The following is a 288,358-nucleotide window of genomic DNA, read 5'->3' as shown; positions in this document are numbered from 1 at the left end:
CAGACTTTCACAGAAGACTGGGCTGGAGGGAGTTTGGGGGTGGGGGCGGGGGTTAACTGTCCCAGGCAGCCCAGGAGTTAAAGAGGAAGAGGGTGAAGGAAGACCCCTGTTTGGCAAAAGCAGATAATGATTATCTGGGGGCACAACACGGAGAGAAATGGAGAAGCCAAAAGATGGTTGTTTTTCTCAGCGGTGGCCCTTCAGAAGTACCTTGGAATGACCAAGGGTTTCATCATATCCCCTGATCCTATTTTATTCCGTGAGACTGAGAGCCTTCAAAATTTTGTCGTTCTCACCTAGCTGCAACTTTTATAAAACTGAATATTAATGAATTACACCACTGCTATTCTAACATAGCAGAAAACTAATATTTTTATAAGGTTGCATGGATTAGGGTAACGGGCAGACCAAGAAGAAACACTTTTTGGTTCCCTTCTAAGATCATCCACCTGTCCCAGCCCTAAAAAGCATTCCCACACACTCTATGACCACTTCAAAGACCTCGAACTCCCCAAAGTCCAGTTGCCTTTGAAGTCTTTGAAGTGTCAGTGGGAGAATGTGGAGCATTTGAGACCAAAAAAAATGCCTTCCGGTCATCTGAGTGCCAAGTCTCCGTCACCACTTCTTGAGACTAAAGGCCACTTTTAAAACGTGATGGAAAGAAGCATCATCCTGAGCTCTTGATGCTACAAGGACAAGGGCCCAGGGTGGCAGGAAAGCTATAGTCCTTGATTTGCCAGGATGCGGGTTATTTACAGGTTTTAAACATTCTATTCAAATAATTTTCCCAAAAGATGAAAACAATGAGTCATTCGACAAACAGTGATACTGCCAATGGCCTCCTCCTTCAAGCCCTCGGAAACTCAGCAGTGTTTCTCAAAAGGTGTAAGATTCCCCAAATCCTAAAAATGACTCTAGGTAATATACAAATGGACATTGCATTAGTCAGCTTAGGTTAAATTTGGATGCAGTAACCCCTCAGTGGCTTAGAATAATAAACATTTATTTCTCATTCACATACATGTAAGTTACCAGCTGGTTTCAGGTCTGCCTCCTGTTTTCTTTATTTCAGGACCAGGTTAAAGCCCAAATCTTATCTGAGTCTTGAGGCAGGAAGAAGGAAGCATGCAAGTCCAGAGAATGCCCGTAAATTGTCTGCTCAGGAGCACCACCCGTCCCTAGCCACTGCCAGTCACATGGCCAAGCCTGACCTCAATAGGGCTGGAAATACACAGAATCCTTCGTAGCAGAGTGGGGCTCTGAAGGGTGCAGTACTGAGCATTTTGGACAAATCATTTTAATTGTAATATATCTGTCTTCAGTTCAGTCACTCAGTTGTGTCTGACTCTTTGCGACCACGTGGACTGCAGCATGCCAGGCTTCCCTGTCCATCACCAACTCCCAGAGCTTACTCAAACTCATGTCCATCGAGTCAGTGATGCCATCCAACTATCTCATCCTCTTTCATACCCTTCTCCTCCCATCTTAATGTATATTATAAAAGCATAATTAGATAGATGATTTCACAGGTGATTTTTCAAAATATTTAAGTGGAAACATGAATCAGTTGAAGGGTGATTTTATGTAAACAGTGCTGCTGCTGCTGCTGCTAAGTCACTTCAGTCGTGTCCGACTCTGTCCAGCCCTGTGGACTGCAGCCTACCAGGCTCCTCCACCCATGGGATTTTCCAGGCAACAGTACTGGGGTGGGTTGCCATTGCCTTCTCTGAAACAGTGCTACATTTGCTATAAAAATATGACAAAAATTAAGAGAGTCATGTGCAAATGACTAGAGTCTGAGAAACAATACATTAAAATGTCAGGTTATTTTTTTTCCCCTGTTAAGTACATTAAACATGACTGACTCATTTGTTGATTGAGAAACCAGCCATGACACAGGATCCTTATCAGACACACTGGAGATTGTCCACTTATACTTATTTTTTCAAGATTTAGTTATTCATTTAATTTTTGGCTGCGCTGGGCCTTCATTGCTGTGTGCAGGCTTTGTCTAGTGGCAAATGGGGGCAACTCGCTTGTTGCAGAGCACGGGCTCTAGAGCACCGGCTTAGTAGTTGCGGCTCATGGGTTTAGTTGCTCGTGGCATGTGGGATCTTCCTGGACCAAGGAATCAAACCTGTCCCCTGCACTGCAAGGCAAATTCTAAACCACTAGACCACCAGGGAAACCCCATGTCCATCTGTACTTCAGATAGATACAGAGGGCGTTATGGGCTGAATTGTGTCTCTCTAAAATGTGTATGGTGAAGCCCTAACCCCCCATGTGATTATATTTGGAGATAGGGCTATTAAGGACACAATTAAGGTTAAATGAGGTCATAAGGGTGGGTCCCTAATCTAACAGGGCAGGTGCTCTTTTAAGAGAAGAAAAAGATACCATAGCTCTGTCTCTCTGAGCATAGAGAAGAAGACACAGCAAGAAAATAACTGTCTACAAGCCAGGAAGAGAGGTCTCACTAGAAACTCAATTTTCTGAAATCTTGATCTTGGTTTTCTAGTCCCCAGAAATGGGAGAGTACAGATTTCTGTTGTTGAAAATAGCAGACCTGTGGTGTTTTGTTGTTGTAGCTGATGCAGAGAATAATATTAAATAAGCATTTATAGAGCAAAAAATTCTGTCCAAAGTATTATACCAGAGCCTATGGAGGATCCAGAGATAAATTGTATGTGTGCCCTATCCTCAAGGGAAGTGAAAACACATACATAAATCATGATGATGCAAGTATAAAGACAATGATGGACAAAATTATATTGGACAGAGAATGAGCGGGATTATGGAAAGCATCATGGCAGAGATGCCATTCTATGTTTGGATAGCATATGCATACATGAGGTCAAGGAAAGATCATTCTACATGGAGGGTGTAGAAGACACAGAGGCAAAGAGATGCAGAAGCTTGGTCCAGGATGTGGAGTCATAGAGGAAAACATTAGGAGGATCGTTGGAACCATCTAATGAAGTGTATGAGAGATGGTAAATCCCATAACAGAATGCATGATTTTTATTCTGTAGGTACTTTGAGAACACCGCCTGCCACACCCAGTTTAAACTGGAGGCTGCCTTTGATCAAATTTGGAGCTTACAAGAGGATCTTTTTGCTGTGACAGGAGTGAACTGGATGAGGGAGAGAGGTTTGGTAAAGGAAAGAGCCAAGAGAAGAAGGCAGGAAGGAGGGAGAGAAGAAAGGGTCTAGACAGGAAACTTTACAGTTTCCAGGTGAAAGGTGAAGAGGACCTGCTCTAGGGCAGTAGGTATAGAGTAGATGGAGACAAGACATAAAGCAGATTGATATCAGGAACAGGGAAAAAGAATAAGAGGTGATGCTGGAGTGTAAGAACCACACAGCAAGACACACCCTGAAACAGTGATTCTTAAACTCTCTTGATTGTTGAGTGTGCGGGTCCATGTGTGTGTGTGTGTGTGTGTGTTTCTGTGGGCAGGGTCAGGATATTTTCCAAATGGGTCCTAATTCAAGAGAGCTTGTTTTGTGTTAGTCATTCAGTCGTGGCAAGAGTCAGAAAAATACACACACACATACACACATGGACACATATGCTCAACATTTTACCTTCAAGTGGTTCATAGACCCTCTAAAGTCTATCTGTGGACTCCTGGTTAAGAAACCCTAGAAACTTGTTGACTCCTTAGTTTCCTGACATTGGATTATTTTCCTATGATTATCTTCCCTCCTACAATTGGAACAGGGTCTGTAGTGCTCTGGAAATTGAAGAATCTGATTAATTAAGATGTTGCTCCCTTCAACCTCTCATTTGTACATTTCTCTATAGCTGTGTTAAGTCAGTGCTCAAAGTCACCCATAAGACAGAGCCAGTAGTCTTTCAGAAAGATGGCAAAGGAGGTCGCAGGGGTTAGCCAGCAATCCAGAAAATCACCAGCCATCGCCTTGGGAGTGAGGGTCCACAGAGCAGAGGAAGAAGCAGCAGCTGGGAAAGAAAAGGTAGGCAAGGCCCTCAAGTGAGCTCAGCTCACTTATTTGACTACTGTTGGGAAATAAAAATGGGATGAAGAGGAAATGAAGTGATCACCTAAGGTAAATCAGAGCCTTCCAGCCAATTAGCCTGTGTAAGGCTGAGTACCAGTGCCCTATCACCCCCAGCACACATTCCCACATCAGCCAGAGAGGTGAGCCATCAGCTCCCACTGTCTCCCCTTGACATTAATCACAGTGTAAGAACCTACAACCATCTCTTTGTCTGCTGGATGCCTTCATCTCTGGCCTCATGTTAAAATCATACAGGGATCTTAGAAGGAAAAATAAGATGTTAAGGCTCCACCCCAGGCTTCCCTGGTGGCTCAGCTGGTAAAGAATCCGCCTGCAATGCTGGTGACCTGGGTTCGATCCCTGGGTTGGGAAGATCCCCTGGAGAAAGAAACAGCTACCCAGTCTAGTATTCTGGCCTGGAGAATTCCACAGACTATTCCATGGGGTTGCAAAGAGTCGGACACGACTGAGTGACTTTCACTCACTTAAGGCTCCACCCCACACTAATTGAAACCTAACTTCTGCACATGGCCCCAGACATCTGTATTTTTTCCAATCATCCCAGGTGATTCTAATGAACAGTCAACATGAGAAAACTGAGCTGAACTCTCCACATGTACTGAAGAGCCATCAAATGCTCTGTTGGTTGAAGATCTGGAGTGAATCCTGTCCAGTTCTCTATGGGGGCATCTACTGCACTTCTGGATTTCAGTGAACTGAGAGTGTTCTTTTCTAATTTTTTTAAGTTAAGGGAAATAAGTGTTTTTGCATAGAATACAGATGCACTCATGTATCTGGAAGGAAATACCGTAAAATGTTAAGAATATTCATTTGGGGGTAGTAAGATTACAATGCTAGAATAGTTGAAGTACCATGCTGTATACCTGAAACTTATGTAAAACTTAAAAGAAAAAGAAAAAGATTTTAAAATTCTAGGTAATTTTTAATCATTTTGCTTTTAAGTTACATTTTCTATAGGGATGTTGTACTAAATGTTACCTTTTTAAAGGGACCATGTGTGTCTGAGCAAAGCTTAACGAAGTACTAATACGATTTAGAAAAAGACCAGGAATAATTTTTAACATAAAAGTTTAGGGAATCCCAGAATCTAATTATGTTCTAAGGAGAGACCCCTGCTAGAAAGATATTTTTGAGTCCAAATCAGGTAGAATTTGGGTGAAGTTGGGGAAACAAAAAAGGAAATAAAAGAAAACAGAAGGAGAAATCTTAAGAAAGGATGTGATGGAAGGTGGGACAAGTTGAGGGAATGGCATCGACATGTATAAACTACAATGCATAAAATAGATAGCTAATGGGAAGCTGCTTGTATAACACAGGGAACTCAGCTTGCTGCTCTGTGATGACCTAGAGGGGTGGGATGAGGTGGAGTTGGGGGAGGCTCAAGAGAGAGAGGAGACCCAAGTGGTCCAAAACAGGAGGCGAGGGTGGATGTGAAAAGACAGAGTTTTAAAGACCAACTCTTGAAAATAAGGGGGCTCTCAAGAACAAAAAATTCCTCCTAAATGTGATGGAGTTTTTGAACCAGAGGTCAGTGGATGGTTTGACAACCACCAGATATGTTTGGAATCCTAAATTGAACACCGAACACGGAAAATGAATTAATCGAAATCCTCAAAGAGAATAGCTCATTCATCTCAATGATTCCCTCCATCAAAAACAAGCTGATGAAACATAAAGTTCAGCACTGGTGAAAGGATTTGCTAAAGCCAAACTGGAGAGAATAGTTGAAATGACAAGAGGCGTTTAGGTGGGTAAATAGAATGTGAAGATGGGCAGGGAAGAGAGATTTTTTTACTAAGTCTGATGGCCATTATATTACTCTTTAATTATCCCATAGGTATCTGGCATACATCTAGTTTGAGTAAGAAAATTCCAATCGAAAATACAGAAGCAACAAGAAAAGTTAATGCTGACAGCTTTATCCTTTGAAGTTTAAATCTGAGCCATCAGCAATTCACAATCATTGCCCTGACCAATGACTGATTCCTTTTTCTGAGCCTTGTCCTTTTAACACGAGTGGCACAAACACGACTTTTAACCCAGTTAGAGCAGCTCTCTAGATGCCATTTTCCATCCTTGCACAGAGGGAACGCTTGCCGAAAGCTGACACTTCACCTCCCAGAAGACTGAACAACGTTTGTGGTCTTTGGGCACCCTCGTCCCCCGAGACTCTCCCTTGTCACTGAGTTGTCAGGAGCTGTCCTCTGCTGATGTTTGGACTGCCAACCTTTCTGGATCAGCACAGACCAAAGTTAATTGGTGCTAAGGAGCTCTCCTGACTCTCCTGGCTACCTCAGATTAAAAAAAGTGCCCAGTGCCCCCTTTAAAAGTCCCTCCGTAGAGGACCTTGCCCCTGCCCTGTCCCCCCAGAAGCCCACCTTTTGGTCAGTCCTGGGGGTTACCAACCCCCTCTCAATGCTCAATATTGTTCAGAAAACACCCTGTGTGAATGAACAGATGGAAAGGGTAAGTTTTCTTTTTTTTAACTCAGTACTTTGTAGAAAGCACTTTGGGGGGAAACCAGATCATTTCTTTTTATAACCTGGTCTAGCAGCGGGTTCCCTTATTGCCGTACATCAACATATCATTACAGAATTCAGATGTGACTGCATTCTCTTTGTTGTCTTCTGTGAACATGATGGACATCCCCGGCTGCAGGACTGGCAATGACATTGACCTCTCAGGTGCCACTTAAACCCTTTAACATTTTCTCAACCATCTGATGATCTCTTCCCTCTTTAAACATCTTCATTAACGGCAAGCTTGTTATATTCCAATATGCTCTGGTTCTGGGCAGCTGTGATGCTGAAAGTCTCTCCTTCCTGGTGCCTCCGAATCTGAGGTGGGTGCCCTTGTCTAGATTTTTCCTTCACTTCAGTGACTGCATCCTGACATTTACTTCTTTGCCTTGTAATTGTTCATTAGCTTCTGGGGTTCCACCCCTGTCTTCCCCGTGATTAGAAGAGGACAAGCACCATGTCCCTCTGCAACATGGCATCCTTAGCTTAGAGCACAGAACCCTTCCTTACAAGGTAATTAGGAGCCGTCTGTCAAATGACTAAATAAATAAATGGTGTGCATGGGTCAGCATCCTTGTGCTTACCAGATAAGACTAGAGGAGAGTATTGGCGACAGCTGTTTAAACAATACACAGCAAATGTGTGAGCAGCTGCTAAGTGCCTTCTGCTTCTGGTGTCTTCATTTTCCCATCTATATGGGAGGGGATTAAACTTCACTCTTCCCTATCAGGGGCATTTCTAATCCTTCCCAGGGTGTGTGTGGAAATATGAGGGGGGAGCATTCTGTTTGTCACAAGGCTTTTTCACATGATTGCTCCAGGCCGAGGCCAGGGATTCACAATGTCCTGCAATATCTGGGACAGTCTAGCATAATAAAGAATTGCTCACTCCCCCACCCCATTGAGGGACTGAGCCCCATTGAGAACCACTTAGATGCAATCCAGGCTTTGAGTCAGGACTTGGATTCTAATCTGCCACCAACTAGCTCTATGACGTTGCACATACTGATTCACCTCCCTGTGCATTAATTACCTCACCTGTCACATGAGGGTAAAAAAAATGCCTGATGTTTTTACTTCTCTGGGTAAAATCAAATAATGATGGTGAACGCCCTGCAAAAAATGTCCGAGTGCTATATACATATGAAGCCTTATTGCAGTTACATGAGGAGTCTAGCAATTGAGCCAGTATTTCTAAAAGTAGAAGGGATTATCCATAGAGTCCTGCCTGAGAGTGTTAGGAAAATTAAATAAATTGTCTTGTTTAGGCTTCAGAGACAAAGCAGAATGGGTCTTTGACCTTGCTTCTAACCTGCCTGGACACTGCCCTGACTAGGAGTGACTGGGAGTGACTGCTGGTCTGAGTGCAAGACTTGCAGCACCTTAGATAAGATGCGGGAGGAATCTTGAGATTGTTGAGCCCCTGAAAGGGGCCTGGCCAACCAAGCCCTGGGCTTTGCAACATTCCAAGGTTTTTTTTTTTTTGGGGGGCGGGGGGTGGTGGCGGGGCAGGGGGAATCCAAAATCACTGCAGATGGTGACTGCAGCCATGAAATTAAAAGATGCTTGCTCCTTGGAAGAAAAGTTATGACCAACCCAGACAGCATATTAAAAAGCAGATACATTACTTTGCCAACAAAGGTCCATCTAGTCAAAGCTATGGTTTTTCCAGTAGTCATGTATGGATGTGAGAGTTGGACTATAAAGAAAGCTGAGCACTGAAGATTTGATGCTTTTGAACTGTGGTGTTGGAGAAGACTCTTGAGAGTCCCTTGAACTGCAAGGAGATCCAACCAGTCCATCCTAAAGGAAATCAGTCCTGAATATTCATTGGAAGGACTGATGTTGAAGCTGAAACTCCAATAATTGGGATACCTAATGTGAAGAACTGACTCATGGAAAAGACCCTGACGCTGGGAAAGATTAAAGGTGGAAGGAAAGGGGGAGACAGAGGATGAAATGGTTGGATGGCATCACTGACTCGATGGACATGAGTTTGAGTAAGCTCCGGGAGTTGGTGATGGACAGGGAAGCCTGGCGTGCTGCAGTCCACGGGGTTGCAAAGACGTTGACTGAGCAAGACATGACTGAGCAACTGAACTGAACTGACTGAAGTTTTACAAGACAAAACAAACAGCATTAACATGAAACCAGGCTTGCAATTTGGTCACAGATTGATGACGATATCCGTTTACATCCATCCTGGGATTATAAGCAGGAACCCCGAACTGCAATTTTTGAAATGTCGCCCATGGAGTGGACACGCTGCCTGGGACCTTTTCCCAGTTGAGACTCCAGATGTGCTGTGACACGGGACTTCCCAGCGCTGATTAAGTCTGGTGGTGGTTATTGGTTTAGTCACTAAGTTCTGTCTGACTCTTGCAACTCCATGGACTGTATCCCGCCAAACTTCTCTGTCCATGGGCTCTCCCAGGCAAGAATATTGAAGTCAGTTACCGTTTCCTTCTCCAGGGGATCTTTCCAACCGAGGGATCAAACCTGGTTCTCCTGCATTGTAGGAGAATTCTTTTACCAACCGAGCTAAGTTTGGATGTTGGTCTGTTTGATGATGTATACTCTGCTGTTTCTATTTCTCTTTTCTTTTAATGTTAGTATGTTGAAAGTAAGCTGCTGCTGCTGCTGCTAAGTTGCTTCAGTCGTGTCTGACTCTGTGCAACACCATAGACGGCAGCCCACCAGGCTCTGCCGTCCCTGGGATTCTCCAGGCAAGAACACTAGAGTGGGTTGCCATTTCCTTCTCCAATGTGTGAAAGTGAAAAGTGAAAGGGCAGTTGCTCAGTTGTCATAATCTCTAATAAATATCTGTATTATTTATTTTTATACAATGAGTGGCTTATTTTTTTTTTTTAACAAATCCTTTGAATCTGAGTCAAAAGTGGAAACTTTTGGCAAAACAGGGAGTGACACTTCTGATTGTGTACACTGACCCTGACCTCATGGCCATTTCAACAGCACTGTTGTGATGGGAAGGAGAGGAGGAAGAGGAAGAAAGAAGGCAACGCTGACCAGAAGTACACCCGTGAAAGGGGACACACTTCTCCTCAGCCTGATTCTGGACTTTCCGCAACTGGAAATCAGATCACACCTCTCTCTGGGTTTGAACCCTCCCATTGCACTGAGGATACTCTTTTGCCATGGCTCACAGGCAAAGTGACCTTCCTCTCCGGCCCCATTTCAAACTAACTCCCACTCTCAACCCTGGCTTTGGGGTGGACTTTTAAACTTTGTTTTATTCATGATTATCCCAAGCTATTTCTTCCTTTAGAACCTTGACTTATTTCCTCTGCCTAGTTCTCTAACTCTGGATTTCTGCATGGTTTGTCTTCCAGCTCATTATTCTGGTCCTGACTCAGTTTTTCCTCCTCTGGGACACTTATCTAAAATAGTCTCCTCCAGCTCCAAGCCCTGATCAGAAGCATCATGCCCCATTTTCTTAGCATTTGTCTTGCTGCCAAAGCTGTTTATTTTTATATATTTATTTGTTCACTTATTTACTTTCTGTCTCCTTTCAGCAGAATGTAATTTCCATAGGAGTAGAGACCTTACCTGCTTGTTCACCACTCTAACCACAATGTTTAGAGTAATGTCTGGCACACAGTAAATACTTAACATATATATCCTGAATAGAGGGATGGATGCATGGAAGGGAGGATGAATGAGTGGATGAATGGGTGGGTGGGTAGATGAGTATGTGGATGTGTGGGTGAGTAGATGGGTGGGTGGATGGGTGAATGGATGGATGGATGGGTAGAAGGATGGGTGGGCGAGTGGGTGGATGGATGGATGCATTCTTTAGAAAGCTGTTCCAAATTGAACAGCACTTAACAATGGCCATTGGCAACACACATTCTCTTCTCAGCAATACGCAGTGAGGGAGTGGAATGGGTGGTCTGCTCACTTTGTAGTGAAGAAACCCCATGGCCCAAAAGTCTTTGGCAGGAAGTAGCATACACGGCTGGCTGACTCCAAGTTATTCCAGTGGCAAACACCTGGAAATTGAGAAAAAGATTTCAGATATTCCTGGTATCTGTTATAGACTGTTATGATTTCCCTTTTTATTTTGCTTAACTGACATGTTCCTAGAGAAATATATATAAATTAAGATTTTGCCCTTTTAGATGGAAAATTATTTAGAATTCAAGTTCTGGATGAACTCTGAAAATTTTAATCCTTCCTATTAAAAGATGAAAGATTTTCAATATTCTTTCTGTGCCAGATGTATAGGAGGTATTTTGAAATCTGTTAGCTCATAAGAACCTCAGCCATAAGTTCTGAGGTGCCCAGAAGATGAGACCAAGGTTCAGAGTGATTAAGAGGCTTGTCAAAGTTCTCACGTCTGAATCTGGGTTCAAACTCATAACTGCTACACATAATTCTGTGTTTTTTCCACAACACCACTGGGACACAGAAGGGAATCATTCCTAATTTACCTAAATTGTTGGTTAGAATTCTTGTATTTATGCTTTCTTAATGAGAGGCTCTCCAGAAATCCTTATGCCCCATCGCCCCCTCCCCACTCCCGCTACGGTGGCTCTCAATTTCTACAACTCAGCTCCTTTAACTGCTGGCAGTGGTTTAGTACCAGGAACTATACTGACAGCATCTGACATATGAGTATTCCTACTTGAGCGACAGATCATTTGTGTAGCAAGTCCCTTTGTGATAAAAATGAGGTACTTGGGAAGATTGAAAGCAATTTGGGTTTAAATCTTTGTTGGCTTTGTGAGCCAGGGCGAATCAGCAAATGGATAAACATGTGCCTTCCTTAAAACTTGTACCCAAAAATCACTAGGCAAAAATCAAACCTCCAAAAATAGAATAGTTGGGTTGCAAATCCCTAAAACAATAATTACATTGTCTGCAAGTTCTGGCCATACATTATTAATAGATTTTTAGAGAAAGCGTTTTAGCAAATGCAGGTTTTATGGTTTTGACTTCAAACACAAATACTTTAGAGATGTTTCAGGTTGAGTTTCTTCACTGGATGCGTTTTGGCAGGTGAGAGGTGAAGTGGTAGCTGGGACTCAAGAGATTAGCTCTATTTTATTTTGGAATTCAGATTTTGTTGAATGTTTATATAAATACAATAATGTAGACTTTAGAGCTAATGTAAATGTCATATTCTTTTTAAGCTGACTCTGCACCCTTGCTTTCATTCCTCCTTGGCAGTCCTGTTCAGAATTCCAGCAGCATTCAGAGTGGGGAGGCAGTGTGGTGTAGTGAGATGAGTGCTGGGGTCACCTAGCCTGTAACCTGGGTACCCTGCATTATATCAAAAGTGTTGAAGTGTTGTGTTCAAATCTTGGCTCCACCCCTCATTAGCTGTGTGACCCAGTACAATTTGCTTAACCTCTCTGAGCCTCAGTTTTCTTAACTGTAAAATGGAGATAATAGTGCCTACTTCAAAATATAATTGCAAGGATAAATGAGATGATATGCGTGAAAATGCCTGGAATGGTCTGAGACCTTGGGATCACCCCTTATTTTGCCAATTATGGAATAGAAAATACTGGTGTGTCTATTGGTATGTAGACAATGCAATCTTACATTTGTCAAACTTTCTTATAAATTGGGTGCATAGGTTCCTGTTGGACTCATCCAAGGACAGTCTTTGGAATGTATGTGCACGTGTCTGCACCTGCATGCTATCTGGGAGAAAGATAAAATTGTGATACTTGGAGAAATGGTTAAGAGTATGAGCTCCTTAGACAGACTACTTTGGTTTAAGTCCTTGTTCTGCCGTATGGCCTTGGGCAAGTTCCCTAACCTCTCTGTGCCACAGTTTCCTATCTATAGAAGAGGGAAATAACTTAGGGGTGCTGTGAAGATTCATTGAGTTAATATATGTATATTTAGTAGCAGCTATTTTTATTTAACCTTATATTCGTGCTTGGGCTGGAAATAGAGCTCTCTTTGGTTTTTAAGTCCCCAAGCCAATAGCTATGTTCTCCATTTCTAGGATCAGTTAGACATGGCAGAGGAGCAAACTGTGGCAATGAAAGCAACAGATTCCAAGGAGGCTTGTGCCCAAGGAGGTGCCAGGGCAATGAGGCATGAAGGGCACAGACAGTAGGAAAGAAGCTGAGAGCCTGGAGAGGTACAGCACGGAGGGTGAGGAGGAAGCAACAGTACACAACAGTGCCAGGACCCGTGGGCTGGGGTTACTGTCCATCTCCCGCTGATGGCTCCTGCATTGAAGGCAGGATTTGAGGCTTGGGGTTTGGGGCTGTGGCAGGCTTCCCAGGTCACCTACATGGACATTAGTCAGGCAGAGCGGAGGAAGCTTGTAGTTTCTCCTTGACATCTGTACAAATGTTTAGGCCTCTTTCTAGAGTACTGTGTTCCTAGAGCACTGGCTAATGAAGAGGGCAGAGAGCTCCAGGGGGTGCGTTTCCCCAGGACCTGGAGGATTGAAGCCATCAGACCGCAGGACCATTAGCAGGTGACAACAGGGTTAAGATAATGGAGAAGGGTGACTACACAAAGCTATGCCTCCAAAGCTCAAATCTATGTTTATAGATTTAATGCAGGAGACCCAGGTTCGATCCTTGGATCAGGAAGATCCCCTGGAGAAGGGAATGGCAACCCACTCCAGTATTCTTGCCTGGAGAATTCCATGGACAGAAAAGCCTGGTGGGCTACAGACCATGGGGTTGCAAAGAGTCAGACATGACTGAGCGACTAACACACAACACACAACAACACATGCTATTAAATGGGCTTCAGATGGTGCAGTTGGTAAAGAACCACCTGCCAATGAAGGAGATGCAAGATATGCATTCTTGATCCCTGGGTCAAGAAGATCCCCTGGAGGAAGCAATGGCAACCCATTCCAGTATTCTTACCTGAAAAATTCCATAGACAGAGGAGCAGTTCATGAAGTTACAGAGTCGGACACAACAGATTGCACACATATGTAATATTAAAAGTATGGAGTTCTGGGAAGTGGGGGCTTATCATCATGCCAAATTTATTAGAAATGATAACATGGAATGGAAACACGTGACTTGTTTCATTGCCCAAACTTTGGAACCAGGCTTCTGCTATTTTCTCACTGTGTAGTTTTAGGGGAAATTACTTAACTTCTCTTCTGACTCAGTTTCCTCTTTATTATGGGTGAATTGTGTTTCCCCAAATTCATATGCTGAAGCTCTAACCACAGTACCTCAGAATATGGCTGAATTTAGAGACAGGGCCTTTGCATAGATGATTCAGTTAAAATGGGGCCATCAGAACAGGCCCTGATCCAATCTGACTTGTGCCCTTATGATACCAGGAAATTAAGACTCAGACACCAGAGATGAGCAGGCACAGAGGGAAGACCATGTGAAGACGCACCAAGAGGGCTTCCATCTGGAAGCCAAGGAGAGAGGCCTTCGAGGAAACCAAACTGTGAACACCTTGATATGGATTTCCAGCCTCCAGAATTGTGAGAAAATTCATTTCTGTAGTTTAAGGCACCCAGTCTGCATTGTTTTATCATGGCAGTCCTAGAAAATTAATACACTTGTCTATAAAAATGAAAGTTTAAAATAATGCCAACCTTGGGGCTTCCACTGGGTGGTCCAGTGGCTGAGTCTCCGCGCTCCCAATGCAGGGGGCCCAAGTTCGATTCCTGGTCAGGGAACTAGATCCCCCACACTACAACTAAAAGATTCCTGCATGTGGCAACCAAAGAATCGGCATGTCACAACGAAGATCGCAGACCCTGTACAGTGCAGCAACTAAGACCTGGAGCAGCCAAATAAATAGACACTAAAATAGTACCAACCTCTTGAGGTGGTTATGAACTTTAAAGAGGATATTCCATGGAAGGCACTTGCTACCTTGCCAGGGACATCATTAACACTCAATAAGCATTAGCATTACAGAAGGTGCATCTGCAAGTTCTATTATATTGTGGGGGGTGGATGGGATTGGGAGAGATTCTCCAAAATGCCTGATCCCCAGTATTTTTCTGCTATAATCTGTCCTCTTAATAAGTAAGAGTGACTGCTTCTTAATGATACCTATTATGTACTAAATGCTTATTAGATTTAGGGTCCTGTTTAGGATGAAAGCAACAGAAAAACATTACAATACTTAAATGAGATAAAATGTATCTCTCTCTCCTCTGCTAATTTCTGCAGGCAAACAATCCAGGGCTGTTATGATGCTCCATTATGTTAGGGAATTAAGCTCTTCTCTATTTTGTTAAATTGTCCTGTGTGGATTTCATTCACTAAGTCTTCTCAGTGTCCAAGATGGCTACAGGGGCTCCCACCATTTCATCCCACTTTTATACAAGATAAAGGATGAAAAAATAAAGACATGCACATTCTCACCTTGAAGACACTTCCAGGAAATTACCCATACCTCTTCCACTCGAATTTCTTTGGCCAGTACTTTGTCTCATGCCTACACTTAGCTGCCTCGGAGACTGGGAAATAATAATCTTTATTTATTTCAGATAGCCAAGAACCCGGCTGAAAATCCAAGATTATGGAGTGAAAAGAGACATTTGGTAACAAAAATGGATCTTCTGTCACAATGAAATGTGTATGGACTTAGGAAATAGCCACCATTATTATGTTACCTTTGTCAGATGGGGAAATTGAGGCTTGGTTTCCTCTTGAAGGGCCATAGCATCTAGGAAGTAGCCAGGGTTTGATCTGATCCCCAGTATTTTTCTGCTATATTCTGTCCTCTTTATAGGTAAGGGTGACTACTTCTCATACAATCAAGGGTCATCAAGATGATGGTGACAAGCTCCCCAAACCCTCATTGCCATCAGATGGGAGATTATCAAATTAGAGAGCCATCACTCAAGTCAGACATGAAGAAGAGTGTTTTATGTCTCACCACAACGATGCATGGAAACACATCTTGAAGAAAAGTCTAACATCATCTTGCCCTTCCTGGAAGATGCTCAGGGATGGGCAAGAGATAACTGCCTGGGGTTTGGGGATCCCCTCCCCTGAAAGTTAGATTGCTGGTGAATTTGTAATTAGAAGGAAAGTGAAAGTGAAAGTGAAGTCGTGCCCGACTCTCAGCGACCCCATGGACTGCAGCCTACCAGGCTCCTCCGTCCATGGGATTTTCCAGGCCAAGAGTACTGGAGTGGGGTGCCATTGCCTTCTCCAATTAGAAGGAAAGGAGTATATATATATATATATATATATATATATGAAGAAAAAATGACTGCTGGATCTGGCTAGCTTAAAGGTTTCCAGGGAGAAAAAAAAAGAAGTTGACAGAAAAGTTGAAGGAGTAAATGTTAGATTGGAATAGGAAAAAAAGCTTCCACTAAAATATCAGGAGAAAAGAAGTGCTGGAAAGTGAGGCCATTAACAAATGAAATGAAAGCTGGCGACTGGTTTTCAAGGGGAGAGTTTCCAGGCTACTTTTCTAGAAATGTTCATTTCTTTGTCTTTTTTATTCAGCTCATATACAGCTCAATATGTCCATTATGGAACATCTATTCTCTTACAGGCAAGTGGGCTAAATGGAAGGCATGAAAGAAACCTCACTCTGATGAATCAGACCAAGACTACAGCTCCAGGTAGCCCAGGAGACTGTATGGGGGATTGAGAGTGAGTGTCTCAGAAAAAGAAAATCTTGCCAACCTCAAGCTATCAATGAGGGCAAAAAACCAACAACCATGCCTTCAACTAAGAAAGGGTGGGTGGGGTGGAGCATGACTGAATCCCAACACTGTTAAGACAGATGGGCAAGACAGAACAATCAGAATCTTTCCTGAAAGCTGAGATTTTTGTTGGATTTTTATTTTAAAAGGAAGATCCCCTGGAGAAGGGAATAGCAACCTACTCCAGTATTCTTGCCTGGAGAATTTCATGGACAGAGGAGCCTAGTGGGCTACAATAAATGGGATTGCAAAGAGTTGGATATGACTGAGCGACTAACACTTTACCTTAGAGTCCACATCTAAGTGACATTGTATGGTATTTGTCTTTCTGTAAGGGGTTCTTTAAAAAGGGCCTGACTAGTGTGTGCTTTCATTGGAGGAGAGAAATAGACACTGGGAATGATATTCATTATGGAATGATGTTCTTCACATGCCAGGAATCCTTCAAATTCCTGAAGGAATGTGGTGGTCTGATGTGGTCTGAAGGATGGACAGCAGCCAGTATCCTTACACGGATCTGCCTCTGGTCCTGTCCTAGTATCTCATACCTTCCTGTGATAATCCTCCACTGGGCTAAAGTGTTGTTCATCCAAAGAGCCTGTTGAGAGGCAAAGATTCCCCCAAAGGGCACCCTATTAGCCCTGCAGTACATTTAGCAGGCAAGTGATTCTTAGATTGTTGTTGTTGTTGTTTAGTCGCTAAGTTGTGTCTGACTCCTTTGTGGCCCCATGGACTATAGCCCACCATCATCCTCTGTCCATGGGATTTTCTAGGCAAGAATACTGGAGTGGGTTGCCATGTGCTTCTCGAGGGGATCTTCCTGACCCAGGGATCAAACTCGGGTCTCCTGCATTGATAGGTGGATTCTTTACCACTGAGCACCCAGGGAAGCCTAGTTTCTTAGGTTAGAGGGCTACAAACGCTTGAAGTTGGATAAGTAGACCTGACTGGAACATTAGCAGGGAGTAGGGAAAAAGGAGGGGCAGGGGAGGGGTCCTTAAAGGGAGAAGGATTAGGACCTTTGAGATGGGAGGGACTGCATGAGGGTGGGATCAGAGTTATAAATGGGAAACTGTGGGGGCTCCTGAAGGTTCCTATTTCTCCTCCCAAGTTCTGTCAGAGTTAGACACATTCTCATCTAAGGCTCTTATTCTCCCTCAAGCCCACTTATAAATTCACCTTGGGGTAGTCCCTGGAGAGGATATGCCTCACTTTCTTTTAATTATTAAAACAATAAAATAATAGCACAATCACTAAGCATTGGTTAATTTGGGATGGAAGTGATCATTATTCCTCTGAGAATCTAATGAAAATTATGCTTCAACTTCTCAAAAAATCATTTTATGCACAGCCACACAAAATATTATTTATTTTTACTTGATTTATGGACACTGTGGGAGCCCATCTCTGGATTCTATAAGAAGTATAGCTTCCTGGTCAAACTGCTCTGATTTATGTTTTAATAACTCTAACTGAGATTTCATTTTGCACATTTCTTTTAAGTCTTCTTCCATATGCATACATAATTGTTAACACACAATCATAATCTACATAAAATTTACATCTTCTACTTTATAAAATCTAACAATATCTTGTAAACATTTTTCTGTTTCTACATAGTCTTCATAATTATAAATTTGAATGAATGCATACTATTATATTGAATTGTTGCAGCATAATTTTCTTAACTCTTCCTCAATGATTAGGTGTTTAAATGGCTTCTAATTTTGTAGTATAGATAATGCTGCATCGAATATCTTTATATATTTATCTTGCTTCTGTTGAATGCTTCTTTCCGAGACATTCCTTGGAGTGGCTTTACTGAATCTAAGATTAAGAGCATTTATACAGCTCTTGAAATATGATGTCACATTGGTTTCCCAAGGGGTTATAATTTTTGCTACAGCCAATAACATAGAAGTGTCCCAGTTTCACTACACCTTTTCCTATAATGGATATTGTTGCGGAAAATTTTTATTCTAATTTAATATTTGTCATACCATCCAGGGCACAGCCTGATATTAGGTTACCAAGGGGTGAAGCGGAGAATGAGAGGAATGGGTTGAGAGAGTGGGAAAGTCTGACTCTATAATGGGAATGGATAAAGCTTCTCTATTTTTAGAAAGAGCTGGATCCAGGCAGGAGATGTGCATTAAGAACATCTACTGACTTAGGAAACAGTGTATCCCCATTTCCTGCCTGTTCAATCCCTTCTTAAGCCTTCACTTGTAAATTCCTGGAGTCAGAATGGAAACTGGGAGCTGAGCTTTGGTCAGGACCAACAGAGTTACCCTGGATTGTTTTATAAGACACCTACCAAGGGCTTCCCTGGTAGCTCAGTGGTAAAGAATCTGCCTGCTAATGCAGGAGATATGGGTTTGATTCCTAGTCCAGGAAGATTTCCTGGAGAGGAAATGGCAACCCATTCTAGAATTCTTACCTGGGAAATCCCATGGACAGAGGAGCCTGGCGGGCTACAATCCATGGGATCACAAAGAGTTGGAGATGACTTAGCAACTGAACAATAACAGCAATGTGTTAACGGTCTATCCTCATGGGCATGTGGTTCTCAAAAAATTGCCTTATGCTTGATAACAATGCTGTCCACCAGAAACATGCAGGTCACTGGTGGAATTTTTAATTTCATAGTAGCCACATTTAAAAAAAAGAAACAGGTGAAATTAACCTGAGTAATATATTTTCTTTAACCCATCATATGCAAAATACCAGCATGTCAACATGTAATCAATACAATCATTAATTGGATATTGTACATTCCTTTTTTCACACTGAATCTTTGAAATCTGTATACTTACAGCACATGCCAATTCCAACCAGCCGTGTGTCCAGTCCTCACTATTGCATGTGATCCTGGCTTGAGTGCATCTCTGAGTGTCAGTGCCTCATGGGTGCGTGGGCTGCACCTTTTAATGTTTTGAGCTCTGGGAAGTCAAAACCATGCTCTTTATCAGGAAAGAGCACTTCATTAACAGTATAAACTGTCCTGGGTCAGATGGCTCACAGTGGTTGCAGGGGAGACCCTGGGAAATACTGGCCGTGGGCTGTGGTACTGCAAAATATATAGACACAGGTCCCACTTTAAACACTGAAACACGATTTTTGGGGGGAGTCTGGAAATCTGTATTTCTAAGGCAGATTTTTAATTATAGGTTTTAATATGATAATACATGGTACCTGTTATTAATAGGAGGAAATGGAGTCCCAGAGAGAGTAAATGACTCACACATGTTCTCATAGTTGGGGGTCAGCCAGCTCTTGAACCTTGATCCGACCCACCAGGCTCCTTTCCATGCTACCACCAAACCCTGCCCCTCCCCCGGCCCCCCCCCCCCCCCCCCCCGCCCCAGGCCCATTCTTCTGCCAGCACAGATTCTGCCAATAAAATACCTGCTGGTGTGTGACAGGCATCAGTGTTTTTGGAATACTCAAAATAACTTTCTGGGAAGGTAAATTGTTTACCCCATTAAGTAAGATGAGGAAGAATGACTTTCTTCCTCTAATCTGGTTGTCTCCTAGGTTGAAATTGCCCTCTTGTCAAATAGTAATAAAAAAAAATCATATGATAAGACAGGTGGGCCAAGAATGAAACTCCTGGCATACCTTTCACAAAATCGATAGTCCTAGCCCGGGTTCTATTTTTCAGTGTAAAAAGACGCAGGTGTATACTTAGATCAGAAGGGTTGAAACAAATGCCTTGGAGACGTTTCAGTAACAGAGACGACCTAGCTAAATTGCCTCTTCGGCCGGGGTCATGCGGGAAAACGCTCTTCAGACCCAAGTGTGTTAATGAAACAAGAACAGCCAGAACAGCAGGTCCGTAAACATCCTGATGACAATGGGGAACACACAGCTGGGCTGAGACCAAATCAGTTCAAGCAAATGTACTTGTGCTTTTTGATCCAAGTCCTGGATGAACGGATGCAGGGGAGGCAGCAGCTGCTACACAGCTGGACTCGGGAGGCATGTGATAGCGTGACTTGCAAATCATGCTTGAAAAATTCATTCTCCTGAGCTTGGACGTGAACACAGTCACATGGGCCCCCAATCAGCTCACACGCTGCAGCCAAGAGGGAGCCAGAAACGCAACCGGGCTGAAGAGAAGCATTAGCCCCCACTTCAGGCTGGCCAGGGCTGTCTTTCAAGGAAGGAACTGTCCAGGAAATGCACTATATTTGGAAATGACCCTAAATTTAGAATAATTTGAATGATGGACTGGCTTGAGCAGAGAGAGAAAGTTTGAGAGATGCTTAAATGTATTCCCTAAGCGTGGAAGGCATTTGTGGAGTATTTATCAGAGGTTCTGAAATGAAAGGCATTTCTGAGTCCTTCTATTGGTCCAGCACCTGGGGTGTGCAAAGAGCCTCACATTAACTTTCACTTCACAAATGAGGAAATGAGGCTCAGAGAGATCAAGTAAACACAGAAAGTGTGTGTGGGTATGCACACAGTTATATATACACCCCAGGAATATACACAGTGTATTATACACACAGCTGACCTGTGAACAGCATGGATTTTGAACTATGCAAACCCACTTACGTGTGTTTTCTTTCAATAAATATATTGGAACTTTTTTGGAGATTTGCAAGAATTTGAACAAATTCACAAACTGCATAGCCTAGAAGGATCAAAGAAAAGAAAAAACTATGTCTGAATGCATAACATGTATCTAGATACTAGTCTGTCCTTATATAGGCACCAGATGAGTGATAGTTAAAATAAAATTGATAATGTTCTAGTTTTCTTATGGTTTTTTAACTTTGCTTTCAAATAATTAAACTACTGTACATATGCCTCTCTCTCTGGAGAAAAGTGAACATTAGCCTACCAGCATGGGTTAGTGTGACAATGTTTTTAATACGTTGAAATATGACTGTATGAATATGACTATAACACTGTACATCATACAAATTTTATAATGATTTAGTTGTTACCGTATAGGCCAGGCTGCCATGAAGCAACCATGCTACCACGTCCTTGTTATCAATGCTGAGTCATTATACCTGTAAACAGACATGAATTTCTTATTCATATTATCTTTTCATTTTGATGTCTGGTGTTAATAATACATATGACATCTACAGTGTTTTGAATTATATAAGACAATATTGATGTGGGTAGTGACAGACGATTCATCTTGTAAATGCTATCAAAAAGACAGTACAGCACTGTAGATGGATTTTCTCTTCCTATGATTCTATTAATAACGTTTTATTTTCTCTGGTTTACTTTAAGACTACAGATTATAATACATATAACATACAAAATATGTGTTAGTTGACTCTTCATATTTTTGGTAAGGCTTCCTGTCAATAGTAGACTATTAATAATTAAGTTTTGGGGGAGTCAAAAGTTATACACAGGTTTTTGAGAGGTTGGGGCCCCTAAACTTCGTGTTGTTTGAAGTGCAACTATATTTACATCTCCTGTGAGAAACGCTGGGCTGGAAGAAGCACAAGCTGGAATCAGGATTGTTGGGAGAAATATCAATAACCTCAGATATGCAGATAACACCACCCTTATGGCAGAAAGTGAAGAGGAACTAAAGAGCCTCTTGATGAGAGTGAAAGAGGAGAGTGAAAAAGTTGGCTTAAAGCTCAACATTCAGAAAACTGAGATCATGGCCTCTGGTCCCATCACTTCATGGGAAATAGATAGGGAAACAGTGTCAGACTTTATTTTTTTAGGCTCCAAAGTCACTGCAGATTTTCACTGCAGCCATGAAATTAAAAGACGTTTACTCCTTGGAAGAAAAGTTATGACCAACCTAGATAGCATATTGAAAAGCAGAGACATTCCTTTGCCAACAAAGGTCCATCTAGTCAAGGCTATGGTTTTTCCAGTAGTCATGTATGGATGTGAGAGTTGGACTGTGAAGAAAGCTGAGCGCCGAAGAATTGATGGCTTTTGAACTGTGGTGTTGGAGAAGACTCTTGAGAGTCCCTTGGACTGCAAGGAGATCCAACCAGTCCATTCTAAAGGAGATCAGTCCTGGGTGTTCTTTGGAAGGAATGATGCTAAAGCTGAAACTCCAGTACTTTGGCCACCTCATGCGAAGAGTTGACTCATTGGAAAAAGACTCTGATGCTGGGAGGGATTGGGGGCAGGAGGAGAAGGGGATGACAGAGGATGAGATGGCTGGATGGCATCACCAACTCAATGGACATGAGTTTGAGTGAACTCCGGGAGATGGTGATGGACAGGGAGGCCTGGTGTGCTGCGATTCATGGGGTCGAAAAGAGTCAGACATGACTGAGCAACTGAACTGACTGATAGTATACTGATGTATGCGTATATGTCTATATAAAGAAACATAGCATTTATTCAACAAACATTTACTGAACAATCACTAGGTCCTAGGACCTGAGTAGCTGCTGTCTTGACAAGGCCAAGAGATACAGGGATGGCTGCAGCTCTCATAGAATTTGCAATTTAACTAGGAAGAAGGCATTCCATAAATAATTGTAATCTAAATACATAATTAGAGTCTGGAGTAAATACTACAAGAGAAGGGCATGGCAACCCACTCCAATAGAATCCCCATGGACAGATGAGCCTGGCAGGCTACAGTCCATGGGATCGAAAAGAGTCAGACATGACTGAGCAACTAAGCACAGCGCAGCACAAATACTACAAATGAAAAGCACAGGGGTCCTGAGAATGTATAAGAAGAGGGGTCTGGCCCAGCCTCTGGGAGAGGCCTTTGACCTGAGACGTCGGGATGAGCAGTCACTAACTACAGTCTCTACACTATGTCCACTGAGGATACGGACATAAAAAACACCACAACTGCACTTTCACCATAGACAGGCAGAAGGTTCTCCACAAAGTTCCAATTTCACAAAGCTCAATCCTAAGTCTTTAGTTCAGTTCAGTCATTCAGTTGTGTCTGACTCTTTGCGACCCCATGAACCGCAGCACGCCAAGCCTCCCTGTCCATCACCAACTCCTGGAGTTCACCCAAACTCATGTCCATTGAGTCGGTGTTGCCATCCAACCATCTCATCCTCTGTCGTCCCCTTCTCCTCCTGCCCTCAATCTGTCCCAGCATCAGGGTCTTTACAAATGAGTCAGCTCTTTGCATCAGGTAGCCAAAGTACTAGAGTTTCAGCTTCAACATCAGCCCTTCCAGTGAACACCCAGGACTGATCACCTTTAGGACAGACTGGTTGGATCTCCTTGCAGTTCAAGGAACTCTGAAGAGTCTTCTTCAACACCCCAAATCAAAAGTAGGGCTTCATGGAAAATGAGGTTGAAGTCCTGTCAATTTACTAAACACTAAGAATGGAATGTAACATAGAAAGGGAAATTTGCGAGGAGGGCCTTGTTTGCTGCCCTTTAAAGTTGCAAGAAGAACAAGTTCTAGCAAGAAGCACAGTTCTGGCACCCAGAGCTCACCTAGTTTTGATATGGTCTGCTCTCTTCTCTCCTTCTTCACTTTAAATTAACAGATTCATGTCAGCTAGCCTATTCATCTTGACTATAGCCATTTTTTCATATTAAACGCTCATCAGTTGTCTTCTAGATTTCAACATTTGTAGATGATATACAACACAAAGCAAGTTTTATTTATATTTGCACATGTACATACAGAGAGTAAAATAAAAGGGTGCATAGGTAAGGTTAGAATCAATTCCTAGTGTTTACTGCTTCAGGTCACACAAATTCTAGTTAGCTTAGCCTGGTTATCTAATTAACCTTAAGGGTCTTCTTAAGCAAATAGTAAAATCATCGTAATATCACAGCTATTTTCTCAAAAATAACGAGTTTAAATTCTTGCTGTAGTCATTCCTAAATGAAGGAGAGACTTCCTGCTCCTGGTTGCTCAGATTCAGCAGTTTCCAGGAGGCAAGGATGTCAACAATTTTGCAAAAGCAGAAAGAAGAAGAAAAAAAAAATGCAGTAGAACCCACATGAAGTTTCAACACAGCGGTTGCCTTGGAGCCCATTTGGGGGTTAACTTGAGCTTGTTTCTCCAGCCTTTCCTCGCTGAAGGAGACTTGTGCTCCAATTCCAGCAAACTCCAATAAAATGGAGATAAGATGCCCTGGAGGCTTGAAGGCAGCCCTGTGGGTGTGAGCAAGGTCACATCGCATCATGGGAACTAACGAGATGGGATTTTACATAGTTTGATTGTTGGCTCTTTTTCACTTGCCAACAGTGGGCCGTTTGTTCTCGTTGTTCAATAATTAAATAGGCAGTTTGTATTTATTTAACATACAGACTCGAGCCAATTCCTGCTGACAGCTACCAAAATAACCCCACATTTCCTAGCTCCGAACGGCTCCGAAGATTGTTCGCTGACTGCGGGGGCATCCCCGCAGACTGAAATTCTCCCCCGAGTCTCTGAACACCGTTTTTCATCACTTTAAACAATAAATCACTTCACAGCATGTGATCCAAAAACAAGCAGCCCAGGTTTATTGGATGTGGGTCCTCCTCTGAGGCTCTTCCTGCTGCCAGTGCTGAGCTGTCATGAAACTGTGTTTAGCTAAGCAGAAGAAAACGTTGACAAGTGTTCCTCATTTGTGCATGTCCACTAAAGAAAGTGAACTTTGACCTAATGATTTTAGAAAGGAAGAAGGGGTGGTCACTTGGAGCAGAAAGTAGGGAGTTTGGGAAGAAGCAGGCCAATCAGGGAGTCAGGAAAGGTGACTATTCAAAGGCCACATCGGGTATCTTTGGAACAACTGATGGTAAAGTTAAGGGCCCTGGCTGGTCCCCTGAACAGGGAGAGGGAGAAAGACTGCATTCTCTTCCGTGGTGAAGGGTGTTGCTAAGAGAGATACTGGGAATGTTTCTGTACTGTTAAGGCTTCACCCTATCACGTGTGCAGAAAATGGTATCAGAGGAGATGCAGATCAGATCCTGTTGAGGTTTCCTGGAGCTCATACATAATGTTTGGGGTATTTGATCTTTGGTAGGAGTTTAGGTGGGAGAAGGATACTATTTGCCATGCCCTGTTTGGTTATCAATCAGCCAGCATCAGGGCAATGTATGGTACCACCACACTGTACCACCTTTCCTCTGATGCCCTTACTAAAGTGGGCCTCAAAGGGTCACCCTGGGAAGGAGCAACCAAAGGTATGAAGCAGCAGTCAGTGGGAAGAAGATTCTTTTCCTTCTAAGCATTCTACCCACACCCTCTCCCTGACTCTTGAAGGGCCCCTCTACTGTGCAATTTGCCTTTGAGTGACTCAAGTGACTCAATTTGCCTTTGAGTGGACTTATGGTGTCCACTCCAGTATTCTGGCCTGGAGAATTCCAGGGACTATATAGTCCATGGGGTCACAAAGAGTTGCACACGACTGAGTGACTTTCACTTGATGGTGCACACTGTGAAGGCCTCTGTGTCAATATTAAAGGTCAATATTAAGGTCAATATTAAAACTAAGCATTGAAGAGTCAAATAGCTCCACTTTGAACTATTCAACATTGGCAGCACTGCAGAGATTGGAACTCGGGTGAAAAAAATCATTCACACAAGTAAGAAGAAAGCAGCCTATTAGGGTGACATCCACATTTCACCTAGTATATAGTATCTGAAGAAGGAAGTCTCCCTATTATCTGTGCATATCCAACAGTCTGAACTCAGTTTCCTCATCTGTAAAATGGGTCTGCCCCACTGGTTCTTATCAATGCATTGTTCTGGAGGTTGAAATGGAAGTACTCTGCCCTCTGTTACTTACCCTTAGTCCTTTCCTTTTAATCCACCCTGAGGATTCATTTCTGCCTCTTCCAGAGATGTGAAACTATGGATGTAGCCATAGAAGTCAAAGTCAATTTTTTAAAAATGTTATCATTCTGTCCCTCATTTTCTCATTTGTGAAAGGAGGGGAAAAAAAATCTTTTTTGACCATGCTGTGCAACTTGTGGGATCTTAGTTCTCCGACCAGGGATCAAACCTGAGACCTGGTAGTGAAAGCATGGAGTCCTAACTGCTGAACTGCCAGGGCATTCCTGAGGAGGAAAATTTTTCAGTAAAATCTCCCAAGTTTCTTCTAACCTCAAAGAAAAAGGGCAGGCAGTCCATTCAGAAATATTGGTTGCATGCTTCATTGCCATTCTCCCAAATCATCCCACCCTCGCCTTTTCCCACAGAGTCCAAAAGACTGTTCTATACATTTGTGTCTCTTTTTCTGTCTCGCATACAGGGTTATCGTTAACCATCTTTCTAAATTCCATATATATGCACTGCTGCTGCTGCTGCTGCTAAGTCACTTCAGTTGTGCCCAACTCTGTGCGACCCCATAGACAGCAGCCCACCAGGCTCCCCCGTCCCTGGGATTCTCCAGGCAAGAACACTGGAGTGGGTTGCCATTTCCTTCTCCAATGCATGAAAGTGAAAAGTGAAAGTGAAGTCACTCAGTCGTGTACAACTCTTCGTGACCCCATGGACTGCAGCCTACCAGGCTCCTCTGCCCATGGGATTTTCTAGGCAAGAGTACTGGAGTGGGGTGCCATTGCCTTCTAGTATACTGTATTGGTGTTTTTCTTTCTGGCTTACTTCACTCTGTATAATAGGCTCCAGTTTCATCCACCTCATTAGAAACATGTATAATATCATATGTAAAATGAATCACCAGTCCAGGTTCAATACATGATACAGGATGCTTGGGGCTGGTGCACTGGGATGACCCAGAGGGATGGTATGGGGAGGGAGGTGGGAGGGGGGTTCAGGATGGGGAACATGTGTATACCCGTGGTGGATTCATGTTGATGTATGGCAAAACCAATACAATATTGTAGAGTAATTAGCCTCCAATTAAAATAAATAAATTTATATTAAAAAAAATAAAATAAAAGAGGCCAGGAGTTAACACCCCAATAAAAAGCCATGATGCCTTAAAAAAATAAATAAAAAATAAAAATTTTAAAACATTAAAAATATATATATATTGGTTGCAGAGTCTTGACCACCTTTGGCATGAGAAACAATGTCTAAGTAAACTCAGCCTAGTATACTAATATAGTATATAGAATCAGGTATTCTGGGGTTGGGTGTCTCAGGAGTTGGGGCAGAGATCGTGGCATGTTTCTGAAGCATAATCAAATGGGTGTGGATAACAGAGAAGTCTGTCATCCTGCTCATTATCTGGGGCCATATTCCTAGGAGGCTGATTCAACTATTCACAGCCAAGAACATCTTTTATCACAGTCTCAAGTCTCCCGTCAGAAACCTGCTCCTGGCATGTCACGTACACTGCTGTAATGCTTTCAATTCCCTGGATCATGAATCAAGTGACTACTGTCAAAAGCAATGAAGTTGCTCATTGTGTATTTTCTGGAAGGGTCCCTCACCTCTCTTTGCATCTGATTTCTTCCCTTCTCCCCTTCTTGCCTTACTCCCAGAACCCTCTACAATTTTCATCATCCCTTTTCTCCCCTACTTCTTTCTTTCCTCTCCATTTTTCCCTTCCTCAGCACATCTCCATTTTCTATACCTCAAAGCTTCCACTGGGATTGACACAGTCTGTTTCACTCATGTTTCCCTCCTCCTCTTCCTTCCCTGTCCCATTCCAGTTCCTCATCATGGAGGACAAGAGGACTGTGTCCAAACTGGGACTGAATACAATCTACAAAGAACTTAACAATCTAAGCCCCACAGCCACAAGGCACTTTATTCTAGTACAATATCAGCAGATCACAGGATCAAATATCATGCCCTTATTAGGATGTAGCATTGTTGTTCCGCATGGAGAATTGGCCTCTGTCAATGGAATCCTTTGATATCCATAATACAGAACTGGATAATGGGCAAAGAGAAAGAAGATCACAAATGGGAGGTTACAGGAAAGAAGGCAGAGAGAAATCAAGTTACTCTAAAAAAAGTGAGGGAAGACAAAAAGCTAAATGAGATGAAGAAGCATTTTATGGGCAGAGAGGCTGTTGGTGACTGGGCAATCAGAGTAATATGGGGTGCAAGAGACTCAGGTGGAGAAAAAAGGGGAGATGAGTAGTGTTGCTAAGTTATAAGTTGGATCCTCATAACCTTTTTTTTAAAAAGAGATGCAGTTTAGAAGCTGGGTTCCTTCTTGATTCCTTTCAGCTGTTTGATCTATAAATCCTTGAATAAAAGTCTCCCTAGAAGCTGAGACAGGTGGGTCAAAGAGCCATACAGGTTACACACCAGAGTTCATGGAAATATTGAAACTTCTGAGTTGTCTCTGAATAAAGTTTAGACCACTGAGGTTTAGAAAGAATGATATTTGCAGGAACTTCCCCTACTGTACTCGCTCATCAGATTTTTTCAAAGGGCAGTCATTTCAGCAGAATAAGAAAGAGATAAATGGCAGCCTGTGCATTTGATATCTGATACATTCTTCCTCCACTGAGAAGTTAATGCTTTAGTTCTAATTTACCTGAAGTCATCAGGAGACTTATCAGAGATGTCAAACTCCCATGCTATGCTGAAAGGAAGTAGGTTTTAGAGGCAAAAGGAGAATTGTGTCTCTCTCTGTAGTTCAAATGGCATTCGGAAATCCAATTAATGTTTGGTTTTTAAAACAGAATCAGTAACTGTGTTCAAAACTGCCGACTGTTCAGTTTGGTAATAAAACAGGCTACTCTAAAGATGGCTTATAGTCATTAGGGAAAGTCTCTCTCTGTAGAATAAACTTTCTCTTTGGAATAATAATATTTTATGTTTTATGATTTCTTTCATCCAAGAATTTCAAAGCATTTTAAAATAGTTTGGGGTGATGGGAAATGTAATGCTTCATAACTTAAGCTACATATGTCAATAATTTGCCTGGGGACAGAAATTAATTATTCCATGGAAGTAATGTTGGTACCTAATTTTATTCCATTTATACTATAAAAGCATCATTATTAATAATTATGACAGCTATTATTTATTGAAAGGAGAATGCTAGTGTTAAATGTTTTACATGCATTATCTCATTTAATCTTCATATAGATCTAAATCTAAGGTCATTTTGGTATGATTCTTTGAGAAAAGTACTACTTTTATCCTTCTTTCACAGATAATGTAATTTAGGTTCAGGAGGTTAAGTAACTTGTTCATTGTCATAAAGCTAGTAAAAATGACAGTGTGTCATTAGTGGGTGAGGATTAGTTAGCAAAAGTTCTGGTGGTCAGTTTCCTTTCCAGTTGTCATCTGAATGGTATTTTATGCAGCTTCTTAGATCATGAAGAGATGGTTTTCTTAATCCTAGGACTGTGGCTGCAATCTTTGCTGATCCTTGAATGTGTCAAGAGTTCTGTTGTCCCTTGACACCTAGTAAGTAGAGAAAACTCAAGGGTGATTAAAAATATTGTAAATGACACCCCTTCTCAACTGTCAGCCAAGTCTCTAGAATTACAACTACAAAACGTACTGTAGCCAAAAATTCCAGGATTTCAAGATATAGGGCCTTTACCTTTCCTCTGGATTGTTGCGATATTCTCCTCCTAATGGTCTCTCTGCTTCTATGCTTGTCCCCAACAACCTAATACTGATTGAGTATTCGGAATAATCACCTTAATATGCAAAACCAAGTCAAGTTCTCTGCTTCAGATTCCCCAAATGGTTTCTCATCATATTTAGAATAAAACCCATGGTTAAATGCTCTCCATGATCCATCCAAGCCAAGCAATAATCTGATCTCATCTTAACATCCCTGTCTTCCTGGCACACTCCATTTCAGCTTGATGCACTCAGCCTTTTTCAGATCTTCAGATACACCGAGTTTGTTCTGCCTAAGGGTCTTTATACAGGCTGCCACCTCCTACTGAAACCACTCATCCCTGCTCTTTTCCCAACTCCTCCCTCCTGTTTCTCAGGACTCAAACATTAGAGTAAGTCTTCAGTGATACATACATCCCTCCCCACCACCATCCACAGACACACACCACATCAAAATTTCATCCTTGCTACATTTTCTCCTAATACCCTGTGTTTTTCCTTCATACCTCTTATTCATATTTATCATTTTTTTAGTACTTCTGTATCGAATGAGTGTCTCCACAATTGGGCTATAAGCTTCATGAAGGAAAATTCCTTATTTTTTTGATGACCATTGTATTTGATCACCAGTGCCTGAGAACTTGTGTGATCATGTTAGGTACTGAGGAAATAGTTGATGTTGAGTAACTCTAAGTTTGATTCCTTATCAATCACCTAATTGCTATGTGACCTTTGGAAATATATTCAACCTCTTTTCTAAGTCTCAATCTTTTCATCTGCTAGATAGATTTCATAATAACCTTGTCACAGGATCTATAGGGAGTAGATACATGATAATACATACAAAATGCTTTGTAGACCATTACAACTTTTATTATAAAATTTCAAGCTTTAGATCCAGCACCATCTCTGTGGAACAAAGGGCATTCCCTCTAGTCTACTAAGCTAAACTTGCAGGAGGAGGAAAGCTGTGGACAACATGTGGGCATTTTTCACAAGGCTTGTAACTGGGCTCCAGGGCACTCAGAGGCTCAGTAAAGAAAGAAATTAATGCAGCTCTTCCTCCAAGGAATAAACTGGTCCCTTGACTGAGCCCATGTGTTCATGTTGCTGACTTGGGCTTCATAAACTCAGCCACCTCCTATCTGGCCTTTTGTCCTCTTTCCTAACTGACTTCTCCTCCAAAGCACACAGCCAAATGAAAACCCACAGGGGGACGTGTATGGACAGAGCACATGCCCTTGCAGGATCAGAGTGCCTGGTGATTATTTTAAGTGACAGAAAAGTGGAGAAGCTCTGTGGGCACATAACACATGGTTCTCACCTGTGCTTAAAATAGACATCATTCTCTTAAATGCTTAGGGAATGAAAGGCTGTGTTCAATGTAGGCTAAAACTTTTCCCAGGGGTTTTATGAAACTCTTCTTCTTTTTTGTTGATCTAGATTTTATAGAAGCAGTAGTATCAGTAACTATGTTAGGGGAAAGGTCAGGATGGCTAGAGTCCATCTTATATGGGAAGGATCAGAGTAGGTGGAGGTCACTTGGGGAGACCAAGGTATAGCATATTTGTTTTCCTTTGGCTTCTTTCTTCTCAGCAGTGAGCAGATTAGTGACCTAGGTATAAGCATCCTCGGAATCTTTGAGACGTTCTCTAATCTATTCTAGTATTTTGAGACAGAGTGTCTCAGAGCAGACTACATTCAGAGGTCTTTCATTTCCCATGGTTTGTCTTCTGAAACAGGTGAGAAAATAAACCTCATTACAAGTGGTATTCCAAATAGCTATTTGGGATTATTAACTGGTATTATGTGACTGGTGATGGAAGTAAAGTCTGATCCTGGAATGTTAGGTCCATGAATCAAGGCAAATTGGAAGTGGTCAAACAGGAAATAGCAAGAGTGAACATCGACATTTTAGGAAACGGCTAACTAAAATGGACTGGAATGGGTGAATTTAACTCAGATGACCATTATATCTACTACTGTGGGCAAGAATCCCTTAAAAGAAATGGAGTAGGCATCATGGTCAACATAAGAGTCCAAAATGCAGTACTTGGATGCAATCTCAAAAATGACAGAATGATCTCTGTTCATTTCCAAGGTACACCATTCAATATCATGGTAAGCCAAGTCTATGCCCTGACCAGTAATGCTGAAGAAGCTGAAGTTGAACGGTTCTATGAAGATCTATAAGACCTTCTAGAACTAACACCCAAAAAAGATGTCCTTTTCATTATAAGGAACTGGAATGCAAAAGTAGGAAGTCAAGAAATACCTGGAGTAACAGGCAAATTTGGCCTTTGAGTACAGAATGAAGCAGGGCAAAGGCTAACAGAGTTTTGGCAAGAGAACACACTGATCATAGTAAACACCCTCTTCCAACAACACAAGAGAAGACTCTACACATGGACATCATCAGATGGTCAATACCAAAATCAGATTGATTATATTCTTTGTAGCCAAATGGAGACGCTCTATACAGTCAGCAAAAACAAGACTGGGAGCTGACTATGGCTCAGATCATGACTCCTTATTGCCAAATTCAGACTTATATTGAAGAAAGTGGGGAAAACCAGTAAACGATTCAGGTATGACCTAAATCAAATCCCTTCCAATTATACAGTGGTAGTGACAAATAGATTCAAGGTATTCGATCTGATAGAGTGCCTGAAGAACTATGGACAGAGGTTCATGACATCGTACAAGAGGCAGTGATCAAGACCATCCCTAAGAAAAAGAAATGCGTCTGAGGAGGCCTTACAAATAGCTGAGAAAAGAAGAGAAGCGAAAGGCAAAGGAGAAAATGAAAGATATAAGCATCTGAATGCAGAGTTCCAAAGACTAGCAAGGAGAGATAAGAAAGCCTTCCTCAGTGATCAATGCAAAGAAACAGAGGAAAACAATAGAATGGGAAAGACTAGAGATCTCTCCAAGAAAATTAGAGATACCAAGGGAACATTTCATGCAAAGATGGACTCAACAAAGGACAGAAATGGTATGGACCTAACAGAAGCAGAAGATATTAAGAAGAGATGGCAAGGATACGCAGAAGAACTCTACAAAAAAAGATTTTCATGACCCAGATAACCACGATGGTGTGATCACTCACCTAGAGCCAGACATCCTGGAATGTGAAGTCAAGTGGGCCTTATGAAGCATCACTCCGAACAATGCTAGTGGAGGTAATGGAATTCCAGTTGAGCTATTTCAAATCCTGAAAGATGATGCTGTGAAAGTGCTGCACTCAATATGCCAGCAAATTTGGAAAACTCAGCAGTGGCCACAGGACTGGAAAAGGTCAGTTTTCATTCCAATCCCAAAGAAAGGCAATGCCAAAGAATGCTCCAACTACTACACAATTGCACTCATCTCACACGGTAGTAAAGTAATGCTCAAAATTCTCCAAGCCAGGCTTCAACAGTACATGAACTGTGAACTTACAGATGTTCAAGCTGGATTAGAAAAGGCAGAGGAATCAGAGATCAAATTGCCAACATCTGTTGGATAATCAAAAAAGCAAGAGAGTTCCAGAAAAACATCTCAGGACTCTGGGTTTTCACACATGCTATTGTCCATGAATTACAAAGTCCATCTTCTCACTGTTGTTTATTCCAAATATTTTCCCTGAGCCCTGACACTGTGCCTAGTACTGTGCTTGATAATGATAATGAATAAAGCAAAATTCCTGCCTGAAGAGATAGTAGTCCAGTAGGGCAGATAGGTGAGTAAACAAGTTAAGTATGAGTCCAAATGCGATAAAGGGAAATAGGTACAAAATGACAGGAACCCAGAGGAAGGGCCCACTGGGTTGGTCAAAGAAGAGTCAAGGAAAATTTCCATCAGAAGGAAACTATAAGCAGAAGAATACAAATGATAATAGTTTGTTTTTATTGAACATTTCCTTACCTCTGTGCTAAGTGCTTTGATGCTTTTGAACTGTGGTGTTGGAAAAGACTCTTGAGAGTCCCTTGGACTGCAAGGAGATCCAACCAGTCCATTCTAAAGGAAATCAGTCCTGAATATTCATTGGGAGGACTGATGTTGAAGGCTAAAACTCCAATACTTTGGCCACCTGATGTGAAGAATTGACTCATTTGAAAAAACCCTGATGCTGGGAAAGATTGAAGGCAAGAGGAAAAGGGGACAACAGAGGATGAGATGGTTGGATGGCATCACCAACTCAATGGCCATGAGTTTGAGTAAGCTCCAGGAGTTGGCGATGTACAGGGAAGCCTGGAGTGCTGCAGTCCATGGGGTCACAAAGAGTCAGACACGACTGAGCAACTGAACTGAACTGAACTGCTTTAGGAATATTACCAAATTTACATAACAATCCAATGAGAAGGATGCTATCAGGAGGCAGGAGAACGTAATGGTTTAAACACATAAGCCAGATCTTGGTTCAAACTGCCTCTTTCATGTATAATGTTTAGGGCTTTGGGCGAGTTATTTAATGCCCAAGGCGTTGCCATCATCTTTATAAAGAAGATGATAAGTTTAAAATAAATCAATGTTGATTATGTATATTAAGAGAGAAGACTACATGTAAATAGCAGGGTGCCTGGCACTAACTAAGAAAGGATCCATTGAAAGTTGACTATTACTAATATTCTTCTTCTTGGTCTACAGAGAGTTTAAGTAACTCTCCCAAGGTCACACAGCTAGTAAACGTAAGAGTCAGGATGCAAACCCAGAATTGTCTGAGTCCAAAGTGCAGGCTCTAATCCAGGATGCGAGCCTGTATAATGAGAGGAATTTGGGGATGAGTATTTGAAAGTCCTTCCCAAAGTAGGAATCATGGAAAAAGGAAAAGGTTGTTGTATGGAAGAAATCAACACAATATTGTGAAGCAATTTTCCACCAATTAAAAATTTTTTTTTAAATATCAAAAAACAAAAGATGGTGTTGACACAGCACCAGCTTGGGAAGAGTTACTTGGATCTGAAATCCGCAAAACAGTGCATCCTGCCTAGAGAAGAATGCGCTGAGGCTGATCCAGCTCAGGTACGCAGTGCACATGCAGGGCAAGCAGCAGCAGTTCATATGGGCCCAAGGCTAGCTGTGCCGGGCTGGGGTGGCCTCCAGGAATGCAGAACCAACTCTCGCCTCCCTCCTTCCCTTTACCCAGGCAGCTGCTGCTACTACGATCTACCTGACTGCAAAACAGTTCCCTCCTTAAGTACCAGCTGGGCCTCTCCCTGCTACTCTGACCTGCTGTAATAGGAGCTGGAGGGATGCCTCAATGAAAGAGCAGAGCCAGACCTCCATTCAGCAAACTTTAATTGCTCCAAAGGAGCGGTTGTGGGGTGTCTATATAAAAAACCCTAATTATCTGTTAACCCAATGAAACAAGTTTCAAAGGGCCCACGAAGACCTATTAACCAAATGTGTAATCTGTAATTACAAATCATCCATTGGGCAATCAATGGACATTTTAAGCCACCATTCGAAAGTTTATGCCCTTCCATGGGAAATGGTTTTCCTGAGGCCTTTAATGTTGTTTTTAAACTGAAATACACATAAAAAGTTGGTCATAGGTATGGAACCATTTTTATGGAACTTACACATTAAGATGAAATATCTGATCTCTGATGAGTTTACTGAAATAGACTATGACGTTGATAACAGTCCCTGAATCATACTAAAGGCAATGGATTTGAGGCCTTGAAAATTGAAATAGAGTCTATGGTAATAAAATGCTGGTTATGACCCAAGAACTAGCAGCTTTCAGTGTGTCCCAGCCATGAAACCAGACCACGCAGTCCAGGCAAAATGACTCTGGTTCTTGGGCTGAGTGACACCTCTGTGAGGTGGTTTCATTCATATATTCATTCATTTGGCCAACAAATTGCTCCCACTGTATTGTGTATTGGTGAGATTAGATGGACAAGGTCCTGCTCCCATGGAGGTTATATTTGGAAGTAGCAAGAGATAAGTAAATGGATATGATAATTTCAGAGAATGGTGGCTACTGAAAAACTAAAAAAGGTAATGGGACAGTTATTACCCAGTAGGAGGCTGGAGAGGGCCTGATTTAAATGGAATAGAAGGCTGGTTTTGAGAAAGTGATTTTTTTTTTTTTTTAGCTGGAGACAAAATGATGGGAAGGATCCAGAAACATCCAGATTGGCAACAAACTTGCCATGTAAGAGAAATAGAGGCCAATGTGCCTGAAACATAGAGAGCAAAGTGGTCTAGGATAGCAGTGGAGGGACCGGCAGGGACTAGCTCATCTGCAAATTTGTCATAGAAGGAGTTTGTATTTTGTTTTTCATGCAGTGAGAAACTATATGAGCATTCAAGTAGAGTGATGAGATGGAAATATACATTTTAAAAGAACATTCTGGCTGGTGAGTGGATAATAGATTATGTAAGAGCAAGAGTAAACAGGGAGACAGCTAGGAGGCTACTGCAATCATCCAGAAAAGACAAAAAAAAAAATGTGCTTCCATTACAATGAGAACGGGGAGATGGTGAGAAGTGGCTGGATTTGAAATCTATTTTGACATCAGACTGAAGAAGACTCAGTTTATATGGAAAATGAGGGAAGGTGACAAATGAAGACTAACTTCTGAGATTTTGATCTGAGCAACTGGGTGGATGATGAAAGTAGTCACTAAAATATGGGAAGATAGATGAAGAGGAAGTTTCAGGAATCGAGATGCAGCAATCAACCATTCTGTTTTGAAAATGAGTTGTAGTGCCTGTTGGACTTCTAAATGAACATGTCAAATTATGCTGAATGACTTAGAGCCCAGAGGAGAGGTCAAGGTTGGAGCTTTAGTATATTGAAAATCATCTTCATTTTAAGAAAACTGAGGCTTCGGAAGGTCAAGGGACTTCCGTAGGACCATAGAGCTTATGGGCCCCCAGGATGTGGTCTCCTGCCGTCCCATCTGCCACATCCATAGCCCCCAGGCCTGTGCTGTCAAACCTCCAGACACATAGACTTTCACTCCAGTTCTCAATGGTATACAGTTGTCTCCTGCCTTGGAAATTTATGCACAATCTATCTTCTGCATGTAGTTTTCCATCTACATCTACCACAATGTCACCTCTTGGGAAAGCTACTTCTGACCCCCTAAGATAGATAATGTACCCCTAAAAATATGCATTTATGGTTCCTTTTATGTGTTACATGTCATAATCTAAATTGAATATGCATGATTATTTGATTAACTTCTGCTTATGTACTACAATAACAAGCTTCATGAATGGTTTCTTACTAGTGTTTACCCAGGAGCTGGGTAATCAAGAAATATAAGTTGAAACTGATTATTGATAAATAGTGGTAATCAATAAGTATATATTGAAAGAATTAATTATTTTTTTAGAAAATTAATTATTAGATAGATGAATGATTTTATTATCTGGATAATATTAGGAAATTATTTAGCGTATCTCCATCTTCTACCAGATGTGTAAAATTTAAATGAAAAAACAACAAAGATCTACTGTATAGCACAGGGAACTATGCTCAATATCTTGTAATAATCTATAATAGAAAAGAATCTGAAAAAGGATATATATATATATATGTATATACATAACTGAATCACGTTGCTATACACCTGAAACTAACAAAACATTGTAAAAGAAATTAAAATGGACACATATTCTTTATGCTTTTGGAGATGTTAAAAGGCTAAAGATAAAGTGCTTTGCTAGCTTAAAAATAAGACATATAAATACAGGGTATTTTAAAATCCAGAGCAAATACCAAAACATCAATTAGTTAATAGCCACTCTATTTTACAAAACCTTTGCTTAGAGTTGCAAGCAAATCCATTTCAGCGGATTCCCATTTTCCTTCCCTCTATTTCTTTGTTCATTCACTTTTAGGAGAGAGAAAAACTTTTAGAAAATGTCCCAACTAAGAGCAGCCAGGAATGTCCCAAGTAATCCTCTAATAACTGTAAAATTAATCTACAGCCAGAGGTTAGAAAAGCTAACTGCATTTTTCTCTCCTGTTACTTTTTTCGTTGATGACCAAATGACCTGGGACCCAATAAAGCCTTCATAGGGCATCTGCAGGCCATGAGAAATAGTGTCATTTGTAACTGAGCCAATTGTAACTAGTCCAGCTACCCTGCTGCAAAGATCATGTGCAGAGGGAGAGATCCTGAAACTACATGAAGAGTGAGACAATGGCCCAGCCATCCCAGCATTTCAGCTGAGCCCAATCTTCCTGCCATCCCTACCAAGTTACCAAAAATGTGAGAGACCAAGGCTGGAGATGTCAGTCTACCAACCCCTCAGGACTATAGGCACAGCTGACACTGTATGCGAAGCAGAAAAACTGCCAAGTCAGGCCCCAGAATCATGAGAAATAAAAAACTGTTGTTGCTTTTAACCTTCAATTTGTGAAGGTATCTGTTAAACATCAATAGATAACAGAAATAGAAATTGCTACTGGGAATGGGATGCTACATAACAAAAGCCTGAAATACATGGCTTTGAAACCAAATGGCAGGTTGATAGTAGAAGCACTTTGAGAATACTTTTAGTAAAGGCTGTGTGGACACTAAGAGCATTTTTTATTAGAGCCTAAAGAAAAGGTTGGAGAAGGCAGTGGCAACCCACTCCAGTACTCTTGCCTGGAAAATCCCATGGGCGGAGGAGCCTGGTGGGCTGCAATCCGTGGGGTTGCAAAGAGTTGGACACGACTGAGTGACTTCACTTTCACTTTTCACTTTCATGCATTGGAGAAGGAAATGGCAACCCACTCCAGCGTTCTTGCCTGGAGAATCCCAGGGACAGGGGAGCCTGGTGGGCTGCTATCTATGGGGTCGCACAGAGTCGGACACGACTGAAGTGACTTAGCAGCAAAGAAAAGGTGAACTGTGTTAATTGTTGTAGAAATGTTTGTGAAACTGTTACCCACTGTCACAGGGAAGACAGGAAGGATATGTAATTAATTAGTAGTTGGTCAAGGAAATTTCCAGGCAGAATGTTAAAAAGTGTCAGCTTGTTTTATCTAGCTGCCTATGATAACGTAAGAAGAGAGTTTAACTGAAGAAGGTATCGTGCAGTTTTCATGCGGAATTTAGAGGAAATACAGAGATCCCAAAACAGTTTTTTTCAATCTGAAAAAGGTTCCGAGAAATTAAAAAATGTTCTCAAGCAAAGATCAAATCCAAGTTACTGCCAGTTAAAAATGGCCTCAGGGTAAATTCAGATCAAACACGGGGTAAGACTTTTTGTTATGACTGTCAAGAAGATATAAGGTAGTCCCTCATAGATCCTCCCAGCTGGAAAAAAAAACAAAAAGACTTTTATTTTTTGAGCACTGGGAAACAAAGGAAAATTTTTTTGTGTGTAAATGGTGAGAAGAAAGAGATACTTCATAGAAACTCACCTGAAGTAGAAAGCAGGATGAAAAACCCTGAGAAATGAAGAGACCAAATAAGAAATAACCACCTAGGTGTTGGAGATTCCTTCTCAAAAATATTCTGTTCTTAACTCTAGAAGAATACAGAAGACTCAGCACCTATTGTAGTGTCTAACACACAGTAGACATGCAAGAGCTTTTGCCAAATGAGTGTATGAATGATTCAAAAATATTACAATATTAACTGCGAAGGATAAATGGGAATAGACTAACGCTCACAAAGACCTAGCTTCAAATAAGTTCATTGGATTAGGGTGATCCAACCCTAATCTAACTGCTTGCAGAAGCAAAGGCAAACCTTCAAAATATATAATGCAAAATCTGATACAACTAAAAGAGGAAACAGATTCACAAACACAGGGAAAGATTTTAACACACCTTCCTAGTTATTGACAAAATGAGCAGACAAATATAAACAAAGATATAAAAAGATTAACAATGCCACTAAAAAAACTGACCTAATTTATAAATATGCTCTGTATTGTGCTTAGTCACTCAGTCGTGTCCCACTCTTTATGATCCCATGGACTGTAGGCTGCCAGGCTCTTCTATCCATGGGGATTCTCCAGGCGACAATACTGAGTGGGTTGCCATGCCCCTCAAGAAAGTAGAAGAAAGAAAATGATAAAGATAAGAGCAGAAATTAATGAAAGATAAATAATATAAAATACAAGAGATTAAAAGTTGAATCTTTGAAAAGACTAAAAAATTTTATAAACTTCTTGATGACTGATTAAGAAATAAGAGATGATGTTCAAACAAACAATATCAAGAATGAAAACGTGATGTCCCTTACATTTTACAGACACTGAAAATATAATAAAAGGATATTATGATCAATTTTTTGCCAATGAGTTCAAAAATTCAGATAAATTAGACAAGTAACTAAAAAACAAAACCTACCAAAGCTGATCCTGGAATAAAGAGAAAATGTAAACAATCCTGTATCTGTTAAAATCACTGATTCTGTAGTAAAAACCTTCTAGATGGTGTCTTCAGTAAATGCTTACAAATATTTAAGATATTTAAGGAAGAAACAACATCAAATTTAAACTCTTCCTGAGAATAGGGGAAAAAAAGGAAGCACTTTCCAACTTGTCTCGTTAGACCAACAAAGCTTGGATAGTAAATCCTAATAAGCACATTACAGGGCAGGCCAGAGTGTTTCATAAATATAGACACAGAATCCAAAGAAGGTTATTAGCAAATTGAATGTAAGAAAGAAAATACATCAGGACCAAGCTGGGTATATTCCAAGAATGCAAAATTGATTTAATATTTGAAAATCAATAGATGTAATTTACCACATTAATAGAACAAAGAAAGAAATAATATAAATTATCTGAATAGAAGCAGAAAAGGCATTTCACAAAATTTAACAGTCATGCATAATAAAAACCCTTGCAAACTACAAACAAAAGTACACTTCCATAATTTAGTGAAGTGTATCTATAAAAATCCTACATAAAATATACCTTGAAATCAAGGGAGAGAAAAAAATGCCCACTTTATTACTTTGATCCAACATTATATTGAAGGTTCTAGCCAATATCATATAATACATGCAATAATGTAATAAAATGAAGTAAAAGGTAAAAGGATTGAAAGTCAAGAAATAGAACTGTCAGTATTTATAGATGATGTGATTTGTATTCTTACCCAAGAAATCTCCATATAAATTATTATAAATAATAAGTTAAAAATTTAGTAAGATTACAAAATAAAAGGTCACTATAAACAATTATTTGTATTTTTAAATACCAGTCACAGTTAGCAAATGAATTTTTTTTAAAGATCATTTACAAAAGGATCAGAACAAATACCTAGGTATAAATATAATAAAAACTGCTCAAGATATACATCCTGAAAATTATAAAAAGTTTCTGAGAGAAATTAAAGACATTCTAAAAAATTGAAGCATATGCCAATTTTCATGAACCAGAAGATCAATACTGTAATGATGTAAATCTCCACAAGTTGATGTACAAATTTAATGCAATGTCAATCTAAATTCCCATAGGTCATCTCATTAAAATTGACATGCCAATTCTAAATTTTATATGAAAATACTAAAGATCATGAACAGCCCCTTGAAAAACTGTAAAGAAGATCAAATTTAGAAAACATGGATTATCAGGCACCCAGACTTACTATAAGCTCTGGTAGTAAAGACTATGTAATATTTGCACAAGGATATACAAATAAACCAAAGGAACATAATTGAGAGCACAGAAGCAGATCTACGCATATATGAATACTTCATTGACAATAAAATTGGCAAAGTAGAGCAGAGGGGAAAGGCAAGTTCCTTTCTGTAAATGGACCCTAGTCAATGAAATATCCATTCAGAAGAAAATGCTGTTAATACTTGACTCTTACCTCACATAAGTATCATTTCCAGGTGAATTCTAGTTTTAACATGAAAGGTAAAAATTTTAGAAGATAAAATATGAAAATTTTTCATGGCCTTGAAAGAGAAAAAAATGCCTTACACAGAACACAAAGAGTAATAATCATAAAGAAAACAATTACTGTATAGATTGTATTGAATCTCTGATTCATCAAAAGATACCATTAAGGGAATGACGAGGCAAGCAACAGAATAGAAGATATTTACAATATAGAAAACTGACAAATAACTTAGTCCAAAATAAGCATAGTCCTCCTACCTGTCAATAAGAAAATCTCAGAAAAAACAATAGAACAATACCAGAAGACTTAAACAGAAATATTACAAAAGTGGAAGACCAAATAGCCAATAGGACTAAGGAAATGTCCTCAATAGGAAAGAGGCATATTGAATCCATAATGAGGCTGTATTATTAATGCACCAGATTGGTCAAATCTTTAAATTATAGTCAGTAAATTATAAGTTTTAGGTGATATGTGGAACAATGGGAGCTCTCACATACTCCTGGTGTGAGTTAAATTAATATAACCACTTTGCAAAAATATTTGGCAAAATCTACTCAAGTTGAACATACTCAAAGACTCTGATACAGAAATTTCACTTCTGGGAGTATGCCCAACAGAGGTGCATACTTTTGTTCAAACCTGTTCAAGGCTGTGCTTATTGTTAATAGTCCCAAACTACCAACTCAAATGTCAATCAATTATAAAATGGATATATTGTGGTTGCATTTTTATATGGAATATTTTACAGCAGTAAGAATGAATGCACTACATCAATAATGTGGATGAAACTTAAAATTGAGCTAAGATGGTTAAGAATTCGCCTGCAATGCAAGAAACCTGGGTTCTATCTCTGGGTTTGGGAAGATCCCTTGAAGAAGAGAATGGCTACCCACTCCAGTATTCCTGTCTGGAGAATTCTGTGGACAGAAGAGCCTGGTGGGCTGTAGTTCATGAGGTTGCAAAGAGTTGGACACGACTGAGTGACTTTCATTTTGCCAGCCTGGAACAGATGGCCTTCCTGTGCCTTCAGATGTGGGTCCTAAGATGAGCACATCATCACTCAGTAGAGTCCAGTCTGGAATGCAGTCATAAATCCAACCTTTGGGAAACATCACTCAAATCCCAAATGAGGAATAACCTACTAAAAAACAGGAGGGGAGATAATAGTATTCATCGACATCAGTGTCAGGCAAGACAAAGTAGGGCTTTGTGGAAACGTTCCAGATCAAAGGAGACCAACGAGTCACAATCAGTTCAGCTCAGTTCAGTTCAGTTGCTCAGTCGTGTCCAACTCTGCAACCCTATAGACTGCAGCCTTCCAGGCTTCCCTGTCTAAATGCAATTCCTAATTCTATAGAAGAAGAGTACAACTGTGAAAGGCATGAGGTCAAAAGAACTAATAATTGAAAAACAGACGGTAGTATTCTCATGAAAGCTGTATGAAAGTGTTTAGGTATAAAGAATCATAATGAACACAAATTACTTAACTAGTTCAATAAAAATTTTATATATGTATTATGTGTGTATATGTGTATATGGAGACAGAGAAAGAGGCCATAGAAGGCAAATGGGGCCAGTATTAACAACAGGTGAATCCAGGTCAAGGATTGTTAATTGTGTTTTACATACTATTCTTATTCTTGCATATTTTCTCTAAATTTGTTTTGAAATAAAAATTTTCAAAATACATTGACTTATTGGACAACTTCATTGCACTGACACTAGTTGACATGGATACTGAAGTTACAAGTGTTATGAATAAATCAACAGTTGAGCAACCATTCTATTCCATTCTGTGTTACTGAGACATGTACCAATTCTAATGGTACAACCAGATTTCTTTTTAAAAAAAACAAATATATATATATATATATATATATATATCCACAGTGACCCTATTAGACTCCTGCCAGGAGAATTAGCAACAACTTGCAAGTCCCTTTTAATATCCCTTAAGTCTGGAAAAGATGTAATGTCTGGGACACTTGAGAAATTTTCAACACCTTTTATCTCTTTGATCACTGAGAAAGTCCTATGCATGTGCTGACCCTGGTATTAGGCACCAAGGCTAGTGCTGAAAAATAGAGAACATATATGCTTCCTGAACTCTAAAAGGGAACTTAAGAAAATAACAGGGAGAACAAGATGGTGGAGGAGTAGGTGGATGTGGAGTACATCTCTCTCCACAGATACATCAGAAATATACCTTCAGACACAGAAGTGCATGCAGAACACCAACTGACAGTGGACAGGAGTACCTGACCAGCGGAAAGGAACATATCAAACATGTAAAACTTGGTAGGATGAAGGAACTAGGGGGAAAAACAGGAGTGTGAGCAGGACTGGACCTGCCCTCGGTGGGTGGGGGAACTGAAGCAGGGGTCTGATCCCCACATCAGGGCAATTGTCTGAGTCAGAGGAGAAACATTTAAGGCTGAGAGTAAAACAGCTGATCTGTGGCAGCCTAAATGGAATGAGAATGACAGTCCTTGCCACAGCCATACCTGGACACGCACAGGTCCCCTGGAAGGTGCAGCAGCTGGGAGCTGGAGTTTAGGGATTGTGGAACAATCCCAGGGCGAGGGCTGCTGTTGACTGTGGAGAGACGGATCAAGGGGATATGAGGGATGAGACTGTGGTGGGAAATGCTGGTGGAGGAAAGCCAGGCAGCCATGGAAGCAAGGTGATACTGTTGAGTCGCATGTAGCGGGTGGAGACATCACTATAGCCTCTCTCACCCCACACACCAGCATCGGCAGCTGAACAATAGAGAGGCTGGCCCATCAAACACCTCACACTGAACCACAGAGTAGGGCCCCACCCAGGGTGCTCCCCAACTACAGAGTAGGACTCCAGCCAGGGGGGACCCTCCATGTGCCTGGCATGCCAAACAACAGAGAAGGACCCCAGGCAAAGGAGCCCTCTAACTGCCCGAACAGGCAGAGCTATGGAGAAAAACTGGCCAAAGAGGCCTTCTGATTGCCAGCTACAAGAGGCTTGAAAAAAGACTGAAAGGGCCTTAACTCCTGCGGTAGAGGCAGTCTGTGTCCTTGGCACACTTGGCACAGCCAGGGAGGGTCCCTGCAAGCCAAGCATCTGTACCACCTTCATGCCCAACTCTCACTGGGGCACAGCTGCTACAGGCAAAAAAAGTCTTGTGTCTATTCGAGCAGGGTCACTTCGGTCATGTCCAGCTGTTTGTAACCCTGAAGACTGTGGCCTGCCAGGCTTCTCTGTCAGGGAGTGGGGTTCTCCAGGCAAGAATCCTGGAGTGTATTGCCCAATACCTGGTGCTGCCAGAACCCCTGCTACCCAAGCAGCTGCACCACCTCCACACCTGGCCCTCACAGGGACAACCCAAGCCCTCCAGGACAGCCTCAGGAGCAAACCCCAGTGGACGGCCCACATACACAGGTGGAAATAAAACCGCAATGGAAACCCAGGGGCAATGTGGCTAAGGAAGAAGACCCAAAACCTTCCCACCAGTTGTACAAACTGCAAATTAAATCCACACGATCAATTAGGCAGACTCTGTATCTATGGAATATATAAAAGGACATTGAGAGCTCCCACAAAAGAGAAGGCACTAGTTCTGATAGCTGTGGACATTGGAGGGAAGAACACACAGGAGTAGGACCAGATTAGAATATAGCTGCCTGCACAACAGGTCCAGAGATCAGCACAGAGTTGGAGGGCATCCTAGGGAGGCGACGTGGACTGTGACTCCCAGTGAGGGAAAGGACTCTGACAGCAGTGACAGCAGAAAAACATTTATTATTCTTATGTTTTGACTTGGTTCACAGATTCTTTTGTACTTTTTTTTTTTCCCTCAGTCACATTTTTTATTGTTGTTAGAAACCTCTGCCCCTGAATTGGACTTTAGCAGTTCTGTGGAGTTCTCCTTTTTCTTTTTTTAATTTTAATTTTTTAAACCTATTATTATTTTTTCTACATTTATTCCTTTGCTTTTCCTACTATTCTTTTCTCCTTTCAGTTAATCTTTAACGTATGTAAATCTTCTTTATCTACCTCTATTTAACTTTGCATATCTCTTCTTTCTTTCCTTTCCTCTCAACACACTTGTTAGTTTTATTTTCATTGCTTTATTCCCCAATTGGCACCCTGTGTTAGTTTTGTTTTCCAGTTTGTGCTTTAGTTAGTTTTGTTCTTAACTGGTAGATAAAAATTTTGGCTTCCTTTGTTTGTCGGGTCAATCTATTGTACTTTATGTTTGTTGGACTGTTTTGATTTTGCTTATGGGTGTATATGTGTATATTCAGTCACACTTTTTATTGTTATTATAAACCTCTGCCTCTATGTTGGGCTTTTGCAGTTCTGTGGAGTTTTCCTTTTTTTTTTTTATTTGCTCTTTTTTTCATTTTAATCTTTTAAACCTGTTATTATTTTTTCTACCTTTATTCCTTTGCTTGCTTTTCCTACTGTTCTTCTCCCCTTGCACTTAATCTTTAATGTATATAAATCTTCTTTATCTACCTCTATTTAACTTTGCACATCTATTCTTTCTTTCTTTCCTATCCTCTCAACATATTTGTTAGTTTTGTTTTCATTGCTTTATTCCCCACTTGGCACCTTGCTTTAGTTTTGTTTTCTAGTTTGTGCTTTAGTTAGTTTTGTTCTTAACTGGTAAATATAATTTTTGATTTCCTTTGTTCGCCAGGTCAGTCTACTGTACTTTATTTTAGTTGGACTGTTTTGACTTTGCTTATGGATGTATATGTATATGTGTGTATTCCATTATTTGAATTATTATTTGCCTGATTTTGTTACTACCATTTGTCTGGGGTTCATCTTTGGTTTCTCATTTTTGGGTATTTGTTTTAATCTCACTTAATGCCATAACAAACCACTTGTGGAATCGTCATACCTGACCAGAAATCAAGACCTGAGCCTCTGGAGTGGGGGCACTGACTCTAAGATCCTAGACTACCAGAGAACTAACCCTAGGGAGTATCAAATAGTGAGAATTCACACAAAGAAAACCACTTGAATACAAGACCCTGTATCATCCAACCACCAGTAGCACTCTATGCAGGATGCCTCTTCTAAACAACAAACAAAACAAAAGTACAAACCAAATCATCAGCAGACAGGATTACCACCTCACTCAGCCTTGCCCATCAGAGGAAAAACAAACAAACAAACAAAAAAATTCAGCACAAATCTCACCCTATATGAAGCTTACACAAACCATCGGACCAAGGGCAGAGGAGGGCAGAAACCAAAAGGAAGAAAGAATTCAACCTTGAAGCCTGGGAAGAGGAGACCTGAAACACAATAAGCTAAAAAAATAATGAAAAGGCAGAGAAATACTACACAAATGAAGGAACAAATTAGAAACACACAAGTCCAAATAAATGAAGAGGAAATAGGCAAACTAACTGAAAAAGAATTCAGAATAATGATAGTGAAGATGATCAAAAACCTTGAAAACAAAATAGATAAAATGCAAGAATAAATTAACAAAGGCCTAGAAGAATTAAAGAATAAACATACAGAGACAAACAATACAATTACTGAAATTAAAAATACTCTGGAAGGAATCAGCCAAATATCTGAAGCAGAAGAACAAATCAGTGAGCTGGAAGATAAAATGGTGGAAATAACTTCTGAAGAGCAGAATAAAGTGAAAACAATGAAAAGAACTGAGGATAGTCTCAGAGACCCCTGGTACAATATCAAACACACCAACATTTGAATTATAGGGGTCCCAGAAGAAGAAGAGAAAAAGAAAGGGTATGAGAAAATTTTTGAAGAGATTATAGTTGAAAATTTCCCCAACATGGAAAAGGAAATAGTCAATCAAGTCCAAGAGGGACAAAGAGTCCCATACAGGATAAATCCAAGGAGAAACATGCCAAGACACATACTACTCAAACTAACAAAGACTAAACACAAATAAAGAATATTAAAAGCAGCAAGGAAAAAGCAACAAGTAACATACAAGGGAAACCCCAAGCACTTAACAGCTGATATTTCAGCAGAAACTCTGCAGGCCAGAAGGGAATGACAGGATATGTTTAAAGTACTGAAAGGGAAAAATTTACAACCGAGATTACTAATTCAAATTCAAAGGATCTCATTCAAAATTGACGGAGAAATAAAAGGCTTTTCTGACAAGAAAAAGTTAAGATAATTCAGTACCATCAAACCAGTCTTACAACAAATGTTGAAGGAATTTATATAGTTAAGAAATATAAGAGAAGAAAAAAAATCTAAAAAATCAACCCAAACAATTACGAAAAATGGCAATAGGAACATATATATCAATAAATACTTTAAATGTAAATGTATTAAATGCTCCAACCAAAAGACATAGACTGGCTGAATGGATTCAAAAACAAGACCTATATATATGCTGTCTACAAGAAACCCACTTCAGACCTTAAGACACATATAGACTGAAAGTGAGAAGATGGAAAAATATATTCCATGCAAATGGGAAGCAAAAGAAAGCTGGAGTAGCAATCCTCATATCAGACAAAACAGACCTTAAAGAAGATTACAAGAGATAAGGAAGGACACATAAGGATCATGGGATCAAACCAAGAGGAAGACATAACAATTTTAAGTATCTATTGCCCTCATTTCACATGCTAGTAAAGTAATGCTCAAAATTCTCCAAGCCAGGCTTCAGCAATATGTGAACCGTGAACTTCCTGATGTTCATGCTGGTTTTAGAAAAGGCAGAGGAATCAGAGAGCAAATTGCCAACATCCGCTGGATCATGGAAAAAGCAAGAGAGTTCCAGAAAAACATCAATTTCTGCTTTATTGACTATGCCAAAGCCTTTGACTGTGTGCATCACAATACACTGTGGGAAATTCTGAAAGACATGGGAATACCAGACCACCTGACCTGTCTCTTGCGAAACCAGTATGCAGGTCAGGAAGCAACAGTTAGAACTGGACATGGAACAATAGACTGGTTCCAAATAGGAAAAGGAGTACGTCAAGGCTGTATATAGTCACCCTGCTTATTTAACTTATATGCAGAGTACATCATGAGAAACACTGGACTGGAAGAAACACAAGCTGGAATCAAGATTGCCGGGAGAAATATCAATAACCTCAGATATGCAGATGACACCACCCTTATGGCAGAAAGTGAAGAGGAACTAAAAAGCCTCTTGATGAAAGTGAAAGTGGAGAGTGAAAAAATTGGCTTAAAACTCAACATTCAGAAAACGAAGATCATGGCATCCAGTCCCATCACTTCATGGCAAATAGATGGGGAAACAGTGGAAACAGTGTCAAACTTTATTTTGGGGGGGCTCCAAAATCACTGCAGATAGTGACTGCAGCCATGAAATTAAAAGACGCTTACTCCTTGGAAGGAAAGTTATGTCCAATGTAGATAGCATATTCACGGAGAAGGCAATGGCACCCCACTCCAGTACTTTTGCCTGGAAAATCCCATGGATGGAGGAGCCTGGTAGGCTGCAATCCATGGGGTCGCTGAGAGTCAGACTCGACTGAGCGACTTCACTTTCACTTTTCACTATCATGCATTGGAGAAGGAAATGGCAACCCACTCCAGTGTTCTTGCCTGGAGAATCCCAGGGACTGGAGAGCCTGGTGGGCTTCCGTCTATGGGGTCGCACAGAGTCCGACATAACTGAAGTGACTTAGCAGGTAGCAGATAGCATATTCAAAAGCAGAGATATTACTTTGCCAACAAAGGTCCGTCTAGTCAAGGCTATAGTTTTTCCTGTGGTCATGTATGGATGTGAGAGTTGGACTGTGAAGAAGGCTGAGTGCCAAAGAATTGATGCTTTTGAACTGTGGTGTTGGAGAAGACTCTTGCGAGTCCCTTGGACTGCAAGGAGATCCAACCAGTCCATTCTGAAGGAGATCAGCCCTGGGATTTCTTTGGAAGGAATGATGCTAAAGCTGAAACTCCAGTACTTTGGCCACCTTATGTGAAGAGCTGACTCATTGGAAAAGTCTCTGATGCTGGGAGGGATTGGGGTCAGGAGGAGAAGGGGACGACAGAGGATGAGATGGCTGGATGGCATCACTGACTCGATGGATGTGAGTCTGAGTGAACTCTGGGAGTTGGTGATGGACAGGGAGGCTTGGCGTGCTGCGATTCATGGGGTCACAAAGAGTCAGACACGACTGAGCGTCTGAACTGAACTGATGCACCCAATATAGGAGCACCTCAATACATAAGACAAACACTAACAGACATTAAAGGAGAATTTGAGAGCAACACAAAAATAGTCGGAGACTTTAACACCCCACTCACACCAATAGACAGATCATCAAAACAGAAAATTAGTAAGGAAACACAAGCCTTAAATGATACATTAGATGAGATGGATCTCATTGATAGCTTCAGGACTACAGAAGACTACACCTTCTTCTCAATGCACCTTATGCAGAAGACTACACCTTCTTCCCAATGCACATGGAACATTCTCCAGGATAGATCATTCCTGGGTCACAAATCAAACCTCAGTAAATTTAAGAAAATTGAAATTGTATCAAGCATCTTCTCTGACCACAATGCTATGAGACTAGATATCAATTACAAGAAAAAAACTGTGAAAAAATACAAACACAAGGAGATTAAACAATGCATTTCTAAATAACCAACAGGTTACTGACAAAATCAAAAGGGAAATCAGATAATTTCTATAAACAAATGACAATGAAAACGTGACAACTTAAAACCTATGGGATGCAGCAAAAGCAGTTCTAAGAGTGAAGTTTATAGCAATACAATCCTGCCTCAAGAAATTAAAAAAAAAAAAAACAACATTGAATAAACAATCTAACTTTACACCTAAAACAACTGGGAAAAGAATAAAAAAACCCAAAATTAGAGAAGGAAAGAAATCATAAAGATCCAAGCAGAAATAAACAAACAGGAAATGAAAGAAACAACAGTAAAGATAATAAAACTAAAAGCTGGTTCTTTGAAAAGATAAACAAAATTGTCAAACCTTTAGACAGATTCATCAAGAAAAAAAGAGAATAATCAAGTCAACAAAATTTGAAATGAAAAAGGAAAGGTTACAATAGACAATGTAAAAATACAAAGGATTATAAGAGATATTATGAACAACTATATAGCAACAAAATGGATAACTTGGAAGAAATGGATAGATTCTTAGAAAAGCTCAATTTTCCAAGACTGAACCAGGAAGAAATAGAAATTATGAACAACCCAGTTACAAGCACTGAAATTGAAGCTCTGATAAAAATCTCCCAAAAAACAAAAGCCCAGGACCAGATGGCTTCACAGGAGAATTCTATCAAACATTTAGAGAAGAGCTAATGCCTATCCTTCTAACACTTTTTCAAAAAACTGCAGAGGAAGGAATACTTCCAAACTCATTCTATGAGGCCACCATCACCCTGATATCAAAACCAAAGACAACACAAAAAAAGAATATAGGCCAATACCACTGGTGAACATAGATGCAAAAATCCTCAAGAAAATTTTAGCAAATAGAATTCAGCAACACATCAAAAAGTTCATACATCATGATCAAGTTAGGTTTATTCCAGGGATGCAAAGATTCTTCAATATATGCAAATCAATCAATGTGATACACCATATTAACAAATTGAAAGATAAGAACCATATGATAATCTCAATAGATGCAGGAAAAGCCTTTGACAAAATTCACCCATTTATGCACCCATTTATTCACCCACAAAAGCACCCATTTATGATTAAAACTAAGCCTTTGACTGTGTGGATTACAATAAACTGTAGAAAATTCTGAAAGAGATGGGAATACCAGACCACCTGACCTGCCTCTTGAGAAACCTATATGCAGGTCAGGAAGCAACAGTTAGAACGGGACATGGAACAACAGACTGGTTCCAAATAGGAAAAGGAGCACGTCAAGGCTGTATATTGTCACCCTGCTTATTTAACTTCTATGCAGAGTACATCATGAGAAACGCTGGGCTGGAAGAGGCACAAGCTGGAATCAAGATTGTTGGGAGAAATATCAATAACCTTAGATATGCAAATGACACCGCCCTTATGGCAGAAAGTGAAGAGGAGCTAAAGAGCCTCTTGATGAAAGTGAAAGAGAAGAATGAAAATGTTGGCTTAAAGCTCAACATTCAGAAAACTAAGATCCTGGCATCTAGTCCCATCACTTCATGGGAAAGAGAGGGGAAACAGTGGAAGCAGTGTCAGACTATTTTTTTGGGCTCCAAATCACTGCAGATGGTGAATGCAGCCACGAAATTAAAAGACGCTTACGCCTTGGAAGGAAAGTCATGACCAACCTAGACAGCATATTCAAAAGCAGAGACATTACTTTGCCAACAAAGGTCCGTCTAGTCAAGGCTATGGTTTTTCCAGTGGTCATGTATGGATGTGAGAGATGGACCATGAAGAAAGCTGAGCACTGAAGAATTGATGCTTTTGAACTGTGGTGTTGGAGAAGACTCTTGAGAGTCCCTTGGACTGCAAGGAGATCCAACCAGTCCATTCTGAAGGAGCTCAGTCCTGGTTGTTCATTGGAAGGACTGATGCTAAAGCTGAAACTCCAATACTTTGGCCACCTCATGCGAAGAGTTGACTCATTGGAAAAGACTCTGATGCTGGGAGGGATTGGGGGCAGGAGGAGAAGAGGACGACAGAGGATGAGATGGCTGGATGGCATCACTGACTCGATGGACGTGAGTCTGAGTGAACTCCGGGAGTTGGTGATGGACAGGGAGGCCTATCGTGCTGCGATTCATGGGGTCTCAAAGATTCGGACACGACTGAGCGACTGAACTGATTCAAGAAATAGTCATAGAAGGAACCTACCTCAACATGGTAAAGGCCATATATGATAAGCATACAGAAAACATTATTCTCAATAATGAAAAACTGAAAGCATTCCCCCTAAGTTCAGGAACAAGCCAAGGGTGTCCACTTTCACTGTTATTATTCAACATAGTTCTGGAAGTCCTAGTTACACAAATCAGAGAAGAAAAAGAAATAAAAGGAATCCATATCAGAAAGAAGTAAAACTCTCACTGTTGGCAGATGACATGATACCAAACATAGAAAACCCTAAAGATAGTATCAAAAAATTACTAGAGCTAATCAGTTTATTTAGCAAAGCTTCAGGATACAAAATCAATACACAGAAATCACTTGCACTTCTATATACTAACAATGAAAAATCAGAAAGAGAAATTAAGGTATCAATCCCATTCACCATTGCAATAAAAAGAATAAAATATCTAGGGATAAACTTACCTAAGGAGACAAAAGAACTGTACACAGAAAATTATAAGACACTAATGAAAGAAATCAAAGATGACAAAAACAGATGGAGTGATATTCCATGCTCCTGGGTACAAAGAATCAATACTGTGAAAATGACTATACTACCAAACACAACCTACAAATTCAATGTGATCCCTTTCAAATTACCAATGACATTTTTCACAGAACCAGAACAAAAAATTTCACAATTCATATGGAAACACAAAAGACCCTGAATAGCCAAAGCAGTCTTGAGAAAGAATGGAGCTGGAGGAATCAACCTTCCTGACTTCAGATTATATTACAAAGCTACAGTCACCAAAACAGCATGGTACTGGCACAAAATCATAAATATAGACCAATGTAACAAGATAGAAAACCCAGAAATAAACCCATGCACCTATGGGTACCTTACTTTTGACAAAGGAGGTAAGAATATACAATGGGGAAAAGACAGCCTCTTCAATATATGGTGCTGGGAAAACTGGACTGCTGCTGCTACTGCTTCTAAGTTGCTTCAATCGTGTCCAACTCTGTGCGACCCCAGAGATGGCAGCCCACCAGGCTCTGCCGTCCCTGGGATTCTCCAGGCAAGAACACTGGAGTGGGTTGCCATTTCCTTATCCAATGCATGAAAGTGAAAAGTGAAAATGAAGTCACTCAGTCATGTCTGACTCTTCACGACCCCATGGACTGCAGCCCACCAGGCTCCTCCGTCCATGGGATTTTCCAGGCAAGAGTACTGGAGTGGGGTGGCATTGCCTTCTCCAGGGAAAACTGGACAGCTACATGTAAAAGAATGAAATTAGAACACTGCCTAACACCATATACAAAGATAAACTCAAAATGGCTTAAAGACCTAAATGTAAGACCAGAAACTATAAAACTCTTAGAGGAAAACATAGGCAGAACACTTGATGACATAAATCAAAGCAAGATCCTCTATGACCCACCTCCTAGAGTAATGGAAATAAAAACAAAAGCAAACAAGTGGGACCTGATTAAACTTAAAAGCTTTGCATGGCAAAGGAAACTGTAAGCAAGGTGAAAAGACAACCCTCAGAATGGGAGAAAATAATAGCAAATGAAGCTACTGACAAAGGATTAATTTCCAAAATATATAAGCAGCTCACACAACTCAATGCTAGAAAAACAAACAACCTAATCCAAAAGGGGGGGGAAAGACCTAAATAGACATTTCTCCAAAGAAGACATACAGATGGCTAACAAACACATAGGAAAATACTCAGCATTGCTCATTAGTCAGATCAGATCAGATCAGATCAGTTGCTCAGTCATGTCCGAATCTTTGAGACCCCATGAATCACAGCACGCCAGGCCTCCCTGTCCATCACCAACTCCTGGAGTTCACTCAGACTCACGTCCATCGAGTCAGTGATGCCATCCAGCCATCTCATCCTCTGTCGTCCCGTTCTCCTCTTGCCCCCAATCCCTCCCAGCATCAGAGACTTTTCCAATGAGTCAACTCTTCGCATGAGGTGGCCAAAGTACTGGAGTTTCAGCTTTAGCATCATTCCTTCCAAAGAAATCCCAGGGCTGATCTCCTTCAGAATGGACTGGTTGGATCTCCTTGCAGTCCAAGGGACTCTCAAGAGTCTTCTCCAACACCACAGTTCAAAAGCCATCAATTCTTCGTTGCTCAGCCTTCTTCACAGTCCAACTCTCACATCCATACATGACCACAGGAAAAACTATAGCCTTGACTAGATGGGCCTTTGTTGGCAAAGTAATGTCTCTGCTTTTGAATATGCTGTCTAGGTTGGTCATAACTTTCCTTCCAAGGAGTAAGAAAAATGCAAATCAAAACCTCAGTGAGATATCACCTCACACCACTCAGAATGGCCATCTTCAAAAAGTCTACAAACAATAAATGTTAGAGAGGCTGTGGAGAAAAGGGAATGCTCTTGCAGTGTTCATGGGAATGTAAATTGATACAGCCACTATGGAAGACGGTATGGAGATTCCAAAACTAGGAATAAAACCACCATATGACCTAGAAATCCCACTCCTAGGTAGATACACTGAGGAAACCAAAATTGAAAAAGACACATATATCCCGTTGTTCATTGTGCCACTATTTACAATAGCTATAACATGGAAGCAAGGTAGATGTCCACTGACCGATGAATGGATAAAGAAGATGTGGTACATATACACAATGGAATATTACTCAGCCATAGAAAGGAACGCATTTGAGTCCGTTCTAAATAGTTTAATGAACCTAGAACCCATTATATACAGTGAAGTAAGTCAGAAAGAAAAAGATAAACATCATATTCTAATGCATATATACTGAATCTAGAAAAATGGTACTGAAGAATTTATTTACAGGGCAGCAATGGTCAAACAGACATAGAGAATAGACTTATGGACATGGGGAGAGGGGAGGAAAGGCTGAAATGTATAGAAAGAGTAAAATGGAAACTTATATGTAAAATGGATAGCCAATGGGAATTTGCTGTATGGCTCAGGAAACTCAAACAGGGCCTCTGTATCAACCTAGAGGGGTGGGATGGGGAGGCAGATGGGAGGGAGGTTCAAAAGGGAGGGGATATATGTATACCTATGGCTGATTCATGTTGAGGTTTTACAGAAAACAACAAAAGTCTGTAAAGCAATTATCCTTCATTATGTATACCTGTGGTGGATTTATTTTGATATTTGGCAAAACTAATACAATTTTGTAAAGTTTAAAAATAAAATTTAAAGTAAATAAATAAATAAATAAAACCAGCTTGGAAAATAAATAAATAAATAAATATTTTTAAAAAGATTGCCAGGAGAAATATCAATAACTTCAGATATGCAGATGACACCACCCTTATAGCAGAAAGTGAAGAGAAACTAAAGAGCTTATTGATGAAAGTGAAAGAATAGAGTGAAAAAGCTGGCTTAAAACTCAATGTTCAAAATATGAAGATCATAGCATCCGGTCCCATCACTTCATGGCAAATAGATAGGGAAACAATGGAAACAGTGACAGACTTTATTTTTCTGGGCTCCAAAATTACTGCAGATGGTGACTGCAGCCATGAAATTAAAAGATGCTTGCTCTTTGGAAGAAAAGCTATGACCAACCTAGACAGCATATTAAAAAGCAAGAGACAGTACTTTGCCGTATAGTCAAAGCTATGGTTTTTCCAGTGGTCATGTATGGATGTGAGAGTTGGACCATAAAGAAAGCTGAGTGCTGAAGAATTGATGCTTTTGAACTGTGGTATTGGAGAAGACTCTTGAGAGTCCCTTGGACTGCAAGGCGATCCAACCAGTTCATCCTAAAGGAAATCGGTCCTGAATGTTGATTGGAAGGACTGATGCTGAAGCTCCAACACTTTGGCCACCTGATGTAAAGAACTGACTCATTGGAAAAGACTCTTTTGCTGGGAAAGATTGAAGGCAAGAGGAGAAGGGGATGACAGAGGATGAGATGGTTGGATGGCATCACCAACTCGATGGACATGAGTTTGAGTAAACTCCGGGAGTTGGTGGTGGACAGGGAAGCCTGGCGTGCTGCAGTCCATGGGGTTGCAAAGAGGTGGACACAACTGAGTGATTGAACTGAACTGATAATTGAGGACACTGGAGGTCAAAGATCTTATGTAATTTGCTCAGAATCATACAACTAGTAACTAGCAGACTCAAAAGTCCAGGCAAAGCTGTCTGGTTCCAAAGCTCATCCTGCCGATTTGTATCTCCAGCCTTAACTACTCTCCTGAGTCATACCTGGAATATACAGATGTCTGCATTATATCATCACCTGCATAATGATGGGCATCTTTAAGCATCTCTTCCATGTCAAAATGAGCATGTCCAAAATGAATTCTTGATGTTCCCCCTCCCTCTTTACCCCCAGAGTCCTCTCTTAGTGACTTTATCACCGTACACCAGATTTTCTCAATGAAAAACTACAGTTGCTATTGATTACTTTCATTCCCTAATCCTGTAATGCTAATTCATCAGCAAGTCCTGTTCACTTTATCTCCAAACTCATCCTGAATCTAGCCCTCATGTACCACCTTCACTGTAAGCACACTCAAGTCAGCACTGCTCCTGCAGCGGCCTGCTGCTTTCCCCCTCTTGCCCCCTAACCATCCACCTGGCAGCCAGGCTGACCTTTTAATAATGTAAAGCAGATCAAGTCACTTCCTACTGAAAGTCCCTCAATGACTTTCCGTTGCACTTAAAAAGCTAACTCTTGCATGACAGAGGTAGGCATCGGTCATTTCTTTGGTTATCCAGAATCCTATCCTACTTTGCATGTTAGAGAAATTCCCTGACTTTTGGGTTTTGATGGGTGATAGATTCTACATCCCACTCAAGAATGCATCAGATACTCACTTTCAGACTCTTTTGTGAAGTGAGTAAGTGACCACTTAACCAATCAGCTCTCCTTGTCCACCATGATGGTTATCTTTATTTGTCAACTTGACTGGGCCATAGGATGCCCAGGTATTTGTGAACCATTATTCTAGGCGTGTCTGTGAGGGTGTTTCTGGATGAGATTAGCATCTGAATCTGTAGGAGTAAAGCAGATTGCCCTTCCCAGTGTGCATGCTCAGTCACTTCGTCGTGTCCAACTCTTTGTGACCTCATGGACTGTAGCCAGCCAGGGTCCTCTGTCCATGGAATTTTCCAGGCAAGAATACTGGAGTGAGTTGCCATTTCCTCTCCAGGGGATCTTCCCGATCCAGGGATCGAACCCAGGTCTCTTGCGTCTCCTGCATTTGTAGGTAGATTCTTTACCACTGCACCACCTGGGAAGCCCCCTAGACCTCACTCCATCACCAAAAGCTTTACTTGACCAATTGGCTGAGAAAGGAAGAATTCCCTTTCACTGCCTGTCTTCGAGCTTAGACACTGTCTTGCAGAAGACTGTTCTTCTTCTGCCTTCAGGCTTAGACTAAAATTTATTCTGTCTGCCCTCTTAGTTCTCCAGCTTGCCAACTACAGATCTTGGCACTTCTCAGCTCTATAATCATGTGACTCAATTCTTTATGATAGAACAGATGATTGGTAGATAGATGGACAACTCACATCTTACTGGTTCTGTTTCTCTGGAGAACCCTAATATGCCCACATACCCACTATAAAGCATCTGCCCGCAATGCGGGAGATCTGGGTTCGATCCCTGAGTTGGGAAGATGCCCTGGAGAAGGGCGTAGCGACCCACTCCAGTATTCTTGCCTGGAGAATCCCATGGATGGAGGAGCCTGGTGGGTTACAGTCCATGGGGTCGCAAAGAGTCAGACACAGCTGAGCGACTTCACTTTCACTTTTCGCTTGGTGACTACAGGGACCCAGTGCAGATGGCAGCATCAGTGGCATTGGCTGCCATCCAGTGGAGTATCCAGTGACAGGGATGATGGCAGGAGCACCATGTCAGTGTCCAGCTGCTGTCCCTTGTTCTTGCCACTTTTCTACACCTGTCCCTGACAATCCTGTGGGCTACCCAAGTTCCTTACAGTAAATTCTTTTTCTGATATAATTATCCAATCATTCTCTATTACTTGCTGTTACTTACAGAAGGGTTTATAAATGTGGCTAATGAAAGCTGGTCACTGCCTCCTTCTCCAGTTTCATCACATACCACCTCCCTACTCAGTCCCTACACTCCATCCCTTGGAGTCTTTTTCCCCAAACTCTTCCCAACTTGATTCTTGGGTCTTCCCTGGGTATACGTAGAGGCTCCTTCTTGTTATTAAAGATTCAGCTCAATGGATCCCTTTCAGGGAGAACTTTCCTGACTGTGTGACTTAACGCAAATCCTTCTTCATCAAAGTGCGTTTACTGATTAGTTTTCTTTATTGCGTTAGTAACTACCTGCAAGTTTATTAGTCATGCTTTTACTTGTTTATGGTCTACCTAGCCCATTAGAAGTTATCTCAGTGGAGCAGGGACCCCTTCTGTCCTGTCAATGCTGCCTCTGCAGAACATGGAGTGGTGTCAGGCACATAACCAACCTGCAGGAATCACTTGCAGGAGAGAGAAAAGGGAGGCCCCTTGAGGGAGAGCCATGGTGGCCAGACTTCATGCTTGAGCATTGATTTCTAAGTGCAGTAAACTCATGAATTTTGTCTTTCTGAGGATCCAAGCTTTGCCCCCTCAGGGTGTCAGCAGGGGTGGTTCTGTCCATGTGGATTGCTGCCATTTAAACCCTGAAAACCGCTAGAGTGTTTGACAGTAAAAAGTTAGCAGGCCAAAAGCTGCAATCACACCGAGCTACAAATGTCATCAAGAGAGCCCTGGCTGTGTTGTCAAGAAAGGGCACCCGGGGGTACTTTTCACTGAGAAGCAACAATAACAACAACAAAAGATTTATTTCTTTGCTCTGGTCTGTCTTCATCTCTTCCTATGCCTTTTGCATAGGAAGGGGCGCAAAGAGGAAGGGGGACAAAAAACAGAGGGTCTGGTTTTCCAGGCTTTGAAGCAATGTCTATAGGGCTAGCTTGGCTGACATGGGCAGAGGGAGGAAGACCAAGGTTACAGGGAAAGGAGGAGGGGAGAGAAAGGGTGGATGAAAAGAACAGACCTCAGAAGGCTGAAGGGAGCTGGAGGGAATGAGAGGAGGGAGCAGGAAGGACAAGGAAACAGAGGGAAGTAGAAGAGGATGAGAAGGGAAAAGGAGAGGAAAGGAGGAAAGGAAATGAAAAGGAGGGGTGGGGAAGAGCATGAGGCTGGGGAAGGGAAGGCAAATTCCGGGGACTGTGGATCCCAGGCCAGGTTTTTATTTTGTTTTTGTTTTCTTGAATGATGATAAGAGCAAGTTCCATCTGGGAGTTACTGAAAAGAACTCCTGTGCCTTTAATCTGGATCCCATCTTCCCCTCCTTTGTCTACTCCTTCCAGTGAAGTGAAAGTTGCTCAGTCGTGTCTGACTCTTTGCAACCCCATGGACTGTAGCCCACCAGGCTCCTCTGTTCATGGACTTCTCCAGGCAAGAATGCTGGAGTGGGTTGACATTCACTTCTCCAGGAGATCTTCCCAACCTAGAGATCAAACCTGGGTCTCCCACATTGCAGGCAAATTCTTTACCATCTGAGCCACCACTCCTGTTCAGCACCCATGGTAAGCAACAGGCCCATGTACGGCACTGACCCACTGACCTTGCGCCAAACAGTGATTTACATGTGTTGACTCATTTTTGAAAAAACTTTATTGAAGTATAACTGATTGACAATGTTGTGCCATTTTCTGCTGCACAGCAAAGTGACACGGTTATACACACATGTACATTTTTTTTCATATTACTTTCCACTATGATTTATCACAGGATACTGAATATATTTGCCTCTGCTATACAGCAAGACCTTGCTGTTTATCTATCCTATATATAATAGTTGGCATTGGCTAAAAACCTTTGTTGACTCTTAATCCTCAAAGCAACCCTAGGAGGTAAGGTCAGTACTGTCAGCCCCATTTTTTCAGATGGGAAAACTGAAACACAGAGGGGTTACCTAACTTGCCAAAGTTCATACAACTAACGAAGTGAAGGAGCTGGGCTTCAATTCTAAGCAGTCTACCTCCAGAGTCCACCTTCTCAAATATCCACTCATTCACTACATATTTATTGAGGAGATACTATATTCCAAGCACTATAAAGTCTCTTCCAATCCTCCAGGCAAAGCTAATTGTTCCTGTCTCTTTGCTCCCAAGATGTGTATACCCTGATCCCACAGTAATAAGTTGTACATATGCGATCCGCCACCCCCAGGAACCCATACATTTCTTGAAGTCACCATCCATGGCTTGTTTTTCACCCAGCCCTCTGCTTTCTACAGAGCAGGTACTGAAAAAATAGTTGTTGCATAATTGGGATTCAGTGATTGATTGATCAATATTATTTGGTGTGACTTTGGAAATAGTGCCCCCGAATTCTAGAACTGTAGGCTTCAGGTAGGGACAATGGCAAAGCAGCAGTTAAGGCAGCCAAAAGAGAAAGTATATACGTGCCCATCTGAGCCCTGATTCATCTACAGCAAAGGGGTGCAGCCCAAGGCAAGATTGGGGTGGGGGAGGGGGGAGCAAGGAAGAGTGATCTTGAAAACCAGGGTAGGAGGCATTTTGCCACAATTCCTAAGGAGCTGTGCACATCCCAGAAGGGTTCAGTTCTGATGTTGTGCGTCTGGGTTCTGAGTCAGGGCTGGGACTGCACTTATTATTTGCTTACATCTAAAGGGCCTGGGTGGAATGCCACACAAGAGAAAGGTCATCACCTGTTCTCAGCTGATTCTGAGAATCTGAATTGCAGACCCTAGAGATCAACCGATCCAGTGGTTTTTTACAACCTTTTTCTTGCTTTGGGTAACAGACCTTTCTTCTCACCAGATATATAGATCAGATAAACATCAGGTAGCTCTGGGTAAATCAAGGGTGGGGACTCAAAGTCCCACCCACTCCCATCCCCATGTTTACTGAGAATTTCAGAAACCACTGATATATCATGACCATCTCATTTCAAAAATGGTTGAGTCCAACCCCACAGAACTTAAATGACACCATCTGAAGTTACCTCGGTGCTGAACAGCCTTTGGGTGGGGTTCAACAGATCTGAAGAAGTTTCCTCCATTATGTCCTTCTGCTTCTTTTGTAATAAATACAGGTGCACTAAAAACAATGATGAGGATGGTACCCTGTGCTGTCCAGCATGTGGCTTGCAGGGCACTCTTCTGGAGCCCATGGCTGAAATGCTGCTGCTCATTGGGACATCAAGAGACTTTTTAGACAAATAACGAATCCCTGAGTTATACTCAGTGCACTTGTCGATTTGTTGGCAGATCGACAAACTCTTTTTCAGATGTGGCAGTATAATTTGTTGGAAGATTAATTTGTGTGACAGGCAGGAGCTGCCAGAAGACAACATTCCCTCCCTTTTGGAGCCTTCATTTTTTAAAGCCTCGGTTCATAGAAGTCATTAGGCTAGCTTTTCCCAGAATGAATGAGGAGGCAAGTGGGGACTTGCCAGGGAGGCTGGGGATGTAACTGGGGAGACTGTTGGAGACTCAAAGGGTGTAGGAAATGGAAAGCCTGGCCCCCAGGTATCTAGACTCTCAGCCAAGAAGACCAAGAATTGAGTACCCGCCTGCTAACACTTAGCCTGGATTATCTCATTTAATTCTACAAACAACCAAAGAGCTAGAAGCGGTTCTTATTTCTATTTAATAAATGAGGCAGCTGAGGCTCAGAGAAATTACATGACTCACCTGAAGTCTTACAGCTAACAAATGGCAGAGCTGAGATTAAAATTCAGGTCTTCTTGACTCCAAACATTCATCACTATAATGTTCTTTTTACAATTTTCTTAATCTAAGGTAGAAGCTGATGGAATACTCCAAAGTATAATTCGGCAAAAACATTTCTGGGGTTATGGTTCAATATAGCCCGTCCATGCAAACAACTTTCTTATGTTCATGGAGAGAACTTACCTTTCGTAGGAGAGAAGAGATGAACTTTTTATCCTTTAGATGATTGTGCATAAGCATTTTTTCCAACAACTAGTCTTCTGATGGATTCGGAATGTCAGGGAGTTGGAGGTTATACGGCTTGACAGCTATTGGTATGCAGCTATTATATTTTGATTGTTGGTTATAAGCAGGCTAATGCTTAACTAATCAGCCCAAACAGGGGTAAGGATTGACATTCTTATGAGTAGGGGAACTGCAATCATTGGAGAACAGTTCAAGGAGAAAGTGATAACTCATTGCTATCTGAGCAGTGAATATCTAATGTAACCCTGGTGTGGTCCAGCTTTATTTTAATCATGGGCAGCTGAACTGTAGATGCATGTGTATGATTGGAAAATACCTCCTTTTCTTTCAATTTCCTTTAGACATCTAAGAAAAGCTAATAATCTTCCTTTTAAAATTCACTGAATAAAAATCAATCCAGGCACACTAATGCACCTTCTACTTTCTTGGCCTCTTTTTACTTACTAAAGGATATTATACTTGCAGATTTAATTAACCTTTAATGAACACACACACCTTATCTGGCATTCCTCTAGGCCTTCTCATATGGATCATCTTTATCTAATAAATTGACTAAAATCTATTATCACGTACTTCCCCAACTCTGTTTTTAACCCAAACAAACAAATGCATGTCAGCTTCTACATTTGTTAGAGGTAGGCCCCAAAATATAAGGTCTATAAACTTTTGGTAGCTAAAGTGATATTTCTTATCTGAAAACATCAGGTTTTTGGTATATCCATGCAATGCAAAATTTTAAGCTTCATTTACATGTGGTGATCTAGAGTGATAATCATGATACAGTATAAGTTAAAAACATAAGTTGCAGAATATATAATAATCCCATTTCTTTAAAGAACAAGAAATATATATATAAATATATATGCAAAGAGAGCTAGATAGATGATAGAGATAAAGATATATATTTGTATAAAATAGAAAGCTATGGAAGGAATCATATCAGAGTTCATATTGTTGACCTAAGAGGGATTAACAATTAATTTGAAAGCAACAAATTGGTTGCTTGGTGCTGGAGAGAACTGGAAAACTTGCAGACAAGGAGGGTGTAATTCCTCCAGTATCTTCCTGTTCAGTCAAGAGTGTCTGTTTAATGGCTGAAAAATGCTACCCAAATGCCCCCAGACAGGAAACCTTCTAGTAAGAGGAGCCATCAGCTAGTCAACCACGTGGAAATGCGACAAAATTTTAAGCTACTGAACTGTAGGGAACTTCTGTTTCCCAAATGTGGTCTGTGATGGATTAGTCTGGAGTGACTGTAGAGAAGGGGAATAAGAGTCTGCCAGGCACACCTCTGATTCCCCATTGCCATGGAATGTTTTGCTTCCTAGAATTTCCTTTTACCTGGGGATTCAGCAGCAACCCAGCAAAAGAAGTTGAAAATTTCTGATTCCATTGAGAGAGACTTTGGAGCCAAACAAAATTTGCTTAAATTCCCTGCATCTTAGTTTCCTCATTTGTGTAATGGAGACAAAAAGTCCTACCTCCTAGGACTGTTGTGAGGATATGATGAAACAATGCAGGACTTCCCTGGTGGTCCAGTGGCTAAGACTCTATGCGCCCAATGCAGGGGGCCCAGGTTTGATCCCTAATCAGGGAACTAGATCCCAAGTGCCACAATTAAGAACCGGCACAGCCAAAGGAAAAAAAAAAAAAAGATGAAATAATGCAAGTAAAGTGCTTAGTACTTAATAAATGGTTGTCTAAAAGGAAAAAAAGTTCACTTGAGCTGTAAACAGAAGCACACGTAGGGCAAGTGATGGGCTTGTAATACCTTTCACAGTATCATTAGCTTCAACTTTCCCTGCCAGCTTTAAACATTATGCATTTCAGAGACCTGAGTTAGCCTGGACTTGTGGTTTTTACGCACACATGTTGAGCACCTGGGGAATTCCTCCTTCTCATCCTGGGGACTTCCACCTCTGCTGTGACTCACGAATAGATACCTTCTTGTATCTGAGGCCAAGGAAAAACATGTGAGGCTTTTACTGAATGAGACTAACCCACGTATCCTGTCTTGATTGAAACAGGACAACAGAAGCAGTTTGACACAGTGCTTTAGAACCACACTCCAAAGCCAGACTCCCTGGATTCAAATTCTGCCTTGGCAATTTACTATGTCAAGTTACTTGACCTCTCTATGCCTCAGTTTCCTCATCTATAATATATTAAACATGGTCATTGCGAGGATCATATTAGTTAATGTATGTAAAGCACTTAGAACATAATAAGAGCTATATAAAGGTGTTATGTGGGTTAACAAATAAACAGCATTCCCCATACCCATGTCCAGGGAGACATCATTGATTGACAGCAGCATTCTGTTTCACTGAACCTGTTTGAGGTTCTAGTATCCTTCTCGAGAAAGCCACATGAAGAAGTTATTGATAGATTAGGTCACCGAATGAATACCATTTTCACAGACTAATATCATATCAACTGGATGTAAGCAGTAGAGAAAGTCAGTTAACTCTTTCCAGTTTTTTAGACCACCCACCCCCTCAAGAGTAAAGCACACCCTGATTAGAGCAAATGATGCCATATAAGGGAGGTTTGGCACTCAGGTCTGGTGACTTGTCACGTCAACACAAATGTTTTCAGCTGCCCTAGAATGTCTATTCACATCCTGAGACAAATAACCACTACAAAAGTGCTTGCCTGTCCTCATTCTTCATTAGCTATAGAACAAAAGCAGCTGCTAAGCCACAGACCACAGAGAAAAAGGTCAGCCTCATACAATACACCAGGGTCTTGCTGATATGCTTGAAAAAGCACGCACACACTTCAAAGGCAACGGTGGACAGAGACACCTAGAAGAGCCACTTGAGAACATGCATTTCAATTAGGAGCCTTTACCCTGAGGATCCAGCCCTTGAGAGGTTAACACCGCCTATCCCCACAACCCCATCAAATCCACATCATGAAAGCTGCATTTAACCAACAAAAGTGGAATCGACAGTGGAGGAGACATATGGGCGACAGCTTGTTAATTTATAAGCAACAATAACAACTGTTGGAGCAAAGGAAAGGTGGTATTTTCACCCCCACTCTCACTGATCTGCAATTTCTGATTTACCCTCTTTCTCCAACGCTTCTCTGCATTTCAGACTCCAGCCCATGCTGCAAACACTATTATGTTTTTCTCACAAGGCTGGAATGAACAAGACTGTTCTTTTAAATACAGAGGGGAAAATGTCCTTGAAGGAGATGAGTAGGGTCACGTGGTACATAGTTGAGAAAGCAGACGGTGAACCTGGGAAATCAGTGGTTGATTCTGGAGCCTCACATTAAGTTTGACTTCAACCACCATTCTCACCAACATTCAGAGGAGATGGTATTAATAGTAGGGAGCAAAATGGGTGATTCACTTTCTCTTTCTTTGCAAAATTGAAGGTGAAATGAAATGGCTAAAACCTCATCCAAAGGGCAGAGGATACATGGAGCTTGCCTGTCTATATAACCAACTAGTTTATAGTGATGTTGCTGTTTAAAATTCAGAGATCAAACGAACTAGAGCTTGCCTCTCAACTCGACCACTCCTAGCTGTGGGGTTTAAAGCAAGACAGCGAGCCTCTCAGAGGCAGTTTTCTGATCTTTAACTGGAGATAAATCATACCTACCTCCTAGTGTTATTTTGAGGCTTAAATAAGGTAATCTGTGTAAAACATCTGTTGAAGGACAGGGAGAATAAAAAATACCTATGAACTAAGAAGTTATCCTGAGACCAAAAAATGAGTCAGGCAGCTCCATTTAATCATTGAACCAGTTTATTAAAGAGTAACTTACAGGATGGATTGCAGAAGGAAATGGCAACCCACTCCAGTAATCTTGCCTGGAAAACACCATGGACAGAGGAGCCTGGCAGGTTATAGTCCGTGGGATCACAAGAGTCAGACACGACTTAGCAACTAAACCATCCACCACTACAAAGTGAATATATGCCTAAAGATAATGTGTGAAAAGGATATTTGCCATATACTAGCTAGTTTTTTGGAGAAAGCAATGGCACCCCACTCTAGTACTCTTGCCTGGAAAATCCCATGGATGGAGGAGCCTGGTAGGCTGCAGTCCATGAGGTCGTGGAGTCAGACACAACTGAGTGACTTCACTTTTACTTTTCACTTTCAGGCATTGGAGAAGGAAATGGCAACCCACTCCAGTGTTCTTGCCTGGAGAATCCTGGGGACGGAGGCCTGGTGGGCTGCCGTCTATTGGGTCGCACAGAGTTGGACAAGACTGAAGCGACTTAGCAACTTGGCAGCATAGGATGGATTGACCAGACAAAGATCTGGAAGCATTTGCAGTGCACCCCACACTGCTGAGGGGCCACTGGGACAATTTTATACATAACCTAGGGTATGGGGGACTTGCTTGGCATCAGAGAGTGCATTCCTAAGTCAAGATTTATGAAAGGGTAACTAGTCTCATGGGTACTGGGAATACAAAGGCCTTTGTCATTGTTTGGAGACTATCAGAACATAGAGGCCAGCTGGTTGCAATGGTTATAAGGAATATCTATTAACTACAAAGCTGTTAGCAACAAAGAAGGGATTTACCACAAAGCACAGTCCTGGGTAGGAACAGTGGAAGGACAGGAGGAACTGTGTGGGTCCAAGATGGTGTCAGTTACGTTAACCAACTATACAGCATCCAATATAGACCCAGGTACATAGTAGGCATTCAACAAATGGTAGCTTTCATTATCATCATTACCATCGTCTGCATCATCACTCTTAATATCCAAACAAGGCAACCTATCAATTATCACTGTTATTTGATCAAAACATTTAAAGATCCCAGTGATCTAAATAACTGAGTGCATTCTATGGGAGTCAAATATGTGGTGTCATCTTACAAGGCAAGAGTAATCAAAAATTAATTCATTAAAATTAGTTGAATACTCATTAAGTGCAAACAAGCATGAGATAAATTTTGGAGAAAATGTTCTAAAACTATATCATGGGGATGGTTGCACAACTCTATAAATTTGAAAAAATCACTGAATTGTACACTTACAATGAGTAGATTTTATGGTATGCTAATTATACTTCAATAATGGTGCTTAAAAAAAAAAGTTCTCCTTGGGCAGAAGCTGAAGGGGGATTTAGATAACAGGAAGAATAAAAATTACCTTGTAATAGTATAAAAAGGAAAAAAGAAGGGAAATATGAAAGATTAAGTGACATGGAGGGTAGAGTGAGATGCTCTAAGATGCAATGAATTGGAATTCTAGATGGATAAGAGAAACAGGATGGGCAGAGACAATTTTAAAAGAGCTAAGAAATACCCTGTATCCATGAAAAACATCAAACCATAGATTCAGAGTCCAAAAAAATCTCAATAAGAAATAGAAAGAAATTTGATCTCTGGCTGTTTCTGTTTTGTAAGTTCATTTGTATCAATCAGAGCTTAGACATTTCATAGTGAAATCAAAGACAGTGTTAGAAGCAACAAAGAAAAAAGATAACTCTCTTCAAAAGGACAATATATTGATCTGACTTTTCAACGACAATAGAAATCAGAAGAGGGCATGGAAATAAGGATGTTGAAAATTTTAACTGCCATTCTTGAGTTTTAAATCCAGTGAAAAAATTTTTCAAGAATGAAGGTGAAGACATCGCCTTTAGACAGCAAACACAAGAAGACCTGACATCCACAGATCTTCACTAAAATAAAGTTCCTCCTCTGGTTTTTTACAGTCATCAAAATTCTTCATTTCTTCCACATGTTGGAGCTTGACTCCTCAAATCTAGACAAGGGTTATCTGATTTAGCAAACAAAATATAGGGACACTGTTACATTTGGATTTTAGATAAACTACAAATATTTCTTTAGTATCTATGTCCCCAATATTGCATGGGACATTTAACTGGGTGTCGTCTATTTTATCTCACAACCCTAGTCTATACTGGGAGAGAAATATCAGAGACAGAGTTGGAATCATCTTACCATGACAGCCACATCCCAGAGATGATATGAAATAGATCAGGGGTTGATGGGAGCATATCAGATGAGAGAAGACATGAAGGACCAGACCTTGTGCAATTCTCATCGTTGAAGGGGTGATGGAGGAAAACAGAGCAGGAAGACAAAGCAGAATAAGGGGGGCAAGTTCCAAGGAGGAGCATAAAATTTCCTTCATTCAAGAAGTACTGCGTGTCTTCTATAGACCAGGCACTGTTCTAAATAATAAAATAATTGAAAAGTGTGCTGTGAAATTGGCATTTTGCAGATCATTTTCTTAGTTTTTCAGAGAGCGAATTTCAGTACACCAGTGAGGATCAGGCCACCTGCTACAGTACAGAGGGTTTTTGAGACACTTCTGCTATGGACTGAATTGGTATCCCACCAATTCATATTGAAGTCATAACAGTAACTTCCAGGATGTCAAAATTGACCCTACTGGAAATAAGACCATTGCGGACATACTTAGTTAAGATGAGGTCATACCAGAATAGAGTTGGCTAACCCAACATGACTGCCATTCTCAAAGAAAGAGGAAATTGGACATACATACACACACACAGGGAGAACACCACGTGAAGAAAATAGAGATCTACAAGCCAAGGAACGCCATCGATGGCTAGTGAACCACAGGGAGCCAGGTGACAGGCAAGAAACAGATGGACAACCTTCAGAAGGAATCAGCCCAACCCTGCCAACACCCTGATCTAGGACTTCTAGCCTCCAGAAGACAATGAATGTCTGTTGTTTCAGCCTCCCAGTTTGTTAAACATCATTATGGCAGGTGTAACAGACTAATACACTTTCCTTTACAGGTATCCACTGGAAGGCTGCCCAGCTGGTACTAGCCAGGCTGGTCCCAAGGCCCCTCCTGGGAGTACGTGTGCAGGGTTTCTTCATGGAGAGGCTGGCCCTACTGGGCCCTCCCAAGTTCAAGTCTAGGGTGTAGCTCTCCTGTCTTATTTCTGTACCTCCAGCCCAGGAGGGTCTTTGTAGCCTCCACACTGCACAAGAAAGAGAACTTCTCTTTCCCTTCTTCCCCAAACCTGCCCCAGCTACCCAAGCCCTCCTTTTCTCTATTTCTCTTCTCCTCTTTCCCACAAGGCAGCTGGGTGTTCCTCGGTGAGGCTGCCAGAAAGAAGTTTCTTAGTTTCCCTTCTCTCTTCTCCCCAAAGCCTCAGCCCTAGGATGAAATGAAGCTGCCTTTCCAAGGTGCTGGTCTGGGTAAATGTATATTTCCCATCTTTCCAAGACCCATTTCCTCCCAGACAGCTCTCCCTTACTCTGTGCTGATGGAATGTTTAATTATTCATTCAAAAAAGATTAATCACTCATGAAATATTGTGCTAGAAGCCTCAGGAGCATCTGAGAACACCTGTTTCTCAAGAAATCTTGAAATGTGGTGATCATTTAAGGGTGACGGGTGAATCTCTCCTTAGGCTAACTCCCACTGACAAGTACAGGCTTCCTAGAGAAGCTGAGACTAAGGCATCTCCATGGGACAGAGTGCTGTGATAGAACAGGGATGACTACACGAACACAGATGGGGAGAGGCCAGCATGTTAAGACCAGGTACTTGTCACCGTGGAGGTGCAGAGACTCCACAGACCACTGAGTGAACTTGGGCTAGTCTTCACTCCTAGCAACTTCTCAAGCAATTTAACCTCTGGAGTGTCTAATTAAATATTTTAACAAGTGAATGATAACCTGTGAAATCAGAGACCTTAGCCCATATAGGTATGCTAATTCTAACACTGAATATAGTACAGGTGGGGAGGAGCTAACACAAGAATCAAAATAATTATAGTACCAGGCAGAATAGATTGTAAGAGCAAATAAAAAAGGATGGGTACCAAGTGTCATGGGGATTCAGAGGCAACTTGCAATGCGATTATTTGCCCGGTCTTGAAAGCTGGGGGCTTGCTGGGAGAGAAGAGACAACATGAAGTCGGAATGAATGGAAACACAAGTGTGGGGCACGTTTATGAGTCTATGGTAACATGAGAGAAGAATGGAGGGAAGGCTGGAGCAAAATAAGAGCCTTGAATTCCTGGTGATTTTAATAAAATTTTAATAAAACAGAGACATCTCTCTAGCAAAGTCAAGTTTCACGGCAAACTAGTACAGTTTTGTTTGCATTTTAGAGGAAGACAGTAGCTAGAAGCACATTTCTGACCAGAGTTCTATGTGGGGTACCTGCTGGGTTACGTTGGTAGTTGGTACAAGAGCATCTTCTTCCTTCTTAAGGAGCCTAATCAGTCATGACAAAAGTTACCATTTTTGAGTGCTATTTATGTAATAGGCATATGAACAGACTTCAACTGAGTATAATGAGGCAGTCACCACTGTTATGGGAGATGAGATTTCAAGAGCTCATCTGTTCAGTGTCACAGAGCAGTAAGAGGTCGGGACAAGGCTGGCACCTTTGAACCCAGAACGTTGACACCAAGCATCTACTTGATTAAAGCTGGGTCAGTGAAGGAAACACCTAGACTAATACAACAGGGGCTCTGGACTGCTTCTAACTCGAGAGTGCAAATACAGGAAAAGTCTAAATGACACTGAAAATATGTATAAAGGATTTTCCTGTTTTGTGGTCAATTAGCATTCATTCTTGTCTGTAATACAATAATGGAAAATGCTTAACTGAAATGTGGGTCTATTTTTCATTGATTATTGATATGTTTCTGGTCACACCACTCCCCCTCAAGACTTTAAAAGGATTCCTCTTCATTACAGGTCACCTTTAACCCCTCTTCACTCTCCTTTCAGGAGTTACTTCTGCAGGAGTAGACGCCATGACAGTAAAGAAAATAAAAACTGATGGCATCTGGTGTGCTTACCTCATTTTTAATATAATTTTGTGGTTCAGGGTGAGTATTTTAAGCTGGAATAACTCTTAGGCTCTATGCAGGGTTCACTGGTCTGGACAGCCCTCCTGAATACAAAGGATGCGCCAGTCACAAAACATACTGAATTAAATAATACAAGTCACCTCCCTCCAAGCAAATGATACAATTTTGCCCCAGAAACAAGTGAGAATAAAGACTAAAAGGTGGGGCGCGAACATCTCAGGATGGATGTTCAAAATCTAAGCCAACAAGAATACAAACCATTTTCTCAAGATTCCTCATGTCAACCTTGTGAATTACTTCACTGTTCATATTAATTTTTAGACAATCTCTTTCAGGAGGAAACAAGCTAGTTATATCAGATTGAACCACATAAAATTGCTGCTAACCAAGATGGGTCATTTCACATGAATCAACTTAATAATCATCCTAGCAAGGTTTTCTATATTACTTTTCAATTTAAATGGAGATCCTGGGTTGTAAAAATAAAATGAGAAAACACAGCATATACAAATTCTTAATAAATGTTTTTCAAATCTTTAAGTATACAAATCCTAGTGATCTGATAGGCTTGCATGTACTTTACACACTTTACACACACGCATATGTGCATGTGCTCAGTCGCAAGGTTATGTCTGACTTTTTGTGACCACCAGGCTCCTCTGTCCACAGGATTTTTCAGGCAAGAATATTGGAGTGGGTTGCCATTTCCTTCTCCAGGGGATCTTCCTGACCCAGGGATCGAACCCAAGTCTCCTGCATCTCCCGCATTGGCAGGTGGGTTCTTTACTTATGAGCCATCTGGGAAACCTCACCTTACACATACTAGGTACAAACCATTCTAATGTCAGGGTGAATGCACTTTAACACTTTTAACACTTTCAAGTTTAATTTCACTGACTCTGAAATAATAAAATAAAAATTCCATTTGACTTTATATTTACACTTTTATTAGAATTCTTTAGAACTGTGAACAGTTGGACAACATATCAGGAAAAAAACACATAGAACATCAACATCCTTTAAACTTGCACCGCTTACATATTTACACATAAAGTTACTGTATATATAAAAAATATTTTCAAGGACTCATGGGATTGGGAATATTCAAAAGACATTATTGCTACATTTCAATATTTACAAAAAAAAGCCACAAAATAATTTCAAACATAAAGCTACTGCAAAGAAACATCAGATGTAAAAAAAAAAAAATTATAAAAATATAAACTTTCAAGAATATCCAAGACAAAACTCTCAGTGAAGTGCCCCTGAAGTACCTAGACATCTACAATTAACAACCACTTTTCTTACTATAACCAAAGTCAATAGAAATGCAAAGGAAATTTTCAGACAAAAGTGTGGCAAACAGCAAAAACGTCTTACATTAGCAACAAAACGCCCCAACCTGTTACCTTTGGAAAGGTGCGAGAGCATAGAACTCCAGTGCAAATGGTTACTTTCAGATAAATGGCCACAGTTCTCTAAATGAAAGCAAAGAGACCTAGGAGGGGAAAACCGTGAGGGCAGCATACCTGAATCTTGCGAGACAACACATAAACCCTGCCATGTAACCATGGACCTCTTATAATTGGGTAGAGGCAACAAACAAACAAACAGGTAACACTAATATCCAGGCTACAGCCTAAAGGGTAGAACTGAAATATGTTTCCGTAGGAGAGTAGCATTAACAAGGTCTAAGGAACAGGTACAGTATGTTGAGTATAAGTAACAGAGTGCCTTAAGTGCAGGTGGATTGCAAATAAATACGGACTTAAGCACTCCTCTATGTAAGCTTTTGGTAAGCTTCTCTACACAGCAAGGTGAAGTGAAACAAAAGCTGGGCTGCTGCTGAAAGCCAGGCTACTTCTTCGGTGCTGAAGGACCCTCCTGGGCTCAAGGCAAGACTACTCCCAAAATATTTTGTCTACAAGCATACATACACACGCACACATACACACTTATATAGATACTGGCCAGGTGTCCAGGACATGCCTGTGATGGAGGCTGAATCTAAAGTTTATTTTTGGCTACAGAAGAATCCAAACTAAGATAGCACTGGTTGTCACTCCTGCCAGAGTCATGCAATGAATCACTTTTTCAAACGGCATCAAATCCACTGAACACGATGACATTCTGAAGCTGGTCGGCTTGTTCTGGACAATCTCTAGAGCAAGTTCATCGGCTACAAAAGGAGATTTTTGTTAAGACTGTGCTTGGCAATAATTTTTTTTTTTTAAAGCACTGTTTCCTTCAAACTTGTTCTGGCTCATCAGTTATTCCTATACACAGCAGACTCAAGCCAGAATTGTATTCAGAAACTACACCTTGTGGGTTTTCCCCCCTCAAATATGTGAATGCATATAATTTATAGATGAGTATATACAAAATGTGGGCTGGGAGGCCGTCTCTCCAATTCAGCTACTATTAATGAATTTGATTTAGAAACCAGGTCAGAAGCATGAAGGCTCATGCCCAGCAGTCTTTATTCAGGCCTGGAGAACATTTTTCCATGGCCTGTGTCTTACTCCCAGCATGAAATACTAGATTTCTTGAGCCCAGATAGTCATAGGCTTCTGGCCTTTGAATAACATTCTATTTTCTGCATCAAGGGATAAGGTTTCAGCTTCTAGTCTTGCTACATCATCATACCATCATGGATGATTATGAGGAATGAAGGTGACTACTCTTATGTACTCAAAACTATCAACTACATTTTTCAGATAGAAATTGGAGAAACCTTGGGAAGGACTCAGTGTGTCTAGTCCATCCCACCCTCCCTTTCTACAAGTCTGAAGTTTCCTTGTTAGCAGGGGCTAGTGTGCTATTAGGAACATAGGCAGCTTGATGGTAGCTGATGACAAAAATCATCAGTCACTAAAGGGTGCTCATAAAGACAGGATTACATCAGGGTGTCCACTACCCTGGAGTAGGATTCGAGTGGAAGGAAAACAAAGGAACCATTGTGAAAACCAAAAGAGAGGGGGGTCGGGGTTGTCAGGAGACCCCCAGATGCAGACTCTGCTTCAGACATCTTCGTGGACAAGCAGAGGCTGCGTGGAGGAGGCGCTGCTGCCCACAGAGTTGATGCGCACAGAATGGTCCACGGTGGGGTTCTCCCGGTGGGGACTGCAGTTTGCTAAGTTGGAATAAATCTGAGGAAAATAAATCCACAGTCAATACGCCAGTCCCCACAAGGAACAAAGGGGCACATGTGCAGCTTAGGAACTGCAAATAACTTAGGAAGATTCTTACAGCCAGGAGGTTGACAAGACCTTACAGCCAAGAACCGAATCACACTGACCAAGGATAAGCTTTGTTTTATCCCTCATTTTCCCATGGTCTGATTACGTAAGAAGTGCTAGTCCAAAATGTGCTTTTCTGCTGGAATGCATCCAGGAATGAGAATGACCTAACTTTTTTTAAAAGGTGCATAAATTTCTGTAGCCAATTCCCATCTAATGGCTGATGTCATTCACTAAGAAATTGGTGGTTCTTCCATTGAGAACCAAGCACTTGGGTGTGAAATGCTGTCTAATTTGAAATGTGCTTTGACACCCAGAAGAGCAAGCTTCAACCTGAAAGTATCAATGGTATAATCTTAAGAAAAGATGGCTCCAAGCACAATCCAGAAGAAAAAAGCAGCTTAAAAAATAATCTGAGTCGAAGTAAGGATCACTCATTCCTCCTTAAAAGCAAAAGAAATCATGAATTTGAGTTTTGAACTCCCTGCTTCTCAAATCACTAGGAGGGATCCCTCAACTTCAAGCAACTCTTCATTCTCTACGGTTTGTGGCCATGAAAGCTATCTGCCATGTTCTGGTTATTTACTTGAGCAGAAGGTTTATTTTACTGCAGAGAACAACCTGTCTTTTCTACGTGCCTTACCCCAACCCTCCAAAGGCTGAATGGCCTGACACGTGAGACAGAGAAGATGCAAAGCCCCATGACCAACACTTGGGGTAGAGAAGGAAAAGTGGCAAATCCTTATGGAAACTTCTATGCCCACACTTCTGAGTGTCAAGCCCTCTACTCTTTCCCCTCTTCATCTCATATCCCTTGGCTCAGAGTAGGGGGCTAAGCAAAAAGAACTTGCTTCCATTGCTTCACTTTCCTACTCAATTTATAGCCTAAGCAAAGAAGAGAAAGGGTGGGTAGCTTAGTCCTCACCCCCAGAACCTGAGAAGGAGGACATGCTTTGGAACCAAGAGAACAGAGGTCCTATGCCTGGCTAGAGTATACTCACATGATTGGTGCTCTCTGAGATCTGCTTCTCAATCAGCTGCACAATCTGCTTAAATGTTGGCCTTTTCAAGGGATCAGCATCCCAGCAGGTCTTCATGATGTCATACCTGCAAGACCAGGGCCAATTATCATTCCTCAATGCCCTTAACTGATCTGCAGGTATATGCCATTCAACAATTTTGAACATAATTCCAGGGTTACACAACTGGACATACTGAATGACATGGGTATAAAATAAAACTGTGTGTACTGAGACTCTGCCAAAACTTTATTTGGTAGCAAGTTTTATGAAACTCAGTGACAGAAATAACATTTGCCCAAGATGTCATAACAAGGAACCAAATGACACTTCAAGCTATGCTTGGTGAAAACCCTCAATATACGGGTTTCTGTTTTTAAAAAAGGAAAACAAAAGAGGAAATGTTATCTGAAGGAAGGACATCTGGGCCCTTACATTTCCGCAGGTGCATGCTCGGGGCTGAGCATTCGGAAACCTTCCTTGATCATCTTGTAGAACTTAGAATCGACTGGCATTCCAGGGTAGGGGCTGCTTCCTGAGGCACAAACAGTTTGCAAATCAGCATGACAATCAGCAAGGAGAGCACTGGTAGCACCTTAAAGAAGATGCTGAGTGTGATTAAGGTGCCTTTGGCAAGGCTCACTTTACCTAAAGAGAACAGCTCCCACAGAAAAATCCCATAGGACCAGACATCACTTTCAAATGTGTACACACAGTTGAAAATACTCTCCGGTGCCATCCACTTCACAGGGAGTCGAGCCTGCAATGGAAGCACAAAAGATCCAACAATGTTAATCACAAAGCTAAAAAAAATCAAAACCTGAATAGAAAATATTCCTATAGAGAGGTGGGGTGAGAACTTGATGGGCATCTCACAAAGACCTTCTACCCATATGACCTCAGAGGACCCTGACTGATTATGTTATGTGTGGTTATTTTAGTTTGGGGTGGTTTTTCTTTTGTGGGGTGGAGTGGGATATGCATACCAAGCAGTGGGCAGGACCCCAGTGCCCTGACCAGGGACTGAACCCAGGCCTTGTCAGTGAAAGCCCAGAATCCTAACCATGGGACCAGCAGGGAACTCTTGTGAATTATGAATTTTCACTTTTTTTCTGACTACCTCTGAAATAAGTGGATCACCAGTACAGCTGACCCCTGAACAATGAGGGTCTGAACTGCATGGGTCCACTTATACAAGAATATTTTTCAATAATAAATGCTACATGATCCATGCTTGGTCGAATCCAAGGACGTGGAGGAACCATGGATATGGAGTTCTGGCTTTCATTTATACTGAGATTCACCCCTGCCTTGTGCAATGGTCAACTGTATACTATCTTCTGGAGTGGGTTGCCATTTCCTTCTCCAGGGGATGTTCCCTACCCAGGGATCGAACCTTGGTCTCCTATACTGCAGGCAGATTCTTTACTGTCTGAGCCACCAGGGAAGCCCCAATACTATCTTCATTTTCAAGATGGGGGTCACTGAGTCTGTACAGCCTGGTGGTTATGAGCACAGTTGTCAGAGACAGATACCTGGGTTCTAACCTGGGCTCCACCACTGGCCTTGTGTAACACAGAGGTTAGTTACCAAAGAAGGTTAGTTACCCTTATCCCTTAATAGAAACGTGGCCTCCCAGGGTAAGGACTACATTGCCCAGCTCCTTCATAGCTGTGTGCAGCCACGTGGCTCGGTTTTGGCCACTAAGTATTATATGACAGCTTTTGGAAAACTTCCTTAATATGAAGTTGGCATGTGTCCTGTGGCCTTTTCTTTCTTGTCTCTTCCTCCATTGTCTTGCCTGCTGGATCTGTTGGCTGGCTTTCTTGAGGCCATCTTGGACCATGAAGCTAAGGGCCACACCAGGAATGGTGTAAAATGGAAAGGTTGAGGAATTTGCTCCCTGGTATAGGACCTCCATACCAGGCCCGGCCAGCAACTTCTATCCTTATTTTACTTTCCTTTTGGGTGTTCTGTCAAATACAGCCACAATTATCCCTCACTAACACACTGGGAACATCACATACATCTGTAATAGAAGCCTCAGGATATTCTTCCGTAAAGCAAAAATTGTACCTCAAATTCCATGAGTTGTCTTGTGGGTTAAATGAGATAATGTGGGTACCAGTGCTTAGTTCGGTATGGCTGATACACTAGGATCTGAAAAATTATCCTGTACAACCAACCACTTGATAAGACAGTAGTGGCTTATGCTGACTATGACTATTCCAAGGTGGTGAGCGGCAGATTCAGAGTTTAAATTCAACAGTTGAACTTCACATCCTGAACTCCTTCCACTAACATCCAGCCAAACTTTCTGTGACTATTCCTCTTAGAGACATTTCTGGATTCTTGGATCTTAATTTACCACAGAAAGCTAAATCAACCCTTCCCATAATCCATTTAGGACCCAAAACTGGGAAGACAATTTTTTTCTGGTCTTACAGTTATTTTAGTCAGCAGGAAAAAAATAAAAATGCTTTCCAGTATCCCCTCCCAGATTTTGTGCTAAAGTTCTTATAGGGGCTCTTAACTTGAGATCTATTAATAAAAGGTGTCTTGAAATCAGAGGTGCTGGGGTCATCTTTACCAAATACGACACACCCACCAAATGACAGAACCAGGTTCGAACTCAGCAAGACTGGGCCTGGAACCCATTAGCCTTTTGTCAATATTCAAAGGCCTGGATAGAGAACCACCTTTCATTCTTCCTTCCAGTAGTGCACCAGGATGGTGGGGACTTGGTGTTATTAACACTCCTAGCCTTAGCGAATTATTATTATAGAAACGCATGCTGTCATCAGAAAGTAAACCCAGCAACATTTCTACAAAAACCAAGTCTAGTACAGCCCACCCACAGAGACGCCTTAGTGATGGAGAAGGAAATATTACATTATGTGTAAGCACACAAATAGCTACCTCTAGGAATAGCTCTGGACTGGAGCTATGAGCCTGGGAAAATAGATGGAGAAAAATATATGTTCAGGACTACTGGCTTCCCATACTAATGGGATATTGCTCTGGGAATCATAGGCTCTGGTTTCAGCCTCTACTGATCCGTGTCATCTCAGACAAATATCACTAAAATACACTGTGCTTTTAGTTTCCCCAACTTTTAAAATGTGAAGATGCTGCATTCTAATGCCAAGGGGTTGCCCTGATGATAACAAAGAAAATTGGCAATGAAATAAAGCACTTTGAAATAAAATCACTATGTTCCATAAGCCAATTATTCCTTATGAACGTCTTTAAGAAGCTCTCTTGATTTTAAGATCCAATATTCTATATACCTAATTCTGAACATTATCTTAGATTTTAATCTTTTTCATATAGCCTCTCAATCTCAAAATAAAATTCTCCTGCTGTGACCTTCAGGTCCACATTTGTTTCACTTGAACAAAATCGAGTTCATTGCTATTCTCCAGCTATAATGAAAATTAAGGCTATTTCTGTTTCTTTCACATGCCCCATAATTACACAATTAGAATTAGGAATTCTATTATTGGAATTTTGCTAAAGTATATTTAATTTGACTGCTAAAATGCATGATATCGCAAAGGTAGGATTTGCACTATGAAAATCATAAAAAGACAATATTTTTTAAAAATTGAAACAAAAATCTTTTGTTGGACTGTCAAGAGAGAGTGAGTACTCACGTTTCCTTTGACCACATAATTAGAATCATTCTTGATGTCTCTGGCGAGACCAAAATCACAAATCTTTGTGATTCGACCATGAGTAAGGAGGATATTTCTGGCTGCCAAGTCTCTATGAATACACTATTAGAAGAGTAGGAGACAAAGAAAACCATTTAAATTTATTTTAAACTTTTTAAAGAGTGAAAGCTATATTTAATGCTAGAATGCTGCTTATGTTATATAGAGCCAATAGTTTTGCTTTACATTTAAACTATTTGGTGCACCAAAAATAAATATCTAGATTACGCTTTGAATGATGTTCAAATTTGTGTTTTACATTGTTAGGACTTTAATTACTATAATTGCTTTCAAAACCAACTTGAATAAATGCTTTTTCCCCCCCACTTAGGACTGCTTTCATTTTACATGCTTCTCTTTGAATATGTCCTTTTAAAAAGAGTTTCTAAAATGTCTACAACTTGAATTTGACCCCCTCAAAGGACAAAGGGAAGAGGCTCTTTATTTCAGCCATCCTATATCCTCTTTTAGTTTGGTAATTGTTTGGAAATGTCACCAATGACACTTAAGGGTAGGATCTGTAACCTCATCCTATTCTGTTAGCCTGGTTTCCTAAGAAATTCCTCTCACCCTTCTAGAGACCATGTTTCTTGTTTTGGTTCCTTCATTCTCTTCCTATCCTCAACCTTTTGATCAAATGTTTATTACTCTCTCTCGATTCCTTACTTCCCCAGCACTTGGTAAACCATACATGCAATATTTGAAGTCTAACTTCAAAAAGACTCAAGTATATGCTTCATCAAGCACTGCAACTACAAGAGATACCCTTTCCTTTGGCTGATAAAATAACCATCTCTTTATTTTCTAAGAGCAGCTCCTACATCCTAAAAGCCAAATTCTAAATGAATTCATTGCATATAAAAAATATATTCATAGAAAGCTCATTTAGACAGGCTTGCACTTTAAAACTTATGAGAACAGGAATTTCAAAGAGACAGCAGTTGGAACATGAAGAAACTATATTTCCTCTGCTTTTGGTTACCACACTTCAAGCGACACTCTGCATTCTAACTATGGCTCTAAATACTCCTTGGGGGTGGTGGGGGCAGGGACAGGACCCTTCTGAGAATCACCCCCACTTACATTCTTTGAGGCAAGGAACGCCATGCCTTTTGCCACCTGGTAAGAAAAGCTCAGCAAGTCCTCCAGGTCCAGGGCCAGCTCATCATCTTCCATGATAGCAGGAGTCACGTCTCTTTCTATGTATGAACCTGTTAGGAGAAGAAGGATTTTCTTAGCAATTAAAATCTTAAAGACAAGGAGAGTAAAAGACAGTGACAACACCACCAAGGGCTGGTAATCAGGGAATTGATATGAACTTGCAGGCAAATCCTCTCCCCAGTGTTAAGGACAGGAAGGTGCTGAATCACAAAGTTAATATTCCCAATCCTGGGCTAAGTTACAAAATCTTTAAGGAAGAAGAATGGTGGATGAACACAAAAGTCTCATATTTTTTTATATGTATCTGATGTATTTTGATATTCATATGTTATATATGCAACAAGATGCATATATATGTATCTGAATACAATAACACAGGCTCTGACTCCAAATACCCGCTTACCCTGAGCCTATTGTAAAGAAGAACCAGTTACTACCAGGAATGATGTTAGATTCCACGGTGATATGAGAAACTCTGAGTCAGTGAGGTTGTTCTTATTGTTTGATAGGTACCTACCTATTCTTGCAGATCTCCTCTTGTCTGCCTTGGTTGGTACAACATAAGAAACTCCAGGTTTCATGTCCATGTACTCATTAGTACTATCATTGCTGGGAGAAATGAAACGTCCATCAAATCACGAGTAAATAAAATGGGAGATGGGGGAGCATGTGAGAGGCAGGCTATCTCTCCACTCCCTTTTTTACATAAGAGGCTGATTTATTTAAATAAAGTATTGCCAAGTTTAAATGAAGAAAATCTTATTCAGTAAGATATGAGTTTTTAATATTCAACATTTGGGTCCAATCCCTAGGAATTAGATGGCCTTTTTTTTGTATTCAACTGTAGAGGGGACTCTGGTTAGAAATGTCCTATCTCTCGACACCAGGGATTTAATGAGAAACAGAGAACCAAAACCATTATCCCACATCACTTCAAACTCTCTAAATTAGCCTCAAGAGAGAGAAGATGAAAGAGACAAGAAAGAGACAAAGAACCAGAGCTCCTGAGATGTGTTATTAGTGGGGGAAGACAGGGATCGTTAACATATAGCGACTGATGGAAGATAGTTTAAAAAAACCAAGTTTGGTTCAGATAAACACCAATAATTTGGATGATTTTCTGAACCATCTGGACCTCTTGAATCTGTAACATTTGGCTGGAGAGTCTTCAAGATTTCTAGTACTTCCTGCTTCTGATTAGCATAGAAACACCATGACAACAATCTCCTTCAGAGCATGCTGGTGGTTCCAATCCCATATGGGATCCCAAAGCACAAAAAACACTACGTAGGATTGAACTATTTAGGCCATTATTTCAGAAAATCAAAAAATATATGTGAGGCCAAGGTTTTAGAAATAAGGCAAAGTGGTTCATTTATTCATATAAAGAGCATATGTGCTAGAGAAACAACCAAAGGTGGTTTGGCTTACATTGTATTTTACTGCCCCTTAACACCACTCAAAGTTTACAGGATCGAAAAAAAATAAAAAGCTTCATCTAGGGTTTAAAACTTCAGCCAGAGGTACAGAAAAACACTTTAAGAGGTAATCGCCCATCAACCATATTTACCGAGGTCTCCTTCAGGGCCTGGGGTTAAGTTCAGGAGACAAAGTCTTGCCTTCTCAAAATACAGGGGATATGGTAAATAAAAAGGAAAGAGGAAACCCATCACACAACTGCAGAGATAAAATGTATAAGGGATTAGGCATGATGAATATGATTCTGTCGGGCTGCATAAATCTAGAAAATCTTAAATGGTGGATCTTAAAAGAAAGAAAAGGCAAAAGATGGCAGAGAATTCTATTCTGATTGTAAACTACACCAATTCTTCTTAAAGGAACTTGAAACTCTTGACATATTCAAATTCAGAATGGTATCAAGGATAAAAGAGATGAAAATAAGGTGCAGAATTTTTAAAAATGTGCTACAGTAGTTGTGCCTCTTGATAACCTAAGTTAAGGAAAGAGAGGGCAAGGAATACAGAAATAATTCGGAGGTAGATGGTGAGAAACCTCGGTACAGAGAGCTGTTTGGAGCTCTCTGCCATTCTGTTAAAGGTTTTAAAGGAATTCACTGTGACAACTTGGCAGCCTTTCCCATGTTCCCTATAAACAGTCTCTCACTCTAAAGATGCATATAGGACCCTATTGTACAGTATAACGAGAACGACACACAGGAAAGAACCACGGTAAGAGAAACAGGTACGAAAATCATACAGGACCCTGGCTCAACAGTATAAAGAGAATGACACACAGGAAAAAAACACAGTAAGAGAAACAGGTACAGAAATTATACAGGACCCTGGCTCAACAGTATAAAGAGAACGACACACAGGAAAGAACCATTCTAAGAGAAACAGGTACAGAACTCATTCAACTAAAGAGAACTAAAGTTCAGAAAAACACTAAAGATACATTTTTAAAAATCAACAAAAACTTAAGTTCAAGACTATTTGAATCTGTAAAAACAGTTTGAACTTTCTAAACCGTTAATCACATTTAAATGATTTAATAATTCTGATTTTGCACCTCAAAGTACCTCAGTTCACTTTTTTAAAGAATCAGCCTTGATTGCAAACCCTTATGACCCCATGAACTGCCTATCAACAGCTATTTATGTAAATCAGTCTTACCAGGAAGACTCCTTTGAATGAAGAAGGTTCTTATAAAGCGCCACTTCGGCGTGATCTTCCTGCTTTGAGCAAATAAATGAATCACGTTTTCTTCTCAAAAAATTCAGAAGATCACCATAGCAACAATATTCTGTAATGACCAGGGTGGGCCCTATGAGCATTTAAGAGAAAGTTAGAGGGAGGTAAGATATACAGACCATCCAGTCTTCCATAAAAATACTCAGTGGCAATCACGGCCATTCACATTCAGGGTCAATGCTAAGCCTACCAAGTACGAGTACAATCCTATCTATGAACATTGCTTAGCAGAACGCAGGATTCTGTGGAGTAAAACTAAACAACCTTTGTAACCTGAATTTCTGCCTGATTAGGGGTCAGGTGTGACTGCTGGTTTTAGACAGGAGTTACAGCTTTCATCATTAGTTATCAAGCTTCCTACGTGAGTCCTCTGATTCACTTCTGTTTACAGAGAGGGCTTCACGCCTTTTGTAATGTCATTATGGAAATGATGATGAGCATAAGCACAAACAGCAGCATAATAGGAAAACCAACCATCGGAACCACCAGCTGAGACTGGAAGGTGGGAGAAACCCTGAAAAGGAGGGCCATCACGTGTGTTCGGGGCTCTATCAGTTGAACTTGTTTTCTTTCCCTGTTGTAAAAGCTTAAAAAACTATAGCTCTGAAGTTATTTAACAGACAACTAATTAACTCGGGCAAAAATCTCTCATGAACAATTCATGATGTCGGTGAAGCAACATTTACGGGGGCTGTTTTAAGAAATTACAGAAAGCTGTCAACTTGACCGTGGATCTCTCCAGATCTTGAGGAATGGCTCATTTTAACACATCTTTGTTCCTTTAGACCAAAATGTTTTCTGCAAACATCGTAGAAAGCCTTGATGGGAGGACTAATGAATGCTTCAAAACTGGAAATTTCTTATTCTATCAAAGTGAAGTCTTTGCTCATTTGGTGTAGATTTGAGGGCTGGTAGGCTTGGAGGCCTATTTTTAATGATAGCATGCAGATAAACATTAACTCTTTAGTGGCTAAAGAGTCATCCAGCCTATATAAGAGCTTGCAAGATAAAAGAAAAGCTTTCTGGAGGAGATGAGACATTCTCAAGATATTCAAGAGGTCAATGCTGGTGTGACATACACGACAGTAACTAGGTATGTCCTGGGTGTTCTACCCCATGATGATAAACACAAAATATAATTCTTAAGAACAAGACACATGAACCTGGGTCTCCTGCATTGCAGGCAGATTCTTTATCATCTGAGCCACCAGAGAAGCCCCATATATTCTTATATACATGAAAATATACATTCTTAACATTCAGTGGGGTCGGGGGGAATCCAGCAAGAGGTTAACCATTTGGGTCAAAATCCTGCAAGGAGCTTATAATCAAGCATTGTCAAAAATCCTATCAAAATCTCCCGCCTTTTGATAATTTGACCAATTACAAGAGGCAGGTTGGCCACAGCCTTACCTCCAATGGTGCACGCTCCCAGAAGATTCACAATATTCATATGATTACCGAGGTAACTCAAGACTTTGAGTTCAGACATTAGGGCTTCTCGTTCTGTTAAATGGGCGCTTGCTAAAATTAAAAACATCTTATTTTAGCAAAAAGCAAATCTGGGACACTGACGGTGAGCACCCATAACAGCCTGCAGGAACTTACGTTTGAGCATCTTGACAGCAACAGTCATGGCTGCATCTGATTTAATTAAGCCATAAGCGGTGGCCTCAACAACTTTCCCGAAGGCGCCAGCACCCAAGGTTTTCCCTGTAGGAAGGAAGACAAGGGAATAAGTGGTGGTGGTGGAACTGAAGAAACATTTGTGTCATTTCAAAACCAATAAAGAAATTAGGGACAAATGTGTCAAGATACACTTCCCTAAAGTGTACTTGATGCCAAATCTACCAAAGGCAGTGAAATCACAGGAAAAAACCTTATTGTTTCAAGTGAAATAAAATAAAGAAAGTTGTTGGGATTCCCTAAAGGCAATGCGATGTGAAAACAAAAAGGTGTCATGGAAACCCCTGTAGTATACTGACCAAAACTCAGCCTGTTCCTGGGAAACTCCCATTTGTGATCATAAGGAAGTTGTGTTGGGTCTATGTAAACATAATTGTTTCCATTTATCTCCTCGACAACTTTCCACTGTACTTCATACATGGGTTTCTGTGGAGGGAGAAAGGGAAAGGAGTCATCTTTTAATGGTTAATGGTTCACCATTACAGCATTTGAGGGAGAGAACAAATAAATGGTTACCTGCAAATATTTGTACGTAAGAATCATCACGAAGATACACATTAAACCAGCTGCGATCACAAAACCAATCAGCAACGGCGTGAACAGGGTGTGAGCATGGATTTGTTCTAAAATCAAAGAGGGATGTGGAATCACAACCTATTAGCTGCGTCGGATCGTCACACAACACCTCTCACCTCCAACTCACCCACCTCCCGCACTACCTACCGCCCATCACAGCAGGAGTCAAACCAGCTGCATCTGAGCTCCCTGACTTGGCTATTATCTTACTCTAGGGATCTTTTAACATAAGCACTTTCAACCAGAAAACTGTGGGAAAGAAGCTGAGATTTCCACAGCACAAGAATAATGTTAGGCAGTTTTTCAGTAAAAAGTGACATCTGAGTGAACTTTGCACTTCAAATTCCTGCCTTGAACTTTTATGATGTTTCCTTTATGGATGTTTTATTACTTTATTCTTTATGCTTTCCTGTATTTCCCAAATTTTCTACATGGAGCATTGAGTATCTTTCACAACTGAGAAAAACATTTTTTAAAGTGTTCTTTGCATTGCCCTGCCTGGAAAAAAAACATCCATGATGAAGAACAATATAAGACTCTTCCCCTCATCACTCAAATACTAAACAAATACCACTTTTTGGCACTCGTCTTTGCCAACTGAAGAAAACAAAAACCGAACCCTACGAATGTATGCACCCAGTTCTTTTGTCTTCCAACTTCATACCAATTCATCAATTTGTCTACAGGATCATTTAACGTATGTTGGGAGAGCTAGTCATTCATGAATCAGATTTTAAAGATGTTAAAAGAAAATAGCTCATTAACATGATTTCACAAAAGTTAATGTTAACTTTCTAACATGGTATCTGGCGATGTGTTAAAATAACTGATTTTAAGTAACAATTTAAATAATTTTTAATTGAATTTATATTTTTTAATTGTCCTTAATTCCTTTTCTGTTTGGGTAGAAGGTAAATCTACTTCCCCTATTTTATTTCTCTACCCTTTTCTAATGGAAACAGTTGGAAATACACAATTAATTTTATATATACGCACACATGCACATGCATACACACATACATACATATGTGCACACACACATAATACATATAACACATAAGGTGCATGGTTACTGCACACACTTTATTAACAAACTAGCACAGAATGAAACTTAGTACATTTGATGACAATCACATGCGTAATGTAGATATTACCGGAAATGACATGCCAGTGATGGAATGGACTTAAAAGTCATGATTGACATGGCAGGCAGAGTCTAAACATCCCCTTAAATTGGATTAAAAAGAAATATACCTTTGCTGTTACCTTTAAATGCAAAGTTAAAAGAGGCAGAACTCTTGCCCACATCGTTATAAGCCCTGCATTCCACCGTCCCATTGTGTTTGAATGTGCTGTCATCAATGGTGCTATAAACCACTAGTTTTCCAAATGGTGAGACAGATGAGTTTTGGATCTGTACATCCACTGGCCCAACGGGAACAGAACACCTAGGTGGGAGAAACAGCAGCCCAGACTTACTCTCAGAGAAAATCAACTGAAGGCATCGGATATGGCATACTTTTAAAACCAAGTCAGAGATTCATAATCAGATACTCCCTTTTACAAGTGGAAGTGTGATGATAAATGAACATGTCTGTGGCACTGAGAGCAAGAAAAGCACTTGGAAGAGGAGGAACAGAAGAGGTTTTGAGGTGAGATGTGGGTTTGAAATCCGGACTCAAACACCTTCTCTGTTGACTTGTGAGTAGTACTTAAAAGTCTCCAAGACTCAGTTCCTACAGCTGTAAAATTGGGGTAGTAATACCCATCTTGGAGGGTTACTGAAAGGATTAGAGATGAATTCAGTAAGACGGCTGGCTCCCATCCCTGCACAGCAGCCTTTTATAAATAAAGTAATTGTGAACAGATGTATGCAGGGTTGAAAAGGAAGACGGTGGAGGAGGAAAGCAATAAAGTCTATAAGGATGAAGACAGGGCCACCCCCACACCCCAGAAGTGAGGGTGCTTTGGCTCGAAGTGCCATGGAGAGAGATGGAGATAGTGCCTGCTGGGTTGAATGAACTCCAGGTGGCAAAGTTCATTAGGAACTGGACTCAGATGACTCTATTTTAAATTATCCCCCCGACATGCCTAGCAATTTTGTTCCCATACCTGGCTTTACTTTCTCCCTTAGCTTGTAACACCTGCATATGGTAGTTGTCAGTCTTCTATCCATCTCTACTCACTAGAATATAAACTCACTAATGGGACTCAGGTGTGTTTTGTTCACTCAACCCATGTCCAGCATACATTTGGCATTCCATAAACATAAACATTTTCTCAGCGAATGTCTACAACTCCTGGGGCTGTGTCCCCTGTGGGCAAACTTTCCAGGGGTCTTGAACCTCTCTACTTCTCCCCCAAAGAAAACACTCAACTAAAACCCAGCTGAGAACAACAGTCTTATGTAACCTCTCCAACTTGCTATTTATTTTTTTTAAAAAAAGAGCTATTCTGTGAAAAATAAAATTTCTATTATTATTGTGACTACTCAATTGTGATGTTACACTGGGCTTTAAAGCCTGAGCGTAAAATAGCATTTGATGGATAAAAACAGTGAAGCTGACCCCATTTTCATCTTCAGGTAATGCGAAAGGACAATTTAAGGCTTAAGTGTGGATTGTGAAAGAGAGGAAGTACAATTCCAGATGCGCTCCACTCAGGGGCTGGGCACCTCATCAAGGAGAAAACCTTTTTAAAACATGTAGCTCCCCAGCACCATATGTATGGTAATTGTGCGATCATTACTTTTTTGGTAACTTGGCAATTAACTTCTGAGGTAATTTTTTTCATGATAACTACAGTCACATTTCCCACACATATTACCTCCTGTGTATATATTGGAAATCTAATTACTCTGTCCTGGGAAATTGCTTTATCTACCTGCAGGCTGGAAATTGCATGATAAATCCAAAAGATAACCACCAAAATAAAGACGTCGTTCAGTAATCATGTTTCAGCAAACAAAATTAATGTCTACCAAGAAAAATATAGCAATTATGCTCTCTAAAAAGCCACATGGATAGAAAAAAATTAATCAAAACAAAGTTTAAAAAAAATAATACTTTGAAAACATATTTGAAATTCAACTGAATTGCAGTCTTTTCCTGATGAGTGTTAAGTGGTAGCCAAAATAATCATCTCACCTCTGCTCGGTTCCTGGACAAAAGTACCAATCGATGGTTGGCTCCGGGAACCCTGCGGCCACGCACTGTAGCATGCCATTCACCAGCCTGTCATGCGTCAGGATTTCTGGTTTTGCTGGAGGAAGAGAGAAGCGTCCATATGTCAGACTGCTGGAAAACCTCACCAAGGCTCCCTCCACAATTTCTGAATTTTTAAAAACTTTCTCAAGGCTTAAGGGGACCCTGAGGGAACATGTTGCTCAAAGGGGAGAACGTGAACCAGTGAATGGAAGGTACAGGTAGGCGGATGTGAAGGTTTGACCAAGAAAAAGGCTTTCCCGGTTAGAGCTACCCAGCCCCCATGTGGACTGTTCATCCTGTGGATGTGGGGGTCTCTGAGCTCTCCCTGCCTCAGGGATGACTGAGGTTGCAGGACCACCTGGCAAGGTTTCTGTTCCCAGGGATAGGGAACCTGAAAGATGGGTTCTAATCAGGATTCTAGGGTTCCCAACTGTCTAACAGGTGAAGATGCTGAAGCTCCAATACTCTGGGCCACCTGATGCGAAAAGCTGACTCATTCGAATATACCCTGATGCTGGGAAAGATTGAGGGCAGGAGGAGAAAAGGGTGGCAGAGGATGAGATGGATGGATGGCATCACCGACTCAATGGACATGAACTTGGACAAACCCCAGGAGATAGTGAGGGACAGGGAAGCCTGATGTGCTGCAGTCCATGAGGTTGCAAAGAGTCAGATGTGACTTAACAACAACACTGTTTATTAAAGTATTCCTGCCATCAGAATCTCATTGGAATGTCAAGGAACTAGAAGATTGTCAAGGAACTAGTTGTCAAGGAACTAGTTATTGCAGGAACTAGAAGAAATTAGGAGGAGTTACGGGAAAAGAGAAGATTCCCTGCCCCCCTCAGAAATTTCCCCCCTCCTTTTTTTGATGGGGGTGGAAGGGATGGTGCAGACAAGGAGCTGAATCACCCCTTTAAAGAGAAGCCAAAACATGAGAGTAAAACACAATATGGGCTTTTAACTCCAAACTTTTATTTCAAATGCAAAATAGGAATAGAAAATTAGAAGAGGAAACCAGCCCAAGAGTTTTACTCATACATATGTCTAAACCCGAGTACAATCACTGAAAAAGTAAAGTGTATCAGCAGGAATGCTCTAATTTGACATTTCTGTGTAACTATAATCAACTGATATTCAGTCAAAGGTACCCTGCAAATTCTTGAGATTAGTGAACAGAAAAAGAACTTACATTCAGCTGTTCTACTGGTAATACACTTGAAGGATTCAAAGCCTCTGAGAATGAGTAAACCACACTGGAAGCACCCGATGGCAGGGACGGTGATGAGCTCACCCCGCATCCCTGGTACAGCATTGCGGGTGCCGACCCCAAGCCTGTGCACAGAGCTACGGGTGGCCATGCGTGTGGTAGACAGAACTGTACCCAAGCTCTGGCTCTTGGTGGGTCTCTGCCCTCCACCAAGTCTCCAGGTATCCAATGGGAGTAACAACAGTAACAACAGGAATTCTTCATAGGGATGTTGTGACAATGAAATGAAATGATTCTTGACAAAGAATCAAGAATGATTCACAGAAATCAAACAGTAAAAGGATTAATTCATGGGACTTCCCTGGTGCTTCAGTGACTAAGATTCCATGTCCCGCTGCAGGGGGCCTGGGTTCGATCTTTGGTCAGGGAACTAGACCCCACATGCTGCAACTGAAGATCCCACATGCCTTGACTAAGACCCAGAACAGCCAGTAAATAAATTTTAAAAATATTTTTTAAAAAGTATTAATTACTAATTTATTACTCATTTGTTATTTTTTCTCCTTAGAGTACCCACCTTCCTAGGTTAATCAAGTTTGGTACCAATTAAGTTAACTGTATTGGTCAGTCTAAATAGTCTCTTCAATATCTAAAGATGTTAGATATTGAAGAGAAACTGCTTAAGACAGCATGATAACATGTATGTGTTTTAACCCGAAGAACTGAGAATTTGACATTGATTACATTGCAACTGATAGAAAAAATAAATATATTTGGTCAGAGGAAAAGGCCAACAGGTCAGAAACTAATTTCTTTGAAGGAAGGTAATGCTGATAAATGACATCTTTGTAGAACAACCTCTCAGCACCTCATCTCCTTGCAGGCAAAATGGCTTGGCAGGGATCAAAGTGTCTGCATGCATGGCACACCCACCTGTCATTCAACCTGGCCCTGCTGACGGGCAGGCCATTTGGCTAATACACACAAAAGAGCAACACTCCAAAAGCAATCTCAAGGTAGGGGCATCCTTGAGAGTTTGGATCCAACGCCAGCTTTCACAAATAGAGCAAGAAGACAAGCCATCGTCTTGCGAAAGCATCCATCTGGCAAGTTTCATTTAATTATCATGGGCAACTGTGTGACCAGGCTGAAAAGTAGGACATAACACAGAAAATAGTGGAACTTTAGGAGAATGCTATTTGCTGAAGACGGCAGGCGCCATACGGCAGGTCTCTCTGGACTCAATTCAAGTGTCATCTCCTTTTCCTAGCCATCCTCAACTCTCCAAAACCAAGTTGGTTGGTCTCGCTTCCCTACTCCCGAAGCACTTTAGAGCACCTGACGCACTTCTATAATATCCTGGTCTGCCTCCATCCGACTGTTCTCAAGGGCAAGGACCATGTCTTACAGATTGTACTTCTGACTCCTAGCAGAGTCTGACCTATGGCAGACACACAGTAAGAGCTGTTAATTATTAAGTCCTCCCAAAGAAACAAGTCCTTCAAATTCCAAAGGAATTCAATTAGTGTCACAAGAAGGGACCTGGAATCAACAGCCTGTGGTGACTTTCTTTTTACACCATTTTTGCAATAGTGGGCCACGAGATAAGAAATCTGCACATAAACCTGGCCATGTGGATTTTTTTCTTCCATACTGAGATTAACGAGGAGACAAGGTCCACACACAGATAGCAAAGACAACTGGATAGAATCCAACTGGACAGAATTCAAATGGGAATCAAGTTCATAATACAGATTTCCTCATAACAACCTCCTTCTTGTCATTCATTGTTCCTAATGCTACATGCTGGATTTTTAGTGGAATTAACTATTACTCAGTAGGAAAAAAAAGAGGGGGCTGAAAGGGTGCATTATGTTTATAGTTGTTATATCTGGGTAGGAGAGTTATACATCAATATCTGTTTCATTCTTTTGACTTACTTTCTAATTTTTTTTTTACAATGAACACAGCTAATAATAAACTTATAAAATATTTTTAATTTAAAAAATTGGAACAGCTGAAAATTACATAATCAATTACATATACCTTTGGTTACAAGTGCCCTAAGATCCAAGCCTTCCAGCGTGACACCTGGTAGCAGTTATACAATGGCCAGGGATGGCAAACAGTGTGGTCCGGCTGGCCTACTTGTTCGTGTGTGCTGGTTAATCAGGCACATTTTTAAGCTACTATCCCAACTATAACCTGAGGCAAGCCAAGCAGCTTTTGTCCTGTTGGCCCGTAGGCTGGCCAACCAAGCTCAGAGGGCCGCTCAAACTTCAAGGTGCATTTGAAGCACAGAGAGATGAGGTTAAAAAGCACATTCCTGGCCCACCTCACCTCCCCCAAGATTAAGTAATTTGAGAATCTGACCCAGAATGGGGTTATTTTAGAGAATTTTCAAGGGACCCCATCAGGGCCAAGACAAGGATGTGGCAAGAAAAACACCTAAGGTGAGGAATTTAAGAAGGCTCTCATCCTCCAGGCCCTGCAGATTCAGGCAGACACCAAGAGTGAGCACCTCCTTAAATTCTGCACCCTAGGCATCTCTCTTGCCTCATCCTAATTCCAGCCCTGTCCCTAATGCTGGTGACAAGAGACTTCATTCTGAAAGGGCTAAATTACACGAGTACAGCTTAGGCTATACGTGGCAAGTTGCACAAGGAACATGTTTAATGCATAAAGAATGAGCTAGGTATAATTCTGATTCCTAAAAATGAAAATCTGGGCTCATCTGCATTTTGTAAGTGCCTCAACGCACCGTCTAAGCCATTAAATATACATTTTGCTTTTAAAGATACATAACTCCCTGCAATTCGCCAGGTTAAATCTGAGCTGTGTTTTCTTAGATATTCTGCAATCAGCAGTATACCAAATGACACATTCCCTAAATCCTCCCAAGTTGGAGGTTTAGATAAGCCTAAGAGGTGTATAAGTTATGTATTTCCCGTAGAGATAAAAAAAATAGCCTTGTCTCCTTTCAAAGCACTGTGGACCTGAGTCATCTGGCATCTCCGACAACACTGATCAGCTTGTAGGCAGATTTCAGAGTGCTTGTAACTCTTCTGAGAATTTACTGCTCATGCAATTAAAAACCCCAACCATTTGCTGATTTATCCCACAGATATATGATCTTAAAAAAAATTCCTTTTCACCACCATCAGGTCCATAAGGAAGGCAAGAACAAGTTGAATTTTAAAAAATACAGCACAGATAATAGGAGCTGGGGGGCTGGGGGTGGGAGGAGGTATACAAGTAACTGGTGGGAAAGAGATGAGCATAGTTTTTGGCTTACCCTAACTGACTCCACCAACTCTTGCTACAAACACACATCTGCCTACATTCTCTAATCGGCAAAGAACTCAGATTTTAGTGTCCGTGTGTGTGTGTGTGTGTGAACATGCGTGTGTCCAACTCTGCGACAGCAGGGACTGTAGCCTGCCAGGCTCCTCTGTCCATGGGATTTTCCAGGCAAGAATATTGGAGTGGGTTGCCATTTCCCTCTCCAGGGGATCTTTCTGACCCAGGGATTGAACCTGTATCGCCTGCATTGGCAGGTGGATTCTTTACCACTGAACCACCTGGGAAGCCCAAGTGTCCATATAACAAAAGACTAAATGAAAAGGAACCACAAGGACGAATTTGTTTTTACAATTGTAGGTCTGATGATATTTAACAGCAACACAGTGATGCTTTGTAGCAATTTGTCACTATCCTAATTTGGATCTGTGTCAAATCCACATTCCTGCCACAATATCATTATAATATAGGAATTTAAATCAACTAAAAAAGTATTTAAAAACTTGGGTTAACTTTTACTTTTAAAAGGAGTATTATACTTAAAAAAAAAATCTCCAGAACAGATATTTTGAAGGTACATTTTGGATACTAATATATACAAAATAAACTACAAGATCCTACTGTATGTATAGCATAGGGAATTATATTCAGTATCCTGCAATAAATCATAATGGAAAAGAATATGAAAAAGTATATATACACACACTCACATACAGAACTGAAACACTTTGCTATACACCAGAAACTAACACAACACTGTATATCAACCATATTTCAATAAAAAAAGAAAGAAATTACATTTTGTTTTATACTTTCTTAAAGACATCTAGAAACTGGTGTGTGAGTACTTTTAACAGAAATTCATTTAATGAACTAAACAAAACTTCAACTACAGTCTTCTGCATCCCGTTATTGTTTTGCAGAATGTCCATCATTAAAAAAAAAAATCATTCTCCTAATAAAGTGATGTCCTAAATAAAAAGTATGCAAACTTTTAATGTGAAAATGAAACTAAATATTCTACATTTTAGGGGTTATGAGTCTCTCTTACATACACTCAATTCTGCCACAAATGTAGCCACAGACATGTATGCAAATGTGCAAGGCTGTGTTCCACTAAAATTTTATTCACACACGCTGAAATTTGACTTTTTCACATCTCACAAATCTTGTTTTTTAAAATCATTCCTACCTCCCACCCATCCCAAAGAAATAAAAAAAATTCTTAGATTATGAGCCATTCAGAAACAGGATACTTGTAAAATCTGGCCAGAAGGCTACAGTTTGTCAATCCTTATTCTAAACAGCCATCAAAAAGATCTCCCTATCCTGGAAGTTAGCTTTACAAAAAATAATGAAACTACTTGGAGAAAGCCTTCCTCAGCCAGAATCACTGTGCTCAATTTACAAGAGCACCATCACCGGTGACCCAGGGGTTGGGGTGGGGGGATGTGTACACATGTTACAATGCAGTCCAACTTGCTGCCTAGGAGTGCAGACATGTGATAAAGTGCTATTTTTCTACTCTGTATAAGTAGTGGATTCATTTTGCCACATTAATTTAGAAGTGGAAGAGAAGGGTTAACACAATGCCCATGGAAAAATTACATACCTATTCTTGGATTAATTTAAATTTCCACTATACATTATAGGTGACCGTGTATACATCTGTAACCGAAGGGGACGAATTTGATGTAAAAACACATGGGGCTCAATTGGAAAGGAAATTTCCACAGAGCAGCAGTTCCACTTACATGAAAGCGACTACTCAGGCTATTTTTAGAAAAGTATGTCCCAGGGCCTGGGTCGATTCTAGCTGAAGTTTGAAAATGAAAAAGTGAAGTGTCTCAGTCGGGTCAGACTCTGACCCCATGGACTGTAGTCCACCAGGTTCATGGAATTCTCTAGGCAAGCATACTGGAGTGGGTGGCCATTCCCTTCTCCAGGAGATCTTCAGACCTAGGGAATGAACCCGGTCTCCTGCATTGCAGGTAGATTCTTTACTGTGTGAGCCACCAGGGAAAGCCCAGGAATACTAAAGTAGGCAGTTACAAACCTCTTCTCCTGCTTTCGCACCATAAACATGAAATAATGGCAAGATCATACCAACAACGGGCCTAATGATCTAGACAGGTTATCCTGTTCTCCAATCAGTTCAGTGATTGAATCAGATCAGATCAGATCAGTCACTCAGTCGTGTCTTTGCGACCCCATGAATCGCAGCATGCCAGGCCTCTCTGTCCATCACCAACTCCCGGAGTTCACTCAAGACTCACGTCCATTGAGTCAGTGATGCCATCCAGCCATCTCATCCTCTGTTGTTCCCTTCTCCTCCTGCCCCCAATCCCTCCCAGCATCAGAGTCTTTTCCAGTGAGTCAACTCTTCACATGAGGTGGCCAAAGTACTGGAGTTTCAGCTTTAGCATCATTCCTTCCAAAGAAATCCCAGAGCTGATCTCCTTCAGAATGGACTGGTTGGATCTCTTTGCAGTCCAAGGGACTCTCAAGAGTTTTCTCCAACACCAGAGTTCAAAAGCATCAATTCTTCGGCGCTCAGCCTTCTTCACAGTCCAACTCTCACATCCATACATGACCACTGGAAAAACCATAGCCTTGACTAGATGAACCTTTGTTGGCAAAGTAATGTTTCTGCTTTTGAATATGCTATCTAGGTTGGTCATAACTTTCCTTCCAAGGAGTAAGCGTCTTTTAATTTCATGGCTGCAGTCACCATCTGCAGTGATTTTGGAACCCAGAAAAATAAAGTCTGACACTGTTTCCACTGTTTCCACATCTATTTCCCATGAAGTGATGGGACCGGATGCCATGATCTTCGTTTTCTGAATGTTGAGCTTGAAGCCAACTTTTTCACTCTCCTCTTTCACTTTCATCAAGAGGCTTTTTAGTTCCTCTTCACTTTCTGCCATAAGGGTGGTATCATCTGCATATCTGAGGTTATTGATATTTCTCCCGGCAATCTTGATTCCAGCTTGTGCTTCTTCCAGTCCAGCGTTTCTCATGATGTACTCTGCATATAAGTTAAATAAACAGGGTGACAATATACAGCCTTGACGAACTCCTTTTCCTATTTGGAACCAGTCTGTTGTTCCATGTCCAGTTCTAACTGGTGCTTCCTGACCTGCATACAAATTTCTCAAGAGGCAGATCAGGTGGCCTGGTATTCCCATCTCTTTCAGAATTTTCCACAGTTGATTGTGATCCACACAGTCAAAGGCTTTGGCATAGTCAATAAAGCAGAAATAGATGTTTTTCTGGAACTCTCTTGCTTTTTCCATGATCCAGCGGATGTTGGCAATTTGATCTCTGGTTTCTCTGCCTTTTCTAAAACCAGCTTGAACATCAGGAAGTTCACGGTTCACATATTGCTGAAGCCTGGCTTGGAGAATTTTGAGCATTACTTTACTAGCGTGTGAGATGAGTGCAATTGTGCGGTAGTTTGAGCATTCTTTGGCATCACCTTTCTTTGGGATTGGAATGAAAACTGACCTTTTCCAGTCCTGTGGCCACTGCTGAGTTTTCCAAATTTGCTGGCATATTGAGTGCAGCACTTTCACAGCATCATCTTTCAGGATTTGGAATAGCTCCACTGGAATTCCATCACCTCCACTAGCTTTGTTCGTAGTGATGCTTTCTAAGGCCCACTTCACTTCACATTCCAGGATGTCTGGCTCTAGGCCAGTGATCACACCATCGTGATTATCTGGGTCATGAAGATCGTTTTTGTACAGTTCTTCTGTGTATTCTTGCCATCTCTTCTTAATATCTTCTGCTTCTGTTAGATCCATACCATTTCTGTCCTTTATCGAGCTCATCTTTGCCTGAAATGTTCCTTTGGTATCTCTGATTTTCTTAAAGAGATCCCTAGTTTTTCCCATTCTGTTGTTTTCCTCTATTTCTTTGCATTGATCGCTGAAGAAGGCTTTCTTATCTCTTCTTGCTATTCTTTGGAACTCTGCATTCAGATGTTTATATCTTTCCTTTTCTCCTTTGCTTTTTGCTTCTCTTCTTTTCACAGCTATTTGTAAGGCCTCCCCAGACAGCCATTTTGCTTTTTTGCATTTCTTTTTCATGGGGATGGTCTTGATCCCTGTCTCCTGTACAATGTCACAAACCTCATTCCATAGTTCATCAGGCACTCTATCTATCAGATCTAGGCCCTTAAATCTATTTTTCACTTCCACTGTATAATCATAATAGATCCCCCAAATTAGCTACACACCCAGCCAGACCACCAAGTTTCTTAGGAGACATGAAAGAAAAATCATGCCAACACACCTAAATTTTTTCAAAATATAAGAGACTCAAACTCCACTTGAAAAGTAGGTTGCCATGATATTCATTTATTCTTCCAGTTTAAATGTCTATAGCAATTCTTGCATCCACAGAGATCCTCTACATAAGGAGGAGATATTAAAGTGTCACATCAAAAACAACACTCATAACTCCCAAGCAATTTAAGAACAAAAACTCATTTCAAGTTCAGGAAAAGAAAATAAAAACAGACTTCAGATACTGTCAAGTATCTCAAATTACCTATAAAAAAATTAATGTAGAAAGACAAGAAACTATTTTTACATAGATTAGCTACCCATACTAACATTATTTCTTAATTTGGAACTGTCCTGCAAGCCAGCACAGCTTATCTTCCTAGACATATGTTCAAGATACAGGAGCATGAAAGACAATGACAGATGATAACCTCACTGACTTCCTGCCACTAGAGTAAGGTTGCTCATTTGAGATTAAATAAGATAATTATAAACTTTAAATAATCATTTAATAGATTTCTTTTAAAATTCAATCACATCATTTCAGAGTTCCACCTCATACACCACAATATCTCAAAATGGTATCAGATACTGGTTAAGGAAATCATGAAATATCCATGCAAGGAGATAGCAAAGTGATATTTGGGCTTCCTGGGTGGCTCAGATGGTAAAGAATCTGCCTGCAATGCGGGAGACCTGGGTTCAATCCCTGGGTTGGGAAGATCCCCTGGAGGAGGGCATGGCAACCCACTCCAGTATTCTTGCCTGGAGAATCCTCATGGACAGAGGAACCTGGTGTCACAGAGTCAGATACAACTGAGCAACTAAGCACAGCACTGTAGAAGAAATATTATGGCATGGAAAACGGCTCACAATGCATTCACCGTTCAGCACCAAAACACAAGGTGATGCAAAAGAACTTCATTTTGTCATCCCCCCCCCAAAAAAAGTTTTTTTAAATGGTCTGTAAAGATATATATTAAGAGATATATTAACACTGGTAATCCATAAAATGTAAATCAACTTTAAAAGGAAGAATTAAAACTTATTTCAGTCTTATTTCTGCCTACTTATAATTTCCAGTTATCACACCTGTCATATAACAATTTTGTAATATGAAAACATTGTTTTAATCTAAAAACAAATGTGTATAAGTGTTTGCACAAACCAGGCCTCATTCTGGGTATACTGTGGTAGTCTTACAGCAAACTCAGAAAAGCAAGTAAATAAATCAGAAAGGAGTTCTGATTTATTTAGCACTTATCTTTGTAGCACTAGCTTTATTTAATGTTGAAGAACTCCAATAATTTAATACAGAAGTAGGTCGAATAGAATCCACCTAACCAGAAAAAAGAAAAGAAAAATACTAAAAAGCAAAGCCTCTCAAGCAAAACTTGGTAAGTGTGTTAGCATTAAGTCTCAAAATTTTAGCCTCTAACACAAGTAAGATTTGGACACTCAAATGTTTGGAAGGTCCTATCACTTTTAAAAATGGTTAAGAGGTTAGAAAACATGTCCATCTTCCAAAAAGGCAAAGTCCTAGTGACTCTGCTCTCTTGACTCATGAAGATCTGGAAAGATGCCCCAAACCCAATAGTATTACTTTTACCCTAAATATAATCACTGAGACTTGCAGCCAAGTGGGTGACTCAGATGGCTGGCAAGCAGGCTATCCAAAGCCATCTAGCTCCAAGGCTGTCCTGACAGCCCTACACTCACCTGTGGCACATGGTGGGCTGCCCAAGGTGTTGCAGGGTATTTCACACTGGGGAGCTTCTCCTTGGAAGGATGGTCTAGCCATCCATAACTGGATTTAACTATGACCACAAATGGGCTTCCCTGGTGGCTCAGTGGTTAAGAATCTGCAAGACATGTGGGTTCGATCCCTGGGTTGGGAAGATCCTTTGGAGAAGGTAGCTTCCCAGGTGGCTCAGTGGTAAAATAATCTGCCTGCTAATGCAGGAAACACAAGAGACGTGGGTTCAGTCCCTGGGTTGGGAAGATCCCCTGGAGAATGGAATGGCAACCCCCTCCAGTATTCTTGCCTGAGAAATCCCATGGATAGAGGAGCCTGTTGGGCTACAGTCCATGGGGTTGCAAAAGAGTCAGACATGACTTAGCGACCACAAATATATAAAAAGCAGCCCAGATTCTGCAGTTGTGGTCAAGGGGAACATTCCCATCAAAAGGCCTCATTCTGAATGATTTATTACTTTGACTGATTTGGGTATACTATATGATCTATAAATAATCACTTACACCAGACAGGATGTTAATTATGTGATGCAGTAGTTTAGAAATAATACATTAGTTAGCATTTCCTTAAATTGTTTCAACCCCTCTGTTAACACTTTGCCATAAATGAAGGGAAACTGATGATTCTGAGAATTTGGTGTAGAGTTCAGCAGTCATGTGGATATCCAATGGAGCTTAACATCATTTGTGTTCCATGTAAGCCCAAAGATGAAAGGCAAGCCCTTTCATTCTCCAGACTTTTCTTGTCCTACTGGCCATTATGCGCCACCACCTGAGTACCACCATTCTCTCACTCAATTGGTGAAAGTGTTAGTCACTCAGCTGTGTCCGACTTTTTGCAACCACACGGACTGTAACCCGCCAGGCTCCTCTGTCCATGGGATTCTCCAGGCAAGAATACCGGAGTGGGTTGCCGTTCCCTTCTCCAGGGGATCTTCCTGACCCTGGGATCAAACACTGGTCTCTTACATTGCAGGCAGATTCTTTACTGTCTGAGCCATCAGGGAAGCTGAAACAGGTCTGTCATTAAAGGACAAATCTTTGAGATTGAAGAGAAAACTCCAAATACCATTTGCTACAAATTTTAAATTCATAATGTGGATCTGGAAATGCTACCAGATAACATTTTATTGACGTAATGCTACTAGTGTCAATCTAGGTTACTGGCAAATCAAAACTACAATGAGCCATCACCTCAAATCTGTCAACCTGGTTATCATCAAAAAAACAAAACAAGTACAGGCAAAAACGCAGAGAAAACAAAACTCCTGGTTCCTTAACATAACGGGAAGGTGGGAACATAAATTGCTATATCCATTATGGAAAACAACACAGAACTTTTTCTTATCTACAAGGATATCTGTACTCTTACATTCACTGCAGTAATTTTTACAACAAAGTATGAAAACAATGCAAATCTCCTTCAGTGGATGAATGAATAAAGAAAATGGGGGGTGTGTGTGTGTGTGTGTGTGTGTGTGTGTAAGACAGAGACAGAAAAGTCGAGAATCAGGATTAATTAGGGTTAAAATACATGTTTGGCCTTTTATTTGTCCTAGATCTGATAAAAGCCTTTATTGTATGACATTTATTATTACCAAAGAGATAAGTTTCTCTCCCCCTGCCCTGCCCTTTTTTTTTTTGGCTAATTTGTAAGATTTCTATAATTATATTTTTTTGCATTTAAAAAAAATTTAACCTTTTTATTTTCTGTTGGGGTATACTCGATTAACAATATTGTGATAGTTTCAGGTGAACAGTGAAGGGACTCAGCCATATATGTATCCATGCCATGCTAAGTCACTTCAATCGCGTCTGACTCTGTGCAACCATATGAACTGTAGCCCACCAGGTTCCTCTGTCCATGGGATTCTCCAGGCAAGAATATTGGAGTGGATTGCCATTCCCTTCTCCAATATATGTATCCATTTTCCTTCAAACTCTCCTCCCATCCAGGCTGCCACATAACATTGAGCAGAGTTGCATGTGCTATCAGAGAAGGCAATGGCACCCCACTCCAGTACTCTTGCCTGGAAAATCCCATGGACGGAGAAGCCTGGAAGCCTGCAGTCCATGGGGTCGCTGAGGGTCAGACACGACTGAGTGACTTCACTTTCACTTTCCACTTTCATGCATTGGAGAAGGAAATGGCAACCCACTCCAGTATTCTTGCCTGGAGAATCCCAGGGACAGGGGAGCCTGGTGGGCTGCTGTCTATGGGGTTGCAGAGAGTCGTACACAACTGAAGCGACTTAGCAGCAGCAGCAGCAGCATGTGCTATACAGTAGGTCCTTTTTGGTTATGTATTTTAAGTATAGCAGAGTATACATGTCCATCCCAAACTCCCTAACTATCCCTTCTCTCCAGCAACCATTAAATTCATTCTCCAAGTCCATGAGTCACCAAAGAGACCACAGATTTCTAATCAACCATCACAGGCTACCTAACCTACAGAATCTTGGTGTTATCACTTTTTCTAACACCTGCAGGAATCTTGGAAAGGGTAATACATATTAAGAAAACACTTTTGGTTAGTTCTATAGTTCCTAAAACCCTATTTTTCACCAAATTTTGATCTGAAATGGAAACAAATGGCCGTTTTCATCAAAGATATGAAACTTCCTTTTAGAATGAAGAATCTGACTTCTATATACATCTTCAATAAGGAATTCAAGGATAATTATAGCAATGCAAGTTCAAGGCAAAGAATCACTGATTTTTTTTGTTTGTTTTGTTTTTTGGCCATTACAAACCACCTTTAAGGTCACTGAGTCAACAGACCCATGCAAATCATGCCTTGTTAGAGAAGCTAAAAACAGTACTAAAACATTTTAAAGTTTAAATGTATATAGCTTTCTCTTAAAGCCTCCCACATAAGTGATTAAAACACAAACACACACATGTACAACATTCTCAAATTTTCAAAGCAAATCAAGTCTTCAACTACCAAATATTTAACTACTCAAAATCAAGGATTTCCTTGAGCATTTCTCATGGCTGAATCTATTAAGCAATTATGCATCCCTGCCACTAAAAGTAGCCTGAATTTCTACACTAACAGCATGCATTTATTATTCTGATTTTTATTCATTCTAGTTTCTGCAGAGCACAGTTCCTTTCACCCTTGGGGCTCAGCTTATTTACAGAATAAACCACGCAGCAGATCTACATATGCATTTGGCTGGCTAAAATAATATGTCAAAATGGACACAACTGGTCCAAGTTTAAATTTTAAAATTATTTTTAGCTTTTGATTTTAAATTTAACATAAAAAAATCTTGCCTCATGATAGCATCAACTAGTTTTGTTTTTTTTTTTCCAATCCAAAAAATAAAAAGTCAGCAAAGAAATTAGCTAATTATATCTGTGAAGGGCAACTGGGACACAGTTCCTAAGAAACAGATAAAGTATTCTCATAAAAATGCCACCTCTGTCAAAGCATCTAGAGATCAAGAACTCCAATGTGTTAGGTAAGTGAAGTAAATGCCTTTAGTCAGCTTAGTGTCTGTAATAAAGCGACTTCAATGAATAGACCCCTGAAGAGCTTAGCCAAGGAGAGGAGACACTGCACAGCATCATCCTTGTGCCCAGTGCTTGAAGCAGGAGCTCAGCACATGCTGGAAAGTATGTGTGACCCAGGCCCCAGGATTATAGCGAATCCAAGAAACGATCATTTGGGAAGGTTCAGGCCATTTCCTCTCTAGTCTCAAATAGGCATGAGTTCACCAGCCGAGGTGATTAATACGGATCCTGTCGGATGGCAAATTAGGCTGGTAAGTAAAAACATAGCAATTTTGTCACCCAGAGAAAAGTAAGGGTGACTTCAGAGATGTCTTTCTAAGGTCAATGACTCATGACTGACTGGTAGGCCACACACTGGCAAACGGAAGCAGGAAAAAGGGGGAGAGAGAACTTCATGAGCCCTTGACCTTGAAGCCAGGGAAAGAGATGGATACAAATGACACAATGTTAGAAAATTCCCAACAACGAAGCTTCTCAAAGTGAGGCCTGTCAAGTAGACCATGGCCACAGTCTACTAGTTCTGGTGCATAGTATGTAAGCACAGAAGCCAAGACTAAGCACTGAGAAGGAGCACTTTCACTTAATTATATCTGTTGAGTCTAGTAATAAAAAAAAAAAAAGATCCATTCTGGGATTTTATATATCTTTGTTCTTTTCCATCTCGCTATTCTAGTGACCGGTTCTTTCTGTATTTTGTTAAGAAGTATTGATACAGAACAAATTGGAAACTACAAATACACAAGGTCCTTGACCATAGTTTGAGAAGCACTGCACTGGAATGCCTAAAATACGGTTTTGTATAGACAGTAATGCATATGATGTTTGCAAGGATATTGATTCACCTGCAATCATCTCTTCAATTACTTGAACATGAAGATTTCTCAGAAGCAGGCAATTTTGCCCATGTGTAATACACTAATCTCTGATTAACATCTGAATTAATCTAGAGATACCTGAATTGCAGGCCAATGAGAATACCATATAATCAAAACTCTTCTGAAGAACTGAGATGTTAATTAACATGTTTCCCTTGGAAAAGCAGTTTTGTGGTCATACAAATTTGAGATATATGCTCAATCTCACGCCTCCTTCTGAGCAGGCAAAATATACATTAGCGTATTAAGGATGCTGAGAAAGTCTGTAGCTCAGAAAAATCTGTATGTGGATATGATGCTCTTTATCTAAATACACGTTAACACCTTGTTCAGGAAATACAATTTTGGAAATGCTGGAACAGACAAAAGACTCCAGATTAGCAACCAAAAACCTGTCTTGAGTATCATTTGCCAGCTATTTCCATTTGTAAGGGGCTCACGCTTCCCACCCCACCATGCTGGTGAGCGGCACCATCAGGGAGGTAACAATTGAGAATCACTCCACACAGTAAGTAGGAAGCTCCTGGAAGATGGGGAACTGGCTCCCCTTGTGCAGCCCAACACATATGAAGGGCTCAGCCATTACTGAGCTGTTTTCCAGGGAACGTTCCAGATTGTCATCTCACCCCCACCATACACCGTGGATAGCTAATTCTGCTGGTCATTTTGTGGACAGTCCCTTGGAATCCCACGTCTTTGGAGGCCTCCAGCCTTTGGTCCCCTGCTGGTGTGGTGTGGCAGGCACCTGACCCTCTTTCTGGGAAATGTAGGTGACCCCACAGTAGAGCCAGGAGCAGGTCGTACACTTGAGAAAAGCCCCAGCTGGTGAAGATAGCCCCTGCGGCTCAACCTTTGTACAGAGACGTTGTGGGACATGGACCACACAGGGCTCAGATGTTCAGGTGTCCACAGCCATCCTCCCACCTTAAACCACCTGCTCCCTTCTCCCCCAGTCCCCGCATGGCACACAGCAGGGACACTGAGCTGATCAATACTGCGTTCATTTCACACAAAATAATACCCTAACCCTGAAAGAAAAGGTGCTGTAACAAAGAAATTGTTTGTTGGGGCTTGATAGCACCTCTTTCCCACCTAATACCATAATCCAGCTCCTATTCAACCTCCAGCTCCCTATCTCAGCAATCAATAATAATACATTGTCCCTCAAACTGTTGTTATTTTTAACTTCTATGTCTCTTCTATTGACTTCAAAGGGCAGCACCCAGCATCTGAGCGCCAGCTACAAGGTCATGTGGTCAGCGAATTGTAGGACAAGGAATCAGTTTTTGTACACATCCTTCCAACCACCAAACCACGAGGTCTTTGTTAAGGTCAAAATTATCATGAAACATTATTGACCCAGTACACAATGAACTCGGGGCGGCAGCTGTTGCAAACACCAGCCACAACTTAGAAGAATAAAAAATAAAAAGATAAGGAACCATTTGTTCTACTCACTGTTCACGTAAACGTTAAATGTCACGGAAGAATTGACATCAGAATTGGACACGTGAAATGTGTAAGTGCCTCCTTCAGTCCCTTTTAATCTGGTTAGATGAAGTTCATTTACGTATCTACAAAAAAAGAACAACCCATCAGTCACCTGTGGATCACCTACCTCGAAACGTGTGGCTTTTTCAGTTTCCATCTGGAAATCCATGCCTGTTTTGGAAAACTACGTCCCATGTAATTCAGTGTTAACAAAATCCATGTTAACAAATGCAAATACGCATATATTTCATTGAGACAAATGCCTGGTATATGAGAACAGAGTGGGGAAAGGCTTTCTCGCCATAAGGCAACCTCACTCTCATCCTGCGCTGTCCTTATGGCCAGCATCCTTCCCCGCCCTGGTCCTCTGTTCAGCCTCCCTCTCACCAGTGTCCTGAACTCACTTGCCCTACTTTAACAGCACCTGCCTGGCAAAACCCCAGGCTGGCAGGCATCTCCATCAAGGTGTGTCAAAGCAGACACTTCAGGGCCATGCAGCAAGGTCAATACCATGGCCTTCACCTTCATTCTGACAACACCAGCATCTCCTGGTTCTCCTCCTACCCCTGCCGCTTCTTCCAAGTATCCCCGGGAGCATGTGCTACCGGGGCTTCTGTTTTACACCAAGGTTATCACAGGTGGCTGTGTTCAGCACCACCATCAGGGAGTTACTGACATGGGCTCCAGTGTGGACAGAGCAGTCTGGGTGGCCCTAGACCCCCAAGGTCCACAATCAACTCTGCACGTGGGGTGGCTTGTTCAGTCTCCTGTCACACTGCATACATTCCCTGGGCATTCACGCTCCTCTGAACTACTTACTGTTGCTTACAACTTTCAAATCCTGACCTCTAGTCCAGACCTCCCTGTCCTACGCCTCTTTCCTCTCCAGACCTATGTTCATGGCCCCCAGTCCAAAGCACCCCTAGGATGGGACCGCAGCTCACACGCATCCTGTTTACCTCCTTTCCCCCTCCCTACCCTACTTCCCCAACTCTCTGCCAGGTCTCTCTCTTCTTAATGAAGCCCTTGCCTGTGAATCCCACTCTCAGGAGCTGCATCCAGGGAACCTGACCTACAAAACATCCTACCTGAGTATCTCCACTCAAGATCCCACAGGCAAGTTCAAATTCAACAAACCCCAAACTCAGTTCACTGGATTTGCCCCTCTCCCTCTCCCTGAAATGGTATAACCTCTTATCATCCAATCTGGTATAACCTCAATCATCCCCAGTCAGACTCCTCCCTCTTCCCTGCCCCTTCAGTCACTGAGTCCTTTAAGGAGGAAGCCTGGACAGCACCCAATCCATCCTCCTTCCTCCAACCCTTAGACTTTGGTCCAGGACAGTATCCTCTCTCACCCATATTCTTACAACAGCCAAGAGCTCCCAACTAGGGGGAAAAAAACACCAATTGTAACTAGGCACCAACCTCTTATAAGCCATTGGCTCCTGATGAGATTACTTAAATCATCGAAGCCTCAAATTCCTCTTCTATAGAAAGGAGGGAAGTAAGCGTGCCTCCTCATAGCATTTGTGAGGACTAAAATTATTGAGTTAATGTACATAAAGGAATGAGAACAGTGTATGGCCAGAAACAAGCACATACAACTAATCTGAGAATCGAATGAGAAGTCTGATGTAAAAGAAACTTGGGTTCATTGCTTGGCCCAAAGATGCTTAACAATTCTTCGTTTCCTTCTAGCTTTAAAAATGTAACTAAAGGCACTAACATGCCTCTTTCTCTGAAAAGAATTATTTACTGTGGCCCTAGTATATGCTAGTCACTGCTCTGAACTATCCTCAGAACTCTAGGACAGGACTCTCCTCTAATTTACAAATGAGACAACTGAGGCATGAACTTTTCTGTGTGCTCTAAACACGTGGCAAAATGAAATGATGAAGACTCCGGGAGCAGCCCCAAACTTCCTTCTGTATCAGCTGTCTTCTCATACATTGATCGTTACAGAAATAGGATGAGGTAGCAGTTAAGAATCCACCTATACTGCAGGAGATGGGATTTCAATCCCTGGGTCAGGAGATCCCCTGGAGAAGGGAATGGCAACCCACTCCATTATTCTTCCCGGGGAGATTCCCATGGCTAGAGGAACCTGGTGGGGCTCAAGCCCATGGGGTCAAAAAAAAAAGTGGGACATGAGTTAGTGACCAAACAAGTGAAGGGGAAAGGTAGAACTGCACAATAGCCAGTAAAAGGCTCTTTTCTTACCTGATGTTACTTTCATTTTCAGACTTGGGATAATCGTCCCACTTATCAGTGGAGGTTCTGTTCATATATATCCACTGTCGGTGTACAGGTTTGGGATATGCCTCATATTCAACAACCAGATCCACATTCTCTCCATCATTTACAAATACTGTTGTGTTCATCATAGGGAAGATATTAATGAATCCTTTATCTAACCACAGCAGAATGAAACGGAAAGAAACTGTTACCTGCAAAAATCTTAACAAATAACACAGCTTCATTTTTGGATTATAAAGGTAACTGACTGATTTCCAGTATTAACTGGTAGTGCCAAGTAAGCTGGTAAAGAATCCGCCTGCAATGCAGGAGACCCTGGTTCGATTCCTGGGTTGCAAAGATCCCCTAGGGAAGGGATAGGCTACCCACTCCAGTATTCTTGGGCTTCCCTGGTGGCTCAGATGGTAAAGAATCTGCCGGCAATGCAGGAGACCTGGGTTCGATCCCTGAGTTGGGAAGATCCCCTGGAGAAAGAAATGGCAACCCACTCCAATATTCTTGCCTGGAGAATCCAATGGAGAGAGGAGCCTGGCGGGGTACAGTCCATGGGATCACAATGAGTTGGACAAGACTGAAGTGACCTAGCACACACTTAGCTTGCCAAGTAAGAATTTTAACTAGCCATTTTACATTTTGTTTTGCTCTTAGAGAATCACAGTCATAAATGAGAAAGGACACACATTGGAAATGTTTATTCTCTTATTTTTATCTCTTAAGCAACTGTTAAAGATCTATCACCATGGGATAAGTCTTTTAGAACTACTAGTCCTGAGGCATATTATGCTAAAAATTATTTGGACTAAGTAGCCTATTCCTAGACCCAATATAATTGTATATGTGATAAGATGTCATAAATCAAGGAGGGGAAGATAGCCCCAATATTCAATAAAAATATTGCATTTTAACAATTAAGCCATATTTTTAACTAAACAACAAAACTGACTTCTATTAAACTTTGACCAAGCTGGGGGTGGGGGTGGGGGCAGTTTTCTAGGCTTTTTAGAAGCAATCAAAAAAATAAAACTTATAAAAGACAAATCTGAATACATAAATGTTTTCAAATGTCTACATATAGAAAAATTAATTAAGGTAATAGGAAAAAGAAGACATGAAAATATATAAGGAAAAATAAGCTAGTAATTTAAATAGGGGATCCCTTTTCACATATTAAAAACAGCAAAACTTCAATAGAGCTGTTAAAAATAATGTATATCCATTCTATGGAAAACTAGCAAAGCTAATTTGAAATAAACTTAATAATTTTGCAAGTGTAATTAAAATAGCATGCTGAATTACACATTTTAATTTGGCAGAACTTCTTTAGAAAGCATTTATAGATAAAAAATTATCTGTTTTTCAGTTTAATCCAGAGAACTCTTCTTAGTGAGGTAGATAGCTACATGCAAAATAGAAGTGCTATTTACCCTAGTCATAATAATCTTAAAAATGAGAAAAGGGAGAACTGGTTAAGTAAATAAAGCAGCCCTTAGAAATGGTTATATAGTAATACAATGAAGAGCTTAAAAAAGACCATAATAAAATAATTGCCAATATTATATTTATAACCTCCTTTTACGAAATGTTTACTATGTGCCAAGAACTGCATTAAGTTCTTTAGCATATTCTATTTAATAATTATGACAAATATTTAATCTTACAGCAATACTGAACATGAACCTTGTAACCCCTGATTTATAAATGAGAAAAGAAACCAAGTCATGGAAAGCCATATAGCTGGCTACCTACCCAAAGGCAGAGACTAAACGTAATATACACAGTGAGAGGCCAAGGCTGGCTTCTTACTGTAGCATACCCTAGAGTCTCCACATACTTTAAGTGAGAAAGAGAACCTAAGATTACATGTATAATTAAAATCCTGTTGCAGTTGGAGAAGACTCTTGAGAGTCCCTTGGACTGCAAGGAGATGATTTTCCAGGCAATAGTACTGGAGTGGATTGCCATTTCTTCTCCAGGGGATCTTCCCAACCCAGAGATTGAACCTGGGTCTCCCGCATTTGTAGACAAACACTTTAACCGTCTGAGCCACAAGGGAAGTCCATAAACCATATACCAAACCCTAAAAATGGTTATAGCAAGTTAGTGGAATTACGAAGGAGTTTTAATCTTATTGTTTTCTTTTTCAAAATTGAAGATGGAATTATAACATTTAAGACTGTCATCCACTATCTCTGGTACTATTTAAATATATTTACACCCTAGGCTTCCCTAGTGTCTCCATCGGTAAAAGAATCCACCTGCAATGCAGGAGACACAGATTTAATCCCTGGGTGGGGAAGATTTCCTAGAGAAGGAAATGGCAACCCATTCCAGTATTCTTGCCTGGAAAACCCCATGGATAAAGGAACTTGGTGGGCTACAGTCCATGAGGTTGCAGAAGTTGGACACAACTTAGGGACTAAATCACCACCACCTACTGAGTAGATATCCTCTGGAGAGCATCTAACATGCAATTGGTACCCCACATGAGGTTGCCATTAGAATATTTACTATTTAGTTTCCTACAGATTCAGAATTAAAAAAAAAAATGGAATCCAACTGTCCCTTGTATCAATGGAAAAACATTTTTCAGGCGAAATTTTAAAAAACATCCAAATGAAATCAAGTTGGAAACCAACAGCTTGTTCTAATACCTGAATCATAAATGATGCCCCTCTGTCATTCTTTAAGCTAACTTAAGTTAGTTTTGAGTAAATAAGTTTTATCTGAAAGCTACATTAAATTTTCAGGTACTCAAGGTCATAAATTCAAAGATAAAACACAATGCAAAATATAGAAATATTACAGGCAATATTATTTGCACTGATTTCTGTCACAATCATCATGAATAAAATACTAGTTCCTCCGGAGTTTTCTACAGTCTAGTCTGGTCAATATGATTTTATGTCCTATAATAGAACAGAGTTTCAAATTCATGAAGTGTAAGAATTATTAGAATCAAAAAATCCTATCTGGCTTGTTATAAAGGATGGTTTAAGAAACTGATGAGACATTAACAGTTACAAGTACAAACACTATATCAGGCACATCTATAAAATCTGTTGCTTTTCTCCCTTCTACAGCCTTGGGAGTTAGAGGTTGTGTGTCTCGTAAGAGAAAACAGAGGCAGAGTTAAAGTGGGGTGCATTTGAAATTTAAGTGGTAGAGCCCCAACTCAAAACTAGGTAGGGGTCATCCTAAAGTCTTGTGCTGCGCACCACTCCACTATGTGTCCAAATTCTACTCCCAGCCCCGAAAGATCACTTTTCTCTGTCTCTTCCTGCTCTTGTCCCATCCCAACCCTCTCCCGAAACAGTACAGATTCAGATTACATGGCCCCAAGTCTTTCCAGTTATACAGTTATATTCTTGGAAATTGATGAATGGATTTTAAAAATCTGATTACATACAACAATATGCTCAAAACATCCTTACTAATTGCTTTCTGGAGCTGAAGCTGATATATCAGCATGCTCCCTAATCAACTTAGCAAATTAGCACTTATGGAGTTTAATATTTTAAAAGCATAGCCTTTTATTCAAATTAATAAATGGTTCACAATCATGTTTAGGGACAGAACAGTACTCTTTCTCTGGGCTAGCTCTGTAATTGCAAATAAAGCGTCTTTTTCACGTTCATTTTGGTGAGACACTTTCCATTACAACATGAGCAGAAACACCTAACTCATATGAGATAATTGTGGGATAAATTGCAAACCTCTAACACTGCTACATAAATTATTGAAGAAATATGGGGGGAGAGAAATGAAAACAAATATATAATTTTATTATTGATAAAATTATGAGGAAGAATTTCACCACCCTACAAGTACCTAATCAAAATCAAGCAATGAGAATACGGTGTCATCAAAAAAAAAAAAAAACCCCAAGAAAATAGATCAAATGCAAACAATACTGAGAGCCCAAAGAGTGTAAAAGAAATAATTTTAAAATTACTATACTTTTCAGTAACTCAAAAACGTCATGTACTTTACCACAGTCTACTCTCATTAAGTAGATACTTGGGAAATAAGTATTTAGTAAGATTGCTAGATCAGGGAAAACTAAACCAGTTGTGTATACCAGTTATGATATAGGTTAGGGCACAGGTTAACATGTTTGTTTATGCTCTGTAGAAACAAGGAGCCATGCCCAGTGGGCTGCCTTCCTGAAGGTTTATGTTATAGCCTGTAGGGTCAGAGGACAGGGTAAGGTGAGGGGCATACTGAGAAGGAAAAGTCAGTTCAGCCCTTTCTGCTGCCAAGTGCCTAGAGCCCAAGAACTGTAAAACAATAAACCAAAAGGCCGAAGAACCTCACCAAAAGATCCAGAGAAATACATTAAGGTCTAAGCATACGTCTTTCTCCAAAGAATAACGTCTCCATCCATTTCCAAACTCAGGTCATTCAGCAAGGAGTAAAATTCTGGGGAAAGCTCAATCTACATTTGTTGGGGTAGGGGGGTTAAGCAGAGAATGACATGTTCAAACACCTTCACAGTTACAGCTTTTCACTTGCCTCTATTAAATGGGTAGAATTTGCTTTTGTGCTCTGGTTGGAAGATCATTTTTTTCCACGTATTCATTCATTCAGTGATACTAAAAGCCCTAAAGAATCTGTTAACATTCCATTAATGTAAAAAGGAAACTATCAGGTAATTTCTTCATTCACTATGCCAAGTAATTTAACCATTCCCAGAGATATTTACCTACTACTTCTAAGGTTGTTGTGACATTTGCTGATCCAAAAGTATTATTGGCGTAACACATGAACACACCAGAATCATTCACTCTTGCTGAGCTGATAGTCAACCTTTCCTGACGGAGATAACTGAAGTCACCCTGATGCCAGCTATTCTTCTTCGTCTGTGCTTTAGTCTGCTGCTCTCAGAAGGGGAGGGGAAGAAAGAAATCAAAGATTACCATACAATTTATATTCAGGATCTTTCCTAGATAAATTAAAAATAGCAGCAATTAACTTCTCCATATTAGCATTCATTATACACTACTTAAGTAAGAATAATAAAACATCATGACAAGTCTGTCATTGGAACACTTCATATTACAGGATTATATTGAAAGATAGTCATTATTAATGATTGGGAAAAAACATGAAAATTCATTTCTTAATAATCACAGCATACATAATTCCAAATTCTCTGCAGTGCTAAACATTTTTTTTTAAAACAGTACCAAATTTTAAAAGCTAGTATATAAGACATACTACAGGATACTGATATTTTACAAGTCAGCATACCTGCATCCTATCAATATTTCCTGTTTTATATACATATTTATGTGTTTTCTATTCTATAGCCCAGTGACTGAAAGAAAACACATCACTACTAACAATCATGTTCTATTTTATTAACATTTATTTTCATTAACAAAAATAAATTTACAATGTCTAAGATTAACTTGAAAATTCATCCTATTGTTCTTATCCTGCAGAATTTTGGCAGCTATTAAAGAGCATTCAGAAGTACACAAGACATGTAAGACCAAACTCCAAATTATTTACACATGAGCTGAAGAAAAAAGGTTGTGCATTTACCCTTGTGATATCACCATCCTACTGTTAATATCTGTCTGCACATAAGACATGGAGAGAGTTCTTGTATGGAAACCTCATGAGGAAAAAGCCATAATATAAACTACAACCATTCTCTGAATAAATGAAATGGAATAGCATAGAGTTTTCTGCATCTTCCAATTTTTTTTTTTACATGAACACATTCCTATTACAATGGGGAGGGGTAGGAGGGAGAGGGGAAACAACTAAAAAAACCCAAAACAACAGCGGATATTGACATGCAACAAGATCAAGGGTGACTCCCTGTACAGGCTATGGTGGACCTATTAGCATTAGACCATTTTGACAGTTCTCTAAAGCAGAACAATCCTTCTGGAAAGCAACTAGGAAGCATGTTCAGAGCCCTGATCAACTCCAGCAAATATATCTCAAAGAAACAACTCAACAGGAAACAAAAGCTTCAAGATATTTGCTGAAGTGAAAAACTGGAGATGACCTAATGTGTACCAAATCAAAAAGACTATGAATACATGAAAATTAAAAATGCTTATTTTATGTAAAAAGTGTAAAATGAGTATACCTTAAGACAGTAACCATGTGTTCATACATATGCATGGGGACAGAGAGAAAAGAAACATGGAAAAAAATGTGGGCAATATAGCATTTATAAGGACTAACCACACGAGACTGCAAGCGCTTGAAATGCAAACTGAAGGGTGTTGTAAATATGAAATATGTCCCAGACTTTAAAGACTTAATATGAAAGAAATAGTATAAAATAGCCCATTAATAATTTTAATTACATGATGAAATATTTTGGATACATTGGACTAAATACATTAAAATTGAGTTTACTTTGTTTTAGTGTCATGTGCCTACTAGGAAATTTTAAATTACATAGGAGGCTCACATTCTATTTTTATTGCACAGTACTGCTAATGTACAGTGGCAGAATTATAGCTATTTCTCTTTTTTCTCATGTTATTATATTTTTAGAAATTTTTTTTACACTAAAATAAGCACACATAAAAGCTGACTGCCAAAGCTAAATGTTTTGAAATAAAAAGAAGAGAAACCTGCTTGGTTAACTAACTGTGAGATCTTGGCCAAATCAAGGATGCCACTATGGTCTCAGATTTTATTTCCAAAAATGAATAAGAGAATAAGTCTTTAAAGGCCTGTCTAGTCTGGAGCACTGTGTCAACTTGAAGATACTCCCTTCTAAGAGATTTTTCTAATAATTGGCAGAAATCTGACATTTTTGCTGCCTAACAGCAATTGTTAAGAAGAGACGAAGGGGAAATGACATTTTTCTCTGGCCTCTCCTAGTCCATCATGCTACAGACTTCTCCTCTGTAAAGGCAGAGAGACAATGGACAGGTCACATACTATATTCCACATTTACCGAATCTTCCCTCTAGCTCCTGCAAGAGCCCAGGAGTCCATTGTTAGGGAGCTAAACAGGACAATGAATACACTGGTGTTGGAAGGAATAGTTTGTCGATAATTTATACAATATCAACATCCAAACCCGGAGGCCATAATTTAGGATACTGTCAGAGATCATGATTAAAAGCAGTAAAAATATAAGAGTTTATAAGCCTTAGAAAAGCTAACCAAGATTTACAGTGTTGAATAAACTCCAAGATTCTCTTACATTTTAAAACAAACAATTGCAAAAACTCTCCAACACTCAATTCACCCTAAATTTCATTGTGAGTTAAACTTATTCTAAATGATTCAAATCAAATTCTACAGATTTTTAAAATAATTTGATAGTGCTATAATAGCACTAAGTATTCCAAATTAAGCCAAAGGATGTCAGTAAAAGATTCATGGATGAACTCTGGCATTCAGCCATGAGCCCCATCTGCAAGTCACACGTTACATAGTGTTTGCACGTGATTTGGTTTTCCTTAACCCTTGGAGGTACGCACTGGGATTTCCCCAAAGAGCTCCCAGCACTGCAGCCTTATCTACCAGCGCCAGTGGATTAATTGGGAATGGCAAGCAGGGCTCCTGGGAAAAAATGGTTCAGAACAAAACTGCCTAGGGCAATTTATTTCTCATCTCAGAAAGGCTAATTTTCAAGTTATACAGAGGCTCAGCTATACACACAGTCTAAACTGTTCTCTCATCTGAAATCAAGGATCATAGAAAGGCAATTAATATGGGATTGTGTTCTGTAGGGTTAGTAAAAAATCCGTATGTAAGCTATTGTTTTTATTAGGCTATATGATATGAAAACTAGGACTTCTTTCTCAGAGACATTGGTTCCATTCTCCTAGTCAATGGCAGACTTCACTTAGCAAGGTATCATCCATCACAGGTCTGCAGGAACACCATCAGAATGCTTTGCATTATGCTAATTGCCATGGTTACTTATTTAGCATAGGATTCTCTAAACAGGCATAAAATTGCCAATTCAGAGCATGAGGAGGAAGAAGAGGAAGAGGAGGAGGAAAAGACAGTATTTTCTTCCTTCCAATGTAATATATATGTGTGTACTGAAGAAAAACTACTATGATAGCAAATTAACAAGATAGCCAAGATTATGCAAACAGAAATTATTGAAAACTCAGTCAATGGGAATTTTAAAAGCAAAATACTAGGGAAACTGGACATTTCAAAGTCCTTGCTATTAATGTGAGTGAATTCAGAGGGAAAAAACCCTTCAAATATACCTAGCCAAAATTTATTAAGATATGCCTAACACAGTATCTGACATACAGTAGACATTCAATATGCATTTGTCAAATGAATGATAACCTAAACATGTCCAAATGCTTCATATTGAAGATAACCATTTTATTAATAGCAACTGAAACAAACAGAAAACCATTAGCAATCTGATCTCAGGTAAGCAGTCTCAAAGGAGGAAATCAGACCCATATACAAAGAAATCCATTTCTCAAATGGACAGGCCTTTTCATGGGGGAGGGAAGGGCTTCCTGGTTAATACCTAAGATCACGTTTCTTAATATGGAAGGGGAAAATGGCAACTTTTCACAGTATTTTAAATAATCTGGTCTGAATAGTTTCCATAATAGCTTTATAAAAATCAAGGTAGCTATTCACTGAACTGTTAATTTTTTAAAAAATTTTCCCCATTAAAGTCATTCAGAGAAACAGTATAGAGTAATAACAAGTCTGAAGTTTTCAATTTTCTCAAAATAAATTTACAAAATGACATTTGTTTGTTACTCATAATGAATGTACATGTCTGCATATGGTGCTATGAAATGGGGAAATACGCATCTCAACACACTCCAGACAGTTCCACCTCTGACAGACACACCAGCTGAGCCATCCTCAGGATGATTAATAGACTCTCTCAGAATTTGAAAAAGAATGCATATATATGTACTACTGAATCACTTTGCCGTATAGCGGAAATTAACACAACATGGTAAATCAACTAGACATCAATAAAATACATTTCTTAAAAAATAACACTTCTTTCAAGAAAAGCCTTCAAACCTCCCACACAGCATGATACATTGAGGAAAATGGAGAAGACAATCCACTCACCTGGCTGTTTTCCTTTATCCACATAGAGTCCACGGAACTAGACACGTCTTTAATCAAGCATGTCACTGCAAATTCCTCTCCTTCCCTGAGAAGATAGCTGGTTTTGGACACAGACACAACTGGCACAGCTTTGATGGCTAGAATAAAATGAAAAGTGGCCCTCAAACGACTGGTTGCACTGTAACTTAACTTCTTAACTTACCATTTTTCCTAAGCCATGCCCAGCTAACTCTGTGGTCTTTTAAGCAAAATATAAAGTATAGCACTAACCAATCTGTATTACTTGTGTACCTGATGACATCAGGAATTAAACTATGTGTCCCTCAAGTAAATTAATTAATATAGAGTGAAAAAGAGAGAATGTCTACTTTGAGATGGTAATAATCCTGAACAAAGCTAGGTAGAAACCCTAGCATAGTGAAGCTGCCTTTATCTTTACTTCACATGATGGTTTCATAAGGATGTGACCAACAACTAATTACATCCTTTTAACCAAACAGGCAACTTTCCCATGTACTGTAAAATTAATATCTTGATTATTTCTTAAAATAACAGGTTTTAAACAATCAAACTTTCCTTAACTCCAAAGAGAACCCTTTTCAAAAGCCTTAACGATAACTACTCAATAGCTAAATGCCCACTGGTATTGAGTTAGATGTTCTCTGAAATACAAAATTCTAGGTATCCTCCAGCTACCAAAATATTCTACCTCATGTCGAATTCATAACAAGGTCTATTGTCAGCTGGTACTTTCCTTCTCAGATTGTGAACAGTCTAAGAAGGCATTAAAATTAAATATTTAAGGAGGAAGTCAATTCACAGATCAACAGTAAATCAAGGAGTGAATAATCTGTACGCTAATCTTTTCAAACAGTGTAAGGCTTCCCAATAAGTTTTCCTTGAAAGGAACACTGTGCATTTACGAAACTTTGGGATGTCCTGATGTCAGTAGGTTTAATGACTGTCCCCAGGACCATCTAATTGCTCATCCCTGGTAGACCCACCCAACTGGAGGCGGGTCTTGGGCCAGTCATGTAGCATGAGGACTGTGAAATAAAGAATTTACAAGCAGCTGGCATTATTTTGAGGCTGGGAAAACCGATCAGAGCAGCTGCCTGAGTGACCAACATACTAAGATGGACCAGCGAGAAGAGAAGTCTTTTAAATCAATGGATGCTCCGACACCCAGCAGGAAGCAAACAAGGACCCGTACCTGCCCGCACTTTCAGAGTGAATTTCTTCGACAGCATGGACTTGCCCCTCTGATTCGCTGAGCAGTGCAGACAGAGCCGATGGTACTCGCGCTTCACATTTCTGATTGTGATGCCTGCCTTGGGGTCAGCCACAAACGTCAAATCCTTGGGGAGAGGTTTCCCCTCACACCCCGTGAGAGAGTAATTGGTCACCTCGGGGTCTGTCAGGGGACAGCGAACCAGCGTGTCGTTTTCTTCTTTCCCGTACAAGGGAAGGTCAATCAGGAAAAGCTTCTCGGGGTCTATGGCATAACCGACAATCAGTATTTCAAACAGCACATATATAAAATGACAATGAAAACATTTTATAAAGATCTAAGACATTGCCTTTCGGGGACTTCCCTTGTAATCCTGTAGTCAAATGCTTCCACGCAGGGGGCACAGGTTTGATCCCTGGTTAGGGAATTAAGGTTCCGCATGCTGTGTGGCTTGGCCAAAAAATTAAAGAAAAATAAAATGCTCTCTCACAGCAAAAATCCCCAGTAGCCCAAATGGCTGCCGACTTTATTCTTTGCAAATGAAAGTAGAATTTATCTGAACTATACTAATAAGGAAAAGATAACACTTAAACCATATGTCAGGCACTAAGATTGGACCATTACACATTCACCTTTCTCATTTAATCCTCAAAACACCTATCATGGATGCATGCTGATGTATGGCAAAACCAATACAATATTGTAAAGTAAAAAAGAATAAAAAAATAAATAAATAAATAAATTGTAATGTGATGGGTGCTATCATTACCACCATTTTATAGATAAACCGAAGTCTCAAAACTAGCAACTCTTCTTAAGTAATGTGGCCCAGAAATGGCTAGAAAGAACTCAAACTCAGGTCTGACTGATACCACAATCTGAGCTCTATATTCCCAAATATAAATATTATAAATTTTAATTTTTATTTTAAATTTTATTTTTAAATTATGAATATTTAAACATATAAATGTTTTATAATATTTATGAATATTCTAAAACGGATAACACTGCAAAGAACATAGGCCAAGAATAGGCAGCCTGATGACATCTAGCAGTGTGGGGAAAAGTGTTCTCCACTAACCCAAGTGACCTTCTTTCCAGAGTTCACAGTCTCCAGGATCCTCCAGCTTCTGTAAAGAGTCTAGAAAACTATCAGGGGACCACACAGTACAAATAACACGTGGTCCGTGCTCTATTCATATTCCTTGAAAGATACGTATAAATAGAATTTCTGGAAATCAAATAAATTGATATGCACAAGGGAAGCTTATGAGGTTCAGAAATGCTGTGGCAAATACATGATTGTCCAAACCAGGACACTTGGACGTGAAAGAGGTACATTAGCAATTATGCTGGGATGCCTGGCATGGACTGGGAAAGCCTTAGGCCGACTGGGACCTCTATACACACCTCATTCTGTACACACAATATGCTGCCACCTCTATACTGTGTAACGATCATACAGACACATGGTTGAGCCAACAGATTACACTTAAAAAGTTTTTTCATCTTTTGGCTACACTGTGCAGCATGCAGGATCTTAGTTCTCCAACCTGGGATCGAACCCGTGCCCCCTACAGTGGAAGTGTGGAATATTAACCACTGGACCACCAGGGAAGTCCCTAAAATGTTTTTTAAAACGTCCTTTGCACATGCAAATTGAGTGCTCCATAAAAATCAATGAAATAATTGAAATCCACTTATCATATAATTTTGACCAATTTTCAAAGAGTTTTCTTAAACGAATTATGCACCTCCCAGCCTAACTAATTTATTCCGCAAATAAATTATCTCATAATGGCTGAAATATGGTTCGAGGCTATCGTTGGTTAGTTTCCCACTTATTCTTTCTCAGTCACTTGAGCTATAGGTCCCACAACAATGCCCCAATTTCCTTCCCTGCCATAAGACAAACTATACAGGCATCTAAACATCTTAAACCGGTAATAATTAAACATAGTTCCAAGTTATTGAGGATGACTTCCCCTATAAAGAAAACCTGAGTGCTCTGTGAAACTGATTTGGCTAATGCAGCAGTTTCCCTATTTATTCAGACGTCTACCCATCCTATTAATAAGCAGAATGACACTTCATTACCACCTGGAAATTACAGAGTACGTTCTTGAATGTCAAAGAACAGAACACGGGTGGCTCAACAATTATGGAAACATACCCAGAGGGTAGCTGGGGCTTGTGAACGTGTATTTCTTTTCAGCTAGCCACCCAGGAAAGAGTAAAAGATAAAGTAAGGAGAGGCAGTTTCAGTTTCATGGCAACCTTCCTCACAGCAAACAGGAGAGTCAATTTTACTAACCTTCCATAGAGCTAGAATGTGCATTAATTCTGTCTCCCTGAAAACAATTATATAAGGAAGACAGAGCAGGTGATCTTATCCAAGTGTTGCTGTGAGGAACTGTGACTCCAGAGGTTGCTCAGATCTACAATCTAGGACAAATTTATTGGACCTTCTTCCACAATATCATAGATGAGGCTGCAATGACAACCTCAGTCCAGGCACAAACCCAGGACGAGAACTGAAACTATTTCTCCTCCTATAACCTTGGTATGTCACTTAAGCTTTAAGTATTCTAGTTTTCACACCAACAAAAAGACCCCTCCCCTATCCCTTCCCCTGGCCCCGCCAGGAAACCTTCTTCTGACAAGCTTATTAAAAGCACAAACACAGATGAATCACTGCATTCATCACAGGAAATGAGGAACAGAAATCCAACCATCACATTTTCCTTTTATTTCTCAGAGGTCACAATTTTTTAAATGAATGAACTGACTACTATTAAGAACTCAGGAAGGACACAGGGTGCTTAACCAACTGAATTGTTTCTGGAATTTACTCTCTAAATGTGGGTCAATTCATTTGAAGCTTTGGTCTGTTTGGGGCCCTTAGAGGCCTTTAGTTCCCTGAAGTGTTTTTACTAAGTGGGAATATCTGGGATCTCAAGGCATTAAAATGCTGTCTTCCCAAAGGGCCTAATTTATTCTCAGGGTTTCCTGACACCACCAGGACAAACGGGCTAAACCATATTGTGACCTCATTAGGAGCATCACAGCCTTGCACGACCTTCAGCTGGAGTCCTACCCGAAGCCACTATGTATCAGAAGATGTGGGAAAACTAACCAAGAAAACTGTGTTTTATGCTTTCTAGACCCAGCCAGTAATTTATCCATGACTCAGCTATCTTGTCCTAATTAAGGACAGGATATAAAGTTCTCTAAGCATAGCATCAAAGAAAGCTGAGCATTTACCTCTAACAAACACATAAATGGAACTGCTCAAGCCGCCTTTATTGGTGCACGTGTAATTGCCTGTATTTGTGGCCTCTGCTTTCTCGGTGATCCATTCCGGGTTTGTTTTCTCACTCAGTTGACCCAGGATCTCAAAAGTCCACTTGACAAATCCTGGATCAGTGCATAACAGCCTAATCTCATCGCCAACGCTGACAATTAACTCTGATTTTGCTGGGTGGATAGATGGTAGAGACAGTTCCCCTGGACTCACAGATGGCTGAGAAGAGCCTGCCAAGAAAAACGAAAACCGTGTTGAACATGATCTTTTTCTTGGGCGAAATAAAGCATTTTTTCCAATATTGATTTCCATCTTCTGTGTACTCGACAATAAAAATAGGACAAAGCTGCCCAGCTATTTATGGTGAGAGTTCTGTTTAAAGTTTCTAAAGTTCATCTAGAAAATCAAGTTATTTTCGGCAACTCTCAATTAATCCTGAGGGTCACCCTTGGTATGCAAGCCAAGACTTGCTGGATGCCATGGCATTCTCTGGGTTAAACATACAACAGGGTGAAGTTTCCACTCTGAATATGGGCCACTGCAATGACACTGACATGCTGACACCCAGTCTAGAAACAACAAAAACAAAACCTCACACGATTAAACAACACAACAAAAAAACTACCGGCCCATCACTCTTTAGGCAAAATATACATGATCATGATAGCCTGGCTTTTCTTACAGCTTTGTGAATTCAGTTATTTCTATGCAATTGTCTTTATTCGGTGATGGTCATTTTAAAAAAAAGATCTTTGTGTTTCAAATGATAAGGCAGAAAATGAAAATCTTATTTTAATCATCAGATCATCAGATTTCATAGCAGATGTTGGGTTGCAGCCTGATCAACCTAATGCCTACAGAGATTTGCTACATAGCAAACTAAAGATACAAAAACTAAAAGAAGTGCCTAAATAGCTCAGTTGGGAGAGTGTCAGACTAAAGACACAAAACTAGAGACTCTGAATATGAAACTGGAACCTTAGAAAAGCACAGAAGCCAATCCATTCATTCATTTGTGCATACAAGTATATACATGCATCCGTTGCATGAAGGTTAAGTATCTGTTCATTACTTATGAGCTGCAAAAGCACTGTGTCAGATGCTGGGAGAAAATCCACGTAGACGGGACACACAGTCCTTACAGTCCAGAGCTTAAAGTACACAGTGTTCAATGTCAGAATAATGCAACATAGGTACAAGACTTAGCTTCAGGCGACAGAGAAAGAAGTGGGCTGGATTTCCACAATATCAGAAGAGGAGAAAGAGCAGACAGACAGATACCACAGACAGACACCAGAGACACTGGTGCACAGTGAGATACCTGAGGTCAACTAGACTCAAGATCAGTGAAAAGTTCTGGCCCTCAGGTCAGCAGAAGCCACAGAACTCACAGTTAAGGATTTAAGACAAAAGAGGCTGCCAGAGAAAGCGCACACTGGTGGTGACGGTGCCATGAAGAACACAAAAGGCTGACTCACGTACGATCTGGGTGAGGGGGGCGAGGGCACCAGGATAACAGAGCTCCCTGGGGGGCTTTCAGTCTCTTCTGCAGGATCATGGGGGGAATGGTTCGTGTGCCTTGGATTTGTGCCCCCCTCCACACATATAAGGTCAGAGACAAGAACTGATGTGGGTTTTCAAGGAGCAGCAAAAGCCGTCCAAGCCAGTGGAGGAAGCGGTGGGTGGGAGGCAGGGGCGATCAGAGGAAGCCACAGCAGGAGCCTCTGCACACGTTCAGGGCAGAGATGGAGATAAGGTGAGAAAGGGCCAGAGATGGGAGAAGCAGGACACCTGTCCCAGGTGCTGCATCTGGCAGTAGGTGGACTTCTCCCCACCAATTCAGATGGTGAGAAAGGGACAGGGGGGAGAAGCAGGACACCTGCTCCCAGGTGCTGCATCTGGCAAGCAGGTGGACTTCTCACCTGATGATGTGAAATTTCAGATCGTGGGGAAAGAGCAGTACCTGTGAAGTTATAAGACAGGATCAAATAATCCGAGGAAACGGTTTTGTAGAAAAAAGAGGAACACAATGAGTACTGGTCGCAGAGTTCTTCCAGCTAAGAGTGGGTAGGAAAGAGTCAAGACAGATTTTTTTTAAATGGGACCATCAGAAAGGAAGGGGAGAAGCTAAAAAAGACAAGGGAGGCAACACATCAAAAGGTTTCCAAGAGAAGGTGGGTGGGTCCCAGGGCAGATGCTGAGCATGATCAAAGGGAACAGAACAGAGGTCCCTAGATCTGGTTAGGAAGACACCACAGGAAATCCAATTTCAGTTGAGTGGGAATTTCTGCTGGCTTCAAGGTTAAGCCTGCAAGTGTAGACCTCTTCCTGGAGAATTATGGCAGGAGAAAGCACAGAAATAGATCTACAGTTAAAACTTTAGTAGTAGTTAAAAGGTTACAAGTTTATAAAAAAAATAGGAGGCATGCTGACATCTGAAGATAGCAGGAACAGAATCCATGGAGAGGGATGGCCCAAAAGTACTCTACAGAAGGGCTGAAGTTGCCCCCTGAAGGTGTGTATAAATCACCAGTCTCAAGTTTAGTTATCCAGACAAATATTTCATCTGGGTGCCTTCCAACCATGCCATCAATTATAGCCCCATGATGTCACGCAAAGTACACCCCAGATCAGAAGATGCTGGGCAGCCTTGAGTCACAGAAGACTCAACAATAAGGTGAATTAGTCATCACATGTTACCGAGCACCAACAGAAAGAGAAGTGCTATGGCCCAGACTGTGTGCCCCCAGACTGAAGCTCTAAATGATGGAACCAGACTATGGAAATGAAGTGGTTGGGGTGATTTTTAGTCATACAGACTGTTAAATAATGAAAATGGGCACAGTGGTAAGTGAAGATGCTGGTTTTTCAAGTATTTATCTCCTTTAAAAACGAAGTACTTTCAATTTAATCCAAAAATTCTTAAGAATTTATATTGCAAATGTATTTCAATCTGGGCTTCCATGGTGGCTCAGTGGTAAAGAACACAGCTGCCGACGCAGGAGACGCGAGTTCAGTCCTTGGGTTGGGAAGATGTCCTCGAGAAGGAAATGACCACCAGGTTCCTCTGTCCATGGGATTTCCCAGGCAAGAATACTAGAGTGTGCTGCAGTATTTCTTTCTTCAGGTAGTTATTATAGTGAAAGCAGTAAGGCATCCTTGGTAAGAACTTGACTCTTTTTTTTTTTTTTTTTTGAGGTTTCTTTTTTTTTAATTGAAGTACAGTTGATTTACAATTATGTGTTAATTTCTACTATAAACAAAGTGATTTGGTTACTCATATATATATTCTTTTTCTTACACTTTTCCATTGTGGTTTATCACAGAATACTGAATATATGTGCTATACAGTAGGACCTTGTTGTTTATCCATCCGACTTACTTCCCTCAGTACAATCTCATCTAGAGATAAGACTGTCCAGATCTGCATCTGCCAGGATGCAAGTGTGTGATCCTTAAGAAAGTTACCAAGCATCTCTACCTTGGTTTCCTCATCTGCAAAGTGGGGACAGTAACAGCACCTAATTCATAAAGCTTTTATGGAAAGCACTCAGAACTGTCCTCAGGCATGCAGAAAACACATAATACATACAAGACACGATTACTCTAAAAATAGTCTCATCTTCCCTCCAATCAGTCCTGACATTTCCTATGGAAGTAACTGGGCCCATCATTTCCCAGATTTCTGCCTGACTTCTCCCTCCTTGGCAATAAATCATACCAGTCATTCCCCAGAGTCTGTCACACATCCCCGTATGCCTCTCCACTCCTGCTGCCCTGATCCCAGAAGTCATTTACTATGTCCAGAATGAACAGCCATTCCTGAAAGATCCCCATGCCTCCAGCCTCCACTCACCCCACCCCCAAATCATCCTGCCTCATAACCCTGATATCCATCAGCCTAAAACACTTTTTCAACAGCCCCAATCCCAGCCTCAAAAACCCTAACAGAGGCAAGCAGCAGCTAACACTGACATCATGCACAGCTTACAAAGCACTCTCATGGTGTCAATTTCTAGCTGTTTCCTCTGGACCCAACCTGCCTCTCCAATCCTTTTAGCCTAAGGATCCCGCGAATGCTCTTCATTCCATGCTACGCCCACCTCTCTGCCCATGCACCCAGGATATAACTACTGCATCAATTTGCCTCCTTATCAGGAAGAAAGCCCAATCTTCATAGATATTGTTTGCTCTCTAACTATTTCAGGTCACAACCACCTGTTCCCACTAAACTCTCCAAAATCTTCAGCTCCATCACCCATTTGGCTTCTGATGTACAATCGTGGTCTATATCTAGATCTTACCTCTGCCTACTCTGGGGTATTAGGGCCCTCAGAACAAGGATCATAAATCATACTCCCTCCCCACCTGAGCACAGTTACACAAAAATTCCCTTCAATCACTGACCATATAAAAGATTGGTGGAAGGACAGATTCCAAAACACCTAGCCCCAGTAACAGATGTCAACAGTCTACTGACCTATTCTCCAAAGGAGGACAATGTCTATTCTGCTGCTCTACTAAGAAAAAGCAATGGCTTGATTCATCCATTAAAATTACTATAGATACCACCAAAAGAAAAGCTTCCAAATTTGAGATCACTAGCTTACACTTTCAGAGAAGGCAATGGCACCCCACTCCAGTACCCTTGCCTGGAAAATCCCATGGATGGAGGAGCCTAGTAGGCTGCAGTCCATGGGGTTGCAACGAGTCAAACAGGACTGAGCGACTTCACTTTCACGCATTGGAGAAGGAAATGGCAACCCATTCCAATGTTCTTGCCTGGAGAATCCCAGGGACGGGGGAGCCTGGTGGGCTGCAGTCTATGGGGTCACACAGAGTCGGACACGACTGAAGCGACTTAGCAGCAGCAGCTTACACTTTTAGAGTTTAAAAAAATAAATTTTTAAAATAGTCACCACCAGAGGCATTCAGGGTTTTCTTTTCAAAATAAAGTATAAGTTCAACCCTCAAACTTGAGCATATACTAGAGCGTGGCTGTGGATATTATTTATTCTCTTTTCTCCAAACTATCTTGAGTGCTGTTATAATGTTCTCTCTCTCACACACACACAAGATTAGAGGTTCGTGTTAAATATATATATATACACACACACACACACACATCCACACATATACACATACAAACACACAGACATACACACACACACACACACACCTTTATATTTAAAAGTCAATATCAACAAATTAGTCCAACTGAGCTTTGAAACTGCTCTGGAATCATACATTTTGAAATGTATCTGTATATAGCAAGTTCTCAACAAATATTTGCTGAATGAGGTTTTATCTATGTCAGGACCCTTTGCATTTGAAATGTACTTCCCTAATGATGTTTCACTGACTCAATGGACTTGAGTCTGAATGAACTCCGGGAGTTGGTGATGGACAGGGAGGCCTGGCATGCTGCGATTCATGAGGTCGCAAAGAGTCGGACACGACTGAGCGACTGAACTGAACTGAACTGAATGATGTTTGACTAATAAAAACACTGAGTTATTTTCTGTTTCCTGAATATGTTAATTAATGAGTCCCCCAAATATGACAGATGGCAAAACCCACCATTCTGAGGACCAACTAGTCTAGTGAATGATGGCTGGGGGCTAGGAACTCCAGGATCTATTCAGAAAATACACATTCCAGGTATCCTGCTAAGTGCTGGACCTAGGAGACAGTCCCTGCTCTCAAAAAGCATACATAAGAGAGGAAAAGGGCACTTATGAACAGTCAACAATGCAAGATTTTAACAGTCGTTCAAAACAAATACCAACATACCCTCTATAACCTCTGACCAGTATAAAATTCAACCACACCCAAAAGAATTGAAAGCAGGAATGCAAATATCTGTACACCAACATTCATAGCTGCAGTATTTACAATAGCTAAAAGGTGGAAATAATTCAATTGTCCATCAACAGATGAACGGGCAAACATAATGAGGTGTATACACAAAACAGGAGTATTATTCAGCCATAAAAAGGAATGAAATTCTGACATGCTGCAACATGAACTTTGAAAACATTATGCTAAGTGAAATGAGCCAGACACAAAAGGTTAAATATTGTATGATTCCTCATATATGAGGTACTAATAATAGGCAAATTCATAGAGACAGAAAATAGAAGAGAGGCTGCCAAGAGCTAAAGAGAAGAAGGATTGGAGAGTTATTCTTTTAATGGCTACAGAGTTTCTGTTTGGGATGATTTTCTTTAGGACACGGTGACGGTGGCACGTCATGGTAAACACACTTTAATAGCACTGAATTAGACACTCCTATGGAGAAGGCAACGGCAGCCCACTCCAGTGTTCTTGCCTGGAGAATCCCAGGGACGGGCGAGCCTGGTGGGCTGCCGTCTATGGGGTCGCACAGAGTCGGACACGACTGAAGTGACTTAGCAGACACTCCTAAATGGTACTTTTTATATTTTGTATATTTTGCCACAATTTTTTAGAAACTTAAAATCAGTAATTCTTAGATTTAAAATCAATAATAATTAAAATTGATCTAATTTAAAATCAAGGCCCAGGTGAAGCTTCAAACTTTCTCATCCTCCTTGGCTCTTTCTTATCTGACCACTTGGACCTTCAGTAGCAGCCTCTGTGAGCCCCCAAATGTATCTTAAATCCACATCACTAAAAATTAATCACTGTTAATATTTTTATTCATTCCACACAGTTGTGCTTAAGGGCATGAACACCACCTTTTCTTCCTAGCTTTCTACTACCTTATAAAGTAGGCATTCATAGCAGAAGCTCTTTAACTCTCTGGGCTGAATAACCCAGAGTTTTAAATCACACTGACTACTGCCCAAGAGACTTGAATGCTCAAGGCTACCAGATTCTTCTTCCATCCATCTTTCCTTCCCTCCTCACACTATCTGAGTCCTTTGGTTTTACTTTCAAACCTGTTTATAGAATTTGGACTTGACAGTATGTTATATATAAATTGTGTGTGTGCTAAGTCGTTCAGTAGTATCCGACTCTGTGTGACCCTATGGACTGTAACCCGCCAGGTCCCTCTGTCCAATACTAGAGTGGGTAGCCATGCCCTCCTCCAGGGAATTTTCCCAACCCAGGGATCGAACCCACGTCTCTTATATCTACGCACATGTTATGAAAGTTGATGAAATATAAGTATGTGTTGGGGGGACAGCTGTTGATTCTCTGATAACTAAGCAATACTCTACAAGGGTGGCTCAACTGAAAAAAAAAAAAAACCCACAAGTACTTCAAGTTAAATGTGGGTGAAACACTAGAAGAGTGAGAGAGGGCCTCCAATTTGCAAACACGGGGGGATTCTGCATTCCAAGCTAAAATTAAAAATTGCAGACTTTGTTTTGTGGGTATGGAGGACAGCAGCTCAGAACGGTCTGAGAATGCCCATCAGTCAACCCAAACTCAGGAAAGGTTCTGCTTCTCCATCAAAAAGAACAAAGCTATCAAACTTTCTTTTCTTAAGCAAAATAAGCCCATTCAAGGTAGGCCTGTTATTTTCTGTAAACTTTGGATTAAAAGACTCTTCGAGAGTCCACACTGGGCTTCTACAGAAGGCTCTTAATGACCTGCGTAAGTAGGGGTGACTTGCTTGAGCACAGGAGGCTCCCCAAGCATCTACAGTACTGGTTGGACCATGTCAACTGTTTATTCAAACAAGTCTCGCTTGTCCTCCTTCACAAATAACTAAAATATCCTTCACAAATATCTAAAGCTGCAAAAACCAGATTTACAGCTGAAGTTCAAAGTAAGGAAGTCATTACAAAACCTTCTCCTCTTTGGACACAAGTATAAGGACCCAGGCAAAATAATGGCATTGAAGAAGATCCGCGTAGAGAGGCTATTCTAGTTTTGGGGAAGTAAAGCTATGACAAAGGCAAAGTGCAAAGCTCTACTGCAGTTCAGCTACTCTTTGGTTCACATACTATTCAACCACAATTCGTAATAAAAGAGCTAATGATTTGTATATCCTACTGTTTCTGACATACTTTTATATTCCCACAGGAGTAACATGGATAAAAATCAAGATGGAAGGATTGTAGTAATTGCCCACAACACCCGTGAGGCTTTAAAAACAAGTGGATCATACTGGAAATAGAATAGAGCTGGGGGAGGGAGGTATGAGCTCAGTGAAAACCATACAAGTCATAAAAAAATGCTCTTGCCCAGTGGCAGGGAGAGTGTGAATCCACTCTGGATCCCCACGCAAACTGAAGAAAGCCCTGCCATGGAGGACCCCAGCATGGTCCCCATCCCACAATGGTGAAGCCATGCCACCAGAACCATTAAGAAGTCACTGTTATCAACATGGATCTATTGCATGATTATCACCATGGTGTGAACTAGATGCTGGTAGGGAACTCAGTTTTGTAAAGGAGACAAATCCAATGCAAATGAAGCAAAAATACTGAAAGATGACAAACAGGTCCCAAGACTCAAAGGAGGCAGCTGTCATTCTGCCTAAAAGGAACATGAAAAGCTCCACGGGGAGGCACTGTGACAGCTGAGCCAGGAAGACTGTGTCTTTGTATGTGTCTGTATGTGTGTTTGAGGAAAAGTTCATCCTATGAGGACCCCACCCCACCCACTAAACAGTGAGCTCTCAGAATCCAAAGCAAGGTTTGCACCCATCTCTCGCCTCAAAGCCTCACGGGGTACCAGGAATACAGAAAGTGCTCAGTAAGTGCACAGTGAAGGAATGACTACATACAGGAAGTGCAGAGGTGCAGGCTGGGGAAGATAATTTAGGACGTCACCTTACACAGCAGTGCTTTTCTCATCTAGAAGATTGCGTAACAGTCTTCTTGAAGGTCAGTTTCACTCAGTGACAAGTAACTGCCAACGTTTGTTTTATATTACAATACATACCGTAAAACAGAAAAAAAATCATATGCATCTTTTCAGGGGTGGGGGAAACATGAGCTTTCAAAGAAACTGAACTACATCCCAACTACACACTTCCAAACACATCACCCAAATCCTGAGGATCTCCAACCTTGAAGAGCACCTCCACAGGTCAATCTGAGAACAGTCCTAAATGGATCATGTGAATTCGAATTTACAATTGTTCTGTTTCTGATGGATTTGGGGGGATAGGAGAAAAGTTCAGTTATCTTTAATTTTGTAACATAGAGATTTAAAGGACTCAACCGAGTAGAACTCACTGCCTAAATCTACTTGGTTTTGGACTTGAGATGAATTAAAAAGTAACTGACACAACTTCCTTACTGTCCTTTAAGTCTCTCACTGTAATATTCCCATGTTTGGGGACTGAAAAAACATTTCCTTGGTACAATGGAAATTTATACTTAGCTTTTGAAAATAAAAGAAATTTTCTCTTTGCATGCTAGGTCTTGGTACCACTTTAGGTCCAGGATATTTAGGGATTACACAAAATCTGTTTCCATGTTTGAGACAGTTTATGGTTTCAAGTAATAGCAATAGACCATTGTAAAATGATCAGCTGTTTGAAAGTCAGTTTAAAAATCACAAAATAACAAAGGTTTCCTGCAGCACAGCTTTTTTTTTTTAAGCAACTCAAGTGTCTTTCAATGTCGGTCTAAAGATTATGAATTAATTAAAATAAAGAAACCAAAGGACAGAGAAAGAAAAGCTGGAGTGTTAGTCATTAATCGCACAGAGAAAGGGCTCAGAAACAAAGCCAGCGCCTGAAATGTGTGTTCACGGATGCAATGGTAATTGAGCGTCTACTATTTCGCCTGGGTGGGGCCAAGGACCAGGAATACAGAGCAGGGGATGGCAGCCCAGTGGGGAAGCTGGACTCACACAGATAATGACAGTACAATCAAGCAAGCATAGGCAAAAAGGGCGATGGGGGGGATGGTGAGAAGAGGGGTCAGAAAGGATTCCTAGAGCTCTGATTAAAGAATGTGTGTGACCTGGCCAGGCTGCATGCAGACAGAGAAGGTCTACCAGGTCAGGGACCACAAGAGCTAATGTCACAGAACCAGTAAGGTGCATGCTTAGAAGTCACGTGTTACTCAGAATGCCTGCAGCATCAGGGTGTGTAAGGCCAGAGACCCAGTAGGGTCTCTGTTCATGTTAAGGAAGTGAGCCTGCCCTGATGGGGAGCTACTGGTGCATGTTTTGGGGGGACCCCTCTGGGAGCAGGGGAGGACAGTACTGACAGAAGAGGACTAGAGACAAGACAGCCAGGAGACTAGATCCAGACAGGAGCTAATGAGAGCATAAGCCAGGTGTGGGGATGGACAAGAGAGATGGGCTTACTGGGTGAACATGGGGCCTTGCGATGGGCTGGATCGGAGCAGTGAGGAAGTAAGAGGAAGGAGAGAAGACACCCCAGTTTGGGGCTTACACCTATGAGAAGAGAGGGTGCCAAAAGACTAGAAGGGGATAAAACTGATTTAGAGATATGTGGACCAGCAGGCGGTCGCTAAAAGGTCCCGCAAACCGAGAGGGGGTGGTGGGGGAGATCAGGGCCACAGACATACTCGTCAGCACCCAGTGGGTGGTCAGAGGGTGGTATGAGGGGTGTCCATGAAATCATCCACGAAGGTAGTGGAGACTACAAAGAACAGAGGGGCCAAGAAAAAAGTGACAAGGCCCAAGGTGGCTGGAGTAGGGTAGAGATGGCAAAGACTTGATTGGTAAGAAAGGAGGAAACTCCAAGCTAGATGGTGAGGAGAGACTCCTAGAAGGATGCTCGATTCTCATGGCAGCAGGTGAGGGGAGCAGAAATGGTCAGAGAACCAGTCTCAAAGTCTTCAGCACAGAATTTATCACTGACAGTAGGGAGGAGGGATGAGTCATAGAACTTACATCACTCATTCGCACCCCTGACTGCACACCAGCACCCCAACCTCCCAGCCCTACATCACGCCAATTCCAGCAGAATCTCTGATGGTACTGCAGTCATAGGATATGGGAGAAGAGGAGCCCTGACTGCATGGCAAGGGAAGGAGGGGCAGGCGGGGAGGGATGAGTGGGGGAGATGAGGGGGGAGGACTCCTGAAGTCAGTGAGTAGAGGAGGCCCATGTGAAAAGGTGGGAGGATGAATATCCACAGGAGCAGGCAGCCAGGGTGAACAGCAAAGGAAGAGGGAACGGGAAGAAGAGATAAAGAGGAGAGATAGCAGAGAAGGTCCGTAGGCAGACCTGATGGAAGCACCAAGGGAGCCACTGCCTGACCTCAAGCGCTGATGAATGTGGCCAGAGGTGCATGAGGCAGAGTAAAAACACTATTATTTTTAAGCCCCTCTTTCTTTGGACCTGTTCTTTTCAGAAAAATATCGGTGCACAAAGGAGCCATGGGACCACACGTGGGTCCCACATTCTGATGGACATCTGAGCAAGAGTGATTCATTCATGCTAGGAAGGGATGTCCCGTTGCGAACGGGGGTGCCCTTCTCCAGGAGGCAGGACTGAGCGACACTACCCCCACCACTCCCTTCACTGGCTCACCCTTCTGCAGGCTTTCAGCCTGGGTGGATTCACCTGTGGTTTGGGCTCTTCCTGCCTCTGCTCCCGAGAGTGGTTTCCTCCTGGGGCCAGAGTCAGCCCCTCTATTTTCTGCCTTAACCACATGGACTAACCCAGAACTAATAAATCACCTGTGCTGCTCACACCTTTCCTGCAGTACTGGCATTTTCTGCTTTTCTGGCTGTTATTATGATCCTGTGCCAAATCATGCAGGCCTGGTGCTCTGCTATAAAGCATGTCCCCACTCAGATCCACCAACAGTCCCCAACTGGGAGCCTCCCTGTGCTTGAACCCCCAACTCCTTCATTCCATCAGTTCTCCACTCACAAGTGTGCCATCTGGTGGCAAGAGAAGACATCCTTGGGCTGTTTTTGATGTTTGAAAAGCACAGCCAAGATCAAGGAGATGTTAGATGTTCTGCACACCTGTAAGGAAATATACTAAGAGGACTCAGCATCAAGGATTCGAGCTTCCAATAAATGCCTTTTAAAGATACAACACCTGTCAAAGCTTTTCTCCAGTTGGAGGCGACAAGCAAAGTTATTAATTGGCTGGTGTCTGCTAAGATATTTAATATCTGTACGTTTTAGATGAAATGTGTAATTGCATATTTTTCCTCTGAAGCAGTTAGTGAAGGATGTGAAGAAAAAATGTAATGGTGGGGACATAGAGAAACTCTAGATTCTAAAACTTGAGCAAGTCCACAGGCCTGTTTCCTCTTCTGAAAAACTAAAAAGAGGGCATCGAAAGCCATCCAAAGCTCTAGGATCTGTACCTAATCAAATACTTAGGCCTTAAAAGAGTCATGATAAAAAAAAAGTAAAAAAAAAAATTCAGTAGCTAGACATAAAAAGTACTCAACTATTTGTGGCAATAATGAACAGCAGTGATTCTCTTATTATATAAGTAATATAATTAATTGCCTGCTTTGTTTGAACACAGAATTAGAATAAGGGCCTAAACATGGAATTCAGTCCCTAGCTCTTACATCTTACAAAGTGAACAGTAAGCATGTGTCATTCATTGGACAACGAAAGGAGGGTCCTTCTCATCTCGTTATCCTGCAAAATCTCTTCTAGATACACACACATCCTCCACAGCAAAGGCTTTCACAAGGCTACTTAATATATTTCCTACTCACTTATCCTAAGAAAAATACAACCTGATGTTTGAGGAAGCAGAACTTTCCCTTTTGATCTTAGACAAAGATCTGCAAGGCCATTATGAAGTGTGTCTTTGGGGAGTCAGATAAGGTCTGGACTTGACAAGCATGATGTATCAGGATCCACCCATGCAGCAGAAAAGAGGAACTTCCTCATTTCCAGTAGATTTTCCCCAATAGCCTAGTGCAGCTCTTGTTGTAAATATGTAGATTTCCGTGTTTTGAGTTCTGGAAAGCACTTCCAGAAAGAAGCACCAGATAAGAAACAGAAGGACTCAAATCAATAAACACCAGAACAAGACCCTTACCATCCGTGAAGTCTGGGGTTGGGGGTGGAGGTGGGGGAGCTCTTGATTTCTTTCAATGTTAACTTCCTTGACTTAAAGAACAAATACTAAATATCTTAGCAGACACAATTAATAACTTTGCTCATCACCTCCAACCTGAGAAAAGCTTTGACAGATGTCGCTTCTTTTAATGGCAAAATGAAAAGGAACAGGGCAAGAAGGGCATGGAAGGTCGGCCATGCTAGTCAAAGGCTGGCTTCACCCCAGACCTACCAAGGGCCAAGGAAAACTAACATGCATGCATCTCACTTCTCAACAGAGTCCCCTGGCTGCACGCTTCACAGAGGGCAGAATAGCCAGACCCTTAAAGGGACCTGTAGATGGACCTGTCAGACAGAAACTGACTTCATGTCAGCACTGTCCTGGACACGTGTGGTTGAGAGTGAGTGTGGGCGTAGAGTTCTAATCTAATCACCACGCCTGTCCGCCAGCCAGGAAGCTGACAATTCCTCAAAATGCCAATTCCCAGGCTCAAATGGGGAAATGAGCTGGAGTTAAAAGCAAATGAACGCTTATACAAAATAAAAATGTGACACTTAGAAGTTCTAGTTTTAATTCTACAATGACATCAAACTGTTACCAATAAACAAAGGACTGTAATATATCATGTAATATATGCCAATGGGGGTATTTAGAACATTTTTTGTTGGCAAAATATATGGAACATAAAATCTATCACTTTAACCATTTTTAATTAAACAATGGAATGGCAGTAAATATATTTACAATGTCATGTGACCACCACCACTACCCATTTCCAGAGCTTCTCCATCATTCCAAAGTCAAAGTCTGCACCCATTCAGGAATAACTCTCCATTATACCATCACTCCCACACCGCAGCCCCTGGTGACCACTGTTTTACTTGCTGTCTCAAAAATCTGACTGCCCTAGGGATCACACGTAAGTGGCCCCATACAATACTTGTCCTTCTGCGTCTCACTTAAGTCAGCATAAAGTCTCCAAGGCTCACCTACATTGTTAGTGTGCGTCAGAATTTCTTTTTTAAGGCTGAATAGTATTTCACTGTGCGTATTACATTACATTTTAGTTTCTCCATTTATCCTGACATTTGGGTTGTTTTCCTGAGGCGCTTTTTAAACTCCGTCTTCAAATGTGATCTATATTTTTGAAAGAGCTCTCTCTGCTTTTCTAGCTTGGAAAAATGCTTGGAATAATATGTGGCTTAAATAGATGTTTAAGCTGTCACCATAATGGGTAAATCAATGTATTTAATTAGTGATTATACTCTGAATTCTGTTTTTAATAGACCTGTCAGACAAGGGAAATTGCACCTTCCCCTCTATCCCAAACACTAGGAGGACAGAACTTTTTCCTTTTGTTTCCACTTTCAAAATGTCGTTTTATAGCTGGTTTAAAACAGAGGAAATAAAAACAAAATTATTGATTTAAAAAAAAGGAATTTTATCTGAAGCACTTGCCAGAGAAAAGGTAACCAGCATTGGTTGTGTCCAGTTCTTTGCGACTCCATGGACTATAGAGTCCACGGAGTTCTCCAGGCCAGAATACTGGAGTGGACAGCTGTTCCCTTCTCCAGGGGATCTTCCCAACCCAGGGATCGAACCCAAGTCTCCCGCACTTCTGGCAGATTCTTTACTAGCTGAGCCATAAGGGAAGCCCCAACTCTCTTGAAAACAGAAGTCAAAAGGAAGGGGTCAAATAGTTTATCTGCAGCCCTGAACAAGGTAGAACGAAACCCCATTCTCCCCCTTTTTCACAAAGTAAGTAGAAACATATGAGGAACCCCTTTTTATTTGCCTGTACTAGGTGCCATGGCAGAGAAGGCAATGGCACTCCACTCCAGTACTTTTGCCTAGAAAATCCCATGGACGGAGCAGCCTGGTAGGCTGCAGTCCATGGGGTCGTTGAGGGTTGGACACGACTTCACTTTCACTTTCACTTTTCACTTTCATGCATTGGAGAAGGAAATGGCAACCCACTCCAGTGTTCTTGCCTGGAGGATCCCAGGGACAGGGAACTTGGTGGGCTGCCATCTATGGGGTCGCACAGAGTCGGACACGACTGAAGCGACTTAGCAGCAGCAGCAGCAGCAGCAGGTGTCATGGCACCCCACTCCAGTACTCTTGCCTGGAAAATCCCATGGACGGAGGAGCCTGGAAGGCTGCAGTCCATGGGGTCGTTGAGGGTTGGACACGACTGAGCGACTTCACTTTCACTTTTTACTTTCATGCATTGGAGAAGGAAATGGCAACCCACTCCAGTGTCCTTGCCTGGAGAATCCCAGGGATGGGGGAGCCTGGTGGGCTGCCGTCTATGGGGTCGGAAAGTCGGACACGACTGAAGTGACTTAGCAGCAGCAGGTGCCATAGAAGAGGGTCTATTGGTTAGATGCTGGAGACAGCCCATTTTCAGAAAGGCAGTTGCATGGGTTTTAGGATCTAAATTAAAGGACTGGGACTAAGGCTGAGGGCAAGAGTGAGCTGAGGCTCCCTGCTCGGGCCCAGGCCCCAGCCTGGGGGCTGGGGGTGTGGTGGTGGGGGGGGGGGCAGGTGGAGGGGGTAGAACCACTTGGATTGGGGCCAGAAAAGGAACTCAACCTGGGTGGCCTCCATATTCTCATATAAGTCCAAGGCTGAGGCTCAGATGGGTTTTCAGGGAGGCATATTAGCAACTTAACTCTCAAAAGAGTCAAAAAAACTAATATGTATATACATGGACAAAGCAAATGAGGCAAAATGTTAATCCGTGAATCTAGTTGAAGAGTATCCTGGAGTTCTTTGCATTCATCTTGCAACTTCTGTAACTTTATTCAACAGTATTTTAAAGTCTAGAAGCCAACTCAGAGACTGGGGATGACTCTGCTTTTCTGAGCTTGGATGAGCAGGGGGGCCACAGGAATAAAATGGAAAAGGTATGGGTTTTAGAGATTCCAAGTTGAGTGATGTGAAACTTGGGAAGTTACCTAACCTCTCCAAGTTTCAGAGTTCCAACATCTATAAATCAGTAGTGAGCTACATCAGGATTTAGACATTATCTCTAAATCCTATACCTACCTTATGCTCAATAAATGGTTGCAAATGAGAAATAGTGTTTATGATGTTTGTTCCAAAACTAACTGTGTTTATTCCATTTCACTTTACCTATCAGGAGTTTACACTGGGTATGAGAGTATGCTGAGCCCCAAATGAAAAATAAACACAACAATCCATTAACTGGCAAATACAGAGAGCAGATTATCAGCTTCCTATATTAAAAGTAAGAGTCTCAACAAGCCACTCTAGATCTTGAAACCACCATCTTTAAAGAGGATTTAAGTTACTTCCCCGGCTGTCCAGTGGTTGAGACTCTCTGCTTCCACTACAGGGCGCACCAGTTCAATCCCTGGTCGGGGAACTAAGATCCCCTGTGCAGTTCAGTTCGGTCGCTCAGTCGTGTCCAACTCTTTGCGACCCCATGAATCACAGCACGCCAGGCCTCCCTGTCCATCACCAACTCCCGGAGTTCACTGAGACTCACATCCATCGAGTCAGTGATGCCATCCAGCCATCTCATCCTCTGTCATCCCCTTCTCCTCCTGCCCCAATCCCTCCCAGCATCAGGGTCTTTTCCAATGAGTCAACTCTTCGCATGAGGCAGCCAAAGTACTGGAGTTTCAGCTTTAGCATCATTCCTTCCAAAGAAATCCCAGGGCTGATCTCTTTCAGAATGGACTGGTTGGATCTCTTTGCAGTCCAAGGGAGTCTCAAGAGTCTTCTCCAACACCACAGTTCAAAAGCATCAATTCTTCGGCGCTCAGCCTTCTTCACAGTCCAACTCTCACATCCATACATGACCACAGGAAAAACCATAGCCTTGACTAGATGGACCTTTGTTGACAAAGTAATGTCTCTGCTTTTGAATATGCTATCTAGGTTGGTCATAACTTTTCTTCCAAGGAGTAAGCGTCTTTTAATTTCATGGCTGCAGTCACCATCTGCAGTGATACTGGAGCCCAAAAAAATAAAGTCTGACACTGTTTCCCCTGTGAAGCATCCCCCCAAAACAAATGAGTCCTCACTCTTAATATGTGTATTTTAAATAAATTATACCCATTGATGCTATTGCCAACCCTTCCACTGATTGTTAGCAAGGCTTACTTAGTTTCTGATTTGAGGCAAAATGCTCCCACTTTGAAGCTATCACCTCTGGGAGGTAACTCGCATATTGTCAACCTTCTACAACAGGAATGAAAAATCCTAGCTTATCTAGGCCAAGACTAATTGACCAAAATGAGGCAAAGGAGTGTGTGTCAATTCTATCAAACAGATCTGAAAGGGGCCGGGGAGAAGGAGGGTGCCCCAATATCAACTTCTGTGAGCAGAGTGAGCAGGTCTTCCTGGAAGCTCTGAGGGGACAGAGGACAACAGTCATTTCCCTGAAACCCCCCCAGGTGCCACCTTTACCACTTGGGCTACTGGCCTGTGTATTATGAATATCTCCATGATCAGAGGATTTCCCCCCTTTCCCACATCCCTGAATGCATAATACTCAAGAACCTCTCTTGGGCGTCCCATAAGCCAGATTCCAAACTAGAAATCATGCGATTCTGCTCCCCTGTGCAAAGGACTCCCCCTTCCAGCAGCAGGAACAGATGATGGTGGCAACTGCTCTTATAAATAAAGCGCCCTAGGTGACACACCACCAAAATTGCATACATTAACCACCCCACATGTCCTAGGAATAAAATGGGACTACTTCTCCCTACCTTTCATTCATTCATCCAAAAACTTTTATTGAATGTTTGCTATAGGCTGGCCCCTTGGGCAGCAGTGAAAAAGTCAGGGTCTCTCTCTCTCTCACGGAATTTATATTTGGCTGCACCAGTCAACCAGTAATTGTCCAGTCACACAATTACAGTGTGCAGAGTGGGGAGACATGCATCGTACAAGGTGCCCTGACCTGACCTACCCTGGGGGATCAGAAAAGAAACACGCCAGCCGGGGTGTGAAGGGCACCAGGAAGCAGGGAGAAACTGGTTCCCCTGGCAGGGGCAGAGGGGCAGGGAGCTCCAAGGAGCAAGGACAGCTTCAAGCAGTGAAGCAAGCACTGAGAACAGAAGATGAGGCAGGTACTGTGTGCAAAGTGGAGATCAAGTGGAGCCACTGGAAGTCTCGGATGGGATCTACATGGACAGACTTTATTCCAAAAACACTGAGAAGTCTCTGAAAGGTTTGAGTCAGAGAGGAACACAATCACACTTATTCCTTTAAAATACAATCCAGAGGGGCCTTTCCATCACTGTTCCCCCACCCCCACTTCCATGAACAACTTTTTTGCAGCCTCTACCAGGGGCATTGTCCCCGAGAACTGCAATTGTCTGCTTTCCTATCTGGGGCAATTGAAACGCCTATCTATCTTTTCAGTGCAACAGAAAGAGAATAGAGAATTGCACACTGTTCTAACATTCAAGAGGCTACATTAGCTTTAATTTTTTTAACTATCTCAGCCCAACACTGTAACAAAGCTCAGTCATTTTTATACTCAGGACTGGTGGTTTTAAAACTTTAGCCTACACCAGATACAGCTGGAGAGCTTGGTAAAAGGGACCACTGGGCCCCATCCCTAGAGTTTCCAAATTTGGTGGGTCTGGGGTGGGAAGGGAGTCTGTACACCCCTGAAAAGCCCCAGGTGATGCTGCTGCTACTGCACGTCTACGACCACACTTGGAGAACCAACCATCCCCTCCCCGACAAGGCAGTCAGTTACTAGGAGAAACCTATGGCATTAGTGCAACAAAAAAAAAATTCTTTTTAACCAGCATTAATCTGGATCTGTATCTTGGAATTCAAAGCGAACCTGCAAAAACAGATTTTCTTGAGTGAGCAAATCTGCCTGGCTTTTACACCTAGAAATCGGCCTCGTGCTGGGTCCCCCTGACAAGCTTTGGCAGCCACTCGGGCACAGATTTCTCGAATCCCCAAGCTTTAGAAGTGGGAAATATTGCAGAATTCACCAGTCACAGCTACAGGACTCCGGAAGAGTGACACAGGGTGGCAAATACAACTTCTGCAGCACACCAGACCTCAATCTGGTGCATGACATGCAAGAGCCCACATCCACAGCCCAGGCTAACCAGTGACAACCTCAGGGCTCCCACCTGCAGTGGGTCACAGACAACAGCCCAACATACAACAACTCTCCTTAGACTGTATGTGCTCCTGCACAAAGTCCTATGAAATGCCAGGCACTGTGAGTAGTCAGATACCACTCACCAATTTTCTAAATTGCTAATCAGATAATTGCTGCAATCATTAATTCTGCAGCCATTCTACATTTGAATACACAAAATAAAAAATAATTAGACCAAAACAATCACATTGGTCTAAGAGCACACTAATGGACAAAATTAGTTTATTCAAATTTGTTGCAACATTTATCAAAACACTTGGCTGGTCAATCTGCTTAATGAGTATTGACTTTTCCCTTAATTTTTCTTGGGTGACATTCACTTAGAGCAATACATTAAGCCTGCTACCCTTTGCAAAGGATTCTTAAAGACCAGCTCCATTTTGAAATGATTTCTTCTCAATCTCTTCATAGAAAACCAGAAGGAAATGTCTGAAAATGATCTTGCTCTATTTTCCAGAATTTTTTTAAAAAAAGTTTCTACTATGCCCTTTGAGTAAGTTTTACTTCTTTCAATGGCTTTAGAATAATGGTTGTCCCTAAATACAGGAGGAAAAGGGGGCCAATTCTAAATTGTCACCTTTTAGCATGTAATTTAAATCAATGGCCAATTGGAGGAAACTCAAGTTGGAGGAAGGAAATTTTGTATTTTTGGAAATCTAAATTAATATTATGTCAAATCCTGGCAGCATTTTTTTCAAATGACTATAATTAGAGATATGCAAATTCTGCACTGGGGGGAAAAAGCTGAAAGAGAAAAATGCACCTAATTAAGTAATGATTTTATCTTTATTAGATGGTATTAAAAGTGCAAATGTGGTTTAATCCTTTTAAAACTATACAATAGAATTGTCTCCTTTAGAACTCAAGGAATATCAACCCAAACAAATAATGGCAAAAGTGGGTGGCTCTTTACACCTTTTCCTCAGAAACAACAGCCCAGAGATGACTTCCTGTTCCTCAGATAATTTCAACCATTACATTTTGTAACACTAAGTTTAGAATATGGCTTAGGTAGCCCATAAAGTGGCCAGTTTTCAGATAGTTAGAAGCACTAACTTTTCTATCACGCATTCTTATATTTTGAAAGAAAATTACTTTTAAATAAGGCAGCTATTATTAGTGATTTAATGTTTTAAGACTTTGCTATTTTGCTAGCAGACCCAAAGATTACCAATTTTATGTTAAAAAGCCCATAGATATTCTGGCAAGATGGTGGTGGGAGCGTAATTCATCGAATCTCCCCAATTCATCCTAACCATAAAAACAGACAAATAGAGTAGAACCAAAAACCCATAGATAGCATCTACAGCAAACCCAGGTGATAAGGTATCCCCGTGAACCCTGTGTGTGAAGGAAGTGGGCACAGACTACCAGGAGCTTGAAGAACGGCCCTCACTGGAAAGCTCCAAGTCCCCATTCTGGAACACCCACAGAAGCTGGCAGAGTACCCTGCAGGTTCCAACTTCCCTAGTGTAGAGGGATTGTGTCCCATGTACCTCTCTAACGTGCTGGAATGCTCTGGGGGTGGGGGAGGTCTAATCCTTATGAACTAACAAAGTCAAAGCTCACACTGAGGAGAAACTAAGGATGAATCCAAGGTGAGTAAATTGGGGTAAAGGAAAGATGCAGTCAGGTAAGAGCTGCAGACAGAGACCAAAAAGTTAAGATCTTAGAAGTAGAAAAGTCAAGTCCATTTTTTTTTTAATTTATTATTATTATTATTTTTAATTTACAATATTGTATTGGTTTTGCCATACATCAAACCAGAATTGAAAGAGACACGTGTACCCCAATGTTCATTGCAGCACTGTTTATAAAAAGTCCATTTTTTTAAACCACTTCGTGAAAACAATGTAAGTGGTTCTTTACAACTGTGAAGCTAGAAGAGCTATAATGGTTCTACAAAGAGTATAGAAAAACTAAAACTCATAGTGAACAACAGAAAAGAATCACAATTGAATTCCAAATGTTTTATTTAAAGAAAGTGTAAGGAACAGAATCACATCCCTAGTATAGACAATAAAATCAAGCCAGAAAGACACATATGCAAACTATAATACTTCAAAAATGAGCTAAAAGAAATAAAGTTATAAAGAATAGACTAAATCCGAATTTTAAAGTCATAAATGAGCTGATTGATTGAATATATATATATATATGTAACTGAATCACTTTGTTGTATACCAGAAATTGACACAACATTGTAAATCAACCATACTTTAATTAAATAAAAAAGAAAGAAAATGAGCTGACTGGAGAAAAGATTTGAAAAATGGAGATAAAAACCTAAGAAAAATGAAAGAAAAAAATCATTTCAGAAATAAAGGGTAAATAAAAAGAACACAAGAGCAAATAAAATGAATAATGCCTCAAAAGAAGTAGAAGGAGGAAAATGTTTTAATTCTATCAAATTATGAAGATATTAAAAGGATTTGAGAGAAAAAGGTCAAAATAAAAGACGGGCAAAGAATATCTAACATGCACACAATGGGAGCTCTAAAAGCCAAGAGGAAAAATAGAACCAAGAGCAAAGGCTGCACTGTAAGCAAATTTAAATTTATAGTCGAGCCCAGGTTCCCTGCATTGTCAGTGGATTCTATACCATCTGAGCTACCAGGGAAATAGCACATTATGTCCTTGGGGGGAAAAAGAAATCAACCCAGAGCATCTAACACTACAGAACTACTAGACTTCAAAGAATAAAGGTAAAAAACAGTCCTTTGGGTATCTAGACAAACATACAAGCTAAATATGAAGGAAAGAAAATCAGATTGCCAGCAGACTTTGACAACACTTTATGGCAAAAGACAATATAGTAAAATATTAAAGATCCTTGAGCAAAAGAAAGATGAGCCAAGGATTTATATCAAACAACCTGACTTTTAAGTATAAAAAGCAAAGGCTACAGACAAGCTCCTGTGAACATAATTCAGGAACTACTTCCCATGAGTGCTTTCTGAGGTACTTTAGAGAATGAGCTACAGAAAACCAAAATGTCAGGAAAGACAAGACATAAGCCATGGTGGCAAGCATTAAATATACATTTACTTGCAGAACTAAGATTAAATGATGATTTAAAAAGGAAATAGCAGAATATGTGACTGCTATATATTGTGATAAAGTAATTTTGGTGTCGTTTCAGAAAAGTTAGGGGACGGAGGAGTATCTGCAAAGCAGAATATGCTTGCTGACTGCCTTATAGATAGTAACTGGGAGTACAAGAGTATCTCTTCAAATCCCAAGCTAGGAGAGAAAAGGGAAAGAACAGACTAGTAACTAATTTAAATGTTGCTCACAGAAGGCAACCAGTAGGAAACTGGGCCCAGAAAGAGTGAACCAAGAGTATTATATAAAGGTATCAGTGTAAAGGCAACCATTAGAACAAAAGCCAAAAACTTTGCAAGTACTCAACAGTATATCCAAAACAGGGAAAGAAAATAAAATTATAGAGGAACACATCATCTATTGACGTTATCTTGTTAAAAAAGAAATCAAACCTGAGTATAATCATACCTCTATATGACAAGTTTACAGGAAATTCAGGGAACAGAACATGTTACACAGCACCACAGGAATGCAGGCAGCAGCATTTGGACTGTGGAAAACTGCACGGGACAAACCCTCAGTTTCTTCAACAAACACTGGGGAATACAGCCTACAAATTAGAAAAGACTTAAAGGCCATATCAACCAACTGACAATGTGGCTCTTGTGCGGATTCTAGCAAAAATTTTTATGTTCACATGTTTTCATATTTATTTTCAATAAGGGAAATGTAAATCCTGGATACTCAATGACATTGTGGAACTTTACTGATTTTTGAAGGCTGGGACACTGGCATCGTTATGTTCGGAGAAGGGAATCTTTCTATTTTAGAACTACATACTGGAAACATTCACAAATGAACTTCTACAATGCTTGAGATATGCTTCAAAATATTGGGAGGAAAAGGTGGGATGGATTCTCTGGCAGTCCAGTGGTTAGGACACAGGCTTTCAGTGCCATGGACCAGGGTTCGATTCCTAGTCAGGGAACTAAAGATCCCACAAGACACACAGTGCAGCCAAAAAAGAAAAACAAAATGGGAGGACGAAGTAAAGAAGAAAGACTGTGCTGATCCAATTGCTGAAGCTGGATGATGGGTATATGAGGGTTCGTTACACTTGTCTCCATGTGTGAGATGGCCCCATAATTATTATATATATATATATATATGCCTGTGTACATGTATGTCAATTCAGTCGTGTCTGACTCTTTGCGGCCCTACGGACTGTAGCTAACCAGGCTCCTCTGTTCCAAGAATTCCGCAGGCAAGAGTTCTGCAGTGGGTTGCTATGCCCTCCGGGGATCTTCCCGAGCCGGGGATAGAACCCACATCTCTTAACATTTCCTATATTGGCAGGTGGGTTCTTTACCACTAGCACCACCTGTGAAGCCCCACTATACACACACACACACACACACACATTTCTGTGTATTTTAAAGGTATATATTTATATAGTCTTTAAAGTTATTGTGAGATCCAATTCCTTCATCTTGAAATAAAATGGCTGCTAATAAGTTTTCAAATAACCCAGGAAATAACTGAGAAGTCACAGGCCCCTCTCTTGTTTTCTTCAACCCTTCCCTAGTCAACCGAGAGCAAACTTAAAAGGTCTATTACATTTAGGCCCTGATGTTCTCACCCAAAACAACAGGTACTAATGAATGACGATGACACTGGATTTTTATTTCATTTCTACTCTCAGCTTAGAAACACTAGTCTTCCATCTAGACTGCTGCTACTGCTGCTGCTAAGTCGCATCAGTCATGTCCGACTCTGTGCGACCCCATAGACGGCAGCCCACCAGGCTCCCCCGTCCCTGGGATTCTCCAGGGAAGAATACTGGAGTGGGTTGCCATTTCCTTCTCCAATGCATGAAAGTGAAAAGTGAAAGTGAAGTCGCTCAGTCGTATCCAACTCTTAGCAACCCCATGGACTGCAGCCTACCAGGCTCATCTGTTCATGGGATTCTCCAGACAAGAGTACTGGAGTGGGGTGCCATCACCTTCTCCGTCCGTCTAGACTAAGTGCTTTAAAGCAACTGATTTCATAATTACTTAAGCACCCGCACTTGTATACCTAAGGCTGTTAGTTTCATCAGAATTGTTAACTGACACTGTCCCAAGTGCCTGAGTACCCACCTTAATGCCGTCCTTAAATAACCACAGCTGTAGTCAGTGGGGATGCCTTCTCTTCCACACACAACTCCTGAGGGTACCACTCGATGTCCCCAGACAGTCTTGAGGACTACCACCACCAAAGGCAGCACGAGTCCTACTCCGCGCCCAAGAGCAGACAGAGGAGGAGCTTTCCTGTCCTGTGTACCCAGAGTATCCATTCTCACTGTGGGGAGTCCTTGATTTGAAACAGGAGGGCTTATCACTTCATGGACCTCTGAAAGTTCATCCTAAGGCTAAAATGCAAAGAAGTCATCCTGTCCTCTCATCCACGCTACTGCAGTTAACAGAGGAGTGGAAACACCATGCCCAGCATGACAAGACAGTGGCTGAATTGTGTTTTAGCTTCACCACGACCTGCGTGCTTTGTCAGACTCAAAGCGCTAAATACAGGTATCATTAAAAACTGAAGATGGTCAATTTCGACAAGAAAAAGATGAAAGAATGTGAAAAGGAGGTACAGAGCCTCCCGTCCTTGGAGACAGACTGGAGAGCATTCAGCCTGCATCCCTGAAGCATCTCTCTCAGCTGTGAAAAACCATTCTGGTCCATTCGGAGGAAAAAATGGTTCCAAACCTACAGACGGATGACGGACTTCTGGCACATTCAAGGCTCCGCAAACTCCTGAGAAGTAAAGACATTCCCTGGCATTGTGGACACTTCTGTCACCCACTCTGGTAGCTCCTTCATCAGTACAGTCTCATATCTGCTAGAGAGGCTGAAGCTACAGAGACTAGAGCCATGACAAGCTGGGCGACTGGTAGGTGCTCAGCCCTTTGAGGGCACCACAGAGGCAGACAGGGCTCAGGAGACAAACATCTCACAAAGCTCCTCCTGAGTTGCCGCAACCCGGTTCCCTCCCCACTCCCATTTCTCTTCATTTTGCCTCCTCTGGCCCCTCCTTCCCTGTGACCAACCCGCTGAGAAATCTTGCCTTTCTTTACTTCCTTCTTTAATTGACCCTAATGCAAAACTGAAATAAATCTAAATAAAGCTGCTTTCTCGCAGAGAGACCCTAGACTTTTTCTTTCTTCTGGGCTCTTTGTAAATCTGGGCTCATGAAAGGAAAAGAATTAGCTAGAACATAAGCCCCAAAAGGACAAGGATCTTTGCTTATTCATGGCTATGCCCTTCCACCACATCAATAATTATTTGTAAACAAATCTACAAATTCCTGGTACATGTAGGGTCCATTGAAAAGATACTGAAGGGACGAAGAGAATGAAGCTGTAAACCTTAAGCACTATAGCTTTATGCCCAGAGGTGCTGTTCCAAGATTCCCACATGGAGAGAGAAGCCACCTGCACCTGCCTGGATCGTACTCACCTGCCTGGAGTGTGCTCACCTGCCTGGACTGTGCTCACCTGCCTGGATCGTGCTCACCTGCCTGGACTGTGCTCACCTGCCTGGAGTGTGCTCACCTGCCTGGAGTGTGCTCACCTGCCAACGGCAGGCTGCTTGGCAGCTGCTCACTACCGTAGCACTTTGGGCATCCTGGCCAGCCTCTCCTTAGAAGGCACTCATTCTGAAACTAAAGTGATCATTTAAAATAATATCCCTTGAAAATGCTGGAATGGAAATTAGGCTACACATTCATATCTCCTTAAAAAATTCATAAACCCTTCTACATATGCTAGTTTATTTTAAAAGACTGGAAAGAAGGGTTCTTTTTCATGAAAGTGAGCTAGAAACTTGCCTACAATTTCCCTGTAGTAAATACACTAACTATACTAAAATAACAAGAAAAACACTTAAACACCCCAATTAACTGTTTTCAAGTGGCGATTCTCATGACGTATTTTTAGAGAAAGGATCCTAGTTTAATTTAACTAATGATGAAATGCCTAAAGCCTGTGCGGTTTTATCAGGCTGTTTCTTGAGATGAAAATCTTCCATCAGCCGTTAAAAAAGAAATCTACATTGTGAAGAACATGATGGAAACACATTTTTAACATTTTACAAACTATAAAACACACTTTAAAAGGAGCCATAGTCTTTCCAAGTAGAATAATTCTCAATTTTTTAAACCATTTAGTCTTGTTTTCTTTAAAACATATCCTAGCGAAGTACAAAAACAGCCAAAGGCCACACAAAACCACTAATATTTCCCCCAAAAGTCAAATCTACATTAGATCCATTTCTATAAATACTTCCCTTCCAATAAAAAAGAGACACCAAACAATTAGCAAACCTGGTAACGCCTCCTTTGTTCAAACCCTGCAAAGCAATTCCTCTGCTAAATCTGCATAGGCCATTATATTTAACTTACTGGCAGCCCTGATTGTTTTCAAGAATTTTAAAACGTCCTTTGAAATTATCTGAGTCACCTGGGGGTAAAACCAATTTTTTTTTAAGAGATACAAAGGAAAAAGTAAGGACTTCTCCTCTTTTCATTTACCCTATTATTTTTTAATCCATTAGGTCAAGTACAAGGCATTCCCTGGAAAATACCATCATTCACATCTTTATCTCAAATAATAGATTTCCACCTCTCACAAACAGCTACTACCTCTTCCCCGAGGATCACTGCTTTGGAAAGGGCAGTAACCAGCACCTCTCATTACCTTTTAATTACCTTCTAATGCAGGGCTAGGGAATCCAGAGCAGATCAGAATTCTTTTCAAGGCTTGAGGGTTTTACTTGCTGCTGGGTTTTTTTGTTTGTTTGTTAAATAAATGAATTTATGCATATTTATGCATAAATTTATGTTACACACTTGAGTTACCATTATAATAAATATTTAAAATTTGTTAATAAGCTAAGACTCAAAGATTATCTCTTGCTACTATCAGATGTCGAGCATACAAAATCTGTGATCTTGGCTGGGGGTGGGGGCAGGTAGGTAAGAAGGTAGGGGAGGGTGATCAGCCCTGGACTTAAAAGCAACTCCAAGTACATATCCGTGGACCTACTCTGGATGCGCACCGTGCATTTTGTGTGTGTTTGTGTGTCTGTGTGTGTGTGTGTGTTCGTTGCTCAGTTGTCTCTGACTCTTTGCGACTCCAGGCTCCTCTGTCCATGGGATTCTCCAGGCAAGAATACTGAAGCGAGTTGCCATTTCCTCCTCCAGGGGATCTTCCCAACCCAGGGACTGAACCCAAGTCTCTTCAGTCTCCTGCATTGGCAGGCAGGTTCTTTACTACTAGCGCCACCTAGGAAGCCCACAATATATGTAATGCCATGCAAAAGTAAGATCTACACTCTTCCTAAAATTACTTCTCTGAGTAAGCACCTACTTGACCAGATGACACTTATAAAAACCTCATCACATATGGCATTATAGGAAATACTGCAATTACTGAAGAAAAACCCAGGTGCTCTAAAACTTATCCTATCTCGTATTCTGTTAGTCTCCACAGAGATTGTTTTCTACTGGAGTCTTTCAGCTAACTGTCACCCTCTGCTTCTATTGTTCACACCCTGACCAATCACCCCACTCTTCAAGGTTTAACTTGGCTTCCAAATCTTCCTTGCAATCAGCCATTCTACCTGAAAAGTGAAACTTATTCCTTCAGCCCAATGCAATACAATATGTGTCTTACTTAGCTTCTGGACCCGAACTGTTATTTAAGTCTTATTATAAATTTTACTACATTAGCCTGGCACTTCTGTTTCCATAGATTCCCGGCTCCTTAAAGGCAGGAAATCACATCTCAGAAATCTTCATGCATGACGTACATGACAGGTGTAATGATGTAATCAAATAGAGACTGCTGAATTGCAGTTCCATTTCTACCACCTTCCCCTGCTGGATGGTTTGGCAACTGCCGCTGAACCATGAACACCAAATGGCCAAAGGGAAGGGGCAGATTCGAAGGGAAGTGAGAATGCTGGGCCAGCCCCACAGCAAAGAGTCCATCCCTGAGTAATCAAGGGGAAAGGGCTCCTTCATCCTTACAGACCTAGTCTGCGTGCAGCATGGCTGACTGTGTCTCAGAATCACCAGTCGGTGGGGCAATCACAGAGCACAGCCATTCTTAGGTCAGGGCTAATTATGGCTGATTATAGATTACTCTAGACCTCGAACTTCCTTGTTTTTATTCTGGCCCTCAGCTTAAGCTATGGCACTGTACAATTCATTCTGTGGTTATTTTCACCATCCCCACCTCCAATACATCAATAACCCAATTTTAGGTGCAAGTTCTTTATTGGCTACCTTGAATATAACCAAAAATTGTGAAGATCCTGTTAGTCTACTCAGAATTGATGAGAAACACTCCACTCCACAGCCACAGCAGTGAAGAGAGAAAAGGGGCTAGTTATTTTATTTACCAAAGATTTCAAGTAGGCCCCTAAAAAGTCATCATGCCAACTGAGGGACGCAGGACCTAACTATTTAAAGACAAAAATTACTTACTTGGCTTTTGTCATACCTGCAGCCAAGACCCTATAACTAGTTCTGGTAACACAATAAAGTCTTTCCAACATTTCCAATCAAAGGATTTTCCACACACACACACAAACACACACACACAAAAAACCTGACTTCCCTTCTGGGGCAATTTAAACTAGTCTTGTTTAGTCCCATTCTTCACTCATATTCTGCAAATATTTGAAGACTGTCATTCACTAAACCTCCCTTTACCTTATCTTCTTCAGGCTTAATAAATCCAATTTCTTTAAGTTGCTTTCAAAGGGCCTATTTCCCAAAGCTTTAATCAACTCTATATCCTCTTCTATACCTAAAACATCCATTTTATTCTCTGAGAAAACCAATAAACATACTTTTTAAATGGTCTAATGCAGAGAATAAATGCAGAATTATCATCCTGTCATTTCTTTTCAGGAAAATTTGCTTTTCATTACATGACTGGTACAGAACACACAATTCTTTCTAATCCCCAAATCCTACTGTAACATTACAGAGCCATGTTCTGTTGACCTTTGGAGCTTAAGTTTTGTTTTTCACTTGGACCTGACCCTAAGAAGAATTTCATTTGTATCTATCGTAGTTTCTGTGAAATTGGGTTTCAAGAAAATGCAGTCTGTAAGTAACCAAAGAACAAACATAGCATCCCGTGCCCTCTTTCAAAAGGGCTCATCCTCTTAGCTTTATTTCTGTTAATTCCATAGCACCTCCAGTTCTGTTACCACACCCACAGAAACTCCTGTTCCCCCTCCTCACTATCTCACCAGTGACTGGCAAATCCAAGACGCCTGTAAATTGGCCAAGGGAATGAACCAAGTCTGCCCCCTTTATCTTCCTCTTATTTCTAAAGTTTTTCTTTCTCTCCAGAGCATGGACCCCAACACCCAAGCGCTCAGTTCTTCATCCAAAGACCATCTAATCATCTAACGAGTGTGACTGATGGACCCCTGCCCAGCTCCCCACTAACATATAACTGCTCAAAGGCTTAACTCCATTCTAACAGAGGCTCAGAAACTCTCCCTTAGATATCTGTACACCCATGTTCATAACAGCATTCTTCACAATAGCCAAAAGAGGGAAGCCAAGTGTTCATTGATGGATGAATGGATAAACAAACTGTGGTAGACACGTCCATGTACATGCACTGCCTTCCTTAAAAAGGAAGGAAATTCCGACATGCACTACCACGTGGTGGTCTGGTCACCAAGTCGTGTCTGACTCTGCAACCCCATGGACTGTGGCCCACCAGGCTCCTCTGTCCATGGAATTCTCCAGGCAAGAATACTGGAGTGGGTTGCCATTTCCTTCTGCAGGGGATCTTCCCAAGCCAGGAATCGAACTAGACAAATTCTTTACTGACTGAGCTATGAGGGAAGCCCTGAACCTTGAAGACAGTATGCTAAATGAAATAAGCCAGCCACAAAGACAAGTACTGAATGATTTCTCTTATGTGAGGTCCACAGAGCGTCACAATCATACAGACAGAAAGTAGAATGATGGTTGCCAGGGGCTGACGGACTGTTTCATGGGTTGAGAGTGCTAGGTTTTTGCAAGATGGAAGTGTTCTATCTTAAATAACAATGTGAAGGTAATACCACTGAGCTGTACACCAAAAAATGTTTACGATGGTAAACTTTACGTGTATTTTACTAAAACTTACACACACACACACACACACACACACACACACTCCTTAGTTTCAGCTGCCCACAGCAAGGGGGTGCCCAAGTTTTCGGAGCTGGCTGGGGAGTGTGCATCAGGACAAAATGGTGGAGCAAACAGCCCTGGACTAGTGAGCAAAGCTGGGAGGGCCACTACTGGGTCAAGTCTACCGTAGCCTTGACTACAAAAGTATTTTGCAGAATCTGGACCAAACCCCAAACTAAAACGACCCTCCCCCACCAATGATCCTTGAGGCTAACCAAAGTCCACCTTTCCAGCCTCTTCCCTCCAATTCCTTCCCCCTAGTCCTAACACGAATTGAATCTTCAAATAAGATCTTAATCTCTTGCTCCCTCTTTCAGGAGTTTTTTTTCCAATACAAGCCTCAACTACAGACACTCTGCCCTCCTTTAAAGTGTAGAACTTAATGTCAAATATTATCTCCCATATGGACACTTTTACTGATCCCTGATCTCTATCACATGCCCACCAAGATGTAAACTCCTCTCCTTTGAAATATTGCATGGGTACTCTGCACTTATGACACTGAATTCTACTTTGAATTGATGGTTCTGCTCTCAATTTATTCCTCCACAGCCCAGGAGTCACACGTACAGTACCTGCAAGGACCAAAGCATAGGGAGTGATCATCCTTTTGCTAAACTGAATCTGAAACGTTGACTGAGCAAAGCTCTATACAAGTGCTGGAGAACAGGCGAGAGTTTAAACTAGTATTGACTGAGCACTGCTGTGCGTCCAGTAGTGGGGGCAACGGACAAGCCCAGCTTGGTCCTTCAACGGCTACAGAAGAACCTCTTACAGTCACGGAGCAGCCTCTCCCTCTCAAGGCTTTCAATGCCACTTTGCAAGGCATAGGGTTCAGGGACCCTCTGTGAGCTACACTTACTTATTCACATTGAGAAAATGGCCATCTACAGAACTTTCCCCTCCTAAACTTTTATCCAGAAAGCTGTACCCCCTTTTGTAGAAAGCAGCTATGAATAAGGTTAAACAGAACCAGGGAGAGAACTATGCACAAAGCTAACTGAATCTTTAAAAAAAAAACCCAAAAAAAACAGACATTAAATGGATAAGCTTGAGGACTTCCCTGGTGGTCCAGTGGTGAAGACTCCACGCTTTCACTGCAGCGGGTGCAGGTTCCATCTCTGGTCAGGGAACTAAGATCCCACATACCTCTCCATGAGGTCAAAAACTATATATAAAAGTAAAAAAATAACAGTAAATGGATAAACTTCATCTTGATCTGGGCTTCCCTGGTGGCTCAGATGGTAAAGAATTTGCCTGCAATGCAGGAAACTCGGGTTTGATCCCTGGGTCCGGAAGATTCCTTGGAGAAAGGAATGGCAACCCACTCCAGTATTCCTGCCCCATTCCAGTATTTCTGGAGAATTCCATGGACAGAGGAGCCTGGTGGGCTACAGACCATGGGGTCGCAAAGAGTTGGACCTGACTTGATTAATAACTCGTCTTGATTAATACTAAGACAAACCCCTCTATATAACCTGGTTTTAAACCATTTCTAAATTTCTTTCCTAAAAGACAAAGCTGAAAAAGAAACATTAAAATCAGCCTGATGGTGGAGTTCCCATGCTTTCCCTGTAAGGGACGCTATGCAAATGTGTTTTGTGCATAATCTAATTTTCTCCTTTTAGTAGCCCTATGCCATCATTCCCATTTTCCGGGTGAAGAAATGAAGCTTGAGCGAGGTGAAGGGTCTCATCCCAAGCCACAGAGCTGGCAAGAGGTAGAACTGAATAAAAATCCGGCTTGTCAATTTCAGAGCCCAAGCTCTTAACTCCACATACGCTGAATAGCAATTTCGCATAAACTTGAAAGTTCGCAAAAGCCTTAAAAACATAGCTGTCAGAAAAGTATGCAGCCAAAGATATCTAGCAAAATTATTTCATAACTAAAAGGTAAGCACTAAGACTAAAGCATAAGATGAATGGAAAAAATTAGGAAGGATAAATATTTTCACTGGAGAAATCTGGGGTTTTTTTCCTCCTGAGGAAAAAATAGTCCAAGATCTGTTCAATCTCTAAGACTAGTGATTCCCAACTGTTATGTCAAAAGCTATATAAAATTCAAGACAAAAATTAAAGTTTATTTCATTTTAAAAGTTGTCAAAATCTGTTGGATCTGCATGCAAGGATTATAAAGAGAAATAGTCAAATTCTACACACTTATGAAGTTTCTTCATTTGTTAGGTGGCTATCCCATCCCAGATCCTGCGCCAAGTATTTTTACAAGAATCTGTTTCTAATCTTTAAAGTAATCGTATTAGAGAAGGCATTAATCCCATTTAAGGGATATCAATAATTTCTAATTTATAGATAATACTTATATTTTAAACTTGACATGTATTGAGTTTGTACCATGAGTGTGCCAGGCAGCACCATGCTAAAAACTTTATATGTAGCCACATACGTACTGACACAGAGAGGTTAAGTAATTTTCCCAACGTCACACAGCTAAAACTAAGATGAAAGAGGGAAGCTCCGCAAGAGGAAGCAATTTGTTCCAAGGTCACAAAGCTGTCAGTCATGGAGTCAGCAGACTAAAACAAGGCTGTCTTCATTCCTTAGGCCTGTGCTCCTTCCACCAGGTACCTGCAATATCCCACCTGTGCTCACTAGAGCCCAAGGCTAAATGCCCAAAAGCCTGACTGGCAGTAGAGAGGGATTGTCTAGAGCAACAGGAAGAGCTGAGGTCCCATGTAAAGAGGCATTTTTAAATCTTCAAGAGAATTGAGAAATCTAGATTTTGATACAAATTCTCCATATTTTAAATACTTCCCCAATGTTTTCTAAAAAAAAGCATTATGTGAGCCAAATAAAACACATCTAAGTAAGGGCTATCAGTTTACAATTAAGTGTCTGAAGTCAAAAGATGGGCTGTCTCAGGTCCAAAATGTCAGAAACCAGAGTTGCTAAGCCAGGCTTATTCACAAGTCCTCTCTACTTTCAACAATGATTTACACTGAATTCACTCTATATTCAAACTTTTACCTCTTCACTCTGGATTTGCAGCCATGAAAATATCTATTCAAGTTACAGAGACCACATGTGAAATTTTGCATGCCCAAGGTTTCTTCAAATGTCTTTCAGTGTCTGCTTTTAAAAAGACACTGAACACAAACACAGCAACATTTAGCACTTCCCCAGCCTGTCGGCTGTTAAACTAAATTCATTCTGGAAAACACCGCTGCAGCCTTGACCACTGCCTTGAGGGGTTCCCGCACTGCAGTCCAGCTTCAAGAATTCCGCTCAGGACACCACGGCTCATTTCCTGGTATCCTTTAATCAGCTGGGGAGATGAGGAAATGAGTCAAAATCCTAAGGGCAACTTTTAGCGGCCGTCATCAACAGCAGCAAAATCCATCACCACAACAACATCTGTACATAAACGTGCTCCAAGGGAAGCCCACAGAATAACTTGGCACACCATTTGGGGGAGAGAAAGGTTTTGAGTAGTGAACTGCATTATAACTCATGGTGCTCATCTAGGGTAAACGGCCAACTGTGTTATCCATCACTGGGGGTTTTCTCTCTCACAAGTTCACCACAAGTATACAATGCAAAGACCATTTATAGTGGGGATGGAAAAAAATTTCAACTAACCTGCATCATCATTTTAGAAACAGCGCATCTTCATTTTGGAAGGATTCTAACTGGAACAGGACAGTTCACACCTAAAGCCCTCATGCTGTGCTAAGCCCCTTCAGCCATATCCAACTCTTCTCGACCCCATGGACTGTAGCCCGCCAGGCTACTCTGTTCATGGGACTCTCCAGGCAAGAATACTGGAGTGGGTGCCCTCATACCCAGCGTCAAAAGGGGAGCTATCATACACACATATCATACATAGCCCTGGGGAGCTATCACTGAATGACCCCCCCCCCTTCAATGAAACTTGCCTCAAATTGAGAACTCTAATTCAGACACCCTGTGACAGGCAATTCAAGGTCTTTTTTCACCAACATTGGGAAGGTAATAATCTTGACGAGCCTATATTCCCAGAACAATGCCTAGCATATGATATATAATAGTTTCAAATAAATCTCACTTTTTATAACTGACTGAGAAATCATGTGAATGGATATACACCTGGGCAGATGGGGCCAATCTCAGGCTTCACCACTGATTATTGTGGGAACTGGCTTATTCTCAGCCAGTCTCTCCAGATTTGGTAGGAATGGTAACAGGACTACCTCCAAGGCTTTAGAGGACTGGAAATTTCAGGCAATGGAACCCAACACAGGATCTGGCACTAACGTGAAATTTAAGGCACACTAGAAAAACATGTTGCAATAACACAGCATGAGTGATTTATAAAGTCTTGAGGAAAAAAATGTGTGGATGGGCGGGAGAGACCAGAAAGGGTATAAATGAAGTATCTGGGTTTCCTGTATAAAAGTGTCATGTTATTTCCAGCAGGATAATAATCCAGAATGTTCTGTGTCCAGCTGCTGAGGATGACTCTAGCCTCACACCTGCAGGAATGAGGGCAGGGTATGATTCACTATTCCTTGCAGGTTCATCCTGCTGGGTACAGGAGTTGTAAACACTGCAGTGGAGGGGGGTGGGGGGCGGAAATAGAGGATCCTGCAGAGTGGGCACCTCCTAGCCCTCAAAGAGAAACTACAGGCGAGCATGTGAGAGAACACACACCTCGCTGCTTTAACCAGAGGCAGACGAGTAGGGTACCACCAAGGAGTCTCTGTGACCAGGAGAGGCAGTGGAATTTCAAGGAGGCAGGAAGGATTCAGGGAAAGAGTCTATGCTCACGACACTGAAAGAGGAGAATTTGGGACCCAAAGGATCCTTCATGGTGCAGAGCCCTCACTACCCCGTGGAGGACCCTGTGCTCCCCTGAATTTAAGGGACTGGCACAATGGCATGCAGCCAATAAAAGCTGAGAAAAGGCAGAAAGGCAGCACAAGCCTTTGTCACTATACCACACTGCCCCCCGCGAGCCAGACCTTAAAATCCCCTCTGCCAAAAAAATTCTCTAGGATGGAGCAGGCTTATTCTGAGGAAGAAGGAAGCTATTCATTTAATTTTCTAAAAAATGGGAAACAGTCTGTGTGGTGGTTCTCGTGCCCCCATCAGGTCCAATGCACATGTCTTAAAGGAAATTAAAAAATCAAGGCACCAAGATTTAAGGGACCAAACATCTCATTTGAAGCTTAGGCAGTCAAATAAGCCACCGGAACCCGGCCACTCGTCATGATCCTTCCTACCTCTCTTCCCCCACAGGAAAGCCCTCACAATGCCTTAAGATTTTATGGGAAAACTGACCAGCAGTCAGAAAACTGACGAGACAGTTCCACAATACTTCATAGCGATGCTTCCTCTGGAGCCCTTGAATTCCAGTTCAGACTCACTTTCTATCCTAACATCAAGTTAGCCTTAAGGGTTTAAAAAAACAAAACAAACAACAACAACAAAAAAAACGACGTGGAAATAGCAGAGCTTCAGGGGGTTAGCTGGGCGACTTGCACTCGCTTGCGCTCCAGAGATACCCAGAAAAAGAGACAGGGGGCAGGAATGTGATTGAGGGTTTCCAGGAGTCTACAAATCCTCCTCCTCCACCTGAAGACCCAAGTTCCCGCGCAGATATAACCGATTTTCACAACAGCTTTAAGATTTAAGTAAGATTTGCTTAAAGTTCCACTCGATCTCCCACCCCCCACCTCGGGCAGCCGTTAAGTAAATCACGCGAGAGGCTGTGTTGCGATTCTCAATATTCCCAAAGAAAACAGGGACCTGCGATTAGAGGTCGCAGACACCGAAGGTGCTGGCAGAGCCCCGTCAACCTGGCCGGGCACTCTGGCCTGGCGTGGGCGGCGGCTAGGGTCGGGGACCGCAATGTCTAGGCGCGCCATCCCTGTCTCCCCCGGGAGCAGGCAGCAAACGCAGCCACCAGCCGCTCCGAGGCGCGTTGCAGGAAAGAAACGGCACGCGGCAGAAAGGGGCGAGCCTCGGGCACGGGGTGTACAAAAGCAAAGTCTGCAACCTAGCGGCTGCTTTCCACACCCCTGCCCAAGTTGTCTCCGGAGCCGCACCTCCAGGTTCGCGGCCACAGAGCCGCACGCTCCCCCCTGCTAAAAGCATAACCGGGGAACCCGAGGACGCCGCAGCCTTCGACTCCGGTCCAGCGTGGCGCCTGGAGCAGAGGAGGCAGCGGGTGCGTCCCCAGCTCTGGGGCACAAAGAGCGCCGCGGTTTGGAAAGCAGCCGCTGCAGAGCAAAGAAAAGGCTCTCCTACAACTTTGCCCTCGACGTGGTTGAGAACCTGCGGGCCGGTTCTCACGCACAACTTTTAACAAAAGGATGTAACCGCCGCGCTTCAGCCGGCGGACATAACGCGCTGCGTGAGAACTCCCTCGCCGCCCGCCTCTGACCCCGCTCAGCTCGCCCTCCTCACAAAAGCAGCCCTAAACTCACACACAACCCGCTGCCCTCAGCCTAAGCCCCTCGCCGCCCGCCTTCCTGAAAGACTCGCAGCTCAGCGCCCCCACCACCGGCTAAGGAGGGCTCCCGGCGCAGGTGAGCAGGGCAGGGCGCAGTAGAGTCCCGGGGCCGCCCCGAATCTTCCCGAGGCTGAAACGCACCGGCAGCCGGCTCTCCCCAGCCACCCCAAGGTATTCGGACCCTAACGGGCACAGGCTGCGCCGGGGGGGGAGGGGGGAGGCGCGGTCCGAGTACCCGCAGCGCCCTCCCACCTGTCTGGACGAGGAGCAGGAGCAGCAGAACGAAGAGGAAATCCCAGGCGCCGCGAGCGCCTCTCATCGCGGTGGCTGCGCTGGGACCGGAGCTCTGTTCCACGTTCCGGCTCTCGCCCGAGTGCCGGGAGCGCGGCAAAGCCGAGCCCCCAGAACCGCGAGCGCCAAGCCGCGGCCGCTCCTCCCAGCGCCCTCCCCCTGCGCGGCGGCCACGCCCCTTCTGCGCGCCCCTCCTCGCCTTGGTCTGGGTCTAGCTCCCTGGCGGCGGTGTCTGACCCCTGTTCTTTCGAGGTGCTGATCCCGGGGGACTGAGCCCGCGGGGAGTGGTTGGGCACGTCGGCCCTCGCCCCGCGCTCACGACCCCAGAGCCCATACATCTCTCCACCTCTCCTCCCCGGTGATGTTCCTGGACGAGAGTGGTGTTGCCCGCCGCGCGCTTTGTGAAGCTGGGCACCACGCGCACATCAGGGGATCGGCCCGCCACCTGGCAGATGCTCCCCAGACAATAAAGGTCCGCCACCGCCCCTCGAGCAAGCTCCCGAGGGAGGAGACTGGACGCCGGTGGTGGTGGAGGGGTGCGGGGAACAGGAATTTGAGGGGGGGGAAGCAGAATTGGGCCCCGACATTCTTCTGTACTCCTGTTGTTCGAGGGGGACCAAACGTGGCGCCAGGAGCTGCGGTAGAAGGCTGAACCCAGGAGTAGGTAATTTTTAATGCTCAGTTTCTGCACCTGCTCCTCAACCTGTAAGAGCACAGTTGGTTTCTATTGGTCGGCTTGGCCTCTGCCGAGACCTTTCTGGAGACTGGGGCTTTGGGGGTAGGGAGGGGCCTTGTGAAGTTTACTCTGCGAGCTCGAGTTTTCAAACCCATTTGCGCCAAAGTTCTTGTTCTTTTAAGCCCTCTGAGCGTCTTTTTTTTTTCCCCTTGTACTGTTTCTGTGCCTCTCTATCAGAAGGTAGTTACAAGGGTGGGGATTCTTGTGTTCCTCTTAGCTGCCCTAGCCTGTACCAAGAGCAGAACAATTGTAAAATGATCCTCTTGATCCAAGTTTTTCACGGCCTAGGAAGTGCTTTACCCAAGGAAACAACAGTATCTGTGTAGGGTTTTATAGTTCCTCCTTATGCTGAATGTTATTTCATGCTCACAATAACAGCTTTGTGAGGTAGGTAGATTTATTATTTCAGTTCTAAAAGTGGCCCAAGATCACACAGTTAAAAGAGGGGAGACCCAGCCATTATAAGATTGACTCCAGGTATGATGAGTCTTCCTCTGCATTCTAATAAATCAGTAAGACACCTCTCCATTCTCTTCAGAATGGAAAATAAATGGGAAGTGCCCATAAGAAAGAACTGTGGAATAATTTAGATGCATTTAGACTCTTCTCTAAAGTAGCAGCCAAAATTTATCATTAACCAGTTCTCCTCCTCCCCTTATTTCATACTGAAAGCTCCCTTGTTCCATGTTGGTAGGGCCTAAACTGGTTTAAGAAATGTAATTTTCAAAGTTAGCTAATCACTCAAAAATTATCACTACTCAATCAATATGGATATATGATCACCTCTCTTTAAATATATTTATTTATTCAGTAAGCTCTTAAGTGTCTATGGAAAGCAAGGAGGAACTAGGCACTGGGAGGACTATTGTTCTTAGACAGGTGTGGGCACCCTGCCACAATCTTTAAGAGTCAAGTGTGGGAACCCACAGTCCAATGTCCTAGCAAAAAGTTCAAGTCACACAGCTATGGGATGACTGAAATTCAAAGGGTACTGTACTCAGGGCCATCAGACCACATCTTTTTCTGAAAATGACAGAGATAAAAGGTACCACTCAGAGCAATGATAAGTTTCTGGGATCTTGATTTATTTCTAAAATCATTTCATAGTGGGGAGAAAAATCACTATGTGTTAAAATATCAACATTATGAGTGAACTCCAGGAGTTGGTGATGGACAGGGAGGCCTGGCGTGCTGCGGTTCATGGGGTTGCAAAGAGTCGGACACGACTGAGCGACTGATCTGATCTGATCTGATCTGATGCCTGAGAGAGAAAATTTACAATTTTTTCTTCAATCAACTGATATTGGAGAGGATAACAAGTCTTCAGAAGATTGAAGAGAAAAGAGACCATATTGCAATTTAATTCTAAGCAGGAAACTTCTATCCAGAAAAAAAAAAAAATAGAGAATTATACAATGCTGGACTATCATTCATGTTCTCTCTTCAAAAACACCTATGAGCATCTAGGTAAGCATATGCTACAAAACCAATAAGATGGAGTCTCTGCCTAGAGGATTCTCATTCCAGGAGGGAAAACAGATACCCCAATAAGAAACTATAATATCTGTTAACAGGGGCCATGTTCAGCCTGTATATACCCAGGGTGGCCATATTGGTTGGGAGAATATTGAAATCTTTCTGTACTCATGAGAAAAACAAAACACTACTTCCCTAAACACCTTCTCATCCCAACTCCTCTTAAGAACACCCCAAATCTCCCCAGATATAGCAATTAAAGGTTTAAGGCCAGGCATGGCAGACAACCACCGGTCCTAGTGCCTTTAGGGTTATTAGCTATTTTTCATAATATCCTCTGCTAGCTCTGTCCTAAAGGAGGCATGTAGAAGGTGTTATGAGTGAAATGCCAGTGGAATGGACTGGGTTTTAGTTCATGTCCAGTAGAAACATTTACAATAATGGAAATATTTTACATCTCATGTGTGAGACCAGTTCTGTACTATTTTGTGATAGCCCTTGCACCCTTTCATGAGTTATACTTTATATATTTTTATTGTTTTCATAATTTATTAGTGAGGGCTCTTGATTGCAAGTTGTAGAAACTCAACTCAAACTGACTTATGCAAACAAAAACATAAACCCTATTAGCTCAGATAACTGGCAAGTCCAGGGATGATGATGTTCCAGACTTTCCTAGGTCTAAGAGCTCAGTCATCAGGACTTGAAGATGTGTGTGTGTGTGTGTGTGTACACGCATGTGCATACACACATGCATTCTTTTTCATCTCCATCCTTTAGCAATGCTTCCCTGTATTGCTTTCCTGACTTCATATGTAGCTCTACACTTACAGCTCATTGCAGATGCAAGCAGAGTTTTTCTGCCCTCAGGAACATCTCCTACAAAAGTGCTGACTTGGCTTAAGTCACATGCTCATCTAGAACCAGTCACTGAAACCAGACAGATGGAACATAAGGATCAGCCAGGCCTGGGTCACATGCCCCGGCCTGTGTCACATGCCTATCCCTGGAGCCAGGGTTGGGGGCCCACTTCATCCGCATCACAAGGCTTCAGAATGTGGAGGGCTGTGTTCTCAAAGGAAAACTGAGGAGGAATGTTGCTGCACAAAGAGAACCAGAAAGGTTCACTATAGCCTCACACAGCCCAAATCTGTAATTTGAAATTTTTTATATTTCTGATTGTAGAAGTAAAAATGCTTTCTGTAGAAAATTTAGAAAATACCAAAAATGATAACGAATGAAACAAAACAACAATCACCCAAGGTATAATTACCGAAGAGTTCATTTTGTTATGTTTCTTTTGAATCCCTCTTCTCTGTTTATTCTAACTTCTTTTTTTCATTGTATGATTTAAGATTTTACAATATTTGGTAGGTTTCTATCTAGCTTTTTCACTAATCATAACACAAGCATTGTCCCAAATCATTATCAGTTCTTTGGAAACATACCATATAATGGTAATATAATGTTCAGTCAACCCTATATATGTACCATAATTCTGGATGTTTCATCATTCCTTTATTTTTTCCAGTTTTTTTCCTATCATAAGTTACTTGGTGATGATCTTGTTGAATAAAATGTCCCTGCCTCTGATCACTTATTTAGGATAGATTCCTAAAGATGGAATTACTACATTGAGGGGACAATCATTTTCAAGTTTGCTCCTTGATAGTCACTATTTTTCCAGTAATGATTTGAAAGTCCATCAAGTGGGAGAAATGAGTATATGATCTTTATTGGTAGACTCTGTTTTAGTGATAATGCTCAGAGTTAGTGAGGACAAAAGAAGATGATGTGTGCTCTTAGTACAAGCTTTCATGCAGTATTTGTTGAACACCTACTATGTGCCAAGTGTGCTCTATTTGGTGCTAGGAATGTGGAGTTGGACAAGACACAGATGATGTCCTCATGGGATTTGCAGAGAAAGAAGAGGGACACATCAGGGGGTCAAAGATAAAATCATTATACGTGCTCTAACAGAAATCTGCCCAGGGTGATGTTTGAATGCAGAGGAGATCCTTGATCATATTGTACAGTGGCCTCATGAAGCTCCCGCAAAGAGTTGGCCGATTCTGAGGCATGCAGAAGAGAGGAGGACCAAGAGGGAGAGGGAGAAAGCAGGCATGCAAAGGGCTAGAGGCTGGAACCAGCATGAGGCAGATGAACCACACAGTAGTTCATCACAGCACAGCTAGGGAAGGGTGTGTAGTGCAGCACAGCTAGGGAATCAGGGCCTCACAGGAATGGGAGTCCACAGAGATAAACAAGAATCATTCCTGCCAAGAACCATGAACTTCATCCTCTGATGAAGAATGAAGCTATGAAGAGTCACTACAGGGCTACTCTGGGGCCAGATGTGATTAAGATTTACATTTTAGAAAGATAGTGGGAAGACTCAGTGAAGGGTAAATGAATAGGAGCCAAAACTTGAGAAAATAGTCAGGAGCCTAATGTGGTGATCTACAAGAAGAGTGGTGAACTGGATTAAGTTAATGGAGGTGAGAATGGTGAGAAAGGGTGAAAAAGAGATACCGAGCAGACCTTAGACCTTGATCCCCAACTGTGCTGTGAAAGGGGAGTGGAAAGAGGCACGGATTTCTGATGTCGGTTCCAATGTGCTTCCCTTCAGCAAGACACAGAAGCAGGCTTATAATGGAACGTGAAGGATGTGGAGTCGGGCCTTGTGGGTGTGAGGTGCCCACTGATGCTGTGTAAGCTAGATATGCAGTCCTGGAGCTCAGCATGGGTCCTGGCCATAGGGAAGTGGTGGGGGCCAAGGGTTTGGATAAGATCACCCCGATGGAGTAGATCACCCCGATGGAGTGTCCCTCGTGAGGAAAACAGGGGGCTGATGTCATACCTAGGGAAACGCCCACATTTAAGGGATAAGCAGAAAAAGTTCTGACAAAGGATCCTGATAAGCAAGGGTCAGAAAGGCAAAGAGAGAGAGCTATGGCTCAAGGAGATTTCAGGGGCATGGGCGTGTTCAGGTGTTGCCTATCTCTTAAGAAGGTCAAATAAGATAGAAATGCATCGGTTGCCTTGTAATCATATTAGGAAATGGCAACACCTGAGTTCGTTTCAGTTCAGTCACTCAGTTGTGTCTGACTCTTTCGACCCCATGAATCACAGCACACCAGGCCTCCCTGTCCATCGCCAACTCCCGGAGTTCACTCAGACTCACGTCCATCGAGTCAGTGATGCCATCCAGCCATCTCATCCTCTGTCGTCCCCTTCTCCTCCTGCCCCCAATCCCTCCCAGCATCAGAGTCTTTTCCAATGAGTCAGCTCTTCACATGAGGTGGCCAAAGTACTGGAGTTTCAGCTTTAGCATCATTCCTTCCAAGGAACACCCAGGACTGATCTCCATTAGAATGGACTGGTTGGATCTCCTTGCTGTCCAAGGGACTCTCAGGAGTCTTCTCCAACACCACAGTTCAAAAGCATCAATTCTTCGGCGCTCAGCCTTCTTCATAGTCCAACTCTCACATCCATACATGACCACTGGAAATACCATAGCCTTGACTAGACGAACCTTTGTTGGCAAAGGAATGTCTCTGCTTTTGAATATGCTATCTAGGTTGGTCATAACTTTTTTTCCAAGGAGTAAGTGTCTTTTAATTTCATGGCTGCAGTCACCATTTGCAGTGATTTTGGAGCCCCAAAAAATAAAGTCTGATACTGTTTCCACTGTTTCCCCATCTATTTCCCATGAAGTAATGGGACCAGATGTCATGATCTTCGTTTTCTGAATGTTGAGCTTTAAGCCAACTTTTTCACTCTCCTCTTTCACTTTCATCAAGAGGCTTTTTAGTTCTTCACTTTCTGCCATAAGGGTGGTGTCATCTGCATATCTGAGGTTATTGATATTTCTCCCGGCAATCTTGATTGCAGTTTGTGCTTCTTCCAGCCCAGCATTTCTCATGATGTACTCTGCATAGAAGTTAAATAAGCAGGGTGACAATACACAACCTTGACATACTCCTTTTCCTATTTGGAACCAGTCTGTTGTTCCATGTCCAGTTCTAACTGTTGCTTCCTGACCTGCATACAGGTTTCTCAAGAGGCAGATCAGGTGATCTGGTATTCCCATCTCTCTCAGAATTTTCCACAGTGTATTGTGATCCACACAGTCAAAGGCTTTGGCATAGTCAATAAAGCAGAAATAGATGTTTTTCTGGAACTCTCTTGCTTTTTCCATGATCCAGCGGATGTTGGCAATTTGATCCCTGGTTCCTCTGCCTTTTCTAAAACCAGCTTGAACATCTGGAAGTTCACGGTTCATGTATTGCTGAAGCCTAGCTTGGAGAATTTTGAGCATTACTTTACTAGCATGTGAGATGAGTGCAATTGTGCAGTAGTTTGAGCATTCTTTGGCATTGCCTTTCTTTGGGATTGGAATGAAGACTGGCCTTTTCCAGTCCTGGGGCCACTGCTGAGTTTTCCAAATTTGCTGGCATATTGAGTGCAGCACTTTCACAGCCTCATCTTTCAGGATTTGAAATAGCTCAACTGGAATTCCATCACCTCCACTAGCTTTGTTCGTAGTGATGCTTTCTAAGGCCCACTTGACTTCACATTCCAGGCAACACCTAGCAAGTCCCAAATTCTTTACGTTGATAGAAACTAACTCATTTCAACTTCACAGTAACTCTACCAGGTAGGTACTCTTGGTACCCCCAGTTTATAGATGAGGAAACTAAGGCTCAAGAAAGTTAAGTAACTTACACTAAATTTACACCAGGATTCAAACCCTTGGCAGGCTGATTCCATCCCTGGTATGTAATTCCTGTGATAAGTCACTTCCCTACTTAACCTCAAGGTTATTGGTGACTAAGTCCATACTCTCGCACTCAGACACACACCGAGACACACACACACACACACACAGAGTTTATGACACCAGAATTTAGGCTGCAGTGGGTTGAGTGATACATTAGGGGTGAAGAGATGGAGCCAAGGATTTATTGCTAGATACATTTTCAAGAAATTGAGTGGTATAAAAAAAGGAGGGGATGGGGCAAAGGACCACAGGGAGATTGGGAAGCCTTGAGCAGTTTGTAGGGTGAGGTGAGAACACCAGAAGAGGGAGATTTGAAAGATCCAGCTGGTGGGAAAGGGGAGATGAAAATAGAATCTAGGGAATTCCCTGGTGGTCCAGTTGATTAGGACTCAGTGCTTTCACTGCCAGTTGGTTCGATCCCTGGGCTGGAACTAAAATCCCACAAGCCAGGCAGGCAGAGTAGGCAGAGAGAGCCTCTCTGTGTTCAATCACTCAATCAAGTCCCACTCTTTGTGGGCCCATGGAGTATAGCCCGCCAGTCTCCTCTGTCCGTGGGATTTCCCAAGCAAGAATGCTGGAGTGGGCTGCCATTTCTTCCTCTAGGGGATTGGGGGTCAATTTTTAAATCCTGAAGTCATTTATATGTATATATAAATATATACATATTCATGTATTTTAGTACTTAGTACTTATATATTTTGGAAATAAACACACACACACACACACACACACACATATATATATATATATATACTTTTTATACTTAAAAGATGAAACTAAAAGATTATTATACTTAACAGCAAGTACTCTTCCTGGATCTCTGTAAAAAAAATAAATTAATTAAAATCAACTCGATAGGGCCTCTTATCTAAATCCTTGCTACTTCCCAGAATCAGAAGTATTTCTAAACTTAAGAGTCACATTTGTGTTCCATAAATCTCCACAGCACATGGCTCAGGCATCTCTGAAGTCATATATCTTTCCTTGCCTTTTATTAGAATTATTTGTAACCTTGTCATAGCCTTTCCACTAAATAATACATTCTTTGAGGAAACTGTGCTGTAATTCAACTGTGGGTCTCACTGAAGGCCTTGCACAAGACACAGCCATGATACACATAGTAGGGACTGAATGTCGTCAAGATGGAATTGCTAATAAATGTGCATCTAACAGGGTGCCTTTTCCTTTAATTTTTATTTTACCAAATTTTATTTGGGCTCCAAGAAATCTAGCTTCTTTTTCTGAAATTATTATTGTTGTCATAAATTTGTGTAATCCAAGTTTGTCTTAATCACGCACTAAATGCCATGACCTTTTCACCTTTGACATTTTTCTTAGGCTCTGATAAAGAAGTCACATTGCAGGAGAAAGGGAGGAAGGAAAACTTGCTTTAAGATTGAAAGTATTAATTGATCAAGTAAATACCAGGAGGAAAAAAGTATTTAAAACACACAAAAAAAGAATACATATAAATCAGGTATCCTGATTGATGAGGGAGGGAGAGAATAGAATTATTTAATCTTTTTAGCAGTCTTGAAATTTGCAACTAAATAATCTCAGATTAGGGACCTTTCCCTCATTCTTTGCTTTTTCTTTAATTGAAGGATAGTTAATTTAAAATGTTGTGTTATAAAGTGTACAGCAAAATGATTCAGTTACACATATATATGTATATATTCTTTTTAGGATTCTTTTCCATTATAGGTTATATAAGACATTGAGTATAGCTCCCTGCGCTATACAGAAGGTCCTTGCTGTTTACCTATTTTATATATAGTCATGTGTACATGTTACTCTCAAACTCCCTTCATTCTTGATTGATAAAAACTACTTCCATGATTGAAGGGATAGCAATACTAACATGGTCCTTGTTATTCCAGTGCTGTAGCAGAAACCATTCCCAGTGTCAGAAGTGGTTCTGGTTGTGGCTTGTCTTCTGGCCCCCAGTGGTTAAAGTGACTGTGGAGATGGGGGTATATACAGAGCAGGCAAGGGTAGGGGTGAGCATGAGGAAGGGGCCTGAGACACTTTGAAGAATGAAAAGGGACAACAGGCATAAACCAAACAATCCAGGAGGAATGATTACTCTAAGCATAAAGATTATAGCAACCTCTCCGCCACGGCTACCTCATTTCAATTCGGAATCAGATCTCTTCTATCCCTTGGGCCCTTTAAGACAGAAACGTCTTGGAGATGTGTCTGCAGGGATTGAGTCCTTCTGTCCTCAGCTTGGAGGAGGGTGTGAACCCTGAGAGAGAATGAGAGAGAGAGAGGATACAAGTGCAAACTCACTAGCAAGTTGTGGTTGACAATTAACTTTAATTGACTTGCACATTAAAAAAAATAAATCCTGGCCAAAATCATCATCCTCATCCTCATCATCCATAGTAATTATTATTGTGTATTATAATTATTCCTGGCATAATAGCCAGAACTCCCCACCTTTCTACTATAGAATGCCTTTAAGACTTATTAATGGGTCATAACCACTTCCAGATTTAATAATAATAGATAATGTTTGTTGAGTAATTATGATGCTTATATGCTGATCTGTTTGCCTGTATTAACCCATTGCTTTTCCAAGCAACTCTTAGAGGTCAATCTATCTTTAGCCCCATTTTACAGATAAGGAGAGGAAGGCACTGATAGATCAGGTGATTTAGTTATGGCCACCTGGTTAGTAAGTGGTGGAGATGGACTTGAACCCAGGCAACCAATGAGCAAACATCTATCTGTGCTGCTTCCCTCTGCATATGGTTTATTTCACTTAGATAGTGGGTTTTCAACTTCATACTCAACTGCTCAGAACCAAACGGTAAGGATTTTTTTTCCCTACCATCTCTGTATCCTCCACAGTCTTTTGTACTTGTTGAAAGTTCAAAATTTGCTTGCTGCAAATTAATTATTTTAAAAGAAGTTGAAAGTGTTAGCTGCTCAGTCATGACCGACTCTTTGCGACCCCATGGACTGTAGCCTGCCAGGTTCCTCTGTCCATGGAATTTCCCAGGCGAAAACACTGGAGTGGGTTGCCATTTCCTCCTCCAGGGGATCTTCCCGACCCAGGGATTGAACCTGGGTCTCCCACAATGCAGGCAGATTCTTTACCATCTGAGCCACCAGGGGCCTAAGTGAGTGGTAAATGGGGAGGGCAATTGGAACCCTGATAGGCTGTTTGATGAGATTATTGTTATTTTTAAGATAATATCATTGTGCTAATATTAAAGAGTCCTTAGCCTTTAAAAAAAAAAAAAAGAAATATTGCAGCAACATGGATGGATCTAGAGAATATTATGCTTGGTGAAATAACTCAGAGAAAGACAAATACTATAAAGTAAAAGTGAAAGTCACTCAGTGTTGTCCAACTCTTTGTGACACCATGGACTATACAGTCCATGGAGTGGGTAGCTGTTCCCTTCTCCAGGGGATCTTCTCAACCCAGGGATCAAACCCAGGTCTCTGCACTGTGGATTCTTTACCAGCTGAGCCACAAGGGAAATCCAAGAATACTGGAGTGGGTAGCCTATCCTTTCTCCAGTGATCTTCCCAACCCAGGAGTTGAACAGGGGTCTCCTGAATTGCAGGCGGATTCTTTACCAACTGAACTATCAAGGAAACCCTATGTGATATCACTTATATGTGAAATTAAACAAAAAACAAATGAATCTATATACAAAATGGAAGAGGACTCGCAGAAAACAAACTTATGGTTACCAAAGGGGAAAAGGAGGTGGAAGGAGGGATAAATTAGGGATATAGGATTAACAGATACAAACTACTACATAAAATAGATAACCAAAAAATATTTACTGTATAGTACAGGGAATTATACACAACATCTTATAATAACCTCTAGTGGAATATAATCTGCTGAAAAAATGCACCCAAACCACTATGCTACACATCTGAAACTAACACAATATTGTAAATCACCTATACTTCAATAAATATTTTTTTAAATGAGTCCTTATTGTTTAGATACATACTGAACTTTTTATGATGAAATGTGTGATGCCTAATGGAGGAGGAAATAGCAACCCACTCCTGTATTCTTGTCTGGAGAATCCCTTGGACAGAGGAGCCTGACAGGCTGCAGTCCGTGGGGTCACAGGGAGTTGGACACAACTGAAGTGACTTAGCATAATGCCTGAGATTCCCTTCAAAATTATCCAATGAGGGCTGGTAGGTGGAGATTGAGTGGGAATACAGAGGAAGCCAGATTGGCCAAGCGGCTAATGATTGTTGAAACTGGGTAGTAGGACCCCTGGGGCCCATTATACTATTGTAGATGTTTAACTTTCTCCACAATAAACAGTGTTTGGTTCTTTAAGTTGTTTGTGGTATTAAAGCAAGTGGGAAAAACCATGGGAATGACTGAGAATAGTGGGCAGCAAGATCTATGCCCCCACATGCTCATCAACAAATTTAAACTTGACCCAGCTCCCCTAAATGCTCTGGATCCAGCATCTTTCTCACTTAACATAAGAGGTTTGCCCTTGACATACTTCTGAGATTCTCCAGAAATATGTCCAGCTCCAAAATGTTGATGACTCTGATATGGGGGCAGTAGTTAAAAGAAAAAAACAAACAAACACCAACTCTTTGCCCTTGTGGCCAAGAGGAGATGCTATGTGTGTGAGCGTGTGTGTGTGCTCAGCCCCTCAGTTATTTCTACCTCTTTGTAACCCCAAGAGTTGTACCCCGCCAGGCTCCTCTGTCCATGGGATTTCCCAGGCAAGAATATTAGAATGGATTGCCATTTCCTTCTCCAGGGGATGTTCTCAAACCAGGGATTGAACGTGACCCTCTTGCATTGGCAGGCGAATTCTTTACCACTGAGCCACCTGGAAAGCCCTAAGAAGAGATGCTAAAGCCTCTCATACTCTTTAAACTTCTTTAAGCACTGCACCACTGGCTTTCATTCCTTTTGCTCCCTGGCTATGTGATTCTGGGCAAGTTATTGATATTTAACCTCTGCACCTCAGTTTTCTCATCTGTAAAATAGGGTTAAAATATCACCCCAACCACCTCATAGGGCTGTGAGTTAATATATGCAAAGTGCTGAAAGCAGTACCTGGTATACAGTAAACACCCAATAAATGAGAGATTTTTTTTTTTTTTTTGCTATCTTAATTCTATAGCTATTAAAACAAATTGTGGTTCAATGAGGAGAAGTGATTTGGCCGGTCTATCCATTTTAATAAACAATGGAGCAGACACTTAAAGGCAAGTTTTCTGATCATAAATCCAAGGCTACTTCCACTCAAATTGCCCTCTGAGGGCATTATTATGAAAGATAGCAATTATGAAAAATTATACTGGACGGCAATCTAGGAGGATAGGGTACTAGCCTAAGACTCCGGCAATCATCAGAAACCAAGTTAACATTTGTTGTTAACACAAAAACTTAGTCTGAGTCGCAGACTACGGGCTCTGGGTCTTGGAGCCAGCCAGCCTCTCTCCCAGACAGCCTGGAGCCCGGCGCAGTGCAGAGGGAGAACGCTGGGTGGCTGAAAGGTAAATTACAAGAAGCAACAAGAGCCAGCCTAATACAGGGGAGGGGATGGGCCATTCTTTTGTTTGCAAACTGAAAAGCTTCTTAACCAGGAACACTGGGCCCCTTAGAAAGAACCAGTCTTCTGGTCAGGCTGAACTCAGGCGAGCCGTTTATTTTTCAAATGGTAGCAAATTATGAGTAATTTTCCCAGCAGCTCCACCATCATCGGCCTTAATCTGTCATCTCAAGATTATTTTTGTAATGATCCTTGTAGAGACGTTAGATGACAAAGAAATACAGTTGATCTCTGATTATTCACATAGAGTTTAAAGATATGCTGCTAAAGAAAAATGCAAGTCACAGAGTAGGACGTGTCAGATGACTAAATATTAGGTGGCATCCTACAAAGGTATTGATCATTTGACCATTTTGATCAACTAAAAGAGCAGTTTTAGATGGCTCCACCTAATATAGAACTACTTTTCTAAAAGGATACACGTCAAACTGTTAACTGTTCATCTCAGGCAAGGAGGGTAGATTTGGGGAAGGGGGAAGGAAGTAGGCAGGTTCACTTTCTTCCCCTTTTTCTTTTTGTACTCATTGAACATTTATTCAAGTCAGTTCATGTATTACTTTTATCATTTAAAAAATTTTTTTAAAGTTGCTGTTTGCCAAATTTAGCTGTGTCAAGTATTTTCTGAAAGAAACTTAGGAATTAATAAATGCTTATGTCAAATTAAACATTCCTATCCGCAAATACTTTTGCATTTTGCATATCCCAGCATACACACTTCAGATTTCATTAACTTTCAGGTTCCCCCTCGACTGAATTTTTTTTCTAATTGAAGTATAGTTGATTTACAATGTTGTGTTAGTTTCTGGATGGACCTAGAGATTATCATACTAAGTGAAATCAGTCAGACAGAGATTTGTAGTTATTTTTTTGGCTGCACCACATGGCTTGTGGAATCTTAGTTCCCCAATTAGGGATTTGAACCCTTGGCTGGCAGTGAAAGCATGGAGTCGCAAAATCCTAACCACTTTTTAAGAGTTTTGTATTTTTATCATCCATTTGACCTATCCACTTACTTACTTTACTGATTTCTTTATTTATGAGGGTAATGGGGATAATTTTCTTTATATTTGTTTTTGAATGGAGGCAACAAACATTTCTAACCCCTGAAGGCTAAGTTAGGGGCCCCACCATGTGTTTCAATTGGTGTGACTGCTGACACACCTTTTGGGTCTTAGGACTTCTCACTCTGTATTATAATCGCCCATTTACCTGTCTGTGTCTCCGAAGCTCCCCCATCCCCTGCTTCTACCAGAACAGCAACTGGAAAACCATCACCACATTCACTCATTGAGCCCTTAGCACAGAACGTCCACCGTAATAGGGGCTCATCAACATTCAGTAAATGAATGAAAGCTTACATGTCTTGGGGGTGACAACTCTTTTCATAAATTGTTCATTTTTATCTTAAAAAAAAATCTGTGCCATGTTTATAGCAATGGCAGAGCAGAGCTGTAAAGAATTACTCATGTAATGGTTCAAGGGCGAAGAGCTAAAAGCAAGTCAGAAACTTGTTCACGTTTTGTTCAAAGCCCACTAACATTTCGACATGTATTAAATGTTAATAAGCAGCTATCTGGGTCAGTGGGTTAAGTAATAGCGGTGGTAGAAGGTGAGAGGTGAAGAAATACATGAAAATTACATTCACGGATGACGTGGTTCACCAGAGCGCAACTTGTAGAATAACATGCAAATGATTTAATCGTGTTATAGTTTTCCCTTCTCCTGTACAGCAGGCTTGGTAATGTGACAGCATTCTCTTTACTTGGGCATCTGCCGAGCCTGGTAAAATCTGAAAATATCAAGAAGAAGCCAAGGGGTGGGTCACCTTCTTCTCCTTAGTGGCAGAAAAAAAATATCACTACATTTAACAAAACTTTCAGTTGCTGGTGATCCAGTTTGTGGCTCATCCTTCCCTACTCCACACATTTGACCCTTTGTCTGCATGTTCTCATCAAGGCCGAGGAAAGAAACAAAGAGGTTTTTTAAGTTACTGCTCCTTAATGACAACATGTGTGTGCTAAATCACTTCGGTTATATCTGACTCTTTGAGACCCTATGGATGTAGCCCCACCAGGCTCTTCTGTCCATGGGATTCACCAGGCAAGAATACTGGAGTAGGTTGCCATTCCCTTCTCCAGGGGAACTTCCCGACCCAGGGATCGAACCTGTGTATCCCAGGTTGTAGGCAGATTCTTTACCATCTGAGCCACCAAGGAAGCCCTTAATGACAATACAATGACCATACAAAATGATAATAACTAATGGATTTTGAGCACTCATTGTGTGCTGAGTACCCTATTAAAATCACTGGTCAAGGGGAGAGGGTGGTTTTGCCCACTAGGGGACATAAACTTTGCTTTGGATGAATTGTCTCATTTAACACTCAAACCCCAGCTAGGAGATTATTGTCTCTATTTTACAGATTTGGTAACTGAGGCATGGGATGGTTAGGTAGCTTGCTCTAGATCACACAGCTAGTAAGCAACCCAAGTCTGTCTGGCTCTGGAAGCCCTAAACTTGGCCATGGAGTATGGGTGGAAAAGGAGTAGATCCTCTTAAGTTTGCTGTGTATTTTATGATTGCATGGCAGAGGACTGCTGCCATAGGGCCCTAGGGTCCATCACTGGCATCCCCTAGGAACTTGGAGGCAAGTGACATCTCTTTGCTCAAAAATGTGAACTCTGTAAGTGTACTTAGTGCTCTTTGTTCTATTTCCAATTAAAACAGTCCAAGACTGTATTATTTTTATGAAGATAATACTGATTTGTAATTAACAGTAGTTATATTGAATGAAAATAACTTATAAAGCAGTTTGTGTATAGTTCTCCAGAATAATAAAAAGTACTGGCCAAAGAAGGAAATAGTAAGTGCAGCCTTTCCTCATTCTATGGAATTTTTCTTCAGCCTTGCATCTCAATGGGCAGACTGTATTCCAAGTTATGTGAAATTCATGAAGCAGCCTTATAGTCCTTATCAGCTGTCATTTTCCATATTTTACAAGAATTGAAATTTTAAGTATCTCAGTGCAGTGCCGTAGTACCAGACCCAGCAAGAAGATATTTCACATGGTGGTAATTGTACTTTATACGTAAGGGCTACCTTTCCCCTTCAAAATCCTCAAAGGCCTGTCATTGGCAGACTCTACTGAAAATCATCCATCCTTTCATGAGGCCAAAACAGGTTCCATATTTAATGGGCCAACGTAAAACATACTAGAAATATTAGTGTGTATGTTATGTTTTTTCTTCCTCTCAGTGGGTAATGTTTCTTTTACATTCCTACCTCTTGTCATGATCAGATTTTTTGTTTATTGACTTATTACCATATTTGACTTGATAGTTTTCATCCCATATGTCTAATGACATTCTCAGCTATTGATAGCAGGACAGAACAGGTATCTCTAGGATCACCCAGACCCCCAAAATATATCTGAAATATTACTATCTCCATAATAATGCCCAGACTTTGTAATACTGCTCCAATGTACTGCAATAGTGCTTAGTTAGAATTGGTGAAAAAGAGGAAGAGGAAAAGACCCTAGGAAATTCATAAGGAGGAAGGGGAAGTTTTTAAATAACTGAACCATTGTTGTTTTTTTAATTATACTAGTTTTTAATGAAAGAGTATATTCAGTTCAGTTCAGTCGCTCAGTGATGTCAGTCTCTTTGCAACCTCATGGACTGCAGCATGCCAGAACTCCCTGTCCATCACCAACTCCTGGAGTTTACTCAAACTCATGTCAGTGATGCCATCCAACCATCTCATCCCCTGTCATCCCCTTCTCCTGCCTTCAATCTTTCCCAGCATCAGGGTCTTTTCTAATGAGTCAGTTCTTCACATCAGGTGGCCAAAGTATTGGAGTTTCAGCTTTTCAGCATCAGTCCTTCCAATGAATATTCAGCACTGATTTCTTTTAGGATGGACTGGTTGGATCTCCTTGCAGTCCAAGGAACTCTCAAGAGTCTTCTCCAATACCACAGTTTAAAAGCATCAATTCTTCAGTGCTCAGCTTTCTTTATATTCAGTTCAGTTTATTTCAGTCGCTCAGTTGTGGCCAACTCTTTGCGATCCATGTACTGCAGCACGCCAGGCCTCCCTGTCCATCATCAACTCTCAGAGTTTACTCAAACTCATGTCCGTTGAGTCGGTAATGCCATCCAACCATCTCATCCTCTGTTGTCCCCTTCTCCTCCTGCCTTCAATCTTTGCCAGCATCAGGGTCTTTTCTAATAAGTCAGTTCTTCTCATCGGGTGGCCAAGGTATTGTAGTTTCAGCTTCAGTATCGGTCTTTCCAGTGAATATTCAGGACTGATTTCCTTTAGGATGGACTGGTTGGATCTTTATATTCAATTCAGTTCAGTCACTCAGTCATGTCTGACTCTTTGCGACCCCATGAACTGCAGCACGCCAGGCCTCCCTGTACATCACCAACTCCCGGAGTTCACCCAAACTCATGTCCATCGAGTCGGTGATGCCATCCAGCCATCTCATCTTCTGTCATCCCCTCTCCTCCTGCCCTCAATCCCTCCCAGCATCAGAGTCTTTTCTAACAAGTCAAATCTTCGCATGAGGTGGCCAAAGTATTGGAGTTTCAGCTTTAGCATCAGTCCTTCCAAAGAACACTCAGGGCTGATCTCCTTTAGAATGGACTGGTTGGATCTCATTGCAGTCCAAGGGATCTTTATATTAGGATATATAAATTGATGTAGCCACTATGAAAAACAGTATGGAGATTCCTCAAAAGACTAAAACTAAAATTACTGTTTTATCCAGCTATCCCACTCCTGGGTATATATCTAGAAAAAATAAGAACACTAATTTCAAAAGATATATGCATCGAAATGTTCATAACAGCACTATTTATAGTAGCCGAGATATGGAAGCATCCTAAGTCCATCAACAGATGAATGGCTAAAGATGTATTCTATATATATATATCATGGAAATTAGCCATAAAAAATAATATTCTGCCATTTGCAGCCATGTAGATGGGCCTAGAGAATATTATGTATAGTGAAGCAAGTTAGAGAAAGACAAATATTGTATGATGTCACTTATATGTGGAATTCAAAAAATAGTACAAGTGAGTATATATGAAATACAGAAACAGACTCACAGACATAGAGGACAAACTAGTGGTTACCAAAGAGGAGAGAGAAGGGGTTAAGACCAAATTAGAGGTGTGGGATTAAGAGATACAAATTACTATGTATTTATAGATAAGCAACAAGGATATATTATATAGCACAGGGAATTGTAACCATTATCTTGTAATAACTTTAATAGGATATAATCTGTGAAAATACTGAATATGCTATATACCTGAAACTAACATAATATTGTAAATCAACTGTACTTCAATAAAAAAGAGTATTAGGATAAAATAACATATATCCTTTATTTTGGAGAAGGGCATAGCAACCCACTCCAGTATTCTTGCCTGGAGAATCCCATGGACAGAGGAGAGTGGTGGGCTACAGTTCATAGAGTATCAAAGAGTAGCACACAGCTGAAGTGACTTAGCATGCACACATCCTTTATTTTAACAAAATAATTCAATTTCCTGGGTGATCTCTTACTCAAATCTAATATTAACATTAAACCACATCATTGAACAAAACCTAAACTAATACATATTTTATCTTTTCATTTCAGGAAGAAAATAATAACAAATATTTAAGTTAGAAACCTCAAAACAACTTTGTCTCTTGCCACTACCCCCTCCCCCACCTCTCCAATCCATGCTGCACTCTGCAGGGAGAGTTATCTTTCTAAAATAAAAGTATGTTAATTTCAAGGCCTGTCTCAAAACCTGCGATGAATATCACTCTTCCCTAAAAATAATGCTCCAATGCCTTAACATGGCATTCAAACCCTTCTAGATTTGGCTGTAATTTAGCTTTCTAGCCTTATTTCTTGCCAATTCTCACTTCTTTTTATTTCCCTCATCACCCAAGAAGCTTTCATTCCAGTCATAGCAGACCATTCAAGGCTCCTCAAACATATGTACTATTGTTAGGCCCATTACCTAAATGATCATTGTCATTTTACCATCCAATTCAACCCATCCTTCTAGGCCCAACCTAAATAATACCCTTCTCCCATTCTTTTCTCAACAATAGAATCCTTTAAAACATCTAGTAGGTATTTTTGGTCACTTACATAGATATTTGTAGTATATACTAGTTTCTGGGCTCAAATTTTATCCAATTTTTATAACATAGAATTATGCCTATAATTGGGAACCAAGAAATGTTTGACTTGAATGAATTGATCATAGGGGGTGTGTTTTGGGCACTAATTTGCCTGAGGAAGCTGAGATTATTGTCTACACTGGCCACTCTTGGCATTTGGTGTATTTTGAAGGTGTGTAGGAGTAAGTGGTATGAAAAAAACATGTCTTGAATAGGTCAATTCTGCCAATAACTGTGAGATCTGATTCCTTTACCATCAAGTTTTTATCATTTCAACAGCATTTCCCAGAGTCCCTCAACCCCAACTATCCCACCTTTAGGCTAAAGATGCTTAAAAAGCAAAAAAGAACTTTTCCCACTTTTGTTTTCCCAGAAAAGCCACTTCCCTTCAGTAACTCCAATCATACAGTAATTATTATATTGGTACAAGGATTTGGGACTCAGTGCCATACAATTTTCATTATAATTTGCAAAAACCTGGCAATTTAGCAATGTCTTTACTCTTGGTGGAACAGCACATAACCCATGATACAAACATTTGGCCTAAATAAGGCCCACTTGGGTATATTGTACTTAGGAATTTGTAAACAGAGAAATTTCAGCTTTTCAAATCCTTTATGAAGAAGCAGCCGCCACATTCCTTCAGGCTCCTACTCTCTTGTTCCTCTCTTAGAGACTCCCTAGGCCCTAAAAATGGAACAGCAGAGATTGTTTTCCTGACTCAAAATTTAAGGAGGACCGAGTAGCTGCTGAGGTACCAGTTAGACTTAAGCCTGGTTAAAGGACCCACTCCTAGGATGCAGTCTGCAGGCAAAGGTTGTTAGTCTTGAGAATGACCTTGAGGCAAGAGTCAACAGCTCCATAACCTCCAGGCACCCAGCAGAAACAATGTAAGAGCAGACTGGTAGGTAGGAAGTGTGGTTACCTTTGGGATATAAGAGGTTGTAGCCCTTTTAAAAGGAACAAACCCTACCCTACCAGGCAACAGTTCCTGGGTAGGAATCAGGGGGCCATTTTTGCTCAGAATTTCCAATTTTCTAAGAGAAGCTGAAAATCTAGATTTGGGGCCAAGGGATCTCCCTATTAGGAAACTAACCAACTTTTATTTTCAAATATCATGTAGAGAAATCAATCTGCAGGCTGGATGTGGCCTGAGGCTACCAATTTGCAGTCCTGGTCTTAGGGACCACTTAGTCTACCTCCTTTATTTCATAGATGGATATAAAGCAGGTGAGATTGATTTTACACAATTGGTTGGAGGCAAAAAGAAGAGTAGATTCCAAGCCCTCTGATCTCCAGTCCCCTTATCATCATTCACCTTGGATTCGGCATTGGAATCTGAGACTCTGGAATGTAAGGACTGAATTAGCCTAGAGGTCTCTTACCTGGTTCAGAACATAGATTCCAGGCTCACTTGAAGTTACTGGGTAACAGGATGATGGATGCATTTCAGGTCCCTCTATTATCTCAAAGCCCCTGGAACTAGACTAGCACTTCCTTTATATGGATCATCAGATACACCTGAAAGAAAGTGAAGTTGCACAGTCGTGTCCAACTCTTTGCGACCCCGTGGACTGTAGCCCCCCAGGCTTCTCCGTCCATGGGATTCTCCAGGCAAGAATACTGGAGTGGGTTGCCTTTTCCTTCTCTAGGAGATCTTCCCAACCCAGGGATTGAACCCAGGTCTCCTACATTGCAGGCATACGCTTTAACCTCTGAGCCACCAGGGAAGCCACAGATAAACCTGAGAACCTTACCAACTACAGATTTCCAGGTTTGAACCTAGAACTAAGCAGTCTGAGGCTCTGGACACATGTATATATTTCAGTAAGCCCCATCAACAATTCCCAGTGATTCTTAAGTTTGGCTGCTCTAGGCTGGGGAGCCAACGTGGGCCATACCAGGAACTCCACATTAATTCCATTTCAAGGCTCCGGGCTTGAACATGGAGCACTGCTATGCTTCTGTTAACTTTTTCCACATTTTAAAAAGTGTTGTCTTCCAGCTTCCTAGATTCTTGTTTTTTTTTTCCTTCACACTTTCAGAAAAAAAAAGGTGAAGGAAAAGCAAACCCTGTCATGGTAAAACTTTTGGTCTTTAATAGTACTGCTGGATGCAGGATATTTTTGTTCAGAAATGAACCTGAACAGCTGCAATGAGCTACTTAATTAAATCATGAATGATACATTCCTCATAAATTATACTTACACATTTTATAATTTTAATAGTTCTTATTTTTTTTACTATAATCTGTAAACATTTAAGTAGAAGCTATGAATTAGATTTTGAAATAGATGAGTAATTTTAGACTGTGACATCCATTTTCATAGCATTCTAGTTTATTTTAGGGGATAATTAGTAGCACTTATAAAAATGTATCTAATTGCTAAGCTAAATCAAACTCTGCAGTACTTGGATGTTTTCACCCTCATCAGTCCTATTTTTTCCCCATAGTGACCAAAACAATAAGAGGATGAAAGCAAAAAAAAAAAAAACATTCTAAAAGCCAAGTGCTTATCATAAACATAATTATCATTTTGAAATCAGTCCAGATTTGCTTAGGCTAATAACTCTTCATTTCTAGATCTAGTAAATCCCTTGTCAAATTGACCCTGATTACAGACAAGGCTAAAGTACTTACTGATCAAATGTAACTTGAACCTCTTTATATCAACTTCGAACGATTGGTTACATTATATGGGCACTTCACTTGTTTTCAAATGCCTGGATTAAAACTCAGATTTCATCAGTAATGATGATGATGATGGTGATGGTGATCCTCTGCTGCTAACTCATCATCAATCGATGCAATAAATACTTTGACTTGTCCAGGTACAAGCTGTTTGTCAACTGTCAAGGCATATGGCCCAGACAAGGTTTAAATAATGCCCGTTTTTTTCCTCCTTTCTTTGGGAACATAGGGTATCCTTGCATAGCTTTTATTAGCTGAGTTAGCTTGATCCCAAGAGGAAGAAATCCATTCAGCTTCTTACACCATGCCTAGAATTTAACAACAAAGAAAATCTCAAGAATAGCAAAAAAAATTTCTATTATTCATTACTGTAGTAATAAATAACCTACTGCACCACTGGCAGAGAACTTTAGAAGAATCTCTGAAGGACCAATCAGGCCTAATGCATCTCAATCTTGCACAAATATTCCCTGAGTTGATTTTACATTCCTGAAAGGTTTGCTGCTGAAATTCTGTATTTATCTAGTTTTAAAATCCCACTTGTTTTCAGGATGACTGCAATGGGGCAGGATCCCCAGGATCCTTGGGTCAACACGAATTGTTAGTAAAAGCAAATGGAGGGGACATGGACTTCCAAAAAGGGCAGCTTCTCGCCAGCCTCAGCCCCTTGTGCCATGTGGCAGAGGTTCCCATGTGGCTAGATCTTCTGGCTTTTCAAGAAAGATTGGAGTCAGGATTTTTATGTGATATCCCAACTTTTAAATATAGCACACTCATTTAAGGCCTTCCCAGGTGGTGCTTGTGGTAAAGAACCCACCTGCCAAGGCAGAGACACAGATTCAATCCCTAGGTCGGGAAGACCCCCTGCAGGAGGGCATGGCAACCCACTCCAGTGTTCTTCACCTGGAGAATCCCATGGACAGAGGAGCCTGGCAGGCTAGAGTTCTTGGGGTCGCAAAGAGTTGGACATGACTAAAGTGACTTACCAAGCACATAACTCATTTAGAACAATTTAACATACTACCCAGATTAAACAAAAACACTTCTGTAAGACACTTCTAGCTGAGACAATGCCAGTTTGCAAACTCTATATTGTGAGAACCATGGCTCTGTGCATCTATAGTTTTAGTGCATCAGGTTAGAACTGTCCCTGGGATAGCCTTTATGTCACAACACTACATATATGTGCCAATCACTGTTCTAGATGTTGAAGCTGCAGCAGTGAACCAAACAGACAAAGTGTGCTAACATTCGAGCAAACATTCATATTCATAAAATCCACAAAGGATGAGACAAGAAGGCATGAGGAACTGGGGAATGAAAATAACCTCAATGAAATTGAGAGCTAGATGATTTTAATAGAGACTTCAGCATGTCATATAGAGCTTAATAAAATTAAAAATTTCTTAAAGCAGACTTTTTTGTTGTTGTTGTTCAGTTGCTCAGTCATGTCCAACACGTTGCAACTCCATGGAGTGCAGCACATCAGGCTTCCCTGTAGTTCACCATCTCCCGGAGCTTGCTCAAATTCATATCCATTGAGTCCGTGATGCTATCTAACCATCTCATCCTCTGCCACCCTCTTCTCCTTCTGCCTTCAATTTTTCCCAGCATCAGGTCTTTTCCAACGAGTTGGCTCTTCACATCAGGTGGCCAAAAGCAGACTACTTCATGGAAAATGTAGCCTTTTAAAAAACCACCTATCAAAATAAAGTGTTTCTTGATATAATAGGTATTTGTTGAGTTCCTACTTTGTGGCGAGTACCTTGCTACACAAGAAAAATACAATGATGAATAAGAGCATGATTTTAGCCCTCTACACTCAAGTTCAGGAGTCAGAAAATATATCAGAAGAAAGACAAATAAATAATAATAATAACGTGCATACTCAGTCACATCTGATTCTTTGTGACCCCATGCACTGTAGCCCACCAGGCTCCCCTGTCCATGGGATTCTCCAGGAAAGAATTACTGGGATGAGTAGACATTTCCTACTCCAGGGGATCTTCCCAACCCAGAGATTGAACCAGGCAGACTCTTTAACACTGTGCCACCATGATAAATACTATGAAAAGACTAAAATAGAGACTAATGACCAGAATGAGAACTCTAGTTTAAATAGGATAGTCTGGAAAGTTCTGCCTGAAGAAGTGACATTTAAGGTGAAGTCTAAGGAATGAAAAAGGAGAGCCACTTGTAAGAGAAGAATAGGATGGAGTGAAGATTTTTTTAAATAAATGAAATAGCATGTTCAAAGGCCCTGAGGCCTGAAAGCTCTTACTTAAGGAATTGAAGACTAGCAGGGCCAGAAAATAGTAGATTGAGCCTCCAGGAACAGTCAGTGCCATAGATCCGCAGAAATGATTTCAGATTTACCTAAAGTGAAAAGAAATTACGAAAGACTTTTAGTCATGTTGTTTGTTGTTTAGTTGCTCAGTTGTGTCCGACACTTTGTGATGCCATGGACTGTAGCCCGCCAGACTCCTCTGTCTATGGGATTCCCCAGGTAGGAATACTGGAGTGGGTTGTCATTTCCTTCTCCAGGGGATCTTCCCGACTTACAGATTGAACCTGCATCTCCCTGTAGCAAACAGATTCTTTACCGCTAAGCCACCAGGGATGACATAATTTGATTTATACTTTTTGAAAATCACCTTGGCCATTGTATGTGGGAAAAACACACAGGAGTCAAGCAAGCATTGACACAGAGAGATAAATTAGGAGGTCATTGTAAGCAATAGTCTCAGTTGCAGGTAATGGTTGGCTGCCCTAAGAGAGAGGCATTAGAGACAGAAAGAAGGGCATTATTTCAGATACATTTTGATTGGGGAGCAGGGGCGGGTGGTTCCCCTCAAGTCCTGTGACTCTCTCTCCTTGTCTATTCTTATTTTTTCTAGGAAATAAAAATCATAAGATTTTAAGTCAACCTTGCCTTCTGATATGAAAAGTCAGTACAGGAAATGGACAGTCCACTCCCACCTAGTAATAATAACTCTGTGAGCTGAATTTCACTGAGGTTAAGTCCACAAAGATAAAAATCAGGGGCATGGTTCTGCCTGCTGAGTATCTCCCTTAATGCCAAAAACTTGGATCACTAGGAGTTCTTCAGACTCTGAGAGATACAGACAGCATGATTGTTCTTCTTATCAAAATACTTTGCACATTTGTTTTGTTGCTTACTTACTTTAAAAAAAACGCTGACACCATAGTTGCAGGGGAAGCCTCACTGTGACTCTTAACTAAATAAAACTAATGAGGAATTAGTCTTGAAGAAAAATTAAATGAGTCCAACAACCTGACTTGGTGACTTGGGGTTCCTGTGGCTAATTTTTTTGCTCTGTGTGATAGGAACACAGTGAAGCCAGCCTGGGCCCAATGGGGCAGTGTTCCCAACAAGCTGGGCTTTAAAATCAAGCATATTTGAAAAAAAAAAAAATCAACATAAATATCTGTGATACAGAGAGAGGAATAAGGAGAGAAAGTGGAAGACAGAGTAAGAACTCTCAGCCCAGAACCTCTGCAAGGAGATAGTCTCTTGAAGCCCCCTGTCTGCGTCCTAATTCAATAGTATGGTCCTAGCTTTACTCTGGAGAAGGCAATGGCACCCCACTCCAGTACTCTTGCCTGGAAAATCCCATGGATGGAGGAGCCTGGTGGGCTGCAGTCCATGGGGTTGCTAAGAGTTGGACAAGACTCAGTGACTTCACTTTCACTTTTCACTTTCGTGCATCGGAGAAGGCAACGGCAGCCCACTCCAGAGTTCTTGCCTGGAGAATCTCAGGGACGGGGGAGCCTGGTGGGCTGCCGTCTATGGGGTCGCACAGAGTCGGACACGACTGAAGTGACTTAGCAGCAGCAGCAGCAGCAGCTTTACTCTGATCAGTCACATCTTCTGTAACCCTTTCTGGTGTGGGTTTGGACTAGGGAGAAAGAAAATTGGAGAATATCAATACAAGAGAAAGTAGCAGAGGTATTATTGTTGTTGTTCAGTCTCTCAGTTGTGTGACCCCATGGACTGCAGCACGCCAGGTTTCCCTGTCCTTCACCACCTCCTGGAGCTTGATCAAAATGTCCATTGATTTGGTGATGCCATCCAACCAATCTCATTCTCTATTGCACCATTCTCCTCCAGCCCTCAATCTTTTCCAGCATCAGGGTCTTTTCCAGTGAGATGTCTGTTCGCATCAGGTGGCCAAAATATTGGAGCAGAGGTATTAGGGTTGGAGTATTTGAAGTTCCTCAAGTTTTAACATTCCAAGTGGAAAAGGAACTAAGAAAAAGCCATAAAATTCGTAAAAGGTTTAGTCTATCTTACCAACCCTTATTTTACCTTGAAGGGAGGCCCAGGATCCTCAAAGAACACCAATCCCTTTAGCTGATCCCTGGAGTCATTTTTCTTAAGCTCCTTTTTCTCCATCCAATCCCAGCTCAAACTAAAGTTAGCATCACCCTCTTTGACAACCTGGTTACAGTTGTAAAAGATTAAATGCTTAATCCAGGGAATCAGTGCTATTGGAGAGCTAATCTACTAACATGAAACAGAGAGTTTGTAGCCAACTCCAAGAATTCAGTCAGGATATCTAAAGATTTTAAACTTCTTGGGAAAAGTGCAAGGTCTAAATCAAGGGCTTCTTCCCTTAAAGTTGCCTTTGTGGATATGTTGTAGCCTAAGAATGATTATCGGAGAAGGCAATGGCACCCCACTCCAGTACTCTTGCCTGGAAAATCCCATGGACAGAGGAGTCTGGTGGGCTGCAGTCCATGGGGTCGCTAAGAGTTGGACACAACTGAAGTGACTTAGCAGCAGCAGCAGCAGCAAGAATGATTATAGCAACCATACATGGCTCCCATGGGCTTCCAGGTGGCACTAGTGGTAAATAACCCACCTGCCAATGCAGGAGACATAAGAGACATGGGTTTGATCCCTGGGTTGGGAAGATCCTCTGGAGGAGGGCATGGCAACCAACTCCAGTGTTCTTGCCTAGAGAGTTCCATGGACAGAGGAGCCTGGTAGGCTACCGTCCATAGGGTTGAAAAGAGTTGGACACGACTGAAGCAACTTAGCACCCACATATGCACATGGTTCCTATATGTGTCAGGCGGTGTCCTAGGAGCTGTACTTGTGTGATGTCATTTAATTCCGACAGTGACCCTCCAAGGTCATCCAGCTAGTTTGTGAGTGGCATGAAGTCTCACTAAGGCAGCCTGGCTCCAAATACGTGATTTTTTTTTTTAATTTTTATGTATTTATATATTTGTTTTTGGCTGAGTTAGGTCTTTGTTGCTTCAAGGGCTTTTCTATAGTGTGGCAATCAGGGGCTACTCTCTAGTTGCAATACACAGACTTCTCATTGTGGTGGCTTCGCTTGTTGCAGAACACAGGCTCCAGGGCACATGGGCTCAGTAGTTGTGACATATGGGCTTAGTTGCTCTGCATAATGAGGGATCTTCCCAGATTAGGGACTGAACATTGTCTCCTGCATTGGCAGGTGGATTCTTTACCTCTGAGCCACCAGGAAAGCTCCAGGTGTGTGCTGTTAATACCCCTTTTCTCACTCTCTAGCCCCAGTCCTCAGAGATGGCAATGGCAAGCCACTCCAGTACTCTTGCCCGGCAAATCCCATGGATGGAGGAGCCCGGTAGGCTGCAGTCCATGGGGTAGCTAGGAGTCGGACACGACTGAGCAACTTCACTTTCACTTTTCACTTTCATGTATTGGAGAAGGAAATGGTAACCCACTCCAGTGTTCTTGTCTGGAGAATCCCAGGGACGGGGGAGCCTGGTGGGCTGCCGTCTCTGGGGTCGCACAGAGTTGGACATGACTGAAGCGACTTAGCAGCAGCAGCAGCAGCAGCAGCAGCCCCAATCCTGGCCCTAGCTTTAGTGATATGTCTTTTTAAAAAATATTTATTTATTTATTTGGCTGTGCCAGGTCTTAGTTGTCGCATGTAGTATCTAGTTCCCTGACCTGGGATCTAACACAAGTCCCCTAATTTGGGAGCGCAGTCTTAACCACTGGACCACCAGGGAAGTCCCTAGTGATATATGTCTTTAAGTCATGTTGGGTATTGGAGAAGGCAATGGCACCCCACTCCAGTACTCTTACCTGGAAAATCCCATGAACAGAGGAGTCTGGTATGCTGCAGTCCATGGGGTCGCTAAGAGTCGGACACGACTGAGCGACTTCACTTTCACTTTTCACTTTCATGCATTGGAGAAGGCAATGGCAACCCACTCCAGTGTTCTTGCCTGGAGAATCCCAGGGACGGGGTAGCCTGGTGAGCTGCCATCTATGGGGTCACACAGAGTCAGACACGACTGAAGTGACTTAGCAGCAGCAGCATGTTGGGTATTCTTGTAGGATTCTTCCCTCTCCTTTCTAGCTCACATGTGAAACATTTGGCTTTGGGTTGAAAGAATAAAGTAGGAAAGGAGGTATGAGAATATTGTTAACCACAAAACCTAACACATATGGGATTCACCAGATGTTAGGCACAGTTCTGAGACTTCTACACTGACTATCTGTTTAATCTTTACAACAATTCTAAGATAAATATTATTGCCCTCTAAATTAGAAATGAGGAAACAGAGACACAGAGAGGTACAGTGATGTCCCTAAGTCACACAACAGGAAGAAGTAGAAAAGAGATTTGAAGTCAGGCTTACCTGCTTGAAAGCACAAGCTCAGAGCCTCTGAACCTGTGAGCTGCACAGTCTGTCAGGGCTCTTACGGTCTGTTCTCTCTCTGGTCTTCACTCAATAAAACAGAAGGGTTAGCTGCTATAGCAGATACCAGGGTATGCTCCCCAGGTCTCTACTCCAGGATGCATTCATCCAGATACTGGAAGCATCGACCACTGCTGTGTGCTCTCCAGAGATACCCTTGGTGGGAGAGAACCACCTTGGCCAACATCATGCCCCTCCCCAGGCAACTCATGGCTAATGACTACTTTCAGGTATATAGAAGAAGCTCAGCCCCTCACCCTAACCTGAGTCAACTCTGAGTTATCCATTGGGTAGGCTGAGGCTTGCATCTCCATCACAGTTGATCATTCCCCTTGCCACCCAATTCAACTTTCAACATACTCCACTAGTATTGATCCTGAGACCACGAACCAATAAACTTCCTGCATACAAATCTCAGTCTCAATGTCTGTTTTCTCAGAAATTGGGCCTGTGACAGCTCCCAAGAGTCCTAGCGCCCTCTCCAATGCCTAACCTTGTAATGCCTCTCAATCATGTGCTAGAAGAGGGCGGGGAGCAAACATCTCACTTCAGTTCAGTCGCTCCGTCGTGTCTGACTCTTTGCAACCCCGTGGACCACAGCACACCATACTTCCCTGTCCATCACCAACTCCTAGGGCTTACTCAAACTCATGTCCATTGAGCCGGTGATGCCACCCAGTCTCGTCCTCGGTCATCCCCTTCTCCCATGTTCAATCTTTCTCAGCACCTGGGTCTTTTCAAATGAGTCAGTTCTTCGCATCAGGTGGCCAAAGTATTGGAGCTTCAGCTTCAGCATCAGTCAGTAAGTTCAGTCGCTCTGTCGTGTCCGACTCTTTGCAACCCCATGAATTGCAGCACGCCAGGCATCCCTGTCCATCACCAGCTCCCGGAGGTCACTCAGACTCACGTCCGTCGAGTCAGTGATGCCATCCAGCCATCTCATCCTCTGTCGTCCCCTTCTCCTTCTGCTCCCAATCCCTCCCAACATCAGAGTCTTTTCCAATGAGTCAACTCTTTGCATGAGGTGGCCAGAGTACTGGAGTTTCAGCTTTAGCATCATTCCTTCCAAAGAAATCCCAGGGCTGATCTCCTTCAGAATGGACTGGTTGGATCTCCTTGCAGTCCAAGGGACTCTCAGGAGTCTTCTCCAACACCACAGTTCAAAAGCATCAATTCTTCAGCGCTCAGCTTTCTTCACAGTCCAACTCTCACATCCATACATGACCACCGGAAAAACCATAGCCTTGACTAGATGGACCTTTGTTGGCAAAGTAATGTCTCTGGTTTTGAATGTGCTATCTAGGTTGGTCATAACTTTCCTTCCAAGGAGTAAGCGTCTTTTAATTTCATGGCTGCAGTCACCATCTGCAGTGATTTTGGAGCCCAAAAAAATAAAGTCTGACACTGTTTCCACTGTTTTCCCATCTATTTCCCATGAAGTGATGGGACCGGATGCCATGATCTTTGTTTTCTGAATGTTGAGCTTTAAGCCAACTTTTTCACTCTCCTCTTTCACTTTCATCAAGAGGCTTTTTAGTTCCTCTTCACTTTCTGCCATAAGGGTGGTGTCATCTGCATATCTGAGGTTATTGATATTTCTCCCAGCAATCTTGATTCCAGCTTGTGTTTCTTCCAGCCCAGCGTTTCTCATGATGTACTCTGCATGTAAGTTAAATAAGCAGGGTGACAATATACAGCCTTGGCGTACTCCTTTTCCTATTTGGAACCAGCATCAGTCTTTCCAATGAATATTCAGGACTGATTTCCTTTAGGATGGACTGGTTGGATCGCCTTGCTGTCCAAGGAACTCTCAAGAGTCTCCTCCAACACCACAGTTTAAAAACATCAATTCTGTGGTGCTCAGCTTTCTTTACAGTCCAACTCTCACTTCCATACATGACTATTGGAAAAACCATAGCTTTGACTAGGTGGACCTTTGCTAATAAAGTAATGTCTCTGCTTTTTAATATGCTATCTAAGTTGGTCATGGCTTTTCTTCCAAGGAGCAAGCATCTTTTAATTTCGTGGGTGCAGTCTGATCTGCAGTGATTTAGGAGCCCCCCAAAATAAAGTCTGTCGCTGTTTCCATTGTTTCCCCATCTATTTGCCATGAACTGATGGAACTAGATGCCATGATCTTAGTTTTCTGAATGTTGAGTTTTAAGCCAGCTTTTTCACTCTCCTCTTTCACTTTCATCAAGAGGCTTAGTTCTTTGCTTTCTGCCATAAGGGTGGTGTCATCTGCATATCTGAGGTTATTGATATTTCTCTTGGCAATCTTGATTCCAGTTTGTGCTTCATCCAGCCCAGCATTTCGCATGATGTACTCTGCGTATAAGTGAAATAAGCAGAATGACAATATATAGCCTTGATGTACTCCTTTCCCGATTCAGAACCAGTCTGTTGTTCCATGTCCAGTTCTATCTGTTGCTTCTTGACTTGCGTACAGATCTCTCAGGAGGCAGGTCAGGTGGTCTGGTATTCCCATCTCTTGAAGAGTTTTCCACAGTTTGTTATGATCCACTGTTATGATCCACACAAAGGCTTTGGTGTAGTCAATAAAGCAGAAATAGATGTTTTTCTGGAACTCTCTTGCTTTTTTAATGATCCAATGGATGTTGGCAATTTGATTTCTGGTTTCTCTGCCTTTTCTAAATCCAACTTGCACATCTGGAAGTTCATGGTTCATATACTGTTGAAGCCTGGCTTGGAGAATTTTGAGCATGACTCTGCTAGTGTGTGAGATGACTGCAATTGTGCGGTAGTTTGAGCATTCTTTGGCATCGCCTTTCTTAGGGATTGGAATGAAAACTGACCTTTTCCAGTCCTGTGGCCACTGCTGAGTTTTCCAAATTTGCTGACATATTGAGTGCAGCATTTTCACAGCATCATCTTTGAGGATTTGAAATAGCTCAACTGGAATTCTATCACCTCCACTAGCTTTGTTCGGAGTGATGCTTCCTAAGGCCCACTTGACTTCACATTCTAGGATGTCTGGCTCTAGGTGAGTGATCACATCATCGTGATTATCTGAGTCGTGAAGATCTTTTTTGTATAGTTCTTCTGTGTATTCTTGCCGCCTCTTCTTAATATCTTCTGCTTCTGTTAGGGCCATACCAATTCTGTCCTTTATTGTGCTCATCTTTGCATGAAATGTTCCCTTGGTATCTCTAATTTTCTTGAAGAGATCTCTAGTCTTTCTCATTGTATTGTTTTCTCTAATTCTTTGCATTGATCCCCAAGGAAGGCTTTATCTCTCCTTGCTAGTCTTTGGAACTCTGCATTCAAATGGGTATATCTTTCCTTTTCTTCTTTGCCTTTTGCTTCTCTTCTTTTCTCAGCTATTTGTAAGGCCTCCTCAGACAAGCATTTTGCCTTTTTGCATTTCTTTTTCTTGAGGATGGTCTTGATCACTGCCTCCTATACAGTATCACGAACCTCTGTCCCTAGTTTTTCAGGAACTCTATCAGATCTAAACCAACATTGCTGCTGCTGCTGCTGCATCACTTCAGTCGTGTCCGACTCTGTGTGACCCCATAGACGGCAGCCCACCAGGCTCCCCCGTCCCTGGGATTCTCCAGGCAAGAACACTGGAGTGGGTTGCCATTTCCTTCTCCAATGCATGAAAGTGAAAAGTGAAAGTGAAGCCGCTCAGTCGTGTCCGACCCTCAGCGACCCCATGGACTGCAGCCCACCAGGCTCCTCCGTCCATGGGATTTTCCAGGCAAGAGTACTGGAGTGGGGTGCCGTTGCAACATTACTGCACCTTTAATCCACATGAGGCACAGTAGTGGACAGCTTACGAAGATGGCCCCTATGAGCCCAAAAGGAATCAAGTAAAATGTTGTCACTTCCCCTTTACCCAATGGAGACCGCAAGGTTTAGGCTTGAGGGAGTTGTTTCCAGATTACGAAGTTGATAAGGAGATAAATCAGATTTCTGGTTATCAAAGTTTAGATAGTGTGGTGAGCTGAATAATGGCTTTCTCCAAAGATGTCTGATCCTTGGATCCTATGAATGTTACCTTCCAAGGCAAAAGGGCCTTTGCAGATGTGATTACATTAAGGCTCTGGAGATGGGAGGAGAGGCTGGATTATTCAGGTGGGCCCAACGTCATCACAAGGGTCCTTAAGAGAGGTCAGCAGGAGGGTGAGAGTCCATGAAGGAGATATGAAGAGAGAAGCAGAGATAGGAGTAATCTCAAACCAGGAGTCAAGAGACTTGGAGAGCTTCTGGAAGCTACAAAATGCAAAGAAAGCAGTTTTCTTCTAGAGCTTTCTGAAGGAAGGTTGGCCTTCTCCAGCCACTCTAGATTTCTGACCCCCAGCGCTGCATCTGTTGTTGTTTTAGACCACTTGTGGTGACTTGTTACAGAAGCAGTGATAGGAAGCTAACACCGCTAGGCTGTATCTGCTCGCCCCAGCTCGCCCTTTTGCATCTGTTTATGTGACTCTCTTGTGTCACCTCGTCCCACTCTTCCCTTTCAGTAACGTCAAGGTTACCCTTTCCTCCGTTGTGGGTACTCTGAGAAGAAGGATGATGGAGGCTCTCCCTCTGACAGCCTTGTCTCTGGTAGAGCCAGTCAGCTGTGGGCCAGCGTCCGTATACCAGGCCCTGCTCTGGGTGCAGGTGGAGAAATTCTTATTAGTGCTTTTTTTAGTGGAACCCCTGTACTTACCTTCTGGATACAAGCTGGTCACCACTAACTTTGGGTTGCTTTTCTTGCTGTTCATTCCTATCTTCCTATCCCTCAGTCTCAGAGCCCAGGGTGAAGCTCCTTGAGGAGTCTAGTACAATTTGAAAGGAAAAACAAGGGTGGATACAATGTCTTCATTCCTCTTTTAAGATCAAAGCTTTTCATCACTGCTAAGAGTTCATTGGGTTTTGACTTTCTCGGGTCTGGGGTGTGGTGGCTTGGGTAGAAACGCAACCCTGGCTGGTTGGAATGGAAAGTAGCATTTATGGAGTCTAGGCTCAGTGTTAGTGTCATCCGTATTTTACCAAGGAGAAAATGAAGGCCCTTACTCAGATCACAAGCTAAAATGTGGCAGCTGTGCTGTGCTCGGTTCTCAGTTATGTCCAACTGTTTTGCAACCCCGTGAACTATAGCCTACCAGGATCCTCTGTCCATTGGATTTCCCAGGCAAGAATACTGGTGTTGGGATCAAACCCGCATCAGTCCGATTCCAAAGTCCATATGCTCTTTCTATGCTCCCCTTACTAAAAGACTTATATTTTATGAATGATAACATTGCAAGTTCTCTTTCTTTCCAGCATCACATCCAAGTTCATGAAACACAGTGCCACTTTTACTTGTTTTTTATGTTTGTTCTTTTAGCAATTTTCCTACCTTCTACTCTAGGTGAGTACCACACCTCCACAGTGCTCACCAGCTCTCACTTCCCCTGGAAATGCAACACTGGTATCTTGCCAAGAAGTTTTATCTACTGGCAGTCTCACTGGAATCTCTGATTTCAGACATCCCAGGGCTCCTGCATGAAGTACCAAACTTGTGTAGACTTCCTCTTCTTGAGTTCCTAAAATTGCAATATTTGCTACCCACTTGTTCCAGAAGCTGCAGTGATTGCCCTCCAGACTCCTATTAAGAGATGCTGACTTGTTAAAGTACAGAATTACAGAGCTGGCAGGGTCCTTGGGGAACATCCGTTTTACAGATGAAGAAACTGCAACCCCAAATCACACAGTTAGCTTAAAGTGGTCAAGGCTACTCCTTGAGTCAGGGACAGGATTTTACATGTTGCTCTGCTCTCAGTCATCAGTTGGGTTTCTTATTGATTAAGAACACAAACTTTGAATCTAGGCTTCCTGTTTCCAAGCCAACCTCTGCCACTTGCTAACTCTGACCATGGACAAGTTTCTTAACATCTTTGTGATTAATTCATAAATCAGGAATAAGTACAAACTTCTTAGGATTGAGGTAAGTGTACAGATGTGAGAGTTGAACCATAAAGGCTCAGCACCAAAGAACTGATGCTTTCAAACTGTGGTGTTGAAGACTCTTAAGAGTACCTTGGACTGCACGAAGATCAAAACAGTCAATCCTAAAGGAAATCAATCCTGAATATGCATTGGAAGGACTGATGCTGAAGCTGAAGCTCCAATACTTTGGCCACCTGATACGAAGAGCCAACTTATCAGTGAAGACCCTGATGCTGGGAAAGATTGAGGGTAGGAGAAGGAGGTGGCGGAGAATGAGAGGGTTAGATAGCTTCACCAACTCAATGGACATGAATTTGAACAAACTCCGAGAGACAGTGGAGGACAGAGGAGACTGGCATGCCACAGTCCATGGGGTCTTAAATAGTCAGACACGACTTAGTGACTGAACAACAACAACTAAATGGTTTAATATGTGTAATCGCCTGAAGTAATCATTCAACAAGTATTCATTATTTCATCTGATGATGGACTGAAGATTTTAATGAAACAGAATTACGAAATTTTTCTGCAGTGGTTTAAGAGACTTGCAGATCTAGGTGGGTATTACAGCAGAGTGGGGAGAGTATTTATTAAAATGAAATTGTTAAATGGGACTAAATGGGGCTCCCCATTGGCACAGTGGTAAAGAATTCGCCTGCCAATGCAGGAGACACAAGAGACGTGGGTTCTATCCTTGGGTCCGAAAGATCCCCTGGAATAGGAAATGGCAACCCACTCCAGTATTCTTGCCTGGAAAATTCCATGGACAGTGGAGCCTGGCAGGCTACAGTCCATGGGGTCACAAGGAGTTGGACAAGACTGAGTGACTGAGCACATATAGCAAATATATTATTATATATATTTATATATTATTATAGAGATAATGTAGACTGCTCTCTATAACTTTTAGTCTAGTTATTAGTAAGTCATGCAGAAGAAGTACTTAATATGTATAAAGCTTTGCATTTACAAAATAATTTGTAATCACTACATTCCTTAACCAATTAATGTGTATTGCTCAAAATAGCCCTGGGAAGTTATCTGACAATCTCTGTATTTATGATAAGTCTTAGAAACTCAAGGTCACACAAGGAGTTGATGGTAGAATTAAGAAAGAAATTTGCAGTCTCTGTCTGTTAGTTAACTCCCTGAAACGTCTTTTCTATCTATTCCTGATAATTTATATCCCATAAAAAAACTGTGCTTATTTAGCCTGATATCACTGGGTGATGACTGCACAGGGGCTTTGAGGGACTCAGTACAGAAGCCTCTCAAACCCGCTTGTGTGTGTGTTGCTCAGTCGCTCAGTTGTGTCTGACTCTTTGGGACCCCATGGACTGTAGCCCATCAGACTCCTCTGTCCATGGAATTCTCCAGGCAGGAATACTGGAGTGGATTGCCATTTCCTCCTCCAGGGAATCTTCCTGACCCAGGGTTCGAACCCATGTTTCCATCTCCTGCATTGGCAGGGGGATTCTTTATCGCTGAGCCACCTGGGAAGCCCCCAAACCTGCTTGCATCCTTGCAAAGAGCATATAGCTCCAGTGGAGACTGAGGGCGCCAGATGTGTGGAAAGCTCTGATCTGGGATTTTCTGGGAAGACAGGGGAACAGAGTAGGAGCTGGGAAGTTAAGTTAATAAACACAGGATTCTGCAAATGTCTTAAAGATAGCAAAAGAAGGTAACTTTCTAGGGATAAGGTCAAGGGCAAAGAATATTTTTGAAGAAAGGCTGTGCATATCTGGAGATATGTGATATCAGTTAAATTACAAACAGTGTGTCCTAACTAAGCTGTCCTGGTATTGATGGCCTGTGCCTTTCTAAGGACGGAAGCACCTGGCAGGAGAAACAGCCACAGGCAGATTTCAGGAGGCCTGAGCCAACCCCCCAGAGGAAAAAAAGGAGCTCTAGTCTAAGCCAGGAGGAACCAGCCCCACCCCCACCCAACCTGTGGGTCTGGGGAAGCCTCCGAAGAGTGTGGCCTGGGGCCAGAACTCCACCTCCAGACAGCTGGATAGGGCCTTTCACAGGCAAATGCACCCGATAGGAATCAGGAATCAGTTTTCTATCCTGAAGTCCCTGCTCGCCTTTCCAGGCAGATGAGTCTATTTCCCCTACTAAAGTCCCCTGTGCAAATGGATAGTCTTTTACACAATAGCTCTGAACCAGGCAGCAAAAAAATAAAAAAAACCAAAACACAAAGACCCAGAGCTGGGTGGTGAATCAAATTGTATGTATGTGCATAGCTCTTTGTGCAAACTGAGTCCTTTAACATACAATAGAAGAGCTTCAAAGAATCCCCTCTTGATATAACAGAATTACGTTCAGTTTTTGAGTTGTTTTAAGACTGAATTTTTGCCTCTAGTTTCCTGAAGTAAAACATACCTTTTCCCTGCAAGTGGTCTCTCTTTAGAAGATAACAAAAACAGTTAATAATTGTTGTAAAACCATGATATTGATTGGTCCTTGCTTTGCTTTCTTGACCTCTGACCTTAAAATAAAGCCCTACAGTAAAAGACCCCCCAGAGACTTGATTATAAAACAGAAGTATTTACATAACACAGCAGAGTTTCAGGAAACTCACTCCAAGGACACCTTTTCATTCCAAATAAAGCAAGAGTTTGGAAAGATATACCACATTCCAGTGACTTTGTAGAGAAATTCTAAAGACCTGACTACAAAGTAGCCCTCCCAACTAGACTTGGGGGTGTGGTTTTCAACTTGACCTCATCTCTTCCCCCACATTTTAAAAATTGCTCCAAGCCAGAATTCAAGTTCCATACATGAAGTTTGACACCTCCACTCCTATCGCTGCCACACACTGCTTCCAAGAAGGGGGGTTCCTCCTGTTCTGATGACTTATGAAAATGTACCCATTGTCTATGAAATCAATCCACCAAACCGAACACCAGCCCTACGGAAGGATGGGCTGTCCATGCCGGACCCTGAAAGTCAACAACCAGGCATTTCTCTCAGGCAGAAAAAAGGAGAGGCAGGTATTCAAATGTCAAGGCCCTCTATCTTGAATATCCAGTGTCTCCATTTTAAATTTGAGAGACCTCAGCAAAGAGCATCCTGGCATGTCTTAATAGTTGCCAAGGGATGAAGGGGGATTAGACAGATGCTGGTACCCAGCTGTTCCCCAGCTTCACTGAGGTCAGAACAAGAAATAACATTTTAGACCAGTAAGGGGGAGGGCATGGCATTTAGATATAATAGGAAGTATTTAGGCACTAGTGAAAGTTGCTCAGTTGTGTCTGACTCTTTACAACCCCATGGACTATACAGCACATGGAATTCTCCAGACCAGAATACTGGAGTGGGTAGGGTAGCCTTTCCCTTCTCCAGGGGATCTTTCCAACCCAGGGATCGAACCCAGGTGTCCCACATTGCAGGTGGATTCTTTACCAGCCGAACCACAAGGGAACTTCACATAGAAGGTGCTCAATACGTATCAGATTGAATCCTTGAAAGAATACATAGATGAATGGATGATGGAGGTAGGAGAGTTCTCCATCTTAAATGTACTGGGTTCACTCCTTAAATGTATCTGAGGGATGAACTACATGGTACCTTGATAAGCAGTCATACCATTAGTTCTTTTTTTAAAAAAAAAAACGTTGCTTATTTATTTTTGACTGTGCTGGGTCTTCGTTGCTCAATGGACTTTTCTTTAGTTGCAGCAAGTGGGGGCTACTCTCTAGTTGCAGCGCACAGGCTTCTCATTGCGATGGCTTCTGTTGTTGTGGAACACAGGCTCTAGGCACTCAGGCTTCAGTAGCTGCAGCTTCTGGGCTCCAGAGCACAGGCTCAATAGTTGTGGTGCATGGGCTTAGTTGCTCTACAGCATGTGGAATCTTCCTGATCAATGTCTCCTGCATTGGCAGGCAGATTCTTTACCACTGAGCCACCAGGGAAGCTCCCCATTAGTTCTTTAAATCCCTAAGATGTTACAGTCCCCCAAACACTTGAGGGGCTCCTTTGTGCTGGGTACTGAGAATTTGCCTGAGGAACTTCAGGCTCAGTTCAGTTGAGTTCAGTCGCTCAGTCGTGTCCAACTTACAACCCCATGGACTGCAGCATGCCAGGCCTCCCTGTCCATCACCAACTCCCAGAGTTTACTCAAACTCATGTGCATTGAGTCAGTGATACCATCCAACCTTCTCATCCTCTGTCGTCCCCTTCTCCTCTTGCCTTCAATCTTTCCCAGCATCAGGGTCTTTTCTAATGAGTCAGTTCTTCACATCAGGTGGCCAAAGTGCTAGAGTTTCAGCTTCAACATCAGTCCTTCCAATGAACATTCATGACTGATTTCCTTTAGGATGGACTGGCTGGATCTCTGGCAGTCTAAGAAACTCTGAAGAGTCTTCTCCAACACCACAATTCCAAACCATCAATTCTTCAGTGCTCAGCTTTCTTTATAGTCCAACTCATATTCATACATGACTACTGGGAACACCATAGCCTTGACTATATGGACCTTTGTTGGCAAAGTAGTTTCTGCTTTTCAATATGCTGTCTAGTTTGGTCATAAGTTTCCTTCCAAGGAGTAAATGTCTTTTAATTTCATGTCTGCATTCATAATCTGCAGTGATTTTGGAGCCCCCCAAAATAAAGTCTGATACTGTTTCCACTGTTTCACCATCTATTTGCCATGAAGTGATGGGACCAGATGCCATGATTTTTGTTTTCTGAATGTTGAGTTTTAAGCCAAATTTTTCACTCTCCTCTTTCACTTTCATCAAGAGACTCTTTAGTTCTTCTTTGCTTTCTGCCATAAGGGTGGTGTCATCTGCATATCTGAGGTTATTGATATTTCTCCCAGCAATCTTGATTCCAGCTTGTGTTTCATCCAGCCTAGTGTTTAGCATGATGTACTCTGCATATAAATTAAATAAGCAGGGTGACAATATACAGCCTTGACGAACTCCTTTCCCAATTTGGAACCAGTCTGTTGTTCCATGTCCAGTTCTAACTGTTGCTTCCTGACCTGCATACAGATTTCACAAGAGGCAAGTTAGGTGGTCTGGTATTCCCATCTCTTTCAGAATTTTCCACAGTTTATTGTGATCCACACAGTCAAAGGTGTTGGCATAGTCAATAAAGCATAAATAGATGCTTTTCTGAAACTCTCTTGCTTTTTCGATGATCCAGCGGATGTTGGCAATTTGATCTCTGGTTCTTCTGCCTTTTCTAAAACCAGCTTGAACATCTGGAAGTTCATGGTTCACGTATTGTTGAAGCCTCTCATCAACTTGGAGAATTTTGAGCATGACTTTGCTAGTGTGTGAGATGAGTACAATTGTGCGGTAGTTTGAGCATTCTTTGGCGTCGCCTTTCTTTGGGATTGGAATGAAAACTGACCTTTTCCAGTCCTGTGGCCACTGCTGAGTTTTCCAAATTTGCTGACATATTGAGTGCAGCACTTTCACAGCATCATCTTTCAGGATTTGAAATAGCTCAACTGGAATTCCATCACCTCCACTAGCTTTGTTCGGAGTGATGCTTCCTAAGGCTCACTTAACTTCACATTCTAGGATGTCTGGCTCTAGGTGAATGATCACACCATTGTGATTATCTGGGTCATGAAGATCTTTTTTGTATAGTTCATCTATGTATTCTTTCCACCTCTTCTTAATATCTTCTGCTTCTGTTAGGTCCATACCATTTCTGTCCTTTATTGTGCCCATCTTTGCATGAAATGTTCACTTGGTATCTCTAATTTTCTTGAAGAGATCTCTAGCTTTTCCCATTCTATTGTTTTCCTCTAATTCTTTGCACTGATCACTGAGGAAGGCTCTCTTATCTCTCCTTGCTAGTCTTTGGAACGCTGCATTCAAATAGATCTATCTTTCCTTTCTTCTTGGCTTTTTGCTTCTCTTCTTTTCACAGCTATTTGTAAGGCCTCCTTAGACGCCATTTTGTTTTTTTCCATTTCTTTTTCTTGGGGATGGTCTTGCTCCTTGTCTCCTGTACAGTGTCACGAACCTCCATCCGTAGTTCATCAGGCACTCTATCAGATCTAGTCCCTTAAATCTATTTCTCACTTCCACTGTATAATTATAAGGGATTTGATTTAGGTCATACCTGAATGGTTTTCCCTACTTTCTTCAATTTAAGTCTGAATTTGGCACTAAAGAGTTCATGATCTGAGCCACAGTCAGCTCCCCATCTTGTTTTGTGACTGTATAGAGCTTTTCCATCTTTGGCTGCAAAAAATATAATCAATCTGATTTTGGTTTTGACCATCTGGTGATGTCCATGTGTAGAGTCTTCTCTTGTGTTGTTGAAAGAGGATTTTTTCCTATGACCAGTGCATTCTCTTTGCAGAACTCTATTAGCCTTTGCCCTGCTTCATTCTGTACTCCATGGCCCAATTTGCCTGTTACTCCAGGTGTTTCTTGACTTCCTATTTTTGCATTTCAGTCCCCTATAATGAAAATGACATCTTTTTTGGGTGTTAATTCTAGAAGGTCTTGTAGGGCTTCACAGAACTGTTAGGGGAAGCACACTGACTGAAACTGCCCACCCTGGCCAGGCACCATAGTAACCATTTACATGAGTTGTTTTATGACAGGAGATCCACCAACCAGAGAGTTCAGGAAAGGTCGAAAGGAGACACAGCATGTCCGTCCACTTCCCAGAATCCCTCTCACTAGCATCCATCTTGGCTGAGCTATGAGTGCACCACCAGGAAAGACTCTGAATTAGAATGATTGGCCAAAGACCACCCAGAAACTAATCCCATCACCATAAAACCCGAGACTGTGAGCCATGCGGCAGAGCAGTTCTCCTGGGTTCCCTTACCTTGCTGCTCTCCACCAGGGTACCCTTTCCCAATAAAATCTCTTGCTTTGTCAGCACATATGTCTCCTCGGACAATTCATTTCTGGGTTTTAGACAAGAGCCCAGTTTCGGGCCCTGGAAGGGGTTCCCCCTTCCTGCAGCAGAACCGTTCAACTTCAGCTTCTTCAGCGTTACTGGCTGGGGCATAGACTTGGATTACCGTGATATTGAATGGTTTGCCTTGGAAACGAACAGAGATCATCCTGTCGTTTTTGAGACTGCATCCAAGTACTGCATTTCGGACTCTTTTGTTGACTATGATGCCTACTCTTCTTCTTCTAAGGGATTCCTGCCCACAGTAGTAGATATAATGGTCATCTGAGTTAAATTCACCCATTCCAGTCCATTGTAGTTCGCTAATTCCTAGAATGTTGATGTTCACTCTTGCCATCTCCTGTATGACCACTTCCAATTTGCCTTGATTCATGGACCTAACATTCCAGGTTCCTATGAAATATTGCTCTTTACAGCATCAGACCTTGCTTCCATCACCAGTCACATCCACAACTGGGTATTGTTTTTACTTTAGCTCCATCTCTTCATTCTTCTGGAGTTATTTCTCCACTGATCTCCAGTAGCATATTGGTCACCTACCGATGCGGGGAGTTCATCTTTCAGTGTCCTATCTTTTTGCCTTTTCATACTGTTCATGGGGTTCTCAAGGCAGGAATGATGAAGTGGTTTGCCATTCCCTTCTCCAGTGAACCACATTTTGTCAGAACTCTCCACCATGACCCATCTGTCTTGGGTGGCCCCCCATGGCATGGCTCATAGTTTCATTGAGTTAGATGAGTCTGTGATCCACATGTTTAGATTGGCTAGTTTTCTGTGATTGTAATTTTCAGTCTATCTGCCCTCTGCTGGAAAAGAACAAGAGGCTTCTGAAAGCTTCCTGATGGGATAGACTGACTGAGGGATACTGGGTCTTGTTCTGATGGGCTAGGCCATGCTCAGTAAATCTTTAATCCTATTTTCTGTTGATGGGTGGAGCTGTGTTCCCTCCCTGCTATTTCAGTTCAGTTCAGTGGCTCAGTTGTGTCCGACTCTTTGCGACCCCTTGAATTGTAGCACGCCAGGCCTCCCTGTCCATCACCAACTCCCGGAGTTCACTCAAACTCACGTTCATAGAGTCGGTGATGCCATCCAGCCATCTCATCCTCTGTCATCTCCTTTTCCTCCTGTCCTCAATCCCTCCCAGCATCAGAGTCTTTTCCAATGAGTCAACTCTTCTCATGAGGTGGCCAAAGTACTGGAGTTTCAGCTTTAGCATCATTCCCTCCAAAGAAATCCCAGGGCTGATCTCCTTTAGAATGGACTGGTTGGATCTCCTTGCAGTCCAAGGGACTCTCAGGAGTCTTCTCCAACACCACGGTTCAAAAGCATCAATTCTTCGGCACTCAGCTTTCTTCACAGTCCAACTTTCACATCCATACATGACCACAGGAAAAACCATAGCCTTGACTAGATGGACATTTGTTGGCAAAGTAATGTCTCTGCTTTTGAATATGCTATCTAGGTTGGTCATAACTTTCCTTCCAAGGAGTAAGCGTCTTTTAATTTCATGGCTGCAGTCACCATCTGCAGTGATTTTGGAGCCCCCCAAAATAAAGTCTGACACTGTTTCCACTGTTTCCCCATCTATTTCCCATGAAGTGATGGGACCAGATGCCATGATCTTAGTTTTCTGAATGTTGAGTTTTAAGCCAACTTTTTCACTCTCCACTTTCACTTTCATCAAGAGGCTTTTTAGTTCCTCTTCACTTTCTGCGATAAGGGTAGTGTCATCTGCGTATCTGAGTTTATTGCTATTTCTCCTGGCAATCTTGATTCCAGCTTGTGCTTCTGCCAGCCCAGTGTTTCTCATGATGTATTCTGCATAGAAGTTAAATAAGCAGGGTGACAATATACAGCCTTGACATACTCCTTTTCCTATTTAGAACCAGTCTGTTCCATGTCCAGTTCTAACTATTTCTTCCTGACCTGCATATAGGTTTCTCAAGAGGCAGGTCAGGTGGTCTGGTATTCCCATCTCTTTCAGAATTTTCCACAGTGTATTGTGATCCACACAGTCAAAGGCTTTGGCATAGTCAATAAAGCAGAAATAGATGTGTTTCTGGAATTTTCTTGCTTTTTCCATGATCCGATGGATGTTGGCAATTTGATTTCTGGTTCCTCTGCCTTTTCTAAAACCAGCTTGAACATCTGGAAGTTCACGGTTCACATATTGCTGAAGCCTGGCTTGGAGAATTTTGAGCATTACTTTACTAGCAAGATGGCTGGATGGCATCACTGACTCGATGGACGTGAGTCTGGGTGAACTCTGGGAGTTGGTGATGGACAAGGAGGCCTGGCATGCTTGATTCATGGGGTCGCAAAGAGTCGGACACGACTGAGCAACTAAACTGAATTGAACTGAGATGAGTGCAATTGTGCGGTAGTTTGAACATTCTTTGGCATTGCCTTTCATTGGGATTGGAATGAAAACTGACCTTTTCCAGTCCTGCTATTTACCTGGGGCCAAACTATGGTGAAGGTAATGAAGATAATGGTGACCTCCTTCGATCCCATGCGTGTACTGCTACAGTCCGTGCCCCCAATGCTGCGACAGGCCACCGCCAATCCACACCTTTGCTGGAGATTCCCAGACACCCACAGGCGAGTCTCCTGGGAGGTCACTGTTCCTTTCCCCTGGGTCCTAGTGCACAAGGTTCTGTTGTGCCCACCAAAAGTGTACTTCCCAGTCCTATGTAAGTTCTGGTAGCTCTATGGTGGGGTTAATGGCCACCTCCTCCAAGAGGACTTATGCCATATCCACACCCAGAGCCCCTGTCCCTGTGGTAGACCACTGCCGACCTGTACCTCCTCTGGAGACGCTCAAACACAGTTATGTCTCTGTCTCTGTGGGGTCCCTGAGTCCTGGTGCACACAAGATTTGTTTGAGCCCTCTGAGTGTCTCTGGCAGGAATGGAATTTGATTTAAACACAAATTCACCCCTCCTACCATCTTGCTGTGGCTTCTCCTTTGCCTTTGCATGTGGGGTATCTCCTCACTGCCGTTGCTGCTGATCTTACTCCTGAACTTCAGGCTAGTAGAAGAGAATGTGACTTAAACACAGAATCCTACCAACTAGGGAAGCATTTATGAGGGGAAGTTACATAGAATTTTAAATGGCAGAATAGGAATTCTGCTTCTGAATTCAATCTGTAGATTGAATACATATATTTATTGATACTTTTAAATTAACATGTTCAGTCATCACACATTTTTTGAAACCTTAATGTATTTCAGGAACATTCTAGACACTGGAGATACAATGCCTGCCTTCCAGGCAATCTTTGAGCAAGAAACACATTAGAGAAACCATGTTCCTATAGGGGAGAAAAGCATTCTGGGTGAGGGAACCACAAATTCAAAGGCCCTGAGGTAGGAATGCACTTAAAGGACTCCATGTGTGGCAAGGAAGCCAGTGCTGATGGAACAGAGAAAGCTGCAAGAGAGTGGAAGATGATGAGGTCAAAGACACTCCAGAACCAGATCGTAAAGCATCTTTTATCTGAGTGAGGAGGCTTCCCTGGTGGCTCAGGTGGTAAAGAATCTGCCTGCAATGCAGGAGACCCAGGTTCCATCTCTGGGTGAGGAAGACCCCCTGGAGAAGAAAATGGCAACCTACTCTAGTATTCTTGCCTGGAAAATCCCATGGACAGAGGAGCCTGGTGGGCTATAGGCCTTGGGATCGCAAAGAGTCAGACACATCTGAGTGAGACAGAAAACCATTGGACTGATTTGAGCAGTGTGACTCATGTTTTAAAAAGATGATTCCAGCTCTGTGTGGACAGTAACTGTCAGGGAGCAAGGATGCAGTAGGGAGACCAGTCAGGAGGTTTTTGTTACAGTGTAGGTGAGGGATGATGGTGTCCTGGACTTAAAACGGAAGGAGTAGGGTAGGGTGAGAAGTGGTTGGATTTTGGATGTATTTTGATGTAGAGTTGACCGAATTTTCTGTGGATTGGATATAGAGTATGAAAGGGAAAAAAGAGACAGGGATAATTCCAAGGTTTGGTGTCTAACCAACTGGAAGAATGGCAGGGCCATTTCCTGAGAAGGGGAAGGTTGTGGCTGCAGAAGAAGGGAGGTAGAGATTCTATTTTGGGCAAATGAAGTATATGGTGCCTGTGGGACAGCCAAGTGGAAATGTCAAGTCAGCAGTAGATGACGTGAGTCTGGAATGCAAATGAAGATGAGCCTGACAATATAAATTTGAGAGTCATAAATATTTGGATAATATTGAAAGCCTTGGGGATGTCTAGAATGAGTGTAAATAGAGAAAAGAAGTAGTCCTAGGCATTCCAGCATGTGGATATCAGGAAGACAGTTGACTGTCCTGGTTCGAAAAGTAGAAGTAATAATGATATATTTATTGACTCACCAGTGAAAACTATTTTACATGGTCACTATAACCTAACTACTAAATATTGATTTAACCAAAAACTGTCCATGTAACAGTATTAAGGGAAAGGAAGAAGAAAAAACATGTCTGTGTAGTGGTGTCAAAGAAACATACAATTGTCTTCCAAAGCAGGGATACAGTGAATATCTAAAAATTAAACAAAGCTAGCAGTATAAAGATGATATGACATATAGAAACAAGGAGGTATATACCAGGGGAAATAAAGAGTAGAAGGTGACTTCTTTTGGGGAATAAGAGCATGGAGAAGGAAAGAATGAAGCAAGGGGTTATTCTTTCCATTAAAATTTTTATTTCAGTGTATGAATAATCAAAATATGGCATATCTATGTAACAGAGTATTATTCAGCCACAAAAAAGAATGAAGCATTGATACCTGCTGACACTGAGATGAGTTTTGAATACATTATGCTACTTGAAAGAAGCAGACCCAAAAGCTTATGTTGTTATGATTCTATTCACATGAAATATCCAGAATAGGCAAATCCATAGAGGAGATGAGAGGTTGCCAAGGGCTTAAGGGAGGGAGTAATGTAGAATGACTGTCAACACATTCAGGGTTCTTTTTGTGGTGAAGAAAATATCCTGCAATTAGACAGTGATGGTGGTTGTATAACCTTGTGACTACACTTAAAACTCTGAAATGGTACTCTTTGAAAAGGTGAATTTCATGGCATGCAAATTATATCTCAATTTTAAAAATCATTTGCTATTTGAAATGTTCAAGTATACAAAAGTAGTATGTAGATAAAAATGAAAATTAATTCAAAAGTAGTATTAGACTCAAAACCCTGAATTGCCTTTGAAATAAGTAAGGAACCATACCTAATTTAAACCTTACTCTAGGAGTCCTACTGCTTTCCTCTTGGGATGAAAGTAACATAAGCCACGAGCCATGGCTGGCCGCAGGCAGTGGCAATTACGTGGATGAAAGTGGTGGGGATGAAGGAAGATGGCATCCACACTATTTTGCCTCCCAGATCTCACATGAAGGAAGCAAACTGATGGTTAGGGCCTTCTCTGTAATATGGGAGGCCCAGTGCAAATGAAAACACAGGGCCCATTGTTCAAAAAGAAGGGAGAAAAAGTACTGTTAAAGGTACCAAAATGAAAAAGCTTTTCCCTTTCTTCTATGGTCTCTCTCTTGACTTAGGGTGTTTTTAATTTACTATTTAATGTCTTTCTCAGACAGAAAAAATTAAAAATTTACTAGCATTAGTTTTACCATTCATCTTTACCTTGTGCAATGCTAGTTTTAAATACAAATTTAAAAACATTTAATGTGCATGCAGAATCACCAAAATCACAGAATTTGTGTTTTATCGCTTCTGCATTTTTTTCTTATCAGAGCAATGGAAACACTGCACACCCATAACTCCACTGTGGGCTTTCTTTTTTTTGGGGGGGGGGGGCCACACAGCAGAGCATATGAGATCTTAGTTCCCCAAACAGAGATTGAACCCATGCCCTCTGCAGTGGAATCATAGAGCCCTAACCACAGGACTGCCAAGGAATTCCCTAGCTCAACTATTTTTGCTTTACTTTTTGACATGTACTCATTCCACCAATAGTCTATGCCTTCAGCTTACTGGTGAACAAGGACAAACAGAAGAGAAAAGGAGCTATTGGTTACTCTAAATTTCCCTTTCCCTCATTTTCAGCATAAATGGTTCACTAGTAGGTGGCCCTAGTGGTAAAGAACCCACCTGCCAATGCAGAAGACATAAGAAATGAGGGGTTGGATCTTTGGGTCTGGAAGATCCCCTGGAGGAGGGCATGGCATCCCACTCCAGTATTCTTGCCTGGAGAATCCCATGGACAGAGGAGCCTGGCGGGCTACAGTCCATGGGGTCGAAAAGAATTGGACACAACTGAAGTGACAGTTACAGGAAAGTAAGAAACGATACGATAAGGGTACCTTGGTTGCTTTGTTTCTCTAATTGTCTTTACCTTCTTTCTGTATTCAAGGAAGTTCTGCCTGGGTGGAAAGCCCTGCTTATTCAGTTGTATGGGGAATGCACTTACTGGGTACTGATTTCAAGTTTTATATATGAAATATCCAGAATAGGTAAACCCATAGGGATAGAGAATAGATTAGTGGCTGCCAGGGCCTCGGAGGAGGGGAGATGTCCTCCCACATAGATTCTTGGTTTATGTGCTAATTCACTCAGTTGTGACCAACTATTTGAGACCCCATGGAATGTAGCTTGCCAGGCTCCTATGGACTATAGCCCGCCAGGCTCCTCTGACCATTCTCCAGGCAAGAATACAGGAGTGGGTCTTTGTTTATGGGGTCCCCTTCAATCTACATGGGAACGGGCAGCAAGGAACAGTGACAGACACCCACACCACTGTGTATGTCCTTTGCTTACACCTGTGCTCTGTTGTCCCATTAGGCTTCACTTATAAAACACAAATTCAAAACCAAAATTATTTAGTTTCAAGACCTTGAAAGCAGAGCATTAAACCAAACCTGGAGCCCGGCTGAGCAAGGGGCCCTGTAGGGCTATGCTGGTTGTAGGCCCAGAGCAGGCTGGCCCTCGCTGGTGGAAACCAATTAACAGCCAAAAGCCCACTTTCGGAGAAAGGATAACATCTGAGGAATACTGTGTTTTGCTTTCTGGCTTTTGCTTTGCACATCTAGGAAGCAAGAGAAATGGATTCTAAATGCCGGCCAGCCCTTGTCTCCTCTCCACTTCTAGCTTTCCTTCTTTTCCTTTTTGACTTCTCTCCTTCCTCTTGTCTGCTCCTTCTACAAAAGAAGTGTTTATTAGCCAAACCAGTTCCCACTGTCTTTTAGTAAACCATGTTCATTTCTGTCTTTCTACTATTTTTCTCATAATTGTCCTCTTTTAAAAAGATATTTTTATTTTTATACAAATACTTTCCATTTATAGTTACTGCAAAACATTGGCTATAATTCCCTGTTTTACAATGCATCCTATCTTATACTCAATAGTTTGTGACTCCCATCCCCCATATTGCCCCTCCACCCGTAATCACTTGTTTGTTCTCTATATCTTTGAGTCTGCTTCTTTTTATTATATTTACTAGTTTGTTGTAAACTAGTAAACTAGTAGGTGGTGGTTGGGTAGGGATGGTTGTGGTTAAAATTATGATCAGATACATACACTCCAATGCTCATAGAAGCACTATTTGCAGTAGCCAAGATGTGGGAACTACCTAAGTGTCCATTGACAGAGGAATGGATAAAGAAAATGTGGTATGTGTATGTATATATATATATATATATATATACACACACACACAAGGGACTATTACTCAGTCACCAAAAGAATGAAATTTTGCCATTTGCAGCAACATGAATGGACTTAGGGGGCATTATGCTAAGCGAAATAAGTCAGACAGAGAAAGATAAATACTATATGATATTTAAATATAATTTTCTTTATCCATTCCTTCGTCAATGGACACTTAGGTAGTTCCTACATCTTGGCTACTGCAAATAGTGCTTCTATGAGCATTGGAGTGTATATATCTGTTCATAATTTTAACCACAACCATCCCTACCCAACCACCACCCTTTATTTGTATTCCTGTGAAATCAGTGCTATATCCTTAAGGCAAAGTCATCTTCATCATGAATTATCACCACATCACCGTTGTCGTCATCATCATCATCATTGATACTACATGTGCAAACAACTTATCCTGAACCTTGATGTATCTAAGAAAACAAAATAAGCCCCAAGTTCATGATATGCTACAAATTTTCACTGACTTTTCTGTGCATAATCCAGTTTTCCAAGTCTGTGCTCTGCATTGTACCTTAAAGTCTGACTCAAACATAAAATGACTGTAAATTTAGACAGACTATGAGTGACTTGGAAATGGCCAAAAAAAAAAAAAACCAAAACCCAAGTTTAAGGGATTAGTCTCTCTCTTTGCTTTCAAGGAGAGATAGATGGCTCACTAAAATGGTCCCATTCAAGTGTGACACTTCGATGGCATCTTTGGTTAGCCTTCCTTCTCTGCCAGACCCAAAATAGAGCACTTGTCAACCTCAGTGAACAATACCAATCCATCCCTGAAATGAATCCTCCAAGAAGGACCCTGGTATGGATATGTATGGGAAATGATGGAGGAGACTCTTATACTTTCTAGGACCAGATATCTTGGTGGAGCTGCTATGTGCATTTTTTGCTGTTCTTTTCTTTTATTAATTTTTATTGGAGTACAGTTGCTTTACAATATTCTGCCAGTTTCTGCCGTACAACAAAGTGAATCAGCTATATGTTTACATATAGCTCTTCTTTTCCGGATTTCCTTTCCATTCAGCTTACCACAGAGCATTGAGTAGAGTTCCCTGTGCTACACAGGAGGTTTTCATTATCTATTTTATAAAGAGCATCAATAGTTTATATATGTTCAATCCGAATCTCCTAATTCATCCTACAGCCCCCTTTTCCCTTCCGTGTCCATACATTTGGGCTTCCCTGGTGGTTCAGTGGTAAAGAATCTGCCTGCCAGGCAGGAGACTTGGGTTTGACCTCTGGGTCAGGGAGATCCCCGGGAGAAGGCAACTCCAGTATTCTTGCCTGGAAAATCCCATGGACAGAGAAAGCTGGAGAGCTACAGTCTATGGGGTCACAAAATAGTCAGACACGACTTAGTGACTGAACAACATCCATACATTTGTTCTCTACATCTGGTCACAAAATAGTCAGACACGACTTAGTGACTGAACAACATCCATACATTTGTTCTCTACATCTGTGTCTCTATTTGTGCTTTGCAAATAAGATCATTTACATCATTTTTCTAGATTCCACATATATGCATTAATGTACAACATTTTTCTCTTTCTGATTTTGTCATTTTAAGCTTATGCTTAAAGGACACTGGGGCAGCAACAAGTTAGTTGACTTGCCTTAGGTCATATGGCTAGGAAGTGGAAGAGTCTGAACCTAAATTTTGTGTCTGTTAGGTCATTGGGTTTTCTGTTGATAGTATCCAGCACTTCTCTTTCATTCCTAGAATGGCAGTGAAGGAGAGGGAGGTCAGAATCTATAAGGGTTTGGAGAATTCTACATTTATTGCTAGCATTTGTCAATTTTGACCCTAAACACAAGTGAAAAAGACACAATGAACCAAATTATCTTTTCTTTCTATTTTATTCAGTTATTACAGATGGAGAAACTGATGTCTTAAATCCTAATGCTTCATAAATTAATGGGGAAATGAAGTCAAAGGATCTTCTCACCAAAATGTGTTTCTTTGCTTTCTTGAGTTCATTTCCTGTCCTCACTTGTGGTCACATAACTGAGTTCCAGCCAATGGAGTGGAGCAGAAGTGATGTGTGCTGTTTCTGGTCTAGTTCACAGACTTTCATGTGTCCTCTTCCATCCTGCTGACTGAGATGAAGACCCCTTGAGCCGCCTCAGAAACTACACACTAAAGGTGACAGAACTGCCATCGCCCTAGGTTCTTGAATAACTGAAGAGTTCCCACCCCCAGCCGCCAGCTCCCCAGGACTGGAATCATTCTCACTACCATGCGGTCAGGAAATAAGCTTCTGCTGTGCTGAGTCATAGCCTGTATGGGACTATTTATGACTACAGCCTATCTCATCCTAACTAACACAGGTCTGAAGAGCTCCTTCTTCCACATCTAAGCAGAGCCCAACTGCTGTGGTCTTGCTCCTGACACATGCTTTCCACATAACTGTAGCTTTCAGACAGATGGTAGATGAGAAGCAGGGTGAGGAGGAAAAGGGTAGCATTTGATGACTTTGGCCTTGGATTTCTAGCAGTGATTTATTCACTGCATTTTATGGAGTAACTGCTGGTGCGCCCCATAATTAGTGGGTTGGTGTTTCAGCCCCAGCTATGCCACCAAGCATCCATTTATTTTCTCTTCCATCCAAGGAGATAGTTGAAGAATAAGGTGTCCAAAGCCCTTTACAGTTCTATTAAGAGATGAGTCTAAATTCCAGTGCCAGAATTAAACATAGCCTGAGAAAAGAGTAGGATTTTATAGGGCTGGTATTCAGCTTGAACACCCTGGGTTGACAGTTATCCACTCATTTACTGAAACTCATGCTGGACTTGTTGGGTACTTTGAATATTATCCTTGCTTATTTCTGCCAGAAGTCAAATTTAGAAATTTCTCTAGCTCCCTACTTGAGTCGGATTATGTGAAAGGGGAATGAGTAAGGCCAGGGTGTTCCAATTTAGATCTAGAGGAATGCCAGTTCTAAGATGTTAATAGGTTTTATAAGAAAAGAAAACAGGTTCTTGGGCAAATAAGTTTGGGAAGTACTGGGTTGAACAGACAGAATCCAGTTGGACAGACATAGCTTCCACCCCATCTTCACATGTTGCCATCTCAGCTCCATGCCTTGTGGCATTCAGTGCCCCTACCATTTTCCAAAAAGAATTTCAATTACATGCCACCATTTTATGATTTTATTTCACTTTTAAGCCTTTGCTGAAATTTCCTAACGAAAAATGAAAAAGAGGGTTTGTTTCCCATACTCATAGTAAGCTATCTTAAATATCCTCATGAGATGCACCTCTTTTTTAAGATCCCCTTTCCCTGTCTGTCCTTTCCTCATCAAATTCAGCTTCTTCATCATCCAGAAAATTTTTTCCTTGGTCTCAAACCTCGCATACTGCATTTGATAAAGCAAAACCCTCTTAGGTCACTGGCCCCACTCTCCATAGAAGACATTTAGGAATCATCTGTTTTTTCTTAAGCAGGCCCCTTATTGACTCAGTGTCACCCCAGTCCTTAGTAGATTATTAAAGTACTCCTTCAATTGCTTGTCATATTTTCCCAGAGAGCAGTTACATTAAAATGCATTTTTTTCATTATTTGATACAAAGTTTCTTTCCTGCAGGACTTCTCAGAGGTTTGAATACTATGACTTGTAATATAAATCTTCTGTGGGGAAGATAATACACAGTGCTTCTCAAGTTTGTTTAATTGCAAGGAATACATTTTGAAAAACCGTGGGTATAAGTTAAGGTTTCTTGGCTTTGGGCCAGGACAAGAAGGGAGATGCTCTCATCCCAATGTCTGCCTTCTCATCATTGCCATAAAATGCTACTAGTTTTGGTTTTCCACCAGGGCCCCCTTGCGAGATCTTCCCTGCTTCTGGTTCTCTGGACTGTTCTATGGAGCTGGAGAGAGTCCCAAGGCTGATTGGTAGAATCCAGTGCACATTCACTCAGTCTAATCTCAGGTTTGTTTTAGGCTGCTCATCATAACTTTCATTCACGCTTTGTTGGTAGAGTTATTTTTTTGGAATCCCAAATAAGGTCTGGTAAGTATGTGTGTCCATATGAATGTACTTACAGAAGGTAATGGGGGAGAATCCTAAATCAGGACTGTGCTGGAAAATCTGGAGAACCATGGTTACAGAAGCCATGCTGCCTTTTCCCAACTCCTCCACGTCCAGCACTTTTCTTCTCTCTTTCCGATCAGCCATGTCATTTTCTCCACTTCCACTGGGATTAGGTCAAACTTTAGAACCTCAGTTTTCCACATCAAAATATATCAGTGTTGTCTCCCCACTTTCTTCTTTCCTCTGTTTCAGAGGAAGACACATCCTTACCTCTTTCCAGGGCTGACCTCATCTGGGTTCTTGTCCCCTTCCCTCCAGGCCCTGGGGTGGTTCTTCATTTGCCAATACCCCTTTGACTTTGCACCATTGACTTCTCCTCTTACACTTAATCATGGTCTTAATCAGCTCAGGCTATTGGCACCAAAAACCACAGCCTGAGTGGTTTAAACAATAGACCTTTATTTCTTACAGTTCCGGAAGCTGAGAGGTCCAAGATCAAGGTGCCAGCAGATTCAGTGTCTTGTGAGAGCCCTCTTCTTGGCTTGCAGTTGGCTGTCTTCTTGCTGTGTCCTCTGGTCATGGAGAGAGAGAGAGGTCTCTCTCACAGTGCCCAACCCGTGACTTAGTTTAAGTTGCTCAGTTGTGTCTGACTTTTTGGGACCCCATGGACTGTCAGTCAGTTAAGTTGCTCAGTAGTGTCCAACTCTTTGCAACCCCATGGACTGTAGCCCAACAGGATCCTTTGTCCATAGAATTCTCTAGGCAAGAACACTGAGTGGGTTGCTATTCTTTTCTCCAGGGGATCTTCCCAACCCAGGGATTGAACCCAGTCCTCTTGCATTGCAGGTGGTTTCTTTACTGATTGAATGACCAGGGAAGTCCTATCACTTAACCACCTCCTAAAGGCCACATCTCTGAGTACTGTCATATTGGTGGTTAGGGCTTCAACACATGAATTTGTAGAGTACACAATTCAGTCCATAGCAGTCATGGTAAATCGACTTTCTTAAACACCAGACTTTCCCATAGAGCAATATATGCCTGCTGCCTCTTCTTCCTCTCTAGTCACCTCTCAGTCCATGGCAGTCTGTCCCTGTCCCTCCCATCCCTCCCCCTTGAAGTCACCAGTGCCTTCTGAATGCCAGGTCTAATAGCATCTATTAATAATGACAACTATTGATTGCATTTATTGGGCAGGTCATTGTGTTAAGTGTTTATACGTGGCATCTCATTTCAGCTTGCATACTAAGTCACTTCAGTTGTGTCCAGCTCTTTGCAACTCTAGCCCGCTAGGCTCTTCTGTCCATGAGATTTTCCAGACAAGAATACTGGAGTTATTCTTGCATGGTTGCCATGCCCTCCTTCAGGGGATCTTCCCAACCCAGGGATTGAACCTGTATCTCTTATGTCTCCTACACTGGCAGGTGGGTTCTTTACCACTAGCGCCACTTGGGAAGCCCCTTCATCTCAGATTCAGTTCAGTTCAGTGCAGTCACTCAGTCGTGTCTGACTCCTTGCGACCCCATGGACTGCAACATGCCAGGTCTCCCTGTCCATCACCAACTCCGGGAGTCTACCCAAACTCATATCCATTGAGTCAGTGATGCCATCTAACCATATCATCCTCTGTCATCCCCTTCTCCTCCCGCCTACAATCTTTCCCAGCATCAGGGTCTTTTCAAATGAGTCAGCTCTTTGCATCAGGTGGCCAAAGTATTGGAGTTTCAGCTTCAATATCAGTCCTTCCAATGAACACCCAGGACTGATCTCCTTTAGGATGGACTGGTTGGATCTCCTTGCAGTCCAAGGGACTCTAAAGAGTCTTCTCCAACACCACAGTTCAGCTTAACAGCCCTCTAAAGACAGGCTAGAAGTTCATCATGGAAGGTCACAGCTCAGAGGTGGCACAAAGATACCTGGGTAGAGAGAAGAAGTGTTGGTTGTGGTTATTATTATACTGAATTGGCTTAATCCAGTTCTTCCACTTATTATTAGCTCTCTGATGATGTTGGATAAGTCATGATCCCACTCTGACTCTCAGTTTCATCATTTGTAAAGTGGGGATGACAATAATGACCCATCTCAGAAGGATGCTATGAGTAACAGAAGCAGTTATTAAAAAAAATTTGTTGTTGTTGTTTATTTAGCATGCCAGGTCTTAGTTGCAGTGTGCGGCATTTTTAGTTGTGATGTGCACACTCTTAGCATGCAGCATGCTGGATCTAGTTCCCTGAAGAGGGATTGAACCCAGGCTCTCTGAATTGGGAGTGTGAAGTCTTAGCCACTGGACTACCAGGGAATTTTCCAAAAGCAGTTTTAATATGTGAAGCACCCACAGAGGGTCTAGCACACAGTAGGTACTCAAAAAATATTGCTTCCCCAGACCCACTTTATTTGCAATATCCATCTGTACTCATAGTAATACAACATCATCTGCTCACCATTTAGAGGATACAAGCTTTGAACTATAGTGAAAGGGGAATCTCAGGGCATGAATTGCCTGTCCTCAGGCCGTAGTTAAACAGGTTTGTGTTTTTCAGTCTGGCCTCCTGAAAGCATTGCTCCATTTCCTGCAATCCTGAAACAGATGGGTGTTGCTCTTTCTATAATATAGGTATTTTGATTTATTCTCACCCTTTTCTGACCTCATTTCCCTCTTCTGGTATAAACTGGAAGCAATTTCTTTTAAGCTTTGTGCATTCCTGAAGAAGTGCGTTTTGTTTTTTCTTTCCCTCCCCCTAAGTGGTTCCTGGTAGCAGCACTGACCGCAGGTGTGTGTATATATATCCTGGGACAGCACAGGTCCCTGGACCCCGACTATACAAGTTCCCCAAGGAAGCCAAACCTTTCCATTACTCCAAATATTCTTAGTCTTCCTCACTTTGAGGGTTTTTTTTTTTTTTTTTTTTTTTTTGCATTTGCTGATCTGTCTTCCTTTCACAGGTTGTCAGAGTTCCCTACAGCCCTTCCCTACGCCAGGCCCTCATGTCCAATCACAGGTGAAATGTCTTTGATTACTCTGGCCTTGTGTTCAAATCCCACTGGAGTTCCAAATCTGGTCTTCTAAGGTGTTTTGTCTAGAATGCACAACATTCTAAATATGTTTTAGTTGCTAATATTTGAAATGTGCAAATTTCACATAAAGTGACAAGCCTTGGGATGCTGAGTCCTCGTGCAGTAAAATCAACAGTTGGCCAGAACAGGTGCCCACTCTCTACACCGTCCCTTTCTCTCCTTGCTCTGCTTCCTACCTTGGGGAACAAAGTCTCATGTGATTAAGCCACTGTCTTTGGTAGGCTTTTGAATCTACAACCCCTGTTCTGGCCCCGACTCAGGCCAAAGAGTTTTAAGCCAAGGTGTATTTGTAAGCCCTGCACAAAAGGAATCCACAGTCATGTTCTCACGCTCCTCTCTACCCTAACACACCTTCCCTGGCTCTCTCCTTGGCTTTCTGCAGGCCCTTTACCTTCTGCAAGTTCCAGATCACCCTCCTAGCCCCATCCACCTGCCATAGCCATGTGGTTGACTGTGGTTCTAATCACCTCAGATGTCCAGAAATGTTGTCTCATCTTAGTACTGAATCTTTTTAGTCCCTACCATTAGTTAGTTAAACCAAGGGGCTTTGAAGACACATGGGGTCTAGAAACACTCATAAAGGACATTAAATGTCCAGATTAGGATTTCAACTCATTTATTTGACTCTTTGAGTGCAGTAGCAACTGGCATCAATGACAACCAAGGTTTGGGGGGATTTAGCAGAAAAGCTTGCATCCTCTCAAAGCCCAGGAAGGTCCTTAAATAGTTGGCACTATACCTGTGAGAGCTGGACAATAAAAAAGGCTGAGGACCAAAGAATAGATGCCTTCAAACTGTGGTGCTGGCGAAGACTCTTGGACAGATGAGTCCCTTGGACAGAAAGGAGATCAAACCAGTCAATCCTAAAGGAAATCAACCCTGAATATTCATTGGAAGGCCTGATACTAAAGCTGACGCTTCAATATTTTGGCCACCTGATGCAAAGAGCCAACTCATTAGAAAGGACCCTGGGAAAGATTGAAGGCAGGAGAAGGGGATGACAAAGGATGAAATGGTTGATGGCATCACCTATTCAATGGACATGAGTGTGAACAAACTCTGGGAGACAGTGAAGGTCAGGGAGGCCTGGTGTGCTGCAGTCCATGGGGTCGCAAAGAGTTGGACATGACTGAGTGACTGAACAACAACAACAAATGCTTGTGAAAATCATTCAGTCGTGTCCGACTCTTTGTGACCCCATGGACTGGGGCCTGCCAGGCTTCTCTGTCCATGGATTTCTCCAGGCAAGAACACTGGAGTGGGTAGCCATTCCCTTCTCCAGGGCATCTTCCCAACCCAGGGATCAAACCCAGGTCTCCCATATTGCAGGCAGATTCTTACTTTCTGAGCCACCAGGGAAGCCCCAAGACACTATGCCTAGTTTTTGCTAACTCGAATTGTACTGTGTTGTGAGGTTGGGAAGCATGGGAGGAAGGTAGCTGAGAATTCTAAAATGCTAGAAGGGACTTCAAACTTCATATAATTCAACCCTCTCAATTTATCTAGGAAAAAGGTCACCTGAGTCTGTTAGGGGTATTTTTCCTCTAAAAGAACTTGTGCCTTTATGAACTTCAAGATCAGCCCAGGAGAATGAAGGCTTTAGAAAATTCCCAGCATGCTGGCCAGCCTTTGTTGATATGCACATACTCTGGATGCACTGGTACAGGCCTGTGCGATGTTCTGGGCTTGGATGGGCGGGTAGATATGAAGGTGGGATATGAAGGGTGTGTCAGGGAGTGGGCAGGGCATTTAAAGATTGTAAAACAGTTTAAGCATAAAGGCTTTATTTCTTCAATGCAGTTATAAAGGAAGTGTCTGAAAGAATGTGTTTGTATATTTAGGAATCCCTTAGGAGTAGCCTGTTTAGCTCTGGAGAAATCTCTCATCACAAGGGCTTATTCACCCAATAGGCAGCTACCAGCCAGAGAAAACAAAAGCCAGGAGAGGTCTTGTTGATTTTCCCTAGGTAGGGAGTGTGTGCTTTCAGGTTCATAAATTTTATGCAAATAGGATTCCTGAGCTGGCCGTAAATGATATTTTTGCTGTCGTGCTCCATGCTGGCAGTCTGGGAGTCTTGATCTCATTACACTGTGGCTACTTGAAACCATCTATTTGAACACTTCTATTGTGTGGTCTTTGAAATTGCTTGCAGGCAAAACTGCTGCTGAAATAGCAATTTGCATGTTCTCATTTCTGCCTTCCACCCAGGCTTGGAGCAGGGGGCTGCTGGGGTGGCTGTTGGCTCAGGTGGAAAGCCCAGAATGCTGCTTCTTAGGCCATGATGTCACCCACTGTGTATTAGTTGCTCAGTCGTGTCTGACTCTGCGACTCTATGGACTGTAGCCCACCAGGCTCCTCTGTCCACGGGGATTCTCCAGGCAAGAATTCTGGAGTGGGTTGCCATTTCCTTCTCCAGGGGATCTTTCCAACCCAGGAGTCGAACCTGGGTCTCCTACATTGCAGGCAGATTCTTTACCATCTGAGCCACCAGGGAAGCCCTTGTCACCCATTAAACCCCCTTTTTAGGACGTGGGTTGGACAGCTCAGGAGTCCTTAGTAGCATGCTTCTCAAAAGATTCCCTAGAGAAGAGCTTGAGATGTCTTTTCTCTTGTAGAATGTCCCTTTGTCCTCTGGAAGACTCATCTCCCATCTCTCTTCTGCCAACTTCCCCTCTCATGGCAATCCTTCTCTGACCTTGCCTCCCCACACCCTCCAGGCAGAACTGGGTACTCCCCTTCCTGTTCTCCCAAACACTCATGATAAATGGTGCTCAACAGCTATCCCTGGGCCAGGCGTGGTGTCCCCTGTCAGCAATACTTGGCCCTTTCCCTCTGTGGTTCATGGTCTCCTAGAGGTTTGTAGGCTTGTAAATGGCACAAGTGCAATCCTAGAAGAACAGTGAGAAAAGCCAAAGGGTCCACAAGAGGGAGTGAGTTAGGAGAGGGAGAGAGAGTCAGAATCAGGGAGATTTGTCCAAGGCCACGTAGAAACAGTCTCGAAGGATAGATAGACGTTCCCTAGACAGACAAGGGGACAAGTGCTCCAAGCAGAAAGCACAGCATTGTTCTTCCACTGTGTTTTTACTGAGTACTTGCTATGTACCAAACACTATTCTAGGCTTGATTTCATTGGAGCTTACATGCTAATGGAGATAGATAATCCCAAATGAAAGAAATAAATATACAATAGCATGTGCAAAGGCCCTGAGTCATAAAACTGTGGTGCATTTGGAAAGAATTGTGGCTGGAGTGTCCTACTCAGGGAAGGTGGGAGAATGGCAAGAAAGTATTTTTTTTACTTCTTACTGCATGTACAGCTGTCATGGCTGACAACTTGTAAATGCTTGCTCTGCTAACCTAAGGCTTCAGAAAATCCAGGAAATCACAGCAGCTTTCTAATTTTGAAACATTTCCCTTCTCATTTTATTTAAGCTGACTCTGGTTCTCAGTCCCAGATTCAAAGAAAGAGGATAATCTTGCTTGCACTCTCCTGCAGCCCCATTCCTAACAGTTAATTCAAGATTCAGCCCCACAGGCAGAAGACAGGTGCGACCAGGAGTCTGTCTGAGTCTGGTTGTCCTGTTTTACCTTTCATCCCTTATTTCCTGTCTCACTGGGCATCTGAGTGTCTGAGATTTAATACATCAGCCTTCATTGCTCCTGGGTTCCTATGTTCTCAGTCTGCATGCTGATCCTGACCTCTGCCTTCTAGGTTAATAAGAACAATAGGAAGATTAAAAACAGCAGAAGAACAAGATCAGATTTGAAGATCATAGCTCCAATGGTAAAGCAGAGGAAGGACTAGGACCTGGGGGCTGAGGGATGGGGTGCGGTTATTAGGATAGTGCAAGGAGACCCCTGGAAGGACACTGAAAAAAATGCCCAATGAAGACAATGGCAGCAGAACTGGAAGGAAAATGATAGACCTTATCAATCAATAAGCCTATCCCAGAGATGAGAACTCATTGGAAGGTAAAATCAGAAGGATCTTGGGACCATGCAAGGGCTGAGAAAAGAGAGAAGACGATAGCAAAACTTTTGAGTTTGGGCTTGGAAGACAGTAGGGTGACAAAGTCATTAACTGGATCTGGAAATTAAGGGGAAGGGCAGGTTTGAAGGACGAGGGCTTCAAGGAGGTCACTTGGGGCCATGTCAAGTTTGAAGCTCCTATCGGGTATCCTGTGGGAATTTGAATAGGGATAGTGGGTCAAATGTTTCTGAGCACTTCCATGTGTGCCCTGAAGAGGTGTTCTCATTTTAAAACCCCAAGAAGCAGATATTCCTCAGCTTATTTTAATACTTGAGGAGACTGCGATTCATGGATGTTGAGCAATTTACCCAAGCTCACCAGCTGGAAAGGCAAGTATGGGAAACTCCAACCTAGTGTCATAGGATCCTGTAATTCTGGAGTTGATCAATCAATAAGCCTACCCTAGAGATGAGCATTTGAGAGTCACCAGGACATTGATGAAAGCCGCACCTTAGAGAAACAGTTTGGGTGTGTGCTTTTTGCACACGAGGTAACAAGCTCCTCAAAGCCAAGAATCAGCTTGTATTCTCCTTTGCACACTTGAGCAGCAGTAGATAATGAATGGATGATCCCAGGGCCTCTTCCCTGCCTGGTTCTGGCTTTGTTCCCACCCTCATCATCCAGTTGATGTATCTTCTTATCCGACTATGCTTTGTTTCAGTGGAGTTGAGTAATCCCTGCTAGTATTTACTGAACTCTTACTCAGTGAACTACGTCCCAGACTTTGTTGCTCTTAAGGCTCTGTATCGATTTCCTTGGGCTGCCGTAACCAATTACCATCGACTTGGCTTGAAATGACAGAAAAGTAGTTTTTCATAGTTCTGGAGGCCAGTAAACAGGTGTCAACAGGGCTGTTTTCTTTTGGAGCCTCAGAGAGAGGTTCCCTTCCACGCTTCTCTTCTAGTTCCTAAGTTTGGGCTTGCAAGACAGAAAGGTGACAATGTTATTAACTGGATCTGGAAATTAAGGGGAAGGGTAGGTTTTGAAGGGCTTCAAGGAGGTTATTTTGGGCCATGTCGAGTTTGAAGCTCCAATTGGGTATCCTGTAGGAATTTGGATAGGGAAAGACAGAGGTTCAAATGTTTCTGAAAACTTGCACATGTCACGAACCCAGCTGGGCGCATTGTTCTTATTTAAAAACCCGAGAAGCAGATATTCCTCAGTTTATTACCTGAGGGAAAATGTACTCTCATAGTTCTGAAGGCTAGTAATCAGGTGCATAGTGTCCATTCCTTGACTTATAAATACACCACTCCAATCTCTAACTTTGTCTTCACAGAGCTTTTTCTTTGTCTTTCTGGGTCTCTAATCTCCTTCTCCTTCCTCCTATAGGGTTACTAGTCATTGTGTTTAGGACCTACCTTAAATCTGGATGATCTCATCTCTATATCCTTAACATCTGCAAAGACCATTATTCCAAAAAAGACCACATTCTGAGATTTCAATGGCCATATCTTTCGGGGGCCACATTTCAACCCACTATAGGTGAATAACAACTCTATAAGTTAGGAAATGCCCCCTCCTCCTTCTCTTTTTTCAAGAAATAAAGGCACACAAAGAAGAGTCAGATGCCCAGATCCCTCTAAAGCACAGGACAGCCGGGATTCAAACCTGTGTAGTCAGTCTCAGGGGCCTTTCTCTAGCCATCTTGTTCCTCCACCTCCACACATGAATCTGAATTTCTTACTGGATTTAGCAAGAGCATCCCTATGACATTTTCCCTACTGGCAAAAGTTCATTTAAAGAGTGACATTCAAGAGATGATATCCTTCTTTTATGGTCATAAAGAGCTCAGGAGACTGTGTCCTTTCCAAAGCAAAGGAGAAGGAAGGGTAGGCAGCCCTGGCAGAAAGGAAGTCTGAGAGGGCAGGGAGAGCCCGGGGCAGTCCGTGAGTTACACCAGGCCAACAGCCACCGATTAGGCCCACAGGTCATGGCAGCCCTGCCTCGAACACTCTGGCAGCCACAGACGGCCTGTGCCCAACCTGCAGGGCGCAGGGCCTAATTTGCCGAGACATGAGATTGGCTTCTCACTGGGAGCCTGTTCTCCTTTTCCACTCAAGGAAATCATTGGATCTCATCAATGACTCCTCTTCCAGCCCCTCAGATCTTTCACTCGTGAGGCTCCTGTGCATGTCCTGTACTAAGAGCTCCAACGTGGAATCTCACACAGCCAAGCGAGCAGCTCACATGTGCTCCTGACAGCTTTGACGGTCCCGTCACAGCAGACGGCTGAGCAGCTCTATGCCTTTCACTCTGGACCACACGAGAGGGCCCTTCCTACTGCTTCTCATCACCCGTTTCCTATCCTTTGCAACTGGAAGCTGAAAGCAATTACTCTCAACATCTAAGACTCATCATTGTATTAAATTCCTCCCTGCCCTAAGCCTGAACTCAGCAATAATTTTAAAAACTATTTTGGGTTGAGTAGGTAATGCTATGGTATTGAATGGTTTGCCTTGGAAACGAACAGAGATCATTCTGTCGTTTTTGAGATTGCATCCAAGTACTGCATTTCGGACTCTTTTGTTGACCATGATGGCTACTCCATTTCTTCTAAGGGATTCCTGCCCACAGTAGTAGATATAATGGTCATCTGAGTTAAATTCACCCATTCCAGTCCATTTTAGTTCGCTGATTCCTAGAATGTCGACGTTCACTCTTACCATCTCCTGTTTGACCACTTCCAATATGCCTTGATTCATGGACCTAACATTCCAGGTTCCTAGGCAATATTGCTCTTTACAGCATCAGACCTTGCTTCTATCACCAGTCCCATCCACAACTGGGTATTGTTTTTGCTTTGGCTCCCTCCCTTCATTCTTTCTGGAGTTATTTCTCCACTGATCTCCAGTAGCATATTGGGCACCTACCGACCTGGTGAGTTCCTCTTTAAGTATCCTATCATTTTGCCTTTTCATACTGTTCATGGGATTCTCAAGGGAAGAATACTGAAGTGGTATGACATTCCCTTCTCCAGTGGACCACATTCTGTCAGCCCTCTCCACCATGACCCTCCTGTCTTGGGTGGCCCTGCACGGCATGGCTTAGTTTCATTGAGTTAGACAAGGCTGTGGTCCGTGTGATTAGATTGACTAGTTTTCTGTGATTATAGTTTCAGTGTGTCTGCCCTCTGATGCCTCTTAGAACATCTACCATCTTACTTCAGTTTCTCTTACCTTGGACGTGGGGTATCTCTTCACGGCTGCTCCAGCAAAGTGCGGCTGCTGCTCCTTACCTTGGACGAGGGGTTTCTCCTCACCGCCACCCCTCCTGACCTTGAACGTGAAGTAGTTCCTCTCGGCCCTCCTGCGCCCGCGCATCCACCGCTCCTTGGACGTGGGGTTGCTTGTCTCGGCCATCGACCCAACTTCAGGCATGGGGTAGCTCCTCCCAGCTGCTGCCCCTGACCTCGGGCATGGGGTAGTCTATTCTAAAGGAGACCTGTCCTGGGTGTTCTTTGCAAGGACTAATGCTAGAGCTGAAACTCCAATACTTTGGCCACCTCATGCAAAGAGTTGACTCATTGGAAAAGACTCTGATGCTGGGAGGGATTGGGGGCAGGAGGAGAAGGGGACGACAGAGGATGAGATGGCTGGATGGCATCACTGACTCGATGGACATGAGTTTGGGTGAACTCCGGGAGTTGGTGATGGACAGGGAGGCCTGGCATGCTGCGATTCATAGGGTCACAAAGAGTCGGACATGACTGAGGGACTGGACTGAACTGAGGTAATGCTAGAGGTCTGGTGAAGAGAGAAAATTTGGCATTTTCTGTCTTAGTTAACCTGCCTTATTCATATCATTCAGTCCCCAGCTTGCTGGATTTTCTTCCCCAATTCTGGAACCTTAGGTTTAGGGCCTTTCTTAAGAGAAGTGTGATTATTTAGGAATATGGATTTGCGGTTCAGGAAAAACTTTTAAAAATGATACATGAGGAGTGGGACTCCCCTGGTGGTCCGGTGGCTAAGACTCCATGCCCCCAGTGCCAAAGGCCAGGGTTCGATCCCTGGTCAGGAAACTAGATCCCTCATGCTCTAACTATTAATAAAAAATCCTGCATGCTGCAATGAAAACTGAAGATCCCACATGCTGCAACTAAGACCCAATGCAGCCAAATAAATAAATAAAAATAAATATTAAAATGATGTTTGTGAATTCCCTGGTGGCTTAGTGGTTAGGACTTGGAGCTTTCACTGCCATGATCAGGGTTCAATCCTTGGTCAGGCAACTAAGATCCCACAAGCCACGTGACATGGCCAAAAAAACTCAAAAAACAAAAACTGTATATGCAAATAGTGCTTATAGATTACTATCTTTTGTGTAAGAAAGGGAGGTATTACTACATATATGTACTTGCTTATATTTTCAAAAAAGAAATAATGGTAGAATAAACAACCAAAACCTGCTGGAAATGATAGCGCTCTCTCTCTAAAGGGAGAGAGAGAATAAAATGAAGGAGATTGAGATAGAAACTAGAAACTTCTCTGAATGTGACTCATCATATGACTTTGGCTTTGGAAAAATGTTTTATGTTAAAAAAAAAAAACAAAAAAAACAAGAATTTCTCAAAAATTGAAAATGACTTGAAACAAATGAACTTAACTCTAAGTCAAATTAGTGGCTAATCACACCAAGTAGAGAATTACTCCAAGTAGGGTGACCAAACCTGTGACCAGGTTTTAGCATGAATCTGGGGAAGCCCCACAGTACTGGGCAAAATAAGACTGTTGATGCCCCTAACATGTTATAAAGTTCAATATTTTGACTGTACATGCCTAGAAAAATATATTTTAAGAACAAATAAGAACCGCAAAGAAATACTGCATTCAGTAGACTTAGTGTTTCTAAAACTTAGTGATTTATGGAAATATTGTTATTCTGAAGTCATTATAGTATACCTGTAGTATAAGTGTTGCTGCTGCTAAGTCGCTTCAGTCGTGTCCAACTCTGTGTGACCCCATAGACGGCAGCCCACCAGGCTCTCCCATCCCTGGGATTCTCCAGGCAAGAACACTGGAGTGGATTGCCATTTCCTTCTCCAATGCATGAAAGTGAAAAGTGAAAGTGAAGTCGCTCAGTCATGTCTGACTCTGTGCGACCCCATAGACAGCAGCCCACCAGGCTCCTCCGTCCATGGGATTTTCCAGGTAAGAGTACTGGAGTGGGGTGCCATTGCCTTCTCCAGTATAAGTGTAGTGCTGTATAATATAAGGTAATAATATAAGGTAAATAATTCTGTTGGGTTGTTAGGAACCAGGGTTTTTAGTATGTAGGAAAAAGGATAAAATCAAAGAAGTTATATAAACCTTGTAAATATCAGCATGGACACATAATTTAATGCATGTATCTTAGCTCTACCCACTAAAAAAGCAGGAATTAATGACAATGCCATAGCAACAAATACCTGTAGCTCTTATAGTGCCACTTCTAAACACCAGCTCCCTACTAAAAGGTGTCAGTGCTTCTTAGAGAAATGGATGATTTGAGCCAGGCAAGAAATGTCCAAAATGAACCCACAATATCTTACTGTGCCCAAAGCAAGGAAGCAATCAAAAACTAATAAAATCATGACAAAAAGACATTTGATTAATCTTGAAGGGGCTTTTACTGGCCTGAGATGGGAAATTTGAACATCAAAAGGAAAAAATAACTGCATGGATTGAAAACATTAAATACATAAAAAATTATGAGTTAATCTGAAGCAAACAAAAAATCAGAAACAATTTCCTTGGTCATTCCCTAAGGCCACAAGTCAGAACTTTGAAAATAGAGGGACAAAGTCAGGCATTTTTTTCTGCTTCTCCTGTATAAATTTCATTTTAGAACATCCAAATAACTGATAAGGATAAGTTCTTCCTTATGGAAAAATTATAGCTACTAAATTTAGGAGAAATAAATGAATTAGAAAATCATCATTTAGGGAAATCTCTAATGAAATAGTGAGTCTAGGCAATAATCTTCAATGGATGCCAAGTCAGTTCAGTTCAGTTCAGTCGCTCAGTCGTGTCCAACTCTTTATGACCCTATGAATCATAGCACGCCAGGCCTCCCTGTCCATCACCAACACCCCGAGTTCACTCAAACTCATGTCCATCGAGTTGGTGATGCCATCCAGCCATCTCATCCTCTGTCATCCCCTTCTCCTCCTGCCCCCAATCCCTCCCAGCATCAGAGTCTTTTCCAATGAGTCAACTCTTCACATGAGGTGGCCAAAATATTGGAGTTTCAGCCTCAGCATCAGTCCTTCCAAAGAACACCCAGGACTGATCTCCTTTAGAATAGACTGGTTGGATCTCCTTGCAGTCCAGGGGACTCTCAAGAGTCTTCTCCATCACCACAGTTCAAAAGCATTAATTCTTTGGCGCTCAGCTTCTTCACAGTCCAACTCTCACATCCATACATGGAAAAACCATAGCCTTGACTAGATGGACCTTTGTTGGCAAAGTAATGTCTCTGCTTTTTAATATGCTATCTAGATTGGTCATAACTTTCCTTCCAAGGAGTAAGCATCTTTTAATTTCATGGGTGCAATCACCATCTGCAGTGATTTTGGAGCCCCCCAAAAATAAAGTCAGACACTGTTTCCACTGTTTCCCCATCTATTTGCCATGAAGTGATGGGACCAGATGCCATGATCTTAGTTTTCTGAATGTTGAGTTTTAAGCCAACTTTTTCACTCTCCTCTTTCACTTTCATCAAGAGGCTTTTTAGTTCCTCTTCACTTTCTGCCAGGTGTTGCGAGAGGCATCAGAGGGCAAACACACAAACCATAATCACAGAAAATTAGTCAATCTAATCACACAGACCACAGCCTTGTCTAACTCAATGAAACTAGCCATGCCGTGCGGGGCCACCCAAAACGGGCGGTTCATGGTGGAGAGGGCTGACAGGATGTGGTCCACTGGAGAAGGGAATGGCAAACCACTTAGGTATTCTTGCCTCGAGAACCCCATGAAGAGTATGAAAAGGCAAAATGATAGGATACTGAAAGAGGAACTCCCCAGGTTGGTAGATGCCCAATATGTTACTGGAGATCAGTGGAGAAATAACTCCAGAAAGAATGAAGGGATGGAGCCAAAGCAAAAACAATACCCAGTTGTGGATGGGACTGGTGATAGAAGCAAGGTCTGATGCTGTAAAGAGCAATATTGCCTAGGAACTTGGAATGTTAGGTCCATGAATCAAGGCAAATTGGAAGTGGTCAAACAGAAGATGGCAAGTGTGAACATTGACATTCTAGGAATCAGCAAACTAAAATGGACTGGATTGGGTGAATTTAACTCAGATGACCATTATATCTACTACTGTGGGCAGGAATCCCTTAGAAGAAATGGAGTAGCCATCATGGTCAACAAAAGAGTCTGAAATGCAGTACTTGGTTGGACTCTCAAAAATGACAAAATGATCTCTGTTAATTTCCAAGGCAAACCATTCAGTATCACGGTAATCCAAGTCTATGCCCCAACCAGTAATGCTGAAGAAGCTGAAGTTAAACGGTTCTATGAAGACCTACAAGACCTTTTAGAACTAACACCCAAAAAAGATGTCCTTTTCATTATAGGGGACTGGAATGCAAAAGTAGGAAGTCAAGAAACACCTGGAGTAAAGGGCAAATTTGGCCTTGGAGTACAGAATGAAGTAGGGCAAAGGCTAATAGAGTTTTGCCAAGAGAACACACTGGTCATAGCAAACACCCTCTTCCAACAACACAAGAGAAGACTCCACACATGGACATCACCAGATGGTCAACACTGAAATCAGATTGATTATATTCTTTGCAACCAAAGATGGAAAAGCTCTATACAGTCTGGAAAAACAAGACCAGGAGCTGACTGTGGCTCACATCATGAACTGCTTATTACCAAATTCAGACTTAAATTGAAGAAAGTAGGGAAAACCACTAGACCATTCAGGTATGACCTAAATGAACTTCCTTATAATTATACAGTGGAAGTGAGAAATAGATTTAAGGGACTAGATCTGAAAGATAGAGTGCCTGATAAACTATGGATGGAGGTTCCTGACATTGTACAGGAGACAGGGATCAATACCATCCCCATGGAAAAGAAATGTAAAAAAGCAAAATGGCTGTCTGGGGAGGCCTTACAAATAGCTATGGATGCCAAAACATGAAATAAAAATTTAATGGTTAAGAAAATAAGATTATATGCTACAGACCAGGTGAAAATACTTGCAAAATATATGTCTAAGAAAGGATTGTTACCCAAAATATACAAAAAACCCTTCAAACTCAACAATAAGAAACTGCTGCTGCTGCTGCTGCTAAGTTGCTTAAGTCGTGTCCGACCCTGTGCAACCCCATAGACGGCAGCCCACCAGGCCCCTCTGTCCCTGGGATTCTCCAGGCAAGAACACTGGAGTGGGTTGCCATTTCCTTCTCCAATGTGTGAAAGTGAAAAGTGAAAGTGAAGTCGCTCAGTCGTGTTCGACTCTTAGCAACCCCATGGACTGCAGCCCACCAGGCTCCTCTGTCCATGGGATTTTCCAGGCAAGAGTACTGGAGTGGGGTGCCATTGCTTTCTCCTCAACAATAAGAAACTACTGGATTACAAAATGGGCAGAAGACCTGAACAGATACTTCATCAAAGAAGATGTGCAGATGGGAAACACACATATGAAAAGCTCAATATCATTTCAGTTCAGTTCAGTTCAGTTGCTCAGTCGTGTCCAACTCCTTGCAACCCCATGAATCACAGCACGCCAGGCCTCCCTGTCCGTCACCAACTCCCGGAGTTCACCCAGACTCACGTCCATCGAGTCAGTGATGCCATCCAGCCATCTCATCCTCTGTCGTCCCCTTCTCCTCCTGCCCCCAATCCCTCCCAGCATCAGAGCCTTTTCCAATGAGTCAACTCTTCACATGAGGTGGCCAAAGTACTCGGGTTTCAGCTTTAGCATCATTCCTTCCAAAGAAATCCCAGGGAATTGTAAATTAAGACAATGAGATTAAACTGTGTACCTATTAAAATAGCCCAAATCCGAAACACTGAGAACATTATCTGCTGGCAAGAAGGTGTAGCAATAGCAGTTCTCATTCATTGCCGGTGGGAATGAAAAATGGTACAGCCACTTTGGAACACAGTTGGCCATTTCTTTTAAAACTAAATATACTCTCACCATATGGTCCAACAATTGCCCTCTTTGGTATTTATCCAAGTGAACTGAAAACTTATGTCTACACCAAAACTTGCACATGGATTTTATTGAGGCTTTACTTGTAATTGCCAAAACTTGAAGCAACAAAGGTGTCCTTCAGTAGATGGATAGATAAATAAACTGTGGCATATCCAGACAATGAAATATTGTTTAGAGCTAAAAAGAAATGAAATATCAAGCTATGAAAAGACATGATGGAAGCTTAAATGCATCTTACTAAGTGAGAGAAGCCCAAGTTCTGAAAAGGCCACATACTGTATGATTCCAACAACATGACATTCTGGAAAACACAAAACTGTGGAGATAGTAAAATGATCGGGATTATCAGTGGTTATGGGGAAGGGAGGGATAAATAAGCAGAACACAGAGGGTTTTTAGGGAACCAAGAATGAACCCTAGTGTAAACTGTGGGCTTTGGGTGATAATGATGTGTTAATGTAGATTAATGGATGGTAACATATGTCCCACTCTGATGAAGTATGTTGATAGTGGAGGAGGCTGTGTGCATGTGGAGGCAGGGACTATATGGAAAATCTATACCTTCTGCTCAGTTTTGCTGTGAACTTAAAACTTCTCTAAAAAAGTCTAGTTAAAAAAAAGTTGATGGAGAACTTTTTATTGAGTGGATCAGGCTAATATCACTTGAACTGACTGATCAATCTTAAAAAAAAAAAATTGAAACAATCTCAAACATACAGAGAGGTCAGAAGTACAGTATACAATCCTTGTTTGTTTCTTAGTAGTAACTTTCCCACCTGAAACTCCATCACCCCTAAACTCTTTAGTGTGTATTTTCAACAAACAAGGACATAAGACTATTAAACTCCAGCACAACCATCTAAATCAGGTTATTAACATTGATACATTTGAAGAACTGAAAAGGGATTTCAGTTCTTTGCAAGTCAACATGTTAGACTGTCACAGTTTAACGGATGCGGGCAAAAGTCATAAGATTTCTGGGTCAGGGACACAAAAGATTTGCTTACTCATTGTGCAGCAAGTGGTATGAATAACATGATTGTATCAGTTCTTCTTGCGTCCAGGTCCCATGGGGGCAACATGGCTAAGCCCAGATCATTGCAATACAGATAGTGGATTGCCTTACAGGAGAGGAACTCTGAGCTTAGGGTTTTAAAATGTTATAAAATGGGCAGCAAGAATACCTGCTCTTTGCTTTGCAGGGAGTCACTATCTTTATCTGCCTAGGCTGTTTGCTGTACAATCTTGAAAAGTGAACCTGGAATAAAAGGCAATGAGTGTTCCTGCTTACAAGATAAACATAAACGTAAAAGTGTTTGTTAGTCACTTGGCTGGGTCAAGTCTGACTCTTTGTGACCCCCATGGTCTATAGCCCGCCAGCCAGGCTCCTCTGTCCATGGATTTCTATAGGCAAGAATACCGGAGTGGGTAGCCATTCCTTTCTCCAGGCGATGATCTTCCTGACCCAGGGATTGAACCCAGGTCTCCTGCATTGCAGTCAGATTCTAAACTGTCTGAGCCACCAGGGAAGCCCAGAACATAAATGTAATTTTCCCTCAATGAGCCACCAGAAAAGCCCTCATACTACCTATTGACTCAGTGGTAAAGAATCTGCCTACAATGCAGGAGTCATGGGTTCGATCCCTGGGACAGGAAGATCCATAGAGTAAGGAATGTCAACCCACTCCAGTATTCTTGCCTGGTAAATCCCATGAACAGAGGAGTCTGGCAGGCTACAGTCCATGGGTCGTAAAAGAGTTGGACATGACTTAGCAACTAAACAACAACAACTGTAGCCTTGGTTGCAGTTTTCTTAATTTCAGTCTTCCTGAAAAAGGTCATGTCTAATGGGAGCCGTAAAATTAGGTAGCGGGCATCTTGGCACGGAAGCTTAGCTAGGCAGGCATGTCGGGCTGGGAGGTATAGGAAGAGAGCATTTCATGCAGAGGGAACAGCAAGGATAAAGAAAAGCCCAGCAGCCATGGAGCGCGTAGTGAATATTAGAATTAAGTCTGGAAATAGGGAACAGGAGAGAGAGGAGGAGGAAGGGGTACAGTTGAGGTTGGAGATGCAGGCCACCTTGAGCGACCTTGTAAGTCCCAAGATGCTGTTGAACTTGATCCTGAGCCCTTGAAACGGTTTAAGCTGGGGAGTGGCATGATCAAATGTGTGCTTTTAAAAAGGCCACTTGGGCTGCAGCTGCAAGCGGACTGGATCCAGCCCAAGGTTAATTTTTTCCACTTGGTTTCCTGCAATCAGGTTCAGGGAGATGGGGATGTATTGAAATTCTGGCACTTGGTGGTTGGGGCTGTCCTTGAAGATGAACTGATCTAGGGCCAATCTCATGGCCCCTCCCTCAATCCCGCCCCCCCAGCATTTTGATCCAGGCGCCCAGAGTTCTGATGAATGTCAAAGGCAGATTTGAAGAGGGAAGAGGAAATGACTCATTAGTCCCTTATACTCCAGGTCAATTCACTGAAGAGCAAATCTCCATTTGATGAGCCAGATTTACAAATAAATTTGCCCTGTTTATCAGTGTACCTTTTTGTTTTTGTTGTTCATAATGTGTATATTTATTTTTTGGATGGAATTATTTTTAGCAGGTTTAAAAGATTTTCATGAAATATCAGTTGATGAGTTTAAAGTTTTACTTTGGTTTACTTTTAACTTGGTTTAGTTTAGCTGTAGCTCTGTTCTTTGTTTGAATATACTGAACCAAAGTTCAGTATATTCCAGATTTTTCTATATTTGGGGTCAGTGACTATGGAGAATGAGAATTGCATTGGTATTGCAAGTTAGATTGCATGTATTTTGAATGACAAAAGATTTTGTGAATGGTAGAATAGGTTGCTCTCTTCCAATACATTTTATTCCAGTTCACTGCCTTTTTATGTCTCTTAATTCACAGATTTGTAAATCAGCTAGTTCAAATAAATATTTTGCCTGTATTTCAAGCATGTGAGAAGGGATAAGTGTCTGAAATGTGAGTCAGATACAGAATTGAAATTCAGTTGAGTTGGATTGACAAATCTATTTCTAAACAGTTGGGGTGAACCAACTGTGGCCTACCAAAAGCCAAATCCATACTGTAGCTTTAACAACAAATTGACTGTTCTAAAAGGCATTTCAAACCACTTTATATACCACAATTTGCCATTAAATTTTGAAAATAAGTTAATTCTATTTTCTTTTTCCCTTGGTCCTTATCTTTTAGTTAAGTGAGTTAATCATTCTCCTTTTAAAATATTGTCATCATTGACCCAGGCAAGGCCCTTCTCATGTTTTACTGTATTTTATATATACTCCCTTCACCTTTAATTTTCACTCCCGTTCCCTGCCTCTACAGGGACCAGATCTAATATATTTTCCTTATGTCCTTAAAATGTGTGGATCCTTACTAGTGTTTCGCATGTTTGCTTCTAATGTACACGCATAGGATGGTGCTATAAATATCCTACTGTTTCTTGCTCTATTTTAAAGATCTATCCATGTTCATCTTTGTATATTCAGATCATTGCATCCAACTCCTGCTTTATATTCCATAGAATGAATCTAGCTCATTGCTATCCATACCCTAGCAGTGGAGCTCTGTACTGTCTCCAGATCTTCTCTACCATGAACAGTTTTAGGATGACATCCTTACATATCTGCCCTTATTGTGGAATGAGACGATCCACCTCTGGAGTATACACCAGGAAGCCAACAGCTACGTCACAGGACATATGCACACGTAATGTCACTAAGTACTGTCAGTTTGTTCCCTTGAATGGCTAACCAGGTTAAAACAACCCCAGAAACAGGGCTGGGAGATGGAGGGAAAATGCAAGGAAGTGCCCACCAACTTAGTAATAAGATATTTTTTAAATTGAAGTATAGTTGATTTACAGTACTTTTTTGCTTGTTTCAGGTATATAGCAAAGTGATTCAGTTTTTTATGTGTATAAATATATACATAATTTTCCAGGTTATTTTCTTTAATTAATTAATTCAGCTGCACGGGGTTTTAGTTGCAGCATTCAGGATCTAGTTCCTTGATCAGGAATGCAACCTGGGCTCCCTGCATTGGGAGGAAAGACTACAAGACCCCCAGGGAAGTCCCTTAAACCAATTTCTATTGATGGGAATTTGGGTTGTTTCCATGTCTTCGCTATTATAATTTCTCCAAATAAGACATACAGATGGGCAACAAACACATGGAAAGATGTTCAACGTTGTTAATTACTAGAGAAATGCAAATTAAAACCACAACGAGGTATCACCTTACACAGGTCAGAATGGCTGTCATCAAAAAGTCTACAAATCATAAATGCTGGAGAGGTATGGAGAAAAGGAAACCCTCCTACACTGTTGGTGGGAATGTAAATTGGTGCACCCACTATGGAGAACAGTAGAGAGGTTCCATAAAAACCTAAAGATAGAGTTATCATATGATCCAGCAATCCTACTTCTGGGCATATACCTGGAAAAGACAAAGACAATAATTCTAATGAAAAAAGATACATGCTCCCCAATGTTTATAGCAGTACAACTTAAGATAATATCTTAATGCAATAGTTTTAACAATCAAAATTAATACAAGAAATCCATTATGGACCAAATGTTCATATTTAAAAATAAAGACAACATCCAACCCTATACTTGCATGACTCTCAGATCTCTTTTCACGAATGAGGACTTAGTCCTCCAACTATTGGGTATAGTGCTGGAAGAGAGTCCTTGGCAATTAGTCCTTTCAGGAATGTTCTCAGCTGGAAAAAACTACCAGTAAGCCATCAACCAACTGAGGGAATATGCATCTCTTATGCCTCAGCTGGGTCAACTCTGAGGGGTAAGCCCAGCTTCAGTATTCCCCATGGTGCTGGCTGAGGCTTTCTTTGGGACAGCAATGCATGTAGCTCCCGTCTCCTGTCTCCTCCCCACCTCCCTCCACAGATGTTGGTCCTACCACCACTTCCCTGTAAATGTCTTCCACACTAAGCTGAAGCCGAGAGTTTGTTATTTGGAGATTTCAACTTGTGTCACTTGCCAATATTTGGTATTATCTTCCTGTACAGTATTTGTCATCCTAAAGTATGTAAAGTGGAATCTCAGTGTTTTGAAAATTTGCATTACTTTGACTATTAGATTCTGTGCATGCATGCATGGGTGCTCGGTAACTCAGTCATGTAGAGTTCTTTGACATGTAGAGTTCATGGACGATAGCCCACTACTCCTCTGTCCATTGGATTCTCTAGACAAGAATATTAGAGTGAGTTGCCATTTCCTTTTCCAGGGGATCCTTCCAACCCAGGGATTGAACCTGCATCTCTTACATTGGCAGAAGGATTCTTTACCATTGAGCCATGTAGGTAGTGCCATTAGAGAAACTGGACATCTCTTTATATGCTCTGTAGCCAGCAGGACCTTCCCTTCTGTGAACTGCCTATCCACACACCCTTTGCCCATTTTTCCATTTATACTACTAATATAAACTTCATAACATAGAGTTGTTATGAATTGATACTTTGGTGAGCTGGATGTTCAGCAGTTTAATTTTACCAATTTGACTTGTAGCAAATTAGTTTTCCATGCATTCCATGAAAACTTGGTGGTTAATAGAAAAATTTGGCAAATTACATGAATTGGTCATTTGTAAATTGTATTTTGGTGAATTGATTTTAAGTGAATTGGCCTTTCTCTACTAAGGATTTCTGGACTACTAACTCTCTTTAACAAGTTCTCCTCGAGAACTTTCCATGAGATTTGTAGACCCCAATGATGGTGAGAATGTGAATGGAAGACCCTTCCTCTTACGAAAACCCCTACCATGCTTCTTGCCTTCCCTGTACCAATGACTATGCTCCTCGGCTCAATAACCTCGAGTAGCTCCCCTCCTTTCTGCTATAGCACCAGATGCCTTTTTGCCGTGTGACCTTGTCCATCTACTTTTGCTCCTTCCTCCCATCAGCACTAACACACTCAATGTTACCCACATTCAGTGGTCTCTACTGTTCCTCAGACCCAAAGTGGCTCTCTCCCGTCACAGAAAAACAGCTTAAAAGGATAGACCAGAGCCTTTGTCTGCACTTACTGCTTCATATTCTCTCCTCAACCTATTCTTGATGGATTCCACTCCCAATGCCCAGTGGAGACTGCTTCTGCAAAATGCCCAATGAGCTCACGAGGTAGAATTCAGTAGTCTCCTGACCTTTCAGTACTACACTTTCAGTACGACTGCTCTGTCTTCCTGAAACAGACTTAGCTCATGGCCTCAGTGACACCACACTCTCTCAATTTTTTTGTTTGAATTCCCTGATTCTTCTTCCCTTTTGCAGATATCTCCTCTGTTCAATCTCTAAATGGAGGAACTCTCCAGGGCTTGGAGCTGGGCCCCTTGTCCTTTTCCACCTACATTCTCCTGAGAAGATCTTACTGTATGCCATGGTTTTAATTAATATCATTATACTTTATTCGAGCTTCCCTGGTGGCTCAAATGGTAAAGCATCTGCCTACAATGTGGGAGACCTGGGTTCAATCCCTGGGACAGGAAGATCTCCTGGAGAAGGAAATGGCAACCCACCCCAGTATTCTTGCCTGGAAAATCCCATGGATGGAGGAACCCGGTAGGCTACAGTCTGGGGTCACAAAGAGTTGGACTTTCTCCTCAAGCCAAGCTCACCCCACATTTGAGTGCGTGCATTAGCTATTTCTCCAGTCTGAACAACCTCTTTCCCAATTGCCTCCCCACCCAGCCCCATCTTTGCATGTCTGGCTCTGTTGTGCCATTCAGCTATGATCTTATTTTTTCAGTTTTTAAAATTTTGGCTGTACCCAGTGATGTGTGGGATCTTAGTTTCCTGACCAGGAATCGAACCCGTCCTCCCTGATAGAAAGGCAGATTCTTCACCACTGGACCACTGGGGAAGTTCCTCAGATAGGGTTTTAAATGACATCTCAGGGAAACTCCTCTCTGACTATCCAATTTAAAGTGGCTACTCAGTCATTCTTTACCACATCACCACATTTTAACTCTCTATACACCACTTAAGGTTTTCTGATTTTTTGTTATTTATGTCTTTACCTTCTGTCTACCCCAGCAAGAATATAAATCCCCATGTCAGTACAGACTTTGTCTTGTTAGGCAATCAATAAGTAAATAAATAAATCCACTTTAAAACATTAGCATACACAGTTTGGTGTTATAGACATGCCACTTCAGGTAAGCTGTATACAAGTTTACCTCAGGCTATTGGCATTTTCTTTGAAAATGCAAAAGTCCCCATGAAGACCCAGCAAGCACTCTAATTCATAATTCCATTCTATACCCTAGAGCAGTGTTGTTCAGTAGAAATGTAATGTAAGCCACATACTTAGTATGAACTTTGCTAACAGCCACTTTTAAAATGTTAAGAAAGAGATTAAACTAATTTTTCTAATATATTTTGCTTAATAGTGAAAAGTGAAAGTGATAGTCACTCAGTCTTGTCTGACTCTTTTTGACCCCATGGACTGTAGCACACCAGGCCCCTCTGCCCACGAAATTCTCCAGGCAAGAAAACTGGAGTGGGTTGCCATTCCCTTCTCCAGGGGATCTTGCCGACCCAGGGACTGACCCCAGGTTTCCTGCATTACAGGCAGATTATTTACCGTCTGAGCCACAAGGGAAGCCCCACTTAACTATATGTACACATAATATGTCAAAAGGAAATGAGGTCTCCCTTAACCATTTATATATATAAAATATGTCAAAATAATATTATATATATTATGTATGTCCAAATACCACATATATGTATATGAAATATTATTCTGTGTATATAAATATTATTTATGTATATAAAAATAACAGTTAGAACTGGACATGGGACAACAGACTTGTTCCAAATAGGAAAAGGAGTACGTCAAGACTGTGTATTGTCACCCTGCTTATTTAACTTATATACAGAGTACATCATGAGAAACGCTGGGCTGGAGGAAACACAAGCTGGAATCAAGATTGCTGGGAGAAATATAAATAATCTCAGATATGCAGATGACACCACCTTTATGGCGGAAAGTGAAGAAGAACTAAAGAGCCTCTTGATGAAAGTGAAAGAGGAGAGTGAAAAAGTTGGCTTAAAGCTCAACATTCAGACACTAAGATCATGGCATCTGGTCCTATCACTTCGTGGCAAATAGATGGGGAAACAGTGGAAACAGTGTCAGACTTTATTTTTCTGGGCTCCAAAATCACTGCAGATGGTGATTGCACCCATGAAATTAAAAGATGCTTACTCCTTGGAAGGAAAGTCATGACCAACCTAGATAGCATATTCAAAAGCAGAGACATTCCTTTGCCAACAAAGGTCCATCTAGTCAAGGCTATGGTTTTTCCAGTGGTCATGTATGGATGTGAGAGTTGGACTATAAAGAAAGCTAAGTGCCAAAGAATTGATGCTTTTGAACTGTGGTGTTGGAGAAGACTCTTGCAAGTCCCTTGGACTGCAAGGAGATCCAACCAGTCCATCCTAAAGGAGACCAGTCCTGGGTGTTCATTGGAAGGACTGATGTTGAAGCTGAAACTCCAATACTTTGGCCACCTAATGTGAAGAGCTGAGTCATTTGAAAAGACCCTGATGCTGGGAAAGATTGAGGGCAGGAGGAGAAGGGGACAACAGAGGATGAGATGGTTGGATGGTATCACTGACTCAGTGGACATGGGTTTGGGTGGACTCTGGGAGTTGGTGATGGACAAGGAGGCCTGGCGTGCCGTGGTTCATGAGGTCACAAAGAGTCGGACACGACAGAGCAACTGAACTGAACTGAACTGAAAATTGTTAATGAACTATTTTATTTTATTCAGTTTATTTGTTGGGTGCAATTCTAGTGCGTATCTCCCACTCACAGAACATCTCACTTTGCCCTAGCCAAACCACCCCTAGCCACACATGGCTAGTGGCTGCCATGTTGGAGAGTGCGACTCTATAGAGTTTACCACACTGCTTCTGTTAGCTGAATCTTGGTCAGTACTTGAGGTTGTTGTGCAAAGTAGCATTGTTGATGTCCTGCATTTTCCACTCCCACTGGTGAAACTGATGGCCTCCGAAATAGCAAGACGAATATTTAAAATGAAATTTCATGGTGAAATTGAACGTTGTAAATGTGGAGTGGCCAAAATATTTTAGAGACACTTTTTACTCCAGGATACAGACTATAAGAATTAAGAGACCTCTAGCTTGCATTTATACGGATGGCACTTGACACTGAATTCCTAAATGGTCTCAAGTCCAGCCGTTGGTTTAAGAGGATTTCTAGTTGTCTGATGCCAGCTCTAAGACTAACAGAATCCTGCTTCTGGAATGTGGTTTTGGCTAGCTGAACTGAAACTCTCATGTATGGGGTGGTCTCAGCACACAAAGCGCCTCGGACAGAGAGCTACCATTTATTATAAATGAAGGACAGGAACTGCTTTGTACTTCTTTGTTAATGAATATTTCCTTATAATTGCTGTACGGTTGGCAGACTTTTTTTCTGATGGTTGCTTTTTTTGGTAAGACTGGGAAAGTAATGATAGCCTCAGACTTCAGCAGGGATTATTTAGCAAAGTGAATTTGAGAGTTGCCTAAAACCCATTGAGCTTTGGGCAATTCATGGCAATCCTCACCTCTTTTCGGCCATTAATGCTCAGCTGAAGACCCACCTCTTCCCCAGGCAGACTTCAGCCTCCTTCCCTCAGCTCATGCTGCACCTTTCTCAAGGGGCTTCTGTGTTGCAATTACATTTATGTATGTATGCATATTATATTGTCATTATTTTTATGTGTGTGTCCCTCATCGGACTGTTAACTCCTCCAAGGGTTGGGGGGGGGGGTCCTATCTTTTATCTGTATATAATTAGCAAACTCAAATCAATGCTTTTCTTTTGATATGCATTTAGTGATCATTTGCTGGATGAATGAACTAATGAACTGCATAATATATTCCATTTAATGCCAGGAATGGAGACACAAGATGTATCCTGCCTCAGTGCCTTGTAATCGAAGTAACACAATCAATAGACAAGAAGGGGATCAGAGATGGCCTGAGGTGAGAGATATGGCAGAAGTCAGTGGCAGCTTTCTTAATTTCTCTATTAATGAGAGTGGTGGGTACAATTGTTTGCTTTTAAATCCATCATCTGACTTCATTTAGCTAATTCAATCTTTTCCATCTTTGGGTTGACTAACTGGGGATCTTGGCTATGATTGTCTTTATTAGCTTGGTAATGGCTTTATTGGGTTTAGGGGTCATTAATCGCTTGTTAATGTGTGCACATTTGACAAACAGATGCAAAATACTCCCCTTCATCCAAAATTTGATCTAAAATTAATTATAGTACATTTTTTGGCTTCAGGGTTTGTATCAAAAGGTACACTTTATTTTAAATTAAATGATTTTTATAACCTTCCTCTGAAAATTTAAGGACGCTTGCTCTTTTAATCTAGGTAATTATATCTCCAGTTTTGAATTAGCTTTTCTTTTTGGATGTGCTGGTTGCCTTCAGCATTTTGTTGTCTCTGTGTCTTCTGAATTTGTCATGAAGTCCATGCCTTTTAGCTTTTCATTCCCGCCAAAGACCCAGCTATAAAGTCAGACCTTTTATAAATTTTGTCACATGCTTCTGCTTTCAGGAAAGTGCACATTCTGTGGCTTTTTTGAAGTTATTATTTAAAAGAATTTTTTTTTGCACTGATGTCTATACTCCCTAGAAGAAGTTATTTCTCTTGGTTTCACTCATTCCTGTTACTTTAGTGGCCCCCTCAAGAAGGGAAGAATTATGACTTCCCCTACCAGGGCTGGGGGGCAGGGGGGAATGGAGAGAAGACAACACAGCCCATCAGGAGACTACTGAAAGTATTGGGTTCAAACCTGGAAGCTTTTGATCTGCAATTAGAACCCCTATGGCAAGGCACCTCCTTTCCATCCTGATATTTTGACTAGTCTTCTAAGTCAAGAGCATATGACTCCTTGAAAAGGAGTTAGATCAAGAAAGTGTGAAATCACGCTAATGTTTACAACAAGGAATCCACAAAGCATAGAAAGAGAGAGAGAATGAAAGAGAAAGATGACTAGCAAACTGGAAATAATGTTTATTCAATGAGAAGAAAAATGTGAGTTATAATCAATGGTTCCTCTTATTCATCATGGTCTTTACATTGATTGGAATCTGAAATAAAGAGTAGTTGGATTTTGTTCATTGGTTGGAAAACTGGGCTTCAACAAATCTTAGATTTTGCTCTTGGTGCTAATAGAAGGACAGAATCTTCATACTGCAATGAACCCTGAATGCTGGGTGGTCACTTAGGTCGTCATCAAAATGGGATCTAAAGGAGGGAAATGTTTCAATGACTCCATAAATGTTTGATTCAAATTTCACTTTTAAAGTATTAGTAAACATCTAAAAAGTGAGACTTTAAAAAAACTACAATATCCATCCAAATATGCAATATGCCAAATTTAACACATTAGAGACCATTGGTGCAATAATGTGTGTTGTAGGTTAACATAATAATCAGACCTGCAATGTAAGAATAGTTCTTATTTATTATATGCATATGATGCACTAGAAATAATGCTAACTAGTAGCCAATTGACTAATAACTATTTGACTAACAGTCAAATAAATACTTAACTATTTATTTAATCATGTCATTTAATAATGTCTTCATTACAGTGGGTTTTTTTTTTTTTTTGGCCAAAATAAGTAGTATTTATTATAGGATAAGATTTTGATAAATGAACAAATATCTGTGACTCTCTGGTTAGGCTATATTTTGAAAGAACTAATGACAAAATGAAACAGACAAGTGTGGTATTTAACTCAGTACATAAATGATTGAATAAGCATTTCAATAAGAATCTGGTTTGTGAAAGTAAGGGAAAGTATTTAAAACAGTTTTATAATGGCACCCCACTCCAGTACTCTTGCCTGGAAAATCCCACGGATGGAGGAGCCTGGTGGGCTGCAGTCCATGGGGTCGCTAAGAGTCGGACAGGACTAAGCGACTTCACTTTCACTTTTCACTTTCATGCATTGGAGAAGGAAATGGCAACCCACTCCAGTGTTCTTGCCTGGGGAATCCCAGCGACGGGAGCCTGTTGGGCTGCCGTCTATGGGGTCGCACAGAGTCGGACACGACTAAAGCCACTTAGCAGCAGCAGCAGCATTTATTATTTAGTTCTATAAATAAGAGTATATCTGTTTATTGACTTAATTATTCACTTCTCAAGAACTTCACCGAGTATATTTAAAACAAAATGAATATACAATGAATGCAAAATATGTCAATAAACTAAATGTGTACCCAGAGTTTATCAGCTGTGATGCCTATTTTAGAAAAATTATACATGTATACATTGTTGGTAAATCTTGTTATTTTTATTTTTTAATTAATTAATTTATTTTAATTGGAGGCGAATTACTTCACAATATTGTGATGGTCTCTGCCATACATTGACACAAATCAGCCACAGGTGTACATGTATGATGATTAAATGAGAAGATGCACATAAACTACTGGTTATACTACTTGGATTATAGTAAGCATTCAATATATGTTCAGTTCAGTTCAGTTCTGTTCAGTCACTCAGTCATGTCCGACTCTTGTGACCCCATGAATCGCAGCACGCCAGGCCTCCCTGTCCATCATCAAGTCCTGGAGTTCACCCAAACTCATGTCCGTCGAGTCAGTGATGCCATCCAGCCATCTCATCCTCTGTCATCCCCTTCTCTTCCTGCCCCCAATCCCTCCCAGCATCAGGGTATTTTCCAATGAGTCAACTCTTCGCATGAGGTGGCCAAAATATTGGAGTTTCAGCCTCAGCATCAGTCCTTCCAAAGAACACCCAGGACTGGTCTCCTTTAGGATGGACTGGTAGGATCTCCTTGCAGTCCAAGGGACTTGCAAGAGTCTTCTCCAACACCACAGTTCAAAAGCATCAATTCTTCGGCGCTCAGCTTTCTTCACAGTCCAACTCTCACATCCATACATGACCACTGGAAAAACCATAGCCTTGACTAGATGGACCTTTGTTGGTAAAGTAGTATCTCTGCTTTTTAATATGCTATCTAGGTTGGTCATAACTTTCAACTATTATTAATTCTCACAAACATTTCTGTGGGTTTTTTTTTTTTTTACCACTGTTATATTATATGTCATTCACTTTAAAATTCTTTAATGCAGTGTGTATTAAACTTTAATAATAATAAACCAGGGGGGTAATTAGCATTTTAAAGACACTAATCCAAAACTCAAACTCTACCATCATTATTTCTGATCAACACCAGAAGGTTTTCTAATTAGAATATTGAATGTTAGAAATGACATTTCATTGGAGAAATGAATAGTTTTCAAGAGTGATTGAATTGGCTAGAAATAATGAATAGGTGCTCCTGCCCTTGAACGAGTAGGAAATAAGAACCTATCTAGCCCAGTTGCCTACACCCTTCGAAGAGTAACCTGTGTTTAGCCTTCTGATTTCTTCTGAGTATTCATTAATAGCATTTAATGAAGATCGTGTCACCTGACTTAACCAGACTGATGGCTGAGCAAATGTGTGGGAACACTGCTGCACCTACCCGAAGTGAAACTTCCATGTAAGGTGCTTTCAAAGTGTCTGAAAGGATAGAGTTAGCACTTCCCTGACCTTTCATAAGTTAAGATTGAATGGCTATTTTTCTAGAGCTTGTATGTTGCAGAGGCTGATCATTGTAACATACTTTTTGTGTCCAAGATGCTGTGGGAGAAACTTGCTTCTCACCATTGGAGTCTGTCTTCTTGAAAGAACGCTATGATTGTAAACAACCAAATTGGCTTGGTCAGTTCTTTTTTTTAAATAATTATTTCTATTTATTTATTTATGTTTGTGCTGGGTCTCTTGCTATGCTCGGGCCTTCTCTAGTTGTGGCGAGCTGGGGCCACGCCTAGCTGTGGTGCACAGTGTTCCCATTGCAGTGGTCTCTTATGATCCAGAGTGCAGGCTGTAGGCACTCAGGCTTCAGTAGGAGGGGTGCATGGGCTCAGTAGCTGGAGTTCCTGGGCTCTAGAGTGCAGGCTCTATAGTTGTGGTACACCGGCTTACTTGTCTCAGCCATGTGGGATCTCCCTGGACCAGGTATTGAACCCATGTCCCCTGCATTGGCAGGTGAATTCTTTACCACTGAGCCACGAGGGAGGCCCTTGGTTAGCCCTTGACGATCCTCATTTGCAAAACTGAGGCTGAATGAGCTTAAGAATCCTAGCTTGGGTCATAGTTAGCGGCAGTGGCGCTGGGCTGCTTCCCATCAAAGCTTATGCTCCTAACCAGTGTGTCACTACCTCTCAGAGAATTTGTGAGTAACTGCCATGTGATGATCGTATCATTATAATAGATTATTTTAACAGTTTCTGAGAGCTTTGTGTATTTCTAGTCTGACTTCTGTACTGTGATAAGGCAGGCATGCGGTTGTTAGATACTGTTCATGATTCAGACTTCAAACAAAATGTCCTGATCTTCTCTCCAAATTCTGAGTTAGTCCAACTGAAATATATCCAGAGATATCGAAGAGGACAGTGAAAATACCGCACCATTTATGATTCTATGCACCAAAAACAAAATAAAAATGTAACTTGAATGCTGAAGCTGGTATTAGATGGTATCTGTCATTCACCACTTCAGATGTCAATTTTATATCTCTGAAATACAGCCTCATTGTTCTCAGGGATGACCTTATAACAAGTAGATATTACTGATAAAATAAGAGCATACTTCTGGATTCAAATCCCAGTGTTAATTATTCAAGCTGTGAGAGATTTGTTAAATAATTTAATTTTTATGAACTTTGGTTTAGTAAGTGCAAGAGGGCTGTGTGTGCTCAGTTGCATCCAACTCTTTGAGACCCCCGTGGACTGTAGCCCGCCAAGCTCCTCTGTCCTTGAAATTTTCCAGGCTAGAATACTGGAGTGGGTTGTGATTTTCTACTCTAGGGGATCTTCCCGACCCAAGTTATCAAATACACATCTCCTGCGTCTCCTGCATTGGCAGGTGGATTCTTTACCATTGTGCCACCTGGGAATTCCTAAAAGGGCTGCTACTATAACATTGTAACAATAAGAATTAAATAAACTCAGGTGTGTGAAGTATCTGTCACTTCAATGTATGAAAGCAATTATTTTTATTACTATTCTTATCTTTATTATTCAGTCCATGTTCAGTCTAAAGCAAGGATATTCTCTCCACCAATCTTGTAATTACTAAGCTTCCTAGAAGGCGTCCCTGATGGCTCAGTGGGTAAAGAATCTGCCTACAATGCAGAATATATAAGAGACGTGGGTTCAGTCCCTGGGTTGGGAACATCCCCTGGAGTAGGAAATGGAAACCCATCCCAGTATTCTTGCCTGGAAAATTCCATGGGTAGAAGAGTCTGGTGGGCTATGGTTCATGGGGTCACAGAGTAGGACGTGACTGAGCACTTAGCACCCTCCCCTCCCTTGAATGCTTCTAGGGACAGGGGGATCACAACTTTACATTTCATTGAGGTCATATCTATGCTGTGAAAATTTCTACCTGCTGGTTCTAGTTCTGCCCTTACATCCACTAAGCAACCCTTTAGCTATTTAAAATGACATATTCACATGAGATAGACGGGTTAGCCAAAAGGAACAACTTGAGTTTGATTTGTCCCATCTGATTACATAAAGCAGGTTACTTGCCTGTGTATGGTTACCAGGATATAACCTCCCCCAGGGGCGGGGGAGGGATAAATTGGGAGACTGGGACAAATGAACTTATTTACAAAATAGAAGTAGAATCATGGAGGTAGACAACTTGCCTGGGGCATAAACCAGCCTCCAAGCCAGCCAAGTTGAGTTATTTTATACCAATAACAAGAGTTCTCAAAATATGTAGACTCTAAGAAAGGTGGTGAGAGGCTTTCCAGGAAGAGCAATGTGAAAATTCAGGGCAGTTCTTTCTGTTGTGACTTGGAGGCTATTTGTTCTCAGGAGCCTCAACTAAATGCTAATCCCCCTGAATAATTAGCATTTTCATAAATGATTGCTATACTTTATGGTCTTTTATGGTCTAGGCACACAGATGCCCATTACTCCCTTCTCATAAACCAGGAGCTGAGGCTTAGAGGTGAAGAATTAATAGCACAAATACATACATGTGGTGATGGAGCTGCGCTTCCAACCCAGGCTTGCTGAATCCAAAACCCACATTCTTATCTCCTCAGCAGTAGTGAGTCACTTGAAGAGTCTTAGTGATGTTTCCTGGTGGCTAATTTCAGCATGAAAAAGTAGAAAACTGCCTCAGAGTTGTTATTTTCCAAATATGCCAAATATTAATGTTTTAGATACTGAATTTAGCTGAGGTTTTCATGGATATTTTTAATTTTAAAATGTAGTAGAGGAATTGTATGAATGTTATTTCTTCCTTGGAGGCTCAGAAACCAAACTTCCAGTTGGGGTGAAAAAGATAACGTGATTTATAGGATATTTTTACAGTTCTGGAGTCGGCATCCAGGCACGAATTTTCTCAGACTGTAGCACAGGGCCTGAAACTTCTACAGTGGTTGTCAGCTAACACATTTGCCTCCCTGAACATTTGTCTTCACAATGTTAAAGGGACCAAGGAATGTTGGGTAAAAAACAAGGAAAGAAAGTGCTGGGGACTGTGCACACCTGTAATAAATAGTCTAATAATTTTTATTTTCAGAAGGAGATGCAGTTGAATATAGTGGTTAAGAGCATGGGCTCTGAAACTTTATAGTGAGTTTGATTTTTGGCACTGATCACATCTCAGCAGTGTGAGCTGGGAGGTGTTCCTCCTTCTCTGGGCCTCAGCTTCTTCATTTGTAAGATCAGGATAATCATGGTGGAGTCGTTGTGAAGGTCTGATGCGTTCAGATCCTGGGCATGTAATAAACACTTTATAAGCTTTTGTTCTTCTTTCACTCTAGTAAGTTTTCAGAAATTGAACCATCTATGTGGTAACCTGCAGAATCAGCCTATATATACCAGTAGATTAACTTTCTCCAGCAAATGTGTGTGTGTAGAGGGAGGGAGTGAGGGAAGAGAAGGGGTGGGATTTAACATTTAAAGAAACTAATCAAGAGTCCACAACTCAGAGATGGCCATTTAAGCATTTCAAATATCATTAATTAAGAAAATATACACCAATAGGTTCATGAACTGGTACATGGATGTGCCACAGGTTTTTTTTTTCCTATTGGTGACATGAGTGTACTGTAAGATATGAGTTTGGCTTGACAGTTTTAGCAGGCCCCACTGCCCTTTCCGAAAGGAAGAATAAGAACCCTTGTCCTTTCAGACCTTCATCTCCATCCTGAGCTGTTTGCTCTTGTGTCTGCCTCTCTGTTCACAGAGGGCTCTGTCTTGAGATGCGCTTGGAAGGTTGGCTAATCTACCAGTCAGAATCCTGTGAACAGCCTACAAGTGAGCTTTCCAGGGAAGGTGTAGTCAGAAAGCCTGAGGACAAGGAGCAGGGCTTCTCTGCACTGATGAGAACAGGGCGTGTGGCTGTTTCTGCGCCTGCCTGCCAGAAACATTTATACTTTAATAAGAGGCTCCTCTAGGATACACTTTCATTGCAACAGACCATCTACTTGGGGGAGATTAGTGAAATAAAGTGAAGGTGAAAGTCGCCCAGTCGTGTCTGACTCTTTTGACCCCAAGGACTATGCAGTCCATGGAATTCTGGACTGGAATCCAGAATATTAGAGTGGGTAGCCTTCCCTTTCTCCAGGGGATCTTCCCAACCCAGGGATTGAACCCAGGTCTCCTGCATTGCAGATAGATTCTTTACCAGCTGAGCCACAAGGGAAGCCCTGGGGGAGATTGGAGGAGAGGGAATTGATGACTTTTATCCACTTCAATGGCTAGAGGCAACTCATTCTTATCAGAAAAACCAGTGATTGGCTTAGGCCAGCTCCCAACACTGGGATGTTTTATGTAAAGCGCAACCTACTCCAGTATCCTTGCCTGGAAAATTCCATGGATGAAGGAGCCTGGCAGGCTACAGTCCGTGAGGTCGCAAAGAGTTGGACACGACTGAGGGACTTCACTTTCACTTTATGTAAAGAGCCCAGCACGTACTTAGTACTCTGCTTCTCATTTCCTGAATACTGCCATTCCTACCAGAAAGCAAGAAGGCAGACCTGCAAACAATTCATTTGTTTCTCTAACAAATATTTAGAGTGCATGCTCTCAACCAGGCTCTGTGTTAGGTGCTGGAGAGTGTGCAGTCATCTGCAAGACAGACAGCAAACCTGCCTGCATGGGCCGACATTTGAGTGAGCAAAGACAATGAGCAAAGGGAATAAGTAGCAGCCCTGCCTCTCACCTCCCCGATCCTGCATCAGAATCAGAGAGCAAGATGGAGGCAGGCTGGCCTCATAGTTGGGAGACAGGGCCAATATCCAGGAATCTAGTTCCTTACGGGCAGTCACAGGGTCCAGGAAATGGTTTGTCCCTATACTTCAGAATGGTTTCCCAACATACTCTAGCAGTAAACACACAGGAAACAAACCTAGCACCTGTCTTTAAAAACAAAGCAAAAACAGTCCCTGAAGAGCCGACTCCTGTGTGGTGAACTTCACAGCAGTGTTATATTTGTTCTGGGCAGAGACAATGCACAGGGCATTTCACCTCCATGGGACCACAGTGGTTTCTACATAAAGACGTGTCCTATTTGAGAAAACCTCAAATTCAGGATTCCCTTTCAAGATTTAGAAATAAACAGTGAGCTCAGGCCTGAGCTAGCCCAACTCTCAAATATCTCACTGGTTCCCTCTTATTTCAACCTTCTTTAGATTCAGGACATTGTTTAGTGTTAGATCTTTCCTTGCCTCTCCTCTCCACTCCTCCCCATCCAGTCTACCTGCATCCACTGCTCGCTGGGTAACAGGCATCTTTTCTCCAAAGGACAGTCTTTCTCTTCCTCTCACTGTCATCCAAAGCTGCTAGGCCTCCATTTGTCCCAATATTCGAGGATTATGCCTTTGTCTTTTATTATCCTGTCTCCTTTTCCCTCTAATAATTGCATTACCCTCATTCAATAATAAAAATAAAAAGAGAGGGTAATTTAGAATTTATGTGTATGACCCAGGAAAAAGAGTCATTTTGGTGTTAATCTAAGCACAGCTGAGGCTTGCCTTAGGAAATATACAATCTAGACTTTTAAATTTAGGAAATAGGTTAATTATACTGTGATTATTCATATCACAAAAATATTGCAGTATTACTGATGGGAGTATTATATCTATTTTTAAAACTCCAGCAAGGTAAACCATTTTAAATAATGAGCTCCTGGAGAACTTAAAATAAGATTTGATTTACACACATCTTACTTACAAATTTGGGGGATAATATATTTTTTATGAGAGTCACATCAATATAATATTGAAATATAAAAGCAAAAATAAAAAAATATCTCAACTGTTGGGACCTCTTTGGGATCATTATGGTCTCACATGATCATTAGCAATGACTTTAGGTATTGAGATTAAACAGAATCTTCACACTCATTATTTACTTTAATGATTAAATATTTATCTAGCTACCAGCTATTTGGAGGGCAAGGGTAGGTTCCCATCACAAAGTATAGGACTAGGTGCCCACTCTCAAGGTTACTTACAATGTAGCCATGAAGATACACTTTATGCTTAGAGAAAGCGAATCACGATTTCAAGGATAATGCAGTATGTGCCACTTGAGAGGAGTGGATGGTAGTGCTGTATCAGTCCTGAGGAAGGCTGATCGGCAGGACTGGTGGATAAGCTTCACTCTGTGTTAGTGTCTGGATCATCTTTTTTTAAAAAATTGAAGTCTAGTTGATTTACAAGGTTGTGTTAATTTCTGCTGTACAACAAAGTGATTCAGTTATATGTATGTGTATGTTCCTTTTCATATTCTTTTCCATTAAGGTTCATCTGAGATACTGAACTTATGGATCATCTTAATTACAACAAGTAGTTTTGGCCTCTTTTTGACTCTTGCTTTGTATCTTTACTCTTTTTAATTTAAGTTGGCAATATAGATGCACATGGTAATATATCTTGGGCTTCCCTGATAGCTCAGCTGGTAGAGAATCCGCCTGCAATACAGGAGACCCCGGTTCAATTCCTGGGTTGGGAAGATCCACTGTGGAAGTGATAGGCTACCCACTCCAGTATATCTTAATAGTTCAAACATACACAATGAAGTGAGTCCTTGTGAGCACATACCGGGACCAAGCAGCAACAGTCAAGGTCAGCTGTTCTCCCCAAAAAGTGACCCAGGAGGGATCACCAGGAGGCCAGTAGCTTTTACCTGAAAAGCTATTTATACCACCTAGCAAACGGGGGAGAAAAACTTCCTTCCACTCTGGACACAGTAGAAATCAAAATTTCCATGGCAGGGCTGACATGAACATACCTCAACAGACAATGCCGGTGTACCTGTCTTATACCTGACTGCCACTCTCCAAGGATCATTGTAACATCCAACAGTGGACTGTATCAGTAATGTAACCTCACATAATTATAATTAAACTGTACCTCCAAATTACACATTAATGTTGATTTGTCCATCCAAAGATATGCATGTAGTGAAAATCTGGTGTCTCCATACCCTGTCACTCCATATACCCACCTTCACCTCCTGCTTCTCTCCCTAGAGGCAACTACTGTTCCTGGTGCCACTTGAGTCCTTCCAGAATTAGTCCTACACATGTACAAACATACACAAATGACAATAGATTCCATATGCCAGCCGGATTCTACTTTTATTTCTCGGCCTCATGGCTTGTGGGATTTTACTTCTTCCCCCAGGGACAGAATCTCGGCCCTTGGCATTGGGAGTGGGGAGTCCTAACCCCTGGACTGCGAGGGACTATCTTGGAGATCATCTTATTTCAGCGCTGCTACATCTACCTTGTTCTTTTTCAGGCTGCACATTATTCCAGTGTATGTATGTGTCATAATTTGTGTCACCTCTTGATGGCTGTTTAAGTAATTCCTGAATCTGCACATTTATATTTTATTTTTAATGCTTTTGTCGAAATACCATTTACATCAAGTAAAATGCAGAGATCTTAATTGTTCAGTTCAAGGACTTGGTGATTGTCTTACACCGGTTAACCACAGCCCAAGATAAAACACAAACTATTTCCATCTTTACGGAAAGCTCCTTTGTCTCTCTGCAGTCGGTCTCCCCTTCCCCACAACTGTTCTGATTACCGTCATGATAAATTAATTTTGTCTGTTCTTGAACTTCAAAGACTGGATTCATACAAAATATACTCTCTGGTGTCAGACTTCTTTCACCCAGCATCATGTTTTTGAGGTCTGGCCATGTTGCTCGCAGGTTCATTTATATAACTAATTTAAATAAATTAGATTTTGTTTGTGCTTTGGTTATTTTAGGGGGTCACAAATGCTAATTAATTAATTAATTCATTCATCTCATCTAGAGAAGATTGGACCTTTGAAATGGTTAAACAAAGAGTTGAAAGGAGTCATAGGTTAATAATAACCTTCATTGAAAAAGACCTCAGGATTTCAAGTAACTAAAAGCACAGGTGACTCTAAGCTTGGTATATGTCAGCTCTTTGATATGTAACAAAAAAGTTGATGTGATTTTCTGGAATTCTATGATTTTACATTCTCTTTTAAGTGCATTACTTCCTTAATTTCTAATATGTGTTTTGAGATTTTTTGCTTGATGACAGTGATAGTCATAACACAATTATATTCAGTGTTACTTGAGATGTAGGCATAGAATATTTATTGGAATGAATGCACAATAAACTCCAGATTGAAGGTGGTAAACACATTCCATTACCTACAAGAAGGCCATTCCTCCCCTCCCCCATCACCCTGGCTAGTAGAAGCCTGTGTTTGTTTAATTTCTCTTGTTCTGGGGAGTATAGGTCCTGCCCCAACCCCAGAGGCTGAATCAAGCACACCAAGGATGGCATAATTGAAAGAGAAAGAGCATGACACCATTACTGAGTGGTTAAACATTACTGATGGAAATTTTTTTGTTGGTGGTGATATTTTATGACATTTTTTAAAGTCAGATTTATTGAGCTATAGTTTACTCTATTGTAAAATTCACTCCCTTGGTGGTGAACTTCTTAAAATTAAATTCTTAGTATGATCTCTATCATGATTTACTTTTTTTATACCAATAGAAAAAGTATAGAACAGTTTTGGTTCATTTATATTCTGGGTAATACAGAATTAACTATAGCAAGTTGAAGCTTGGAAAGAAACTGAGCTCTAGAGAGCTTGTACCAGTTAGGATGCTTTTGGCTGCAAGTAATAGAAAATATTGATGCAAAATGGACTAAAACAAAAAGGGAAAGTATTATCTTGTAGAACTGGGAGTCCGTAGTTGGACAGGTCTCAGAGCCAGTATGTCCTGAAGCTCCATGGTATCCCAATGACCTACACTCTGAACCTGTTTCCACTGCTGTCTTCTGCTTCAGCTTCAGCCTAAGGTGATTTCACTCTTGGTTGCAATTTCATTGCTAGTGGCAATCTGGGGTATTTGTTCTCTTGTTTGGGTGCAGCAGGAGTGAGAGTCAGGGAATAAAATTTTCCTTCTAACTGTATGGGCCACCATAAGTTTCACAGCTGTCCCTACCTGAATAATAGTCAACAGGAGATTGGTTTAGAATAAATAGGATTATTTGATCAGGTGAATGATCAAAAATTGTGTCCTGATAGGAAAGAGAAAGAATAGCAAAATTAGATTAAGTTAGCAAAAACAGCATCTACTACAGAGCTGTATGGGATCTCAGGCTGCTTAGGTCTTATTTAATTAGTTATTAGTTTGCAATATTCTGGTGGCCAAAGAATATTAATATGGCTCCATAAAGTACTCTCTGGAAGTGCTTTTATGCACTGGAAAAAAATCTTCACACAAACAGTTTTATTATATCCCATGGGTAGGAGTCCAAGTCCTGGACTCTTCCTGAACTGTTGTTTTGCATAACCACAATTACAACTTATGATTGTCCAGAAATTTTCAAAAGAAGTTCATAACTTTATTATGACTTGAAAATATATATGAAAAATTTGGTACTAAAAAGCAATGTTAGAAAACTGAAAAGCAAGGGAGGAAATGGGAAAAAATACCACTTCACGCAATCTGAAAATGCTCATGCTAAACTAATGTGAAAACATAAAAATCACTCTAAGTGGCTTTGAACTAGGCAGAATTGAACTTCTTCAATTAGAGCCTATATCACATTATTATAAAATTCTTTAAAGCTTCAAATTCTTTTACGACTTATGTATAAAAGTTATTCTATGTCTAGGGAAAAAAAGCTTGGAAGGAAACATACGTAAATGGTGGTATTGTCTCTAATCAGAAGAATTATGAATGATTATTATATCCTTAACCTTTTTGTGTTTTTCACATTTTCTAAAATGAACAGTATGTGTTACTTTTTTCAGTTAGAATGATACACTGTATTGTAAAATTTGCAATGTAAAGACTAGACTTATAAGTAGTGTAGAATGCTTGATCTTTGTTCCATTGCTAAGAACTTTTAGGTTCCTAAGCCAGCATCAATCTCTGTGACCAAATATTCCATCAAAATGCAATATCCTCTTGGCTGCTTATATTAGAAGCAGTTGCTCCAGGTGGTTTATAACAATTAGAGAGATCCCACTAGATCACTCTTTCGGATTAATCTTATCTTTTCTGAAAATTAGAGACTCCAGTGTCAGTCCTTTGTGACAATGATACTATATTTTGTGAAAAGATAAACTGATACTGCCAAATTCCAAATAATTAAGCAATTTGCAAATAAAGACCCAGAAGGTTAAATCTGATTAATATACCTATTGATTTGGCTTGCACAGAGTAATTCCTGGGTTGGGAAGACCTCCTGGAGGAGGACATGGCAACCCACTCCAGTATTCTTGCTTGGAGAATCCCATGCACAGAGGAGCCTGGCGGGCTACAGTCCATAGGGTCGCAAAGAGTTGGACATGACTGAAACAACTTAGCATGCCCGTGCAGAGTAATTTAAATTTGAATTAGTCTGTAGTCTTATATAAATTAGAAGATTGTATCTAAAAATCTGAATTTTTGGATTCTTTGAAAAATTAGAAGACTGGAATTGCCTCAAGGCAACCATCAACTGCAGCAGGATAGCGCATTGCCTCCCCATCCTACTTCTGCTCCAGTAGCAGGTGTTCCCCACACCTGTATTTGCCACAATACACACGACCCCCTATTGTACTTCAGTCAGCCAGCATCACTCATCTGCATTCTCCCAGAAGCAATAGCTTAGAGCTGGCTCTAGAGTCATACTGCCTATTTTATAAGACTGACTCCTTTTCTTAGTGTAAATCTTTGGCAAGTTACTTACTTTCTATGTGCCTCAGTTTCCTCACTGCTAAGGTGGAATAATAGTGCCCACTTCATAGGGTTGTGGTGAGAATTAAGCCAGCTGATACACGTAAAAGGCTTGGGACAGTGCTCAGTACTTAGGCAGAGCTTGATAAATGTTGGCCATTACTCATGGTACCAGGCAACCTTAAGAGGTATATGAGTTTGATCTTTCTGAAGTCAGGAATTACACCTTGCAGGTGGTAGAAGAAGCTGGTGGAGCTAGGCACAGAGAGAAAATTTTGAACTTAGGGTGAGTTTGCAGAGTCTTGGCTCCTGGGATAGTAGGACAAGAGAGGGGTATAAATATCAATCAGAACTGAAGAGAGGAGAGTGCAATGGTAATCTGAAATCAGATGGGGAAAATTCTTTGCTATGCACCAAAGAGAAGTTTTCTAAACTCTCTAAATATCTGTTTCCTCACCTGTAAAATGGGGATGATGACAGAGCTTACCTGAGGCATGTTCTAGCTGGATTTCCTCCAGGAAGTAAGCAAGGGCTTTCATGGAGAGAATTTTTTTTGGGAATTGATCCCAGGAAATAGGAGTAGAGGAATGGAAGTAGTGTCCCAGGAGAATGAAGACAACACAAAAATATGTTATTGAGCCAGACACTACTATAGGCAGTTGGACCCACTGAGCCCCTCTGAGAACTTGACAGCAAATAAACAATCCAATTCAAAAATGGACAAAGGACTTTAATGGCCATTTCTTTAAAGAAGGCATACAGGTGGTCAATAATCATATGAAAAGATGTTCAATGTGATTAGTTATAAGTCTGAAAGTGAAAGTTGCTCAGTTGTGTCCGACTCTTTGTGATGCCATGGACTATACAGTGCATGGAATTCTCCAGGCCAGAATACTGGAGTGGATAGTCTTTCCCTTCTCCAGGGGTTCTTCCCAACCCAGGGATCAAAACCAGGTCTCCTTCATTGCAGGTGAATTCTTTACTAGCTAAGCCATGAGGGAAGCCCAGGAATACTGGAGTGGGTAGCCTATCCCTTCTCCAGTGGATCTTCCCAAGCCAGGAATTGAACCAGGATCTCCTGCATTGCAGGTGGATTCTTTACCAAGTGAGCTATCATCCTGATTAGTTATTACAGAAATGCAAATCAAAACTACAATGAGATACCACTTCACATCTACTAGGATGCCTACAATAATAATTTTTAAAAGGAAAACAAGTGTTAGAGAGAATGTAGAGAAATTGGAACCCTGGTACACTGCTGGTAGGAATGTAAAATGGTTCTGCTCCTATGGAAAATTGTTTGGCCCTCCTCAAAAAGTTAAACAGAGAATCATTATATGACCCAGCAATTCTACTTCTAGGTATATAGAGCAAAGAAATAAAAACAGGTTTTCAAATATATGAAGAGCTTCCCAGGTGGCTCCATAGTAAAGAATCCACCTGCCACGCAGGAGACTCAGGTTCAATCCCTGAGTTGGAAAGACCCTGGGAGGAGGAAATGGCAACCCACTCCAATAGTCTTGCCTGGAAAATTATATGAACAGAGAAGCCTGGTGGGCTACAGTTCATGGAATTTCAAAGATCTGGACGCAGCTGGGTGATTGAGCACACATGCCCTCAAATATATGAGCACACATGTTCATAGCAGCATTATTGACAGCAGCCAAATGGCAGAAGCAACTAAAATGTCTACTAAAGGATATCCATCCCTTAAAAACAAATCAGTTCAGTTCAGTTCAGTCACTCAGTCATGTCTGACTCTTTGCAACCCCATGGAATGCAGCATGCCAGGCTTCCCTGTCCATCACCAACTCCCAGAGCTTGTTCAAACTCATGCTCATCAAGTTGGTGACGCCATCCAACAATCTCATCCTCTGTTGTCCCATTCTCCTCCTCCCTTCAGTATTTCCCAGCATCAGTGTCTTTTCCAATCAGTCAGTTCTTCACATCAGGTGGCCAAAGTATTGGAGCTTCAGCTCCAGCATCAGTCCTTCAAATGAATATTCAGGACTGATTTCCTTTAGGATGGACTGATTTGATCTCCTTGCAGTCAAAGGGACTCTCAAGAGTCTTCTCCAACACCACAATTCAAAAGCATCAAATCTTCGGCACTCAGGTTTCCTTATAGTCCAACTCTCACATCCATACATGACTACTGGAAAAACCATAGCTTTTACTAAATGGACCTTAGTCAGCAAAGTAATGTCTGTGCTTTTTAATATGCTGTCTAGGTTGGTCATAATTTTTCTTCCTAGGAGCAAGTGTCTTTTAATTTCATGGCTGCAGTCACCATCTGCAGTGATTTTAGAGCCCCCCAAAATAAAGTCTGTCACTGTTTCCATTGTTTCCCCATCAATTTGCCATGAAGTGATGGGACCAGATGTCATGATCTTCATTTTTTTGAATGTTGAGTTTTAAGCCAACTTTTTCACTCTCCTCCACTTTCATCAAGAAGCTCTTTAGTTCCTCTTTACTCTCAGCCATAAAGATGGTGTCATCTGCATATCTAAGGTTATTGATATTTCTCCCAGAAATCTTGATTCCAGCTTGTGCTTCATCCAGCCCAGCATTTCTCATGATGTACTCTGCATAGAAGTTAAATAAGCAGGGTGACAGTATACAGCCTTGACGTACTCCTTTTCCTATTTGGAACCAGTCTGTTGTTCCATGTCCACTTCTAACTGTTGTTTCCTGACCTGCATATAGGTTTCTCAAGAGGCAGGTCAGGTGGTCTGGTATTCCCATCTCTTTCAGAATTTTCCACAGTGTACTGTGATCCATACAGTCAAAGGCTTTGGCATAGTCAATAAAGCAGAAATAGATGTTTTTCTGGAACTCTCTTGCTTTTTCCATGATCCAGCGGATGTTGGCAATTTGACCTCTGGTTCCTCTGCCTTTTCTAAAACCAGCTTGAACATCAGGAAGTTCACGGTATACATATATCCCCTCCCTTTTGAACCTCCCTCCCATCTTCCTCCCCATCCCACTCCTCTAGATTGAATCAGAGCCCTGTTTGAGTTTCCTGAAACATATAGCAAATTCCCGTTGGTTACCTATTTACATAGGGTAATTAAGTTTCCATGTTACTCTCTACATACATCCCCTAAACTTTTTGAAAGTAAACTTTGAAATTTTAGAGTACTTTCAGATTTACAAAATATAAAGGTAGTAAGTACAGAGGGTTCTCATACACACTTCACCTAGTTTCTATGTTTCTATGAATGTGACCAAAGTAATAAAGCCATGAATAGGTTGTGAGATAAGGATAGGAAATGCATAGAATGGGGGTTATCACCAAAACTAACAATAGCACAACTCTGCAAAAACTGGGGACCCCTTGGCCCAGATCATGAATTTCAGCAGTGAGAAATCTGTTTGAATCAGGGTCTTAATGCTTATATGCTCATTGGAACAATGGCTAATTTTTCTCAGGCAACACGTGAAGGCAAGAAGTAGAGTGTTTACGTCTGTAATAGTCTGTACATCACATGCAAAGCAGAAACTTAAAAATAACCCACCATCTTTCATGGCTGCCTATCTAGATAGGCATGGGAAACAAAATGCTGCATTCAAGGCATCAAAGAAATGTCATCAAAAGTGTGTAAATGACCCTAGGTTTGTTAATTTTTTAAAGGCTATTCATGGTGTTAGCAGAGTAGGCCTTTATTGTTTGTGACAACCCCTCAGGACAGATGCCACGGTCCTGACACTTTAGTATGCTTGTTATTTCTTTCTTGTGTCCTAAATTTCAAGAAGATGGAAATGGAAGTTTGGAAGCTAATAATAGTGTCATCTCATTGGCAGGAGCTGGAAGGAAGCATGCCCATGGAAAAACCATAACACTGGGTGCCGTAAGGCATCCGGCAGGGAATTAGGGAGAGAAATCAGACAGAAGGGCCACGGGGATCAGTAGCGCAGGAAGGCAGGGACAATGAGAGCATGTGAGCCTCAAATCCAGCAGAAGATAAAAATATATACTATGCTTAAAAATGAGAATCAGACACAGAACCTGTTTGTCATTAGAGAAAGTGGGCTATCAAAAACTCACTGGGAATTTAGCAGTATTCAAACCATTTAACTTGGTATCTTCACCTCTGGGAGTCTATCTTATGCAAATAATCCTATTGAGAAAATGTCTTTTTATTTGAAATAATCTAAATTCAACAGTGTGGGGAGGAATAATTAAGTGAAAGATTGAGAGCACCCTTTTGACCAAATAGCCATTAGAAACAGTATGGTCACAGAGTTCATATGGATTCAGGGAATTGTTACGTTATAGCTGTGCAATCATGTCCATCTTCTTTGTTCAAAAGTGAAATATATTCATTTGGAGAATACAGATAATGACAACATTACAAATAAAATAAATTATAATCCCACATCTAGAGATAACCATAGTTGTATATTGGTTTAGTTCCTCCCAGTCTGTTTAATTCAAGTATGCATATATATTGGCTTCCCTGGTAGCTCAGCTGGTAAAGAGTCCAGCTGCAATGCAGGATACCTGGGTTCGATCCCCGGGTTGGGAAGATCCCCTGGAGAAGTAAATGGCAACCCACTCCAATTTTCTTGCCTGGAAAATCCCCATGGACAGAGGAGCCTGGCAGGCTACAGTTCATGGGGTCGCAAAGAGTAGGACACAACTGAGCTACTAAAACACAATGCGTGTATATATATCGCTTCCAGGTGGCTCAGTAGGTAAAGAATCTGCAATGCAGGAGACATGGGTTCTATCCCTGGCTCAAGAAGATTCCCTGGAGGAGGAAATGGCAACCCACTCCAGTATTCTTGCCTGGAGAATCCCATGGACAAAGGAGCCTGGAGGGTTATAGCCCATAGGGTCGCAAAGAGTCTGTCATGACTGAAGCGACTGAGCACAGCATAATGCCACACAGCACATGTGTATACAGACACGTTTTTAAAAGTGAATTTCATACAGTACAGTTCAGTTAATTTAACTTAATTAAAATAGGTGAAAAAATTGAAAAATCATAGACATACATGCTAATATGAATGTCTTTGTATGGTGGACTGGGGAAGGTTTCCCCTCTCTTATTGCTCAGCAATTTTGATACTTGTCTGCTTCCTTAATAGTGTTGATTCCTGGTTCTCTGAGGTTGGAAATGATGGGAGAATTGGGAAAGACTTTTGGGAAGGGACAGAGGGCTGACTTTCATACCGAGAGTCTCTATTTAATGCCCTGTGGTAGGATGGAGGCTTGATGTTTTTACAGTGCTGGAAGCTTCCTCATTCCCAATAGCTGGAGCTGAATCCATGCAGGAAGGCATCTTTGCAAGGGTCCCAGGTTGAAGATCAGGGAACAATGCCTTTGTAAACATGAATTGTGTCTAAGTCAAGTGTCCAGATGAAAAAGTTCCAAGATCTTATAAAGAGTCATTTTTTTTGAGATTTTTAGAAATAATTTCATTTATTTTTTTATTTTTGGCTGAGCTGTTGCTGCTCAGGCTTTCTCTAGTTGTGGTGAGTGGGATCTACTTTCTACTTGCGATGTGCAGGCTTCTCACTGCAGTGTGGTGAGCAAGGGCTCCAGGGCTCGTGGGCTCCAGCATTCGTAGCACATGGGCTCAGTGGTTGTGGCTCCCGGGCGCTAGAGGCTGAATAGTTGTGGCACATGGGCTTAGTTGTTCCGCAGGATGTGGGATATTTGCAGATCAGGGATCAATCCTGTGCCTCCTGCGTTGGCAGGTGGATTATTTACCACTGAGCCACCAGGGAAGCCCAAAGCATCATTTTAACTTCTGAGCTACTCCTCTGACACCCAATTGTACTTACCACCTCCCTGTCTCTCTCTCTCTCTCACACACACACACACACACAAACACACACGTGCACAGAGTTTTCCTTCCATTGACAGCCATGAAGATCTGAACTTGCTTTTATTTAGGAAGCAACTAGTTTCCTTGGAAATTGTATATTATTTTTACAATGGGCAAATAAAGTTTTAAAAAATAGATAAATACACCTGGTTGCGGGGTGGGTGGAATATTTCTTAGGCGCACACTAAAGTTTTTACTAATGCTGTTGGGCATTTGTACTGTCCAGAAAGCATTGCACCCCCTCCCAGCCTTCACGCTCACCCTAGGTGCCCAGCCCCTGCCAAGGACATGTGACCAAGAGGCAGGCCAGGCAGTCCTCCTGTGACAGCCCGACCACTCGACTCCTTCCTCTTGCTGAATTCTGTCTTCTTTGCTAACAAGTCCACACAGAGAGAGCAGCTGGGCCCCAAGTGGTTATTTTATCAGAGAAGAATTAGCCCTGTTCTCAGACACCAGAATGAGTGTGTTTGAGGATCACTGTTACTCTGCTCCTTGACCCTCTGTCCTTCAGTCTAAATAATCCCAGTTCTTTCAAGTTTTTTTTTGCCCCCGTAAGCTTTATTGTTTCCTACCCTTTAATATCCTCACAATTCTTCTCAGACCCTCTCCCAGCCCTCCTCTTCCCTCTTTAATTACAGGGCTCAAACACAATGTTCTAGGAAGCGGTTGAGCAGTGCTCAGTAAAATGGAAAGCTTATCTCAAGATTCCTACATGCTGGGGTTTATGCAGCCTTCCTAGGGTCACGCGATGCTGTCTTTTTAAGTAACTGCTTAAAAATTCTCATGAACTATTTATTATCTGCTGGGAGCAGCAGCTTGCAGAGGTGGGCATGGGGCAAGTCCCTCTGGGTGGTACAGCATACCAACTGTGCAGGCAACCAGCACCTGTGGACACAGAGGAGGGCGAGCCTGGGGGCCTGTGTCCCTCTTTGAGAATATCTCCCTCTTCAGAAGCATCCTCTCCCATTAATAAACTATCCTATGATTTTACAAATAAGACTCCAATCTCATTATTTGTACTTTTCCTACAATTCTGTTATGTCAATGTGTGTTTCATTCAGGAATTTGCGTTTTAAACCTTTTCACTTCTAGTTGCAGAATGAGAGACATTCACTGCTGGGAGCATCTCTAACAATAGCAACTGAATGGACCATATTATCTATCTATCTATCTATTTAGCCATCCATCCATATATATATCATCTGTCCATCATTCTTTCCTTCTTCTTGCCTCTGAGCTTATTAGTCAGACTGCTGCTGCAGGTATGCTCCTCTTTTTGTTATGTTGGAATACCTAGGGCAGCTGAGACACACAGGCTACAGACATCTCTCTCCTTCCCTCTCCCTGTTCCTTCCTTCCATTCATTCAGTAGAACTCTGTTGGATACCTACACTCCTCCTTTCAGGTTATTGTCAAAATTCTGGGGTTAAAACAATGAAATTTTAAACTCTACCTCCAAACACCTCCTAATTTGGAATGAAGATCCAAACATATGAAAAAAGAAGTGTAGCGAAAGCATATGGACACTGCTCTGGATATTGTGTGGCAAAAAGAAGAGTGGTCAGTGCTGCCTGGGAGCGGAGAAGACACCAGGAAAGGCCTCCCAGAGGGGCTGCAACTTTTCTTCTACTATAAACCTCCACTCACCATCTTCTGTCCCAAGCCTCCCAACATGCGAGGGGGCAGAATATTTTTCTTCCTTCTGAGCCAGTTGTGTTTCTGCTTTCCTGTCTCCCCAGAGCAGCTGGGTCACAGTTTTGTAGCCCAGAGGCTTTTGTTTTAACCTCTCAATGTAGAACTGTGGAAGCCCTCAGTGTATAAAATCTATATGAGTATATGTGTGTGTGTGTGTGTCACATGAGCGCGGTTTATGTGCCAAAGTACTAAAAATCTCATTCATTATGACTTGGTAGGAGAGCTGAGAATAGAAGACTGGCCACTGGAAGCTAGGATCTCTATTTCCTCCGTGCAGTTTAACAGCAAACAAATTAAATGCATCTTTGCTACTTACCTTGTAGCTACTTATCTTATATCTTTTTTATTCTTTATGATAATTTATTACAGCAAACCTCAGAGATATTGTGTGTTCAGGTCTAGATCACTGAAATAAAGAACTATCACAGTAAAATCTCACATGAATTCTTTGGTTTCCCAGTGCACATAAAAATTACATTTATACTACACTGTAGCTCACTAAAAGGGCAATACCATCGTGTCTATACAAGTACATACTTTAAAAAATAACGCTGATGGAAAAATGGCACCAATAAACTTGCTCAACTCGAGATTGCCACAAACCTTCAATTTATAAAAAATGTACTATCTATGAAGTATAAAAAGAAGTACAATAGAATCAGGTATATCTGTATTCTCATGGTTAAGTAAACTGCTATTTCCTCTCTACACCTCTCTTTACACCAATGCTGACCCCATGCGTGGGTCTTTCCACACCAAAAAATTTTAATGTATTTATATTTATTCTTTGGCCATACCACACGGCAAGTGGAACTTCCCTGACCAGGGATCGAAACTGCATCCCCTGCAGTGGAAGCATGGGATCTTTACCCCTGGACCACCAGGTAAGTCCATAATTCCCTGGTTCTTGGTGTTTGACATTTCATTGACGCTTACTACCCAGACCTCACAGGTGAAGCACCAGTCCCAGGAGACTTCAGACACCAATCACAAGTCCAGAATGGCACCTGTGCTTCTGACTTGTCATGTATAAATCCAGGGTTTCCATGACCTTTTCCTTGGATTTGAGAAGCTGCTAGAATGGCTCTCAGACCTCAGGAAGAAGTTTACTTACTCAGATCAGATCACATCAGTCGCTCAGTCTTGTCCGACTCTTTGCAATCCCATGAATCACAGCACGCCAGGCCTCCCTGTCCATCACCAACTCCTGGAGTTCACTGAGACTCACGTCCATCGAGTCAGTAATGCCATCCAGCCATCTCATCCTCTGTCGTCCCCTTCTCCTCTTGCCCCCAATCCCTCCCAGCATCAGAGTCTTTTCCAATGAGTCAACTCTTCGCATGAGGTGGCCAAAGTACTGGAGTTTCAGCTTTAGCATCATTCCTTCCAAAGAAATCCCAGAGCTGATCTCCTTCAGAACGGACTGGTTGGATCTCCTTGCAGTCCAAGGGACTCTCAAGAGTCTTCTCCAACACCACAGTTCAAAAGCATCAATTCTTTGGTGCTCAGCCTTCTTCACAGTCCAACTCTCACATCCATACGTGACCACAGGATAAACCATAGCCTTGACTAGATGAACCTTTGTTGGCAAAGGAATGTCTCTGCTTTTTAATATGCTATCTAGGTTGGTCATAACTTTCCTTCCAAGGAGTAAGTGTCTTTTAATTTCATGGCTGCAGTCACCATCTGCAGTGATTTTGGAACCCAGAAAAATAAAGTCTGACACTGTTTCCCCATCTATTTCCCATGAAGTGGTGGGACCGGATGCCATGATCTTCATTTTCTGAATGTTGAGCTTTAAGCCAACTTTTTCACTCTCCACTTTCACTTTCATCAAGAGGCTTTTGAGTTCCTCTTCACTTTCTGCCATAAGGGTGGTGTCATCTGCATATCTGAGGTTATTAATATTTCTCCCGGCAATCTTGATTCCAGCTTGTGTTTCTTCCAGTCCAGCATTTCTCATGATGTACTCTGCATAGAAGTTAAATAAGCAGGGTGACAATATACAGCCTTGACGTACTCCTTTTCCTATTTGGAACCAGTCTGTTGTTCCATGTCCCGTTCTAACTGTTGCTTCCTGACCTGCATACAGATTTCTCAAGAGGCAGATCAGGTGGTCTGGTATTCCCATCTCTTTCAGAATTCTCCAGTTTATTGTGATCCACACAGTCAAAGGGTTTGGCATAGTCAATAAAGCAGAAATAGATGTTTTTCTGGAACTCTCTTGCTTTTTCCATGATTCAGCGGATGTTGGCAATTTGACCTCTGGTTCCTCTGCCTTTTCTAAAACCAGCTTGAACATCAGGAAGTTCATGGTTCACATATTGTGGAAGCCTGGCTTGGAGAATTTTGAGCATTATTTTACTAGTGTGTGAGATGAGAGCAATTGTGTGGTAGTTTGAGCATTCTTTGGGATTGGAATGAAAACTGACCTTTTCCAGTCCTGTGGCCACTGCTGAGTTTTCCAAAGAAAACTGGCAAATTTGCTGGCATACTGAGTGCAGCACTTTCACAGCATCATCTTTCAGGATTTGGAATAGCTCCACTGGAATTCTATCACCTCCACTAGCTTTGTTCATAGTGATGCTTTCTAAGGCCCACTTGACTTCACATTCCAGGATGTCTGGCTCTAGGTCAGTGATCACACCATCGTGGTTATCTGGGTCGTGAAGATCTTTTTTGTACAGTTCTTCTGTGTATTCTTGCCATCTCTTCTTAATATCTTCTGCTTCTGTTAGGTCCATACCATTTCTGTCCTTTATCGAGCCCATCTTTGCATGAAATGTTCCTTTGGTATCTCTGATTTTCTTGAAGAGATCCCTAGTCTTTCCCATTCTGTTGTTTTCCTCTATTTCTTTGCATTGATCGCTGAAGAAGGCTTTCTTATCTCTTCTTGCTATTCTTTGGAACTCTGCATTCAGATGTTTATATCTTTCCTTTTCTCCTTTGCTTTTTGCTTCTCTTCTTTTCACAGCTATTTGTAAGGCCTCCCCAGACAGCCATTTTGCTTTTTTGCATTTCTTTTCCATGGGGATGGTCTTGATCCCTGTGTCCTGTGCAATGTCACGAACCTCATTCCATGGTTCATCAGGCACTCTATCTATCAGATCTAGGCCCTTAAATCTATTTCTCACTTCCACTGTATAATCATAAGAGATTTGATTTAGGTCATACCTGAATGGTCTAGTGGTTTTCCCTACATTCTTCAATTTAAGTCTGAATTTGGCAATAAGGAGTTCATGGTCTGAGCCACAGTCAGCTCCTGGTCTTGTTTTTGCTGACTGTATAGAGCTTCTCCATCTTTGGCTGCAAAGAATATAATCAATCTGATTTTGGTGTTGACCATCTGGTGATGTCCATGTATAGAGTCTTCTCTTGTGTTGTTGGAAGAGGGTGTTTGTTATGACCAGTGCATTTTCTTGGCAAAACTCTATTAGTCTTTGCCCTGCTTCATTCCGTATTCAAAGGCCAAATTTGCCCGTTACTCCAGGTGTTTCTTGACTTCCTACTTTTGCATTCCAGTCCCAAGGATACAACTCAGGAGCAACCAGATGGGAGAGATGCGTGGGACAAGGTGTGGGGAAGGGAAGCAGAGCTTCTATGCCCTCTCCAGGCCTGCTACCCTCATGGCACCACCACGTGTTCACCAACCTAGAAGCTCTTTGCCTCTGATGGTTCAGGTGTTTTATGGAAGTTCCATTATGTAGGAAAGCTTGATAAAATCACTGGCCATTGGTGATCTCCAGCCCTTCTCCCTACCTAGAGGTCAGGGGTGGAGCTGAAAGTTCTAACTGTCTAATCACATGGCAACCAGTCCCCACTGTGAGATGGTCCAGAAGCCCCCAGGGGCCTGTCATCCTATTAGCATACAGGAAGACACTTATCACATAGGAAATTCCAGGGGTTTAGGAACTGCCTGCCAGGAAAGCAGCAAGGCAGGCAGAAACCAAATATTAATATATATTTCTTAATATGTCCTAATGGTATTTTTATATTTGAACTTACCTTGAGTATTGGACTGTATTATATGTCCAATTGTAATATTGTAAGTTTTATTTGGTTACCACAGTAAATGCTATACCAACCACTGTTTCAGTGCTAGAGTGTTTCCAGCCCAAGGAGGGATTTGGACACATGTAAGGTGTCTTTGGGCTTCCCTTGTGGCTCTGTAGCAAAGAATCCGCCTGCCCATGCAGGAAATGCAGCTTCAATCCTTGGGTCGGGAAGATCCCCTGGAGAAGGAAATGGCAACCCACTCCAGTATTCTTGCCTGGAAAATCCCACGGAGAGAGGAGCCTGGTGGGATACAGTTCATGGGTTCACAAAGAGTCCAACACGACTGAGCACGCACACACAGACGAGGTGTCTATAGTTGTCATTAATGGTGGAGGGAGCGCCACGGGCAACGAGCACCCATGCAATTTTACTCCAGACTTACAAGTAGGTGAAAAACCTCTTTCCACTTATGAATCCCCAAGCTAACTTGGTTGTACCTGTAAGTACAGAGCACTTTTGGCATCATCTTCATATATGCTCACTGTTCCATCAATATGACAATCATGAGGAGAAGTGGGCAACAGAGGATGAGTTGGTTGGATGGCATCCTCAACTCAATGGACATGAGTTTGAACAAACTCCAGGAGATAGCAAAGGACAAGGAAGCCGGGCATGCTGTAGTCCGTGGGGTCACAAAGAGTTGGACATGACTGAACTACTGAACAACAATGATCATGTGAAGCGAGGGATGGTTGAACTTATTAGCTGTATGAGAACTTTAACAAGAATCATTCACCATTTTCAAAAATTATGTCACCAGTGGTAATACCTTCATGGTATACAAGCTGCCAACACAGCTCAGCTGAATTTGTCAGTGTTTGTGATCATGCATTCACAGTGCTTCTTTGTGAAGACAGAGCACCTGACTGTCATCATGACATCTAGGTGTGGTCGTTCCCAAGCATTTGTGATTGAAATACATGCTACATTGTTAGAAATTATTCTTTCACTCTTATATTGATCTAAAAAGATTGTGTGTGAGGATGGTATATTAGCCATACATTTTATTTTGTGGTAGTAATGGAAAAGTTACATGATATTTGTATTAAAAACAGACTTTGGGTCTGCTAGAAACTGAATGTTTGTGCCTGTCCTTCAATGAAAATGCATATGTTGAAGACTAATATGCACTGTGATGGTATCAGGAGGTGCGGGACTTTGAGAGGTGATCGGGCCATGCGGGTGGAGCCCACATGAATGGTACTAGTACCCTCATAGAAGAGGTCCCAGAGAGCTCTCTTGTCCCCTTCAGCATGTGAGCATGCTGAGAGAAGACAGCTGTCCGTGGACCATGAACCAGGTTCTTCCAGGTGCTCAATCTGCTGGTCCTTGGTCTTGGATGTCACAGCCTGCCGATTATGAGAAATAGATGTCTGTCACCCAGTCAATAGTATTCTGCTACAGCAGACTGAACAGACCAAGAGGCTTGAGAACTATTATTACTCTGCAACACTTTGCTCCTTTTATACTGATTTTTCCAGTAGTTAGGTATGGATGTGAGAGTTGGACTATAAAGAAAGCTGAGCACCGAAGAATTGATGCTTTTGAACTGTGGTATGGGAGAAGACTCTTGAGAGTCCCTTGGACTACAAGGAGATCCAACCAGTCCATCCTAAAGGAAATCAGTCCTGAATATTCATTGGAAGGACTGATGCTGAAGCTGAAACTCCAATACTTTGGCCACCTGATGTGAAGAATGACTCATTTGAAAAGACCCTGATGCTGGGAAATATTGAAGGTGTGAGGAAAAGAGGACGACAGAGGATGAGATGGCTGGATTGCATCACTGACTCAATGGACATGAGTTTGAGTAACCTCCGAGAGTTGGTGATGGACAGGGAGGCCTGGCATGCTGCAGTCCATGGGGTCGCAAAGAGTCAGACACGACTAAGCGACTGAACTTCTATATACATACATATGTGTGTGTGTGTGTGTATATATATATATATATATATAGCTTATAACTTTAAAGAATTATTGGGAGATTTGCTTATCATTCCCTAGATTCTTATCCCATTTACATTTCCCAAGAAACCCTTCCCACCTTCTTCAGGAGCCCTCATTGATCTTTTCTAGGGGCGCGCTGTGCTGCCTCTGCAGGTGTCTGCTTTCGGTGGCTCCTAACAAAGCTGCCTTCCTCAGAGCTTAGCCTTTCTTCTTTGTTTGGGGCATTGCTTTTCAGCCAGATGAACAATGAAACCCAAACTCTGGTAATGAAGCCAGGATTAGCTGGCTTGTGGGAGGAGGTCAGCTCAGACCAGAGAAGTCCTTAGAAAACACTGGTCTATTATCTCAACTCCCGAGAGAAACTTTTAGTCATATCCTGGTTTTTCAGTCAAAGGCATGTCAGCATGCAGCAAAGGGTGGCACATACGGTGTCTTTGTATGAATTAGAAAATGGGGCCCCTTTCAAGGCAAACAACTGTTACAAGGCTTCTCCGCCCCCAGTTGATACAGCTGAACCTTGATCAGAGGCAGGATGGATCTCAGTCCCCGCTCTTTGCTGCAGCCAGGACAGCCCTGATTTGGGCCTTTGGTGTACGGAGAATGATGATCATCTAGGCCTGGGCTAAGGGACACTTGTGACTACCTGAGGTCTGGGCTCCATAGAATTAATTTCCAAATGTGTCTCTCACAGGCGTCCATTCAGTTAAGACCTTGGATCCTGTGGGCAGGTTGCCTGATCCAAACTTCAGTTCTATCACTTGGTATCTCTGAACTGTTGGCAAGTTGGGTGAACTTGTGATAGTTGCTTAAACTTTTAATGCCTGTTTTCACATTAAATAGGGATAATGGTAATATCTATTTCCCCAATAAAGTTGTTATATGGATTAAATGAACCAATATTCATATATTAATACAAATAAGGTATAGAACAGTACTGGGTACATAATAAGAACTACATAAGTTTATTTGTATGTAAGTTCCTAAATCTATATATTAACTAATATATAATGTTTAGTTGCTAAGTCGTGTCTGACTCTTTTGTGACCCCAGGGACTGTAGCCCACCAGGCTCCTCAGTCAATGGGATTTCCCAGGCAAGAATACCGGAGTGGGTTGCCATTTCCTACTCCAGAACTAATGTACAAATAAGCCTCAGATAAAGGTCTTTAATGCTACACTTCCTAATTATATTATACTGAATTGTGTTTGCATCTCCTCTACTAGACTGTAATCTCTCATGAAGCCATACCATTTCTTACCCATTTTGAATCTCCCACGTAGTAGCAGAGTGGTGGCTCCTCCTGGCTCAGTGAATGGTATTCTTTGACTCACTGAGTGAATGGATGGATGGATGAATGCCTAGAGCAGAGCTATGCCCTCAGGATGTGACCCTCCCAGGTGGGTTTTCACTCCCCAAGCCAAGCCATGACTGTAGAGGACTTAGCAGGATCAATGAGGCTTCCTACCCTTCCTGATCCCACTGAGGTTACCAACAGGCAGAGAGATGGCTGGCTACCAACGGATACTGTTAAATGAACAAAGACGTCTGTGGTCTTTCGGCTGCCCGTCTGGCACCTTGCAGGAAAGTGAAACGGAGTGTGAAACACACCTGTTCTCTCTAGCCTTTTAACTGGCAGAGCTTTAATTGCCAAGGGGAGGTCCAGGCTTTGAAAAAGCCAGGGAATTAATTGTGTGTTAATAGATGGATGTGCAGGGGTTGGGTGGGGGGGCAACCTGGGCGGGGAAGGGGTGGGGAGCAATAGAACATTCTGGCCTCTTGGCCTCTTTATTCCTCACTACTGTGTGCCTAGTTGAAAGCCAGATGGCCCAGACTAAAAGGAAAACACATTCACTTTGGGAAGAGAAATTGTAGAGCATACTTCTAGTGAGTAATGATCCTGGGCGGCATCTCCAAACCTGGAGCTGTCCTTTGTTCCTCATATTTCAAATAGCGAATGGTCAACCCCAGTCAAGGCATTCAAGGCTCTTTGGGGTTTGTGGGTTTCAGCCCTCATCTCCTCCTCTCTCTGTCCAAATTTCTCTCTGTCCTTCCAATCTTAGTGCACATTTTGGCCTCTGTACTGTTGCTATTATCTCTGCAAAATGCCATCTTCCTCTTCAATTGTTTTCATAGTAGTAAAAAGTCCACCTGCAAATGCAAGAAATGCAGGTTTGATCCCTGGGTTGGGAAGATCCCCTGGAGGAGGAAACAGCAACCCACTCCAGTATTCTTGCCTGGAAAATCCCACGGACAGAAGAAACTGGTGGGCTATGGTCCATGGGTTTACAAAGAGTTGGACACAACTGAGCTACTGAGCACTCATTCTTTTTGTTTGTTTGTTTTCATTTTTGTTGGGCTCTAGAGGAAAAGTTGGGAAATACCTCTGCAAGTTATGCCCCACTAGGGAGATGTCCATTATGATTTTCCTGGGATAGCTCTCAGAGCTCTCAGAGCTTTTGCTTTTTCTTGGAGCTGCTGCTCTTGCTTGCTGGCGGTAGCCTCTTCAGGTCCCCTGCTGTGTGGCTCCTCCTTGGAAGACAATTTCTTCTTTTTTGGGGGGACCCTCTTGTTTTCTGACTCTTCAGGGTCCTAACTGGTTCCTCTTTGGGGAAAGATTTCTTCCTTTTGGGAAGACTTCCATTCTTCCTAAAACACTCATTCTTTAGGACTCCATTTAAATGCATTTCCTTCAAGATATCTCTAAGACCCTTTAACTTGGGCCATTTTAAGACTTTCCCTTGTGTTTTTCCAATTCCTTTTGCACTAAAGATATACAAACTTTAAAACATAACTTTGCTTATCAAATTACTTATTATTTTTAAAACATTTGATTTATAATTGTCTAAGATTTTTTGGCAAATAATTGTTTATCCTTGGAAATTCTGGCAAAGTAAGGAAATTTAGCCTATAGATTGTTTTCAATTTGTAATGTCATTTTATAAATATTAAACTTAACTGTCATTGAAGATAAATACTTATAAATTTGGGATTTATATTTTTTCTTTACATGTTAGGAAGCCATTACTCTTTTATGGCCCTTGGAAAGCTGGGCTTTTTTCTTGACCACAGGGCTTTCTGAGCCTCTAATGTAATACTAATTTTGATCAAATTCAGCTACCTGCTGGAAATAGAGGTACAGAGGATATGGTTACAACCAACCAAAAAGTGCCACAATTGTGAACCTGTAAGAGAAGGAAATGGCAACCCACTCCAGTGTTCTTGCCTGGAGAATCCCAGGGATGGGGGAGCCTGGTGGGCTGCCGTCTATGGGGTCGCACAGAGTCGGACACGACTGAAGCAACTTAGCAGCAGCAGCAGGCACTGAATAGTATGCCATGAAAACATAGAAGTCAAACAAGTCACATTATAAGGGGTAATTTACAAACTTATTATAATAATTGTAGATTTTTATATACTAGTAGATTAAAGTGTGTGTGTGTGTGTACTCAGCTGTGTCTGACACTTCTCAACCCCTGTGGACTGCAGGCCATCAGGGTCCCCTGCGCACGGAATTCTTCAAGGAAGAATTCTGGAATGGGTTGCCATTTCCTACTCCAGGAGATCTTGCAGACCCAGGGATCAACCTGTATTATTGTTTTATTTTATAATTTTTAATATCTTAATATCCTTTCTTTCTTCTGATCCTCACAATAATACTGAAAGCTGGCAAGGCAGAGATTGCTACCTTCTGTGTGTGCATGTGAGCGTGTATGTGTGTGTGTCTGTGTCTGTGTCTGTGTGCGTGTGCGTGTGCGTGTGCATGCTAAGTCTCTTCAGTCATGTCCAACTCTGCAACCCCATGGAGTGTAGCACTCCAGACTCCTCTGTCCATAGGATTCTCCAGGCAAGAATACTGGAGTGGGTTGCCATGCCCTCCTCCAGGGGATCTTCCTGACCCAGGGATTGAACCCGTGTCTCTTACGCCTCCTGCATTGGCAGGTGGGGTCTTTACCACTAGCACCACCTGGGAAGCACTAGCACCTATAAAATTAGGAGTATACAAATTGTAAAAGATACAGAATACTTGAATAAGACAATTACAAGACTGATGATATGAACACCTACAAAACCTCACACTTAGATGAGACTACACATTGTTCATAAGCAAACACAGAGCAAGGTGCCTAGAAGACATCATACTCTGGTGAGGTTATCCTCAGACCAAGCAGCACAAATGAAGGAGGAATACACTCCGCTTAGTTTGGCAAGAATGGCTGAAGGAGGCTGTCACCAGTGATGTCTGGAAAGGTTTTATAGAGTAGGCTTGAAGGAATTCACTTGTTGAGTTGGTGAGGAAGGGAAGAACATTCCAGTAAGTAGAACTAGTTTATATAGACAAAAAAGTTCCTTCCTGCTAAGGGGAAAGAGCAAGTACTTCTGTGTGGCTAAAGTACAGAGAATTTTGAGAAAAGACACCGGAAACCTAAGCATTGACCAAGGCAGAGAAGGCTTCACAGGACAGATCCAAGTATACACTTTACCCTGTAGTGTAGCAGTTTCCAAATGGCAGATACCCAGACCTGGCCACCATGATTTTTGCCGTATCTATTCACCAATTGCATTTCATTCTTCTTCAGGTCAACCAACTCTAAAACTCAAGTATATTTATTGAAAAAGAAAATTGTATATCACCTCTGTACATGAACAACCATGAACTTTGTTGTTAACAGAAGTTAATTATTTAAAAGATACAGTGAAAGTACAATAAGATTACTACATTTTAGATATATATGTGGACTATGGTGAGCATCCCATATTCCCTTTCCCCAGGAAAAGCATAAACTCTTCATGTGCTACCACTCATGGGTTATTGTCTGCATTCATGCTCAGTCGCTTCAGTTGTGTTCAACTCTTTGCGACCCTATGGACTGTAGCCCTCCAGGCTCTTCTTGTCCATGAGATTCTCTAGGTAAGAATACTAGAGTGGGTTGCCATGCCCTCCTTCAGGGGATCATCCTTACCCAGGAATCAAACCACAATCTTCTGCATCTCTTGCATTGCAGGCAGATTCTTTACCCACTGATCCACCTGGAAAGCCCTCATTGGTTATTGTTCACATATGAAAACAAATTAATGCAAAGGAAAAAATATCTAAGGGTGGAATCACAGGACTTTCAGGGTAAGCCATTTACTCGAATCACATAGGTAACCTTCACTTCACCAAATGTTTCTGCATATATTAGGCAAATTACATTTCTATCTCAGTCCACAGAATAAGGTAATAATAAATGCCCTCTTAATTAACAGAGTTATGATGAGAATTTAATGAGTCTGTATAGCAGTTTGGAGTGTAGTCTGATATTTAGTGAATGCTTATTACAAACAAGGCACTCTGGTAAGTGTGCACACTTAATCCTCATAGCAGCCCTATGAGGTAGGTACTATTATAGGTACCATCTTACAGATAATGAAGCAAGGCTCAGAGAGTCTTACATAATATGGCTAAGATTGCACAGAAGGCAAATCAGAGTTAGAACTTGAACTCTAACCTTCATGGCTCTTAAGTTCTCAATGTTAGTCCTAACAAATCTTTTATTTGAATAGTTTATTTTCCTCTTCTCAGAGGCTTTTCCTTTTCACCAGATTTTATTTAGATGTAGAGGATTGGTGTTATTAATATTGCCAGGCAGAGGGAAAACATATTCAAATCTGATGACTACTAGTTGACTGGATAATTATTTTCATACTTTGCTAAGTTTTCAAAATTGTTAAGCCACATCTAGTCATTGAGTAACAAAGACCATTCAATCAATTCAGGCAAAAAAATTTTCACATTTAACCACTGAACAACCTCCCTTGAAGATGATCTGATTTTATTAAAAGAGTCTCAAGAAGTATTTGGCTTATCATGTTCTTTTCCTTGTGTTGGATGATAGAAAGCTCCAAGTGAAACTGTAGCCTTCCACCTACAATTGGATCGTTCACTGACCTTACTCCTAGTCTTCTCTTATTTTCAACATTATTGTCTCTGTCCTGACTGCCTCATTTATTTATTTATTTATTTGAGATAAATTCCTTTTTTAAAATTTAAACTTAAGGTGTATGAAGTATCTTTAAAGTATATGAAAGTATCTTTACAACACTATGGTTCCCCTGGTGGCTCAGCTGGTAAAGAATCCATCTGCAGTGCAGGAGACCCCGGTTTGATGCCAAGATCAGGAAGATCTGCTGGAGAGGGGATAGGCTACCCACTCAGTGTTCTTGGGCTTCCCTGGTGGTTCAGCTAGTAAAGAACCTGCCTGCAATGCGGGAGACCTGGGTTTGATTCCTAGATTGGGAAGATCCCGTGGAGAAGGGAATAACTACCCACTCCATTATTCTGGCCTGGAGAATTCCATGGACTGTATAGTCCATGGGGTCGCAAAGCGTCGGACACCACTGAGCAACTTTCACTTTACAACGCTATACAATTAAGATTCCAGAGGAAATCTAGACAGTCATGTATGTAAATATGTTGACTTATTGTGGGTTAATTCTTTTCCATTTTCACAAAAGTTTCTGAATCCAGGTTCATGATTCCACAGAAATGTTGGTGATTGTAGTTGGAGCTAAATGCTTTCTTCCACTGGAAACCCTTCAGTCTTCCTTTTCCTTTGTTTTCATTAAATCTGGGAGTTCAAGTTATTTGACAAGTAATCTATTTACTTCCTTGTTTCAATTATTTTGTTGTATATTTTTCTAAGCTAACTTAAATTCTTTTAAGAAGGTGGAACATAAATATAGCAATTAATTACTCCATTAACAAAATGAGTAGCTCCGGGTCCATTTACCTGCTCCCTCAATCATTTCCTGGATTGGCTAGTCCATGAGAAAATGTGCACAATGCCTGAAAAAAAAAACTCTTCGTTCTGTTCTTCTGAACCACCAAGATGAATAGTTTGTTACCATTATGAGAAATTAAAAAACCTAATCAAATCTAAGCTATTAATCCATTTTATGCCTCTTGAGGGGTTTCCTGAGATGTTGATTGAACACTTGTTTTATTTCCACTAATAAAGAGGCCCAGAGGCTCTCTTTGGAAGGGCCGGAGGCAGGACCCATGAGCAAAGAACCAAAGAGGTTTGCAGGCTCCAACCACCAAGCTGGAAGCAGAGGCCCCTGGCTGGACCAGGATCCCATTTCTGTGTGCGAAAAGCAGAGCCAGACACCAGACCAGGGCCTGAGGTATCTGCTGAGAGTTGAGCCTGTCCTTGTACAACGAGGCACCTGGTTTCTACCTGATCTAAGGAGTCCGGAGAGCTGTATCTCTCCACAGGTGGGAGGGCTCCCCTTTAAATGTGTGAGGTACTCGAGAACTGTTGCTGTTATTATTATTACTTTTTTTTTTTTTAAACTGGAGAAAGATCCTTTTCTTTTTTTTTTCTTTTTTTTTTTAACTTTACAATATTGTATTGGTTTTGCCATATATCAACATGCATCCGCCACAGGTATACACGTGTTCCCCATCCTGAACCCTCCTCCCTCCTCCCTCCCCGTACCATCCCTCTGGGTCATCCCAGTGCACCATCCGCAAGCATCCAGTATCGTGCATCGAACCTGGACTGGCGACTCGTTTCATATATGACATTATACATGTTTCAATGCCATTCTCCCAAATCATCCCACCCTCTCCCTCTCCCACAGAGTCCAAAAGACTGTTCTATACACCAGTGTCTCTTTTGCTGTCTCGTATACAGGGTTATTGTTACCATCTTTCTAAATTCCATATATATGCGTTAGTATACTGTATTGCTGTTTTTCTTTCTGAATTACTTCACTCTGTATAATAGGCTCCAGTTTCATCCACCTCATTAGAACCGATTCAAATGTATTCTTTTTAATGGCTGAGTAATACTCCAAGTATATGTACCACTGCTTTCTTATCCATTCATCTGCTGATGGACATCTAGGTTGCTTCCATGTCCTGGCTATTATAAACAGTGCTGCGATGAACATTGGGGTACACGTGTCTCTTTCCCTTCTGGTTTCCTCGGTGTGTATGCCCAGCAGTGGGATTGCTGGGTCATAACGCAGTTCTATTTCCAGTTTTTTAAGGAATCTCCACACTGTTCTCCATAGTGGCTGTACTAGTTTGCATACCCACCAACAGTGTAAGAGGGTTCCCTTTTCTCCACACCCTCTCCAGCATTTATTGCTTGTAGACTTTTGAATCACAGCCATTCTGACTGGTGTGAAATGGTACCTCATAGTGGTTTTGATTTGCATTTCTCTGATAATGAGTGATGTTGAGCATCTTTTCATGTGTTTGTTAGCCATCTGTATGTCTTCTTTGGAGAAATGTCTATTTAGTTCTTTGGCCCATTTTTTGATTGGGTCGTTTATTTTTCTGGAATTGAGCTGTAGGAGTTGCTTGTATATTTTTGAGATTAGTTGTTTGTCTGTTGCTTCATTTGCTATTATTTTCTCCCATTCTGAAGGCAGTCTTTTCGCCTTGCTTATAGTTTCTTTTGTTGTGCAGAAGCTTTTAAGTTTAATAAGGTCCCATTTGTTTATTTTTGCTTTTATTTCCAATATTCTGGGAGGTGGGTCATAAAGGATCCTGCTGGGATGTATGTCGGAGAGTGTTTTGCCTATGTTCTCCTCTAGGAGTTTTATGGTTTCTGGTCTTACATTTAGATCTTTAATCCTTTTTGAGTTTATTTTTGTGTATGGTGTTAGAAAGTGTTCTAGTTTCATTCTTTTACCAGTGGTTGACCAGTTTTCCCAGCACCACTTGTTAAAGAGATTGTCTTTAATCCCTTGTATATTCTTGCCTCCTTTGTCAAAGATAAGGTGTCCATAGGTGCATGGATTTATCTCTGGGCTTTCTATTTTGTTCCATTGATCTATATTTCTGTCTTTGTCCAAGTACCATACTGTCTTGATGACTGTGGCTTTGTAGTAGAGCCTGAAGTCAGGCAGGTTGATTCCTCCAGTTCCATTCTTCTTTCTCAAGATAGCTTTGGCTATTTGAGGTTTTTTGTATTTCCATACAAACTGTGAAATTATTTGTTCTAGCTCTTTGAAGAATACCGTTGGTAGCTTGATAGGGATTGCATTAAATCTATAAATTGCTTTGGGTAGTATACTCATTTTCACTATATTGATTCTTCCAATCCATGAACATGGTATATTTCTCCATCTGTTAGTGTCCTCTTTGATTTCTTTCACCAGTGTTTTATAGTTTTCTATATATAGGTCTTTAGTTTAGGTAGATATATTCCTAAGTATTTTATTCTTTTTGTTGCAATGATGAATGGAATTGTTTCCTTAATTTCTCTTTCTATTTTCTCATTATTAGTGTATAAGAATGCAAGGGATTTCTGTGTGTTGATTTTATATCCTGCAACTTTACTATATTCTTTGATTAGTTCTAGTAATTTTCTGGTGGAGTCCTTAGGGTTTTCTATGTAGAGGATCATGTCATCTGCAGTAAGTGAGAGTTTTACTTCTTCTTTTCCAATTTGGATTCCTTTTATTTCTTTTTCTGCTCTGATTGCTGTGGCCAAAACTTCCAAAACTATGTTGAATAGTAATGGTGAAAGTGGGCACCCTTGTCTTGTTTTTTAAACACCAAGTGGGTTAGGGTCTGATTACTAGTGATTGGCAAGGTTGTTAAATTAGAGGTCTGTTGTGTAGGGCTGGGTATTTGCCTGTGTCTCCCAGGAAAGGTGTGTCCCCAACCCTATAGGAGAGAAATTCCTTTTCTTCTGGCTAGGCAGTGCAACTTTCCTGAGCAGGAGAGAACTTGTCTAGGCACAGAGAGGCCATTAGCTGGCGCTCTGATGCAGTGTCGTCTCCAACTCCCCAGGAACCATCAGAAATCGGGCCCATCTTTTGTGATCCAGGGCACTCTTCTACCTAAAGATTAAAGGGCATGTGATCTGGGCTTGCACTGTAGCCTCTGATTTAAGAAACTTTTCCCACGGTCTTTTCCTACTTTCCTTTTAAATGCCCTTCTTTAAATCGCTGATGGTGATTAAAGATAAATATTTGGACTTATTACACTTTATTTCTAATGCTGGAGAAAAGCATTAGAAAAGTCTTCTATGCAGAGGTGCCCAATTTTTTTGGCCTCAGAACGCCTATACATTCTTAAAAATTATTATAGACATGGAAGAGCTTTGGTTGATATGTACTGATTTGTGTTGATATGTCCGTATCTGCTATTTTAGAGATTTAAATGAAGACCTTAAAAGTACTTATTAATCAACTGAGGGATAGTAATAATAAACATGCTATGTATAAACATAAATATAATTTTTATGAAAATAACTAAAGAAGCTTAACAAAAGGTAATAAGAAGAGTCATATTGCTCTATAATTTTTGCAAATTTCTAACTAGAAATTAATAGAAGAATTTCTAGATAGAAGACAGTTGGATTCTCATAATTGCTTCCTCATTCTGTCTGTTGTGATATCACAAGTCATGTAGCTTCTAGAAAACTCCACTCATGAGAAAATGAGCATGAAAAAGGCAAAAAATAACAGTATTATGAAAGTAGCTTGGACTGTGCAGATCACTTCAGGGTCCCACCAACTGACTACTGTGTATTGTCCTTTCTCTAATACAAAGGAGATAAAAGAAACAAGCCCTTTGGAATATTTGATTTTGTTGAGCCATCCATTTTTGAATAATGCAGATCATCCAATTTATCCAAACCCTAGTATTCATTTAGGTCTTTTCATGCGGGACTCATTTTGACCAAGTCCACCTTTCTAACTTTGAAATATCCTCAGGTTCTCAGAGCCTCCAACACACAAATGACTCTCTTAGTTCTAGCTTTAAACTCTTGGGAAAGAGCTCTCTTGGTTCACCTGAGGCCATTCCACTCTGGTTAAAGATTAGGGTCAGGATTTAGGAATATGATTGCTTTGTTTGAATCAAGACCAAAGGACCATGGCCAAGGTCTTGAGGTGACACTGAACCACAATTCAATATGTAGAAGTTGTTTGAGATTTGAGTCTAAGGCATGTGTGTATGTATGTGTGCTTTGTATGAGAGAAGGATTAAGAGAAGTGGGACAAATTTAGATTCTCCTGTTTAATGATTTATTTAAACTGCCCTCAACATCCTCTCTTATTGCCCCCTCTGTTGTCCCACTTTGCTAGACTCAGCAGCAGGAATGCTTCTGTTCCCTTCATTCATTTAAACACTTCAAAGGACATTCACCCACTAATATCCTGTTGATGGCAGCTATTGACTTCCAGGAAAGGAGTTCCTGGAATTCATAAATGCAAGAGTAAAACAAAGCAAGGGGCATAGTCTGGAGCAACCCCCATCCCGCGGGGCTGTTCAAGAGTGTCTAGGGGACTTTGCTGTTATCAGTCAATCTTTCCTTGCCATCTGTGCCTTTTGTTTATAATGCGGTTGATCAAAATCTCCTGTACTTAACCTAGCTATTTCAAGTTCAATAATAAGGGGAAATTAGCTCCAGGATTTCCATGATAATCATTTAGGTTTAACTTCAAGGGTCAGAACCCAAGCAGAATTTTTCAAGCTGTATCTGCTCTGCTGCTTGTTCTATGTTGCTGTGTAAAGCTTATGGACATCTTTATCTGCTGCAAGGGCTTCTGGGAACTCAATCTGGACTCAAAGATCAAATGCAAACATTATACAACTCGGAGGGCTAAATTAAGCCAGTTAACCGCTAGCAAAGCTTAACTTGAGCCAGTGAAAATGAGGAACTAAAACAATGCTTTCATATTAGTATGCTGCTAAGTTGCTGCTAAGTCGCTTCAGTCGTGTCTGACTCTGTGCGACCCCATAGACGGCAGCCCACCAGGCTCCCCCATCCCTGGGATTCTCCAGGAAAGAACACTGGAGTGGGCTGCCATTTCCTTCTCCAATGAATGAAAGTGAAAAGTGAAATTGAAGTTGCTCAGTCATGTCTGACTCTTAGCAACCCCCATGGACTGCAGCCTACCAGGCTCCTCCATCCATGGGATTTTCCAGGCAAGAGTACTGGAGTGGGGTGCCGTTATAAATGTCCAGAGAACCTTCTCCTAAACCACTTCATTGATGAGGAAGAGTCATTGTTGACATTTACTGACCTGGCTCTCAGTTGGGATGGAGGAAGTAAGTATTGTCACTATCGTCATTCCATGAGGAAACTGAGACTTGTAAAGGTCAGGTAGTTTGCCCAGACTAATTAATGAGTAAGTCGTGGGTTGAAAACTTCCTTCCAAACTGTCTGGTTCCTCTGCTTGACCAGTTAACTGCTGCAGTATATTCTGAAGTAGCTAGGGTGAATGAAAGGCATTCCAAGCAATGATGTTCCACCAAGTTTATGTTACCAACTAGGGAAAGCTTGTCTGTTTTCCCTCCCAGCCCACCTCACCTGTCCCAAGCCCTCCAGTTCCCACTAGAAGATAAGCTCTGTGAAGACAGGAGCTTTGTTTGTCTTTTTTTCTGTAGAAGCCCCAGTGCCTGGACACACAGACATGCTCAGTAAATGCCTACAATGAATGAGTGAGTGAATGGACAAATGAATGAATACATGAACAAATAAGTGGAATTGCCACATGGATACTAATTTCTGATTTATTCCCAGGTGTTGCTAGTGGTAAAGAACCTGCCTACCAATGCAGGAGATGCAGGAGACAGGTTCTTTCACTGGCTCAGGAAGATCCCCTAGAGGAGGACATGGCAACCCACTCCAGTACTTTTGCCTAGAGAATTCCCATGGACAGAGGAGCCTGGTGGGCTCTGGTCCATGGGATCACAAAGAGTCAGACATGACTGAAGTGATATAGCATGCATGCATGTCTCAGGACAGACAGTAGCTTCTCATATCACTCTTCCCAGAATAAGGTAAGTTTTCATTATTGGGAAAAACTCAAGCTTGGTATCAATGCCAGTTTTTTTCCTCTACAAATGAATGCATTTTATTTAGTTCCCAGATATTTACTGAGTTCCTGCTGGGTACTGTGCTCAGTGCTGAGGTTATAAAAGTGCACAAGGCTCAGTCCACATTCTCACAGAATATATAGTCTACTGAGGGATGGTGCAGCAGCAAATGGGCAATTACAAATCAATATGATCAGTGTTATGGGTTTCCCTGGTGGTTCAGTTGGTAAAGAATCTGCCTGCAATGCAGGAGAGCCAGATTCAATCCCTGGGTAAGGAAGATCCCCTATTGAAGGAAATGGCCACCCACTCCCATTTTCTTGCCTGGAAAATCCCATGGACAGAGGAGCCTAGTGGGCTACAGTTCATGGGGTCACTAAGAGTCGGACATGACTTAGTGACTAAACCACCATGATGAGTGTTAGGTGGGCAAGTTGTGGTGCTCTGGGAGGTGCACGGAGGAGTGCACTCAACCAGAGGCAAGGGTGATGGAGAGGAGGCAATCTGAGAAAGCTTCCAGGAACTAGTGACCCGAAAATAAATAAGGATTGAGCAGGGAACTGTCCAATCATGGGTTAAATAAAGATAGGTTTTTAAAACCACAACTTTTCACCTTTAAAGAATACGTCTCTTCTACATTTTGAGTACTATCCCGAAAGAACTCTCTAGCAATTAAACGGAGTCTCCATCCAACATCAGAATGGAATTGGGAATGAAGACATTCTGATAGTTACGTGTTAAACAATTCTATTGTTGAACAGGTGTGTAGCGCCTTTTGTTTACAAAGGTGAAGGGTTGGCACAGTCTCACAATGGCCCCATTGTCAGAATGGCTCTTGGATGTGTGATAACCACATCCAGAATGGCTAGACCCTGGGTTCAGGGTGAGGCAGAGCACCCTGGAAGGGAGAGAGCCCAGAAGCTGACAGATAAGAGGAGGAGGAAACGGAAAGGTCCAGGGAGGTGGACAAGTGCACTTGACTGCTCCTGTAGTGAATGATGAATGAAAAGCTGAAGGCCTGCGGGGCCCTGCTTACACTGGCTGGAGTGGATGGGGACCTGGCTAAGCAGATGGGAAATGAGGTCAGGTGGGAATTGAGGGCATTGACCTTGAACATCAAGAACACTTCTCTTGGAAGGTCTAGGAGAGAGGCTGCTACCTGCCCTATCATATGTCATGCTCTGCTTCAAGATGCCTGGACTAGAGGTTCATTGGGGGTTGAAACCCAGCCCCATCTCTTCTCCTTGCTGGGGGGCTGTGGGACTCCATGTACCCAGAGGGGACACCTTCCTCTAATTTGCACAAAGACACCATATGGGCTAGCAGAGTCCCGCAGATGGACCATGCCAGTGACTTACAGAGCACCTCATCTCTTTTCTTAGAAAGAAATCAGGTGCAGCTAAGGATGGGGAAGAAGGAAGAAGGCAAGAACACAGATTTTGGGATCTAAGTACAGAACATTTTTAACAGTTTGGCTCACTAGTTGATCCCCAGCACCTAGAGCAGGTTCTGGCAAAAAGTTTAATAAATATTTGTTGAATGAATGTATGAATATCCAGATGAGCGTTAAGGCGCGGGGACTAGGAGTGAGGGCGCTCCCAGATGGTGGTGGAGGAGCCCATCTGCCCCAGGCAGAAGGCCAAGTGAGCATTACACTTCCCATCCCTGCAGCCAGGAGAGCTAGACACAGAGTGGGGCTGGCTCCACAGCTCTGCCCATCAGCCTCAGGCCTCAGGTTGGCCTCAACTGGAGATTTTCACAGCTGGGGGCACTGCAGGAAACTGTCACAGTTTATAGAGTACAGGCTTTGAAGTTGGAAATTGCTGATGCCAAACCCAGCTCTCTGCACCAGCTCTCTGCATGGACCACTTAACCTCGCTGAGCCGCGGTTTCCTTATCCGTAACATGGGAAAGAAGAAGAATACGACATAATGGTTAAGATCTTCCACTCTTCATTTTAATTGCCTGCATTATAACCTCAACTCCACCACCTACAGCTAAGACTCCCTGCACTTCAGTTCCCTCATTTGTAAAAAACAAATAACAAATGTGCTTTCCTCATAATGTCACTGTGGGTATTCAGTGAGTCAATACAGACAGAGCATTCAAAACAGTGGGTGACGGTCCCCATCGGTGTCATTCCGACTGTGGTTGTGAGTGACTGTGGGGACAATGAACATGCTCAGCACAGTGCCTGTCGCGCTGTAACTTCCTCCCGCTCTGCTCCTTTCATCCCCGCCATCATTATCCAATGGCTGTCCCCTGCGAACTCACAGACGATTCCCTGGGACCTTCATGGTTTTCATCCCAAACCATAAGCACTTCTTCCAAACCATAAGCACTTCATCCAACCCTGCTGGTAAGGGAAAAGGAGGACTCTCAGCCTTGCCTTTCCTGTTCTTTCCTGCCTTTTCCTGCTGATGGGCAGCAGGCCTCGGACAGACCCTGTGCTGAAGGGGAAGATGAGCTGACTTCAGATATTGCTTTATTTGTCTGCCTCCCTTGAGATTCTGGGATCCCCACAGACAGGTTCTGGCCTTGGTAGCACATCCCTAACCTCTCACAGAACATGGGTGGCCTAGTCTTATTCTTCCCTATTTTCAGGTGGGTATTTATGGTTGTAGATTATGTCACAGCACCAGGGTAGGGAAACCTCCTGCCCTGCTGGTTACTGTAGCTGTACTGTCCCCTGTGCCTGGCATGTGACAGTCACTCAGACATGTGGCCCAGAACCAAAGGAAGGAATGCAACCAGTCCAAAGTCAGATTTCAAGAGCTGAGCTTTAACCAGCTCTACTCAACCCTATGCTCTCCTTTCCTTACCCTACGCTGTATCTTAGACCTCAGCCATCTGAGTTTTGTTTGGGTTTGGGGGTTTTACGCATTTTTACTGTAGTAAGAAACACAATCATGAAATTCACCACCTTAACCATTTTAAAGTGTGTAGTTCAATTGTCTTTAAGTACATTTGCTTTGTTGTGAAACACAGCAATCTGAGTTTTAAAGTTCAATGACATAACACAATTTATGTCTATTTTCTAAGTGCTCATGAACATGTTGAGTTGTTGACATTTTGAATCCCTTCTCAGGGTGGGGTTGTTTGCTTTTCTGCTAAAGTTTGTTATCCATTGTGCTAAACAATCAGGCCTGTCTCCTGTATATAAACATCATGGAAAAAGCAGAAAGATTTCAGTTCTGTATTTTGGTTTTGCAGGGGCAGAACCATATGTTTACGAAATACAGTATCTGATTCAAATTTCACTGCCCTTTAGGAACTAAATAGGAACTTCAGCAGAATTTTTCCAAATTCTTCACATCCAGAAAAAATACTCCTTTTTAAATTAGAGAAAACAATGTGAACACATTTTAATAGTTTTATTTTCTATTTTTAATACTTTTCAAGTGACATAAAGGATTTCCCTTTTGGGGGGGGTTTAGACAATTTTGACTTGATTACTTGATTACAGATGGTGACTGCAACCATGAAATTAAAAGACGCTTACTCCTTGGAAGGAAAGTTATGACCAACCTAGATAGCATATTCAAAAGCAGAGACATTACTTTGCCAACAAAAGTCCGTCTAGTCAAGGCTATGGTTTTTCCAGTGGTCGTGTATGGATGTGAGAGTTGGACTGTGAAGAAAGCTGAGCGCCGAAGAATTGATGCTTTTGAACCGTGGTGTTGGAGAAGACTCCTGAGAGTCCCTTGAACTGCAAGAAGATCCAACCAGTCCATTCTGAAGGAGATCAACCCTGGGATTTCTTTGGAAGGAATGATGCTAAAGCTGAAGCTCTAGTACTTTGGCCACCTCATGCGAAGAGTTGACTCATTGGAAAAGACTCTGCTTCTGGGAGGGATTGGGGGCAGGAGGAGAAGGGGATGACAGAGGATGAGATGGCTGGATGGCATCACTGACTCGATGGACGTGAGTCTGAGTGAACTCCGCGGGAGTTGGTGATGGACAGAGAGGCCTGGCATGCTGCGATTCATGGGGTCGCAAAGGGTCGGACATGACTGAGCGACTGAACTGAACTGAACTGAACTGAACTGACTTGATTACCTGAGAAAAACATGCACGTTGCAAAAAAAAAAATTCAGCATGTAGCAAATGTGATTAAGAAAGTAAAAGTAATTTTAATTCCAACTGTATTGATGACCATTGTTCACATTCTTCTAGACCTTCCTTGAAAATATTAACACACAATGACACAATCATACTTCAAATATAATTTGGTGCACATTGTTTAAACTTTTCCCTTAATATTATACAATATCTATTTTACAGTAGTCAGAGTTTATATTATATATATTATTTTGCAACTTGCATCTTTCATCTAAATATCCTGGGCATGTTTTCATGTCAGAACACACAGATCCTTTTTAAAGGTTAAATAGTATCTCATTGTTTATACCGTAACCCATCTATCAAGTCCTGTCCTGAGAGACACTGGGCCATTTCTAGGTTTTGCTGTCTCTGTACTGCCACAGTAAGCATGGAGACCACTCCCTTGCCACACCCCTTGGTTCATGGTAGGAGACAGAGTCCTTGTACTTTCTCTCCTGGGTTTTCCATTCCCTTCCATTAGCATGACTCCCTGGGGCACCTTCTGGGTGGCTCTGAGCCTCCTTCCGGGGAGTATAAGTACTCTTTGTCGAGTTCTGCCCTCGGGGCTGTTGTGAGGACTCCTGAGATCAGATATGCTGAGGACTTTGCATTCCCTCCCTCAATAACTGGCGATACATAAATACAAAATGTTTTCAATTCCAACAGAGTTGTGGGATTCCTTTCAGGAAGAAGTGAGGGCCCATTGAGAATGTATGTGTTGGTATAAACACACAGCTTGTCCTTCCTGTTCTAGGTGATGCCCTGGAGAGTGGAGAGCTCACCCATACTCAGGTCAGGCACGGGTTTCTTCCTGGGTGCTGCTGGCTGAAACGCAGGGGAATCACACAGGCCACTAGTAGAGGGGCCGCCTATGGGTATCGCTCACCCAGGATTTTAGATGAAAATGAGCACATTCTGACTTTCTGAGCTCTTCTCAAGCTCCTCTGCTCAATACTCAATTACTGAGCAGCTACCCTGAGCCTGAAGAGGAGGGAGAATCCAGCAGTGGATGCAGAGTCCTTGCCTTTAGAAAGCTTACGGTCTAATACATAACCTAGATGGCAGGTACAGCCTCCATATCCTTTGAGATATAGAAGAGTTGGGTTCAGATTCCCAAATCCATGGCCCACAGAAGCCCAGAGCCCTCCAGGTTGTGTGCAAACTCACTGTCAGCCCTGACCCCCTCTCCTCGGGATCCCTGCTTCCATGTGGACACCCTCTGTCTCTGCATCAGGGACCCAGGGTGAGTGGAGCCTCTCCTCTTATTCCACAGAGGCCCTCTTCTCCCTAAGCATTTGTGAGTTTAACCAACTTCACTAAATATTTTTGAGGTATATGGTAGGAATATATCACAGGAATTCAAATGATAACAACTAACACTTAAGTGGTGCATACTCTCTGCCAGGCTCTGATGGAAGCACTTTACCTGATAACTCACATAAACCTCCCAATAATCCTATGAGGTGGATATTATCATTGTCCCATTTCAAAGATAAGAAAAGAAACCATAGCAGACACTGCGGGATCCTCCCTGTATCCCTGCAGCCCTCACCATTTCAGCACATGTCAGGCCAAGTTCCAACTGCCACCATCACTGTTCTGAGAGCTTTCTCTGCCCACATGTACTAGGTCAGGTGTACCGGGGAATTACTGCCCCCGAAGGCAACCCTCAACCAACGACTGACAGCAGTCTGTAGTTAACTCCCCTGGCTCCCTTGCCCCTTGAGTGTGATAACTCAGAGGCACATGTTCTACTGTTTCCCAGGAGGGCTTCCACTCCAGCTCTTCACAGTGATAACCTGCTTAGTAACACACTTACTGGCCTTCTTCCCTTTCCCATCTCATTTCCCCATGCGTATTTCCCAGAATCACCTCCAAATAAACTACGTGCTCTCAGATGGTTATTTTAGGGTCTGCTCCTAGGGAAAGCTACATGGAGATGCTGAATTGTGTATCCAAGGTCATACAAATGCCTGGATTCAAACCCAGGGCATCTCCTTTGGACTCTGATCTTTCTCACTACATCACACAGCCTCTCCACTTGAAATGGAATGCAAGGTATACCCATTTAAAGGCATTTCTGACCAAAATAGTGGAGTAGGAGACTCCAGCCTCTGTTCCCCATAAAGATCAACAATTATCCAGGTATCCATCAACACAAATAGCTTTGGGAGAGCTCAAGCGTCCACTTAAGAAACCTCAGCAACACTGCCCAGCAAAACACCTGAGAATAACCGTACAAAAAGGGAAGAAAGCAACTTCATCCTGTCTGCATCACCCCATCTCTTAGGCCTGTCCTGCTCAACATCAGGAATGAACTGCCCAGCTAGAAAGAGTTCCTGATGCTGGGCAAGGGAGAGCAGGGTGAACAACCAGCTCCCCCAGTCTTCCAGGAACCTGTGTAGGGACCCATTTCATTCTCACCCTTTTACCCAGAGGCATGAAGCTGAGATGTATGGAAACAACTAGGAACAAGGAAGAAGAGCAGGCACCGTGAGTGTTAGCCATGCAGTGGAAGCAACCACAGTTTCCAGGGGTCTGCTCTGCAGAAGACCCAAGCAGCTTTGCCACTGAAGAAACTGACACCCAGCACAGCCACTGGATAACTCCTGCAGATCTTGTCCCTGAAGTTTTCCCACCCCAGGTTTTTGCATTCATGGATGCCAGCCCCCTGAGTCCTTCTCCAAAGCATATTAGTGGCTCTGGGGGCCCTGGCGGTCAGCATGCTTTTCTCTGGGTGCAGGGTCTTGCTTGGGCACATGCACAGCAATAGAGGCTGGTGACAGGAGATAAGTCACTTATCTTCCTACTCTTTGCTGGACCCCAGGATTCACACTGGCTGCCAGCCCTGGCCTCTGTGGCTAGGCAAATGTAAGACAGCAGTGAGACTTCAGCAGTTGACCCCCCTGCTATGTGCACGCTCAGGGCTAGTCCCTTCAGTGGTGCACCTGCAGCCACCAACCTGACCACCACCACTGATCTCCGCTGTCAAGCATGTGCCAGGGTGAGAGCCTGCAAGCACAGGAGTGCCAACTGACAGCCAGGGCTCCCACCGCTGCCTGTAGGCCTGCATCAGGCCCTGATGTCAGTCACTGGCCTGACCACTGGTCAGTTCTAAAACTAGCCCTGGTAGCTCTGTAGCTGTGTCCTGCCAGCCCAGCTCCTGTCACTGGTCTCTATTGCCATGCATGTACTCAGGCAAGACCCTGCACCCAGAGAAGGGCGTGCCGACAGCCAGGGCCCCCAAAGCCACTAGTATGGCCACAGCTGGCTCCAGCCCTTGCATCTAGTTGTAGCCCCACTCACTACACGTGTGTCTGCAGCCAGCTGCTACCATTAAATGGGCTCCTGCAGCCGGCCTCCTCAGCTAAGTGTGTGTACACCACCAGCTCTGGCCACTGCCACTGCTTGCCCTGGTCCCTAGCCACTGGGCCGAGAGGCACCACTGAGGACCCCAACTTTCTTACAGGCACTATAAAACCCCAGAAGCACTCTCCAAGGACCACACAAGGCAATTTTGTTCTTCAGAAATGAAAAGAGAGGTAAAGATTCTCCCAGACAAACAAAAGCTGAAGGAACTCATCACAACTAGATCTGCTCTACAAGAAATGCTGTAAGGGGTTCTTCAAGCTGAAGTAAAAGGACACTAATTAGTCCATATGAAAATATGAGAGTGAAAGTGTTGGTCGTTCAGTTGTGTCCAACTCTGCAACCCCATGGACTGTAGCCCACCAGACTCCTCTATCCGTGGAATTCTTCAGGCCAGAATACTGGAATGGGTTGCCGTTTCCTTCTCCATACACAAAAATGTAAAACACACTGCTGGAAGTAAGTATATAGTCAAAACCAGAATACTTTAATATGTAATATGACAGTCCTCCTTCCATAAGGAGGTGACCTGAGTTTTATAAAGATGAATAAAAGGTAGATGAGTAGACTAACTGTCCATTGTAGAATAATGAAGACTTTCCCCCCCGATTTGTAGCCCATGCTAGACTGAACCAATTGCCAACATAAAGAAGCCCTGGGAAGAAGATTTTGAGGAGACCAGATAAGACTTAAATCTAAGACAGAGGGATTTGTATGGAAATGCATAGCCTCTTGCCAGAAGGAAATGTGAGTGAAAGCCCTTGCATTTTTATGGTGCTTTTGTCTATAAGTAACAGACTATCTGACCAATAGGTTAGGCTAAATTATAAAGATGCTTAATTAGCTCACATTTCAAGAAGCCTGGAGGTAGATGTTCCAGGGCTGTTTGATTGTTCAAAAGATCATAAAGGACCCCAGTCTCTTTCCATCTGTAGCTCTGCCATCCTTAGTGTCTTAGCTTATATTTCTCCTCATGGTTACTAGATGGCTGCCTAAGTGCAAAATATCACATCTTCATAATACATCCGCCTGAACAGAGAGGAAGGAAAGCTGGTTGTGGGAAAGGGACTCTCTCTTTATGGATTTCTATCTTATCAGAAAGGAAAACTCTTCAAGAAGTCCCTACAGATCTTCTTTTTCATCCTGTTTCTGGTTGGACACACACAATCGATCACTGGTAACGAGGAAGGAGATTCCCATATCTAGCTTAGATCAATGGTGATCAACCCCTGGGGCTACATGCACTGCCACTTGAACAAAACCAGAGTTCTATTATCAAGAAAGAGGTAAGAAATGACTCTTTTATCCCTTAAGAAACCAACAGTGCTTCCCATAGCCTAGGAAACATGACTGGAGAGCCATTCTAATTAGGAGTGCAGGAATGTGTTACTTCTCAGGGCTTTTCCTTCACTCTCAGCCAAGAACTCCATTCAAGACAAACTCTCCCACATATCTCCACAATCTACTTGGCACCTTTTTTCATTCCTTCCCCTCATTGGAGGTTTCTCTTTTACAACCTGTGTTATGTTGTGCAAGTTACTTAACCTCTTTGAACCTTGATATTTTCATTATAATATCTAGCTTCCAGGATTGTTTCAGGTATGAGGTGATATAACAAATGTGAAGGCCCCTAGCCTGGTACCTGGCACATACTAAATGTGAAATAAATGTTAGTTAAATAGTAGTGATAGGGTTTGTATATGCTGATGACCAGACTCTAAAATGCTCACAACTAAGAGCACAATGGAACCATTGTAGGGGACTTTGTAGTGTCCGTATGCTGAGCTGACCATCAGCCAACTGATATTTATTGTGTGAGTTCCCTTTGTCTACAATGTCAGTTAAAATCTCCCTGCCTAGTAAGAAGAATCTGCCTGTACTGGCAATTTGGAGCAGTTTGGTAAGGGAGATATAATTGTGGTCACCTATAAAACAGGTTATCAGGGCTGGAAAGCAGCAACAGAACAGAGTGGGCAATGAAGGAGGAGGGGCTTTCTAACCATCTGGGGTGGGTGTTGGTCCATGACTCTATTTCACCGATAATTGGGACCTCGCCTTGAAGTTAGTGCTCCTCAAACTCGCCATCAGAGGACACATTCCTGAGGGGACTTGGAGGTGCCCCCCACCCTGTCCAGGTGAGCCCTGTCTGTGAGCCCAGTTGCATGCCTGGGGCCAGATGGCTCTCACCCACTTTCCTATCTCAACATTAGGGGTTACTGCTGAGAGGGGATTGTGGGCTAAACCCAGCTGTGTGAAGGGGAAGGGGAAGAACACAGGAGGATGTTTGCTGGTCCAGATTTACTCTTGATCAGGCAATGTTTCAGTTCTTACATACACATCTCCATGTTCTGCCCTCTCCAAAACCAACAATCTCAAAACAATGTACACCAACACATAATCTAAACACTCCACTCTGGGTCACTAGTCTAAGTAACCCGTAAAGGCTGTTGGCCCCTGTTCAGCTCAATGCTCTATCCATCTCAGTGCCTTGTCCAGCTCAGTGCCTGTCCAGAAGCATAGCTGAACTGCTTTGTAGGGTCTTGCTACCCAAAGTGAGGTCCTGGCTCAGGAACCTTAGCATCCTCAGGGAGCTTGTTAGAGATGTAGAATCTCAGGTCCCTCCCCACCCACTGAACTTGAGTCTGCAAGTTAAGATCCCCAGGTAATTGATGTGCACCTTAAAGCTGAAGATGTTCCAGTCTCCCTAACCTGCTGCCTAGTCTCCTTATCACTGACGCTAGACACTGTAGGGCTTTGCAGCTGAGAATGTGGCTCCACCGGTAAGTCAGGTTTTTCTAATGTTCACTAGGATCCTTCTTTAATTGGGCTTCCCTGATAGCTCAGTTGGTAAAGAATCTGCCTGCAATGCAGGAGACTCTGGTTTGATCCCTGGGTTGGGAAGATCCACTGGAGTAAGGGATAGGCTACCCACTCCAGTATTCTTGGGCTTCTGTTGTGGCTCAGCTGGTAAAGAATCTGCCTGCAATGTGGGAGACCTGGGCTCGATTCCTGAGTTGGGAAGATTCCCTGGAAAAGGGAAAGGCTACCCAGTCCAGTATTCAAAGGCCTAGAGAATTCCATGGACTCTATAGTCCACTGGGTTGCAAAGAGTGGGACATGACTGAGCGACTTTCACTTTCTTCACTTCTTTACTTGACAGTCATCAGAACCTTGTTGTCCATAAAGAGCCACTAATACTACTTGAGTGTTTACCAATTATACACATGTATACATATGATTCTGGAGAAGGCAATGGCACCCCACTCCAGTACTCTTGCCTGGCAAATCCCATGAACGGAGGAGCCTGGAAGGCTGCAGTCCATGGGGTCGCTGAGGGTTGGACATGACTGAGCGACTTCACTTTCACTTTTCACTTTCAT

At 41.8% G+C, this 288,358-nt stretch overlaps 1 protein-coding gene and 2 long non-coding RNA genes across 4 annotated transcripts; 1 reads left to right on the top strand and 2 right to left on the bottom strand.

Annotated features, from left to right (window-relative positions):
• Positions 1-71,938: 71,938 nt before the first annotated feature.
• On the bottom strand, positions 71,939-157,986 carry KIT (KIT proto-oncogene, receptor tyrosine kinase). 2 transcript variants are annotated; one of them, XM_055588589.1, is made up of 21 exons: positions 157,748-157,986; positions 120,582-120,851; positions 117,300-117,581; positions 116,087-116,223; positions 111,732-111,903; positions 106,994-107,183; positions 104,738-104,853; positions 88,269-88,383; positions 86,377-86,570; positions 85,063-85,169; positions 84,846-84,972; positions 84,469-84,573; positions 84,274-84,384; positions 82,783-82,933; positions 80,667-80,758; positions 80,072-80,199; positions 78,929-79,051; positions 75,921-76,032; positions 75,708-75,807; positions 75,255-75,360; positions 71,939-74,163 (listed from the first exon to the last, which is right to left on the bottom strand). In XM_055588589.1, exons 1-21 carry the CDS (start codon positions 157,812-157,814, stop codon positions 74,035-74,037), a joined length of 2,934 nt encoding a protein of 977 aa, XP_055444564.1. In that variant the 5' UTR covers positions 157,815-157,986; the 3' UTR covers positions 71,939-74,034. The 2 variants fall into 2 exon arrangements, with proteins under 2 accessions (XP_055444564.1, XP_055444565.1); XM_055588590.1 differs by having other exon boundaries at positions 86,389-86,570; positions 157,748-157,984.
• Positions 153,149-156,910, bottom strand: LOC129657872 (uncharacterized). Its single transcript, XR_008717141.1, has 3 exons — positions 156,322-156,910; positions 154,642-154,687; positions 153,149-154,327 (listed from the first exon to the last, which is right to left on the bottom strand). It is a non-coding gene; the product is annotated as an uncharacterized LOC129657872 (long non-coding RNA).
• On the top strand, positions 157,468-248,064 carry LOC129657873 (uncharacterized). The gene is made up of 3 exons (XR_008717143.1): positions 157,468-157,571; positions 236,743-236,832; positions 247,598-248,064. It is a non-coding gene; the product is annotated as an uncharacterized LOC129657873 (long non-coding RNA).
• Positions 248,065-288,358: the final 40,294 nt, after the last annotated feature.

The sequence above is a fragment of the Bubalus kerabau genome, chromosome 7 (genome assembly GCF_029407905.1).
Source record: "Bubalus kerabau isolate K-KA32 ecotype Philippines breed swamp buffalo chromosome 7, PCC_UOA_SB_1v2, whole genome shotgun sequence".
NCBI lineage: Eukaryota > Metazoa > Chordata > Mammalia > Artiodactyla > Bovidae > Bubalus > Bubalus kerabau.
Note: the sequence above shows the minus strand (reverse complement) of the source record. Positions and strands in the feature narration are given on the sequence as shown.

Excerpts from the sequence above, each read along its gene's own strand:
- KIT (XM_055588589.1), bottom strand. The coding sequence starts at position 157,814 with ATGAGAGGCGCTCGCGGCGCCTGGGATTTCCTCTTCGTTCTGCTGCTC. Across the intron at positions 107,184-111,731 it reads AACAACCTTAGAAGTAGTAG|ATAAAGGATTCATTAATATC; the intron begins GTAAATATCTCT and ends TGCTGTGGTTAG. Across the intron at positions 86,571-88,268 it reads TGTCCAGGAACCGAGCAGAG|GTGTTCTGTTCCCGTTGGGC; the intron begins GTGAGATGATTA and ends TCTCCCACCTAG.